The following is a 286,886-nucleotide window of genomic DNA, read 5'->3' on the forward strand; positions in this document are numbered from 1 at the left end:
TGTGTAAATAATAACATTGTAATCACTTGGCAACAGATCATTTTGAATAAATGACAAGTGATCATCAGCGCCTGCGATGTCATGATGACACTGCGTATCCATGTTGACATTGTGTGTGTCTGTGAGCAGGTGCATGTGAGTGCGTGTCAATGCGTGCGTGAGAGAGCGAGATGGAGAGAGGGAGTTCATTTAAGCCACGCGTGTGGGCTCTCTCTAAGCGTGTATCTGCTCTCATGACCCTAACCCAGCCCACAGACGACAGTCGCCTCCTCCAACTGAAATAAAGTGTGAGCTTCAGCATGTTGCATTGACCACCCGCAGTACTGCAAGCCTCTGCACATCCACAGTTCTAGAACACCAGAGAGAACAACAGAAAGGAGACCACGGCACACCGGTGGCGGCCTCACCCCCCCCCCCCCCCCCCCCATCCACCACTATCAACCCAATTCCCCCTCCAACAGTCCTTGTGGTCGCTCAATGGGAAAGAGCCACGTGCCTCTGCGCCCACCAGCTCAAGTGCATTTGTTCTCGCTGCTGGTTGTTGTAAAGGATTTTGCCTCCATAGACAGAAAAGTGGAGCGGATAACTTTTTGGAATTCAGCCTAGGGTGTCCTCTTTGACTTTTTGCTCACTCCAGGCTTGCACTCTCTCTCTTTCTCTCTCAGTCTTTCCCTGCGGAAAGGTTGACACTTAAGAGGGTTTATTTATCCTGAAGAACTCAGGTAAGATGCATCCTGGTACTTTACTCCCGGTGCTGTTATGTTGTGTTGCCAGATTGGGCTGATTGGACTAATAAGCAAGCGTATACAGTAAATCTGTGTGGAGTAAAGCATTGTAGCCATATGGGGCACAGGTGGGCAAAGAGGGACACTTCTGTCCATGGAGAAAAATAGCAGAGCTACTGAATGTAAGCATATTTTTCTAAGACTAAGGAAGACTTGGTCTGAAGTGCAATTAAATGGTTAAGGGCTAATTACATTGAAATCCTTCAGTGCTAATCAGAATGAGATAATGCTTGAGTCTCTAAAGCGAAATAAGTCAATTATTTTTCTTCAATCATTGTCATGTCATTTTATGTCAAAGTATGCATTAAAATAAATGCAATCACAACCAATTGAGCATTCCAGAGATATTGACTTCAACGCTTGACCTCAAGTAACGTTCAATGCAAGCATGTTGAATGTAGCACATGTAATACATGGAATGGATGGCCAAGATGGATGCAAAAAGTACGAGGCATCCATTGGTCTCTGCAGTACATAGGGCCTTGGTGATTGGTCTGACTGTGTTGCAAATAGTATTCACTTTGCGTTGAACCACTGAACTGAATGTTTATTTTCTAGTTCCGCCTCGGGTGCAAGAACAATGAGTAAGACAGTTAGCTCTGCGTTTCCTCAACCCTAAAGGAATCTCTATGGACGTTTTATCATCTGGAAACAGGGAGATGTTCCAGAGGTGTTATGACTGTTGGCTGGATGGTCATGAATCACTGTCTCAGGAAATTTTATATCCAGCTTTTATATCCATCATTTGTTGTTGGTTAGTTCTACATAAGCATTTTTTTGGAGCCGCCTATCCTCCACTCTCACTTTGACATGTAACACTTCGATATTTCAGTATAACCACGCTTGTGGAGTGTTTGTGTATTTTTATATGTGTTTGAGGTAACTGAGCTGACATCTCTACAATGCATGCGGGTAATGGATAGCGTAATTGGATTGCACAGTGTTGACTGATACAGAAATTGAACATGTACAGTTCAAAATAGGGTCCATACGGTCTCTGTGCAACTACAGAGACACTTTGCCATCCCGTGCTATTGAATATGACACATGTTTGCGTGTCTCTGCAAATAAGGAAGTGATACAGGGTTGTTTCATCTGGTTTGTGCTGAGTGTGTGTCACGTCTCTGCGCTGTTGCTGAGTGAAGCATTGCCTGCATTGTCTGGTTCTACGCACCATTGATGTGTCTGTCTAGGTCTGTGTGTTGTGTTTAGTGTGTGGGCACAATGTGCGGCATTGTGGCCTGCAGTACTGGGATCAGTTCTATTTCAGTTCAGTCAATCCAGGAAGTTACATTTTTTAAAATAATGATAACGATAAGCAGCTATTTGTACTTCTGGACATGCAATTCACTTCCTGAATTCACTGAATTAAAATGGAATTGACCCCAACCCTGGCTGCCTGCAACTTTGTGTAGTAGGACCTTGAAGGCATCCGCAAAATATTGCATCGTCCAATAGCCGCCTCTATTGCCTGTGCCCCATAGTTGACTGTGTTGCCTGTGCCCCATGGTTGACTGTGTTGCCTGGTTGACTATGGTTGACTGTGTTGCCTGTGCCCCATAGTTGACTGTGTTGCCTGTGCCCCATGGTTGACTGTGTTGCCTGGTTGACTATGGTTGACTGTGTTGCCTGTGCCCCATAGTTGACTGTGTTGCCTGGTTGACTATGGTTGACTGTGTTGCCTGTGCCCCATGGTTGACTGTGTTGCCTGGTTGACTATGGTTGACTGTGTTGCCTGTGCCCCATAGTTGACTGTGTTGCCTGGTTGACTATGGTTGACTGTGTTGCCTGTGCCCCATGGTTGACTGTGTTGCCTGTGCCGCATGGTTGACTGTGTTGCCTGTGCCCCAATGGTTGACTGTGTTGCCTGTCCCGCATGGTTGACTGTGTTGCCTGTGCCGCATGGTTGACTGTGTTGCCTGTGCCGCATGGTTGACTGTGTTGCCTGTGCCGCATGGTTGACTGTGTTGCCTGTGCCGCATGGTTGACTGTGTTGCCTGTGCCCCATGGTTGACTGTGTTGCCTGTCCCGCATGGTTGACTGTGTTGCCTGTGCCGCATGGTTGACTGTGTTGCCTGTGCCCCATGTTTGACTGTGTTGCCTGTGCCCCATGGTTGACTGTGTTGCCTGTGCCGCATGGTTGACTGTGTTGCCTGTGCCGCATGGTTGACTGTGTTGCCTGTGCCCCATGGTTGACTGTGTTGCCTGTGCCTGATGTTTCCCTGTATTGACTGTGCCATTGACCCTGTCCCTCTGCCTTTCTGTGCGCTGCAGTGCGTAGAGCCTCGCCACCGTCGCAGTGTCACTCAGGATGCACAGCTTTATGGGAGGGGGCCTGTTCTGCGCCATAGTGGGGAACATCCTGCTGGTGGTCTCAACTGCGACAGACTACTGGATGCAGTACCGCCTGTCGGGCAGCTTCGCCCACCAGGGCCTGTGGAGGTATTGCATGTCGGGCAAGTGCTACATGCAGACAGACAGCATCGGTGAGTGGGGCACACTGGGGACCGATAGCACCACTGGGACTGCCTGTACGGCATCCATATTAGGAAGTCCCTCAGTTGTCAGACGAAACTCCCTTAGTTGAATGACTTCCTAATATGTATGCCTGTCTTACCCATGTTCAGGACTACCAAGGAGGACTGTAATGAAGGAGATGACTGAATGACTGAAATAGCAACATGTGTCATTAGACTCAGACTCAATAGAATCAATACGTTTTTTAGACTCAATATGTTTTACAGTTAACTGTGGAGGCAAATCATGCACCCGTTGGCCCTAATTGGCTGGTACTAGTTTAGGTGAAAAATAATATTTGGAGCATTAGACTGAATGAATGGGTCAAGACACCGTTTTCACATGCGTGTGGGCTTGCGACTTTCTCCAACCTTTGAAATTGTATCTGTCCTCTCTTTTTCTTGTTTTATTCCTCTCTCTCTATATATATATATCCTTAGCCTACTGGAATGCCACCCGTGCCTTCATGATCCTGTCGGCCATGTCGTGCTTCGCCGGCATCATCGCCGGCATTCTCTCCTTTGCCCATTTCTCCGCCTTCGAGAGGTTCAACCGATCCTTCGCTGCAGGGATCATGTTCTTCGTCTCCAGTGAGTCCACTGGACATTGCGAAGCTAACAGAGCTAGACACAATACACAAATAGTCACAGCATCAATACACAAATGTAAATGAATCCAGGACAAATCATTTTGCCTCTGTTTACAGACCCGACCGCCATTTTACCTACAATTCTGTCTACTGTAAATTGGGAGTCCGAATTTGAATTTGTCCTGTATTAACTCTCCGCCAGCTCTATTTGTTCTGCTTGCAATGGCCATCTACACTGGAGTGACGGTGAACTTCCTGGGGAAGCGATTCGGTGACTGGCGCTTCTCTTGGTCCTACATACTGGGCTGGGTGGCACTGCTCATGACCTTCTTTGCAGGTAAAAAAAAAAAAAGACATAAATATGGATAGAGGTCACACTCGCCAGAAAGTCTGTTTTAGAATGGGCAGCACCATTAAAAGCTTACACCATTTAAAAGGTGTCAACTGGGTGAGACTTCCTATAGGTTAAGGAAGGATCAAAGAATTCCATCCAGATCAGCAGGAGGGATCAGCCAAAGAATTATACTCCTGAGCAAATATTCCAACACTGCAGGTGGCAGTAAATCACCAACTTTGATTGTATGGCTGTTCTGACAAAAAACACAATCCCGCACAGTAGGTGGCTGTATGCACCTTTTCCTTTTGTTTACAGACTGCGGATAAATGTATAGAAGAAGATAATATGCCAACTACTTTATTCTCTGTCCCCAACGCACTAGACGACCAGTTTTGCTAGCCTTTAGCCGTACCCTCATCCTACTCCTCCTCTGTTCCTCGGGTAATGTGGAGGTTAACCCAGGCCCAGCATGTCCCCAGGCACTCTCATTTGTTGACTTCTGTAATCGAAAAAGCCTTGGTTTCATGCATGTTAACATCAGAAGCCTCCTCCCTAAGTTTGTTTTACTCACTGATTTAGCACACTCCGCCAACCCTGATGTTCTTGCCATGTCTGAATCCTGGCTTAGGAAGGCCACCAAAAATTCTGAGATTTCCATACCCAACTACAACATTTTCCGTCAAGGTAGAACTGCCAAAGGGGGAGGAGATGCAATCTACTGCAGAGATAGCTTGCAAAGTTCTGTCATACTTTCCAGGTCTATGTCCAAACAATTCGAGCTTCTAATTTAAAAAATGAATCTCTCCAGAAATAAGTATCTCACTGTTGCCGTCAGTTATAGACCCCCCTCAGCTCCCAGCTGTGCCCCGGACACCATATGTGAATTGATTGCCCCCCATTTATATTCAGAGTTTGTTCTGTTAGGTGACCTAAACTGGGATATGCTTAACACCCCAGCAGTCCTACAATCTAAGCTAGATGCCCTCAATCTCACATAAATTACCAAGGAAACCACCAGGTATAACCCTAAATCCGTAAACATATCCTGACCAACTTGCCCTCCAAATACACATCTGCTGTTTTCAATCAGGATCTCAGCGATCACTGCCTCATTGCCTGCGTCCGCTATGGGTCTGCGGTCAAACGACCACACCTCATCACTGTCAAACGCTCCCTAAACCACTTCTGTGAGCAGGCCTTTCTAATCGACCTGGCCCGGGTATCCTGGAAGGATATTGACCTTATCCCGTCAGTAGAGGATGCCTGGTTGTTTTTTAAAAGTAATTTCATCACCATCTTAAATAAGCTTGCCCCTTTCAAAAAATGTAGAACTAAGAACAGATATAGCCCTTGGTTCAATCCAGACCTGACTGCCCTTGACCAGCACAAAAACATCCTGCGGCGTACTGTAATAGTATCGAATAGTTCCCGCGATATGCAACTTTTCAGGGAAGTCAGGAACCAATACACGCAGTCAGTCAGGAAAGCAAGGCTAGCTTTTTCAACCAGAAATTTGCATCCTGTAGCTCTAACGCCCAAAAGTTTTGGGACACTGTAAAGTCCATGGAGAACAAGAGCACCCCCTCCCAGCTGCCCACTGCACTGAGGCTAGGAAACACGGTCACCACCAATAAATCCACGGTAATCAAAAATTTCAATAAGCATTTCTCTACGGCTGGCCATGCTTTCCTCCTTTCTACCCCAACCCTGGCCAACAGCGCTGCACCCGCTGCAGCTACTTGCCTGAGCCTCCCCAGCTTCTCCTTCACCCAAATCCGGATAGCAGATGTTCTGACTGAGCTGCAAAACCTGGACCCGTACAAATCGGCTGGGCTAGACAATCTGGACCCTCTCTTTCTAAAATGATCCGCCGCCATTGTTGCAACCCCTATTACCAGTCTGTTCAACCTCTCTTTCATATCATCCGAGATCCCTAAAGATTGGAAAGCTGCCGCGGTCATCTCCCTCTTTAAAGGGAGTGACACTAGACCCAAACTGTTATAGACCTATATCCATCCTGCCCTGCATTTCTAAAGTCTTCGAAAGCCAAGTTAACTTATTTCGGATCATTGGGAAGCTAGCGTCCCACCTCGACTACATCCGGTGAAATCGCAGAGCGTGAAATTCAAAATTCAAAAGTAGTAATATTAAACATTCATAAAAATGCAAGTGTTATACACCATTCTATAGCTTAGAATCTTGGTAATTGAACCGCTTTGTCCGATTTACAATAGGCTTTGAAAGCATAGTATTTGATTGTCTGAGGACAGCGCCTCACCCACTTCCTGCATTAACATGAATTCATAACCTGCACAGGTGTCACAAAAATAAAATATATCACTTACCTTTGAAGATCTTCATCTTTTTGCAATCCAAAGGGTCCCAGTTATACAATAAATGGTTGTTTTGTTCGATAAAGTCCTTCTTTATATCCCAAAAATGTCAGTTTATTTTGCGCGTTTGATTCAGAAATCCACCTGATCCAACTCGCCCAACATGCCCACAAAGGAATCTAAAAAGTTACCTGTAAACCTCGTCCGAACAATTCAAACAACTTTTCTAATCCAACCTCAGGTACCCTAATATGTAAATAATCGATCAAATTTAAGACGGAATATACAGTGTTCAATACCGGAGAAAAAGAATGAGGAGCGTGCACTCATTCACTCGCGCCAAAGACTAGAGTCTTTAGAGCATGAAACTATTTCTAAAGACTGTTGACATCTAGTGGAAGTCATAGGAACTGCAATCCTAATTATCAGACTTTCCCATAGAAGAGCATTGAAAAGTCCAATGACCTAAAAAAAAAATATCCTGGATGGATTGTCCTCGGGGTTTCGCCTGCCAAATCAGTTCTTTTATACCCACAGACAATATTTTAACAGTTTTAGAAACTTCAGAGTGTTGTCTTTCCAATGCTACATATGCATATCCTAGCTTCTGGGCCTGAGGAACAGGCAGTTTACTTTGGGCACGTTTGTCATCCAAACTTCGAAATACTGGCCCCTAGCCCAAAGAAGTTAATAAACAGATCACTGACTATTTCGAATCCCACCGTACTTTCTCCGCTGTGCAATCCGGTTTCCGAGCTCGTTATGGGTGCACCTCAGCCACGCTCAAGGTACTAAACGATATCATATCCGCCATCGATAAAAGACAGTACTGTGCAGCCGTCTTCATCGACCTGGCCAAGGCTTTCGACTCTGTCAATCACCGTATTCTTATCGGCAGACTCAATAGCCTTGGTTTCTCAAATGACTGCCTCGCCTGGTTCACCAACTACTTCGCAGACAGACTTCAGTGTGCCAAATCGGAGGGCCTGTTGTCCGGACCTTTGGCAGTCTCTATGGGGTGTGGCACAGGGTTCAATTCTCGGGCCGACTCTTTTATCTGTATATATCAACAATGTCGCTCTTGCTGCGGGTGATTCCCAGATCCACCTCTATGCAGACGACACCATTCTGTATACATCTGGCCCTTCTTCGGACACTGTGTTAACTTCTCTGGGATATGTGGGACGCTAACGTCCCACTTGTCCAAAAGCCAGTAAAAATGCAGAGCGCCAAATTCAAATAAATTACTATAAAAATCTAACTTTCATGAAATCACACATGAAAGATACCAAATTAAAGCTACACTTGTTGTGAATCCAGCCAACATGTCAGAATTCAAGATAAAATTCAAATAAAATGAATCACTAACCTTTGATGATCTTCATCAGATGACACTCATAGGACTTCATGTTACACAATACATGTATGTTTTGTACGGTAAAGTTCATATTTCTATCCAAAAATCTGAGTTTAGGAGGGACGCTACTGTCTCACTTGGCCTAAAGCCAGAGAAAATGCAGAGCGCCAAATTCAAATAAATTACTATAAAAATCTAACTTTCATTAAATCACACATGAAAGATACCAAATTAAAGCTACACTGGTTGTGAATCCAACCAACATGTCAGAATTCAAATAGGCTTTTCGGCGAAAGCAAACAATGCCATTATCTGAGGATAGCAACAGAGTAAACAAAGAGAGAAGCATATTTCAACCCATGCCTTACATTTGACGAGTTTTTGTTGTTGGCACTCCAATATTTCCCATAAACATCACAAATGGTCCTTTTGTTCGATTAATTCCGTCGATATATATATATCCAAAATGCCCATTTATTTATCTCAAAAGTTACCTGTAAACTTTGTCAAAACATTTCAAACTACTTTTGTAATTCAACTTTAGGTATTTTTTTACGTAAATAATCGATCAAATTGAAGACGGGATGATCTGTGTTCAATACAGGATTAAAACAAACTGTAGCTGGCTTTCTGGTCACATGCCTCTAACTAACAGTACACTTCCAGTGACCCTCGTTCAAGATGGCCGTACTTCTTCATTACACAAAGGAAAAAACCTCAACCAATTCCTAAAGACTGTTGACATCCAGTGGAAGCGGTAGGAACTGCAAGAAGGTCAATTAGAAATCTGTATTCCCAATGAAAACTCATTGAAAAGAGAGTGACCTCAAAAAAAACAAATCTGAATGGTTTGTCCTCGGGGTTTCGCCTGCTAAATAAGCTATGTTATACTCACAGACATGATTCAAACAGTTTTAGAAACTTCAGAGTGTTTTCTATCCAAATCTACTAATAATATACATATCTTATCTTCTGGGGATGAGTAGCTGGCAGTTGAATTTAGGTATGCTTTTCATCCAAACGTGAAAATGCCATACAACACTCCTTCTGTGGCCTCCAACTGCTCTGAAACGTGAGTAAAACCAAATGCATGCTTTTCAACCGTTCGCTGCCCGCACCCGCCCGCCCATCTAGCATCACTACTCTGGAAGGTTCTGACCTAGAATACGTGGACAACTACAAATACCTAGGTGTCTGGCTAGACTGTAAACTCTCCTTCAAACTCATATCAAACATCTCCAATCCAAAATCAAATCTGCTTTCTATTTCCAAACAAAGCCTCCTTCACTCACATCGCCAAACTTACCCTTGTAAAACTGACTGTCCTACCGATCCTTGACTTCGGCGATGTCATCTACAAAATAGCTTCCAATAGTCTACTCAGCAAACTGGATGCAGTCTATCACAGTGCCATCCATTTTGTTACCAAAGCCCCTTATACCACCCACCACTGCAACCAGTATGCTCTAGTTGGCTGGCCCTCGCTACATATTCGTTGCCAGACCCACTGGCTCCAGGTCATCTATAAGTTTATGCTAGGTAAAGCTCCACCTTATCTCAGCTCACTGGTCACGATAACAACACCCACCCGTAGCACGTGCTCCAGCAGGTATATCTCACTGATCATCCCCAAAGCCAACACCTTCTTTGGCCGCCTTTCCTTCCAGTTCTCTGCTGCCAGTGACTGGAACAAATTGCAAAAATCGCTGAAGCTGGAGACTTACATTTCCCTCACTAACTTTAAACATCAGCTATCTGAGCAGCTAACCGATCGCTGCAGCTGTACATAGTCAATCTGTAAATAGACCACCCAATCTACCTACCTCATCCCCATATTGTTTTTATTTACTTTTCTGCTCTTTTGCACACCAGTTTCACTACTTGCACATCATCATCTGCTCTTCATCATCTGCTCATCTATCACTCCAGTGTTAATCTGCTAAATTGTAATTACTTTACTGCTATGGCCTATTTATTGTCTTACCTCCTCACGCCATTTGCATACACTGTATATAGACTTTCTTTTTTTCTATTGTGCTATTGACTGTACTCGCTGTCACATAAGCGATCAATGGCAAATATAGGAGTGTGCCCTCTGTTCTCTGTGGATAAGCCAAACTAGAATCAAATGGCACATGTTCTTCTCATCTCCTAAGTCATGATTTGAAATCCAAAAATGCTAGTCGAATCGTCAAACCAAACTCTGCAGAATATCATCAATTGTTGTAGTTTTATTGATGAAACATGCAGACAATGCTGGTATTCATTGATAACAGGTAAGACCCTATTCTTTATCTATCTATTTGGGAGCTACCTCAAGTAGCATGGATGCTGGACAGTTGTTGATTTACAATTTTTTCTTTTGCAGGAATATTTTACATGTGTGCCTACAGAATGCATGAATGCAGGAGAGTGGTGGGCCCACGCTAAAAGAGAGAGGAAAGCCAGTGAAAAAAAATCGGGACATTTTGGCCCCGCAAATCCAACACGATGAAAGAATCAAGCTTACACCAATAGACATATCCCTGAAATATAGAAACTGTACTGGAAAATTGAGAACCAAAGATGAATACAAATGTTTGATTCTGCCTGAGCAGTTTACGTGTCATTTTAATAAAGCTATAACTCTCTTTAGCAGTAAAACATTTATACTCTTTGTTACATTCAGCCTTGAAACTCTTGAATACAGAAAGGTCTTTGCAACACAAATATGTTAGCAGATTCATGCCGATACAAATGGAGGTAGAAAATATTTAGCATTATGTGTCAATTAAAATGGGTAACACAGCACAGACTCTAACCAAACAAGTTTATCATTTTAAAGGATGACAACCAAGCTTTCACATAGTGTGCAATTCAAAAGGGTAACAGAAGCTACTGTGATGAAACACATGAATCATGTATGAAGTGCTCACTTTTGTAAATGGAATGTAAACATTTAAACATTTAAATATGAATGACTTTGGCAAAAAAGGTACAGTTCACAGAAATGTGTAAAACACAAACGACATATTATCTTGAAATATACTGCGTATACGTAGCTAGGTCTCTCCACGAATAGAGTGCCTTTTGTAATTTCAATGGAATCACATACATCTATGCTTTAACTAAGCCAAGCCTTTACATTTTATTTTTTTTACACATTCTAATAGCAGTGTGTTTTCATTCAAGTAAGGTATTTGTTTTTCTCTGAAAATCCCCATTTGGCATGTCCAATATCCTCTTTGTTCACCTTCTACGAAATATATCTACTTAATTACAAGTTTTGTTACTTTAGGAAAGTAATGGCTGAAGATTTTTACTTATTTAATGATTCATTTACATGTGTCCCTCAGGTTTATGTTAACCCTGTAACATGAACTGAACTCATGTTTTAATATGGTAAAACTATTCGTTTTTAAGTGATTAAATCAAAAGAAAAACATACCATCTAGTAGTATAGCCATATCATAGTGTAAAAAGCAGGTGAGCTGGTTCTACTTTTTTAGGCCATTTATTTTGTGCTGGAAAACTGAGCACGTCAAGCATAACCCATCAACCCCGTGTTACCCATAGATAGATAGGCTAGAAATGTTTTTAACAAGTTACTAGAAATGTTTTTGTTGAACTCATGCAATTGCCTCCCGCTGTTGCACACCACCTGCTTCCATTCCCCCTGTCACAAAGGGAGTTATGGCGGATTTAAGATAACATTGTTAACCCTATTACAGTCAATCCTGTCACTTTAAATTGAATTTGTATAGTTATTCTTCTCAATTGAACCGCTTGAGATGGGAAAACATGTTTTTTTATGAAGTTGAACATTTTCTCTTTATGACAGAATTAAAACATTTGGTGAAATGAATAGTTATTTTTGACAAAATTACACTAAAGGCACTTACTGGATGGAGTAAGGTGACAACATTTTCTACTCTTGGCCCATATCGGCTATTGTGCTTTCCTTTTGGACTGCAGCCTGACCCTGTCGCAGTCCCAGCATCTTGCAGATGGCCGTCTTGGTAGTGATGCGGAAAGCAGAGGAGGAGAAGTAGAAGATGATAGGGTCCAGGCAGGTGTTGAAGGCGCTGAGCAGCAGGGTGTAGTACCTCCACGAGGGGCTGGAGCCTGTGAAGAAACCCAGCACATGGGAGAAGTTGTAGGGAAAGACACACACAAGGAAGACGGCCAGAGTACCCAGCGCCATCCCGATGGCCTTCTGCTTCTGGCCCGGGCTGATCCTGGGGAGCATGTACAGGATCCAGATTAAGCGGAGGTAGCAGAAGATGCAAACCATGAGAGGAACCAAGCAGAGCATGACGAAGAACTCCAGACGCACCGGGAGGAGGATGGCCAGCTGTTGTTCGGTGAAGTTCTCGTAGCAGACGGAGGTGTTGCTTGTGGAGAGGTCCGGGTGGTGCTGGATGATGAACACGATGCTGCAGTGTGCGGTGGAGAGAAACCAGATGATTGTGCTGGCCACCACAGAATAGAAAGGTTTGTGAAGTTGGTGGTAGGTGACGGGATAGGCCACCGCCAGGTAACGGACCACACTGACAGCCATCAACAGGAGAGAACTGGTGTAGATAGTGGAGAAGAAGGTGTAGGAAGCAATGGAGCAGAGGAACTCGGGCAGTTTCCACAGCATGCCGGAGGCCGCCTCGTACATCTTGAGAGGCAGGAAGAGAAGAAAGAGGAGGTCGGACACAATCAGGTTGAGCAGGAGGATGTCTGTGGGAGTGGGCTTGTTGTGGATCTTGACGCTGAAGGCGTAGAGCGCCAGGATGTTGGCAGGCAGGCCCATCAGGAAGGTGATGATGTAGATGGATAGAATCACCTCACTTTTCACCCACACCATGGCTCTGAAGCTATAAGATGAACAAAACCAAAAAGAACACATTCAGGGTGCCCAATAATCATATTTTATAATCATACAAATGTAGCTGTTTTCAATTATCAATGTATTTTTGTTACAATATCTCAGCCAACTTCTTATTACCAATGAAGGAATCACATATGCGTATAGCTACATCCTCCCCACAGTACACTTGCAGCTCAACAGTGAAAACCTTAAAGGGAGAAGGAAAACACATTCTTAATTCCAAATGGTCATAACCTACCTGGCTGTAGATGTGTATTTATTTTTAATCGGGAATTAGAGAGCTCAGCCAAGTGTATTCAAGCTTCCCAAGGAGGTCATTACTTTGGTCAAAACAGCAGAATGTTCTATTTCAATTTTCTAGCATATATAGCAGCCAAGCAGACCTGTTTGAGTGCACCGCAGACGTATTGAACAGTGCAAACATGAGGAGGTGCGAGTGCATGGTAACGATTAACTAAAATGCAAAACATTGCTGTGCTTACATCTGATATGACGTATGTGTAGGAGGGAGTGAACTACCAATGTCTAATTTCAATATCGATTTTGTAAATAGTGTGGAAACATACATTGCCTTCCCAAGAGAACAGTCATGTAAATGATAACAGAATCCTAACATTTATTTTTCCATGTGCCCAAGGTTGATGTAACATCATATGTGTATTAGCATTTTGCTAACACTTGACGAGTACTGTAGCAACAAACCACTAATTGTTACTGTATGTGTCCATGTGGTTGTGGCTCAGGGTTGGAATAATCTATTAGCATTTTGTTGTCACTTCATCAATAATTAACGTAAACTCACCCCATTCTGTACAAATTTGCGCAACCGCGACATTCAAACGAGGCTGCAAAGAAAACTTATGGGGCTGTAGCGACTGTGTTGACTTCAAAATATGGGGTGTGAACTACGTTTCTATTCAAGCGTTGATCGACATGGTAATGGCTCTATAGTATTGGAGAAAAGTTGAAAAAACTGACCCTCCGTTACATCGTGACGTGTCATGCCATAACGTACAGCACTTATAAAGCAACTATTTCTGTCTTACAATCTCTCTACACCAGGTGTAGCACTTCTCTCATCGTTTAAAAACAAGAAATGGACAAAGGCGGGGATAAGGGGGGGATACCTAGTCATTCTTTGCATCATCACTGCAAGCATCATGACTCTCAAAGCCGCTGTTTACTTCTGAAGATCACTTTAGCACCGCCCTAAAAACCCGATTCAAATTCGACACAAACCTTCAAATAGGTATGCAATGACACATTATATAAATATATAGATATATAGTGTTTTATTTACACTTTAGAGGCGATAAGGTGATAAGTTGGACAGATCGAGTGAAAAAAGCAGTATTGCCACACATATCTCTCCTTCTCACTACCACGCATTAGTTTCGCTTCCCCACCCGCCATTTTTAAAAAGACCCGACGGAGGTCGTTGCCTTCTTGAATCATGCAGAAACGGGCAGCGTGGAGTTCATGTAATTGATTCTGTTGGAAAGTGGAGAAATTGTGCTTTACAATGGTATTGACATTACAGTTGATCTGGAAGTGTTAGGTTTTTTTGGGCGCTAAAATAAGGTCAATTGTACAGACCAAGGCGATGTACAAAAGTGAGTGAGTTTACGTTACTGTATAATAACAAGTTACAAATAGTAATGTGCTGAAAAGCAATACTCTTTCAAAGAGAAAAGTTATGTAAAGATTGGCAGCTTTACAATGAACCTTTCAGGTTTTTATTTTACCCGTATTTTCCCAGGTATGTTGACTTAGAACACATTCTCATTTACAGCAACAACCTGGGTAAAAGTTACAGGGGAGAGGAGGGGAATGAATGAGCCAATTGTAACCTGGGGATAATTAGGTGGCCATGATGGTATGCGGTCCAGATTGGGAATTTAGCCAGGACACTGGGGTTGACACCCCTACTCTAATTATAAGTGCCATGGGCTCTTTGTGACCACTGAGAGCCAAGAGACCCATTTGACATCCCATTCCAGCAGCATCTGGTCTCCATCCAGGGACCAACTAGGACCAACCCTGCTTAGCTTCATAGTTAAGTGAGCAGTGGGATGTAGGTTGGTATTCTGCTGGCAGGTATGCTGCTGGCAGGTCTCTCTCTAGTCTACATCATTGTCTGTGAACTGGTGACTGTCTGCCCCATAATATGGCATCCATATTAGGCAGTCTTCAATTGTCATTAAAAGCTCTGTCACTTGTCAGACAAACCTCCCTCAGTTGTGGGTGGGTTACTGTGTCCCTCTATGTCTCTAGTGTTGTTTTGAGCTGTCATGAAGACACAAGGGGAGCTGTTCCTTCGCTTCCCAGTCAGGATCCTCTTCATGGTGGCCTGGAACATGGAGGAGGAGAAATAGAACGTCACAGGATCCAGGACGGTGTTGACCGTGGTCAGGAGCAGAGCGTAGAGCCGCCACTCCACGTTGTCTTGGATGACGAACCCCTGTACATGGGTGACGTTATAGGGCAGGAAGCAGACAACAAAAACAAGTATAGTCCCTATAGCCATTCCGACGGCTCTCTTCCTTTTCTCTGCACAAAGGTTAGGGGTCCTATTGAGGATGAGGATGAAGTTCAGGTAGCAGAACACACAGACCAGCAGTGGCACGATGTATAGAACCACACACAGCTCCAAGCGCATGGGAAGCACCACCTTCAGCTGCTCCTGGGTGAAGTTGTCATAGCAGACATAGAACTCAGATGAGGTCTGGTCCTCCACGATGTAGATGAAGCAGAGGTGGACCGAGCTGAAGACCCACACCACCAGGCTGCTCACCACTCCATACAAGGGCTTGCGGCGGAGCCTGTACTGGACAGGGAAGGCCACACACAGGTAGCGGTCAACACTGACCACCATCAACAGGAGGGAGCTGGTGTAGATGGTGGAGAAGAAGACGAAAGAGGTAATGTTGCAGAGAGGCCTGGGGAGAGTCCATACCATGCCGGAGGCTGCCTCGTGCATCTTGAGGGGCAGGAAGAGCAGGAAGATAAGGTCGGACACAGTCAGGTTGAGCAGGAGGATGTCTGTAGGAGTGGGCTTTTTGCGGATCTTGACGCTGAAGGCGCAGAGTGCCAGGATGTTGCCAGGCAGGCCCATCAGAAAGGTGATGATGTAGACAGACAGAATCAACCCACTCCTCACCACCATGGCTTCCAACTGAGGACGAGCAGAGAATGACAGCAACTATTATCTATATTTGATCGTATAGCACACAGTTTTGGCTGAAAAATGGTCAACTCTAAATTAAGATCAGCCATTATCTCAAATGATGATGTATGGATGCAGCTTGCTGAAGAAATGTTGAAATGAAAATGAAACCATCCATGAAATCAGCTCCTATTCCATTTTTTATAGTTCAAACCCAAGCTCCGCCATGTCGAAACAAAAGCATCATGGTATAATGTAGATTGTTTAGATTGTTTTTTGAGATTGATTGTATCAGCTCCCATTATTAGGCTATTTAACTACATACATTGGCAGTGCGCTGTCAGGACCAAGGCTTAAATAACAATAATGAACAGCCATTGAAGTATTACTCACGCTATCAACAGTTCATCAAACAGAGGATATGGTGGATAGTCCAAGGCTGTCCGCTACACAGGCTTCACAGAAAGTTATTTGTGCAGATTAAAGTCACTTCTCTCCTCAGCTCGGTTGGGGAGGACTGTCCACCTCTTTCTAATTACATGCTCCTAATTTTACTTGAAAAAATGTTCTCTCTAGCTCATTTTATCAGAACAAGTAAGCAGCCAATGAATGGGTGGTTTGTATATAATGAGATAAGCAACGGTGTAATAAACCAAGTGTAACAGCCATCACTGGGCCTAAATCATTGAAGTTTTGCATAACTGTCACCATAAGGTGTCCCTTTGACTAGGGGGTTAATTAAGGTGCTACACACCCTTTTTGGTTCCAGTTAGAACCCTTTTGTGTCACGCGGAGCGGAACAGACAAGGAGACTGGGATGAGGTAACCAAGGTATTTATTAAAACACACGGGGAAGATTGAGGGCAGGCCAGGGGAAGCTCAGGCGGGTTGCAGTAAAACAGGTGTGGAGGCTGAGGCTGGAGCGAGACGTGTTGGGACAGGGTAAGCAGATCCGGAGGGGAATCCAAGGGAGCCGTAGAGTGGGGGATCCAGGACAGAGTAGCAGGACTAACGAGAAGTAGGACTGGAGACAGGGACCAGAGTCAGAGTGGGGAGAATTGTAGTAGAGAGGAAAACAGCGTCAGCAAGGGAAAACAGGCACAACAGGACAACAGGATCTAAAAAGGAAAAAACGTCTAGAAACATAGACTGACTGAGCAGAGATTACGATCTGACAGCGTGGAAGTGGCAGGGCTGAGTATTTGTAGAGGTCTTGATTATGGAACAGGTTGCAGCTGGTGGGGATCTGCTCTGACTCCAGCACACCTGTCTCTACCCACACAATCACACACACACACACACAGAAAGGGAAAGAGCACTGGGGGAGTGGCGGCAGGTCAAGGAGACACCGGATGAGCAGTAGAGGGCGTGGCAGGAGCAGATGTAAAATTTGGGGTTCCAGGTAGAATCCTTTTGGGTTCTATATAGAACCCTCTGTAGAAAGGGTACTACCTGGAACCCAAAAGGGTTCTACCTGGAACCAAAAGGGTACTACCAGGAACCAAAACGGGTTCTTCAAAGGGTTATCATATGTTACTTTTGGGGATTGCTGTACCTTAGGGACTCTGACATGTCAGGTTGCCTTAAAGACAAAAAACATCAATGTCAATGAGCTTGAACATTATTATTTGTTTTATGTAAAATACAGATGCAAAAATGAGAGTACCTTAGAGGGATATCCAAAGTGGGGAGATTAGAGCTGGCCTTTGGTCTACAGATAATGTAGAAGGGAGACATCGTTCAAAATGACACACCTAATATGGTTTAATATGTGACAACATCATCAAGAACCATACAAACCTCTCTCTGCAACGTATTCTGTGTACAAACATTACAGCTCCCCACAGAAAGACACTTCCAACTGCCAGAGCAGTCAGCATCCATGGCAGAACTGTGTTCAAAGAAAGACAGACAGAGAGAGACAGTGAGAGCAAGAGAGAGAGTGGGGACACATGGGGAGGCAGAGGAGGAAGAATGACTGTTACTGTGTGCCGATTATAATGATATCAGAAGATAAACCACCTGAAATTCTGTACTGAATGCTGACTTACACTGTCCAGCTGAGAATTTTGTGTCAAGGGGCAGCTGCTGGATGTCAGTGGCCAGTGAGTTACTGGCTATGCAGGAGACATTTGGTCGTCTTTCCACAGGCCCAGTGACTTCTGCTGACACCATATTTTCTCTGTATATGGTGATGGAAGTGAAGGAGGATGGGAGAGTGCTGCTTCCGTTGATCATCCAGTGCAGAGTGGCATTAGGTCGGGCTTCTGCTCTACACACACAGCGCAGAATCCCACCCTTCAAGGAGCAAGTGGAGTCAGAGAGGATTGCTGGGGGGACTGGAGTGACAGAATGACACAAAGGTAGAAAAAAAATTATGTTTTGACACTATACATTTGTCTTCCTTCCTGTTGTGAGTGAAAAACAATGACAATAGAACTATGCTAGGGTGGGAAGGAGTCCTTTCTTCTATTTTACACCCATAATGTGTCGCTAGAATTAGCATCTCAGTGTACAAATATAATGTTAGTTCCATTGGAAACCGTGCAACCACTCATAGACACATACAATGAGATACTTACAGTTGACATCCAGAAACAGCCAGGCTGACTGATTTGATCCAATATTATTTTGGACAATGCAGGAGAATGAGGTGTCTCTGCTAATGTTGGGATAGGACATTTTGCCCTGAGTTGTATTCATTTGGATGCTTTGGCCTCCCTGTCGTCTGATCCACACATACCTGCCTGGCTGGGGGTTGCTGTCAGCAACACACTCCAGGTTGGCACTATGACCTTCACTGATTGCCTGTTCATCCACCATCACCTTCACACCAACAGGGGCATCTGTTCATAAAGTAGACAACCATGTATTGTGACTTTGTGGTCGTTTGTTCTGTAAAATTGTAGATTTATTTAAGTGATGGCCTGTGAATGGAATAATTACACAACTGAGAACAAACAAGAAAGACCAAAAAACATACATGAGATGTTAAGAATGACTGGTTGACTCTCAGTTTGGACTGTAGCGAATTGAGCTGTGCATTTCATCTCTTTTTTTGTGTAGTTGGGACGTTCCTCTTCCTTGTATTGTCTCAGTAGACACCCACAGCCCTCCATTTTCCTCCATGGAAGTCACTGCTGTAGAATTTACAGGCAAACGGCTCCAGTGAAGGGATGGAGGAGAGGATGGGCAGGAATGCCAGACAGTACATTTGGCCTGAAATAAGGCTCCATCCACCAATGCATTCTTCATGGATAACACAGGAGCTTTTCTATCTGCAAGTTTGAATACATTATTATTAGCTGGAACCAAAGGCAAACAAGGCATTACCAGTTCCCGTGACTAATGGTTTAACTCCTTGTCTGCAATTCTCATTCAGTTTTAACATAGTGCTCCAGCTACCGACCACTATCACTCCTGAATACAGATGTCAAAGTAATGAAGTACTGTTCATCTGATCACAAGTTGTTTAACGACAACAAATATTCAATCTAATACACCTCTCCATGAGTGTGCTTACTTTCAATTGTAATCCTTACGATCTGATGATGGAAATTTTGTGTAGCTGACTCATCAGGGTTGATCCACACGTAGAGCTGGAGGTTATTGTCTGTCCATGTCACACTCTCAACCCTCAGTGTACAGTCACCCTCTGATGCATTGCCTGGCACTGATGTACGCCCTCTAAAACTGGTCTCCACACTGGTCGGTTCCTTGCCATCATAAACCTTGGGATAGAGAACGCTATGATACCGGTACCAGATGACCCTGTGGTGGGGGGCGGTGTGACAGGACACTTCTACACAACTACCATTTACTGCCTTCACAGTCTTGGGCACCTTCACCATCCAACAGTGACCAAGTGAGACAAGTGTGCACCCTGAGGAAGAAGACCTAACAAGTCAGTTTACATTGTATCAGTTCTCTTTCATTACTTTGCCAGCTGTATCAAGTGGAGTTGAAATAACCTTCCCCAGTTTGAGGAACTGAAGAGTTGGTTGATCCACAGAAGTACAGTGCATTTGGAAAGAATTCAGACCCCTTTACTTTTTCCACATTTTGTTACGTTACAGCTGATTTTCTAAAATGGATTCAATCGTTTTTTCCCTCATCAATCTAAGCACAATACCCCACAATGACAAAGTACATTTTGGTTTTTAGTAATCTTTGCACATTTTTATTTATTTATTTTTATATTTTTTAAATATTTTTTTATTTAAATAACGGAAATATGAGATTTCCATATGTAGTCAGACATTTTACTCAGTACTTTGTTGAAGTGGCGGCAGGTAGCTAAGTGGTTAGAGTGTTGGACTTGTGGTTAGAGTGGTTAGAGTGTTGCAAGATCGAATCCCTGAGCTGACAAGGTAAAAATCTGTTGTTCTTCCCCTGAACAAGGCAGTTGACCCACTGTTCTTAGACCATCATTGAAAATAAGAATTTGTTCTTAACTGACTTGCCTTGTTAAATAAAGGTTAAAAAAAAGCACCTGTGGCAGTGATTACATCCTTCTTGGGCATGAGGCTACAAGCTTGGCACACCTGTATTTGGGGAGTTTCTCCCATTCTTCTCTGCAGATTCTCTGAAGCGCTGTCAGGTTGGATAGGGAGTGTTGCTGAGCAGCTGTGTTCAAGTCTGTGCTCTGGCTGGGCCACTCTTAGCTGTGTGCTTAGGGTCGTTGTCCTGTTGGAAGGTGAACCTTTGCACCTGTCTGAGGTCCTGAGCAGGTTTTCATCAAGGATCTTTCTGTTCTTTTCTCTGTTCATCTTTCCCTCGATCCTGACTAGTCTCCCAGTCACTGCCGCTGAAAAACATCCCCATAGCATGATGCTGCCACCACCATTCTTCACCGTAGGGATGGTGCCTGGTTTCCTCCAGATGTGAAGCTTTGCATTCAGGCCAAAGAGTTCAATCTTGGTTTAATCAGACCAGAGTATCTTGTTTCTCATGGTCTGAGAGTCCTTTAGGTGCCATTTGGCAAACTCCAAGCGGGCTGTCATGTGCTTTTACTGAGGAGTGGCATCCATCTGGCCACTCTACCATAAAGGCCTGATTGTTGGAGTGCTGCAGAGATGGTTGTCCTTCTGGAAGGTTCTCCCATCTACACAGAGGAACTCTGTAACTCTGTCAGAGTGACCATCGTCACCTCCCTGACCAAGGCCCATCTCCACAGATTGCTGAGTTTGGCCAGTCGGCCAGCTCTAGGAAGCGTCTTGGTGGTTTCAAACTTTTTCCATTTAAGAATGATGGAGGCCACTGTGTTCTAGGGGACCTTCAACGCTGCAGACATTTTTGGTACCCTTTCGCAGATCTGTGCCTCGACACAATCCTCTCGGAGCTCTACGGACAATTCCTTTAACCTCATGACTTGGTTTTTGCTCTGACATGCACTGTCAACTGTGGGACCTCATACAGACAGGTGTGCCTTTCCAAATCATGTCCAATCAATTGAATTTACCACAGGTGGACGCCAATCTAGTTGTAGAAACATCTCAAGGATGATCAATGGAAACAGGATGCACCTGAGCTCAATTTCAAGTCCCATAGGAAAGGGTCTGAATACTTATGTAAATAAAGTATTTCTGTTTTTTATTTTTAATACATTTGCAAAAATGTCTAAAAACCTGTTTTCGCTTTGTCATTATTGGGTATTGTGTGTTGATTGATGAGAAAATAAACATTATTTTAGAATAAGGCTACAACGTAACAAAAAGGGGAAGGGCTCTGATACTTTCTGAATGCACTGTCTTTCCCAGTGCAACAGAAAGTGTTTCATTGCAGGCCAAATGTAACTAGTGAAATGAAACTGCATCTAAACCAAATTAGCTGTATGTAGCCAGTCAGCACATCTCAAACATTCTGTGCCCAGAGGTTATACTGCATGTGGTTCTGTCCTCGTCTTTCTTTATACATGAAGCACTTTCACAATAATCAGAGTGACGGGATAACAAATAATTGGGTTCCATTATAAAAGCTTCATAAGTTTCTGTAGCACCAGCTGGTCCAAAGCAAAATAAGTAGCATTTACTGTACACATACAGTATTTAACATATAGTGACATTTAACTTAAAGCTTGAAAACTGAAGTCAGATAATGCACATGTTGATGCAAAAATAAAATGTTACCATGCAAACAAAAGTAATTTAATAAGATGTGTATAATGTACCTGTGAGGAATCTAAGGATGTCCATTACAGTCTGTGGTGTCTATAGTCTATTAAGGTCCCAATGTCATGTGATGGATAGGATGCTGAGGTTTATAGCCATAAAACAAACAATCAATCACCCAATCAGTTAATTAAAGGAAAACTATATTTTAGTATTTGTTTCATTAGCCCATTGTTGACATACTTGACATAATGTTTTGCTTGTCAGCAATCAAGTTTTCAAGATATGGATCTTTCAAAATACAGAAATACAGATTGCTGACAAGCAAAATATTTTGGGAATTTTCCTTTAAATCAATTAAGTACTTTTATTTAATTTAAGTTTGAATATGGATTGAGTCGCAAAATAAATACATTCAGAATATTTCATGTTTTTGTATATTTTCTCATGAAAACATCTCACTATACTGCAGCTCTAACACTTGACTACATGGAGCAGGGCTCTTCAACCTTTACTTGCCCAGGGACCCCCTCCCAGGCAAACCAGTGACACATACATTAGGGGGGGGGGGGGGGAAATGCACGTTTTGTCAAATCACCAGGCGAATGATAATGGCAAGGAGAAGCAATCAACATTTAAAATGAATAGATTTAGTTTTTTCCATTATTTTTACCGCCCCACGTTAGAATTGGAAGAGGAAGTGTAAACTCTGACATAGTCTATTAGCTAGAAAGGTAACTCCAAACACATTTTCACAAAGAGCAGCTGTACACTTGTAGTGGTAGCCTTTTTGCGGGTGCTTTTTCAAAGCCTTTGTCAGATACTCCAGTGAGTGTAATTGACTCCAATTAGTGCAATTTGCTCAGTATTAGGAGTTTATAAATAAAGTTGACATTATTAGGAACAAGATATTCTCCTCTTTTCTACTGTATGTATGTAATTAAAATGTTGTTTATTCTGTTATTGCTTGCGATATTCATAAAAACATTAAAATAAACAAAATAAAAAATCCACTTAAAAATATACAGTATTTTCGTGGACCCCCTGCAGTACCTCCGCTGACCCCTGGTTGAATACCCCTGAGATAGAGCCATGAATGCAGGGAATTTTCTTCCAATTCAAATAACTCAAGCGAACAGTAAAATCTGTTTTCAAAAAACAAATAAAACAACGACTCACGCCACAACGCGGACAGTGAAGAGACACTATGCGCACACACTCACGCATACTGACACTGATACTCCAACACATACACACACACACACACACACACACAATCACTCACACACACACACACAACACGTACACAAAGGCATACATTCACCACACACCACAGGGCGTTGGTGGCACCTTAATTGGGGAGGACGGGCTCATGGTAATGGCTGGAACGAAATAAGTGGAATGGTATCAAATACATCAAACACGTGGTTTCCATGTGTTTGATGCCATTCCATTAGCTCCGTTCCAGACATTATTATGAGCCTTCCTCCCCTCAGCAGCCTCCACTGACACACACACACTTAAACACTTACACACTCATCTCATCCGGTGCTGCTACTGTCTACATTCTATCCTGTTGCCTAGTCAATTTACCCCTACCTATATGTACATATCTACCTCAATGACCTCATACCCATCGACTCGGTAGTGTTACCCCATCTATATAGCCAAGCTATCGTTGCTCATTGTGTATTTATTCTTAGTGTTACAATTTTTTATTCTATTATTATTATCATTATTGTATTCTGCATTGTTGGGAAGGGCCTGTAAGTAAGCATTTCATTGTTAGTCTACACCTGTAGTTTACGAAGCATATTTATTTTATTTGACACACACACACACACACACACACACACACACACACACACACACACACACACACACACACACACACACACACACACACACACACACACACACGTTTTAGTATTGTAATATTGTATTATTGTAGTATTGTACATTTATATTGTATATTTGTAATAATAGAGTAATAATGTAATGTCTTGTATGATGTATTGTTTTATTTATGATGTAGGCTGTTGTTTTGTTGAGATGTAATTCTTTTGTTCCTGTTTGTACCTCAGGAAGAGTAGCTGCTGCCTTATGGGGATCCTAATAAATACTTAATACCAGGTGCCATGTGGCTCAGTTGGTAGAGTGTGATGCTTACAAAATCAGGGTTGTGGGTTTGATTCCCAAGGGGGACCAATATGAGAAAATTATACAAATGTATGCATTCACTGCTGTATGTTGCTATGGACATCGCCCCCGGTGAATAATAACTAGAAAACTATATATTATGTGTTAGGTCCTGTGGGAAGAGGTTACTGGAAATCATCACAGTGTACCTGGAGGCTACAAAACAACATTATAAACGTGTCATTGAAATGTTGTCACAAGTCCCTATAAAACTAGAGATTAACATCATGCCTTACCTTCAGAGGAGGTGGGGAGCGTCTGTCTTGGCCCTCTGTTTCTCTCACAAAGCGAAACCCACTACATCATCCTCCCCTTTGTTCTTTTCAAACAGGAAACTCACGGAGTCTGTCTGAGCCTACTTTCCAATTGGCCAAGAGTTTGTTCTATTGTTAGCTTTCAAACATACCTTAGTTTTTTTTGTTTTTTTGTTAGATACTATTGGTGCATTCAATGATATTAGAGTAAGTTTAAGAGTTTTTAAATACCTTGAAAACATTAAAGGTTATACAGAACGTAGGTCATCATAATGCTGTGAACAATTACATTAGGCTACAATAAAGAACAATAAGGTGGACATTTCATGTTTTTATTTGTTTTGTGGTGAAAAGAACAGCGTTATATTTTCATTAAGAGCAAAATATCTTTGTGAAAGTACAATAGACCTACATTATATTCATGAAAAACTAGAGAAACTGCAGGTGATCCATCTCCAGTACCTTACTTATTCTGTGTCTGCCTACATTTCCCAGCACACACCTTTCTTCCTCCAGGTAGGAACCGCTAGACGCCTCCCTTGCCCCGTCCACGGACCCCTCATTCTTCTTCTTCATCCACTTCTTCTTCTTCCAAATCACACTGGAATAAAACACATCATCCCCCTCCTTCTTTGCAGTGCCTTCTCCTGGATCTATAGCAGTGTCAGCGATAGGACTGGGCAGGCTGGTTCGGTCTGTCTCAGAGATGGCTTTGGAGGAAGGCAGGGGTTTGGGACCCGGATTGGGGGCCTCTAGGTTTTGTTTGCGTCCCTGTCTCCTGGCCTGACTCGGTATCATGCTGTTGGCATATATATCTTCTTCTGGCGCAGGAGGATCCTGCAATGACATATATTTATAGACATTTAACAGACTTCATCAAAACATATAGCCCAACGTTTGTATCACAACTAAAGTTACATAAATAAATGAAGCATATAGGAGTAGTTGTTTCCTTGTTAGCCGCTCAGCACAGAATGGCCACATGTGCACACTCCCTCAAATCGTTTGGAGAAAATATCCTTTCTATTTCTTTCAGCTTTGTACAATTGTATTCTTCATACTATAAAATACTTTAAAATAATGCCATAGAATTCTAAGCAAATCTTGTCTGCTAAATGAACTAGTGTAGCCCACAGCCACATGGCACAGCCAGATCAGGACCTAACATAAGGACAACTCAGAGTATGCTATTCTGTTCTTCTGAAATAGACTACATTTTCTTCATATCATGTGTCTTTAGACTTGGATGGATTTATTAGACTTTTTTAAAATGTAGATGTTCCAAAGGTCTGCATCAGTGGCTTGTAGGCTTGTGTGGAAGCCAGGAGATGCTAAGTGTGTTTATGTTCATTACCGTGAGACCGGCAGTTATTTGCTTGACAATCACCCGTCTGACGAAATTTTGTGACCACCACAGCCCTAGTCAGGCCAAGAGGTTTCTGTCAAGAACTGCAACGCTGCTGGGTTTTTCATGCTCAACAGTTTAACATTTTCCTGTGTGTATCAACAATGGTCCACCACCCAAAGGACATCCAGCCAATTTGACACAACTGTGGGAAGCATTGGAGTCAACACGGGCCAGCATCCTTGTGGAATGCTTTTTACACCTTTTAGAGTCCATGTCACGACAAATTGAGGCTGTTCTGAGGGCAAAGGGGTGCATCTCAATATGAGAAAAGTTTTCCTAATGTTTGCTATACTCAGTGTATAGACAGCTCTGTAAAAAAAAAAAAAGTTTACATGTTTGTATTTTATTTCAGTTATAATTATGTTCACATAACACATTTTTACAAGCAATTTGACACACGAATACAGTTGATACAAAAGTTATAATACAAAACATAGGTTACATTCATCACTTAAACGCACAATAAACTCAATCCACACAGCCCAGACAGGTGCACAAACTTTAGACTTTCAACATGACTCAATCGTCAACATATAACAATTGGATAACATTATTATTATGTACTCTGAAGCAAACGTTGTGTTCACTGGTAGTTCAATAGTTTTGATAGATATCATCCATGTTTGAACACATAGCCTGTGGGGAAAAAAATAAGAACGTGTTAACCTATCTTTTTACATGCTTGAGAAACCAACAGACGAGCACTACATTTAGGCCACCAAAACAGCTTCAAAAATACACCTGGTCTGAGGGCTTCAGGGGTGTGAAAGTACGTAAATGAGGTTTAGTGGTAATCACTCTCCTGTCATAACAGTGTCTGAAATATAAAAGTGTGGGTAAAAAGTATGTGGTATTTACATTTTTATCAAAAGCTGCACCAGACAAATTCTGCTTGCAGTGAGGTTACATAAAGGTTACCTTTGTGTTATCTTGTAACTTGATCTTTGGATAATTCTCGTAGTTCTTTGCAGGGTTTTGACGAGGCTTATTTGGAACAAAGTCATTTTCATAGACTAGTGATTGGCTCTCCGGCCTTGCTTTCTCCTTGGGTATGGCCATGGGCATGGCCTTAGGCTTGGTCCTCTTAGTATTTTGCTGTGGCCTGAGGAGGAGAGGAGAATGTGGAAACGGATTAAATTTCAGTACCATTTTTACTGACAAAAAAACCTCCAACCACCCTCAACAGAAACAAATTAATTTCAATGCAATATCATATGGATTTGATGATTGGTCAAAAGGTAAGATAATTAAACTCTTTTATGATTTTTTTTCTTACTTTTGGGGATTGCTGTACCTTAGGGACTCTGACATGTCAGGTTGCCTTAAAGACAAAAACATCTCAATGTCAATGAGCTTTAACATTATTATTTGTTGTATGTAAAATGCAGATGCAAAAATGACAGTACCTTAGAGGGATATCCAAAGTGGGGAGATTAGAGCTGGCCTTTGGTCTACAGATAATGTAGAAGGGAGACATCGTTCAAAATGACACACCTAATATGGTTTAATATGTGACAACATCATCAAGAACCATACAAACCTCTCTCTGCAACGTATTCTGTGTACAAACATTACAGCTCCCCACAGAAAGACACTTCCAACTGCCAGAGCAGTCAGCATCCATGGCAGAACTGTGTTCAAAGAAAGACAGACAGAGAGAGACAGTGAGAGCAAGAGAGAGAGTGGGGACACATGGGGAGGCAGAGGAGGAAGAATGACTGTTACTGTGTGCCGATTATAATGATATCAGAAGATAAACCACCTGAAATTCTGTACTGAATGCTGACTTACACTGTCCAGCTGAGAATTTTGTGTCAAGGGGCAGCTGCTGGATGTCAGTGGCCAGTGAGTTACTGGCTATGCAGGAGACATTTGGTCGTCTTTCCACAGGCCCAGTGACTTCTGCTGACACCATATTTTCTCTGTATATGGTGATGGAAGTGAAGGAGGATGGGAGAGTGCTGCTTCCGTTGATCATCCAGTGCAGAGTGGCATTAGGTCGGGCTTCTGCTCTACACACACAGCGCAGAATCCCACCCTTCAAGGAGCAAGTGGAGTCAGAGAGGATTGCTGGGGGGACTGGAGTGACAGAATGACACAAAGGTAGAAAAAAAATAATGTTTTGACACTATACATTTGTCTTCCTTCCTGTTGTGTGTGAAAAACAATGACAATAGAACTATGCTAGGGTGGGAAGGAGTCCTTTCTTCTATTTTACACCCATAATGTGTCGCTAGAATTAGCATCTCAGTGTACAAATATAATGTTAGTTCCATTGGAAACCGTGCAACCACTCATAGACACATACAATGAGATACTTACAGTTGACATCCAGAAACAGCCAGGCTGACTGATTTGATCCAATATTATTTTGGACAATGCAGGAGAATGAGGTGTCTCTGCTAATGTTGGGATAGGACATTTTGCCCTGAGTTGTATTCATTTGGATGCTTTGGCCTCCCTGTTGTCTGATCCACACATACCTGCCTGGCTGGGGGTTGCTGTCAGCAACACACTCCAGGTTGGCACTATGACCTTCACTGATTGGCTGTTCATCCACCATCACCTTCACACCAACAGGGGCATCTGTTCATAAAGTAGACAAACATGTATTGAGACTATGTAGTCGTTTGTTCTGTAAAATTGTAGATTTATTTAAGTGATGGCCTGTGAATGGAATAATTACACAACTGAGAACAAACAAGAAAGACCAAAAAACATACATGAGATGTTAAGAATGACTGGTTGACTCTCAGTTTGGACTGTAGCGAATTGAGCTGTGCATTTCATCTCTTTTTTGTGTAGTTGGCACGTTCCTCTTCCTTGTATTGTCTCAGTAGACACCCACAGCCCTCCATTTTCCTCCATGGAAGTCACTGCTGTAGAATTTACAGGCAAACGGCTCCAGTGAAGGGATGGAGGAGAGGATGGGCAGGAATGCCAGACAGTACATTTGGCCTGGAATAAGGCTCCATCCACCAATGCATTCTTCATGGATAACACAGGAGCTTTTCTATCTGCAAGTTTGAATACATTATTATTAGCTGGAACCAAAGGCAAACAAGGCATTACCAGTTCCCGTGACTAATGGTTTAACCCCCTGTCTGCAATTCTCATTCAGTTTTAACATAGTGCTCCAACTACCGACCACTATCACTCCTGAATACAGATGTCAAAGTAATGAAGTACTGTTCATCTGATCACAAGTTGTTTAACGACAACAAATATTCAATCTAATACACCTCTCTGTAATGACTGTCGCTCTCCTCATCCTCAGATGAGGTGAGGAGAGAAGGATCTTCAGACCAAAACGCAGGCTCAGGGAAATAAGCCATCTTTATTAAACACGATGATGGCAAAACACGAAACGAAACAAACACTTTCCAGACTACAAAATAACAAAACGACGTTGACGAAACCTGAACATAAACTTACATAACTAGACATAAACTTACGTACAGGAAACAGACGACATCGAAACGAAAACGAAACAAACAAACGCTACAGTCCAGTGTGGTACGAACAAACATACTGACACAGGAGACAATCACCCACAAACAAACAGTGAGAATGCCCTACCTAAATATGACTCTTAATTAGAGGCAAACGCAAACCACCTGCCTCTAATCAAGAGCCATACCAGGCAAACCAAAACCAACATAGAAACAGATAACATAGAATGCCCACCCAACCTCACGTCCTGACCAACTAACACACAAAAACTAACATAAATAGGTCAGGAACGTGACAGTACCCCCCCACAAGGTGCGAACTCCGGACGCACCAGCACAAAGTCTAGGGGAGGGTCTGGGTGGGCATCTAACCACGGTGGTGGTTCAGGCTCGGGGCGCGGTTCCCACCCCACCATAATCCATCCTAACTTCCTCCCTCCAAGAATGTCCACCCTCTTTTGATCCCCACAAAATTCCCTTAACAACATATCTAATAGGGACAACACCGGGACAGAGAGATAAATCAAGAAAGAGGGATAGATAAGAATATAGAGATAGATGAAGATAGAGAGGGAGATTAGGATAGAGGGGCAACTCCGGACTGAAAGGCAGCTCCGGACAGAGAGACAGCTCTGGACTGATGGGCAGTTCTGGGTATCCAGCCTTTTCAGGCTGAAGGACAGCTCATGGCTGACTGACGAATCTCGACGCTCATGGCTGGCTGACGGCTCTCGACGCTCATGGCAGGCTGACGGCTCTCGACGCTCATGGCAGGCTGACGGCTCTCGACGCTCATGGCAGGCTGACGGCTCTCGACGCTCATGGCAGGCTGACGGCTCTCGACGCTCATGGCAGGCTGACGGCTCTCGACGCTCATGGCAGGCTGACGGCTCTCGACGCTCATGGCAGGCTGACGGCTCTCGACGCTCATGGCAGGCTGACGGCTCTCGACGCTCATGGCGCTCTGACGGCTCTGGCTGCTCATGGCTCTCTGACGGCTCTGGCTGCTCATGGCGCTCTGACGGCTCTGGCTGCTCATGGCGCTCTGACGGCTCTGGCTGCTCATGGCGCTCTGACGGCTCTGGCTGCTCATGGCGCTCTGACGGCTCTGGCAGATCCTGTCTGGTTGGCGGCTCTGGCAGATCCTGTCTGGTTGGCGGCTCTGGCAGATCCTGTCTGGTTGGCGGCTCTGGCAGATCCTGTCTGGTTGGCGGCTCTGGCAGATCCTGTCTGGTTGGCGGCTCTGGCAGATCCTGTCTGGTTGGCGGCTCTGGCAGATCCTGTCTGGTTGGCGGCTCTGGCAGATCCTGTCTGGTTGGCGGCTCTGGCAGATCCTGTCTGGTTGGCGGCTCTGGCAGATCCTGTCTGGCTGACGGCTCTGGCAGATCCTGTCTGGCTGACGGCTCTAGCGGCTCATGGCAGACGGGCGGCTTTGCAGGCTCATGGCAGACGGGCGGCTTTGCAGGCTCATGGCAGACGGATGGCTCAGACGGCGCTGGGGAGACGGATGGCTCAGATGGCGCTGGGGAGACGGATGGCTCAGATGGCGCTGGGGAGACGGATGGCTCAGATGGCGCTGGGGAGACGGATGGCTCAGATGGCGCTGGGGAGACGGATGGCTCAGATGGCGCTGGGGAGACGGATGGCTCAGATGGCGCTGGGGAGACGGATGGCTCTGGCCGGATATGGCGCACTGTAGACCTGGTGCGTGGTGCCAGAACTGGAGGCACCGTGCTAATGACAAGCACCTTCCTACTAGTGCGGGGAGCAGGGACAGGGCACACTGTATTCTCAAAGCCTACTCTATCCCTGATGCGTGGTACCGGCACTGGTGACGCCGGGCTGAGGACAAGCACATCAGGATTAGTAGGGGGAGAATATACAGTGTGTACAGGGCTCTGGAGACGCACTGGTAGCTTAGTGCGTGGGGCCGGAACTGGAGGCACCGGGCTAGATACACGCACTACAGGGAGAGTGCGTGGAGGAGGAACAGGGCTCAGGATACGCACTGGTAGCCTAGTGCGTAGTGTAGACACTGTAGGTACTAGGCTGGGGCGGGGAGGTGGTGCCGGAAATACCGGACCGTGGAGGCGTACTGGCACTCTTGAGCATTGAGCTTGCCCAACCTTACCTGGTTGAATACTCCCGGTTGCCCGACCAGTGCGGGGAGGTGGAATAACCCGCACCGGCCTATGTAGGCGAACCGGGGAAACCATGCGTAAGGCAGGTGCCATGTATGCCGGCCCGAGGAGACGCACTGGAGACCAGACGCGTTGAGCCGGCCTCATGACACCTGGCTCAATACTCAATCTAGCCCTACCAGTGCGGGGAGGTGGAATAACCCGCACTGGGCTATGCACTCGTACAGGAGACACCGTGCGCTCTACTGCGTAACACGGCACCTGCCCGTACTCCCGCTCTCCACGGTAAGCCTGGGAAGTGGGCGCAGGTCTCCTACCTGCCCTTGGCCCACCACCTCCTAGCCCCCCCCCCAAGAAATTTTTGGGAATTACTTACGGGCTTTTTCGGCTTCCGTGCCAGACGCGTTCCCTCATAGCTCCGGTTCCTCTCTCTGGTAGCCTCCGCTCTCCTCAGTGCCTCCAGCTGTTCCCATGGGAGGCGATCTCTACCAGCTAGGATCTCCTCCCATGTGTAGACACCCTTTCCATCCAAAACATCGTCCCATGTCCATTGCTCCTTTCTCTCCTGTCCCTTACTCCGTTTCGTTTTCCCTTGCCGCTTGGTCTTAGCGTGTTGGTGGGTGATTCTGTAATGACTGTCGCTCTCCTCATCCTCAGATGAGGTGAGGAGAGAAGGATCTTCAGACCAAAACGCAGGCTCAGGGAAATAAGCCATCTTTATTAAACACGATGATGGCAAAACACGAAACGAAACAAACACTTTCCAGACTACAAAATAACAAAACGACGTTGACGAAACCTGAACATAAACTTACATAACTAGACATAAACTTACGTACAGGAAACAGACGACATCGAAACGAAAACGAAACAAACAAACGCTACAGTCCAGTGTGGTACGAACAAACATACTGACACAGGAGACAATCACCCACAAACAAACAGTGAGAATGCCCTACCTAAATATGACTCTTAATTAGAGGCAAACGCAAACCACCTGCCTCTAATCAAGAGCCATACCAGGCAAACCAAAACCAACATAGAAACAGATAACATAGAATGCCCACCCAACCTCACGTCCTGACCAACTAACACACAAAAACTAACATAAATAGGTCAGGAACGTGACACTCTCCATGAGTGTGCTTACTTTCAATTGTAATCCTTACGATCTGATGATGGAAATTTTGTGTAGCTGACTCATCAGGGTTGATCCACACGTAGAGCTGGAGGTTATTGTCTGTCCATGTCACACTCTCAACCCTCAGTGTACAGTCACCCTCTGATGCATTGCCTGGCACTGATGTACGCCCTCTAAAACTGGTCTCCACACTGGTCGGTTCCTTGCCATCATAAACCTTGGGATAGAGAACGCTATGATACCGGTACCAGATGACCCTGTGGTGGGGGGCGGTGTGACAGGACACTTCTACACAACTACCATCTACTGCCTTCACAGTCTTGGGCACCTTCACCATCCAACAGTGACCAAGTGAGACAAGTGTGCACCCTGAGGAAGAAGACCTAACAAGTCAGTTTACATTGTATCAGTTCTCTTTCATTACTTTGCCAGCTGTATCAAGTGGAGTTGAAATAACCTTCCCCAGTTTGAGGAACTGAAGAGTTGGTTGATCCACAGAAGTACAGTGCATTTGGAAAGAATTCAGACCCCTTTACTTTTTCCACATTTTGTTACGTTACAGCTGATTTTCTAAAATGGATTCAATCGTTTTTTCCCTCATCAATCTAAGCACAATACCCCACAATGACAAAGTACATTTTGGTTTTTAGTAATCTTTGCACATTTTTATTTATTTATTTTTATATTTTTTAAATATTTTTTAATTTAAATAACGGAAATATGAGATTTCCATATGTAGTCAGACATTTTACTCAGTACTTTGTTGAAGTGGCGGCAGGTAGCTAAGTGGTTAGAGTGTTGGACTTGTGGTTAGAGTGGTTAGATTGTTGCAAGATCGAATCCCTGAGCTGACAAGGTAAAAATCTGTTGTTCTTCTCCTGAACAAGGCAGTTGACCCACTGTTCTTAGACCATCATTGAAAATAAGAATTTGTTCTTAACTGACTTGCCTTGTTAAATAAAGGTTAAGAAAAGCACCTGTGGCAGTGATTACATCCTGAGGCTACAAGCTTGGCACACCTGTTTTTGGGGAGTTTCTCCCATTCTTCTCTGCAGATTCTCTGAAGCGCTGTCAGGTTGGATAGGGAGTGTTGCTGAGCAGCTGTGTTCTAGTCTGTGCTCTGGCTGGGCCACTCTTGGCTGTGTGCTTAGGGTCGTTGTCCTGTTGGAAGGTGAACCTTTGCACCTGTCTGAGGTCCTGAGCAGGTTTTCATCAAGGATCTCTCTGTTCATCTTTCCCTCGATCCTGACTAGTCTCCCAGTCACTGCCGCTGAAAAACATCCCCATAGCATGATGCTGCCACCACCATGCTTCATCGTAGGGATGGTGCCTGTTTTCCTCCAGATGTGAAGCTTTGCATTCAGGCCAAAGAGTTCAATCTTGGTTTAATCAGACCAGAGTATCTTGTTTCTCATGGTCTGAGAGTCCTTTAGGTGCCATTTGGCAAACTCCAAGCGGGCTATCATGTGCTTTTACTGAGGAGTGGCATCCATCTGGCCACTCTACCATAAAGGCCTGATTGTTGGAGTGCTGCAGAGATGGTTGTCCTTCTGGAAGGTTCGCCCATCTACAGAGAGGAACTCTGTAACTCTGTCAGAGTGACCATCGTCACCTCCCTGACCAAGGCCCTTCTCCGATTGCTCAGTTTGGCCAGTCGGCCAGCTCTAGGAAGCGTCTTGGTGGTTTCAAACTTTTTCCATTTAAGAATGATGGAAGCCATTGTGTTCTAGGGGACCTTCAACGCTGCAGACATTTTTGGTACCCTTTCCCAGATCTGTGCCTCGACACAATCCTGTCTCGGAGCTCTACGGACAATTCCCTTAACCTCATGACTTGGTTTTTGCTCTGACATGCACTGTCAACTGTGGGACCTCATACAGACAGGTGTGCCTTTCCAAATCATGTCCAATCAATTGAATTTACCACAGGTGGACGCCAATCTAGTTGTAGAAATATCTCAAGGATGATCAATGGAAACAGAATGCACCTGAGCTCAATTTCACGTCCCATAGGAAAGGGTCTGAATACTTATGTAAATAAAGTATTTCTGTTTTTTATTTTTAATACATTTGCAAAAATGTCTAAAAACCTGTTTTCGCTTTGTCATTATGGGGTATTGTGTGTTGATTGATGAGAAAAGAAACATTATTTTAGAATAAGGCTGTAACGTAACAAAAAGGGGAAGGGCTCTGATACTTTCTGAATGAACTGTCTTTCCCAGTGCAACAGAAAGTGTTTCATTGCAGGCCAAATGTAACTACTGAAATGAAACTGCATCTAAATCAAATTAGCTGTATGTAGCCAGTCAGCACATCTCAAACATTCTGTGCCCAGAGGTTATACTGCATGTGGTTCTGTCCTTGTCTTTCTTTATACATGTAGCACTTTCACAATAATCAGAGTGACCAAATAATTGGGTTCCATTATAAAAGCTTCATCAGTTTCTGTAGCACCAGCTGGTCCAAAGCAAAATAAGTAGCATTTAGCATTTACATACAGTATTTAACATATAGTGACATTTAACGACTTAAAGCTAGAAAACTGAAGTCAGATAATGCAAACAAAAGACTAAAGTCAGGCCATGCAAACAAAAGTAATTTAAAAGATGTGTATAATGTACCTGTGAGGAATCTAAGGATGTCCATTACAGTCTGTGGTGTCTATAGTCTATTAAGGTCCCGATGTCATGTGATGGATAGGATGCTGAGGTTTATAGCTATAAAACAAACAATCAATCACCCAATCAGTTAATTAAAGGAAAACTATATTTTGTTATTTGTTTCATTAGCCCATTGTTGACATACTTGACATAATGTTTTGCTTGTCAGCAGTCAAGTTTTCAAGATATGCAACTTTCAAAATACAGAAATACAGATTGCTGACAAGCAAAATATTTGGGGAATTTACCTTTACGTCAATTAAGTACTTTTATTTCAGTTCTGTTTTAATATGGATTGAATTTAATATGGATTGAATCGCAAAATAAATACATTCAGAATATTTCATGTTTTTGTATATTTTCTCATGAAAACATCTCACTATACTGCAGCTCTAACACTTGACTACATGGAGCAGGGCTCTTCAACCTTTACTTGCCCAGGGACCCCACCCCCAGGCAAACCAGTGACACATACATTAGGGGGGGGGGGGGGGGGGGTGCACGTTTTATCAAATCACCAGGCGAATGATAATGGCAAGGTGAAGCTTTTTCAAAGCCTATGTCAGATACTCCAGTGAGTGTAATTCTTTTGTTCCTGTTTCTACCTCAGGAAGAGTAGCTGCTGCCTTATGGGGATCCTAATAAATACTTAATACCAGGTGCCATGTGGCTCAGTTGGTAGAGTGTGATGCTTACAAAATCAGGGTTGTGGGTTTGATTCCCACGGGTGACCAATATGAGAAAATTATACAAATGTATGCATTCACTGCTGTATGTTGCTCTGGACATCGCCCCCGGTGAATAATAACTAGAACACTATATATTATGTGTTAGGTCCTGTGGGAAGAGGTTACTGGAAATCATCACAGTGTACCTGGAGGCTACAAAACAACATTATAAACATGTCATTGAAATGTTGTCACAAATCCCCTTAAAACTAGAGATTAACATCATGCCTTACCTTCAGAGGAGGTGGTGAGCGTCTGTCTTGGCCCTCTGTTTCTCTCACAAAGCGAAACCCACTACATCAGCCTCCCCTTTGTTCTTTTCAAACAGGAAACTCACGGAGTCTGTCTGAGCCTACTTTCCAATTGGCCAAGAGTTTGTTCTATTGTTAGCTTTCAAACATACCTTAGTTTTTTTTGTTTTTTTGTTAAATACTATTGGTGCATTCAATGATATTAGAGTAAGTTTAAGAGTTTTTAAATACCTTGAAAACATTAAAGGTTATACAGAACGTAGGTCATCATAATGCTGTGAACAATTACATTAGGCTACAATAAAGAACAATAAGGTGGACATTTCATGTTTTTATTTGTTTTGTGGTGAAAAGAACAGCGTTATATTTTCATTAAGAGCAAAATATCTTTGTGAAAGTACAATAGACCTACATTATATTCATGAAAAACTAGAGAAACTGCAGGTGATCCATCTCCAGTACCTTACTTATTCTGTGTCTGCCTACATTTCCCAGCACACACCTTTCTTCCTCCAGGTAGGAACCGCTAGACGCCTCCCTTGCCCCGTCCACGGACCCCTCATTCTTCTTCTTCATCCACTTCTTCTTCTTCCAAATCACACTGGAATAAAACACATCATCCCCCTCCTTCTTTGCAGTGCCTTCTCCTGGATCTATAGCAGTATCAGCGATAGGACTTTGCAGGCTGGTTCGGTCTGTCTCAGAGATGGCTTTGGAGGAAGGCAGGGGTTTAGGACCCGGATTGGGGGCCTCTAGGTTTTGTTTGCGTCCCTGTCTCCTGGCCTGACTCGGTATCATGCTGTTGGCATATATATCTTCTTCTGGCGCAGGAGGATCCTGCAATAACATACATTCATGGGCATTTAACAGATTTTTTTTTGTAATTTCATTATCAACATATTTCCAGGATGAATCTGATGATGCTTACCTGTGTCCTCTCACCACTGGTCGGAACTAGGTTCATCCTCACATCACTGTCGTAATATTTGTAATGACCTCTGAGTACCTTAAAACAAGGATCCCTAACCCTGTGAAATCATCATACAAGAAACTGGTCAAATCAGATAGCTATTAATAAGTGTACACTTCAGAATCAGGAACTAAGTTAATGTAAAGCACAAAAAGTATAAAGACACAAATATGTGCAGTGTTTCCAGAACATTAAAAGAGTGATGACCTTACCTTCGGAGATACAGTAAAGCACATATCAGTGCTGTCATTAATGCCGAAACAAATATTGCAGTGATGAAGATTGGCAAGGAAACTTGACCTAGGGGAGAACAGAAAAAGCTTTAATCGATAGACTTACAAAAGTTTTTATCAAGGTTATCAAGATCATTATTGCAGTCAGTTATGGTGTCCAACCCCCTTATGAATGATGATGACTGGTTTGTGTATTTCAAAGTACCTATACTGTACAATTATGTTTTGACCAGATCCAAGTCGCTTTTACTGCAGAAAAACACCAAATGCTGCACAAAGTATGTGTATGGCATTTGATAACATAAAGCACTTACCCTCAAGAACTTCAGTGCTTTTGCCCAGCCCCTGGTGATACCCCAGGCATTGAGTACAGAACTGAAGGCTGGAAGATCCTACAGAGTTGGTGCTGAGGCAGACCAGAGTGTGTGTGTCCTCCTCCTGTGATTGGTGGGTGGTGAGGGAGCTTCTCAGGCCTGTACTGCCCATTGGCTCTCTGATGACAGTGTTAGTAAAGTGATTGACAGGGTGTCCAACCAATCGCCACTCCACTTCGGGAGAGGGGTTCCCATGACTCTCACAGGTACAGTTGATCTGATCAGCAGTTCTGATGCAGCGAGAGGAGGGCAGGATCTTTGGAGCAACTACAGACAACAGAGGAGGAAGACAGTTCAAAAATATATATTTATTACTAACCCGACGTAGTTCATCTGTATCGTTTTCAATGGGAGAAAATTAAGCATAGTGGGAAGAAAGAGCAAGGAGGTGGGCAGAGCCAAGCAAGAGCTAGCGAGATCCTATTGACGGGTTCTAGCATGTATTTTCATATTTCCGTTAGGGAATGCTTTCGCTGTGAAGTGTGCGTGTTTAATAACTCAATTTGCCATTGCCGTCCTTGTAAACAACACAACTTTTAGAAACTTTGACCAGGGGTCACATCTACAAAACTTACTGCACTCTGTTCATAACCGATTCTAGTTTTGGGAACAGAAAACTGTATTGAGATCAGGCTCGGTGTGAGCTGAATCAGATGGAAACATTACTCGCTAAGCAAGCAGTGTGACGTCCATTACAGTAGTTTCTAGTGACTCAGATCTACAGTTGAGCTCAGCTCAAAGCTGGGGTTGCTGTTGAGTAATTTTGAGGTGTGAATTTAGCACATCGGTATGTGTGAAACTTATTCCTCAGCTGGAAGAGTCCCCACTTGAACCAGCTGGCTCAAGTGGACACCTGCTCCTCGAACATCTCATTCCAAAATCATGGGCAATATGGAGTTCGTCCCCCCTTGCAGCTTTAACAGTCTTCACTCTCTCTGCGAAGGCGTTCCACTAGATGTTGGAACATTGCTGCGGGGACTTCCTTCTATTCAGCCACAAGCGCATTAGTGAGGTGGGGCACTGCTGTTGGGCAATTAGGCCTGGCTCGCAGTCGGCATTCCAATTGATCCCAAAGGTGTTCGATGGGGTTGAGGTATGAAAGCTATGTGCAGGCCAGTCAAGTTCTTCCACACCTATTACGACAAACCATTTCTGTATAGACCTCGCTTTGTGCACAGGGCATTGTCATGATGAAACAGGAAAGGGCCTTCCCCAAACTGTTTCCACAAAGTTGGAAGCCCAGAATCGTCTAGAATGTCATTTTATGCTGTAGTGTTAAGATTTTCATTCACTGGAACTAAGGGGCGTAGCCCGAACCATGAAAAACTGCCCCAGAGCATTATTTCCCCTCCACCAAACTTTACATTTAGCACTATGTATTCGGGCAGGTAGCGTTCTCCTGAGTGAAAAAGTTTGCGAACCCCTGGTCAAGACTTAAAAGTAGGAGGATACACATGCAAATAAAAGATGACTAGTCATTGGTGAGAATAATCAAATCAGATTGTGATGTCATGCTGTGGGCCAAAAGCTCCATCCCACCTGAACATGCTGAAATGCAAAACATATACACTACCGTTCAAAAGTTTGGGGTCACTTAGAAATGTCCTTGTTTTCAGCTGTGCTAACATGATTGCAAAAGGGTTTTCTAATGATCAATTAGCATTTTAAAATGATAAACTTGGATTAGCTAACACAATGTGCCATTGGAACACAGGAGTGATGGTTGCTGATAATGAACCTCTGTACGCCTATGTAGATATTTCATTTTTTCAAATCAGCTGTTTCCAGCTACAATAGTCATTTACAACATTAACAATGTCTACACTATTTCTGATCAATTTGATGTTATTTTAATGGACAAAAAAGTAACTTTTCTCCCAAAAACAAGGACATTTCCAAGTGGCCCTAAACTTTTGAATGGTAGTGTATATTTATATATTTTTGCTCTTACACTAAATGGGCATCATTTTCACAATTTCAGAGTGTTATTTTAACCCGAGTGCGGGAAAATATATATATATATTTATAAAATATATATTTTTTTTTACAGAACATGTTTTTGACTGCACAGCCCCTTTAAAGTATGTTCACAGGACTTGGAAGTGTAACAACTTACATGTCACATCTATGTTAGTAGTTGTTGAGTTGTCCACCCCATGCTTATTCTCTGCTTCGCAATAGTACCGCCCACTATCATTGATAGCAATCTTATTGAAGGTGAAGCTCTGTCCAGATCCTACAATGACTCCCTCATTCCCATTGACTCTGTACCAGGTGTAGGTCTTCACTGCTGGGTTGGCATTGCTGCTGCAGGTCAGAGTCACAGAGCTGCCCTCTACCACTGAACCAGAGGGACTGACAGACAAGGAGGTGTTCTTGGGAGGATCTGAAGAAGTGAAGAAGCATATTGTACGGAAACAGGTAGTTTAGAGTGTGTTATGACACTAGCCATAGTGCTAAAATATTGGGTACATTTGTTTTTATTTTGCACTTACACATCCCATCTAGTTGAGTGACAGATGAGTTCTGGTATCCAAGACGATTTCTGGTCTCACAATAGAACTGGCTGTTGTCTGCTGGTACCTTGATAGTTAGCATTCTGCTAGATCCCACTTCTGTGACCTGTTCTCGATTGACTCTGTACCAGGTGTAGCTCCCCACTGGTGGGTTGGCATTGCTGCTGCAGGTCAGAGTCACAGAGCTGCCCTCTATTACTGAACTAGAGGGACTGACTGATACTGAGCTGTTTTTTGGAGGATCTGAAAAACAAAACAAATTATGCAGTGAAATGTTATATTGTCACGCCCTGACCCAGTGTTCCTTTTATTCGCTATGTTTGTTTTGTCCCACCACAACGGACCAAGCGGCGTGGCCGGGAGGAGCAGACAGACTGGACATGGGAAGACATTCTGGAAGGAAAGGGATCCTGGACGTGGGAGGAGATCCTGGCCGGAAAGGATCGCCTGCCGTGGAAGCAGGTGGACGCAGCGAGGAAGGCGGAAGCAGCTAGTAAAGGGGCCCAGCATTACACAGGGTCACGGCTGGCAAGGAAGACCGGGAGGCCACTCCCCCCCAAAAACAGGGAGGTTGGCGGAGCTAGCTCACGGTAGGGAGCGTGGTACTGGTCAGGCACCGTGTTATGCGGTGAAGCGCACGGTGTCTCCAGTGCGCATTCACAGCCCGGTGCGCTCTGAGCCAGCTCTCTGCATGTGTCATGCTAGAGTGGGCATCCAGCCAGGACGGATTGTGCCAGCACAGCGCTCCTGGTCTCCGGTGCGCCTCTTCGGCCCAGGGCATCCTGCGCCGGCTCTGCGCACTGTGTCCCCGGTGCGCTGTCACAGCCCAGTGTGTCCTGTGCCTGCGCTCCGCACGTGCCGGGCCAAAGTGGGCATTCAGCCAGGACGAGTGGTGCCAGTTTTAAGCACCAGATCTCCAGTGCTCCCCCACAGTCCGGTTCGACCTGTGCCTGCTCCAAGAACCAGGCCTCCAATATGTCCCCCTAGCCTGGTGAGTCCTGTGCCTGCTCCAAGAACCAGGCCTCCAGTAGGTCTCCCCAGCCTGGTGAGTCCTGTGCCTGCTTCACGGGCCTGTCCGGGGCCTGCAGAGAGGGTCCCCAGTCCGGGGCCTGCAGCGAGGGTTCCCAGTCCGGGGCCTGCAGCGAGGGTCCCCAGTCCGGGGCCTGCGGAGAGGGTCCCCAGTCCGGGGCCTGCGGCGAGGGTCCCAAGTCCGGGGCCTGCCGTGAGGGTCCCCAGTCCGGGGTCGGCGACGAGGGTCCCCGCACCAGAGGCGCCACCAAAGTGGGGGGAGCCAGAGGTGGAACGGGGTCTGTGTCCCGCACCGGAGCCGCCACCAAGATAGATGCCCACCTGGACCCTCCCCTATAGTGTCAGGTTTGCGGCCGGAGTCCGCACCTTTGGGGGGGGGTACTGTCACGCCCTGACCGTAGAGATCCTTTTATTCTCTATGTTTGTTTGGTCAGGGTGTGACTCGGGGGGGAAAGTCTATGCTTTCTGGTTCTTTGTTTTTGGCCGGGTATGATTCTCAATCAGGGACAGCTGTCTATCGTTGTCTCTGATTTGGAATCAGACTTAGGCAGCCTTTTTTCCTTTTCTCATTTGTGGGTTGTTGTCTTTGTTAGTGGCATGTATAGCCTTACAGAGCTTCATGTTCGTTTTGTTGTTTATTGTTTTTGTTGGCGACATTCAAAAATAAAAGAATGTACGCTTACCACGCTGCACCTTGGTCCGGTCATTTCCTTGACGACGATCGTGACATATATCTGTTGTTCGATTAAGTGATAATGCCAGAGAAGCCGGTATTTGGAGGATATATTGGCACGGTGTTGTTATGGCCGAGACGAAGTTGAAGGCAGGCAAACTGTACCAATATATCCTCCAAACACCAGCATTCGAGGGCATTATCACTTTTATACAATGGGACACCAACATATTCAAATAATGATTTACATATTTTAATTAAAAACATTATTTTGATGAATTTATTAATGCTATTTCTTCCTTCCACAAGACATAGTCCCAACACAAACCTAGGGTTGCTATCCAAGCCGGCTGATTGTTCGTTCTATCGGTTCGGTTGCCAGAGACGCAACCCAGTCGTTTAGTCTTTTTGTTCTGTATCTATGAATGCGACCCAGTCGTTGATTCTAAATGTTCCATTGCCATAATTGGCTGGCAACGTTCTTATCCCTTGCTTGCTAGCTAGCCAAATACGGCTCAATGACAAGTCACGTCAAACAGTGTAACCAGCATAACAGCAAAGTAGCCGCATTTGCATTTGTTTAAGCTGTTTTCTAGTGACATCATTTGGACACATCCATAACAATGAGCTAATGAGGCGTGACTTCGCCTGGCAATGAAAATGTGGTCTCTCGTCAGGACACTTGTTCAGAGGAGCTAGCCAGCAACACAGCTAACACAATCCTATTAAACGGAATCTGGAAAGACAGCAACGTAATTACACATTGTTTTGTTTTACATGTTTTCTATTGATAGTTCTTTGTATATATCCATAAAAATGATGTTATTCATGATTTTGACTGGCTGAGAAAAGCTGCCTGCCTGCCTGTCTCATCCCGACACGTTCATTACTATGGGACATCTGGAGATCTAATTTTAATATTGAAACAATGTTTCAATGCAAATGTCAGAGAGACGGACAGCAAGGTTTATACAAATGTCCTCTGTTGAAAACTAAATGTTAGTCTAAAAGAAATGTGAGAGAATGTCAATATGCTTTTTATAGTGAAGATCAAGTTTATAAAGTGCCTGGCTGAGCTGATGAGACAGTGGATTGTGCAGTCAGATGGAACAGAGTAAATAGGCATTTTAATGTAATAGATTTAGGGTGGTAACTTGTGGAATAGACACCGGCTGGAATGTGGTTTTAACCAATCAGCATTCAGGATTAGACCCATCCATTGTATAATGTTTAATAAGTCATGGAACGCGTTTAAAGGAACTCAGTCCGACTTTCAACTTACACTTGGAAGTTGTAATAATAGAATGCACAAGGTGCATTTTTGTAATTTGGTAGTGAACCATCAGTTTTCTTCTTGTCATGTCAGTCATTTCATTCTTTGGAGAGCTATTTGTAACTTGTCAGAAATGCCCAAATCAAATAGCCCATGTCAGCTTCTGTTTTTTTTAGCTAGGTTTTTTAGCTCATAGATTTTGTTGTAATGTTTGTGACGCTCAAATATCACATGAATACACATTAGGCATGGCAAAATGTATAGACTTGCAAGAAACGTTGCTTTAAAACTGCAAAATGTTCTCTGCACTCAATGACAGAATGTGTAGAATTGCAGGAAATATGCTTTAAACCTGCTAAATTCTCTCTCCATCAACAAGAGGGGTGTGAACAGTTTGTGTCATGAACAGTGCTTGTGCCCATAGAAACAGACGTTTTGTGTGCGCGCGGGGGGAGAGATATTTCCCAATGCTGAAAGGGGGCCTGAGTGAAAAAGTTTGGGAACCACTGGTCCAGACTCTCTAGATCCTACCCCATTACCACTTTAAAGTAGGAGGATACATACTGTATACAAATAAAAGATGACTGGTCATTGGTCAGAATAATTAAATCAGATTGTGATGACATGCTGTCGGCCAAAAACTCCATCCCACCTGAATTGGCTGAAATTCCAGGCATTTTTTTTTTAAGCACTTACACAAAAAGGGCATCGTTTCCACAATTTCTGAGTGTTAGTATGACCTCATTGCTTGAAAAAAAAAAAAAAAAATCACGTTTTTGACTGCACTGCCACTTTAAAGTATGTTCACAGGACTTGGAAGTGTAACAACTTACATGTCACATCTATGTTAGTAGTTGTTGAGTTGTCCACCCCATGCTTATTCTCTGCTTCGCAATAGTACCGCCCACTATCATTGATAGCAATCTTATTGAAGGTGAAGCTCTGTCCAGATCCTACAATGACTCCCTCATTCCCATTGACTCTGTACCAGGTGTAGGTCTTTACTGCTGGGTTGGCATTGCTGCTGCAGGTCAGAGTCACAGAGCTGCCCTCTACCACTGAACCAGAGGGACTGACAGACAAGGAGGTGTTCTTGGGAGGATCTGAAGAAGTGAAGAAGCATATTGTACGGAAACAGGTAGTTTAGAGTGTGTTATGACACTAGCCATAGTGCTAAAATATTGGGTACATTTGTTTTTATTTTGAACTTACACATCCCATCTAGTTGAGTGACAGATGAGTTCTGGTATCCAAGACGATTTCTGGTCTCACAATAGAACTGGCTGTTGTCTGCTGGTACCTTGATAGTTAGCATTCTGCTAGATCCCACTTCTGTGACCTGTTCTCGATTGACTCTGTACCAGGTGTAGCTCCCCACTGGTGGGTTGGCATTGCTGCTGCAGGTCAGAGTCACAGAGCTGCCCTCTATTACTGAACTAGAGGGACTGACTGACACTGAGGTGTTCTTTGGTGGGTCTGAAAAACAACAACAAATATGCAATTAAAATGTTCTACCTGTTTTTTTATGTTTAATAAGTTATTACTTGAGGTTAAAGTATGTTTTAATGTTGTACTTACATATCACATTCAGTAGAATGATTGATGAGTTCTTTGTCCCATGGTCATTTCTGGCCTCACAGTAGAACTGGTGGTTGTCTATAGATGCTTCCGTTTTTAACTTTTTTTCATTAGCAATTTGTGTCTCTGGGCCTCCATTGACTCTGTACCAGGTGTAGGTCTTCACTGCTGGGTTGGCATTGCTGCTGCAGGTCAGAGTCACAGAGCTGCCCTCTACCACTGAACCAGAGGGACTGACTGACACTGAGGTGTTCTTGGGAGGGTCTGAAGAGACAGGTGTAAAAACAGTAAAAAGGCTGGGGGGAAAAAGAGTTGTAAAACTTGGTGCTATCCTCACAAGTAAAATTGAGTACAAACAATAGTTCCAGAATTATACTTACACAATACATCCAGTTCAATGACGGATGAGTTCTTAGAGCCATGGTCATTTGTGGCACCACAGTAAAACTGTCTGTGATCTGTGTACACCTGGGTCTGATGGTTGTCTCCATGTCCTATTGATGTCACCTGAACTCCATTGACTCTGTACCAGGTGTAGCTCACTGCTGGGTTGGCGTCACTGTTGCAGGTCAGAGTCACAAAGCTGCCCTCTAACACTGAACCAGAGGGACTGACTGACACTGAGGTGTTCTTGGGAGGGTCTGTGGGAAAGAAACAACAGCTACTGAAAGAAAAAAGTAAACATAGTGTGTGTTATGATACTGGCGACACACTTAGAAAATAGGGTTCCTCCAGGGTTATTTTGGAAGGGTGATGGCCCAAAGAAGCCTTTGAGCTCTTCATTGATTCTTTGCAAGTCCGAAAATAGTTATTTCCTCTCTTAGTGATAATTTAAATGTAAGGGGCGGTGCCTCATTCAAATATTTTGGGATGTGGTTTGCTCACAGCTCTTCTTGTGCAACCATGAGTGAGAGTGTCATTCCAGTTTATCTTATCTTTTTGTGTTATGCTATTTCATCATCATTATGACTATGGTCAGTCACAGTGTCTTGTGAAATACTCCCGTATGGCCTTCACTCGACTGAGAACAATTCTTATGATGAAAACTTATGATAACGCCCTTTTAACATAACAGCTGTTTGAAAAGATGGTCTGAAATTTCCGCCTGTTTTGGTGGGATGGAATTTTGGCCTGCCTGGTGACAGAAATTGTTCTGCTAAGAAGATATTTTTGTTTCTTTTTGACAAATTAGAATTTAAAACAATCCCAGTTAGGTACTTAATTTCTACTCAGAAATGTTATGATATTTAGGTAAAAATGGCTGCATTGGACCTTTAACAATGTATTATAGTTAAACAAAATAATGAACCCTGTATGGTTCTTCAAAAATATCTACAAAGAACCTTTGAGACCGAGGAAGTATCTTTATAAAACTATTGTCCATAAAGATTCTATATTAAAAAAAACATGAATAAAGGGTACTATATAGCCCCCAAAAGGGTTGTTACCATAGCGGAACCCTGTTTTGGTGCTCTTCAGAACCTTTTATTTAACATTCTTTATAGAACCTTAGGAAATTATTATTTGTATCACCACAGAGGTTCCATTTAGAACCTTATGAGCATGGTTATTTATAGAAGCTTATATTTGTGTGTATATATATATCACCAAAAAAGGATCCGGTATGGTTACAAGCCAAATAACTCTTATTTGGCACTATATAGAACGATTATTGTTGTGTGTATAGCGCAAAAATATTATACACATTTATGTGTACTTACACATCATATCTAGTTGAAAGGCAGATGATTTCTGGATTCCATGGTCATTTTTGGCCTCACAGTAGAACATGCTGTTATCTGTCAACACCTGGACAGTTAGCTCTGGCATATTCTTCACTGGTGTCCCCCGACCTCCCCTGATTGTGTACCAGGTGTAGGTCTTCACTGCTGGGTTGGCATTGCTGCTGCAGGTCAGAGTCACAGAGCTGCCCTCTACCACTGAACCAGAGGGACTGACTGACACTGAGGTGTTCTTTGGGGAGTCTAAAGAAAAAGAATACTAATATGTATATATATATATACAGTTGGAGTCATTAAAACTCGTTTTTCAACCACTCTACAAATTTATTGTCCAACAATTGTTTACAAACAGATTATTTAACTTATAATTCACTGTATCACAATTCCAGTGGGTCAGAAGTTTACATACACTAAGTTGACTGTGCCTTTAATAAACAGCTTGGAAAGTTCCATAAAATGATGTCATGGCTTTAGAAGATTCTGATAGGCTAATTGAGTCAATTGAGTCAATGATTCATTTGAGTCATTTGGAGGTGTACCTGTGGGTGTATTTCAAGGCCTACCTTCAATCTCAGTGCCTCTTTGCTTGACATCATGGGAAAACCAAAGAAATCAGCCAAGACCTCAGAAAACAAATTGTAGACCTCCACAAGTCTGGTTGATCCTTGGGAGCAATTTCCAAATGCCTGAAGGTACCACGTTCATCTGTCCAAACAATAGTATGCAAGGATAAACACCATGGGACCACGCAGCCATCATACCGCTCAGGAAGGAGACGCGTTCTGTCTCCTAGAGATGAATGTACTTTGGTGAGAAAAGTGCAAATCAATTTGGCTGAGGTGTATGTAAACTTCCGACTTCAACTGTACAAAGTGATTGCAAAGAAATCTTCAATAGTTGTATTTAATATGGATGGGCATTTGAAAATCTACAAATTGTAGACCTCCACAAGTCTGGTTGATCCTTGGGAGCAATTTCCAAATGCCTGAAGGTACCACGTTCATCTGTCCAAACAATAATATGCAAGGATAAACACCATGGGACCACGCAGCCGTCATACCGCTCAGGAAGGAGACGCGTTCTGTCTCCTAGAGATGAACGTACTTTGGTGAGAAAAGTGCAAATCAATCCCAAAACAACTGCAAAGGACCATGTGAAGATGCTGGAGGAAACAGGTACAAAAGTATCTATATCCACAGTAAAACGAGTCCTATATCGACATAACCTGAAAGGTTATGCTCCAAAACCGCCATAAAAAAGACAGACTACGGTTTGCAACTGCACATGGGGACAAAGATCATCACTTTTGGAGAAATGTCCTCTGGTCTGAAGAACCAAAAATATAACTTTTTGGACATAATGATCATCGTTATGTTTGGAGGAAAAAGGGGGTGGCGTGCAAGCCGAAGTACACCATCCCAACCGTGAAGCACAGGGTGGCAGCATCATGTTGTGGGGGTGCTTTGCTGCAGGAGGGACTGGTGCACTTCACAAAATAGATGGCATCATGAGGCAGGAACATTATGTGGATATATTGAAGCAACATCTCAAGACATCCGTCAGGAAGTTAAAGCTTGGTCGCAAATGGGTCTTCCAAATGGACAATGACCCTAAGCATACTTGGCTTAAAATGGCTTAAAGACAACAAAGTCAAGGTATTCGAGTGGCCATCACAAAGCCCTGACCTGAATCCTATAGAAAATTTGTGGGCAGAACTGAAAAAGCGTGTGCAAGCAAGGAGGCCTACAAACCCGACTCAGTTACACTAGTTCTGTCAGGAGGAATGGGCCAAAATTCACCCAACTTATTGTGGGAAGGTTGTGGAAGGCTGCCCGAAACGTTTGACCCAAGTTAAACAATTGAAAGGCGATGTATCCAAATGCTAAATGAGTGTATTATTCTGACATTTCACATTCTGACCCACTGGGAATGTGATGAAAGCATTAAATGCTGAAATAAATCATGCTCTCTACTATTATTCTGACATTTCACATTCTTAAAATAAAGTGGTGATCCTAACTGACCTAAGACTGGGAATTTTTACTAGGATTAAATGTCAGGAAATGTGAAATACTGAGTTTAAATCTATTTGGCTGAGGTGTATGTAAACTTCCGACTTCAACTGTACAAAGTGATTGCAAAGAAATCTTCAATAGTTGTATTTAATATGGATGGGCATTTGAAAGAATATCAGTACTCTCAGTACTATATATATATCAGTACTCAGTACTCTCATAAAAATAAATGTGAGTTGTACTGGTTGTGCTGGTTATTCTTTACACAACTGAAAAACAAACGGAACATATTTTCACTGCATTTGACATACTGTATTCTCTAAACATCAAATACATCTTAGAGTTGAAAAGTCAGTGCTTATCAATTTAACCAGCTAAATAGTTGCATTTGTACACTTTGAGTACTTGCATTTGATTATAGTTAACAAATACAAACCTTGAATCGAGTACCCGAGTACTCAAATACTCGTGCCCATCCATAGTTTCATTGTATACTTACACATTACATCCAGTTCAAAGACTGATGAGTTCTGTCTTCCATGGACATTTCTGGCCTCACAGTAGAACTTTCTTTGATCTGTGTACACCTGGGTCTGATGTTTCTCTCCATCTCCTATTGATGTCACCTGAACTCCATTGACTCTGTACCAGGTGTAGGTCTTCACTGCTGGGTTGGCATTGCTGCTGCAGGTCAGAGTCACAGAGCTGCCCTCTACCACTGAACCAGAAGGACTGACTAACACTGAGGTATACATGGGAGGATCTGAAAAACAGGGACAATGTTTGAAACAAGTGAATTTAGTGGTGCCACCATTGCACCCATTGCTACTGAGATATTGCAAGGACTTACATGGTAAATCTAGTTGAATGACAGAGGAGTTCTGGGTTCCATGGTCATTTCTGGCTTCACAGTAGAACTGACTGTTGTCTGCAAACACCTGGATAGTTAGCATTCTGCTAGACCCCACTGTTGTCACCTGAACTCCATTGACTCTGTACCAGGTGTAGCTCACTGCTGGGTTGGCATTGCTGCTGCAGGTCAGAGTCATGGAGCTGCCCTCTACCACTGGACCAGAGGGACTGACTGACACTGAGGTGTTCTTGGGAGAAACTTAGAGAAAGTGCACACAATGTTATTCATGTTTGACTGAAATAAAACCAACCAACTGGTGCTCATATGAGGTGGAAATAAAGTCCAAATGATCTTACATAGAACCGTAACGGTCAGAGTAGTTTCAGGTGACTTGACATTCTTCCCATCTTGTTGTTTGTAGAGAGCAGTGCAGGAGATATTCTGTTCATGACGGAGGTATGAAGCAGTGAAGGTCAGAGAAGAGGTCTTGACTTGAGTTTTATCCTGATTCTCCTGTAGTCCCTCCTCACTTCGACCCAGACTGGGGCTCCATGTCAGAGTTGGAGGGAGTGAGGGACATGGGGCTGCAGCAGAGCAGATCAAACGCACTGAGGTCCCCTCCCTCACTTCTACTGTAGCTGGGGTTAGAGTGGGTGTGGGGGGAGTGTCTAGAATAGAAAGACACGTTACTAGCTCAATGAAACAAAAAGGAACAAACACACCCACTGTCAATGATAATCAATCAATTGTTCAATAAGATGTGAAAACAAAGTCTATAAATACAAATACGTTAAATACAATTTCATGTAGTTTTGTCGAGGTAAAGTGTATAGAATCACGTGTGGTCAATAATTCAGTTTGATTGGATAGCTACCTGCGATATTGATTTGAACAGGTGTGCCAAAATTAAACTTGACACAATTGCCACATTCTAGTCTGAAGTAATACGTGTCACCAGGAGGCTTGTTGTCCAGGATTGTAGTGCAGTCTTTCTGGTTCAAGTTCCCAGATGGACTGGAGCCTACTGCGTTTGTCTGCTCTGTTCCACCTCTCATCCAAATGGCATTACATGAGTGAGTTTTTAGGCAGGAATTATAGTCCACTGACTTCAAGGGACCAAGTGTAAATGAGCAAGGAATGCGCACACATGATCCCTTCAGAGCCTTTATACTCTGAGGCATCAAGGCTGTCCAATCTGCACAGAGAACACCTAAAACACACACACACACACAACAGCACAAGTCTTTATAGAGTTCGATGTGACTCATTCAATTCAACAAAGACTGCATTTTAGATGTACTGTATTTCAGCACCAACTTTCTCTGTAAATCCATTTTTCCAGCTGGGTGACACTTTACTTGAATTTTTATATTTACGATCAACATAGGACATTTGTTAGGGTGTGAGTGTGTATCAAGAACTAATTAATTATTATTACCACACATTGCTGTTGCACATATCATCTTAGCCAGGGGGGAAAGAAGGTTTAATTTCTTCCCGGTACAGGACCTCTTATGTGTGCATTAACATGGGCCTAATCATAGAATGTGTTCTAGAATCCATGTTAATTCAATAGGATCTCTGTGGGCCAAGTCGTAAAGATTTGTCATTTAACTTTTAAAATGTATTACCTTTATTTATGTCACAAACACAACCAGTCATGATGTTTTCATCTGATTTCATCATCTGAAACAATTCAAATGACTCCTTTACTAGGCTATACCCGAGCACCTTCATCCACTCGAACCACACCACATTTTGGAGCGGAGGCTGTACCACACGTTTTCAAGTAAATTCACAAATGTTTCATGCCTCTGACATGCGATAATGATAAATAATAGTGTAATAGCCTACTTTTTATGATATTTTGTATTTATTATTGTGATAGTCATGTTCTACCGGTACGGCGTACCTCCACTATTTATTTTGCCTGGACGCCATACTGGACCGTACCGCATTACTTTCACCCCTGATCTTGGCCAGTGATCCCAACTCCCACAGCCACCCACCTTGCAGCAGACAGCCACTGAGGAGGAATCTTAAAGCGCCAGCCATGTCTCTGTCAGGGAGGAGCAGAGGGAATAACACAGTTATTAGCTTGTATTACCTCTGCATGTGAAATTATGGATTTCTTTTTTTACAGTCAACATCCACTGTGTGGCATTTATTCATGGTATAGAGGTAGACCTGTTACGGATTCCCCCTGCCTGTGAGACTTGCTCCACCCATCCCCTGACGCTGCCAGAGAGACTAGGGGGTCATAAACTGTCTGCCCAAACTCCCAGTGACCTCTGTGACCAGGCCACAGCTAGGTTGCCAGAATCAGGTGGTTGCTATGGGGTCGGACACCTGAAACTCTTCTTGCCTGCTCTCTTCAAGTAACCTGTCTAAGTCACTATCGCCTTGTAGCATTCATTTCTGTAGCCATGAAATGCTTTGAAAGGCTGGTCATGGCTCACATCAACAACATCATCCCAGACACCCTGAACCATCTCCAATTAGCATACAGATCCACAGATGACGCAATCTCTATTGCACTCCACACTGCACTCTCCAACCTGGACAAGAAGAACACCTATGCGAGAATACGCTTCATTGACTACAGCTCAGCGTTCAACACCATAGTGCCCTCCAAGCTCATCACTAAGCTCAGGACCCTGGAACTGAACACCTCCCTCTGTAACTGGACGCTGGACTTCCTGACGGGCCACCCCTAGGTGGTGAGGGTAGGCAACAACACATCCACCATGCTGACCCTCAACACATGGGCACCTCAAGGGTGCATGCTTAGTCCTCTCCTGTACTCCCTAATCCCCCACGACTCGTGACTGCGCACAACCCCAACACCATCATTAAGTTTACTGACGACACAACAGGGGGGGGGGGGGGCTGATCACCAACGACAACAAGAAAGCATATTAGGTAGGGGATCAGAGACCTGGCAGTGTGGTGCCAGGACAACAACCTCTCCCTCAACAAAGGAGCTGATCGTGTACAACAGGAAATGGAACTTGATTTGACAGATGTCAATGTAAAAAAACAAACAGGGGTTAGAACTCCAAAACTTCCAGGCATCACAGTGGAACTGTAGTAACCTCCATACGACACATTGGCCCAAATCATATAGCCTCGTACAAACCATTGTGATCTCGTGAGCTCACATTCGGGTCCGTGTAGCGAAACAGAATGTGAGCTCGCGAGATCAGGATGATTTGTACGAGGCTAATGAATGCAAAGTGCTTGAGTGGGTGGTAGCATCACAAATCCAACAACACAGGGCCTCTCGTGAACTTTCGAACCCCTCCAGTTGGCCTTCTGGCCTATGCATAGCACTGAAACTGCCTTGGTAAAGGTAGTGAACGACCTCCTCTGTGCTGCTGAGTTCCCTGCAAGTTACCAGGACGTCATTGAGGACCATGTTAGGACGTTTGTAAAATGTTCTCAAGACATTAGCTTTACCAGTCATCAGGGGCCAGTTTTTCAAATTGATGAATCTGGATTAGAATGGGATCATGGTAGTCCTGATTTTCGGCCTCAAAACTATCCTAATCACCACCTTTGAGTTTTGAAAAATGCAAAAACAACATTTAATCCTGATTAAAGGTCAGATTGAATTACCAAATCCGGATCCCTATCTGGAGGATCAGAATAAAACATTTCAATTTTGAAAAACCCAATTGTAACATTTAAATCTATTAAATTCACAGAAAAAACAGCTCAAAAACAGCCAGTCAATCTGATCCTGGATTGCAAAAAAGCGGATTACAGAATCCGGATCATTCTGATCCAGATAAAAAAAAAATGAAACTGGACCATGAGATTTGAACTCATAACCTCTGGATTTGCAGTTGCTGATCTTTCTGCTGCCCCACAAAGTCTGTAGAATGCTCAGAAGTCCCCTACATATTCATTACCTATAATAAATCTCTGCTCCCGAGTGGCGCAGCGGTCTAAGGCACTCAGTGCTAGAGGCGTCACTACAGACCCTGGTTTTATTCCAGGCGGTATCACAACCGGCCGTGATTGGGAGTCCCATAGGGCAGCCCACAATTTGCCCAGCATCATCTGGGTTAGGGTTTGGCCGGGGTAGGCCGTCATTGTAAATAACAATTTGTTCTTAACTGTCTTGTCTAGTTAAATAAAGGTTAGATAAATAAACTTAGCAAAATAGTTAATCGGACTATTCTGTCATCATTGATTTAATGTACTTATTTCAGCAATTTGGGGGTTTTCTAATGTTGGTATTATTATGTTTTAATTTTGCTCTTGAATCACTATGATGAATATAATAGTTTTTCTTCAGTGTATTTTTAACAGAGCTGAGATTTACTTTGAAGTACTAAGTGTGTTGGAATACAGGTGAAATCAGTCATTGAGTCAGACATGGTGGCGTTGCCGAAAGATCGGAATGCCATGAACCAAGAGGGCGTGAGTTCAGATCAGGAAAGGTTGAATAATAATTACTGTAAATAAACACACAATGTATTCATGTATGTCAAAGTGTGTAATGTATGTAAATTGAAAACACTGTATGCTGCAAGCACTGTGTGGGAGTATCCCTAACATTGCCAACAGACAAAGAGCTGTGAATGGATCAGTGGTTCACCAATCAGGGCTTTGATGGGCTTGGCAACAGTAAGAAGTGGTTATGAAAATGGGTAGAACATTTTTTGTGGGGTAGGGGGGTGACCATCAGGTGACGTCCCCGGAACAAGCCGGGAACTAGACAAAACCTCCAGGGGACCATGACACAACATCCTGGCAACTTTGGGTGAACATCTGTGACGTTCCGGGATTCCAAAAGGGTTGTTTGCGGAGGGATAGGGTTCTACCAAGAACCATTTTGATCAGTAGAACCGTTTTCGGAAGACAAGGGTTCTTTGTAAGGCAAAGGGTTCTACCTTGAACATATAAAATTGTAGGAACCGTTTTTGAAAGTAAGGGTTGTTTGATGATTAATTGGAAGGCAAGAAGGATTCTTTGGAAGGCAAGAAGGGTTCTACATAGAACCATACATACAATTTCCCAGCATGTTCTATTTGCAGGGAGATTTTCAGAATTGTTTGTTTAACTGTAATTTCTGTGTTTTTGCATGTACATTGATTGGTTGATACATTTTATGCCACACAAAGGTAAGTAACATAGTGTTTTCTAAACTCTACTGGATTTATTGCACCCGTTACTGACAAACCAAAGAACCCTGTATGGTTCTACTTAACACCTTGTTTTCTAAGAGCGTACCTGTTGGCAGATTGATCAATAGGACTGTAAAGTTCCCAAAAGTAAGACTCCCGTGATATTTATATATTTGCAGAAAACCATTCAGGTTTCTTTTGTGACTACTGCTGTGTGCTACTGCTTTCCAAAAAACAACGATCTAACCAAAGTCGTGCTGTGCTGCTGCCTGTAAACACACAGTCCAGTGCAGTGCAATATCAAAGTGAATGGCACACGCCCGTATAGCTCTGATTGGTTATGGCGCAGCGGTCTGTGTCCAGTGTTTTTATTTAATGAAGTGTCTATTAATTGCCCAAATGCACGCCCACTTTCCCACTCGTATAAATATAGAATTTTTACAAATACCTGACTCTACGTCATTTCCAAACATTCTATGAATGGATGAAAACATGAACATCTTGACGCTTGCTTGTCACAAAATGTAAACAAATGCATCATATTCTTCCCGAGGGTGTATATGCACAGATTGTAATAAGATTCGATGGTGCTAACACACTGTAAATTCCTCTTTAACGGTTACATTTTACATTCCAGTGTCTTTATTGCTGTGTAATTGTTCTGGTAGTGTAACAAGTATTGTAGTTACTCGTTGTTACACTAGATTTATCCTGTACTTAGGGTTAGGGTAAGGGTTAGGGTTACTGGATTTACCCTGTACTTAGGGTTAGGGTAAGGGTTAGGGTTACTGCTGTAAGTACAGGGCAAGCACAGTGTAACAATGAGTGATTACTATACTTATTACACTGTGTACTTACAGGAATAACCACACAGTAAAATGTTCCAATCAATTACCAATATATATTTATATATTTGAGTAATAAGGGCACCATAATGTAAAGTGTTACCGAGTATAATCAATAATACTGTAGCTATTTTGATCAGTAAATAAGTGTTCACTCCTATACATTTATTATGACATTATTAAATAACTTACCTTTTTTGCCAACAGATAGAGTAGTAGGGAGGATCAAATAAGAAGTGTGTTGTGTATGTATGTCCTATTCAACTGCAACTGTGTCTGACTGACTGTGTCTTTGGAAAATGAGGAACTTTCAAAGCTGTATGTATTATAAATCTTTAACCCTGCGAGACCCAAGCATAGATCCAAATTAGGGGGGAAAAAATGATTACCCTTCAGAAATACTTGTAATAGGCCTCTGATTATGAAAAATATATATATATATATATTTCGTTTGTAGAAAGAATGTCTGGAATCATCAAAAATGCAACATTAGGCTTTGACATTAGAAAATGGTGAAATTCTATAAAAATCACATCAAAATGGATCAAAAGCATTGTGTAATGGTATTTACATCGGAAATTAAGTCATATTTTGTCTGAAATAGCAACATTGGTCAACTTGACCAATCCATCTATCATGCTATCAAAAACTAATATTTTTGAAAGCATCAATTATTTTGCGGGTTCCCTATGTGTTGAGAACATCTATCGTACTTTTATTAATATTTGTTTGGTTGTCCTTTCTAGCTTAACTTGGAAAGATAACCTCCTATCTTACTGCTGAGAGATTTCGTTCTACCCGCGCTGCTGACAACTATTTTTGTCCGCTCATACAGGAGTAATAAAGGCTTAGTGCACTAATTTCTGATTTATCAGGGGGTGCTGCTCAGCACCCCTACCTCCCACAGCTATGTTTGGTTGTCCATATTTGCAGAATTTGGAAGGGAAACAATCTCTCTAACTCGTCTATCAATATATGAATGTGACCCTACGTCTCATTTTGGAAACTCTGTAAGCCCAATGTTGTCTTTTTGTGACACTTATAAAACTGCTGTACCTTTCTGGCTCAGAATGTTTGATTCTCAATATCCTTTATTTTCGACATAGTCACCACATATTAGAGAAGACAGGGAAAATATGTCATGTACTTGTCTAGCATGGACACGACACGTGCTTGTGTAGGGGACTCGTGTTGTCTCAGACGAGTGGACAGATTTCTAATGTTTCAGAGGCTACAGATGCCACAATAATCATGATGACATACAAAAAATACTACTAAGAGATACATCTGGGACTGAGGAGATGTAGTCTAACATTCTTTTTTGGTTTGGGACCTGTGCAGGTTGCAATTTTGCAGCCGTGGGTCTCAGATATACTGTAACACTATTCCACCCAAATGTGTATATTTTCATATACTAACTTCCATCTCGTTTTCTTGATCACTGCTATTGTGTCAGTGCTGTTCAGCCGATAAATAATTGAACAGGTTGTATTTGATGGAATTAACACTGATTGCCATAATTAAACAGTATCTATTTCCTTTTTACAGATATGTTGAATATCTAAATATGAACAGACAATATTTCTGCATAAACCAGCCCTACAAATCCCAGCTCCATTTTTTTTTTTTTATATATATTACAAAATCCACATATAATCTCCAAGAAATCTCCAAAATCTTTTAAAGGTTAAACACATTTGTTTGCATATTAATTATTGCTTTTCAGTAAATATATCTTTTAATTGAAATCCACACAGAGAAATCAGAAATGGGAATAGGAACAGAAAACAGAAACAGGCCAAATATGTAATTGACACGACATTGACACTGAACAAAATGTGCTGTTTGTAGCAAGTAAGCGCATTTCTCACATTATATGACCAAAGGTTAAAAATACTGCATCATTGTCTTTCTTTATACATGTAGCACTTTCAACAAAGTTGAAATGTTCATGAGAAGGGTCTAAGGTGTCTAAGTGTCTGATAGGGTCCAGATGCTAGTGATGGATAGGCTGTTGAGGTTTATAGCTATGAAACAATCAACAATTACATCAATTAGGTACTTTTTATTACATTTCAACTATACATTGAATCACAACATAAATACATTCAGAATATTATATATATGTATTTTTTAATACTTTCTACTGAAAACATTTCACTGTACTGCAGTAACCAAAGGCTATATTTGACCAAACAAACATATTTCATGCTGATGTGCAAAGGGATGCGAAACTGCAATGAGGTCACTACTTCTGCCAATTGAATTCTGGTTTGATTAAACAGGATGCAGATGGACAGTTCTTACACATCACCCCCGGTGAATAGAAATTAGATAATACATGGAAAATTATATCAAGATGGATAGTCTATAGCAGATTATATGGTAGGACCTGTGGGTAGAGTTTACTGGAAATGCATCACAGTCTCCCTGAGGTCTACAAGTGCTGCATGTGTACACTAAAGAAAATCCTGTTGTTTTTACGATATCATACGATATCATACATACAGTATGTTACTGTAAATTACAAATAAACCTTCGTTTAACAGTACACTCTGTCTGTCTGTGTTGGTCCTCTGTTTTCTGTCAGAAAGCGCAACCCACAACATCACCCTCCCCTCTGTTCTTTTCAAACAGGAAACTCACTGAGTTTGGACTTCCTGACGGGCTGCCCTCAGGTGGTAAGGGTAGGTAACAACACATCCGTCACGCTGATCCTCAACACTGGGGCCCCTCAGGGGTGCGTGCTCAGAGCTTCAAGTTACTTGGTGTCCGCATCCTGACAGGTTGCATCACCGCCTGGTATAGCAATTGCTCGTCCTCCAACTGCAAGGCACTATATATGGTAGTGCGTACGGCCCAGTACATCACTGGGGCCAAGCTTCCTGCCATCCAGGACCTCTATACCAGGCAGTGTCAGAGGAAGGCCCTAAAAATGGTCAAAGACTCCAGCCACCCTAGTCATAGTCTGTTCTCTCTGCTACCGCACGGAAAGCGGTACCGGAGCACCATGTCTAGGTCCAAGAGGTTTCTGAACAGCTTGAACCCACAAGCCATAAGACTCCCCCCACCACCCTTCTGCGCTGCTGCTAATCTCTGTTATTATCTATGCATAGTCACTTTAACAACTCTACCTACATGTGCATATTACCTCAATTACCTCGACACCGGTGCCCCCACACATGGACTCTGTACCGGTTCCCCCTGTTGTTATTACTGCTGCTCTTTAATTATTTGATATTCTTATCTCTTATTTTTTGGGGGGTGGTATTTTCTTAAAACTGCATTGTTGGTTAAGGGCTTGTAAGTAAGCATTTCACTGTAAGGTGAATTCGGCACCTGTTGTATTCGGCGCATGTGACAAATACCATTTGATTTGATTTGATTTGAAATATACTTTTGTGCAAAGTATCTCAAACAAAATAACCTAGACATTAATAGGATTTTATTGCAGTCAAGCAGGTTTCGAAATGTTGTTTCTATCCTCCACTTGACACATTATTTCACACATGATCAAAGCTATGAGCATAATTTGGAGGGAAGGGAGACCTTTTTTTGTATTGAGTTACTATAATCATACTGTAGCTAGGTTTCTGTAACACATAGTAATAAAGTACAGTGGGTTCTGAAATTGACACCCTTGATTAAGATGATCAAAAATGTCAGTTAGAAAATAAATGAAGCTTGATTGTATGCGCCACGTGTTTTCATTTTAAACGAATACAATTGCACAGAGAAATAGTGTGTTTAACAAGTAATAGGGTCAAAATGATTGACAACCTTGTTTTCAATACCTCACCTTGCAGGGATAACAGCACTGAGCCTTTTTCTACAATGTTTGAGTTGTAGAACACATTGGTAGGGGTTTGAGACCATTCCTCCATATAGAATCCATCCAATCCTTGATATCCGCACTTATGGACGTCCCTCTTCAATTGAAACCACAGGTTTTCGATGGGTTTCAAGTCCAGAGGCTGAGATGGCTATTTCAAACTGCCAATGAATCATTTCTTTGTGGATTCGGATGTGTACTTGGGGTCATTCACTTGCTGGAAGATCCACTTGCGGCCAAGTTTGAGCCTCCTGAGTCCTGGCAGAAGCAACCAGGTTTTTGGCTAAAATGGGTAAAGTTCAAGATGCTGTTGACTTTAACATGGGCCCCAGGACCAGTGGAAGCAAAATAGCCCATAACAAATATTCTCCATATTTGACAGTAGTTATGGGGTCATTTTCTGCTTATGCACTCTCATGTCGATGCCAAACCCAGCACTGTGGAACTGCATTTTTATGTAATCTGACCAAAGCACAATGCCAACAATGCCAAAGCCAAATGCCAATGAGCAATCTCCAGGCGTTTACATTTGTTGAACGACATGAAAATAGAGCACTTTGGCCATGCTGTGTTTGTCTTTTTATATTTGTATTTTTTGTGTTTTTTTACTGCAACTCTCTGACTGAGAAAATTAGGATCTTTCAGAGCTGTATGTGTTAATTCACAAGTTACATTCAGCATGACACTAATTACTGTAAATGTATCAGATGTAACACTGTTCCGCCCAAATGTATTTTGACACACTAACTTCCATCCAGTTTCTTAATCATTGCTCTCAGTGTCGGCGCTGTTCAGCTGATAAATCATTTCACAGAAACAATGTTTGTCACCCGCAGAGTTCTAAAATCCCACGGCAAACACTACCACAGAGACAGTGCAAAGTACACGCAAAGGAGCTTTATTACACGTTCAGCTTTTACAGCAATGGCAACATAATCACTACTGCCCAATTAGAAAAGTATAAAAGGGCTAGGATTTAGGGCTATAGGCAGTGGCGTGTATTCATGGATGCCAAGGGAAGCCAGGCTTCCCAAAAATGTTTTACCCATAAAAAATGTATAATTTATCTTTCATCGCTCTGTGTTTTATAATTTTCCTTCAATTCGACAAGAGGCTGAATGTATCTCATCAGACAAAGCATTCGAGCGAGCAAAACAGCGCCCCTCTGTCCATCCATCTCTGTCCATCTATTGTTGCCGCCAATAGCATTGAATGGAATGCAAGGGAAGCCAGCAAGCATTTGGCCTCCTTTGATAAAAAAAAAAGTATACAAACATATGTCAATCAACTAAACTGAGCGAGCGCAATTGTGAATGATCCTGGCGCATCAAAAAAAAGTGTGTAGGGAAGCCAGCTTGAATTTTGGCGTCACTCCTATCAAATCGCACTGAGAGCATACGTCATTCACAGAAACAACTTGAATTGTTGCATCTCGTTGTGTTGTTCTCTGGTGGCTAGCTAGCTAAAGTTGTCCCCTTACTAAATTAGACATGGATGGAGAAAAGGATTTGGACTTGTGGTTTTACTTAATTCTGAGTGATTCTGATCCAACCATTTATTCATACATTGTTGTTCCCCTGGCCTGATAGGATGGAAGTTCAATATGTAGCTAGATGTAGAAGGCTAATGTTAACTAGCTAATGTTGCCATGAATTGAAGTCAGGCTAGCGAGCTAGCATTTTAGCCAGGTAGCCTAGGACAACAAAGAATAAAAGCGTGTACTGTATGACAGAGTGGTTGACCGTTTCATCAACAAGTAGGGTGAGTCAACATATTTAACTACTTGCAATAGCACGCACGCACACACACACACACACACACACACACACACACACACACACACACACACACACACACACACACACACACACACACACACACACACACACACACACACACACACACACACACACACACACACACACACACACACACACACAAACCATGGACAGCCACATCATATTTAGCTCATTGGACTAAATTGTTTTTGGTAACTTTTAGTTGTCACTGTGTTAGACTAAGAACAGGTGATTTGATGTGGTTGAAATGAGTGGGGGCGTTCAAAAGCTCCAAGATCTTGGTCTCCAGCTCCAGGGCTTTAGCTGTGTTCTCTCCTTCCCCTCCCTCCCCATTTTCCCCATCTGCTCCCACCCTCAGCCCCTTCAAGATGGACTGTAGGGCATCTGCGTTCTTCACTGAGTCCATCTGGTCCCGGTCATCCCGTATCTCCTCTACCCAGTCCAGGTAGGCCTTTAGCAGTCCTAGGTCGTCCACAAAGTTCCCAATGATCTGGAGCCCCGGCCGTCGATGTCCTAGCTCCCTCAGCCTCCTCTTCCCCACCTCCCCAATGTCATTCCCCACGATGCTGGGAAGGAGAACATAACAGGTCAGACAGGATGTTATCATAGCAACAAGTGTGAAATACACTAGATGGCAGTATGTCAACACACATTGTAACTTCAGAGAAAACTCTCAACATCAAATCAAAGTGTATTTGTCACCCGCACAGTATACAGTAGATGTAAACAGTACAGTGAAATGCTTACTTGCAAGCTTTTCCTCAACAATGCAGTAATATTAAGTCAGATAAAATAAATATTACAAAAAAGATAACACATCTCTCTCTCCCCTTTCTCTTACGTCAGCGTTTTCAGAGAGGTGTTCTTGCTGAGGCAGTTGACAATGTTCTCTGTTCCTCTCTCTGTGATGCCAGTGATGTCCAAGTAGAGTTCCTCCAGTGTAGTGTTCTGCTCCAGGGCATTCCACAGCTCCAGAACTCCTTCCGGACCCAAATTGTTACCACACATGCTGTACAAAATAGAGGAGTCAAGAGTTCAAGTGTGAGATAGAGGTGCTATGAAACGAAAGGAAATTGTTATTTTCAGAAAATGTTATTTTCAGGGTCACTTACAACAACTTCTTCACCTGACACTCGTTTGATTTCAACACTGCAGATTCCAGGATGGCTGCCTCCCTTTCCAGACAGTTATATCGCAGACTGAGAAAAAATAAAAATTATAGTTACCTACATTAATGAGTTAATTGCTATACTTCTCATCAATTAGTCCCTGTTAAAGATCAAACATTTGCAACAAGCGGTGCAAAGCTGTGTCACACAAGAAAAGTGCTATGAATACCCACTAAAGAGATTCACAGCGGTGCAATATCGGAGCTAGCCTGCGAAGACCTCTGTTTCCGATGTTGGAGTATCCCAGGTTGAGCTCCTTGAGCCTATGTGGGGAGAACTGCAACACATAGTGTAACGCTGTACAGTCCACCACGCTCAGCTTAATCTTGAACAGGTTCAGACTCCGGATCTCCGGTGCCACCCTGCTGGTGACTTCCTTCATGTGCAGCTCCATCAAACAGTGGAGCAGGTTCAGCGCCGTCTGGTTGGCTAGCTGCCTATCCTTAAACTGGATCTGGAACCAGATACCCAGCCTGGTGGGGATATCCTCACCCTCCAAGCCCACCTCCAGAGGGGCCAGCACCAGCCCATCCAACTGCCCCCCCAGCCTGGTCCGGAGAAGCCCCATGAAGAAGCGAGTGAACATCTGCAGGTTCTCCACCCTAGTCTGGTCCAGGTGGAGGTCTTGCCTCAGTAGGGAAGTTGGGGAGGTGGAAGGTGGGGGGATCTCACCAAAGCACCAGAAGTCCAGAGCCTGGATGATGTGACCCTGCTTTGAGAGGCTGATTGCACAGTACAGGGCGGCCAGATGCTCCTGGACGGTCAAGTGGAAGAAGGAAAACATCTCCACCCTCTCCTCTTTCAGAGGCACCAGGATCTGACTGAGGAAGGTGCTCTGTATATCTACTGGCGTGAGACCATAACGTTCCAGGTCCTGTATGTCGAACATGATCTTACTCTTTAGAAGGTTTTCGTAAGCTAATCTCCCCAGGTTCGTCAGCTGTTGCCTAACTAGAGAAAGTACCTCCGATCTGAGGGTGTTCCTCTCCGCCTTCCCTTTCAGCGCATGGTGCTTGATGGCTGTAAACAGATAGCAGTAGTAAACCTCGCTGACTGTCCTAGGTGGGTTCAACTCTAGAGACCGTGAGTCACTATCTTCCTGACTGGAGAAAAACTCAGCCAAGGCGGTGCAGATGATATAGCAATAGAGAGGGATGAAGGAGAGCACAAAGAGGTTGTCGTTGTCCAGGATGTAGTTGTACACCTTCTCAGCCACCTTGGGGTCCTTGTAGAACTTGGAGGTGTACTCCTTCACCTGGTCCTCCTCGAAGCCCAGGACCACGCAGCAACGCTGGAAGAACCGCTTAGGAGCGTCCGTGGAAGGCCTGGATGTCAGAATGACTGAGGATTCTGGGAGTAGACTCCCCTTGATCAACGCCATTATCAGCTCTGATACAGGCACCTTGGAGTCCATGCCGATGTCTCTGTCAGGAGCATTCCAGTCCAGTTGGTATTTAAACTCGTCCAGTCCATCCAGAATGAAGAGCAAGGGACCTGGCGAGGCCAGAAGGTCTGGCAGGACAGTCTTGAAGTAGCGGAATCGGTCTTCGAGCAGGTCCAGTAAGCTCAGCGGGGTTTTCATCAGGTTCAGCTCGCGGAAGCGGAGGTCGAACACACAGGTGAACTCACGCATGTGCTTCCCCAGCGCCCACTCATAGACCAGCCTCTGCACTGCCACGCTCTTGCCGATGCCAGCGATGCCCTTCACCTTTACCCGCTTAGGTGGGCGCCCTGTGGTGCCTTGGGGACTCAGGAGGTGGCGAGGGCAGATACGTTGGCAGGCCTGGTGGGCGTAGATGCGTGCCCGTCGACTGGCCAGTGTGAAGTACTCATGCTGGCTGCTGTCAAATGACTCGTTGTCCTCGGTCACGAAGAGATCAGTGTATCGGATCTCAATGTGAGAAGCAGAGTTGGAGGCCTGCCCTCCCCCTTCTGCGTAAGATGTAAGTCGTTCTGTACGTTCCAGAAGGGTATTTCTGTGAGCTGAAAGGGGAACTTCAATAGAAGAGAGACAAGTAAATTACACGCAACATGGGCACACATACCTAACACATTACAATAAGATACTCAAGTCATATCTATGAGAAATGTTGCTGCAATTCGTGTATTATAATGTCTTTATAAGCAAATATTAATTCAACAGTCAATTCAATGTCAGTGTTACACAGTTTGGCCCAACTCTTAATGTTATCAACCTACCTCTGAGATGAGAAGATTTTACACTCCGGCGAGGTTTCAACTCTTCCTCAGCTAAATTATCAAGACAACGATTTAAATTATACATTTGACACTCTTGAAAGATTAATTTTCCCCACTTGGGGATTGAATACATTTAATTGTGTCATATTACTGAGGTGTGTCATTTGGACACACTAGAAAGCATGTTAGTGATAATTGATTCATCATCTCATATCTTTAATATTGATGGCGGATGATAATGGAATTCATTACCTTTGACCTCAGGGGTCACAGTGAATTTACTCTTGCCTTTAAACAGTTTTGAAATGAGGCTTTTTGGCTTTTTCTTCTCTGTAGAGAGGAGATAGAAAAAAATGCATAGATGTAAACTAGGAAAAAACATGACTAGGCATCAGGTGAGATGTCCCAGACTTTGTTGATAATATAAAGGTCTTTGACACTATCTGTACTTCCACCTAAGACTTACCTCACACTAGGGTGTCGCCCGTGTTTTATGTTAATGTAAGCTCGAGTGTAAGTGTGCCATTAGGAGTGTAACACTAAAGACTTTGGGCGAGCAGAATCAACAACCTTGTCACGTTCCTGACCTATTTCTGTTAGTTTGTTGTATGTGTTAGTTGGTCAGGACGTGAGTTTGGGTGGGCATTCTATGTTTTCTGTTTCTATGTTGGTTTAAGGGTTGCCTGGTATGGCTCTTAATTAGAGGCAGGTGTTTGGCGTTTTCCTCTAATTGAGAGTCATATTTAGGTAGGTTGTTTCACAGTGTTCGTTGTGGGTGGTTGTCTCCTGTGTCAGTGTTTGTCGCACCATACGGGACTGCGTTTTATGTAAGTTCGCATGTCCAGGTTTGTCTACTCCGTTTTGTTGTTTTGTTAGTTTATAGTCAAGTTCCTGTTTTCGTCTTTTCTGTAAATAAATATGTCATCACAACCCGCTGCGCCTTGGTTCAATCACTACTCCTCCTCTTCGGTTGAAGAGGAGGAGGAATACCGTAACAAACCTCTGCATCGCAAGACTGTTGCTTTGTGAGAAGATGTTAAAGTTCACAGTTAGCCATCGTTATGTAAATGAAATCTCAAATGGAAACTCAACAGAATGTCTTATCACATTGACAGAGTGTTTTATTGACTACTATATACAGGCTACAATTAATTACTTTTCTATCGCTGTGCAAGGATGAGCATGTAAGCAAACCGCTTGCCAGTCCAATCTGCAGTAGATAAGACCTTGGCAAGACATTAGAGGCTTTGCCACAGTTCAGTGAATTGCACTTCAGTTGAATACTACAAGCCTGAATTGACTCTGTTAATCATTTCCCCAAAACGTTCTATAGTTCAATAAGTCAATTTGACATAATTATTCTTTATCATCTCTTTCACTTCGCATTCAGTCACACTTAATTCATGAATTTTCCAGTTTTTCAGCATCAGGTTTAGCTCACACTGCCAGTAACTTATTTTTTTATCAAACATAATCAGAAGCCTGCATTTGGCTTAACCTCAATGACAACACTATTACAACCATCAGTATTTTTTTTACGAACATCACAACTGCCTTGCCGCCTATTCTGGTCGCAGATCTGTTTGTACCGTCTGCCAACTCCTATTGTCATTGGTTGGCAGAGCACGAACAGATCTGGGACCAGGCTACAACTCCCCTGCAGCCAGGCTCACCTTCCACTCTAACCGGTTTGGTCTCCTTTGTCCCTTCAGTCCTCTCCCTGCAGTGTCTCTCCACCCAGACCTGCAGCTCTTCACAGTAGTAGTCCTGCACCTTATATTGATAAGGAGAGAGTCACAGGACACCATTATGTTAGATACAGGAACATAATTACGAAGATGCCCTGCTTAATGTAAGTAACATATCAGGTTATTATACTGTAAGTACTGTAGTTCATCAACATACACACCTCCCTCAGGACCTGCAGGAAGCCACAGCTGCTCTCCTCACTTGCGCACACCGTCTCCAGGGCCTGCGCAACGGCATTGGAGGGCGAACGCTCCAGCAGGGACAGGTAGTGGGCGTGAGAAAGTACCCATAGCCAGCGTAGTAGGGGGGCAGGGTGGACACGGGTCCACTCCAGGAGCACATCCCGCTGGGAGCGCAACAGCTGCTGGGCTGTAGAGCTCATTATCCAATGGAGGTGTGGTGCTGCTGGTGCTGCAGATATGTTAGTGTATGTTTATGAATTAATGATGATTATGAATTGTATTTATTTACTGTAAATTGCACCATTCACTAATTAGGTTGCAAAGTACTTTATAGTGTACCAATTCTTTATATTGTACTAATAAAAAGACTGGGGAGAAGACTGCCCTCTCTCATCACAGAGAAGTTATAAGGATCATTTAGTTGCTAATAGCAGCCTGCAGTACCCCGGTCGGCCTTCAACTTTAGTTATCGAATGAGAGGGGGCAGCACAGAGCTAGCCTGCAACGCCACTTCCTGGAGTAGCTCAAACTGCTGCATGTTATGTCCCTATGAGACTTCATCTTAACCTACTTCGTTTGGCTTCAATGCTCTATTGAGTCTTCACATAAGAATGAATGGTGTCACATGATCGATTGTTTTGGCCATCCGTGTACTGTATACAATCATTAAAGAAGACCAGCTAGTAAGAACTACAGCAGATCCTATTTGAAAAGTGAGATAGAATTCAGATATTATTTTTTTCATTTAACCTTCATTGAACTAGGGACGTCAGTTAAGAACAAATTCTTATTTACAATGACGTCCTACCCCGCCCTATGGGACTCCCAATCACAGCCGGATGTGATGCAGCCTGGATTCAAACCAGGTACTGCAGTGAGGCCTCTTGCACTGAGATGCAGTGTCTTAGACCAATGCACCACTCGGGAGCCCGCTTATATGGATCCTTATACAGTACATTCTAATTGTTTAACAAAAAAGTTGGTTATTGACTTTGTAGAACATAACATCCACACCCAAGCCAAAAACCCTGAGGTACAAAAAACAGCAAGAGACTTGGTACAAACACTCTTCCAGCATGCCGTAAGAACCCTTACCTGAACAGAAGATATTCCTACATTCACTACTGCAACCTGCACTCTTTTGACCAAATACTGTTGACTGTATGCAGGGATTGTATGCATACTCTATCTTACCTGTTGGATGGTGGGAATAGTAGTGACATGCTCAGAACTACGATAACAGAACAGCTCAAGGAGTCCATAGTCCACAGTTCAATCATGTGTCTAGGAACCTGTTATATCACTTTATTATTGTGTTAGATAGACCGCTTCTCATGGCTATGACAATAACGCTACCCATATGGAAAAGACACAGAAGAATTTAACAAAATTCTTATGAATTCTACCTGGAACTTGTAAGTAACACATATGGCAGCAAATACACTTACAAGATTCATAGAAGATTCTTGTAATATCTGACTTATATGGGTGGTTTACGTTTAGACAACAGAAATGTTGCATGTATTGAATAAAACACATACAAGAGATATGTAAGGTCTCACATACATGGGACACACATTTCAAAGCACTTGGATAATAGTAATAACAAGCTGTTGAATGTATTGCACAAAAAACATACAAGTGACCTGTAAGCTGAGACCTCTAAGGTCTTGCATACTGTACACGGAACAGACACATTTCAAAGCACTTGTATACCACCGCCTGACGTCATTCCCACATGCAATGTAACACTTATTGAAAAAGAAGCAATGTCCGCCTCGAGGAGGAGCAGGAAGAGGAGGAGCAGGAAGAGGAAGGGTGAAAGCAGAAGGAGGAGAGGAGGAGGAGGAGGAGGAGAGAAGAAGGTGGAAAGGAGGAGAGGTAGGAGTAGGGGGAGGATGAGGAATGACTTTGATAGCAGCAGTGAATCTATTTAGTTATTAAGTGGAGATCTTTCAGCAGTCATTCTCACGAAAGCACATTGGTACAGTAGTCAGTGACAAATATCTAAGCTAAGCAGGGCTGGGCATGGTGAAAAACCTTGATGGAAGAACAAAAGGCATAGTTGAAGATAAATCAACTGTCCAGTAGGAGGTGCTGCCCATCCTTAACCATGGAAATCCATGCCATCCATGAAATCCATTTGATGCACCTGTATTGACCTCGCCTTCTGGATGGTAGCGGAGTGAACAGGCAGTGGCTCGGGTAGTTGTTGTCCTTGATTATCTTTTGGCCTTCCTGTGACATCAGGTGCTATAGGTGTTTTGGAGGGCAGGTAGTTTGCCCCCGGTGATGCATTGTGCAGACCGCACCACCCTCTGGAGAGCCTTGTGGTTGAGGGCGGTGCAGTTGCCGTACCAAATGGTGATATAGCCCGACAGGATGCTCTTGATTGTGCATCTGTAAAAGTTTGTTGGGGTTTTAGGTGACAAGCTAAATTTCTTCAGCCTCCTGAGGTTGAAGAGGTGCTGTTGCGCCTTCTTCACCACACTGTCTGTGTGGGTGCACCATTTCAGTTTGTCTGTGATGTGTACGCCGAAGAACTTAAAACTTTCCACCTTCTCCACTACTGTCCCTTTGATATGGATAGGGGGGTGCTCCGTCTGCTGTTTCCTGAAGTCCATGATTCACTCCTTTGTTTTGTTGACGTTGAGTGAGAAGTTGTTTTCCTGACACCACACTCCGAGTGCCCTCACCTCCTCCCTGTAGGCTGTCTCGTCGTTGTTGGTAATCAAGCCCACTACCGTTGTGCTCTCTGCAAACTTGATGATTGAGTTGGAGGCGTGCATGGCCACGCAGTCATGGGTGAACAGGGAGTACAGGAGGGGGCTGAGCACACACCCTTGTGGGGCCCCAGTGTTGAGGGTCAGCGAACAGGGCGGGGTAGAGACCCAGGGCCTCCAGTTTAATGATGAGCTTGGAGGGTACTATGGTGTTGAATGCTGAGCTGTAGTCAATGAACAGCATTCTTTCACAGGTATTCTTTTTGGCCAGATGGGATAGGGCAGTGTGCAGTGTGATGGCGATTGCCTCATCTGTGGACCTGTTGGGGCGGTATGCAAACTGAAGTGGGTGTAGGGTGGCAGGTAAGGTGAAGGTGATATGATCCTTGACTAGTATCTCAAAGCACTTCATGATGACAGAAGTGAGTGCTACGGGGCGGAAGTCATTTAGTTCAGTTATCTTTGCCTTCTTGGGTACAGGAACAATGGTGGCCATCTTAAAGCATTTGGGGACAGCAGACTGGGATAGGGAGTGATTGAATATGTCCATAAACACACCAGCCAGCTGGTCTGAGCATGCTCCGAGAATGCGGCTAGGGATGCCATCTGGGCCAGCAGCCTTGCGAGGGTTAACCCGTTTAAATGTTTTACTCACATTAGCCACAGAGAAGGGGGTGGGGTTGCAGTCCTTGTTAGTGGGCCATGACGGTGGCACTCTATTATCCTTATAGCAGGGAAAGAAGGTGTTTCGTGGAGGAGAGACGTCGGTGTCCATAACGTGGCTGGTTTTATTTTTGTAGTCTGTGATTTCCTGTAGGCCCTGCCACATACATCTCGTGTCTGAGTCGTTGAATTGCGACTCCACTTTGTCCCTATACCGACATTTTGCGTGTTTGAATGCATTGCGTCGGAAAAAACTACAATATTTACATCCGGCCATATTCCCAGTCCTCTTTCCATGGTTAAATGCGGTGGTTCGCGCTTTCAGTTTTGCGTGAATGCCACCATCCATCCACGGTTTCTGGTTAGGGTAGGTTTTAGTAGTCACAGTGGGTACAACATCTACAATGCACTTCCTTATAAACTCACCCACTGAGTCAACGTATAGATCGATGTTATTCTCTGAGGCTGCTCGGAACATTTCTCAGTCCGCGTGATCAAAACAATCTTGAAGCGCGGATTCCGATTGGTCAGACCAATTTACGAAGAAAAATTTATATGTAGAATATAAGGGATATACAGAATATCCATCAGTCAACTTTGCAATTGGCCCCTTTCCCAAAACTGATTTTATTGTGCTTAGAGTGATACCATGTGCTCCAGTCTACAATCTCACTCTATATGCACAATAAAGATAAACAAATAAAATAGTGATATTTTCCTTTCTTTTTGTTTTGTCTGCAGTCTGGCTGCTGTTCACCTTACCTTTCCTGTATTAGGAGCTTGAATTGCTTTATTTTTTATATACAGTATATTAACTTTTTTATTTCCAAGTAACTGCTTATTTTGCTTCTTTAACACGGGTTGAACCCTCTCCCTCTTGATCTTTAGTCATGCAGAGTCTTTCTGACATTTATTCATTTTATTCACCTTGATCTTGACCTCTCAACACATTGTTTTTCAAAGTTATTTTTAGAACTACAGCTTCACATGAAAAACATCCCATGCAATGTTGTTTGTCCTGGCTTGTGCACTGACATTATTCAGTATATTTCTTTAAAACTAGTAATAGGAACTTTGTTGGAAGGTTAAAAATAATGTTCTGTAACCCAGGTCATACTATTTATTTACCTTATTAGTTATGAACTTTCTATAGAATTTTACAATCTACATTATCAACCTACATTTATGCCAAAATAAGATTGTTTACCCTGCATGAATGCAACGGCATACAGCTAATAATGAGTGGTAGTCAAAGAGAAGAGATTTAGTGGTGTTAGGAAACAGCTAACAGCATGAGTGTGAGTCACACCTGTCCTCATGCATCTCCTCACACACACAACTGCTGATGTCTTTATATGTCACTTACAGTCGGCAGTGGAATCCTCCGTCTCAGAGGTGATGGGCCTCTTTTAAATTGGCTGATTGTATTAACAGTTGTTCTTCTCATACGATTGTAGGATCATCACTTACCGTCACGCCCTGACCTTAGAGCCTTTATATTTCTCTATTTGGTTAGGTCAGGGTGTGATTTGGGTGGGCATTCTAGTTTGTCTATTTCTTTGTTGGCCGGGTATGGTTCCCAATCAAAGGCAGCTGTCTATCGTTGTCTCTGATTGGGGATCATACTTAGGCAGCCCTTTTTCCCACCTTCAGTTTTGGGATATTGTCTTTGTATAGTTGCTGTTTAGCACTACAGAGCTTTACGTTCGTTTCGTGTTTTGTTGTTTTTTGGTGTCATTTGAAAATAAAGTAAAATGTACGCCTACGATGCTGCACCTTGGTCTCCTTCCAACGACGTACGTAACAGACGATCCCACCACCAAAGGACCAAGCAGCAAGGCCAGGAGGAGCAGACATCTTGGACATGGGAGGATATATTAGACGGTAAAGGATCCTGGACGTGGGAGGAGATCCAGGCCGGAAAGGATCGCCTTCCATGGGAGCAGGTGGAGGCAGCGAGAGAGGAACGGCGACGAAACCAGGAATCAAGGAGACGACGGAAGCCCGAGAGGCAGCCTCAAAAAAAGATTTGGGGGGGGCACAAGGGGTGGCGAGCGGAGCAAAGGTGGGAACAAGAACCAATTCCCTGTAATTATGATGAGGAGTTGGTCACGGTTCAGATACCATGTTTTCTGGTTCTGCGCACCGTGCCTCCAGTGCGTACCCTTAGCCCGGTGCGTTCTGTGCCTGCTTTCCGCACGTGTCGGGCTAAAGTGAGAATCCAGCCAGGACGGGCTGTGCCGGCTCAGCGCTCCTGGTCTCCAGTACGCCTCCTCGGTCCAGGATATCCTGCGCCGGATATACGCACTGTTTCGCCAGTGCGCCTTCGCAGCCCAGTGCGTCCTGTGCCAGCACCCCGCACTTGCCGGGCTAAAGTGAGCATCCAGCCAGGACGGGTTGTGCCAGCTCTATGCTCCAGACTTCCAGTGCACCTCCACGGTCCAGTATATCCTGTGCCAGCTCCATGCACCCGGCCTCAGGTATGTGTCTCCAGCCTAGTACGTCCTGTGCCTGCTCCACGCACGAAGCCTCCAGTGGAGATCCATGGCCCGAAGCCTCCAGTGATGATCCATGGCCCGAAGCCTGCAGTGACGATCCACGGCCCGGAACCTCCGGCGACGATCTGCCGTCTAGAGTCTCCGGCGATGTTCCGCAGTCCAGAGTCTCCGGCGATGTTCCGCAGTCCAGAGTCTCCGGCGATGTTCCGCAGTCCAGAGTCTCCGGCGACAGTCCGCCGTCCAGAGCCTCAGGCAATGGTCCGCAGTCCAGAGCCTCCGGCGACGGTCCGCAGTCCAGAGCCTCCGGCGACGGTCCGCAGTCCAGAGCCTCCGGCGACGGTCCGCGGTCCAGACCTTAAAGAGCCTTTATATTTCTCTATTTGGTTAGGTCAGGGTGTGATTTGGGTGGGCATTCTAGTTTGTCTATTTCTTTGTTGGCCGGGTATGGTTCCCAATCAGAGGCAGCTGTCTATCGTTGTCTCTGATTGGTGATCATACTTAGGCAGCCCTTTTTCCCACCTTCAGTTTTGGAATCTTGTCTTTGTATAGTTGCTGTTTAGCATTACAGAGCTTTACGTTCGTTTCGTGTTTTGTTGTTTTTTGGTGTCATTTGAAAATAAAGTAAAATGTACGCCTACCACGCTGCACCTTGGTCTCCTTTCAACGACGGACGTAACACTTACTGTATTTTCACCTTGGCCCGTGCACTGCGCAGACACAATGTATCAAAATCAAATGATATTTTATTGGTCACATACACATGGCAAGCAGATGTTAATGCGAGTGTAGCGAAATGCTTGTGCTTCTAGTTCCGACAGTTCAGTAATATCTAACAAGTAATCTAACAATTCCACAACTACCTAATACACACAAATCTAGGTAAAGGGATGGATTAAGAATATGTACATATAAATATATGGATGAGCGATGACCAAGCGGCATAGGCAAGGTCATAAGCCAATAACAAGTGGTGTGTCAGCCAAGGAGTGTTTTATAGGCCTATGTATTACGATAATATCATTACAAATTCCGATATTATATGAGACGTACTTTATTTGAAATGTGTTAGCTTAACTATATAGTATTTTCAACTATTGGGGAAATTGTTAGGGGTCTTAAAATAAGTTCCTGACACCGTGACATTATGAAATCCAAACAACTTCCTCCTCGCCTCTTCTTCCTTCACACCATCCTTCCCCCTGTTGTGTCTGAGCATGCTTCTAGTCATGTGTCTGGACAGAATGCTCCTGCTGTGTACTGTGATCTTTGGTGAGTTGCTTATGATATATTTAAATGCTAACTGCCATGTTTTAAAATGCGAAGAGCCTTATCACTAGGATAATAGGGATAGTCACATTTCTTATCTTAACAACTCCTCAACTAACTGCAAGTTGGTCACTTGCTTACATTGACGTAACATTACATATGATGCTACATGGAGATTTGACCAGTGATCCAGTTTTATATTGTGTCATTTTAACATAAAGTAAGGGATATATTGACAAATACATATTTTTGTAGATATGACGAAAATGAGCTGCAGAGCAGTTTGCCCCATGTATTGAGGCCCAGGACTATTATAACAAGAGGGAAAATTACTTCTGTACAATTCTATCCATTCACTGATGCAATTGTGTATTCAACAATATAAAGAGTGACAAAATAAGTAATTAAAGCACAGAGACCACGTTCGTACAGTAGGATGATAATGCAAGCAAAGCAAAACGAAGCATGCCCCTTCCCCTTTTCTTAATTTAACTCTATTGTGAAATGTCCCACCATGTCACATTGTGCCAGACTACCAGGCAACTAACAGCTGGACAGAGAGTAATTATTGAAATTTTGTACAATTCTATTTAATTTCATTGTTCATTGATAATTGATTGTACCTTGAACACAATGTTCTTCCTCCATAGCATGACTTTAAGATTTAGTTTTAGATAGGAGTAGTTGTCTGTAGGATGCTATTTGTTACTTCTGTTCTGTTATAGTGTGGTGCTACTATTTTTACTTGTACAGTATCTTCTTCACATCTACCAGACAGTGACGTAGTTCCAAAGTCACATTGTTGCCAAGTCATATTGTTGCACTACAGGGCTTCAACTTTTGGTATAGCTCATGTTTCTCTGCTACTTCATACCAACAGGCTTCTGGAAGGACACCTATGCTGTGTCCCCAGTGCCCTCTGTCCCAAAGCTTGTCCCTGCCTTGGCAGGCTCCTGCGTGGTCATCCCCTGCTCCTTCACTCCTCCAGCCTCTCACTCCATCCTGGGCAGGCAGGTGGGCGTGAGGCTGCGCTACAGCAATAGTCACATCTTCTTCCTGCAGAGTACAGCTTTCAGTTCGGATGACAAATCCACTGTCAGCAAGGAGTTCCAGGGCCGGACATCCCTACGGGGAAACACGGACGATGGAGACTGCTCTGTAATGATTGACAGGGTCCACCTGGCTGACTCCAATGTCTATCAGCTGGCGCTGAAGGGCCATGGACAGAAAGACTGGGGGAAGGCGAGGAGTGTCAACATCGTTGTGTCAGGTGAGAGGGATCTCATTGCACATAATTACATACACTGAGTATACCAAATATTAGGATCACCATCCTAATATTGAGTTGCAACCCCCTTCTGCCTTCAGAACAGTCTCAATTCGTGTAGGCATGGACTCTACAAGGTGTCAAAAGCGTTCCACAGGGATGCTGGCCCATGTTGACTCCAATGCTTCCCACAGTTGTGTCAAGTTGGCTGGATGTCGTTTGGGTGGTGGACCATTCTTGATACACAGGGGAAACTGTTGAGAGTGGAAAAACCCAGCAGCGTTGCAGTTCTTCATACAAACTATCATACCCCGTTCAAAGGCCCTTAAAACTTTTGTTTTGCCCATTTGCCCTCTAAATGGCACACATACACAATCCATGTCTCAAGGCTTAAAAATCCTCCCCTTCATCTACACTGATGGAAGTGGATTTAACGAGTGACATCAATATGGGATCAGAGCCGTCACCTGGATTCACCTGGTCAGTCTATGTCACGGAAAGAGCAGATGTTCTTAATGTTTTCTACTCTCAGTGTATCTATTGTTATTTAACAGAATCTCTGCCTCTCATCTGTTATTATATATAGATAAAGTAACTGCTATCCTTTTCGTTGTTAACATGTTTAATACGTGAAAAGAGGGTTATTTTATATGGCTCATGTTAATACACCAATCTACCAATTTTTACACAACCTGAGTTGAATTATCCCTAATGCTAATGGACTAAACATTTCCTTTATCCCCATTTAGACTGTGTTCATCACGTCAGTTCTTATCTCTCTTTGTCCCCCTCACTGACAGAGTCCCCAGAGCTCCCAGTGATCAGCGGTGTGAGGGCAGCGTCAGAAGGACAGATGGTGTCACTAAACTGCAGCATCAGTTACTCCTGTCCCTCCCGGGCCCCCACCCTCCAGTGGCGGTGGGAGAGAGGAGCTCAGGAGAACAGCAGCGAGTACGGGGAGCCGCATGTACTCCGGCCCCAGGGTCAGGGGCCTACGCTACGGACCTCTCTCACCTTTATCGCATCGTACCGCATCAAACCCAGAATGAGGTGTGAAGCAGTATATCCAGGAGGAAGAAGAGTATACACCGTAAAGGAGCTCCATGTGACATGTAAGTACTTTCTATATAAATGTATGATCGTTTGCAATGCGAAGCTAGGGCCCATATTCATAGTGTTTCAGAGTGCTAATCTAGGATCAGATTTTACTTAATGAAAAATATTTTATAGGCTGGGGGAGCTGATCCTAGATCAGGACTCCATCCAACTCAGGACTCCAGAGATGCTTTATGAATACTGGCCTTGATTGCTATTGCATCTCTCCTCTAGTCTCTCCAAAAGATGTCACAGTCCAGGTCCATACCTTGACTGTCCAGGAGGGGTTGAACGTGTTACTGGCCTGCTCCTGTAAAGCTGACCCGCCTGTGACAGAGTACAGGTGGTCATACACCCAACGTGGGCTAACTGTAGACCTTCACCAGCGCACATTTACGGTCCGGGTGTACAATGTGACCCGAGACATGAGGGTCCGCTGCACAGCCCAGAACCTAATTGGACGGGCAGAGTCCAAATCGACTTCCTTAAACATTCAATGTAAGCATTCTATACAGTCAATGTTTAATCGATTATTTTGCTTCCAATTCCTGCGTATGGATTTAAACGGCTGCTGTTTGTACAGTTGTACACTTTACATTGTGATACAAGAACAATATTTTGAATTGAGATGCTACATTGTTCTTGAAATACGGTGTCACAACCTGTAAGGGCAGATCCCTTTCCAGTAGATCCCAGGTACTCTAACGTCCCTGATCCTTCCATGATGCTCTCTCTCTTTCTCTTGCTCTCTCTCTCGCTCTCCTTTCTTCTATCCCCCAGACAAGCCTGCCATCCTCCATCTCTCCTCCTACTGTGTTGTGGAGAGGTTGGAGGTTCTGTGTCGCTGTTCTGTAGACTCCAACCCCCGGCCTGCCGTAACCTGGAGTGTCAACGGTAGTGTTCCACCATACAGTTACAACACATCAGTAGGCTCAGAGAACGGTACACTAACAGCCACGCTGAAGGGCCACATGGAGACTCCACTGAGGGTAGTCTGCTTCGCCATCAATGCACTGGGCAACGACTCCCACACACTGCTTCAAACAGAGGATGGTAAGCATTGGGGCACCACACCACACAAAAGAAATACATGGGTAAATATTACTTGTATTTCTTTTACTCCTCATGTCCTCTCTCCTCACTTCCTTCTCAAAACGCATTGGAGGAGAAGGTTAGAGGAAAGGATCCTCTGACCTTGTCCTCCAATGTATTTTGAGAAGAAGGCGAGGACATGTGGAAACAGGGAAACACAATTGAGATGCACACACATTATACATGGTGTATTGTAGGAAGCATCTGTACTGTGAGTAAAATATGAGGGTGAAATACTAAGCATGAATCGTTCAAGGTCGCTAAAGTCTATTCTTTCAGATTATCCTTACAAATGTATGAATGGTTCCTGCAATGTCACTGGTTGGTTGACCTGTTCCAATAATATAGTATAATAATACAGTATAATATACGATAAGAAGATAATCTGTTTGCTGAAGGTTGAAGAGCAAAAAAAGTGGTATCTTTAGATTACATAGCTGTGTTTTTGTTGTTGACTGACAGGTTCTCTGCTGTGGAAAGTGATACCTGCAGTATGCATCTCTTTGGCCACCTTCCTCCTCTCTCTACTCCTCCTGTTCTGCTGTCGAAAGAGGTCCGGAAAGTAAGAAACATATTTTCTGAGAGTTGCTTGCCTCTGACTTCTCTAACGTCTGCCACCATTGTGCCTCAGTTACTTCAGATGTCTTACAAACTTGGAAAAAACAAATTACATACCAGTACATCAAACATATGTTGTTTCATTTAAAATAACATTGAATAGAATTATGAAAGAGGAACTATTCATTCACATGTAAAACTGTTCCAAGAGGAGAAATATTCAATCTTAAAAGTAGATGTTTCATGATCATGTCCTCTCTAATCCAAACTCTTTAAGACGTGTGCTGACCTGCAGACCTCCGGTGTATCCTGGGGACATGGGGATCTACCAGGATCGGATGCCCCTCTACATCAACTGCACTGAGGTCACCAACATCTACACCAATGGCAGTTACCAGCTGGTTTACCAGAACTGCACCCCTCTTTTCGTCCGGACCAAACAGGTACACCTACTGTTCTGTACCAAAAATATAATTTTGCTTGTAACTGGGTATGTTACAATACCATGCAATACAATAGCTTTATTATCCATTGAAACATAAATATCCAATTGAATGGCTGACTAACCACATTATGTCGTGTCTCAGACACATCCGATGGGGAGGCGAGGTTGGGAGAGACGAGGTGGAGAGAGGAGAGGGGGAGAGAGAAGAAGAGGTGAGAGACGCGGAGGGGAGAGAAGAGGAGGAGAGAGTCAAGGGGGAACGGTGGACAGAGGAACAAGAGACAGACAAAGCCCTGCCTCCAATGACAATAATACTGAAACAGCTATCTACCTAGAGATCATCTGAGTTCATCTCTCAGTGAGGTATGTCATGGATAGCTCTGGTCCAGATTTTTAGCACTAACGGCTTGGACCAGAGCTATGTCATGGAGTGGAAGAGAGCTCTTGCAGTGTATAACAATACAAGCACAACGATATCATATCCATTTGATATAATTTTGCATTATTATACATACTGTACCAAGTAGTTATGCAAAATTATACCAAATGGGTTAAGTGGCACATTAACATTATCCTTCTCTCCTTTAAAATGATATATACAGTTTAAGTCGGAAGTTTACATACACCTTTGCCAAAAACATTTAAACTTGGTTTTTCAATATTCCTGACTTTTAATCCTAGTAAAAATTCCCTGTCTTAGGTCAGTTAGGATCACCACTTTATTTTAAGAATGTGAAATGTCAGAATAATAGTAGAGAGAATTATTTATTTCAGATTTTATTACTTTCATCACATTCCCAGTGGGTCACAAGTTTACATATACTCAATAAGTATTTGGTAGCATTGCCTTTAAATTGTTTAATTTGGGTCAAACGTTTTCGGTAGCCTTCCACAAGCTTCACACAATAAGTTGGGTGAACTTTGGTCCATTCCTCCTGACAGAGTTGGTGTAACTGAGTCAGGTTGGTAGGCCTCCTTGCTCGCACACGCTTTTCAGTTCTGCCCACAAATTTTCTATTGGGTTGAGGTCAGGCTTTGTGATGGCCACTCCAATACCTTGACTTTGTTGTCCTTAAGCCATTTTGTCACAATTTTGGAAGTATGCTTGGTGTCATTGTCCATTTGGTAGACCCATTTGCGACCAAGCTTTAACTTCCTGACTGGTGTCTTGAGATGTTGCTTCAATATATCCACATAATTTCCCTTCCTCATGACACCATCTACTTTGTGAAGTGCACCAGTCCCTCCTGCAGCAAAGCACCCCCACAACAAGATGCTGCCATCCCTGTGCTCACGGTTGGGATGGTGTTCTTCGGCTTGCAAGCCTCCCCCTTTTTCCTCCAAACATAACGATGGTCATTATGGCCAAACAGTTCTATTTTTGTTTCATCAGACCAGAGGACATTTCTCCAAAAATTATGATCTTTGCCCCCATGTGCAGTTGCAAACGGTAGTCTGGGTATGTGATGGCGGTTTTGGAGCAGTGGCTTTTTCCTTGCTGAGCGGCCTTTCAGGTTATGCCGATATAGGACTCCTTTTACTGTGGATATAGATACTTTTGTACCTGTTTCCTCCAGCATCTTCACATGGTCCTTTGCTGTTGTTCTCGGATTGATTTGCACTTTTCGCATCAAAGTACGTTCATCTCTAGGTGACAGAACGCGTCTCCTTCCTGAGCGGTATGACGGCTGCGTGGTCCCATGGTGTTTAAACTTGCGTACTATTGTTTGTACAGATGAACGTGGTACCTTCAGGCGTTTGGAAATTGCTCCCAAAGATGAACCAGACTTGTGGAGGTCTACAATTTCTTTTCTGAGGTCTTGGCTGATTTATTTTGATTTTCCCATGATGTCAAGCAAAGAGACACTGAGTTTGAAGGTAGGCCTTGAAATACATCCATAGGTATACCTCCAATTGACTCAAATGATGTCAATTAGCCTGGATTTTTTTTTTTTCAATTTTCTGGAATTTTCCACGCTGTTTGAAGGTACAGTCAACTTAGTGTATGTAAACATCTGACCCACTGGAATTGTGATACAGTGAAATAATCTGTCTGTAAACAATTGTTGGAAAAATTACTTGTGTCACGCACAAAGTAGATGTCCTAACCAACTTGCCAAAAGTATTGTTTGTTAACAAGACATTTGTGGAGTGGTTGAAAAACGAGGTTAATGACTGCAACCTAAGTGTATATAAACTTCCGACTTCAACTGTATATACACTGCTCAAAAAAATAAAGGGAACACTTAAACAACACAATGTAACTTCAAGTAAATCACACTTCTGTGAAATCAAACTGTCCACTTAGGAAGCAACACTGATTGACAATAAATGTCACATGCTGTTGTGCAAATGGAATAGACAAAAAGTGGAAATTATAGGCAATTAGCCAGACACCCCCAATAAAGGAGTGATTCTGCAGGTGGTGACCACAGACCACTTCTCAGTTCCTATGCTTCCTGGCTGATGTTTTGGTCACTTTTGAATGCTGGCGGTGCTCTCACTCTAGTGGTAGCATGAGACGGAGTCTACAACCCACACAAGTGGCTCAGGTAGTGCAGCTCATCCAGGATGGCACATCAATGCGAGCTGTGGCAAGAAGGTTTACTGTGTCTGTCAGCGTAGTGTCCAGAGCATGGAGGCGCTACCAGGAGACAGGCCAGTACATCAGGAGACATGGAGGAGGCCGTAGGAGGGCAACAACCCAGCAGCAGGACCGCTACCTCCGCCTTTGAGCAGGAGGAGGACTGCCAGAGCCCTGCAAAATGACCTCCAGCAGGCCACAAATGTGCATGTGTCAGCATATGGTCTCACAAGGGCTCTGAGGATCTCATCTCGGTACCTGATGGCAGTCAGGCTAACTCTGGCGAGCACAAAGTTTGGGGTCACTTAAGAATGTCCTCGTTTTTTTTTTAAAGCAATTTTTTTGTACATTGAAATAACATAAAATTAATCAGAAATACAGTGTAGACATTGTTAATGTTGAAAATGACTATTGTTGCTGGAAACAGCAGATTGTTCATAGAATATCTACATAGGCGTGCAGAGGCCCATTATCAGCAACCATCACTCCTGTGTTCCAATGGCACGTTGTGTTAGCTAATCCAAGTTTATCATTTTAAAAGGCTAAATGATCATTAGAAAACCCTTTTGCAATTATGTTAGCACAGCTGAAAGCTGTTGTTTTGTTTAAAGAAGCAATTAAACTGGCCTTCTTTAGACTAGTTGAGTATCTGGAGCATCAGCGTTTGTGGGTTACAGGCTCAAAATTGCCAGAAACAAAGACTTTCTTCTGAAACTCGTCAGTCTATTCTTGTTCTGAGAAATGAAGGCTTTCCATGTGAAGAATTGCCAAGAAACTGAAGATCTTGTACAACGCTGTGTACTACTCCCTTCACGGAACAGTGCAAACTGGCTCTAACCAGAATAGAAAGAGGAGTGTGTGGCCCTGTTGCACAACTGAGCAAAAGGACAAGTACATTAGAGTCCTCAACTGGTAGCTTCGTTAAATAGTAACCGCAAAACACCAGTCTCAACGTCAACAGTGAAGAGGCGACTCCGGGATGTTCCTCTATCCAGTGTCTGTGTTCTTTTACCCAACTTAATCTTTTCTTTTTATTGGCCAGTCTGAGGTATGGCTTTTTCTTTGCAGCTCTGCCTAGAGAGTCGCCTCTTCAATGTTGACGTTGAGACTGGTGTTTTGCAGGTACTATTTAATGAAGCTGCCAGTTGTTGACTGGTGAGGCATCTGTTTCTCAAACTACACACTCTAATGTACTTGTCCTCTTGCTCAGCTGTGCACCGGGGCCTCCCACTCCTCTTTCTATTCTGGTTAGAGCCAGTTTGCACTGTTCCGTGAAGGGAGTAGTACACAGCGTTGTACGAGATCTTCAGTTTCTTGGCAATGTCTCACATGGAATAGCCTTCATTTCTCAGAACAAGAAGAGACTGATGAGTTTCAGAAGAAAGTTCTTTGTTTCTGGCCATTTTGAGCCTGTAATTGAACCCACAAATGCTTATGCTCCAGATACTCAACTAGTCTAAAGAAGGCCAGTTTTATTGCTTATTTAATCAGAACAGCAGTTTTCAGCTGTGCTAACATAATTGCAAAATGTTTTTCTAATGGTCAATTAGCCTTTTAAAATGATATTCTTGGATTAGCTAACACAACGTGCCATTGGAACACAGGAGTGATGGTTGCGATAATGGGCCTCTGCACACCTATGTAGATATTCCATTAAAAATTAGTTGTTTCCAGTGACAATAGTCATTTTCAACACTAACAATGTCTACACTGTATTTCTGATCAATTTGCTGTTATTTTAACGAACACAAAATGTGCTTTTCTTTCAAAAACGAGGACATTTCTAAGTGACCCCAAGCATACTTCCCTTTTGAATAGTAGTGTATATATATATATATACACTGCTCAAAAAAATAAAGGGAACACTTAAACAACACAATGTAACTCCAAGTCAATCACACTTCTGTGAAATCAAACTGTCCACTTAGGAAGCAACACTGATTGACAATAAATTTCACATGCTGTTGTGCAAATGGAATAGACAAAAGGTGGAAATTATAGGCAATTAGCAAGACACCCCCCAAAACAGGAGTGATTCTGCAGGTGGTGACCACAGACCACTTCTCAGTTCCTATGCTTCCTGGCTGATGTTTTGGTCACTTTTGAATGCTGGCGGTGCTCTCACTCTAGTGGTAGCATGAGACGGAGTCTATAACCCACACAAGTGGCTCAGGTAGTGCAATTCATCCAGGATGGCACATCAATGCGAACTGTGGCAAAAAGGTTTGCTGTGTCTGTCAGCGTAGTGTCCAGAGCATGCAGGCGCTACCAGGAGACAGGCCAGTACATCAGTAGACGTGGAGGAGGCCGTAGGAGGGCAACAACCCAGCAGCAGGACCACTACCTCCGCCTTTGTGCAAGGAGGTGCACTGCCAGAGCCCTGCAAAATAACCTCCAGCAGGCCACAAATGTGCATGTGTCTGCTCAAACGGTCAGAAACAGACTCCATGAGGGTGGTATGAGGGCCCGACGTCCACAGGTGGGGGTTGTGCTTACAGCCCAACACCGTGCAGGACGTTTGGCATTGCCAGAGAACACCAAGATTGGCAAATTCGCCACTGGCGCCCTGTGCTCTTCACAGATGAAAGCAGGTTCACACTGAGCACTTGAGCACATGTGACAGACGTGACAGAGTCTGGAGACGCCGTGGAAAACGTTCTGCTGCCTGCAACATCCTCCAGCATGACCGGTTTGGCGATGGGCCAGTCATGGTGTGGTGTGGCATTTCTTTGTGGGGCCGCACAGCCCTCCATGTGCTCGCCAGAGGTAGCCTGACTGCCATTAGGTACCGAGATGAGATCCCCAGACCCCTTGTGAGACCATATGCTGACACATGCTCATTTGTGGCCTGCTGGAGGTCATTTTGCAGGGCTCTGGCAGTGCACCTCCTTGCACAAAGGCGGAGGTAGTGGTCCTGCTGCTGGGTTGTTGCCCTCCTACGGCCTGCTCCACGTCTCCTGATGTACTGGCCTGTCTACTGGTAGCGCCTGCATGCTCTGGACACTACGCTGACAGACACAGCAAACCTTTTTGCCACAGTTCGCATTGATGTGCCATCCTGGATGAATTGCACTACCTGAGCCACTTGTGTGGGTTATAGACTCCGTCTCATGCTACCACTAGAGTGAGAGCACCGCCAGCATTCAAAAGTGACCAAAACATCAGCCAGGAAGCATAGGAACTGAGAAGTGGTCTGTGGTCACCACCTGCAGAATCACTCCTGTTTTGGGGGGTGTCTTGCTAATTGCCTATAATTTCCACCTTTTGTCTATTCCATTTGCACAACAGCATGTGAAATTTATTGTCAATCAGTGTTGCTTCCTAAGTGGACAGTTTGATTTCACAGAAGTGTGATTGACTTAGAGTTACATTGTGTTGTTTAAGTGTTCCCTTTATTTTTTTGAGCAGTGTATATATATGTATATATATATATATATATATATATATATATATATATATATATATATATATATCTTTTGTGTACATAATTGTAGGCTTAGCAGCCCTAGCTACTTCATCAGTGCACATACAGTGCCTTGCAAAAGTTTTCATCCCCCTTGGAGTTTTTCCTATTTTGTTGCATTACAACCTGTAATTGAAATAGATTTTTATTTGGATTTCATATAATGGACATACACAGAATAGTCCAAATTGGTGAAGGGAAATGAAAAAAAATTCTTTTTCAGAAAATTTGAAAGAATGAAAAATTGAAAATGGGTGTGTGAATACGTATTCACCCCCTTTGCTATCTATGAAGCCCCTAAATAAGATCTGGTGCAACCAATTACTTTCAGAAGTCACATAATTAGTTAAATAAAGTCCACCTGTGTGCAATCTAAGTGTCACATGATCTGTCACATGATCTCAGTATATATACACCTGTTCTGAAAGGCCCCAGAGTCTGCAACACCACTAAGCAAGGGGCACCACCAAGCAAGCGGACCTATGAAGAACAAGGATCTCTCCAAACAGGTTAGGGACAAAGTTGTGGAGAGGTACAGATCAGGGTTGGGTTATAAAAAAAATATCCAAAACTTTGAACATCCCACAGAGCACCATTAAATCCATTATAAAAAATGGAAAGAATATGGCACCACAATAAACCTGCCAAGAGAGGGCTGCCCACCAAATCTCACGGACCAGGTCTAGGAGCTGCAGAGCTGCAAAACTCCACAGAGGAGATTGGAGTATCTGTCCATAGGACCACTTTAAGCCGTACACTCCACAGAGCTGGGCTTAATGGAAGAGTGGCCATAAAGCCATTGCCTAAAGAAAAAAATGAGCAAACACATTTGGTTTTCGCCAAAAGGCACGTGGGAGACTCCCCAAATATATGGAAGAAGGTTCTCTGGTCAGATGAGACTAACATTGAGGTTTTTGGCCATCAAGGAAAATTCTATGTCTGGCGCAAACCCAACACCTCTATTCACCCCAAGAGCATCATCCCCACAGTGAAGCATGGTGGTGGCAGCATCATGTTGTGGGGATGTTTTTCATCGGCAGGGACTGGGAAACTGGTCAGAATTGAAGGAATGATGGATGGTGCTAAATACAGGGAAATTCTTGAGGGAAACCTGTTTCAGTCTTCCAGAGATTTGAGACTGGGACGGAGGTTCAACTTCCAGCAGAACAATGACCCCAAGCATACTGCTAAAGCAACACTCGAGTGGTTTAAGGGGAAACATTTAAATGTCTTGGAATGGCCTAGTCAAAGCCCAGACCTCAATCCAATTGAGAATCTGTGGTATGACTTAAAGATTGCTGTACACCAGCAGAACCCATCCAACTTGAAGGAGCTGGAGCTGTTTTGCCTTGAAGAATGGGCAAAAATCCCAGTGGCTAGATGTGCCAAGCGTATAGAGACATACCCCAAGAGACTTGCAGCTATAATTGCTGCAAAAGGTGGCTCTACAAAGTATTGACTTTGGGGGTTGGGTGAATAGTTATGCACGCAGAAGTTTTATGTTTTTTTGTCTTATTTCTTGTTTGTTTCACAGTAAAAAATATTTTGCATCTTCAAAGTGGTAGGCATGTTGTGTAAATCAAATCATAAAACCCCCCAAAAATCCATTTTAATTCCAGGTTTTAAGGCAACAAAATAGGAAAAATGCCAAGGCGGTGAATACTGTCGCAAGCCACTGTACTTTTTGGCTGATGAAGATAATGGTCCACACATGATATTCACCTATTTCATGCAGTACATTTTGCATCATTACATGTATAATGTCTGTATAATGATATTCTAGATGGGATGAACATGGTTGTATGATGCGATGATGATAAAGGTGTTAGACACACCTTTGTATGTGTTTTATATACGTGCCCCTCTTCTTCCCCCCACCTTGACCCTGTACTCAAGAGGATTGATGGTTACTAAAGCAAAAGCCATTCTTCACTACACTAAAAAGCTATTTCATATTCTGCCATATGTATGTTCTGGTTCTATATTCATGTGACTAAATAAAGCTTTTTTTCTGTGCTTTTAATGTTGATAAGAATGTATACTCTCTCTTTTTAATGTTTTGTTTTACCACCAACATGAAATACAATCCAGTCAGTGGCAGAGTATACCCCCATACTGGTTGCAATATACACTATCATACAAAATCCTGTAAGAGCATATGACACTTTTTGCACTAATTGCACCTGTCTCAACCGCACAGGACATTTCTGATCCCTAGCAACATGGCCACCCCCACAATTGAAACACCACTTTCACCACCGAAACGACACACTCCTTGCCTTTCTGCACACTTTTCATACAACAGAATCTCCCTCCTACATACTGTTGCAACACGACCATAAACTTGGCACCCGAAACACCGTAGTGGGTTCTGAAACAACCAGCAGAGAAATTTTTGGGGGTCAGATATTTTAGGCAGAAGAACTACAGGGAGGTCTGAGAAGTGGTTCCAGGTACCCAGGCCGACAGCCTAGTGTAGGATATGTTGTGGCCAAAGTAGTGGGAAGGGGTAGTGAGGTTTGTGGGGATAGTGGTACATATTGTATATATAGGGTTAGATGGTGGTGCAATTTCCTTTTCTCCCCATTTACCTTTTTTGTGAACAATGTGCAATGCTCTTTTCGAACTGTTAAAGGCAGAAATACGCAACAAAGCGTCTAGTCGGCCGTAAAACCACACGAAGAAGAATAAGCGTAAACTGTTTTGATTGACTAAACGAAATATCAACCGGAAGTTACGTCAGAGGTTGTGAATTGAGAGGGATTTTGGTGTGAAATTCAGGGTGCACGGTTCAACCTCCAAATACGTTTCGACTGTTTTTGTTCGCCTTTACATTAGAATCAAATTCACAGGGAAGTCAAATACAATGCATAAAACACAGAAATGTCAAACAGGGTACTTCTATTAAGCATTTAGAGGCGTTTTGCTTTCTATAAACTAGCTATGAACGTGTTCCATTGTTTGCTACCCAGGCAATTGCTAACTAGCTAGCAAGCGTAGAGCTTTTGATTAGCTGAAAAAACACAAATAAAGCGGCATCACGTTTTTGACCAGTCAAGTGACTAGCGCAAAATGCCGGAGATAAAACTCAAGCACGTAGTGTCTTGCAGCACCGAAGACAATGTAAGTTGTCCAACTACTATCTAGACGAATTAGCTAATACAGTATTCGTTAGCCCGATTGCTAGTTTCCTAACGTGTTAGTTAGCTAAGTTTTCTTGCTGTCTGATTAAGAGATGTCGATTGTCTAGCCCTCTACTGTATATAAGTACAGTCTGCACATGGCTTTTTTTTCAGCCCACAAGAACATAATCATTGTGACAGTACTGAACAGTATTTGCATGCACCATTCGTAGTAGCTAGCTAGCTAGCTAGCTACAGTACACTTTCCAGTAATTTCTTGTTGTCAAAAATGTATTTTCTTGAACGTAAACAGTAACTCCCATTTCCAGTGATAACAACACCAGATGGTAATTGCAGATCATGGGGTCCTAGCTATTCTTGTTGTTTCCTTGCAGACTCACAAGGCTGACAACCTGCTGAGCTCAGACACATACAGAAAATGGAAAGCAGCAAGGCCAGGGGAGAAACAAACCTCAGTCATTATACAGGTAATAGGCTACTTCTCCTCTGCTCTGTGTTTTCATGGGATTGTGTAACAATTCACTGACTCCAATTCATACAGCAAATTTGTGGGTGTTAAATTCTCGATTTTGAGGTCAAAAGTTGTGAGTGTTATATCTTATTGTTGATTCTAGTGGGGTTAACACCAGTCGGATTTACATGCGTGTCGTTACTCGACTGAGTTAATTTCTGTTAATTCTCTGAATGAAAAATACTTTGGAGTGGCCCATCATATTTCCCAGCATGCTTTGTTGCGGGTTGATTTTTGGAATATTTTGGTTTAATATATACTGTATGTTTCTGCATGCACTTTAATTAATTGATCTAAGACGAATAACTTGTATTTTCCTAAAATATTTGAATCTGTAAGTGGTTGGACTTATTGCACCCGTACTGAGATGGTTGTTCCAGTTTGGATGTTTTAGGTAGTCTTGTTTGATGAGGTCTTCACCATAGCAGTTATTCTGAATGCAGATTGTAGATAATCAATTGTTGAATATCTTCCCTACTAGGGGTGTAAGTAAACGTTAACATTTTTAAACGAGATTGGGATTTTCAACATTAAGAAAAACTCCCTAACTGAAAAACTATCACTAACAGGTCCCGATCGTCATCATCATAAAGGGAAAATAAAAGTTGAATAAATAACTAACGCAACAAAAATCAAATCAAATTTTATTAGTCGCATGCGCCGAATACAACAGGTAGACCTTACAGTGAAGTGCTTACTTGTGAGCCACTAACCAATGCTGTAATGTTAGTAGGAGGGAAAAAAGCAGAGCAGCAGCTCAAATGTGAGTGACAAGGGGAGGGGGGAGAGAGATAGCGACCAAGTCAACTTGCGCTGGTAGACTACTTATTGCTAGTTATTTATCATCTCATCTGATTACATCAGGGCTCTTCAACCCCAGTTGGAGAGTTACCCTCCTGTAGGTTTTCGCTCCAACCCCAGTTGTATCTAACCTGATTTGGTTTATCAACCAGATAATTATTATAATCAGGTGCTCTAGATTATAGTTGGAGTGAAAACCTACAGGACAGTAGCTCTCCAGGAACAGTTTTGGAGAGCCCTGGATTACATAGTACCTGTATTGACTGCATCAAACCAAGTGAAGCTAGTTAAGCCAGTTAGCTAGCTAATGTTAGCTAGGCTAATTGAAACTATATAACTTTAACTATACACTTTCTCCCCTTCTCAATCTTACAATAACAACTCCATTCAGATTATTAAGTAGCAGCCTACCTGTTGGCTCTTGGTGTTGTAGCCTGTCCTTCTCATTTAACTTCTTGTTCTGTCATTTTATTTCCATCTTCCATAGATAAAAAAAAAGCCATTAACAAGGCAAGTCAGTTAAGAACAAATTCTAATTTACAATGACAGCCTACACCGGCCAAACCCGGACGACGCTGGGCCAATTGTGCGCTGCCCTATGGGCCTCACAATCACGTCCGGGTTGTGATACAGCCTGGATTCAAACCAGGGTGTTTGTAGAAACGCCTCAAGCACTGAGATGCAGTGCCTTAGACCGCTGCGCCACTCGGGAGCCCAGTGGTTAATAACTTGTCACATGGAGGTTCTAGCTCTGACTTTAGCCTAGTGCCGGTTTGATGACTTGTGATTGGACGACAAAAACAAGCTACCCGCGCCACGTGAAAAGCAAGAGCAGCAGTAACGATACAACTTTCTCTCCGCAGGAAGCTCAATGTAGACCATCTACATTGTGAATTAACTTGGAATTGGAGGAATGTTTCTTATAGTTTTAATGGAAACCGATAAAAAATGTCTGTTAACTGGCAAGAGAACTTTTCCAGTTGTCACATCCCTACTCCCTAGGGCTTGATTCCAATAGGAATGACAAATTAGCCTATTGTCAATCAATCAATCAATTTTATTTTATATAGCCCTTCGTACATCAGATAATATCTCGAAGTGCTGTACAGAAACCCAGCCTAAAACCCCAAACAGCTAGAATGCAGGTGTAGAAGCACGGTGGCTAGGAAAAACTCCCTAGAAAGGCCAAAACCTAGGAAGAAACCTAGAGAGGAACCAGGCTATGAGGGGTGGCCAGTCCTCTTCTGGCTGTGCCGGGTGGAGATTATAACAGAACTATGCCAAGATGTTCAAAAATGTTCATAAGTGACAAGCATGGTCAAATAATAATCATGAATAATTTTCAGTTGGCTTTTCATAGCTGATCATTAAGAGTTGAAAAACAACAGGTCTGGGACAGGTGGCGGTTCCATAACCGCAGGCAGAACAGCTGAAACTGGAATAGCAGCAAGGCCAGGCGGACTGGGGACAGCAAGGAGTCACCACGGGCGGCAGTCCCGACGCATGGTCCTAGGGCCCAGGTCCTCCGAGAGAAAGAAAGAGAGAAGGAGAAAATTAGAGAGAGCCAAGATTTTCAAAATGTTCATAAATGACAAGTCATATTGTGACTTGCAGGTCTTATACGGCCAGGTTTTTCAGACCACAATGTTGGGGGGAAAACTAGGCCATAACTAAATGCCTTATGAAATCTATAATGTATGGTCATAAAGGGTTTATAAAAAATAAATGGAAGGGAGCTAAGCACACAAAAAATCCTAATAGGAAAACCTGGTTCAGTTTGCTTTCCACCAGACACAGGGAGATGAATTCACTTTTCAGCAGGACAATAACCTAAAACACAAGGCCAAATCTACCCTGTAGTTGCTTACCAAGAAGACAGTGAATGTTCCTGAGTGACTGAGTTACAGTTTGGACTTAAATCTACTTGCAAATCTATGGCAAGACCTGAAAAATAGTTGTCTAGCAATGATCAACAACCAATATATATTTTTGTGCACAATCCAGGTGTGGAAAGCTCTTAGACTTTTAGATTTTCAATACATTTGCAAACATTTCTAAAAACATGTTTTCACTTTGTCATTATGGGGTATTGTGTGTAGATGGATGTGAAAATACATCTATGTAATCCATTTTGAATTCAGGCTGAATCACAATAAAATGTGGTATAAGTCGAGGGGTATGAATACTTTTCTGAAGGCACTGTATGTATTGTAACACTGCATTGCCCTGTTTGTTTTTTCCTAGTTTGTACTAAATAACCCATGCTCTTTCCCCCATCGTTTCAGTTTGAGAAAGAAGAGCAGGTGTACAGCATAGACATTGGAAATGAAGGGTCTGCTTTTATCGAGGTGCTGGCGGGACACTCAACCTCTGTCAAAGACCAGGACTATGAGGTATGCCACCCCCTTACTGTATATTGTAGTACCTGTATACCTCGCTGATATCTACCACACTGAATGCACTGAGTGAAGGTACTAGTCTCTGCCTCTTATTATGGACAATGCATAGTTGTGGCTTTACTACCATTAGGTATAGTGTGCTGCTTAATTCCTAAGAGAACTTCTCACTCTCTCTCCCAGGTTTTGCTGGTCACGTCCTCCTTCATGTCCCCCACGGATAGCCGTAACGGCACCAACACCAACCGCGTGCGCTTCTTTAGCCCTAACCAGCTGGTGAAGGCTCACGCCCAGGAGAAGTGGGACCGCGTGAAGATTGTGTGTAGCCAGCCGTACAACAAGGTGAGCTGCACAGCACTAAGAGAGAACATTAGTGGACAGGGAGCATTGTGTGTGTATGTGATGCCACCTAAATCAATGTAAACCAGGGTGGTATTAAAATAAGGGCTGTGTTTTGTGTAGGTTTACTCTGGCGTGACGTTTTTATAACCATGTAAATCTCTCTTGGACTTTTTTCAATATATTCCGCTCTATTTACTCTCTAATTTGAAAGTTGAAATTATGTGAATCTACCAATCCCTGCAAGCTCCTACACGTCATCTCTAGCGGACATCTTTGCTAACAGTTATTGCGTTCATTTGAAACTTGCACAAGACAGTTCACAGAATTGACAATTTTATGAGAAATGTAGCCAATTGATTCATTGCTACATTTAGCTAACATTAGATAGTTAATCCAGAGATTCTTACCTTTGCCTCAATTCGTCAGTCTCGTCCAGATCATCATGGCATTTGTAGTTCTTTATGTTAGCCACATTAGCAGCTAATTAGCGTTTCATTTATAGTGGGTGAAATACCGTCAAATATATTGATAAGTCACCTTGTCCTAGAGAGATTTACACAGTTATCAAAACGCCAAGGTAAGTCTACACAAAACACTAATTTGATGTGTTTCTAAAATGAATGTTGGAAAAACGATTGGAACCATTTCCCGGTTTGACCGCTAGGTTTTAAGGGTATTATGACTCATTCTGTGGTACTCAATTAAGAGAATCTGCTAACTCACACACGACCCCCCCCCCCCCCCCCCCCATCAAAGCACCTGTCACTCAAAGCCACCAGCGTATGTCAGACACAAGAAAATATTTCTCCTTTCCTTAAAAACCTTGGCCTTAACACATATAAAAAAAACCTAGGCCTACCGAGAGTAGGCTATAAGATTTATTTTTTTATTTTACCTTACCTGAAGAAAAAATTACTGAGAAGCCCAGCTGGGCACTTTCCTACCTTTTGACATTTACAAGAAGCAGGACATGTACGCGATATATGCAAAAGTATGTGAACACCCCTTCGGCTATTTCAGCCACACCCGTTGCTGACAGATGTATGAAATTGAGTACATAGGCATGCAATCTCCATAGACAAACATTGGCAGAAGAACGGCCTTACTGAAGAGCGCAGTGACTTTGAACTTGGCACCGCCATAGGATGCCACCTTTCCAACAAAGTCAGTTCGTAAAATGTCTGCCCTGCTAGAGCTGCCCTGGTCAACTGTAAGTGCTGTTATTGTGAAGTGAAAATGTCTAGGAGCAACAACGGCTTAGCCGCGAAGTGGTAGGCCAACACAAGCTCTCAGAACAGGACCACCGAGTGCCGACACACTCACTAGTGAGTTCCAAACTGCCTTTGGAAGCAATGTCAGCACAATAACTGTTCATCAGGAGCTTCATGAAATGGGTTTCCATGGCCGAGCAGGCACACAAGCCTAAAATCACGGCCTAATCGCCCGACCTCACTAATGCTCTTGTGGCTGAATGGAAGCAAGTCCACGCAGCAATGTTCCAACATCTAGTGGAAAGCCTTCTCAGAAGAGTGGAGGCTGTATAGCAGCAAAGGGGGGACCGACTCCATATTAATGCCCATGATTTTGGAATGAGATGTTCAATGAAAAGGTGTCCACATACTTTTAGTCATGTAGTGCATTTCTATCAGTGCTCAGGCGTGCGTGCTCCGTCAACATTAACAGGACAGAGAAACCAGACACATGCTCATTTCTCAGATGGAGTGTGTATATGATGGTATGAAATCAACCAAAACGTATTTCTCACAAGTGTTGCAAGTTGTGATCTCTGCAAACGTTTCTACTCCGAGAATGAGAACGGTAAATTACTGTGATTAGTACATGCATTAACAGAAATGAATGTAATAATTAGAGGCAGGGATTGACGGTAAATTGCTTGTTTTAAAAATGGTAGGCTACCACATGGGTATTCATAAAAGTGCATTGCGGACGACACTGTGTGTATATATAGCCCAGGTTACTATTCTACTTTGGGGGGGGTAGGGGTGCAGCAATTTTTTTTGTCTCGCCTAGGGCAGCATATCGGCCAGGAACGGGCCTGATCAGCGTTGATTAGTCTATAAATGAAGGAAAGATTACGTATCAAGTTATACCATGCCAGGTTGGACAGGATTGACACATTAGTGCATTATAGGCCTCGGATCCAGAACAACCTTGTCGACCGCTGTTGAATAATTAATGAATAGTCAGACACATGCAACTTTATTTTTTTAAATAACAATTTTATTTATTTACTAGCAAGCAATGAAAACGTGCATTGTATAAAAGAAAGTCCACACATCAAAGCTTTTTTACTGAAGTGCCATAGCCTATAGCGCTCTACAACCCCGCGCTTTTAGGGATTAGCTGCTCAAACATCAAAGGACAGTTGGAAAGAGGAGATGTAGAACATTTAGTAGACACCGTTAGCAAAATTTTTGCTTAGAATCATTAGTGAACACTCCCACTATTAGGTAAAATTTATCTGCATGAAAATGAAGTTAATAAAACATTTTATAAATCCTAAAATGAAGGTAGATGACAGTCTTCATCCATAACCGTCAGCTACACAGTTATTCAGTGACTGTCACAGCCCTAGTCTCAGCACAGTTCCTATTGTATACACTTATGAAAATGATTCAGGTTGGAATGACATGACGACAAATGACATTTTCCACCCTCAGAGCATAGCATACGGAGTGGCCTTCGTGAAGTTCCATTCACCACCAGACAAAAGTGATCCACCAACCACAACACCGGTAAGAGAAGCTCAGCCGCCATCTTTAACCTTCTTCTACATAACCCATTCTCCACTGAGACTAAGACTCAATAGACTAATTCAGTTTATAACTAAACTCAGCAAAAAAATAAACGTCCGTTTTTCAGGACCCTGTCTTTCAAACATAATTCGTAAAAATCCAACTAACTTCATGGATCTTCATTGTAAAGGGTTTAAACACTGTTTCCCATGCTTGTTCAATGAACCATAAACAATTCATGAGCATGCACCTGTGGAACGGTCGTTAAGACACTAACAGCTTATAGGCAATTAAGGTCACAGTTATGAAAACTTAGGACACTAAAGAGGCCTTTCTACTGACTCTGAAAAACACAGAAAGAAAGATGGCTAGGGTCCCTGCTCATCTGCGTGAACGTGCCTTAGACATGTTGCAAGGAGGCATGAGGACTGCAGATGTGGCCAGGGCAATAAATTGCAATGCCTGTACTGTGAGACGCCTAAGACAGCGCTACAGGGAGACCGGACGGACAGCTGATCGTCCTCACAGTGTCAGATCACGTGTAACAACATCTGTACAGGATCGGTACATCCAAACATCACACCTGCAGGACAGGTACAGGATGGCAACAACAACTGCCCGAGTTACACCAGGAACGCACAATCCCTCCATCAGTGCTCAGACTGTCCGCAATAGGCTGAGAGAGGCTGGACTGAGGGCTTCAACAACAGGGCATCAACAACGGGGCACAAACCCACTGTCGCTGGACCAGACAGGACTGGCAAAGAGTGCTCTTCACTGACGAGTCGTGGTTTTGTCTCACCAGAGGTGATGGTCGGATTCACGTTTATCGTTGAAGGAATGAGCGTTACACCGAGGCCTGTACTCTGGAGTGGGAGCGATTTGGAGGTGGAGTTTCCGGCATGGTCTGGGACAGCATCATCGGACTGAGCTTGTTGTCATTGCAGGCAATCTCAACGCTGTGCGTTACAGGGAAGACATCCTCCTCCCTCATGTGGCCAGCGAAGAGCCCGGATCTCAATCCCATTGAGCACGTCTGGGACCTGTTCGATTGGAGGGTGAGGGCTAGGGCCATTCCCCCCAGAAATGTCCAGGAGCTTGCAGGTGCCTTAGTGGGGTAACATCTCACAGCATGAACTGGCAAATCTGGTGCAGTCCATGAGGAGGAGATGCACTGCAGTACTTAATGCAGCTGGTGGCCACACCAGATACTGACTGTTACTTTTGATTTTTACCCCCCCCCCCCTTTGTTCAGGGACACATTATTCAATTTCTGTTAGTCACATGTCTGTGGAACTTGTTCAGTTAATGTCTGTTGTTGAATCTTGTAATGTTCATACAACTATTTACACATGTTAAGTTTGCTGAAAATAAACACAGTTGACAGTGAGAGGAAGTTTCTTTTTTGGCTGAGTTTATATTTTAAAGGCCAAATGATTGCAGAGTTCAACTCGAGTTGAATTATATGTTTTCTGACCTTTTAAAGTGCTCTTACATATACACTGCATTTGGAACGTATTCAGACCTCTTGACTTTTTCCACATTTTGTTACAGCCTTATTCTAAAATGTATTAAATAGTTTTTTCCCCCTCATCAATCTACACACGATACCCCATAATGACAAAGCGAAAACAGGTTTTTAGACATTTTAGCAAATGTATAAAAATACAAAACTGAAATATCACATTTACATAAGTATTCAAACCCTTTACTCAGTACTTTGATGCACCTTTGACAGCTATTACAAACTCGAGTCTACTTGGGTATGACGCCACAAGTTTGGCACACCTGTACTTGGGGAGTTTCTCCCATTCTTCTCTGCAGATCCTCTCAAGTTCTGTCAGGTTGGATGTTGAGCGTCACTGCACAGCTATTTTCAGGTCTCTCCAGAGATGTTCGATCGGGTTCAAGTCCACCCTCTGGCTGGGCCTCTCAAGGACATTCAGAGACTTGTCCTGAAGCCACTCCTGCGTTGTCTTGGCTATGTGCTGTCTTGTCTGGACTATCATTAAATGTGAAGACTTTTATTTATCAAATCAATTCTCTGTGTAATTCTTATTACGTGATTAAACTAATCATGTAAACTTTGATTAACTAGGAAGTTGGGTTACCACAGAAAAATGTTGTTTATAGAGTGCCAATTTCCCGAATATAACTCTTTAGATATTTTCATATCAAAACAGTCGCTTATTAATGAATTGTTATTATTACCTCATCAGTTCTCATTACTGAACGTCGCAAACCCTTGGATATCTGCACAACCCCTAGCCTAAATCATGGATCAGCGATATACAAATTGGCTTAATTATTTATTTACTAACTAAATAATCACACAGAATTACATAACAAACAAACAGTAGATATTTGGGTTACTACATGATACAAAGAAAAAGTCCCTAGCGGACGAAGCCGATATGACTGCTTGGTAGACAAAGGAAAAGGGTGGGGACTGAGAGAGCGGGAAAGACAAAATGGATTCACTACACATCGGGGATAATTGTACTCATGGACATGTTAATACTTTGCACATGAACGTCCGCTCATTCTGAAAGAAATTGCAATGTACATAGTTACGCTTGTATGTCTTTGTTGTCTCTCCGTTGAAAACACTCGATTGTCCTGTCGAGCTCATCATAGTTTCTGGTCAACTTTCCCAGAAGTCACAATGTCTTTCATGGTTGTAGGTGGTTAGAATGGATACTTCAGAGTACCATTCCGAAATGTTATGATAGAATGGATGCTTCGGCGGTTGTCGGTATGCTCGTTCTAGGTTACATAATTTCTAGTTGCAGACTAGTAATTTGTGTCATCTATAATTTGCTCCTTCTGTAGTGAATCGATAGTCTCAGAGTTTAACCATTTCTAGCCATGTAGCCAAAACTACAGCTGCATGGTCTCCGTTGCCTATAGAATTGTAGCCATTCCAACGTGGGGACTCAGTCCCGGCGTTCTCTGACATAATGCACAGTTGAAGTCGGAGTTTAGATACACTTAGGTTGGAGTCATTAAAACTTGTTTTCAACCACTCCACAAATGTGTTGTTAACAAACTATAATTTTGGCAAGTTGGTTAGGACATCTACTTTGTGCATGACACAAGTAATTTTTCCAAAAATTGTTTACAGACAGATCATTTCACTTATAATTCACTGTATCACAATTCCAGTGGGTCAGAAGTTTACATACACTAAGTTGACTGTGCCTTTAAACAGCTTGATGAAATCCAGAAAATGTCATGGCTTTAGAAGCTTTGGATAGGCTAATTGACATAATTTGAGTCAATTGGAGGTGTACCTGTGGATGTATTTCAAGGCCTACCTTCAAACTCAGTGCCTCTTTGCTTGACATCATGGGAAAATAAAAAGAAATCAGCCAAGACCTCAGGAAACAAATTGTAGACCTCCACAAATCTAGTTCATCCTTGGGAGAAGTTTCCAAACACCTGAAGGTATCACGTTCATCTGTACAAACAATAGTACGCAAGTTTAAACATCATGAGACCACGCAGCCGTCATACCGCTCAGGAAGGAGATGCGTTCTGTCTCCTAGAAATGAACGTACTTTCGTGCGAAAAGTGCAAATCAATCCCAGAACAACGAACAAAGGATCTTGTGAAGATGCTGGAGGAAACCGGTACAAAAGTATCTATATCCACTGTAAAACAAGTCCTATATCGACATAACCTGAAAGGCCGCTCAGCAAGGAAGAAGCCACTGCTCCAAAACCGCCATAAAAAAGCCAGACTACGGTTTGCATCTGCACATGGGGATGAAGATCGTACTTTTTGGAGAACTGTCTTCTGGTCTGATGAAACAAAAAGAGAACTGTTTGGCCATAATGACCATCGTTATGTTTGGAGGAAAAAGGGGAAGGCTTGCAATCCGGAGAACACCATCCCAACCGTGAAGCACAGGGGTGGCAGCATCATGTTGTGGGGGTGCTTTGTTGCAGGAGAGACTGGTGCACTTCACAAAATAGATTGCATGATGAGGGTGGAAAATGATGTGGATATATTGAATCTCAAGACGTCAGTCAGGAAGTTAAAGCTTGGTCGCAAATGGGTCTTCCAAATGGACAATGACTCGAATTATTAAGTACAACAAAGTCAAGGTATTAGAGTGGCCATCACAAAGCCTGACCTCAATCCAATAGAACATTTTTGCGCAGAACTGAAAAGGTGTGTGCGAGCCGGGAGGCCTACAAACCTGACTCAGTTACACCAGCTCTGTCAGGAGGAATGGGCCAAAATTCACCCAACTTATTGTGGGAAGCTTGTGGAAGGCTACCCGAAACGTTTGACCCAAGTTAAACAATTTAAAGGCTATGCTACCAAATACGAATTGAGTGTATGTAAACTTGTAACCCACTACGAATGTGATGAAAGAAATAAAAGCTGAAATCATTCTCTCTACTATTATTCTGACATTTCACATTCTTAAAATAAAGTAGTGATCCTAACTTTTTACTAGGATTAAATGTCAGAAATTGTGAAAAACTGAGTTGAAATGTATTTGGCTAAGGTGTATGTAAACTTCCGACTTCAACTGTATATTTTGTAGGAAGTGTGTTTTATGCTCTGTGGAAAAAGGGGCGATTCTATGACGCCTGATGTAATGTCTGGGCTCACGGGAATGTGGCCACTGACTAGTTAACTTTATAACTAAACAAGTATCTTGTTTAGAAGGCCAACATGACATTACATCTTCTCACACACAGTTTCATATTCAATCATATATTTCTGAGCGCTCTGGAGCAGGTTTTCATCAAGGATCTCTGTACTTTGCTCCGTTCATTTTTCCCTCGATCCTGACTAGCCTCCCAGTCCCTGCCTCTGAAAACCATCCCCACAGCATGATGCTGCCACCACAATGCTTCACTGTAGGGACGGTGCCAGGTTTCCTCCAGATGTGATGCTTGGCCAAAGAGTTCAATCTTGGTTTCATCAGATGAGAGAATCTTGTTTCTCAATGTCTGTGAGTCCTTTGGGTGTCTCTTTTTTTAAATCGAACTCCAAGCAGGCTGTTGTGCCTTTTACTGGGGAGTGGCTTCCGTCTAGACGCTCTACCATAAAGGCCTGATTGGTGGAGTGCTGCAGAGATGGTTGTCCATCTGGAAGGTTCTCCCATCTCCACAGAGGAAATCTGGAGCTCGGTCAGAGTGAACATCGGGTTCTTGGTCACCTCCCCGACCAAGGCCCTTCTCCCCTGATTGATCAGTTTGGCCCTGCAGCCAGCCCAGGAAAAGTCTTGGTGGTAACAAACCTCTTTCGTTTAAGAATGGTGGAGGCCACTGTGTTCTTGGGGACCTTTAATGCTGCAGACACAATCCTGACACAATCCTGTCTCGGAGCTCTACGTGCAATTCCTTTGACGTCATGGCTTGGTTTTTGCTCTTACATGCACACACCTATGTAGACTAGGTGTGTGCCTTACCAAATCATGTCCAATCAATTGAATTTACCGCAGTTGGACTGCAAGTTGTAGAACAATCTCAAGGATGATCACAATGGAAACAGGATGCACCTGAGTTCAATTTCAAGTCTTTAGAAAGGGTCTGAATACTTATGTAAATAGGGTTTTTCTGTTTTTTAATTTTTTAATAAGTTTGCAAAAAATTCCAAAAATCTGTTTTTCGCTTTGTCATTTTGAGTTATTGTGTATAGATTGAGGAATACAATTCAAAAATTAAATTTTAGATTAAGGCTGATTTTAATGTTGAGGTCTGATTAGATTAGACTGAATGCATTGTAAGTCCATATGGCACCATCTGTTGCGCAGATCCAGTAATATGCTTCATTCGCAAATTAATGGGCACTGTTTTATTTCTTTATTAGATGGTGTTTGTCTTTCCCATTCATTTGGGATTTAGGCATATAGCTGGGTCCACACAACAGATGGCCTAGACTGTGGATCTAGAGAGTAGACAACGTTTATGCTAAACTTTCTTTGATTTGAGTGAACTGGAATTTATACCATCAAAAATTACGTTTATATGCACTGTCCTGTGCTTTCCTAACATGACTGACTGATCAGACTCTCTCACAACACTGTCTTTCTTGCTCTCTGACAGAAGTTGACCAAGCTGGGCCAGTTCCGGGTGAAGGATGAGTCCCCCTCGGCTTGCCCCAGTCTACAGCCAGGCAGCCTCTTCTTCAACAGAGAGAGCACCTCCAAAGCCAGCCCAGCGCTCAAGGGTACTACTACTGTATTCAAGCTAAAGGCCTAGTACAGCTAATTTCAGATGGCATGTTTATTAGTGCGCATTGATTTGGCGTGATTGAGCTCCGTGAGCGAAAAGCAGCATAGGGTCTGCTGGTGGGGTGAGAAATGTGAAACAATATTTCCCAACTTCTCTCTGTCTCGTCACCTCTTCTCCCCCCACAGTTTCGCCACAGACTGAGAAGCTCAGCTATGCAGGTGCCGCCCTGCAGTCTGTGTCTGGCCACTCCTCAGCCCCACCATCCTCCAACTCTCCCCCACCACAGGTAAGGACCAAGGCTTGGACTGCATCCCAAATGGCACCGTTATCCCTATATAGTGCACTACTTTTGATCAGAGCCCATAGTGATGCATCATTGGCTTCTCTAAGACCAGAACTGATGGTGAATCATTCATTATGTCCTTCCAGGCTAGTGCGGACTGACCTGAATCTCCAGGCTATGATAGTAGTTATGTCTCAAATGACACCTTATTCTATTCCTATATGGTGCACTAGTTTTGCCAAGCGCCTTATGGGCCTTGGTCAAAGGTAGTGCACAATATAGGGAATAGGGTGCCATTTGAGAGGCAGACACCATATTGATTTCTTTAAAAAGAGGTACAAGGTGATTTTTTTTTTTTTTTTTTAGCCCTGCGGCTGTGTTCGGTAGACTGCGCCCTCGTAGCTAATGTAGTATAGATTTCATGTAAACATTGTAAATCATCGATAGTGAAAAGAGATGACAGTATGGAGGCATATGTTTGCTTGTGGGACATTTTTCCAGAGGGAGATGGATCATTCTTTCAAGCGAGAGGCGATGTTACTCACTTACACATTCATTTACATAAGTGTAAACATAATTAGGACCTGCATTTGTTTGCTTGTTTTCTCTGCTAATTTTTGTCAGTTATCCCACTTATAGAAATTATAAGCAGTTTTCTTTCTAAATTTCTTGTTTTCTTAATTGAAAAGTGAGTGTTCTCAACTGCTTTGCTCTTTGAGTAGGTATTTCTCTCATGGTTTTACCATAAGGACAAATTGCTTTATCCATCCTCTCTCCTTTTACCTAGGCAGCAGTGAAGAGGAAGTTTGAGTTCACTAAAGAGCGCCAGACTGCCCTCGCTCCACCCCCCTCAAAGAAACCCAGCCCTATGGCCTCTCCTGAACGGGGCACTACCACCCCCAAACCCAAGGCTAAACCCAGCTCAGCCAGTACTCCCAGCCCCATTGCTGCCAAAGGTAAAGACACCCTGCAAGTCAGTCAGCCTTCCAGCCAGCCACTCACTGACTCACTCTACACATTTTTCACATATGCTTGTGTGAATAAAGTAAGTTTAATAAACCGATGCAAATACCCTGATAGTTATATATTCTTATTTTCCCCTCTCCTCACCTCTGTCATTCTTTTCACACCAGTCTCCCCTGCCCAGAAAACCCCAGACACCAAGAAGAAAGAGAGCCTGTCCAAACCAGAAGCCAAGCCCAGACCCAAACCCTCCAAAGCCCAGTACAGCTCCTCCGAGGCCACCGTTCCCCTTAACAAGATCATGGAGGGGGTGGTGTTTGTGCTGAGCGGCTTCCAGAACCCCTTCCGGGGGGACCTGAGGGACAAGGCCCTGGCCATGGGGGCCAAGTACCACTCTGACTGGACCCCTGACGCCACACACCTCATGTGAGTGGAGGAGATGGAGATAGAGGGTGCTGGGACTGGGAGGTAGTAGTTTGGGAAGTACTCTTAAGTTGGGTTCTCATTGTAATCTGAAATCATATTTGTAATTTAAAGATGCATGAAAATGGTAATAGAGTGAGGTAAGAACATATTGGAAACAGGTCAACAAGAATTGTGTGGAATACAACCAACAATGGGGCTAGTATTATAGTGGTAGTGATGTTTCTAGGAGTAATATTATCAAGTATATTCTCTATCTCATATACAACCAAGACTAGTGTAACTAGAGGAGTATCACGATAACAGCATGCAAAGCAAAGCAGACCATATCACCCTAATCACACTCTGCCATAGTAGTAGTGGGCTGTCCCTGGCTTCCTTCCAGTGCCTGCATCCCATATGGCACCCTATTTATTGCACTATACAAGGAATAGGGTGCCATATTTTGGATGTAGCCATGGTCACTTTGGACCCTGGTCGAAAGTAGTGCACGATATAGGGAATAGAGTGCCATCTGGGACGGCCGTGCTAACCAAGGGTTCATCATCTGCTTCATCCAGCTGTGCCTTCTCCAACACCCCCAAGTACAGCCAGGTGAAGTCAGCAGGGGGCGTCATCGTCCGGAAGGAGTGGGTGCTGGACTGCCACAAGAGGAAGCAGAAGATCTCCTTCAAACGGTAACGGGGAGGAAGGGGGAGACTGAGGGAGGCAGAACGAGGTGTAGGGAGGGGGAGACGGAGGGAGGCAGAACGAGGGGGAGACTGAGGGAGGCAGAACGAGGGGGAGGGAGGGGCAGACTGAGGGAGGCAGAACGAGGCAGAACGAGGGGGAGACTGAGGGAGGCAGAACGAGGGGGAGACTGAGGGAGGCAGAACGAGGGGGAGACTGAGGGAGGCAGAACGAGGGGGAGGGAGGGGCAGACTGAGGGAGGCAGAACGAGGGGGAGGGAGTGGCAGACTGAGGGAGGCAGAACGAAGTGGAGGGAGGGGGAGACTGAGGGAGGCAGAACGAGGGGGAGACTGAGGGAGGCAGAACGAGGGGGAGGGAGGGGCAGACTGAGGGAGGCAGAACGAGGGGGAGGGTGGGGCAGACTGAGGGAGGCAGAACGAGGGGGAGGGAGGGGGAGACTGAGGGAGGCAGAACGAGGGGGAGGGTGGCAGAGAGAGAGGGGAGGAAGGTAGACTGTGTTAAGTCTGCTTCAAATAAATGGGTCCTTTGACTCATTGCCACCCATTCTCTATCAGAAAGCTTCTTTGAATTGAGCGAATGAAGTGAAGTTGGCAGTTAATGGTGTTTATAAGCACCTATTGCCAAGGCTTTAACTGTACCCATGCAGCTCACTGAATAATGTTCTCTTGAAGAGCTGAGGCCTGCTGTGATGTATTCAGTTCTACTAATATTTCTTGTCACTACAAGCGGACTCAACAAAGATCTCTCTTCAATCAAAACTGTGTATTGAAGAATACATGGCTGAATCTCGAGTTAGTCAGATCAAGGCCTCAGATAATATGAAAAGGGTATTTGAGGGGTTCTTACCGCACCTCTCTTCAAAGTGAAAATGTCTTTCACATAAGGTCTTCACTTCTCGTCTGTCACCTGAGGTGAAATCACTGCTTCCACGGGTAGTTACCAGACCTGGTATCAAATACTGTTTGTAGCTCAATAAGACCTCATTTCAAATACATTTTGAACGACGTGTTTAGACAAAAAATGTTTTTTAAATACAAGTTATATTTTGGAAAGTATTGACATGCATTTGCAACTACTTATATTTAAAGTTATTGTTTTGGGCTGTGTATTTCAAACTACTCAAATACACAGAAAAGTGTATTTTAAAATACTTATAAGCGAAACATGCAACAATTTAAATGATTTTACTGAGTTACAGTTCATATAAGGAAATCAGTCAATTGAAATAAATTCATTAGGCCCTAATCTATGACAGCAGTGCAGCCATGGATGTGCCTGGGTGGACATAGGCCCACCCACTTGAGAGCCAGGCCCAGCCAATCAGAATGAGTTTTTCCACAAAAAGTGCTTCATTACAGACATAAATACTCCTCAGCACCCCCCTCAGACAATCTCGCAGGTGAAGAAGCCATATGTGGACATCCTGCGCTGGCGTGGTTGTGTGACAAAACTGGTGCACCTGTGTAATGATCATGCTGTTTAATCAGCTTCTTAATATACCACACCTGCCAGGTGGATGGATTACCTTGGCAAAGGAGAAATGCTCATTAACAGGGATGTAAACAAATTTGTGCCCAAAATTTGAGAGAAATAAGCTTTTTGTGGGTCTGAACATTTTTGGGGATCTTTTATTTCAGCTCATGAAACATGGGACCAACACTTTACAGGTTGCGTTTATATTTTTGTTCAGTGAAAATATGCATGTATTTGAACGCAGGTCTGGTACTTTCTAGGCTAGGTCAGGTCTCAGTGATTGCTGCCTGCATCAGTCACCTCCCATGTTTTTCTACACATTTCTCTACTCCTGTACTATGCGCTCATTTTCTTTAGTCAGTATTGACATCATGTCTGTGTAATTGACCCTCAGAAACAAATGAATATCCGCTCATCTAATTTGAAAGCGGTGTGCGAAATGATCAAGTTCTATTGTAAGAGGGTGTTGCGGAAATAAGTCCAATTAACACCGTTGAGGTATTAACACGCTAATTGTGTGTATTTTTCTCTGCGTTAGCATCATAATACTACATTGGGTCGCGCACACACACACACCCACTACCACCATTATTTGGCTGTGTTTACTGACCCCCTTCTGCTGTAGACTGCTCTCCATCTCCCTCAACCACTCTTTTTTTTGTATAGAGAATCCCTCTCTCCTCGTCTATCCTCACTCTCATCCCTGTTCCTCATCCATCCATCCATCCAAGCCATCTCGTCTCTATTGTGCAGCTCTTGTTTGGAGTGCTGAGCTCTAATGATTTATTCCTTATTTAAAAGCTGCATCTGCTATGGGTAATTGAAGGGTCCACTTCCTTTGAAGAAGACTAGTGCTCATACACATACACACACACACACACACACACACACACACACACACACACACACACACACACACACACACACACACACACACACACACACACACACACACACACACACACACACACACACACACACACACACACACACACACACACACACACACACACACACACACACACACACACACACACACACACACAGAGACATAGACACACACGCATACTCCAACACAGAGAGACAGTTGTCGTACACAAACACACAGGCCAACTCAAACCAGACGAACACTGCTATGCATCTAAATGTTTTGGGCCTTTTGTCCTTTAGAGAACACTTCAAAATGAAAGGAGGGACAGAGAAGAGGAGAGGAGGGCCGCACGCTTCCCTCAAGTGGCATCAAGATAAACCGGCAACACAATGGAATGAATGTGGAATAAATAAGTAAACTTTGCGTTAGTGTAGATTATTGAAGGTTCCGTCCGTCGGTAACATCTGAAGTGCCTCGGAAACCTTTTTAGATTCCCTTTTAGTTATCACAGACCTAGGTTGCGTCCCAAATTGCACTCTATTCCCTAAATAGTTTTTTCCCTTTATCATTATTACCTTAGATAACAAATCGTGATGAAGAACTGGTGTTGTGCAAATAACCATTTTCCTCCAGTAAAGCCCTTGACCTTTTCAGAATTACAATTTTCGTATGAAAGGACAAATTTAACTGATCTAATAGAACTTTATTCCTCCCCTCAGATTGTGCGTAATTCCCCGTCCCCCCCAGGAGGCCTTTTGGTAGGCCATCATTGTAAATAAGAATTTGATCTTAACTGACTTGCCTAGTTAAATAAAATAAAAAATATTGAAGCAATTATTTTCGTAATGAACATGAATGGGTCACAGTGCTGTCGTCATTGTCGCCAATGAAGGTGCATTTGAATACAGTAGCCTAGAGAATACAGTGGCTACCTATTCAAAACCACAATGCTAGTCCTCTATAATTTTGCTACTTTTATTATTTGATATTTAGTCTGCCCTTGGCTTGTAACTTACCTGAATCAACAATCAGACATATTGTTCAATCTGATTTATTGTAGAAGTAATTCATCCAAAAGGCACATTAACGTATTAATAGTGCTCATGGTCATTTAGTAAATGTTTTTATCTGCTTTAATTCTTTTTTGGCCCTGAAGTCGAGACTAATATCATTTTCCCACACAATTTAGATGAAATACGTAGCCTTCCGGGGACCTCTGAGTGCAGAGGGAAACAAATCACTCTTGCGCACTGCTCTCCATAGAGGGAGGATAAGTTTTCCTTTAGGACCTACCCTCTGGTAGAGCTTTGAGAATTATATTCCTTAACTCAATTCAATACATTTCTTTAGGTAATTCGCCATACTGCATATGGAGTGAAGTGTCCTAAGAGGATTGAGAAGCTCAGAGAGTCTCAGAACCCGTAAGCTAAGCATATAGCCAGTCGTGTGTGTGTGTGTGTGTGTGTGCACCCGCTACACTACATTAGGAAACCCTCTACTTTTTCATTTTTAATCTAAACCGTGCTGTAGGATATGAGGGATCGAAGCACAGAATAGAGCAGTTACAGTGTGAGTAGTGATGACCCTTGAGAGCCGTATTTCATCTTAGCGGTCGTCTTGGTGACTTGAGGGGCTGGAGAGTGTGTGTGTGGAAAAGGTAATGCATCTTTGATTGAGAATGAAGTGGCGTGCGTGCGTGTGTGTGCGTGCGTGTGCGTGTGTGTGAGAGAGAGGGTTAGCACCGCCGCTGTCGAGGCTGAGGCTCTATTTCACCCGGGTGCCACAGCCACACGCTTTTCCGCCGCACCTCTTTCTCCTCATCCAGACGTATTGTTTTATTCTGTCATGTATTCGCTTCACGGACAGCCTAATCTAATGCAATTTAAGCCACTTAACTTTTTCATAGTGCACGTTAGCCGTTCAGTCGTGCCTGAGCGGACCAGGTTAAGGACTTTCCGTCAAGGGCACTGCCACCACACTGCCAGGCTCGCCCGTCATAGGACCCTCTCAGTCCCTCTCTGTGGGGTGGCTCGGAGGGCACTGACACACCGACACACCTCGATGGGTGTCTCAAAACCTATTTACTGGTGTGAATGGCCTGGTTCCATTCCAACAAGGGCATTTGTCTTGTCAGTAAAGGACTTTGATACTACAGTAGACAATATGTCACGTTCTATTGATGGTACGGAGGTAGATGTAGGCCCAGTAAAATAACGTAACGTCAGATCCACACACTTACTTAGTTCGACCGCCTTTGAATTCCTCACAGAACATAGCTCATCAAATTCAAGGTAGTGCATACGTGTTTGTGTTTCCGCCCTGTTTGCGTCGTAGCACTTCTAACATTTGCAAAACAACATGTACAATTACATTTGCAGTAGTGTGTCAAAGCTGGAACGGTAAACCAAACATTATCGACATCGACCATAGCGGTCACTTAAAGCAGACATTTTGCTGATATCGTTCATTACGATAAGTAGCCTATACTAGAGAAATGTGAAGTTTGAAATGAAATACTTTTAGTTAATATGGGTGATTTGTTAATGGGACACGTGATGGCTACAATCATCAAACTAGTAGTAGTAGTTTAAAGCGTAATACGAAAAGACTGGTGCACATGAATGTTATAAACTTATTGATCTATTTATCGGTATCGCATCAGTTCATTTATTTTTGTCTATAACACCCAGTTAAATGTACATTCTGCAAATACATAATTGTAGGGGACAGAACCACCCCCAAGTGTCAAACAAATCCACTTAACAGGAAGAGGGAAGTATGTGGATGCATTGACTGTGCTGTCCATGGTGCTGATTTCTGGTACCGTGTGTGAGACGTGACTGTGTGTGTGTGCAGTCTGTTACTGTTCTGTGTCTGGCTAGCCTTTGTTGTGTTCTTCCAACAGTTGAACCTTTGCGCAGAATTCCAGTGTGATCATCCATTTGGTGCCCATCTAGTGGGAATCTTCTTGTTTACCCAGTCAGATGTTTTGCTTCTTTTCCCCTCACCCCTTTTTTTGTATTTCTTTATTTAATACGATCTTTCTCTTCTTTCTCGCATTCCTCTCTTTCTGCAAGGTACCTGATGGACGGAGCGGAGTCCAGCTCGGAGAGGAGCGACGTAGAGGAGGATGAAGAGAGTGAGGAGGAAAAAGAGAGGAGGGTAAGGGCATCTTTTTTTTTTCTTTTTTTTTTAAAATCAATTTTATCCCATTTTCTCCCCAATTTTCGTGGTATCCAATCGCTAGTAATTACTATCTTGTCTCATCGCTACAACTCCCGTACGGGCTCGGGAGAGACGAAGGTCGAAAGCCATGCGTCCTCCGAAGCACAACCCAACCAAGCCGCACTGCTTCTTAACACAGCGCGCCTCCAACCCGGAAGCTAGCCGCACCAATGTGTCGGAGGAAACACCGTGTACCTGGCCCCCTTGGTTAGCGCGCACTGCGCCCGGCCCGCCACAGGAGTCGCTGGAGCGCGATGAGACAAGGATATCCCTACCGGCCAAACCCTCCCTAACCCGGACGACGCTATGCCAATTGTGCGTCGCCCCACGGACCTCCCGGTCGCGGCCGGCTGCGACAGAGCCTGGGCGCGAACCCAGAGACTCTGGTGGCACAGTTAGCACTGCGATGCAGTGCCCTAGACCACTGCGCCACCCGGGAGGCGGGTAAGGGCTTCTTAAACCGTTCCATGACCTAGCAGTATGACATGAAGTGATTACCTAAGAAGAAAAAAAACACAATTCTGCTTTAAGTAATTTTAATTGTTCTGATTTACATGATTGTATTTGCTTTATTCCCACCCCGATACTGCCCTCTCCGTCGTTGACAGACTCCACAAAAGAGGAGAGAAGAAGAAAGGCAACCCACTCCCAGAAAGACCCCCATCAAGAAAGAGAAGGAGGATCTGTATGGTGGCTCCACAGACGCAGATGAACCAGGTTTCCATTATACACACCTCCATTAGAGCTGGGGCGATAAACCTAAAATGACTGATTTTGCTACACAGCGTTCCTGTAGATTGTTTTAAAATCATTTGGTCAACAGTAATACCCTATGTATTATCTTGATTCCTGTTATAAAAGTATCTGCCTGTCCTTGTTTCGCTGTCAGCTGCTGACTCTCACTCCCTCTCCCCACTGTGCGCACGGAGGAGCGAGAGATGAATTCTGAGAAGCACAAGCATGTGACCGTTGCTCAGAATGCCAATGCGGGAAAAATACAGTTTTCAAAGGAACTACTGATCTATACTGAACAAAAATGCAAACGCATCAATTTCATTGATCTTACTGAGTTACAGTTGGTATGAGGAAATCAGTCAATTGAAATAAATTCATAAGGCCCTAATCTATGGATTTCACATGACTTTTTTTAAGACGCCTTAAAAAAAAATGGGCCTCAGGATCTCGTCACGTTTATTTTGAGCATTCACATTGCCATCGATGAAATGCAATTGTGCTCGTTGTCCGTAGCTTATGCCTGCCCATACCATAACTCCCCTGCCACCATGGGGCACTCTGTTTACAACTTTGACATCCGCCCAAAACTCGCCCACACGACGCCGTACACGTGGTCTGCGGTTGTGATGCCGGTTGGACGTACTGCCAAATTCTCTAAAACAACGTTGAAGATGGCTTATATTAGAGAAATGAACATAAAATTATCTGGCAATAGCTCTGGTGGACATTCCTGCACTCAACATGCGAATTGCAAACTCCCTTATCGCAATATAATTTTTTGTCCATTTAGCCCAGCTCTATCACCTCCCCAAATGTTTTTTTTACTGTAATTTATCACTGATTTATCGTTAGAGGAAAAAATGGTAAATTTACCCAGCTCTAACATACACCTGGGTTATGTTACAGACATAATCACTGATCAAAATGCATCTCAACGCATCACGCCCAACCACTGTCTCTTGGTTTTTCCTGGGGTTGAATGTATGAATGAATTAGTTAATGCGTGAATGAATTAATGCTTTAATGTTCCGTAGGGAAATCTGCTTGGCAACATATGGGACAATATTAGTTCATTCATTTGTTCGACCATTCATTCGCTCATTCTTTCATTCAAATGTTATTGACAAACTTTAATTGGATTTCACTCCCTACGACTTCCCTGTTCAAGGTAAATAATAGTAAATAAACACTACCACGGGGGATGGGCCTAACGTTGAGGATCAACTGCTAGCTAGGGCAGTATGTCTGTAGTGCAGTTAGAGGCGCTAGCAGAGTAGTCTCAAGATGTCTTAAGACAGATTCCTGCTACACCTGAGACATAGAGGTGAGAGGAGGGATGAACAGATTGGGAAGGAGGGGAAGTATGGAAATGTATGAACTCACTACTTTAAGTCGCTCTGGATAAGAGCGTCTGCTAAATGACTCAAATGTAAGTGGACAACCAGGATAGAGGAAATGGAGCGATGAGCTAAGAGAGTGTTCTTTTGACTGATGGGTGGGATAGAGGAAATGGAGCGATGAGCTAAGAGAGTGTTCTTTTGACTGATGGGTGGGATAGAGGAAATGGAGCGATGAGCTAAGAGAGTGTTATTTTGACTGATGGGTGGGATAGAGGAAATGGAGCGATGAGCTAAGAGAGTGTTCTTTTGACTGATGGGTGGGATAGAGGAAATGGAGCGATGAGCTAAGAGAGTGTTATTTTGACTGATGGGTGGGATAGAGGAAATGGAGAGATGAGCTAAGAGAGTGTTCTTTTGACTGATGGGGGGGATAGAGGATTCTGAGGGTGACACGTTTATCATCCTAAACATTGAGGCTGTAGTCAAACCAGTCAGGATCACTTCAGATATTCAGTGCAGCACTGCTTTTGAAACGAACAACAGAACAGATACTAATTTGCGTAGCGGACATTATTCTCTCCACTTATTTATAAACCTGCGTAAATCAGGGCTGCCAGTTTTCTCGTGAGCTAATGGTGCTCACAACAGACGACTACACACTTTTGATAGCAGCTGAATCACGTGTGTCGGAATGGAAGGACTCTGACATGGTGTTGGATAGGAGAAAGGAACATACTCTCTGGCCATACTCGTTTCCAGAGACTCGTTTCGTCACCTTTTCCTGCCAGAGTCATAATTGCGGTAAATGTATTTCTACGGCCATGTAGTGAATGAAATCGCTCGATGGTCTTAATACATTTGCTCTAGTAGCTAGCCGAGGAAGAAAGAAAGACTAACACCACAACGACTGAAGAGGATGGACATGAAAGAGGGTGAAATGGACAGAGGGAGAGAAGTTGGGAAAAGACTGCTTTAATGAATTGCATGGAGGGATGGAGGGAGGGACGGATTGACGCCGCCGCCATTTAAAAGGACAGGAAGAGAGGGATGCATGTCGAGAGGACAAAAGAAAGAAGCACTTGCGTAGAGCAACCGCTGCCGAGAGACTTGTGCATGATTCTAATTTCTATGGTAATGCGAGGCCAGGAGTAAGTGGTCCGGGCGCATTAGTGCGAGGAGAACGTCTTTACTAACGCATCACATACCTGGGAAGACGAATGAAGGGTCTCAATAGTCTAGAAGTAGCTTAGTTTACTTGTCTCCTTCATCTGCACTGGTTGGAAAATACATATTAACAGTATTAAGGAAACCTAGCCTTTAACTAGGGCCTAAGTACAAGGCCTTTTTATATTGGAAGAGCAAAGCTTAGAGAGGTATGGGTGAAGCACTTTTACATACTTTTCCACAGCGTAGTATAGACTTAAGTTATGACCCGATGTAGGTTAGTAAGATGGTATGCTTCTGATGTAGGTTAGTAAGATGGTATGCTTCTGATGTAGGTTAGTAAGATGGTATGCTTCTGATGTAGGTTATGTGCTTCTGATGTAATAAAATGTTGTTATTCTCCTGTCTCCAACAGAAGATGAGTCTGGCATGGACACGGAGGACGAGCTGAAGAGGTAACTAACATCACCAATGAACATGAATGGGATAGTGTTCATATTTGACTGTAGCGGGGGTCGAAGCCATGTCCTACTGCAGGACCTCTGGGTTGACAGTGCCTCTGCCCTAGCCTGGTTTCAGATCTCTGTGCTGTCGGAGTTGCCCAATGGCCATAGGAGTTGCCCAATGGCCATAGGAGTTGCCCAATGGCCATAGGAGTTGCCCAATGGCCATAGGAGTTGCACAATGGCCATAGGAGTTGCCCAATGGCCATAGGAGTTGCCCAATGGCCATAGGAGTTGCCCAATGGCCATAGGAGTTGCCCAATGGCCATAGGAGTTGCCCAATGGCCATAGGAGTTGCCCAATGGCCATAGGAGTTGCCCAATGGCCATAGGAGTTGCCCAATGGCCATAGGAGTTGCCCAATGGCCATAGGAGTTGCCCAATGGCCATAGGAGTTGCCCAATGGCCATAGGAGTTGCCCAATGGCCATAGGAGTTGCCCAATGGCCATAGGAGTTGCCCAATGGCCATAGGAGTTGCCCAATGGCCATAGGAGTTGCCCAATGGCCATAGGAGTTGCCCAATGGCCATAGGAGTTGGCAAGACAGCACAAAGGTCTGGGACCATGATACCTTGATCCTCTTGTTGCTCATCATGGTTATAATTACACGTTTGTTATTTTACTGGGTTTGCCAACTCGCCATATATAATTCTTCCATCTGTTTAAGGCGGGTGTAGGTAGGTTGGAGAGAGATCGAAGGAGAGAGAGTGTTCTCATTTTGATTCATTAGTTGTCGGATTGCGCTGTCGTCGTGAATGTAAATGAATTGCCGAGCTTGTTGGTGGAAAGGACTTTTGTAGTAGAGCATCAATACAAGTCTTAGACTCCGCCATACTGAAACGCTCTCTTTCAGTAATCTGAAGAGAGCGTGGGTGTTTGTTTTGTATGTGGGCAGAAATGTCTGATTCTGTCAGTTGTATTTGTTGTGCGGCATCACAACAGAATGAACAGGTGTGGTGTCTCTTCATTCAAGGACACCAGCAGAGCATCAATCAGTAGTTTCATAACCCCCATTTCATAAACAACTTTTCTCTCTCTCGTCGGCAGGGTGGAGAGCGCGAGTCGGCAGAAGGAAGGAGAGAAGGAGAGAAAAGGAGTGAAGGAGGAGGACCCTTTTGGAGGGTCGACGGACGAGAACACTGACGCTGAGGCCGAGGAGGACAAGCCCATCCCTGAGTTACCAGGTCTGTCTCTGTCTGTCTGACCTTGTCTGCCTCTCTCTGTATAGTCTGTGCTGGCTGTGTGTGTCAGTTTGTTCTTGCTAATTGTTCATGTTATTTAACATCAATGAAGTACTTTTCTGTAAGCCATGCTGGTTTGAAAAACGCTCACAAACGTTAAGTTGTCAAATTGCAGACGATTTCTTCTCTTTTTCCCATCAGCGATGAACAATGATGATTACTGTAATGCTATGCAGGGAGTCTTTCTCTCAGGCGGATCTTTCATTTTCTTACTACCCTTTAGATTTCCTAACTGGAAAGCGATTCTTCCTCTACGGCAAGTTCCCCAACAATGACAGGCGCCTACTCCTGCGGTACATCATCGCCTTCAACGGGTAGGGAGAAGAGAGACTGACTCCAGAATGAGAGTAGGGCAGATTTTCCTGTAACAGTAGTACTTTACGAGTACTTTTTGAGGTAATACAAGTGATCAGCGGATGAGGGCTTGTGTGTCATTGTACCTCTATAAAACAGTGTTTGGGATCTCTGGCGAGACGGGTAGTTTTCTCACTCTATTCCTCCTCTTCCCCTCCCTATATCTCTCGCTCTCTGTCTTTGTTCATCTCCCTCTCTCTTCAGGGAGGTGGAGGACTACATGAGTGAAAAGGTCCAGTTTGTCGTTACCAGCGAGGGATGGCACGACTCCTTTGAAGACGTGAGTGTGACCTCCCTTTTGTTTCCTTCGAAAGACCTCTTGATGTTAAACACACACAACTATGAGAGTGCGATACACAAGCAGGCAGGCGCACACTCACACACCACAAACATGATTTGTGTAACACACACACACACACACACACACACACACACACACACACACACACACACACACACACACACACACACACACACACACACTTATAAAGGTCTCATCTCTTTGTAAAAAGGTAACGACTCCAGGGAGTTAGAATGCTAGTCATCTATGTAAAGTGCTCAATTCATAGTCTGCTCCGAAAAAGAGACAGAGAAATGGATAATGGTATTTTCCACTTTGAAAGGCTTGGAATGAAACATTGCCACTCTAGCTATCACATGATCATCTTAAGTGAAATAAGTAGTACATTTTTCCTAGATGAGGCCAGACAAAATTGATTCACTGTTTTAACGTATTTTTCCCCCAGAAAAGTGAGGCGAACGAGTGTGAAAAATAAATAAAATAATAATCATTAGGTGGGTAAGGAATAACAGTACTTTACCACACTGTCCAAGGCTATATGGACATGAACACTAGGTGAAATATTCAATTTCAGACTGATTTTCAGATTATTATTATTATTATTAATACACACATTAACATTATTCACATCGGATGTATGATAGAATGCGATATCCTATCATTTTCAAAAATGATTGAAAACAAAGTAATGTATGAATGTATTATCAGTTCATTAATCTACTAAATTGTATAGCCTACCAAATTCAAGAATGATTAACAATAAATCATTGTAATCAAATTGAAATGTTGATGCATAATAATGAGTACATGACCTGAATGCATCTCTATAGCCTAGGCGTTAACAAAATGTTCATACAAATAGGATTAGACCCTCTCATAGACTAGGCCTGGTAGAAAGAGGGTCAATCAAGTTCGGTCCGCCAAATGTGGCACTGGAAAAGAATACATAAATCCAGCCATAGAGTATAACCTCTCATCATCAACAACAAAAAAGTTGTTTTGTAACATGCACAATTAGAAGCATCCATGTAAAATAGGTGAAGCGTGGCTCAATTCGAGCCCAGTCATTTTGCTCACCGCATCCTCCTTTGACTGTCTCGTCTGGCTGCCGCGACAAGCATGTGCGTGCCACTGGCGGTGTACTTTGCTGGACACGCTAGCTGTTCTCGGCGGCGCGTCATCACTTCAAACGCATTCCGTCGTGGTGTTATCGGTTGGCCTACTACCAGTCAATTGGTTCAATTACACTGTTGTTTCGTCTATTAATCGCTTCTAATAGATCTGAAAGTGACGCAATAACCATGAATTTAACCGACTGGTTTTTTTTATAATGAGGGACGTCCCATGTTTAACCTGGTCACGTAAAGAGTAGGAATTTGCGCTGGCTTCAGGCATGATGGCATGAGAGAGAAATGAAACATCTGCACGTCGCCTGCAGGTGCCAGTGTGTGTGTTTCACTGTCCAATCCGAGGCTCGAACATGATCTGAGCGTGTGATCCGAGGCTGTTTGGTCTCTTGGGCATCAACTTGGGAAAGCCTCAAGGCAGAGCGGACAGTGCATTATAAACAAAGAGCTGCGTATATTGGTCAAAAAATAGAACATCTGATTATTATTTGTAATTTTTTTCGGGCTGTGGAGAAAAGTGAGGCGTGGCATCCGTTAAACATTCATTCAACTTTGTACGGCCTAAGTATTATTTATATTTTTGAAATTATATCCCAAAAAGGACGGATTCTAGGACATGGATAATTTTAGGAATACTTTTGATGTGCTGTTTACCTACCTCAGGGCCTTTTTCGTGCATCACTGATGTTTGATTTGGTATTGGACATGCGTGGTTAGTTGCCTTTTGATGTAGGTCTGCGACACGGACATCTGTGTTCCACGCCAGCTCATTTGCAATGGAAAGTGCTTCTGCCAAGTCACGAGCTTTTGAAATATATATGTTGTCGACCTATTTGGTGTACCATTTTAAATATTGGCTGGCGAACCCTCATGCGCTCAAAGGGTTCAGTCTCTGTAGCCCTTTATTTTTAAACAGATTCCCACCTCCTGACACATTTTCCTCTCGCTTTCTCTCTCCCTCTCTGCCACAGGCACTGATGGAGAATGGTAATTTAAGCTTTGTCAAACCCACATGGATTTTTGCCGTCAACGATCGACAGAAGATGCTGCCGTATCAGCCCTACACTGTTGTCCCTTGAGACTTGCATTTGCTAACATGCTCTCAGACACACACACACACACACACACACACACACACACACACACACACACACACACACACACACACACACACACACACACACACAACAGTATTGTACCTGTCCAAAGGGTAGGAGAGGTCTACATTGAAGCCATAGACACGAGCTCTTCTCAGATCCTCAGGTAAATGAAACCAAGCCTGTGCCATTTTGGTACAAATGCCTTAACTTTACCTGAAGCCATCCAGAGAGCTGGATGAAATGGTTTCCTTAACTGAGATGGTATATCTTCATAGACTTATCATTACCGGTGCACAAAAATAACTCCCCTATCTGTCTCTCTTTTAGGGCTTTTAAAACTACATTTCTCTGCTTCACCTCCACTACCTCAGGGTCTATGTGGAAACTTCAGTTATCATTCATGTCCTGAAAAGCCACTGGCTTTGATAGAGGGGGGGGTGTATTAGTGTTAGGAGCAACATAAAGAGTCCTAGGTGTAGCCGGAATGGCACCCTATTCTCTATAAAGAACCCTATGGGCCCTGGTCAATAGTAGTGCACTACATAGAGAATAGGGTGCTGTTTACACACATAAAGGTGTTTGTTAGTTATTTAAGGTCACTGACACTCGATGTCAACAACTACGTAATATGAATAGATAAGAAGGCCAATGTCTTTGTTGCTAGGTAGGAATATGAAATGGGCTTCAAGGATTGGTTGGTATTCCTCATTTTATTATTTTATTTTTCAGCAAGTCCACTTTGGCCAAGTACATGGGATTGTAGTGTAATTTGTAGCATGTAGTGCTGTAGAATTATGTGTACTTTTGTTTTATTCAAGTTGTATGCTGTTTGAATTGTACACAGAGACTATTGTGTGCAAAAGTGTGATGAACCAATAAGTCCTGTTTTTGCATGGTTATTTTTGGAAGTATGTGATGTGTGTTCATCATCCTTACTTTTCCCGTCTAGATTCGACTTGTTTTTTTACAGTATCTTAGCTTTGCTTTCAGATTCTTCCCCCCCAAAATAAATATTTGATCAATTAAAATAATGGATTTTTTAATTAATTGCACACCCTGCGTGTTTTTATTGATCAACTGATTTGAATGGAACCCATCCTACTTTCCTCTATTCATATTCTGTTTTCATCCCTCCATTCTCTATCATCCCCCATAATTCAGTTCTCCCCATGTTTACCTCTCCAGTCAAGGGGATTAGAGTAATGGAAGAAGAGCAAGAGGGAGAAGAGAAATTATGATAAAATGTTTGAATTCTCTGCCATGAATATATATATTTTATTTTGGGGGGGGATATGTCAGTGGTGTGAGATGAATGCATACAGTTTTAGACATTCATTACCTGACCTGACACAACATTGTTAAAGTTGAAATGCCATTTATACTATTTTTCACAAGCCTTTTAGGAGTGTATACTTAATTCCATTTGGAGCCCCAGATGGATCCATAGACGTTTCAAAAGCTTTTATTCATTTTATGGTCTCATGTCCCTTTAACATATTTGGCATGTCCTTGAAATCGAGAGACCGGTAGATCTGAGAGTTTAGAATTGTGAAAAGTAAGGCCCTTTTCACTTCATAGTGTTGTCTATACTGTTTTTCTTTAGTCTGGTAGTTTCTTAGTCAAAATATTGTCATTTTATAGCTATATGGCTACATTCTGATGTACTTTGAGTATCATACCTTAGTCACATATTCCTGTTAGTGAGTTGTGTGTATCAAAATTCTCACACAATCTTTTTATCCAGCTCTACTTCCTCAAGTTGTCAATGTGTAGACTGAACCATTGTCTGGACCACCTGAGGTACCTTATTCACAGTTTTAAAGCTTGCTTTCTCATTGGCTATGTCCCGATTCTCCACCCTTTTTAAAGCATAGGAATGGTGTAAGCATTGGCTGGAAGGAGTTTACACCATTGTAAAATCCACGAGAGAAAGTGTGTGCACACTTTGGAAGAACGGTGAAGAATTGGGGCATCAGCTATACTGTGTAGATCACATTATGCTCCCAGTGAGGGACATTGGTGAGAGCTTTGTGCATGGAACAAAGCAGCAGTCGTGATCATTTTGAGTGAGTCGTTTACTGGGATACTGCAATAGGATGAAGGGGATTTGATAGACACAGAGAGGCTTTAAGGTCTGCTTCATTGGAGATGGTTTAATAACCTTTCCAGATAGTGTGCTGTCTTATCTTAACTTCTAAGGCACGGGTGGGCAACTAGAGCCGCGGACCGATTTATGTCAGAGCTGATGGACTGGGGAAAGCAACATAATCATAATAATTTGTACACTGCAAATTGACCAAGTAAGCGCCAAAAAATAGATATCTTTAAATAAGTCATAATTTCATACCTTGATTCCACTGAGACACGTTTTAATTGTGGGAATACTTGGAAACAGATTTCCTGACTTAACATTATTTTTAGCCGATTTCCTGCTGATTTTACAGTCCTTTTTGACAAAAAACTTTGAGGGGCCAAAATAAATGACTCGTAGGCCGAAGGTGTGTCTGTTTGTACGATGAAAAACAAACTGAGCGGATAGGCTTCATTCAGTACTTGGCCACTAACCAACTTCACTGAACTATCTTTTATAATATGAGATAGGATTCTTACTCTCACTGCGTTTTCAAGTGAGTTCGATGACACTGCCTGTCTCATACTGCCTGCCCTCATCCATTGCTATCCCCGTTTATGCATTCATGATGAAGCATATACCTTTTCCCCCTTTGAATTATCTTCCCCGTCTCATTTGTCTCTGATGATCTCCTCTGTTGCTTCTGCTCATTGCGAGCGCTGCCAAACGTATATGGATGATTTTAATTTGTCACCCAATTGGAGCGCTTTAGAGATCCTTTTTACCCATGCAGTTCATTTTGTTTTCATTTGTCTGTTTTTCTTCTGAATATACACACACACACACACACACACACACACTGCTCACTGGATCTGATCTGAGGAACAGCTAATGAGGGAGGAGGGGGGAAGAGGGAGAGGGAGGGTACCGCTAAATCACTTGGAGGAAAGTACAGAGTGTGAAAACCAGAGCGAGGTGGCGAGAGGAAGGGATTTACTGCTGGAACACTCATTGAGGAGTAGAGGGAGTGAGTGTGTTGCATGTTATAGAGGTCGAGGTGTGAGCTCCGACAGGAGAGGGTTAGCAGGCTCAGAAGTGGTGACTGACTGATTCACTCTGCTGTCATTTTCCGCTTATTCAGAGCGACTTACGGTATAGTGAGTGCATACATTTTCAAACTGTATGTTGCAATTCTCTGTTTGGAGGGAATGGGACTGAGCACCACTACAGCCGAGTGAGGGTAAGTTGTAGTTGAACCTACTTTTTTTACTCATCGTTTTGTTGCTATTTGGGTTACCTGTCTCTGTGTTTTTACGTTATCTGGTGTATGTCTCTGTGTCTGTGTGTACTTGTTCATGCATTCATGCACATATGGTGGATTTACACGGAGAGCTTGAGAATTAGCTGCAGCAGGAGATGGGTAGTTCAGGAACTAGCACTCTAGAATGTCAGGTGGCAGGTCTGCGTCCCAGCAGGAGCATCGAAACCCCGTTGAGAGTGGTCGACTCCCCCAGAAAACAAATGGGATTAAATATACCACTGTTTGGTATAATTACTGAATACATTGTTAAGACTAGTAATGAGTCCAGGGGATGTATGTATTAAAAGTCTGCGTCGGAGTGCTTATTTAGGATCAGTTTAGCCTTTTAGAACACACGATTGCATGGATAGGGCAGACCTCGTCCTAGATTAGCACTCCTACTCTGAGATGCTTGATGCACCAGAATTTCTGCCTCGAAACATGGGACAAGTCAAGTACTTCGTTAGTCCTTCAATAAATGATAGTCTTTGCTCTGCTCCCATCCCCCACAGACACAAACACACACCACACATTGGGAGAAGCACAGGGTCCGCCTCAGTGCAGCGCCCCTGGAGCCATGTACGGGTTAAGTGCCTTGCTCAAGGGCACAATGATAGCAGGTTGTACCTGGGATCTGAAAGGAGCAGCTTTCCATCTGCCAGATCCGGTTGGCAGATAAGAGTGATAATGATTGTAATATTCAGAAACAGTTTTTACATTTGTATACTGTAGAACTAGTTTTTGTTTTGTGTATCATGAAGCATTGATACACTTTTAATCCCCACCCCTACCCCACATGAGGCCTCTTGCCAGGCCGTCATTGTAAATACGAAAGCAAATATTAATTGGCATGCCTGGTTAAATAAAGGTAAACTAAATAGTTTTCTAGAGGTGATCATGGTCTTAATAAGCAGTGAGAGGAATAGTAGATCATGGAGCGTTGAGTCTTGAGAGAAGGGATTTAAAATATACCAGTCAGTATTTATTCATTAATGAATGAATTTCCCACCAACTCTCAGCAGTGGGATGATAATGCAGCAGCCAGCCCAGCCAATACACTGAGTCCATCCTCTCTCAACACTGACGATTCATTCACGCCGCTCAATTTCCTCCCTTTCCCTCCATTGATTGTCGCTGCCCAGTGGATATCTCGCCTAGAACAAGGTTGGGTACACGTTTTTTAAAAGTATTTTGTGTTGCGACTAACAAGGTCAAAAGCTGTACTAGACCTGGCTAGAGTCCATGTGACAGACAAGGAGGGAGAGAAGACAGAGAGAGCATGGAAGGACAGCGAGGTGATCTAGTGCATGGGTTGTTGTCATTTAGAGACCACATATTTAACAGCCACAAGTTAAGGGCATATTCTAAAAAGAATGAGGTGGCTGTTGAATATCTCTTTCCAAACACAACCATTTTTAGGGAGAAAATGATTGTCAGAAAGAGAGAGCGAAAGAGGGGGTTTGAAGACACTGTTCGTATTTAATGAAAAGTCTAGACTGTCTACTTCACTAGATAGTTTGAGTGTGCATAACTTACTTTAATTAAGTATGGCTTAAAGAAGCGCTGACACAGACAGTATAAAACAACAAGGTTAACTCAATTCTCCTCTTAGACACATCTCATCTATCTAAAAATGAGTTTTTTTAAATCCATGAAACAAGTCTTAGAACACGCTTTGTATCCACTATCCATGATTTATCATAAGCACTGCCGTGTAGAGCTTTTCACAACAAGCCCAATTGCTGAACAGTACTGACCTTGTTAAACATATTGATTTCCTGTCAGTCAAAGGACTAAAGGAAGTAGGATAAAAAAATATATATTGTAAATAAGGGATACAAATTATACTCCCTTACAATAAAAGATTGCCGTTTTTAAACAGCAGTCAACTGTGGTATTTTGAACGCAATAATTGCAGAATAACTGCAGTTGAACTTCAGTTACACTGCAAAAATACTGCATGAAACAACTTATTTTGGATGCCGTATTTGCAGCATCCTGCAGTTATACTGCACCATGACAGCAATCTTTTTTCGTAAGGGTTGAAAGCCGATGCTTCCAAGGTGTGTGTTTTCTGAATTGAAAATGATCGTGGACTACAGGAAAAGGAGGGCCGAACACGCCCTCATTCACATCGATGAGGCTCTAGTGGAGCGGGTCGACAGGTTCAAGTTCCTTGGTGTCCACATCACCAACAAACTATCATGGTCCAAACACACCAATAAACTTGTGAAGAGGGCACGACAATGCCTTTTCCCCCTCGGGAGACTGAAAAGATTTGGCATGGGTCCCCAGATCCTCAAAGTTCTACAGCTGCACTATCGAGAGCATTTTGACTGGTTGCATCACCGCCGGGTATGGCAACTGCTCGACATCTGACCGCAATGCACTACAGAGGGTAGTGCGTACGGCCCAGTACATCACTGGGGCCATACTTCCTTCCATCCAGGACCTCTGTACTAGGCGGTGTCAGAGGAAGGCCCCAAAAAATTGTCAAAGACTCCAGTCACCAAAGTCGGGACTGTTCTCTCTGCTACCGCACAACAAGCGTTACTGGAGCGCCAAGTCTAGGTCCAAAAGACTCCTTAACAGCTTCTACCCCCAAGCCATAAGACTGCTGAACAGTTAATCAAATGGCCACTTGGACTATTTGCATTGACCCCCCCCCCCCCCCTTTGTTTTTATACTGCTGCTACTCGCTGTTTATTATCTATCTGCATAGTCACTTTACCCCTACCTACATGTACAAATTACCTCGACTAACCTGTACCCCAGTACAGTGACTCGGTACCCCCTGTATGTAGCCTCATTATTGCTCTTTTTTTACTTTACATTTTTTATTTTGTAAATGTTTTCTTACCCAACAATGCAGTTGTAAGAAAATAGAGTTAAGGGCTTGTAAGTAAGCATTTCACAGTAAGGTCCTGTTGTATTCGGCGCATGTGACATAAAATTTGATTTGAATTCGTTAAGCAATTAACATCCCATCATCATGCTTAGGGTCATGTATAAAAATGCTGGGCAGGCCATTATTTTGGCTACCATGGCTATGCCCGCATAGAGTACAATCTTTCCAGTACTCTCCCCTAACCACCGAGCCTCAGGGTAAAAGTGGAAAATGTAATGCTCTGAGACTATATATTCTGTGGAAACATCATAAAATACCTGAACACTTCTTCTCCCTTGCACAAATAAAGCCGTATGTCTGGAGCTCACCGGTGCGGGAATCTCTGAGTTCCCAGGATAGTTTATAAAATGTTTCATCTTCACTAGCAAGAGCTGAAGACAGATGGGCTAGAATAAAGGCAGACTGGTGGAGTAGAGAGAGGTACATGCAATTGAAAGAACCTGAACCAACTGCCATGCAGTGTAGCCAATGTCATTTATAATGGATATTTATTTTCATCAGCATATTTTCTGTTCAAAGAAAATGCTCATGAAAATCATAGGTCCTAACTGGCATGCAGGTTGGTAGAAATGGTCATGTAAATTGTCACTCCACATGAAAAAAAGTTGCTGACCACTTTTAAGCTTAAATTCATAAATATTTCTGTAAAATAGACCTACTATACCAGGAGCGGATTGGCCATCTGGCAATTCTGGCAAATGCCAGATGAGCTGGACCATTTTTTTAGTTGGGTGTACTGGTAGAAATATTTTTTTAATATACAAATAAAACAATGAGAAAGGTGACTTGGCCAGCGCCACATGGGCCTTTTTTTTGCCGTACCAGGCGGTGATACAGCCCGACAGGATGCTCTCAATTGTGCATCTGTAAAAGTTTGTGAGGGTCTAAAGTGCCAAGCCGAATTTCTTCAGCCTGCTGAGGTTGAAGAGACGCTGTTGCGGCTTCTTCACCATGCTGTTGCGGCTTCTTCACCATGCTGTTGCGGCTTCTTCACCATGCTGTTGCGGCTTCATCACTACACTGCGTGAGCTGAAAGGTACGGAATAGCTAGAAACTCTGAAACTTTCAACAGAGAAGAAAACCTTTACTAGACCAAGCAGGCAGACGGTGTGAACCAAATGTCACGAATGGTTAGACTACAAGACCAGTACACGGACAGCATGAGCTGGAAGGTACAAAATGGTTAGAAACTCTGAAACTTTTCACGAGTGAAGAAGATGAAGACTACACAGGAACTTTGTCTGCAGCTGTTTAAGTACTTTAGTCTTGTGAACTTGACCGAGAACCACCCACCGGGTGGTACTCTGAAAGATCCATTCTAAAGAACATTTCCCTATCAAACGACCATAATAACAGAGCCCGCTGAACAAGCTACAACTACGAAAGACTTTGATCTCTGGTTGACAAACCAGAGACTTTCTGTCGAATTACTCCCCAAGCGGATCAAGTGTTTTCAACAGAGAGACAGCAAAGACATACAAACGTAAATATGTACATTGCAATTCTTTCGAATGAGCGGCCGTTCATGTGCAAAGTTTTCACATTTCCATGAGCATAGTTCTCAGCTGTATGTATGTAGTGGGTGCATTCTGTCTTTCCCGCTCTTTATCTGTCCCCACCCCTTTCCATTGTCTACCAAGCCGTCATATCAAGTTTAGTCCATCAGGGACTTGACTTTGCATTATGTAGTAATCAATGTGTAAGCTATTCTGTTTGTGTGTTAATGTAATTCTGTGTGATTATTTAGTTAGTAAATAAATAATTAAGCCAATTTATATATTGCTGGTTAACCATTTATGCTATGGTTCGTGCAGCTATCCAAGGATTTTGCGACATTCAGAATGAGACTGAAAGTAAATAAGAATTAATGAATTGGCTGTGACTGATGTAAGAGATATTTATATCTTTAGAGTTTAGTCAGGAGATAGTAACTTGTTAAATAACTTTCTCCGCGGTGCCCCAGATTTACTTACTTAATTGTTACATGAGTAATTTAATCACGTAAGAATTTTACGTGGTATGTAATTATTTCATAAAATAACAGTCAATCACATTAATGATAGTCAAGACACGACAATGGCTACCACAGCATTCTGCAGTAAATATGCAATCGCATCTGGTTTGCGCTTAGTGTGTGGGGGGGGGGGGGTTCCTTCTTTTTGTCATAATGTCTGTGCTCATGTGGGTGTGGTCACTGACTGGTTAAAACTTCATATGAAAAACAATTCATTTAGAAGGCTAACATCACATTACATCTTCTCACAAATAGTTTCATATTTAATCATATAATTACCACAACATCTAGATGTGAATCTGATCACTGGGAGGTATACACATTCAAATATACAGTTATGTTGTTCTACTGTCCTTAGTTAAATCACAAATTAGTAATGAATTCAATGTGATTGTTCTTTAGGTACCAACGGACCCTTCCAACTCTTTGGATTACAGAAATATTGTTTCATTATTCAACCTTTTGATGTTACTGTAATGCAACATATCTCGTTTGAGTAACAAAGGGATTTAACTTCTATTTCTGAAAGAGTGGGAGAGAGAGTTTTCCTGCAGGTTTTTACGACCGTCATAAAACTGTGGTAGGGGGGGGGGGGGGGGGGGGGGGGGGTCTGGTGCATTTGATCCTCATCCAAAAGGGCAAGTCATGACCTCATGCTGGTTAAGTGTGCCTTGAATTCTAAATAGATACTCTTAATGATCGGCTATGAAAAGCCAACTGACATTTACTCCTGAGGTGCTGCACCCTCGACAACTACTGTGATTATTATTATTTGACCATGCTGGTCATTTATGAACATTTGAACATCTTGGCCATGTTCTGTTATAATCTCCACCCGGCACAGCAAGAAGAGGACTGGCCACCCCTCATAGCCTGGTTCCTCTCTAGGTTTCTTCCTAGGTTTTGGCCTTTCTAGGGAGTTTTTCCTAGCCACCGTGCTTCTACACCTGCATTGCTTGCTGTTATGGGTTTTAGGCTGGGTTTCTGTACAGCACTTTGAGATATCAGCTGATGTACGAAGGGCTATGTAAATAAATTTGATTTGATTTTAAATAAATCAGTGACAGTGTCACTAGCAAAGCACCATCACACCACCTCCTCTATGCTTCATGGTTGGAACCACACATGCGGAGATCCCCTACTTTGCAGCTCACAAAGACATGCCGATTGGAACCAAAAATCTCAAATTTGGACTCATCAGGCCAAAGGACAGATTTCCACCAGTCTAATGTCCATTGCTCGTGTTTCTTGGCCCAAGCAAATCTCTTTTTATTTTTGGTGTCCTTTAGTAGTGGTTTCTTTGCAGCAATTCGACCATGAAGGCCTGATTCACGCAGTCTCCTCTGAACAGTTGATTTTGAGATGTCTGTTACTTGTGAAGGCATTATTTGGGCTGCAATTTCTGAGGCTGGTAACTCTAATGAACTCATTCTCTGCAGCAGAGGTAACTCTGGGTCTTCCTTTCTTGTGGCGGTCCTCATGAGAGCCAGTTTCATCATAGAGCTTGATGGATTTTGTGAATGCTCTTGAAGAAACTCAAAGTTCTTGAAATTTTCGGTATTGACTAACCTTTCTGTCTTAAAGTAATGATGGACTGTTGTTTCTCTGCTTATTTGAGCTGGTCTTGCCAGCTTACCAAATAGGGCTGTCTTCTGTACACCACCCCTTCCTTGTCACAACACAACTGCTTGTCTCAAACGCATTAAGAAGGAAATAAATTCCACAAATTAACTTATGAACAAATTAAAAAGGCACAGCTGTTAATTGAAATGCATTCCAGGTGACTATCTCATGAATATGGTTGAGAGAATGCCAGGAGTGTACACTGCTGTCATCAAGGCAAACGGTGGCTAATTTGAAGAATCTCAAATAAAAAATATATTTTCATTTTTGTTTAACACTTTTTTGGTTACTACATGATTCCATATGTGTTATTTCAAAGTTTTGATGTCTTCACTATTATTCTACAATGTAGAAAATAGTAAAAAAACAACAACCCTGGAATGAGTAGGTGAGTCCAAACCTTTGACTGGTACTGTATGTACATTTTATATTTTCTTTTTCTTGTATTCATACATTTGCTCAAATTTAAATTAACTTATTTTTGCTTTGTCATTATGGGGCATTGTGTGTAGATTGAGGAGGGGGGAAAACGATGTAATTTATTTTAGAATAAGGCTGTAATGTAACAAAATGTGATAAAAAGTCAAGAAGTCGTAATACTTACTGAATGCACTGTACATGTGCTTATACAGGGTAGTATAGACTAAGTTAGGACCTGATGTAGGTCAGTAAGATGGTATGCGTCTGATGTAGGTTATGTTCTTCTGATGTAATATGTTGTCATTCTCCTGTCTCCTACAGAAGATGAGTCTGTGGGATCCATTTTAGAATAAGGCTGTAATGTAACAAAATGTGGAAAAATTCAAGAGGTCTGAATAGTTTCAGATTGCACTATATGTAAGCTGGTGTAGGTATGTAGGGTAATTTAGAGGGTCAGGGAGGGAGCTTTAGATCTCTCCCTTTAATTATGTATCTCAAAGCCAATCTGAAACATTGGATGGTGGAGGTGCTGTGGTTAGTTAGAGAAATGGGCTTAAGGTGGAATAAAACTGCCCATCGAATGCAGAATACCACTGCAATTCGCGTAAAGTAGAAACATATGGTAGATGCTTTTATCCAAAGCAACTGATGCGTAGTAACAACAAAGACATTTGATATGTGTGGCCCATGTGGGAATCAAATCCACAACTGATATTGAAAGCGCAATGCTCCAATCTATTGAGCCATCAGCACCGCACCAACTAATCACATCCCTTACAGGATGTAAAACTCCAATCTGCATTGAGCTGAGATAGTTGACAATACATACATCTACTGTATGTGTTGTGTAAATACAAGGTACAGAGTTGTAGAGCTTTGTGTGTGAAATTGTGAGATATAACTCTTGATGTTATGAGTCTCTCTTGTTACTTTTCCAGACTCTTCCAGACACACTGTCCAGAGGAGCATGATGACTACTTTCCCCAATGAGACAGATGAGACAGGCTTCTCCTCCCTCTCTCCATCATACCCTCCCTCTCCCTCCCTCACACCGTCCATCTCCCTCACCTCCAACCCTTCCTCTTCCTTCGCCTTCTCCCTCTCCACCTCCTCTCCGTCCAACTGCTCCAGTTCTCCATCGTCCTCCTCCCCTCCCTATAACTTCTACGCCGTGCTGCTGGTGCTGCTTATCTTCTGCGTGGTGTTTGGCAACATGCTAGTTTGTGTGGCGGTGTCGCGCGAGCGTGCCCTCCAGACTACCACCAACTACCTCATCGTCTCCCTGGCCGTGTCCGACCTGCTGCTGGCCACCCTGGTCATGCCCTGGGGCGTCTACCTGGAGGTGGGTGGGTAGGTGTGTGTGGAGGTGGGTGTGTGTGGGTTCGTACGTGTTTCTATCCATCTGGCAGCCAGTGTTTTTCTGTCTCTCACATTTGTCTGTCTTGTTCCATGTCTTTACCTCCTAGTCTCTCTACACTAGTTAATTCGTAGGTGTTTCAAAATTTTCCAAAACTGTTAAAATAATGTCTGTGAGTATAACAGAACTGATATATGGCAGGCGAAAACCTGAGGAAAATCCATCTATGAAATGTTTCTACTTTGAAATGGCTGTTTTTCCATTGAAAGCCTATCCACCATACAAAGACTTATGACCCAGTTCACGATCCCTATGTCTTCCACTACATGTGGCCAGTCTTTAGGCATTGTTTCATTTTTAAAATGTTATTTTATAAATGAGGGAGAAACACCACTTTCAATGAGTGGACAGTGGAAATTTCCAGAGATGTTTTCTGCACGTGACCGGGAGCGCGACCGGGAGCCGGGAGGATTGATTATAAACATCGTTTGACATGTTTCTATGAACTTTTATGGTACTTTTTGGATTTTACGTCTGCCTGCTGTGACCGCGCTTTGTGCCAATGGATTACTGAACAGAACGCACCAACAAAATGTAGGTTTTTGGATATAAAGAGGGACTGTATGTAATGTTTTGTTAGCTGGGCGCTGTCCTCAGATAATCGCATGGTATGGTTTCGCCGTAAAGCCTTTTTGAAATCTGACACAACGGTTGGATTAACAAGAAGTTTGTCTTTAAGCTGATGTATAACACTTGTATCTTTTTATGTATGTTTATTAGGAGAATTTCTGTTTTGTTGAGTTTCACGCTCTGCAATTCCACTGGATGTTGTTTGAGACAGTGTATTACAGAACAAAACGGAGGTTTTTGGATATAAAGAGGGACTTTATCTAACTAAACAAACATTTATTGGGTAACTGGCAGTCTTGTGAGTGCAACCATATGAAGATCATCAAAGGTAAGTGATTAATTTTATCGCTATTTCTGACTTTTGTTACTCCTCTACTTGGCTGGTTACTGTTTGTAATGTTTTGTGTGCTGGGCTCTGTCCTCAGATAATCGCATGGTATGCTTTCGCCGTAAAGTATTTTTGAAATCTGACACTGGTTGGATTAACAAGAAGTTTATCTTTTTTTTTATTTTATTTTATTTTTATCCCATTTTCTCCCCAATTTTCGTGGTATCCAATCGCTAGTAATTACTACCTTGTCTCATCGCTACAACTCCCGTACGGGCTCGGGAGAGACGAAGGTCGAAAGCCATGAGTCCTCCGAAGCATAACCCAACCAGCCGTACTGCTTCTTAACACAGCGCGCCTCCAACCCGGAAGCCAGCCGCACCAATGTGTCGGAGGAAACACCGTGTACCTGGCCCCCTTGGTTGGCGCGCACTGCGCCCGGCCCGCCACAGGAGTCGCTGGAGCGCGATGAGACAAGGATATCCCTACCGGCCAAACCCTCCCTACCCCGGACGACGCTATGCCAATTGTGCGTCGCCCCACGGACCTCCCGGTCGCGGCCGGCTGCGACAGAGCCTGGGCGCGAACCCAGAGACTCTGGTGGCGCAGTTAGCACTGCGATGCAGTGCCCTAGACCACTGCGCCACCCGGGAGGCAAGAAGTTTATCTTTAAGCCGATTTATAATAGTTGTATGTTTTAGGAATTTTTATTATGAGATTTCTGTTGTTTGAATTTGGCGCTCTGCAATTCCGCTAGCGGAACACCTATCCCTAATAGGTTTTAATGTCAAGGTAGCATGATCAATAACAGAAACTACAGTTGGTTCCCATCAACAGTTTCTTGTTGATCCGAATCTCTGAATCTGTCTTTGTGCTGTAGCACTGTCTTTGTTCTCCTTTCCTCCAGTCTATTATTCATAAGCATAACTGCGTCCCAAATGGCACCCTATTCCCTATGTAGTGCACTAATACTGTATGTGTCCCTTCCTAGGTGGTAGGGGAGTGGCGCTTCAGTCTCATCCACTGTGACATCTTACTGACCCTGGACGTCATGATGTGTACTGCCAGCATCCTCAACCTCTGTGCCATCAGCATCGACAGGTACTCACACTTTCTCTATCTATCTACAGTATCTCTATCTCTCTCTCCCCTCATCACTCTCTTCTCACACTCCAAAATCTGGATTGATTTCATGGTGCCCTTGCAGCAAAAAAAAAACGTGTTTTAAGGTGATGGTAATGTCTCCTGGTGGGAAATGTATTTTTTATTGCTTGTTATTGTTGCTTTCCCATAAAGAAAAAAACAAAAATCAGGACACCATTTCCATCTTTTCGGGTAGCCTCCTCACTTCTCAAGTATCATTATCTTCTTAACATGAGCTTATTTTGTCCAACCAAACCCATACCCTTTTATAACCGTTGAAAGAAATAGACCATTTCAGCAGCCTCTCCTCACACCAGGCTTTCTATGGAGGACTCTTAGATTGGTTTGTCACGCTGCTGCACTGTGAAACTGACTTGGACAGCTTTTGTTTGTGTTTGCCTGGTGAATGAGAGGAACTGACAATGCAACTTAACTCAGTGTGGGCGGTGGTGGACAAGGTGTTCGTGTGCATGCGTGGTTGTGTGATTGTGGTGTGTATGTAGGTGTTAGCTCTAAATACAGCATGTGTGTGCAGGTACACGGCGGTGGCGATGCCCATGCTGTATAACACCAGATACAGCTCCAGGAGGCGGGTGGCTCTGATGATTGCTGTCGTGTGGTTCCTCTCCTTCGCCATCTCCTGCCCTCTACTGTTTGGACTCAACAACACAGGTCTGTCTGTCTCTGTCTGTTTCGATCTCTGTCTGTTTCTGTCTTTCTCTCCTTTTCTTTGTCTCTCTTGCTGTCTCTTTATCCCCCTCTCCCCTCTTTCTCAGTGACCACATTTACATACACACCAATATCCCATTATTTGGGATACTCAAGTAGTCTATTTTTGAGTTGACGCATATAAACGTCCTATTCCGTTTACAACAACCCGAAAAACCCGGATAAGATGCCTGGGAAATGCTGATATGCCCCAGAAGACTAAATAAAGTAATGCTCACCAGAATAATGTCTTACATCGATAGAATGAATGCATTAGTAATCTAGTTAACGCCTGTAAAGTTGTCTGTTTCGTTTAGGGACCGAGGAGAAAATGCAATAACTCCAAAACAGTGGAAAGATTGGTCCTGTGCAAAATGTCCAAATGTCATCAGTTTGACCGGTTTTAAGGAAATTAAAAGCTGAGAAAAAGACATTTCTGATAAGACTTTAGTTTTTCTTTTGTGCATATTTTATGCGGTTGAAATACTGTCTGCTTGCATAAGTGTCAAAGAAAACACATTACACGCATATTTGCATTTTCTCAAGAGATGCTTAAAGAAATCTTTCTCCACTCCTGTTCCTGAGACAAAATTTTACATTTGTATAATAACAATGCAAGAAATGCATAATTATGCTGGAGTTAATAAGATATTACGCTACATGTGAGTGGTCATAGGCCTACAGTCAAATCAAATTGTATTTGTCACATGCATGAAATTCTTACTTGCAAGCCCTTAACCAACAATGCAGTTTTAAGAAAATTGAGTTGTTAAGAAAATATTTACTAAATAAACTAAAGTTTAAAAAAGTAACACAATAAAATAACAGTAATATGGCTACATACAGGGGATACCGGTACCGAGTCAATGTGTGGGGGTACAGGTCAGTCAAGGTAATTGAGGTAATTTGTAAATGTGCTGTAGGTAGGGGTAAAGTGACTATGCATAGATAATAAACAGCGAGTAGCAGCAGTGTAAAAGCAAAGAGGGGGGTGTCAATGCAAATAGTCCGGGTGGCCATTTGATTAATTGTTCAGCAGTCTTATGGCTTCGGGGAAGAAGCTGTTAATTAGCCTTTTGGATCTAGACTTGGTGCTCTGGTACTGCTTGTCGTGCGATAGCAGAGAGAACAGTCTATGACTTGGGTGACTGGAGTCTTTGACCATTTTTTTGACCTTCCTCTGACACCGTCTAGTATATAGGTCCTGGATGGCAAGAAGCTTGGCCCCGATGATGTACTGTGCCGTACGCATTACCCTCTGTAGCGCCTTACGGTCAGATGTCGAGCAATTGCCATACCAGGCGGTGATGCAACCGGTCAGGATGCTCTCTGGTGCAGCTGTAGAACTTTGAGGATCTGGGGAGTCAAGCCAAATCTTTTCAGTCTCCTGAGGGGGAAAAGGCGTTGTCGTGCCCTCTTCACGACTGTCTTGGTGTGTTTAGTCCATGATAGTTTGTTGGTGCTGTAGACTCCCCATTGATGTGAATGGGGGCATGTTCGCCCCTCTTTTTCCTGTAGTCCACGATCAGCTCCTTTTGTCCCTATAGGCTGTCTCATTGTTGTCAGTGATCAGGCCTTCCACGATCAGCTCCTTTTGTCCCTATAGGCTGTCTCATTGTTGTCAGTGATCAGGCCTTCCACCATTGTGTCGTCAGCAAACTTAATGATGGTGTTGGAGTCGTGCTTGGCCACAGTCATGGGTGAACAGGGAGTACAGGAGGGAACTAAGCACCAACCACTGAGGGGCCCCGGTGTTGCGGATCAGCATGGCAGATGTGTTGTTGCTTACCCTTACCACCTGGCTGCGGCCCGTCAGGAAGTCCAGGATCCAGTTGCAGAGGGAGGTGTTTTGTCCCAAGGTCCCTAGCTTAGTGATGATCTTTGTGGGCACTATGGTGTTGAACACTGAGCTCTAGTAAATGAACAGCATTCTCACATAGATGTTCCTTTTGTCCAGATGGGAAAGGCCAGTGTGGAGTGCAATTGAGATTGTGTCATCTGTGGATCTGTTGGGGTGGTGTGCAAATTGTAGATGGGTCTAGGGTTTCCAGGATGATGGTGTTGATGGTGTTGATGTGAGCCATGACCAGCCTTTCAAAGCACTTCATGGATACCGACGTGCGTGCTACTGAGCAGTAGTCATTTAGATAGGTTACCTTTGTGTTTTTGGTCACAGGGACTATGGTGGTCTGCTTGAAACATGTAGGTATTACAGACTCGGTCAGGGAGAGGTTGAAAATGTCAGTGAAGACACTTGCCAGTTGGTCAGCGCATGCTCTGAGTACACATCCTGGTAATCCGTCTGGCCCCGCACCCTTGTGAATACTGTGGCCTGTTTAAAGATCTTACATCAGCTATGGAGGGGTGCTCTCATGCATACTACAGTGTCGCTTGCCTCGAAGTGAGCATAAAAGGCATTTAGCCCGTTTGGTAGGCTCGCGTCACTGGGAAGCTCTCGGCTGGGTTTCCCTTTGTAGTCCGTAAAAGTTGGCAAGTCTGCCACATCCGACAAGCGTAAGAGCTGGTGTAGTAGGATTCAATCTTAGTCCTGCATTGATGCTTTGCCTGTTTGATGGGTCTTCTGCGGGCATAGCGGGATTTCTTATAAGCGTCCGGATTAGTGTCCCGCGCTTTGAAAGCGGCAGCTCTAGCCTTTAGCTTGGTGCGGATATTGCCTGTAATCCATGGCTTCTGGTTGGATAATGTACGTACGGTCACTGTGGGGATGACTCGTCAATGCACTTATTGATGAAGCTGGTGACTGAGGTAGTATACTCCTTCTTTGCCATTGGATGAATCCTGGAACATATTCCAGTCTGTCCTAGCAAAACAGTCCTGTAGCGTAGCATCCGCATCATCTGACCACTTCTGTATTGAGCGAGTCACTTGTACTTCCTGCTTTAGTTTTTGCTTGTAAGCAGGAATCAGGAGGATATAATTATGGTCAGATTTGCCAAATGGAGGGTGAGGGAGAGCTTTGTACGCGTCTCTATGTGTGGAGTAAATGTGGTCTAGAGTTTTTTTCCCTCTGATTGCACATTTGACATGCTGGTAGAACGTAGGTGAAATGGATTTAACCCTTGTGTAATCTTAACATTCTGTACACTCCCCTTGTCCTAAGGGTAAAAAATGACTCGCCTTCACTTTACCTTTAAAATATAGCAGCTTAATTTAATTTTAAACCCCAAATCTATTTTGCATGAAGAAACAACCTGTCATTCATCAAACTTTGAATATCTGGGTTTTCCCTCTTCACAATGCAGAAAGACTGCATTTAATCAGTGGACACCACTCGTTTTTATTACAACACACCTGTTGTAATTGTTTTCTTTACTAAAGTAGAGGAATTTTATTATTATTGCTAAAGGCACTGCATAGGTGTAAACATAATTTTTTTTAGCAAGAGAGCACTTGTATAGCTTACGAAAGTAGCAGAAATGTGCAGAAAGTAGTTTTGAATGCATTTTATTGAAGGGAAGCAATAACAGTCTTGAACCTTTTTGCCAACATATTGATATATTCCTCATTGTACAGTATACAAGAATATAACTACAAAATATATTTTTTTTAACATTGCCCCCACCCACAAGGTGTATAAACAACAACAAATAAGAATAAAATAAGATAATAGATACAAAACAAAAATGTGAAGAAGATAAATCAATGCACTCTAATTAGCACATGTAGGACAGTATGCAAGTGTGTGTGCGCATGGACTTTGCAGATGTATTTCTCACATGTGCAGCACATTAGTATTTGTTTTACAGTCCTTCTTTGGGGGGTAGACGTGGCATCTCCTACTTTTGCCTGCCCCAGCTGCAGCCTCAGGTGGATCAGGACAAGATTCAGCCCCCTGAACAGCTTTCACAAGCGCTGCAGAGGCTGCTCTGCGGGGGAGGCGCTCCCTTCTTTGAAAGTGTGGGTTGACAAGTGCCTTTCCCAGCTGCTCCAGGAACACCCTCCTCTTGTTCCACTTATCAAGCATCCAGGTAGAGTTGATCTTGTTCCATATCACAAAGGCATTGTGTGAGGACACATCAATTATGTTATGGATGATGGATTCTAATGAAGTGAAGGATAAAGCCGATATTGTAGGGGTTTTTAACAAGTACGTCATATCTGCTTGTTCAGTTTTTGATAATGTTGGGACCCAGGCCTCTAATATAAGCTCTGTTACAGTCAACTATGATATAGGCCCTCATGTGAACCATTTTAACTTTGAGCCTGTTTCTTATACTGAGGTCTATAAAGCACTAAAGGCAATAGACACTAAAAAGTCTGCAGGTCCAGTATTATTACTGAACCTGTGGCTCACATTTTCAACTTGAGTCTCTTGACCAATTCCAAACCCAGCATTTGGAAATCAGCATATGTCCTCCCACTGCTAAAGGGTGGAGATCCCTCAGATGCTAATATCTATTGTCCTATCTCTAAACTCCCTATCCTGGCCAAAGTCTATGAATACCTATTGATCTCACAGTTCAAAAACTTCTTAATTTAAAATAACATACCGAGCAGGGTTCAGTCTGGCTTTATATCGGGGCACAGCACCGCAACTCCAGCTACGGCAGTGGCAAATAACATCATTGATGCACGTGATAAAAAGCAACATTGTGCTGCTCTGTTTGTGGATTTATCAAAGGCATTTGATTAAGTTGACCATGAATTGTTGCTAGCTAGACTCTATCTCGCTAGACTCTATCTTTCTGACGGAACACAATGTGTATGTACTGACAACCACAAGTCTGGCTTTCTTGAGATTAATAGAGGTGTGCCCCAGGGTTCCATTTTAGCTCCTGTGTTCTCAATTTTTATAAAATATTTGGTAAATGGGATGCAATGAAGTGAAGGGGATGGAACCAGCATAGTTACATCTATATGCAGATGATACCGTTATATATTCATGTGCTCCTTCTCTGGTTCAGGCTGTTGAAGAGCTCCAGACTGCTTTTCAGTCACTGCAGGCCTCCCTTTACGGTCTCAAACTGGTCTTGAATGTACAAAAAACTAAATTCATGTCCTTTACCAGAGCTAGAACTCTGCCAGAGAAAAATACCTAGGTGTTTGGTTGGATGACAAGTTGTCCTTTAAAGTTCATGTGGATAATCTTGTGACAAAGCTTAAATTGAAATTGGGTTTTTATTTTCGTAATAAGACTTGCTTCCCGCTTATGGCTATAAAGAAGCTTGTTCAGGCCACCTTTCTCTCTCTAATCGATTATGGTGACTTGTTGTATATGCATGCAGCCTCCTATGTCTTACAGAGACTGGACTCTGTTTATCATGCATCCTTATGCTTTATTACAAATGCCAAGTCACTCACCCACCATTACACCTTGTACCAAATGGTAGGTTGGACCTCACTTTATATGCACAGAAAGTTACATTTGTATGTGTATATCTACTAAACCATTTTAGGTAAACTCCCACTTTACCTCTGTAGTCTGGTCTCCTTCACCACCAGCAGTTACCATACCCGGTCTGCTAGGTGGTTGCTACTTAAAGTCCCCAGGACATTCACAGTATTAGGCAAGACTGCATTCTCTTCTCGTGCACCAGACGCATGGAATAATCTACAACCCATGCTTCATCTAGATATGTTAGTGCCACTGACTGACTGAATTAAAAATATTGATGGGAGACTCTGTTACAGAGGAATGTAAATGCTTTTTTTAGGCTGGATCATGTTGTTGTATGTTTTAATTATGTAATGTATTGATTGGGGCGGCAGGTAGCCTAGTGGTTAGAGCGGTTAGAATTTGCTCTTAACTGACTTGCCTAGTTAAATAGAGATAAAATAAAACATTTGTTGCTGCCTTCTTGGCCAGGTCTCCCTTGAAAAAGAGACACTGCATCTCAATGGGCTTTTCCTGGTTAAATAAAGGTTATATTTAAAAAATGGAAGATGACCAGGGGCCAGCGGGCAGTCATCCTCCTGCAGCTGTAAATTCCAATCACCTTGTCCAGGTAGTTCACGCCTCCTTTGTTGTGGTTGTAGTCCAGGATGATGGCTGGCTTCCTGTCCTCGTGATCACTGATCGCAGCCGTTTTGTACAGTGTGCTCAGGAGGACCACTTTCTTGTTCCTATTTGGGACGTAAGAAACTAGAGTGGTGGTGGGGATGAAGGCAAACTTTGATGAGAAGCCCTCTCTCCCCTTTGTTGTGAGGAGTGCAGGGGGGAACTCAGGCTTCTTTCTAACTGTGCCAACCATGGTGATCTTCCTCTTCAGGAGCTCCTGGCTGAGTTCAGTCAGTAGCACACATAATCTCAATTTCTCATTGTGTGTGGTTTTGTGGTGTAAATAATTTTATAACTGCCGGGTCAAAATGACCCTAAGACCATCTTTGTACCCTGGTGGTGTACAGCTTTCATGAAAATATGATCAAAAGTGATGTTTCACTTTTTCTAATGTTGGTGTCACTCTAGGAAAAGTAATCAAAAATATCATTTAGGGGGTTTTCTCTGCTGTTAAACATAGTTGCGGGTCATTTTTTACCCTTAAGACAACACAAGGGTTAAGTTTTCTTGCATTAAAGTCCCCGGCCACTAGGAGTGCCGCTTCTGGATGAGCATTTTCTTATTTGCCTATGGCCTTATACAGCTTGTTGAGTGCTGTCTCAGTGCCAGCATCGGTTTGTGGTGGTAAATAGACAGCGATGATAAACTCTCTTGGTAGGTAGTGTGGTCTACAGCTTATCATGAGGTACTCTACCTCAGGCGAGCAATACCTCAAGACGTCCTTAATATTAGACATTGCGCACCAGCTGTTATTGAAAAATAGACACACACCACCACTCCTCGTCTTACCGGCGGAGGTAGCTGTTCTGTCTTGCCGATGCATGGAAAACCCAGCCAACTGTATATTATCCATGTCGTCGTTCAGCCACGACTCGTGAAACATAAGATATTACAGTTTTAATGTGCCGTTGGTAGAATGGTCTCGAACGGAGCTCATCCAGTTTATTCTCTAGTGATTGCCCATTGGCCAATAGAACGGATGGTAAAGGTGGGGTTACTCACTCGCCGAAGAATTCTCACAAGGCACCCGGATCTGCGCCTCCTGTATCTCTGTCTTTTCTTCATGCGAATGACGGGGATTTTGGTCTGGTCTGGGAGCAACAGTATACCCTTTGTGTCACCCATTAAATAAAACATCTTTGTCCAGTTCGAGGTGAATAATCGCTGTTCTGATATTCAGAACCTCTTTTCTGTCATAAGAAACGGTAGCAGAAACATTATTTACAAAATAAGTTACAAACAATGCAAAAACCACACAAAATAGCACGATTGGTTAGGAGCCCGTAAAACGGCAGTCATCCCCTCCAGCGCCATTGTTCATCAGTGTCCATATTTCAGATACTATTCCATTTAACCCATATAATTAAATTATGAAGATTCTGTTTATTCATGGATACAGGGATACTCATGAGCGGGATATCAAAAGTGCATGTAAACAGCTTATCCGGAATAAGACCTTAAGTGGGATATGAGCTAATATCCAGAAAACTTTGAACGTGGTCAATGACTCTAGGCCGAGGCTACAAAAACGTTATTTTTGCCCCTGTCCCGCCCCTCCCATTAAAATTCTTCCTCAAATCTAAGGATCCGAATCACGTTCTGCACATGTGTTGTTTTACACTCATTCACATTTCTCTCTTTACTCACCCTCTTCTGAATCCTCAACCAATTTGATTGATATGAGGATGTAGCCTATGAGGATGTAGCCTATGTCTCTGCCTCATATTTCCAAACAACTGCCATTTGAATGAAAGTTCCCCCCAAACATATAAAGGCAAAAACCTTCTCTGTCTGTTGTAACGGATATTGCCATTGCACAAGCAAGAAGCAGTCTTCACATTGGATTAGGGCTAAACAATTAGCATTTTGTGTGATGTAATCTTTATAGTTTAGTTGCCATATATTGTAGACAGCAGTTTAAAAAATGCCTCCTGTTTAAAAAATGTTTCCAATGATGAAAAAATCATATGAAATTGTTACTGACTGCCTGTCTGTTTTGTTTGTTTGATATACTGTGTAAGCTACATATAGCTTGCCTAAATAGTTTCATGTACTGTAACTGCCCTCCTGAAAACATTAGGAATTGTTTGACTACCTCCTTGTGTCTGTCATGCTTATGTTTGCAATAGCCTACTGTTACAACAGACAAAGAACTAAGTTTGTTCGAACTGTTTTGTGTACAAGCGGCAGCGAAGTCACAGAGTGACTGAGCACTGAGCAGCAGCTTAACCTCTCTGGGATATTCGGGACGCTAGCGTCCCACCTCAACAACAGCCAGTGAAATTGCAGGGCGCCAAATTCAAAACAACAGAAATCTCAAAATTAAAATTCCTCAAACATACAAGTATTTTACACCATTTTAAAGATACACTTGTTGTAAATCCAGCCACAGTGTCCGATTTCAAAAAGGCTTTACGACGAAAGCACACCAAACGATTATGTTAGGTCAGCACCTAGTCACAGAAAAACATAGCCATTTTTCCAGCCAAAGAGAGGAGTCACAAAAAACAGAAATAGAGATAAAATTAATCACTAACCTTTGATGATCTTCATCAGATGACACTCATAGGACTTCATGTTACACAATACATGTATGTTTTGTTCGATAAAGTTCATATTTATATCCAAAAATCTTTACATTGGCGCGTTTTGTTGAGTAATGTTTTGCCTCCAAAACATCCAGTGATTTTGCAGAGAGCCACATCAATTTACAGAAATACTCATAATAAAAATTGCTAAAAGTTGTTATGCATGGAATTTTAGATAAACTTCTCCTTAATACAACCGCTGTGTCAGATTTCAAAAAATCTTTTTGGAAAAAGCACACCATGCAATAATCTGAGTACGGCGCTCAGACACAAAAACAAGCCATACAGATACCCGCCATGTTGTGGAGTCAACAGAAGTCAGAAATAGCATTATAAATATTCACTTACCTTTGATGATCTTCATCAGAATGCACTCCCAGGAATCCCAGTTCCACAATAAATGTTTGTTTTGTTCGATAAAGTCCATAATTTATGTCCAAATACCTCCTTTTTGTTCGCGCGTTTAGTACACAAATCCAAACTCACGACGCGCGGGCAGGTCCAGGCAAAAGTTCAGACAAAGTCATATTACAGTTCGTAGAAACATGTCAAACGACGTATAAAATCAATCTTTAGGATGTTTTTATCATCAATCTTCAATAATGTTTCAACCGGAGAATTCCTTTGTCTGTAGAAATGCAATGGAATGCAGCTAACTCTCACGGGAGCGCGCGAGACTGAGCTCGTGGCATCAAACAAGGTTCTAAAGACTGTCGACATCTAGTGGAAGCCTTAGGAAGTGCAATATGACCCCATAGACGCTGTATATTTGATAGGCAATGACTTGAAAAACTACAAACCTCAGATTTCCCACTTCCTGGTTGGATTTTTTTCTCAGGTTTTTGCCTGCCATATGAGTTCTGTTATACTCACAGATATCATTCAAACAGTTTTAGAAACTTCAGAGTGTTTTCCATCCAAATCTACTAATTATATGCATATTCTAGCTTTTAGGACAGAGTAGCAGGCAGTTTACTCTGGGCACCTTTTTATCCAAGCTACTCAATAGTGCCCCCCAGTCCCAAAGAAGTTAAAGGAGTTAGACTAGTGGATCCCGCATGCACAGAAATCTCCGTATTCTTTTTGCAGCAAGTCGAGTTCCAGAAAATCCAGAACCACAGCCACTCCAATGAATCTATTCAATGCAATCACAAGTGCACTAGTCTCATTTACTCATTCAGTCTAGGAGAGACATAAACATGGCACGGGAAGTCACACGTGAAGAAACCCACACTCCTTTTGTTATTAGCTATGTAAAATAACCATTGCTATCTTCCAGTCCATCTGTTGTAAGCCTGGAAGATTGCAGCCCTACTGGATATCTGGGTATCACCAGTTGGTGAGAGACAAAATTAATAATTAGTTAGATAGGCTTACGTCTGTTTAGTCATGATGCCCAGTTATTTATTGAACTGCATTGTGGGTTAAGGGCTTGTAACTAAGCATTTCACGGTAAGGTCTACACTTCTTGTGTTCGGCGCATGTGACAAATGTGATTTGATTTGCAGTAACTGCAATCACTAAGAACACCATGCATGCACACACACACACACACACACACTACTGCTTACTAACAGCTTTCAGCTCTGTATGCTTTAATCAGTCAACACGCATTTCAAGGAAAGAGGGACTCATTGATTGGCCTGTTGGTCCACGTCCACAATACAGAATGTTTACCAGTGATGCAGGTGTCATTTTAAGTCGGAGGACGTGCCCATTATCACGTTTCGCTCAAGACGGTATTTTGATTTGAAAAATGTTTGCATGGTCTCGGCGGAGTGGTAGCTCGTGCGAAAACAAGCCAACTGAGGTTTGGAACATAAGCTCCTACCTTGAGGACGGGGTTGAAGAGAGTACTGGTTTCGTATGCAAAGGCTGCACAGCTTGATGCAACTGAATGGCAACAACCACTTGAGCTGGAGGGGCCAACACTAAAAGCCAATTTATGCTTGATCTGAAAAATGTGGTCGGAGGCTTCGTATGGAGGGTTTGACGCAATGGCGGAGCATCTGGAGGCCTGCAGAGGCCAAATCAAGCTCCATTCCGCATGTCCGTGTGCCTCTCAAATTGTGTAACAATTCGAAGGGCTCCACGTTGACATGATTGGTTGACTGTAGCTGAGGGCGAGAGGTCTTGTATAAACACAAACTCACTTTCTTGACAACATCCTTCACAACAGCTCTTTGCTGCTCGGCAAAGCGCCAGAAGTATAAATGCCCCGACATCTGTAGGGGCCACATCGCAGGAAATGCTCTACGGCCACTGCAGATGTCGGATTGACCATGCAGCGCCTTTAATCGGCATGTTAACATTCAGTAACCTTTTGAGAGCGCCTCTAGCCTTTGAACACATTGCTGGGGAAAACAAGAAATTCTGTAGCGCTCAGGGTCATCATGTGTCCTATAGAAAGGCTATGGTTATACTGTATATGTGGGAAGCTTGAGTTTATTGGATTGGACCTACCACCTAAACATCCAATTCAACAGAAAGGCAGTATTTAAGGCACCTTCTTACAGTGTGCAGCATATAGTAATTTGTTAGCAGCTGTATAATGTTGAAAGGATTCAACTAGACTGCAGTGTGTTATGCTATAGGCCGTGGCCTGGCCTTATAAGAAGCAGATTTTAAATGCCTTTCAGATGTTGCATCCAGCTTGAATATGGAGAGAAAAAGCCATTGTCGAATGCTTATGTACCTGTCTTCTCTGGAGCTAAACCAGGCCTTTACTTGGTTGCCACACCATTACAGAGTGGACTTTAACATATTTAACAGCGTTGACATCTTTGGCTATCTGACCTGAACTGTAGAGGAAAACTTCTCTCTTGCCTTAACATGCACCTCCTCCCACCTGTCCCCACTCCCAAACAACATCTCTGTGTTTCTATCCACCTCTTCTCATCCCCTTCACTCCATCAGCCAGTCGGGAGGAGACCAAGTGTGCCTTCGCTGATCCGTCCTTCGTGGTCTACTCATCCGTGGCCTCCTTCTACGTTCCTTTCATCGTGACCCTGCTGGTGTACGCCCAAATCTGTGTGGTGCTGCGGAGGCGGGGCCGATGCACCGTGCCCCGCAGACACGGCCTGCACCCACAGGGAGGAGGCAAGACGGGGGAGGGCCACAGGCACAGGAAGGTTCATGATTAGTCAATCAATCTATCAGTCAACTAATCAGCCATTCATCAATCAATTAACCCCATAAAACAGCCAGCCAATAAATCAAAGGCAGGATGAGGAAGTCAAAAAAGCTTGATTTTTAGAAGACAGTAGGTCCAAAAGCAAGCATCTTTGATTTTCTATCCCTCATTCTTTTCTCTCCCTTAATCCTCTCAGAATAAGTGTACCCACCACGAGGATGTCAAGCTGTGCACTCTGATCATGAGGCCCCCCACCAGCGCCCCCCAACGCAAGAAAGTGGTAAGTCGCTGGAACACTGTGAGCCACTGCACAGGGGAACTACTGTGACCATAAAGTTGGATTCCGAAAACTCCTATAACATGAGCCTTAGATTTGAACTACAGCACATATCTCTACATCTCTTGCTGTTTCCTCTGTCTCTATTTGTCCCTCCCTTCCCATCTTTTCTTCCTGTCTCTCTCTCTCTCCTCCCCCCTCCCCCATTAGACATTAGTGAAGGAGGCAGTGGTGCACCCCCTGGATGAGGAACCTGTGGGGCGTGGTTTCCTGTCCCAGTTAGACCAGAGCCTCCCCCCACCTCACCCCCCTCCCCCCTCCGGACGAGCCACCAAGGTCTCCCTTTCTATCTCGGTGGCGCCCGCGCCCTTCCTGGCCCTGTCCCCGCCGGTGGCACCACGCTCCGCCCTCGTACCCCGCCGTGCCACCTTCGAGGACGGCATGAGTGGCCGCGAGCGATGGAGGGAGCGCAATGCAGACAGGGAGAAGGGAGCGATGGCGAAGGAGAGGGTGAAAGGGACCCTGTCGCAGCAGAAGGAGAGGAAGGCGACCCAGATGCTGGCTATCGTGCTAGGTGAGAGAAACAGGAGGAGACAATGAGGGTGGCTGAATAGAGAGTGCTTCAGCCAGTCCCAATTCACTCCTTACCCCTTGGCCCTTCAATGTTTGATGATCTGAAGGGAAGGGGCAGTGAGTGAATTGAGACTGACTCACACCCTTTAATTCTCCTCCATCAGGTGTGTTCATCATCTGCTGGCTACCCTTCTTCCTGACCCACGTGCTGAAGGCCCACTGTGGCAGCTGCTGTATCTCCCCCTCCCTGTACAGTGCTGTCACCTGGCTGGGCTACCTAAACAGTGCCGTCAACCCCGTCATCTACACCACCTTCAACATCGAGTTCCGCAAGGCCTTCATCAAGATCCTAAACTGCTGAGTACAGGGAAGAAGAGGAGGGGGGAGAGTGGGGGGAAGGACAAGTGTGAAAAGTGTTTGAGTAGTGGAGAGAGGCAACAAAAAGGTCAGAGACTAGAAATAAAACTAAAGAAGGGAAAGAGAGAGGTGAAAACAAAGACTGGAAGGAGAGATAGAGGGGGGTGTAGAGTTAGGCGACGGAGAAGATAAAAAGGAGAATTTAAGAGGTCAAACAGAAGAGCAAGTGAATTAAGACAGAAATTGGGAATTATACAGAGATGATGTACACGTCTGTAAATATAAAACATAACAGGGGGAGAGAAATATTCTGAAGGTTCTATGGGAAGAGATGGGTTTCTCATGGGGTAGGCCACAAACAGTGGCAAAAGACAGACTACAGTGGCAGAAGACTGTCCCGCTACGTACGAGGGTGAGGTACGAGGATGACTAAGTAAATGTATTGCTTTCTGATACCGCTCTCGAACATACTGTCAAAGCGTCCGCAGACATTGTCCTGTTTTTACTCCGATACAGTTATTTACAGTTTGTAAATTACGTTAATAAAATGACAGAGGTAGTCTTTTAAGGAGATACACAATCAATCTGCACCATCAAACGCAATTTTTCGTCCCAGTGTAAACAAGCCTATAAGAGATGTATTATATTTAGACCATGATGATGTTGGTGAAGATATGATGCAATAATAACATGGTGATATGATGAGCGACTAATCAAGGTTTGTTCATAAGGTATATGTATATATTGTTGTTTAGAGTTTGTTAATGTGAGCTCTGCTGTAAATATCTGTATTACTGTTATTGTACATGTAATACATTATATTCTACTCTTGTTGTTGCTGGTCTATTTCAAGTTTGCTGTGGGTTAGGGTCAATTCGAATTGAAGTCAGTCAATTCTGGAAATAAAGATATTTTCCAATTGAATAATAACGCAGAAAAAAGTTGTATTTTCAATGACCACTTATTCAGCTGAGGAGAAGCTATTTCAAAAGTCTAGCCGTTTTTTGTATTTTAAATTCAAATGACTTCCTGAATTGACTAACTTCATTTCAAATTGACCCCAACCCTGCTGTACTGGTCAAACAATAGACAGAAATTGACTAATTGGTTTTCAAAACTGTTTAAATACATTTGCTCTCTACGTTGATCTGTGGCTCTTCTCTCAGCACTTCTTTAACCCCTCTGGTGGTGAAGCAGTGTGGACGCTCCCTATGCTTGTCTGCCAACACCTGTCTGCTACAGTAATGTGAGAGGCCAAACAAATGCTGCTGATGTGAAACAGGACTCACACACACAGAGATAGTGGGTCAGTGTAAGTCACTGACAGCGTTGGTGCGCGCCCCCCATTGATAACTCCCGTCCTATCAATAAACATAAACAAACTGCGTTTTTGTCATACTGTATGCAAACCAACCTAGGAGATCATATAAAATGAGAAGCCCTTCAAATAAGAATGGATTTATTGTACATTTAAAACATAAGTATGTTTGTTTTCATTCAGTATACTGTGTATGTACCTGTGCATCTCTGTAACCGAGTATCTGCGAGTGTGAATGACTCGGCGGTACAGTATACATTACCCTCTGTTAAACTCTGACCCTGGCTCACAATTATTCACGTGCATATTTCATGATCCCCGATGACAAGAGTGCATAGATCTGTTACAGTCCTACCTTGTCCAGTACTGCTAGCACCTACCTACCTCCAGAGGAGGAGAGAAAGATTAAGGAGTGGTGTAACTCATGAGAGGAGAAGGAGAGGGATGATGGGGGGTGAGATAATGAAACGATTAGGAAAGGAACAAGGTTGGGTACGGAAGGAGGAGTGCAGGTAGAAGAAGAGACAAAAGAGGAGCGGTCTGGCGAAAATAGACTGAAAAAGACCAAGCCTGGGATAGACGATGCCTTTGACAGAATTGTTGCCACTATTTCAAGGATGTTTTAATTGTGACTTCGCAATTCCAACTTTGAGTGAAGGAGCAATAGATTAAGTTGAATAATCCCTGATGAAGTAGAGACGCACAGCTCTCTATGGCTTACATTCAGGTAAAATCAATTTAGTATCTACACTTTTTTTTTGTAAACAAAATGTTCTTGCCTAATCTACAATGTGTGGTATTTGATTGATTTCCCAGCAAGCTTCTAATTCCTTATAGCTCTATTATAGCAGTTATGCTCTTTCTCATAATTTTCTCTCTAACTCATTCATGCACACAATTCTGTCTATTCAGAACTGACAGCACAAAACTTCTGGAGGACTTAATGTGTTTACAGATATGTTAATAAATCCTGTGTGTGCTTGTAAGAACAGAGATTGTGTCAAGATGTAAACATTTACACTTAAAACACATTGTACAGGTTCTTAAAAGCGTGTCTATATCTCTGCTGAAGGGCACCTGTCGTACCTCTGGTACCAATTCATCTGGGATAGGCCCAGAGCTCCCCTCTCTGGTCTGCTCTCCTGCCCAGCCTCATACCCTCTCTGCTGAATCCCACTCAGGGCAGACTCCCCCTGATCAGATCCATCCTCCACCACCTGTCACACGCCTCCAACCCCTACAGCATCGGTCTGCTATCACCCCCCTCACACCACCCCCTCAGAAACTCCTATACCCAGACCTCACAAGTATAGATATGAAGGCCTCCATTTTCCTTCCACATGCACAACGTCCACGCAATGAGCCCCTTACCCCATCCCTCGGAACCTGCCCCTCGGTGTCCCTCAATGTTGCCACTGGGGGTGTACCAGTGGGGGTATTCCAGGAACCATTCTCTACACTCTTTGCACTCATGGGGATTCCCACTTACCACGTGGAAAGGGGCATACCACCACCATCTCCCAATGCCCATCAGACAGACACAACCCCAACACCTAGCCCCTCTGAGAGGAATCTAAAGGCCCAACAGCCCCGAACAGAAGCACGATTTGATCCCCCTACGTCCTCCTCTGAGGTACCCATGGAGGCCCAATCTCCAAAGGTAGTCCCCTCGCACCCCCAACCCCTGGACTTGGCCTGCTCAGAGGACCCAAATTCAGAGACCTCGCCACTCCCTCCCTGTGATCGCCCTCTGGAGGTCCCACAGAGGAAGCCATCTGAAGTGGATGAAGTATCTGTTGGGCTAACACTCCCCAAAGACTGCCCTGATGAAGAGCCAGGTAGGCAACTGTGCCGTATTTGAGAGAGAAACTTGAATACACGGGCATATTCATTACGGAAACTGTTTACCGTTTATAAACCGAACGGAAGCAAACAGAGCAAAACAAGAGTTTCTATTGGACAAATTCAGGTAGGTCCCTTCCTGTTTTGTTCTGTTTGCTTCCATTTAATACAAATGTTGCAACGTTTTGCAACAGAATTGGAGTAATGAATATGCTCTAAGTCTTACTAGGCTTTTGGTTGATTATCTTGTGTTCGTGTCAAGTAGTGATTTATTTACGGTTTGCTTCCATAGGAACTACCATTCCTATAGTTTTTTCACTCAGTGACACTAACGCTAGCTGTAGCGGTGGCTGTAGTTAATAAAACAAATGGAGGGGTGCTGACTGTACTGGCACCTAAACAACTTTCACTGTAACAAGATTTTTTTTCTTCATTTTTTTCATGTAGGTGAACGTACCCTTTAAGTGTCTGTACTTGAGCACCACAGTCCCCCTGGCTGTACCATGAACCTTTCCATGGTTGTATAATACACATTGTTGATTGCATAAATGTTCCAACCTATTCCTGGACAACCATGAAAGCCTGCAGAAATGTCAATCACACAGGGCCAGACATACGTCTTTGAAACGTATTGTTCTTTTCCTTGAAGGTTATGCACATTCTTGTTCAAAGCACTTGAATGTTCAAGGTATCCACAGAATGCAGCAGTTTATTCAAAACAACGGATCTGTTATTCTATTCTATTCCCTTCTTTACTGTAGATCTTGAGCCCCCGCGGTGCACTTGCCCCTCACGTCTGACAATGCTGACGACCTTCATTGCCGTCTTCATCCTTCTTTTCATCTTCTTCGCCATTTTAGGTAACCTCACTGACAATACAGTGCTTGGCATTGCAGACCCGGGCTGTGTCTGAAAACGTCACGAGCCTTTGTCACTCAACTCCTCTCAAAGCTCATTGGGGGAGGAGGTCCCTTGCATCCTCTCCTCCAATAGGCTTTGAGAAAGCAATGATTTTATGGCTAGTATCGTTTTCAAACACAATGTCATATCTTAATATATTTACAGTCATTTAGCAGACACTCTTATCCAGACCGACTTACAGGCACAATTAGGGTTATATAGACATATTTTACAGGCGCAATAAGGGCACATCGATTGTCTTTTGACCTTGTCAGGTCAGGGATTCGAACCAGCAATCTTTCAGTTCCTGGTCCAGCGCTCTTAACTGCTAGGCTACCATCCGCCCAAGACAAGACACATTTGACAGTAAAAAAGGATGCAAGCATTCAACAAACATCCATTTTACCTCGTCCTCGCTCACTCTCCTTTGCATCTTGTTTGTCTCCTCCTCAGTCAAGTTCCTGTGTTTCCCACCCAACCTGACAGACATTGTGCAGCCATGTGGCGTTAAAGGGAACTGCAGTGTCCCAATGCCAGTCCTGCTGCCCAAGCAACCCATTAACAAGACAGGAAACATCAGTGCAGGTGATGCCGTGTTCAGGTTATGTCTGTGTTGACAGTTCATTTGATTGAAGCACCCATCCCCGATCCCACTCTCCCTCAGGTTGCCTAGGTCCAGTTGGTGCTGGTTGGAAAGGTTGGAGGATTGTCGGGGGGATGTTAGCAGAGGACAAGTGGGGCTGGCAGAGTAGTTTACACTGGAGAGGGAAACATGTGTGCGGGGGAGCCATCGTCACCCCACGTTGGATCATTACTGCAGCCCACTGCTTCATCCAGTAAGGGGGAGGGAGAGAGAATAAATGGTTTATTCATGTATTTTTTATTACGGTGTTCATATTATGACATCCTCAACACCTCATTTTGACTCTGAGGCTGTCTTAATATGAAAACTGTACTTATTACATTAGATAATATGTGCCTTCTATTTCCCTGCATTCTCCATAACCCAGGTACAACATGTTGCAGGAGTCAGAGTGGCAGGTGGTTGTGGACACGCTCAGTTTGACGGACACATCAGCGGGCCAACGCTACAGAGCACTGCAGATCCTCTATCACCCCAACTTCTCCATAAACAACAACGACTATGACCTTGGGCTACTGCGCACCGTGGCTGACATAGACATGGGTGGTGAGAAGAATTAATGATGAAGGTTGTTCAGCGGAGGTTATATGGCTATATGTATGGTTACTCCTATTCTGATTTCACCTGTTCCTGTTTGGCATTTGTCATGTTCATGGTTTCTCTCAGGCATGAAATCTAACTGACAACTTAACACTATATCAACACAAAAAGTTTCTCAGTTGGTAGAGCATGGTGGGTTCGATTTTTTTATATTAAAAGTAGATTGTGAAAATACTACCTCTCAGGACCACTTTTGATTTAACCATTGACTCATTGGGTACATGTGAGCTTATCGTCAGTGCAGTACAGTCAATGTGCTGCACAAAACGGAGAACACTGTCAGGAACGGAGTGAAATGGGGAGGTACTATTTGAACTTGTCTAATAAGAAACTCTTGTTTTCTGTTGCAAAAAGTTTTGCTACGTTGTGTCCTAATGAACATGACCATGGTGTTGTGTTATGTGTTGCTTTAGGTGGGGTTCGACCAGTGTGTATGCCCAGTCCTAGAGAGTCCTTCCTTCCTGGTGCCCCCTGTTGGGTCACTGGCTGGGGCTACACTAAAGAGGGGGGTGAGTCATGTTTCCAAATATTCTCACAACACTTCCTTATGATTTCAACTGATTGGATGATCACTCTAATTTATTGCGCCTTGTCTTTATCCTCTCCCTTTTCCCCCACTTTTTCCATAATCACATCAAATTGCCTGACATTTGTCGCAGAATGAAGACAATGTTCCCTTCCATCCCATAATCTCATTCAATAACCTGACAATTGTCTCTTCATTCTTTTCCCGTTATAACATTCCTATTTGTATAATCTCTCCTTCATCTCTCTCCTCTGTCTTTACCCCTCCTTTCTCTACTCCACCTCGGTTTGTCTACCTCTCTCTCTCTCAGGCTCTGTACCGTCTGAGCTGCGACAGGCTCAGGTGCAAGTGATAGCCCAGTCCATGTGTTCCCACCCAAATGTCTATGGCTCCTACCTCACTCCCAGGATGCTTTGTGCTGGCACCATGGAGGGAGGAGTGGACTCATGCCAGGTACACACACACATACGCACGCAAGCACACACACACACCAAAAACTGCATACATGAAAAAATATGTGGTCTTCTCTGGTTGTAAGGGAGACAGTGGAGGCCCGCTGGTGTGTGAGACAGGGGAGGGGGACTGGAGGCTGGCTGGGATAGTGAGCTGGGGAGATGGCTGTGGTCGGCCCAACAAACCAGGAGTCTACACCAGGGTCACCCAGCTGCTCCCCTGGATGTACAAATATGTAGAGGTACATAGCTACAGTAGATGCACCAGTCACACAGAACTGGGTCAGTGCTTCTCTGAATGTGAAAATGCACTACTCCATGTTATGATTTTGACTCTTTTACAGATGGACACATTTGAAGAATCTGGAACCCCCAAAACAATGAATTATACCTCTGACAGCTAGATTTTATGAGCAGCAATATGACCAATTACATTTCTGCAAAATAATAAAGTATTATGTATTTTTGCTTCACATTCCATTTTTGTATTAAATAAAAAATGTCCTTTAATCTGACAATAATTTTATTGAAAGCACATTCTTATTCAAACCATTATATATGGTTAATTACCATACTAATGCATGGATTGTTGGTTTCAACTGGGACTAGGTTTGTTTCCTGTCTGGAGTTGCTGACAATAGTCACGTAGGGCAAAAAGCAGTGTAAAGTACCTTGTTATATGAATACACATGTGCACAGTCATAGTGACACACCGAACTCTGATCCCCTATCTCTCTCTGTGTGGGTGTGGGCGTGCGTGTTGAAGTGTTGAGCGCTAGCACATGTCCTCTGCTCTAGTGCCTGGAGGTTCGCAAGGAGTAGGCTCCCTTACCAGATTTCTGGGACTTCCTGGATACACTAAACGACATGCACATTTTATTGCACAATAAGTCAATATAGCTACAACATTTGTGGCAACCATGCTAATTATGTTTTAGGCTATAGCCAAATATACTTATACGGCAACGAACAGCTACAGAGGATTGGGACACAACAAACTAGTCAAACTCGTCTGCTCAGTTTGGGGATTTCTACCCCTGCCCGTCGCCCAGTAGGAAGCCGAAAAAAAGTGTCAGTTAAATAACAGTGAAGAAAAAAATGTGTTCAATTGTAAACCGACTGAAACCTGCTCTGGCCTACACGCTGTGGCTACAAACAACCGGGTACTCGCGTAAAGTTTCAGCCCACATCGGCCCGGGCTTAGGCACCAGCAAGCAGCCTCTTGAATCGGTCATCATACGACCTTACTGCTCCAGGATGGAGTTGGGAAAAGGACCTTTCTTCAGGCAGGTGAGTTAGCCACTGCAATCATTTATATTTTTAGCTTTTGGCCAAAGTTTTGCATGCTTAAAAGTTCTAGGCTGAAGTTTCAACTGGGTTCCGCCGACTTGTTGAAAGTACAGTGAAAATAGGACGTTTTTTTTCAGTGCATGTAAACAAGTATTTTGCAATTGGTCAACATGAGAATTAGGGGGAACGTATTTTCCAGGCATCCTTCGTTATTGCATTGTTTAAAAAAAAAAAAAAAAAAAGTGGAACAATGTAACGTTAGCAAACTGTAGTAGAGGGGGCGTGTTCAAATCGCCACTCGTACAGAGGGCAATGTTTACACATTTTCTGGCAAAGAAAAATCACTAGATTTGTGATAATTCAAATCTAAAAACCAAACTAAACTAGATAACCAGATGAAAGCAAGAAAAACATCGTAACTAATTACATTATAACACAAGTACGCCATCTTCATGCTTGTGTGACACTTGATATTCTGGATTTCCCCTGATTGTCTGTCTATGCGATTAACATGTGGGTCAAAAGGGAAATAAAAGTATTGCGTTTTTCGTGGACGAATAACAGTGTCTACCGGTGTCCTAGATAACTAGTTAGCTACCAGTGTCGCCCCCGCCTGATGTGTACCGGAGCGTCTTTCACTCCCGCTTGCCGAACACCTGCTGTGGGGGCGAAGTACACGGTCTACCGGTGTGCTAGCTTCCTCTCCCACCGGCTGTGTACCGGAGTCCTAGCTTGTTAGCTAGCACCCAGTGTCCTAAACGCCTACTGAACAACTATCCTCGTTAAGACACTGTCTACCATTACCCTAGCTAGCCACCGGTGTTGTCGCCCTCGCCTCTTCTGTGGAGTTTAACGGCGGTTGGCTACTTGATGGTGCATTACCGCCACCTACTGTACATAAGCGCCTCCATACGGGAGTCAGCTTAAAAATTGACCAATAGAAGGATAAAGAGGGGTTCCTGCAGTTGCAGGATCGCCTCAGAGTATGAAAATCCACCTTGACGGTGACTCTTGACACAGACTTGCAGCCAAAAACAACAAACCCCTTATCACCATAAAATACTACACACCCATATATTATCAGCCACGATCAATATACAGGCATGATGTGTGTTGTGTAATAGCATATTGTACTGCCCCTCATCTTTTATAACCTATGGTTACTCACTCACCTGTCCTTGCTTGTTCCAACCTTTACAGCTGTTTGAGTCAGTGAGCAGCACCTACACCTATCTACTGGCTGATACAGAGAGCAGGGAGGCGGTCCTCATTGATCCAGTACTGGAGACAGTGGACAGGGATCTGAAACTTGTAGAGGAACTGGGTTTCAACCTGAAAGTGGCAGGTAACTTGGATGTCTCTAAAACATGGACAAACACACAAGCATGCGCTCGCTAGCACGAGCACGTCCACACACACATAGACATGCACTCACTCACTCACCCATCCACTTAAACACTAACTCACTCCCTCATGGAACATGGAAAAGAATGATCTGATTACAGCCAATCAGCATGCTTATTGCAAAAACCATTCCACTACCACTGCATTGGTTGACATGACTGACCAGTGGCTCAATGCTATGGATAATGGCAAGTTTGTGGGTGTACTATTTTTAGATTTCAGTGCAGCATTTGATTTAGTGGATCATGAAATAATTTTGACAACATTAATGCATTATGGTTTTAAGGAGGTAGCATTGAATTGGGTACAGTTATATCTAACTGACAGGAAACAGTCCACCTATACCATTGGTTCATTTTCTTCCCCTCATGTGTTAAACTGTGGAATACCGCAGGGCAGCTGCCTTGGGCCACTTCTTTAATTTAATATATACCAACGACCTTCCCTATGCCTTAGTTGAAACTCAAGCTACTATATGTGCAGATGATACTACAATTTATGCAGCAAGATAATCGGTTCAACAGGTACAGCAGGCTTTGCAAGGAGATTTGGAGAATATCAGGGAGTGGGTTTGCCAAAACAAACTTGTTTTAAACACCAAGAAAACCCAAAGTTATGTTGGTCTGTTCAACTAGGAAAAGGCCAAACCAGCATGGGATACAATTAAGTATGGGAGGAGTACAAATTGAAGAAGTGGCAGAAACCAAACTATTGGGAGTGCAGTTAGACAACTGCTTATCATGGTCGTCTCAAATAACTAATCTATGTATAAAAAAAAATATTAAAACAGCATGCATAATCAGAAGGATAGCTAAATATTTACCAGGAAAAATTATTCAGCAAATAACACAAGCATTAATTGAGAGTCAGGTGAACTACTGTTCTGTGGTCTGGGGAAATGCATCATCAAGTCAAGTTAGGAGGCTGCAGAATGCACAGAACAAAGCAGCAAGGATTGTTTTAAGGTGGAGATATGGTTCTTCTGTTGCAGTCATGCGCAGTGTTCTTGGTTGGTCATCAATCGACAAGATAATTGAAAAAAACATGCTTATTTTATTTCATAGTATACATCATTTAAAACGGCCAAGTTCTATTCACAACGGTATTCAGTTGGTAAGAGACACATTCCGTAAATGCTAGGAATAGATTGTCCACCATCTATGCATTATCCAGACAGAAAAGAGAAATAGGCAAAATAACATTTTGATTTAAAGCAATAAAGAAATGGAATAAATTAACTGAGCAAACTAGAAACTTTTCAATATATACATTTAAACATTATTTTAAAACATTTTAAATATAATACATAGAAATGTTGTGGGACTATACTAGATGAAGAATCAATATTTTTTTAGATTGTGTATTTATTGGGTCATTATGTTAGTATATTATGTATGTTTGTAATAGTGTGTTATATGTGAAAATGTGTTTGTATTATAAATTGTATTTTAATGTTTAAATACTCTTAGAGATTAGTCCAAATGGGGACTAAAAGAGATCCAAATCAAATCACACTAATTCTACATCCATTTTGATCTCCTTGTTTATCCTATCCTTGTTTAAGATGACATATACCCTGTACCCCCCCCTATTAGTGAACACTCACTGCCATGCAGACCACATCACAGGCACAGGACAGCTGAAGAACAGGCTGTTTGGGATGAAGAGTGCCATCTCCAAGCACAGCGGGGCCAGTGCAGACATCCTGCTATCAGATGGAGATAAGATCAGCTTTGGCAAACATGTGAGAACAGACCTACCTACAGCCATATAGCTATAGAGAATACAGTATGGGTCTGGGCCTACCCCAATTTGTGGTCACCCAAAATCCATGGTCCTGGAGAGTCATACGTTTACAGTTTTTTTTTTTTTTTTACAACTGAGTACGACTGCTGGGCTGAATCAAAAGCCTACACATCATGTACTGTTACTCTCCAGGACCAGGGTTGCTGTCCACTGCTCTAAATGCTTCAGCTGTATTCACCTTCTTCATCTCTCCTTCACACTCCCTTTCTCCTCTTTACTTCCCCCTCCCTTGTTTTCTGTAATCCCTCTTACTGCCTCTCTCGTCCCTCAGTATCTGACGGTGAGGGAGACTCCAGGACACACAGACGGCTGTGTGACGTTGGTGACAGGGGACCAGAGCATGGCTTTCACTGGGGACACACTGCTAATCAGGGGCTGTGGAAGGACAGACTTCCAGCAGGGTAACGTTAACCTTTTCCACACTACTAAGCTAAACCGAGCAGAGCCAAGACAAAATGTACTGCAATGCACTGGCCTGGTTGGGCATCCACAAGACTGAATCCATGCTGGACTTGACAATGTGAAAAGAAAATATCTAAGCCAAAACAGTACTATAGTGTGACTCAGTCATATTCTCTCTGATTTTTGACCTCTGTGGTGATCTGTCTAGCCATGGAGATATTATCAGGGTATGTCACAGACTTTCATCCCTATACGCTATTGTTTCCCAATTCTTTGGTCAGAACTGTTTTTATACAATGCATGAAAAGTTTGTGGATCATTGCCTCACCCACACTTGTTGCGTTGTTTTATGCTTAGTGGACACAAGGTGGCAGTATTGTAGCCTTTTCTTTCAGTGTAGTCTGATCACGAATAGTCACTGAACCGTAGCCTACTCCTGGGTTATGTTCAATAGAGCATGCGACGGAAAACGTTTTGGAACGGAAAAGTGTAAATTAGTGTTTCTTATCAGACAAGTCCAGGCAGTCCCTCCCTGTTTCAGTCCGTTTGTTTGGGGTCCAATGAAAACAACCCTGATCTGTTTGTTTATCTACTTCCCAGGCTGCTCTAGGAGGCTCTATGAATCAATCCACCAGAAGATCTTCACATTACCTCCCCAGTGCCTCGTCTTCCCTGCACATGACTACAAAGGTGGACAAGACATCCTCTTTATGCAATAGTGTTATTGTATTCCAGTGTAATGTGAATATCCCCTGACCCCTTTCCTTGCAAGATTTCCTTTTTTTACATCTATGCTCTTGGGGATAGCCTCACCAATAATTTCGTACAAGCATACCCAGAGGGCTTGTAAACTCTCACAGTGCTATGACTATCCTTTCCATAGACTTTACGAAGTTAACTTGTCCGGTGTGCTGTACCACCACTCTTCACCATTTGTCTACCTTCATTTTCAACTCTGTGTTCTCTTCTGAGTCATTCCTAAGCCAGATCAGACTGTGTGTTCTACAGTTGAGTGTAGTCATTGAATCATCATTGTGTTGTATTGCTAACAGGCCTGTTAACCCTGTGCTGCAGGTCAGACGGCCTCCACCGTGGGCGAGGAGAGGAGGTTTAACCCCCGCCTGACCAAGAGCGTGGAAGAGTTTGTGGACATCATGACCAAGCTGAACCTCCCCAAGCCTGCTAAGATAGGTATCTCTGACAGTCCACCCTCAATAGAATCTGTTGTTGTGTATGATTATAATACTATTATATTACTATAGGGCCTATTAGTATCTAGATTATATACAACTATTGTATTACAATAGAGTTATTATCAGTGGTCTTTCACCTCACTTAAACATTATCACGAGAATGAGCATGACAAAGCTATCCGTGAAGAGATGGCAATATGTTACACATACTGTACTCTTTCAAAATGTCCTTTGCGCATCGATTTGATTACTTGTTAGTGTAAGCTCTTCTCAATTCACTGATAGAAACAAGATGTTGATTTGTTATTTCTCTCTCTGCCAGATATTGCGGTGCCTGCAAACCTGGTGTGTGGACTCCATGAGGTTTGAATGTCAAATCGATTTTAGGATTTCACTTTAAGCACTATTGGGAGCAAGAGGGGAATGATTTTCACCCAGCCACAACTTAATGTTGTATATATTTTATTTCCAATTTGAACATGCATTCCTCCTTGTTTGCCTATGGAAAAAAAAAGCAGTGGTCATGATTTGGTGGGTGTACAGATACTGAAATTGTATAGTAAAAGATGCATTAATGATCATTAAACATTGCCATGTACATTGTAACATTTTATAATACAATCTCCTGGAACAATGTGAACATTAAGATGACCTAGTTTTATATTAAATCAAGATTGTTCAAATGTCTAAATTAACTCTTTCTTTGACTACACCTGTATAAATTGCAGATTTGCAGTGTAACTTATGGAAAATGCTCTGATAGAAGGTTCCGTTCATGGTTTAGTATTCATGAATGCTGACTGACACAATTGAGCTCTTCCACATGGCCTTTCCAGCATCCCCTAGTCAAGGCAATACACACAGACAAACACACACATCCTGTACACACACACAGTACTCTTACTGTTGCCAGCCATGGTCTTTTTGCATACCAGGAAAACCTAACTCTTCTATTTGCATTTGAAATCACTGTGGGCCAAGTTTCCATTGCGAGAGTCCAAAACTCGTCATTGCCATGCCTTTGTGTGCTTGTTTCTCTATCTACCACTTAATTAGCCGGTATCATCCTGTTATTCTCTCAGCCGCTTTATATAATACCATATTGTAATGTCCTGAATACACCAACATAATCGGCTTAGCCTTAGGATTCCACTTAGCTGTGTGTCTAGCCTAGTAGCATACTACATTGGTTTTTGTCCCACGGCCCATTGACTAGTCTCTACCTGGTAGACAGGTTTGGTGAGATGGGAGTGTCTGGCTCTGACTCAACCATGTCTCTGTCTCTGAACTTGCCTGATCATTTCATAATAATGGTCCACTGTGAGCTCATACTTCTCAGATTCATCTCAAAGGTACTGTACCCTTCCTTCTGTATGTAAATATTTGAGTATGGTTACTTGAGCAGTTCATGCCTTTGCTGTAACAAAAGTGACAGATTGGTTTGTCTGCGTTTAAAGACACCGGACACACCATGTGTGAAATGACTGAACTTTTAGGTTTCTACTGTAACCTTCGGATGGAAATAGAGAAGATTTATTCAAAGTGAAAAAAAAGAAAGAACTAGAAGTCTGAAGAAAAGATTACATTGTGTTGTTGTCACATACATCTTCACACCACTTCATCTGCCAGCTGTCCCTGTCACCACTAGAGACAAACAGAACATCCACATTAGGCAACTCTTCTTTCACCTACCTACTGACAGAAACGCCTGCGTTCATTGTTTTGAAATGCACAGGGTGTGACCAGTGTTGCCATCACACCTAAGCTATGTTTTATTTTGAACTTTAAAAAAATCATTTATAAGCCAAAACATACATAGACAAAAAATAGGCAACTTAACATGTTGTTGTGGCAGTGTTTCGCCTGTGAAAAAAAGGCACTATTCTTTGACTTTGTTGTGCTTTTTTACAAGTCACCAGCTGTTCTTTCACCCAGTCTGTACCCTGCCCCGTCCATCTGCTCTCTCTTTCACCCCTTTCACTCTCTTTGCCCACTCACGGTCTGCTACCAACCCTGACTCCAGGCATTCTCTCTCACCCTGTCCACATGCCCTTGTTTAGGGGAAGACTGAGGAAATAATCTATGATTACACTATCAGCTCATTGAGACAGAACTGTTAAGGGGGCAGGGGCTGATAAAGGCCCTTGGGTATAATAAAGAGAGTGGAGGAGAGATTTACGTGGCAGCTATTGATGCTTTCCAAGGGCCCTTGGCATTGAAAGTGACACAAAACCCGCGAGGTGTGTTGGCAGGGTACCAGGCCAAACTGCTTTTGCGTTAGCCTATAGCGATAGAGCGCATTACAATGACAAAGCCCTGTCGTCGCGGGAAATCCCAGAACAGAGTTCTCATTTCGGTGCGGAGCCCCCTCACAAACAGACCACAGAAACTGTGTAGTCAGTTAGTGACGCGCTCAGGCGCATTTTCACACCAACTTTGTGTCTGTCAAGTGTGCCCGCCTCACATGCATTCCATTTCACCTGTTGACGACGACAGCTCACTACGATCTGTCATTTTCACTGGGAGTTATTTGGAAGGATTGAATCAAACCAGAGAGGAAAATATAGACATCAAATGTATTCAGGCGGTATATGACAGCAAACAGAAACTCTGAAACTTCTCTGGATATAGTTCGTATGATTGAAAGCGAAAGCGCGCGCCCGGTCCAAACCCATCACTTTTTTATTTAGTCACTATTTTTATGAGCGTCTATTTTCTTCAAATTCAGCGACAACAAAAAACGCTTTTGAAGAGAGAACGGCATATTCTCAGGTAAGGCATTAGTTCTGTTTCTGTTCTGTGTCGCTGTAGTTTGATACATTGTAGCTGGTGAATGATCGCGATATGATTACACTAGGATTATTATTATTCCACAGTAGCTACCTTCAGTGTTAATTATCTACTTAAAGTGGTCGTCTGTTTATAAATGGACTTCATCTGTGTCATGAGAAGGGATGATGTCACTTTGAACTTGACAGAGCATGTAAATAAATGGAACACAGAATCTCTATGATTATGTTTACAGAAAGCCAGTAGGCTACTGTAGCCTAATTTCTAAACTATTTATATAAGTAAGCGATAGGCCTATGCCATTTATATAAATTGACTATATTAAATAGTACAGCTATCATTAGTCTGTTAGTTCACACCAAGCCAAATAGCCTACTTTTTAAAAAACAATTTATGCAAAATGTGTACATGCTAACTTAAAGAACTTTTTGGGAGGTTTAGTAGTTTTTAAAATGTCAGAATGCTTGGTTGTATAATTATAAACATCCAGATACTCAAGATTCTATGACAACATTCTATTTGATTACCCACTATTTGGGACTTTGTGCTTGAGCATAAGTAGTTAGATGGGCTAAACATGTCCTCCAGGCCTATAGCTTTTCAATGCGTAATTTTCACTGTGAAAAGGTGAGAGGACCATATGTGGTTCTAATTCAAACATGGTTTTCTTAATGTCCCAAACCTCCTTTCCCATGGCATTGTTTTCCTCAGTTTATGTAAACTCACATTTGTTTACCAGACTCTTCTGATATATGTTGTTTATCATTTCCATCGGGCTCATCGTGTAAACAAAGGAGAGGGGGAGTATAGGATGACGCTGACAGAGGTGGAGAGAAAAGATTGCCTGGGTGGGTAGCCGTCAGGGGAGTCGAGAGCACATATCTCTCTTCTGTGTTCAATCTCTCCTTCTTTCTTTTTCTCTCACGCCCCTTTTTTTGGCTGCACTTGTACGGACAGCTCTATATCTGGGACCTAGCCTGTCATTAATGGGTCGTTATTTCGCTGACCTCAGAACGGAGAGATTTGCTCAGCCCACTGGAATCTCTGCTAATGTTGTTGAACTAGCACATATTCAAAGTCTGTGTAATTAGTGGTGTCTTCGGACCATTCCAGTCAGTTTTGCAGTGTTGAAATATGCACAAGTCACATTTGCGTGAATTTTTCTATTCATGCAGTGGTATCATAGTGTGATAATCTACTTTATTGGAGAAACAATTAGGCCTATAGGGTATCTTACTTGCTAATTTACATACAGGAAATACAACTAATCGTCTTCCCTAACAATCAATGATCCTAGCTTGTATTTTAGTCTTCAACCCTTTGGTTCCCTAAAAACTATTTTTTTTTTATTCCCCAACAGTAGCCAGTTGGCTCAGCTACAGTATCATTCCAGGAGTCTAGCAATAGGCCTATCTGCCCTCACACCTAGAAGACAGTTAGTCATGATATCTCACCTCTCATCTGACAGACAGACGCCACACAGAGCTGTCCAGCCTTGGTTGTATTCATCAGGTACCAAAGGGAAAAAAACAGACTGAAGTGGGGAGGGACTTCCTGGACTTATCCAATAAGAAACGCTCATGTTTGTTTTTAAAACATGTTTGGGGTGCCCTAATGAATATGACCCTGGTTCCTCTCACCTGCTCTTCCTGCTCAGGCCCCAGCATGGTAATGACAGTTTCCTCTCTCAGCCCATAGTCCCCCTGTAAACCATCATAGCCTATCTCAGTGGGCTCTGTCATAGCTCTGAGGTCATACAGCTCAGACTGGTCACCATGTATTCCTGGGAACCTGATGTGTCAGGACACAGTGTGGTTATGACAGCTTCCTGATAGCCCTCCTTAGACTACTGTAGCCTTCCATAGACCACCGAAGCATTGCTAAGTCGGCTCTGAGGTCATACAGCTGAGACTGGCATGGTCACTACCCACTGGGCATACACTGGTTGAATCAAAGTTGTTTCCACATCATTTCAATGAATTTACGTCGAACCTGGAATAGAAGTTGAACTGACGTCTGTGCCCAGTGGGTAGGGTCCAAAATGGCATCATATTCCCTATATGGTACACTACTTTTGACCAGGTCATTTCTGACATACAAAAATGTATCATGGCGCTGGAGAGGATGGCTGCTGGCTCTTTATTGGCTCTTAACCAACCGTGCTATTTTGTTTGTTTTTTCGCATTGTTTCTAACTTATTTTGTGCATAATGTTGTTGCTACAGTCTCTTATGACTGAAAATAGCTTCTGCACATCAGAACAGCGATTACTCACCTTGAATTGGATGAATCATTTTTCTTTAATGAGTCGGACGAGAGGGATTTACCTCAGACACCCGAACAGGCCCTCATCCCTGTCATTCGCAGGAGAAAGAGATGTAGATTTTGCGGAAGGAGATCGGGGTGCCTTGTGAGGATCAGGCGATGAGTGGCTAATCGGCCTTTGCCATCCGTACTATTAGCCAACGCACAATCACTGGAAAATAAATGGGACAAACTAGAAGCATGTATAAGCTACCAACGGGACATTAAAAACTGTAATATCTTATGTTTCGTCGTGGCTGAACGACGACATGAATGAAATACAGCTGCCGGGTTACACACTCTATCGGCATAATAGAACAGCAGCCTCTGGTAAGACAAGGGATGGCGGTCTATGTATATTTGTAAACAACAGCTGGTGCACGATATCTAAGGAAGTCTCAAGGTTTTGCTCGCCTGAGGTAGAGTATCTCATGATAAGCTGTAGACCACACTATCTACCTAGAGAGTTTTCATCTGTATTTTTCGTAGCTGTCTACATACCACCACAGACCAATGTTGGCACTAAGACCGCACTCAATGAGCTGTATACCGCCATAAGCAAACAGGAAAACGCTCATCCAGAGGCAGCGCTCCTAGTGGCCGGGGACTTTAAATGCATGGTAACTTAAATTAGTTTTACCTAATTTCTATCAGCATGTTAAATGTACAACAAGAGGGAGAAAAACTCTAGACCATCTTTACTCCACACACAGAGACACGTACAAAGCTCTCCCTCGCCCACCATTTGGCAAATCTGACCATAATTCTATCCTGATTCCTGCTTACAAGCAAAAATTAAAGTAGGAAGCACCAGTGACTCGGTCAATAAAAAAGTGGTCAGATGAAGCAGATGCTAAGCTACAGGACTGTTTTGCTAACACAGACTGGAATATGTTCCGGGATTCTTCCGATGGCATTGAAGAGTACACCACATCAGTCACTGGCTTCATCAATAAGTGCATCGATGACGTCGTCCCCACATTGACTGTACGTACATACCCCAACCAGAAGCCATGGTTACAGGCAACATCTGCACTGATCTAAAGGGTAGAGCTGCTGCTTTCAAGGAGCGGGACTCTAACCCGGAAGCTTATAAGAAATCCCGCTATGCCCTCCGACGAACCATCAAACAGGCAAAGCGTCAACACAGGACTAAGATCGAATCGTACTACACCGGCTCTGACGCTCGTCGGATGTGGCAGGGCTTGCAAACTATTACAGACTACAAAGGGAAGCACAGCTGAGAGCTGCCCAGTGACACGAGCCTACCAGACAAGCTAAATAACTTCTATGCTCGCTTCGAGGCAAGTAACACTGAAACATGCATGAGAGCATCAGCTGTTCCAGACGACTATGTGATCATGCTCTCCGCAGCCGATGTGAGTAAGACCTTTAAACAGGTCAACATTTACAAGGCCCCAGGGCCAGACGGATTACCAGGACGTGTACTCCGGGCATGCGCTGACCAAAGATAGTGTCTTCACTGACATTTTCAACCTCTCCCTGTCTGAGTCTGTATTACCAACATGTTTCAAGCAGACCACCAGAGTAAGTAACATCACATCCGCCATGCTGATCCTCAACATGGGGGCCCCTCAGGGGTACGTGCTCAGTCCCCTCCTGTACTCCCTGTTCACTCATGACTGCACGACCAGGCACAACTCCAACACCATCATTAAGTTTGACGATGACACAACAGTGGTAGACCTGATCACCGACAATGACGAGACAGCCTATAGGGAGGAGGTCAGAGACCTGACCTTGTGCTGCAAGGACAACAACCTCTCCCTCAATGTGATCAAGACAAAGGAGATGAATGTGGACTACAGGAAAGGAGGACAGATCACGCCCCCATTCTCATCGACAGGGCTGTAGTGGAGCAGGTTGAGAGCTTCAAGTTCCTTGGCATCCACATCACCAACAAACTAACATGGTCCAAGCACATCATGACAGTTGTGAAGAGGGCATGACAAAACCTATTCCCCCTCAGGAGACTGAAAAGATTTAGCATGGGTCCTCAGATCCTCAAAAGGTTCTACAGCTGCACCATTGAGAGTATCCTGGCTGGTTGCATCACTGCCTGGTATGGCAACTGCTCGGCCTCCAACCGCAAGGCATTACAGAGTGTGGTGCATACGTCCCAGTACATCACCGGGGCCAAGATTCCTGCCATCCAGGACTTCTATACCAGGCGGTGTCAGAGGAAGGCCCTAAAAATTGTCAAAGACTCCAGCCACCCTAGTCATAGACTGTTCTCTCTGCTACCGCACGCATGTTAAGCGGTACTGGAGCACCAAGTCTAGGTCCAGAGACTTCTAAACAGCTTCTACCCCCAAGCCATAAGGCTCCTGAACCCAGACTATTTGCATTGACCCCCCCCCCTTCTATGTTGCTGCTACTCCCTGGTATTATCTATGCATAGTCACTTTAATAACTCTATCTATATGTACACATTACCTCGACTAACCGGTGCCCCCACATATTGACTCTGTACCGGTACCCCCTGTACATAGCCTCGCTATTGTTATTTCACTGCTGCTCTTTAATTATTTCTTACTTTTATTTCTTACTTTTGGGGGGATTTTAAGCATTTCACTGTAAGGTCTACACCTATTGTATTCGGCGCATGTGACAAATAACATTTGATTTGATTTTTGATTTGATATATAGTGCATTACTTTCGAACAATAAAGGAAATGGATTGCCATTTTGGACACATCCTAGGTATTCCAGTGCACCTGATCTGTCAGATGTCTCAATGTGCACATGGCTAACAGGTCAGGTGGGGGTTGGATAGTTCCGCTGTAATCCTCTGCAAAGTACTAGAGACCTGAGCAATACAGTAACTGTAGTCTATGGAAATGCCCTTTATTGTTACTGATGTAAATGTCCTTCATTGCTACAGTTGACCACTATTGACATTCTGTGCTAGCCCATTGTGAGGCTGGCAGACTAGACAGACTAGTCGGTTTGAATGGAGCACAATTCATCATAATCAGTATGTTGATTACATACTTCTCCCTCAATATGCAGAATGGCATACACGGATGACAGTAAGTTTCCTTTTTTTAAGTCTTCTGGACTCAGGGAAGAGATACACTTTAGCTACTTGAACTGCTGGTGGGTTATGGATGTAACATTGTAACACCTGATGCCTTTCTTGAGGATAGTGCAGCAAAGTGCTCACCAAAGCAGAACATTCAGGTGTTTTTATGTTTCTCAGGTAACAGCAGCGTTTGCTCAATATCAGCCAGACAAAGGTTAAAGGCACAGTCCAGACATTTGATTTTCACCCTGAAATTCTCTGGAAGACTGAGGGGGATGTGTTTGCTAGTGTACCCTTCTTAAAAAACTAAGAGTAAGGCAAATATGACCAAACATGTACAAATAATATGCTTATACTTATTGGTGTATATGGTTTTGTTTGTTTGTGTTTATACTTGGTCTGGCCACCAGGGACAGCGAGAGTGTGGACTGTCCCTTTAATTGAATGTCAGGACCAGGTCAACCCCTCGCAGGACAGTTGTGTTCATGTGTTGTCTGTGTAACATTTTTCCCTGGTGCCCTTGCTTTGAACACATAGTGAAAACAAACCCTCTGCACTCACGCACGCACACGGCATGCCATACTTAAGTATTTTGTTTCTTACGTTTGTCGCGCTACAGTGCCTTGCAAAAGTATTCACCCCCCTTGGTGTTTTTCCTATTTTGTTGCATTACAACCTGTAATTTAAATATATTTTTATTTGGATTTAATGTAATGGACATACACAAAATAGTCCAAATTGGTGAAGTGAAATGAAGAAAAAAATAACTTGTTTCAAAAAAATAAAACGGAAAAGTGGTGCGTGCATATGTATTCACCCCCTTGGCCATGAAAGCCCTAAATAAGATCTGGTGCAACCAATTACCTTCAGAAGTCACATAATTAGTTAAATAAAGTCCACCTGTGTGCCATCTAAGTGTCACATGATCTGTCACATGATCTCAGTATATGTAAACCTGTTCTGAAAGGCCCCAGAGTCTGCAACACCACTAAGCAAGGGGCACCACCAAGCAAGCAGCACTATGAAGACCAATGAGCTCTCCAAAGTTGTGGAGAAGTACAGATCAGGGTTGGGTTATAAAGAAATATCAGAAACTTTGAACATCCTACGGAGCACCATTAAATCCATTATTAAAAAATGGAAAGAATACGGCAACACAACAAACATGCCAAGAGAGGGCCGCCCACCAAAACTCACAGACCAGGCTAAGAGGGCATTAATCATAGAGGCAACAAAGAGACCAAAGATAACCCTGAAGGAGCGGCAAAGCTCCACAGCGGAGATTGGAGTATCTGTCCATAGGACCACTTTTAGCTGTACACTCCACATAGCTGAGCTTTACAGAATAGTGGCCAGAGAAAAGCCATTGCTTATAGAAAAAAATAAGCCAACAAGTTTGGTTTTCGCCAAAAGGAATGTGGGAGACTCCCCAAACATATGGAAGAAGGTTCTCTGGTCAGATGAGACTAAAATGTAGCTTTTTGGCCATCAAGGAAAACGCTATGTCTGGCGTAAACCCAACACCTCTCATCACATCGAGAACACCATCCCAACAGTGAAGCACGGTGGTGGCAGCATCATGCTGTGGGGATGTTTTTCATCGGCAGGGATTGGGAAACTGGTCAGATTTGAAGGAATGATGGATAGCGCTAAATATAGGGAAATTCATGAGAGAAACCTGTTTCAAGCTTCCAGAGATTTGAGACTGGGACGGAGGTTCACCTTCCAGCAGGACAATGACCCCAAGCATACTGCTAAAGCAACACTCGAGTGGTTTAATGGGAGATATTTAAATGTCTTGAAGTGGCCTATTCAAAGCCCAGACTTCAATCCAATTGAGAATCTGTGGGATGACTTAAAGATTGCTGTACACCAGCGGAACCCATCCAACTTGAAGGAGCTGGAGCAGTTTTGCCTTGAGGAATGGGCAAAAATCCCAGTGGCTAGATGTGCCAAGCGTATAGAGACATACCCCAAGAGGCTTGCAGCTGTGATTGCTGCAAAAGGTGGCTCTACAAAGTATTGACTTTGGGGGGGGGGTGAATAGTTATGGACCCTCAAGTTTTCAGTTTTTTTGTCTTATTTCTTGTTTGTTTCACAATAAAAAATATTTTGCGTCTTCAAAGTGGTAGGCATGTTGTGTAAATCAAATGATGATTGTGAATGGACGTATGGTTTTGAATAGGCTACACAGTGCTTAGCCTACTTTTTCTTTGTAATTTCTCCATACAATTATATTGGGGAACTATGGTCACAGTCAGTGTGACTATGTGAGAGACAGGCACATGCCCTTCCAGTCTTAGAAGTGTTTGTTGTTCTGAACCCAATGCCTGCAAGTTGTTGTTAAATTCGCGTGAAATATGTGTCATTTAATTACCCGTTAAGATGTTGCTGTCTATTGCTTAAATGGCAGGTAGCCTAGTGGTTCGAGCATTGGGCCAGTGATCAAAAGGTTGCTAGATCGAATCACCGAGCTGACAAGGTAAAAATCTGTCATTCTGCTCCTGAACAAGGCAGTTAACCCACTGTTCCTAGACTGTCATTGTAAATAAGAATTTGTTCTTAACTCATTTGCCTAGTTAAATAAAGGTTAATTTTTAAAAAACGCTGAATAATCAGTCATAATTGCTCAATGAGGCTTTTGTACAGCTTTGACAGTGCTACTGATAGTAGTCATGGCGCTTGGCTTGCACGTGCAAATTCAGAACACACAACATTCTATAATAGAACTGTGTTATTTGACGTGTCAAATTTAAAGGTTATTTAACGCATCAAATAGTGTTATTTGACATGTATCTTTTTTGACACGCAAAGACCCAAACAGCATTCCATAGTATGTCGTGAAGCTAATAGCAGTGGCGCTATTACTGTGTAACTCCAGTAGGGCAACATCTGAACAATAGTGCACTTGGTAATGTTAGTGTGTACCAGTGCTCAACCAGTTGCGAAAGCCAACATCACCCACGACAGAGAATGGTTGATTGTCAAGGGCAATGAATTCCATTACCTTGGCGTTAATGGATTTCGCCTTTGAGTTGTCTTGCTGACATTTTCTTACTTGCTCGACTTGTTTACTGCTCGATTCACACAGCAGACATTGTGGACTAGGTTAGGAATTCTGTGTTGCACCTGTAGCGCAACATTTTACATGGCGTCATTACGTCACGTTCCTGTGTTATATTGGTATGCACGTCAGCTTTGACATCGTTTTTCACATAGGCGTTAAACTAGACATCGGACCGATACCGATGTTGGCATTTTTAGCTAATATCGTCCGATTCCGATATGTTCACCGATGTATCGTGCATCCCTAATTGTAGAAGTACTGCTGTATTCTGCTGTCACTGAGTTTGTCAAATGATTCTCCATATTCACACAAAACGTTCCATGAACATTCCAACACAAGACAATTGTCTTGGACTTTATGGTACCAAAATGGCCACCGTCAAATGATCAAACAGATTTTGTTGAACTGTATATCTGTGACTGTGGCTGCAGCCTGTCCTCTTCAGATAGATAAGGCTGATAGGCCAACACATGAGCGTTGTCACTCAGGGGGTTTATGATGATTCCGTCAGCTGAAGTTTAACAGGATCCAAACCTGACCTCAAGTGGTTATTAAAGGGGCTAGAGGAAGAACATTGGCTCGTATACGCACGCACGCACGCACACACATACATACACACACACACGCACACCAATCAGTATCCTATGGCTGCTAGCAATAATTGGCCCTCAGCGATGAATAAAGTTGATTGAATTGAATCACAGTCCTGTAATCCTGTCAACACAGGTGGATCAAGAGTGAACAGACTTCCACTTCTTTAGATATGATTGCATATTACCAACTGCAGTGCGCGGGAGGAGGGACAAGTATGAATGAACTCCAATTGTGTACATTTTCTTCTCTATCTCTTTCTGTGTGTTTGTGTGTTGGTAGTAAGGATTGTGGAATCTCATTATTGTGGAATCCTTGCTTCTGTTGGTGTATGATCGATCACTGTTGAGAGGGCGTGTATGCTCTTGTGTGTGTACTAGGGCTATGACGCTTCAACTGTTGCTGGTTATTGCTGAGTCGAGGGGAAAGATTAGCACTGCAGTGTGAGAGATTGAGTGAGTGAGTCTGCAGACCTCGAACTTGAGGGTTACGCATTGTGTCACCTCCAGATAGGACTGTAGTTGTATAACACACACTAGAGCTGGGGCCATAAACTGAAAATGATCGACACGACCATACCGACCATGCTGATATCGTTCATTACGATAAGTAGCCTATACTAGAGAAATGTGAAGTTTAATATGAAATACATTTAGTTAATATGGGTGATTTGTTAATGGGACACGTGATGGCTACAATCATCAAACTAGTAGTAGTAGTTTAAAGCGTAATACAAAAAGACTGGTGCACATGAATGTTATAAACTTATTGATCTATTTATCGGTATCGCATCAGTTCAGGACATTTAGCGGAACTGGATCGCACAGCTTTATCACGCACGCTCACTCGCTCGCTCGCTCACTCACTCACTCGCTCACTCACTCACTCACTCACTCACTCACTCACTCACTCACTCACTCACTCACTCACTCACTCACTCCCTCCCTCCCTCCCTCCCTCCCTCCTTGGGATTGCCTCTGTTTCTTACACTCTCTTATCTCTCCTGCCACTCCTCTGTAATCAATACCTATTTTCAACACATTAACACAAAAATGTTCAGCTTAATCTTCCTCTCTATTATACCGTTGCCCTTTTCCCCTTAATTATGTCCCTTTCTACTCACTTTCATTTCCATCCTTTTAAGTTAGTCTCTTTGTGTTCTCTCCCTCCCTCCCGTCCTCTCCTTTCTCTGTATTGTTGTCCATGGGCCCTGGTCAAATGTAGGCAATAGGGTGCCATTACGGACTCAACCCTGGTGTGTTTGTTTAGCCTTTGTTTTGTTGCTTTTGAATAGCATCTGTGAATGACATGACAGAATGGACTTTACTCCTCTCCAACACTACAGTCTCTCTTACTGTTGATAGTGTATCTCAACCGGATAATGCAAACGTCCGTTTGGGTCATATGGATGTGAGTCAGTCTTGGTTTAAACAAAGATTTCTCCTCACCAGCGTTCACTCTAATTTTGCCCTCTTCCCAAAGCATGACCTCTATGTGGTGTCCATTACATGTAATATCTACATTTATGGAATGAAAGTAATAGTATCCAATAACTTCACCATATGGAATTTGGCATACGGTATTACTAGGCCAAATATGTATGTGTAATTATGGGTATTGATGAATGGTAGCCATTCTCTTCAACATGCATGCATCCATACACACACACACACACACACACACACACACACACACACACACACACACACACACACACACACACACACACACACACACACACACACACACACACACACACACACACACACACACACACACACACACACACACACACACAATTAAAAACACAGTATATACATAGTTCATGCATGCAGCCATGCACTATTATTCTATAAACAACATAGTATTGTATGTCCTGTGTACAGCTCTGTGAAGATATATGCCACACACTCTGACTGTTTTCCATCTCCTCACTGGAAATATGACACTGGCCTCTGACATTTTAGAACCCCACCCCCCCCACCCCCCCCCCCCCCTCCCCCCACTTGTCTCCTCTCCTCCTCCACTCTCTGTCCCTCTCTCTCTCTCTCCTCTGTCTGTCTCTGTGTCAGTGTGCCAGTCTGATGTTTGGAAGCCCTCACTCATATCAGAGTTGTATATTTATCTCCATGCCGCCACTCCTCCTCCAGGCCCCATCGCCTAATAAGGCCTGTGCAGGGAGAGCGAGAGAGAGAGCAGGAGGAGAGGAGCGAGAAAGGGAGAGAGAAGAGAGGAGTTCAGAGAGACGGAATGAGAGGAGTAGAGAGGGAAAAACGAGAGGGTGGGAAAGGTTTGGACAATGGGAATCCAGACTATTTTCCCACGTGTGTGTGTGTGTGTGTGTGTGTGTGTGTGTGTGTGTGTGTGTGTGTGTGTGTGTGTGTGTGTGTGTGTGTGTGTGTGTGTGTGTGTGTGTGTGTGTGTGTGTGTGTGTGTGTGCGTGTGTGCACTCGGTTTGCTTGGTCGTTACATCATATTTGCTGCTATTTTACTACTGATTACACTCATATGAGCAAGTGACATAAAGACATTAAATAACCTAGTTATCGCTGAGAATTCTCCATCTAAGACCTCAGCAGTGATGCAAAACGTTCATAATGTGGCTTTGTGTTGTGTGGGAGCCGTGTATGTACAGTGTATAGTACTATGTATAGTGAATAGTACTTCAAAGGTGAATTCCCTTGTTTCTATGTATATCTGTGTATGGTTATTGTAAGACCACGTCATTGCACTGACTCAAATTTGTGTGCCTTGCTTCCCCACAATGCACTTCAAAAAGCTGGGAAGTGAATAGGCATTGTTTACTGTACAGTAACCTCTGTCCATACAGCAAAAGCCTTGTGCTAACAGTCCTTGTCCTGAAATACAATCCCAAACCACCTTCTCACATCCTGTGTTCTCTCCTCTCATTCACTATTGCTTTTTCCTGGGTGTTTTCTCCATCAACCTCCATCAATCTTTTCTGGAAGTCAGGGGGATATTCTGCTTTAAAGAGCTTAGTGCTGCAGACACACTGGTGTACTGCTCATAGTGTAGTATCACTTCTGTGAACTGTCACCTTTTGAACTTAACCATGCGGTGTATTGAATTACCACTATATTCTGGGTCCTTGCCATCCGGGATGTCACCCCGTTGAAGTTCACATTTAAAATGGGCAAGGTAAGGGGTACTGGTCAAGGTTAGGGACATCCAAGTATCCCAGATAGCACTAACCCTATTCCGTCAAGTCATGAACCTCCCATCATCCCATCTCCTTCTATCCTACAGAAATGCACCTTCACAACATAGACACCCCGAGGAGCCGATGGGAGCAGGGCTTGCGGCCGCCATGGGTCACCCGATTGGCTGGAGGGCAAAGCCCCACCTCTTCAGGGGTGGAGTCAGACACTGAGAGCAGCAGCACAGAGAGTGAGAGGGTAAGGAGAAGTGGGTCTCACGTTAACTTCCGTCAGGTTTTTGGTTGTTTATTCTGGTAATGTGGTCAGAGTCAGACGCTGCTATCCAAAGCGACTCAACATATACATCAGTGAATGTGTCCAACGCTGGAATTGAACCGGTAACTTTGGCGCCGCAGTCATCGCACTCTAACCAACTGAGCCATCGGAATGACTGTTAGATCCAGCTTGAATAGTCTGTTTTCAATCGTCTGTGTCTCTTCTCTACCTCTCAGTCTCCAGCCAAACGGTTAGAGGCGCGGTCACCGAGGATCCTACTATTGCCCTCCATGCTGCAACAGCGAATCACAGAGATCGACCAGCAGAGGGAGGAGCTAAAGATAGAGGTGAGACACCGATGGATTAATGAATGAACCAAGTTAAACCCTGATTGTGTTTCATATCAAACAATTTTTATGAACAGTGGTGGCTGTTCAGTAAATGTACCTGATGAAGTCTGATTCTGGATCTGTTCAAAACAAACCAACTCCTTTTTTCTAATGTCTCCTTCAAAGGCACATTCTGCATTGTTCTTTGTGGGACTAACCTCTCGCTCTCGCTCTCGCTCTCTCGCTCTCTCGCTCTCGCTCTCGCTCTCTCGCTCTCGCTCTCTCGCTCTCGCTCTCTCGCTCTCTCGCTCTCGCTCTCTCGCTCTCTCGCTCTCGCTCTCTCGCTCTCTCGCTCTCGCTCTCGCTCTCGCTCTCGCTCTCGCTCTCGCTCTCGCTCTCTCGCTCTCTCGCTCTCTCGCTCTCTCGCTCTCGCTCTCTCGCTCTCTCGCTCTCTCGCTCTCTCGCTCTCTCGCTCTCTCGCTCTCTCGCTCTCTCGCTCTCTCGCTCTCGCTCTCGCTCTCGCTCTCGCTCTCGCTCTCTCGCTCTCTCGCTCTCTCGCTCTCTCGCTCTCTCGCTCTCTCGCTCTCTCGCTCTCGCTCTCTCGCTCTCTCGCTCTCTCGCTCTCGCTCTCTCTCTCGCTCTCTCGCTCTCTCGCTCTCTCGCTCTCTCGCTCTCGCTCTCGCTCTCTCGCTCTCGCTCTCGCTCTCGCTCTCTCGCTCTCTCGCTCTCGCTCTCGCTCTCGCTCTCGCTCTCTCGCTCTCGCTCTCTCGCTCTCTCGCTCTCGCTCTCGCTCTCGCTCTCTCGCTCTCTCGCTCTCGCTCTCTCTCTCTCTCTCTCTCTCTCTCTCTCTCTCTCTCTCTCTCTCTCTCTCTCTCTCTCTCTCTCTCTCTCTCTCTCCTTCCTGTCTGCCACTCCAGCTGCAGTTGGAGATAGCCCTGTTGGAGGGGGAGCTGCATGAGGAGAGGAACGAGCTGCGCAGACACACTCTGGATCTACAGACACTGCAGGAGGAAGGCAGGCACAAGGAGACACACAGACAGACGGACAGACAGAAGGTCAGTAGTACTGTACACACAAGGAGCATAAGAAGCCATGCAGACAGACAGTCACAGACAGACTGACGGACGGTTAGTGGTACACAGACAGAGCTCCATTCAATACCATCCAAAGCATCCTGTCTTCAGGCGGTATGTTTGAATCTCATGGTTTGGGACTCGAGTGATATGGCCTGAACATGAGTAGCTATAGCAATGAGGTAGACACTGAATCACTCCATGTGACACTTTACACTATAGGCCTTAGCTATGTGATAGTGGAATGATCTAACAAACAGATGGATCTTTATATAAAGGGATGACTGTTCCCTCTCTCTCATCCTCCTCTTTTCTCTCTCTCTGTAGGAGCGAGCCAGTCTGGAGGTGGAGAGGGCCCGGGTTGAGGAGCTGAGGAGTAGGTTGGAGGAGAAGGAGACACTGATCCTCAGTCAGCCAGAGGGCCAGAGAGAGCAGCTACTGGTCCAACTACAACAGGTGATTTACTGATCCAGGAACAGTCCACTGACTGGGGTGGTATTCATTAAGGCACGCAATGTTTAAAAAAAAATTGCAAAAGAAAAAGAGCACTTCTTAAGTCCATGTTGTCCCGACCTATTTCAGTCCGTTTTCTTCCGTTTGCTACCTTATGAATAGTACCCAGCTAACTGATTTTATGCCTTGCCATGAGACTGCGTGTAAAAGAGAATACACTGCATCTTCTTCCTGTTCGTCTGGCTAGATGTAGTAGGGGTAGTTCACAGGTAGCCTAGCCTGGCAGAGTGACATCACCTGCCCTGAGACCTGAAGTGAAGTCAACTTTGTGCAGTGGAGAGCTAGATTTTGGTCTAGCCTCATATACAGTTGAATTCAGGTGCTAGTGACAGCATGGTCTCACACTGCCTCTGGTTAGAACTCATTTCACATCATGTGTTCTAATTCTAGCCTCTCTGGTCATGGTTATAAAGGATTGCATGAGAACCCAAGGGGAAAGAAGAGAAAAGAGTGCATAAGGACATGAAGACGAAGATACAGTATAACAAACAACAGCGCCATAGAACATAACTCTAGCCACATTCACAACTTACTGCCTTGGGACACGATAGCCAGCTAAGCTTGCCTCAGGGGCACAAAGACATAGTTCCGTTCTATTTGACTTCAGTTACTGTATGTTCTTTCTTGTCGGCGGTACTAGTTATCTTTGTAGTACCTCTTCGTACCTGATAGGTCAAAGTGTCATAGAGGTATCTGAGACAGAGATGCAGGCAGGCAGACAAAGGGTTCGTCGTGCATTTTGGCAGTGACACTGACATGGCGTGTCATTCTGATGACAGAGGATGTGTCCCACATGGTACCCTATTCCCAATATAGTGCAGTACTTTTAACAAGAGCCCTATCGGCCCTGGTCAAAAGTAGTGTACTATATAGAGAATAGGGTGGCCTTTGGGACACAAGCTAGAGACCTAGGACTTAGGGTTTATAGTCTGTGTTTAATTAATGTTCTTGAATGGAGTGGTCTAACCAGTTGTGTTTTGTTTTAGTGTTCTCAGCCACAGGCTCTTTCTGTACTAATCGACAGCTTTCTTCCATTTTCTGTCTGTTCCTCTCCTTCTGCATCTTTCTTTCATCACTTTCTCTCTCTCTGCATCCCTCCATCACACTCTCTTTTCCCCTCCATCTCTCTCTTTTCCGTCTCTCTTTCCCTCCGTCTCTCTCTCTCTCTCCCTCCATCCCGCTCTCTGTCCCATCTCTCTTTCCCTCCCTCCGTCCCTCTCTCTCTCTCTCTCCCAGGAGAAAGAGATGGTGGATGCAGCCGGCCGGGTGTTCGAGGACTGGGAATTCCGTGTCCTGGAGAGCGAGGCCGGAACAGAGGAGGAGGAGAGCGAAGGAAAGATAGAGGGGAAGGAGAGAGGGAACGAGGAAGATAAGGAGAAGGAGATCTCATGCCAAAAGCATGCTGTCAACTCAGCGCAGGTAAGCCAGGGTCGACAAATAAGAAGACGACAACATTTCAGAGAATCTCACATCTCTAAGCAGGTTCTACTGGTTTGGTTAGAAGCGTATCCTCCACCACAGACTCTCTCTAAATGCCCCCTTCCTCTCCCCCCACTCTGTGCCCCCAATGGTAGTCACTCTCTGTTTGTAAACGGCTCCTCACACATAACCCCCATCCCCTCATCCTCCTCTTCTCAAATGGAGACGTGAGCGTGAACTCTACCTTCTCCTCACACTCTACGGCATCACCCTCCACTGCCACATGACTGCACAAACAAGTTAGGCAATTGCATCAGAAGAGGGAGGGAGGGAAAGTGGAGAAAGATGTATAGATGAAGGGAGAGCTGGTCAATTGAGGAATTGGAGGAGGAGAGGAGAGGGACTCAAAGTAGTGAATGGAGAGGGAAGGTTAAAGGGGTATGGTGATAGTGGCGGGGAGGGGTTGAAGGATAAAAGGAAGGATTGTATCGTGAGGAGAGAGACGAAAGAGGATAAACTTAGGATATCATGTGATGAGTGGAAAAGTGGGAGAATAGAGACAGAGAGATGAAACAAGTGATAGTGATGGAAAGAGGGGAGGAGAGAGTGGGAGAGAGTTGATTCAGCTGCACTGTGGCCTTGCTTGGGTTGACAGCTCATCTCTATACCCCTCTCTCTCTCTCGCTCTCTCTCTCTCTCTCTCGGTCTCTCTCTTTCTCTATCTCCTCCTCTCTGACATATTAACTGTGCTGAGCTGACATCACTAATTCTTTCTTCCCTGCCATCTCTCACTCCTCTCCTCTGTTATTCATCCCTCATCTCCCCTCATAACTCAAATGGATGTTGGAAGGTGTGCCATTGAACATACCTGGAGTAACTGACTGTTAACATAAGACATGAGACGTAACAGATAAGATACTGCGCATATTTAACACAACAACTCTATAATACTAATAGCGACAACATCCTCTGTCTAACATGCCACTGAACATCCAGTACACGGATTACAGGAGACCAGAATGATGCGGTGTTTAATATTAAGTGCCTGACGTTTCATTTGTCGGTTTCTTTTCTTTCTTCATTGATTTCTTCAGGAGCGAGTCCAGCAGCTTGAGAAGCAGTTGCAGGAGATGGAGAGAGAGAAGGATAGAGAGATGAATGCCTTGAGGAAGGAGAGGAGAGAGTTGATCCACCCCACTCAAAGGGTAATAAGGGAACAGGTACTGAGGATCAGCAAATGTCATAACTTTAACTTTATTTATTTATTATTTATCAGGGAAATTATTATGTCTTATATTCCCGGTGGCTCAAGTAGGATAAATATGACACATTAAATGAAGTGTCTGAAGTCCCGCTTGTGCCGTCAAAGCCCTGCAACTTATCCAGAACACTGCAGCCCGCCTAGTCTTCAACCTTCCCAAATTCTGTCATGTCACCTACGGACCTACTGATAGCTACGTTATTGAGGAAAAATGTACTTTCTATGCCTGTAATATGTGGTTGTCCCACCTAGCTATCTTAAGACGAATGTACAAACTGCGTCTGCTAAATGACTAAAACGTAACATTTAAATGAAGTGCTTGGAAGCTAGATAAGAATGTCCATTGTTGCTAGTGTTTTTATTCAATATTCATAATGGTTGTCTGAAGCGCCAAAGTGTATGATTTGTCAACTCCCTGCTTGGACAGTGATATGGTTTGTTGTTGAACCAATGACATGCCTTTGATTAGTATTATGAGAGGGCAAGTTGAAAAGGGGGAGGAGACTAGTTAGAGACAGGGAAAGAGCACAACTGAGCATAGAGAGTGAGCGAGAGAGAGGCATGACTGTAGGGAGGGAGGGAGGGAGGGAAGAAACAGGGAAGAGAAAAGCAGAACAGGGGAGGGTGACTATGAGGGAGAGAGAGAGGGAATGAGAGAAGACAAGCTGAGAGAACTTACAAGCGTCGCAACAACACCGGTAAGCTGAGAGACACCACAAATCAAATATGCACGCTTCAAGTGTCTGTAGATTGGGTTAATCAGAAAAAGGCATTTAATACAGGCTAAGTGTGTCAGTTGATACTAGGACGAGAGAGGGAGTGCACAAGGGAGTGGCAGATAGGGGGAGAAAGGAGGGACAGACAGTGTGTTTCTGTACAACTGTATCTGAATGCAATATGACTTTGTATGACATGCTAGGGTAGTCATATGGGTAGTAGTCACTAATGAGAAGAGATGGCACTGTTTTTGGCAGAGAGGAATTGATTTCATTGCTCATCCAGACACGAGAGAGAGAGACTGAGACGGGTTAACAGAGAATGCATGCCGCTTCTGAATTGCTCATGTGTCTGTGAGTCAGGGAGAAGGGGTGGGAGGGAAGGAGGGAAAGCGAGATATAGTGAGAGGGAGATCATTTTTTAACTCATTAGGGTGGTTCCTGACAGCTGGCATGCGTTTTCCATTCTCAGTGAGTTGCAGAATGTATTTTTCTACTTGTTACACTCCCACTATGTCATTTCATTATGTGCCATGGCTAAATGTTGACACAACCGTTGTGTGGTCATCCAGGTCTGATGACTGACGGTCTGGACAACCTAACTGACATGTCTAGGTCATTAAAACAACAAGATTCACTTGTCTATTATTTCACTCTCCTCTTCACGGCTGAGTTTATGCCATAACCGGTTATATAATGGTCATACTCCCATCTCTTATCAGGTCTTGAAAGAGAAGAAGCCACTCGCTGATTGGTCCAACATCCCCAGCTCGGTCCCTTGCATGATGTCACTCTCGCCGCTGACCATTCACAAATCACCTCAGGTGTGTTGCCGGGCCGTTACCATTGACACGGATCATGTTTGCCACTTGTATGTGACACATACAGTGGCAAGAAAAAGTATGTCAACCCTTTGGAATTACCTGGATTTCTGCATAAAATGGTAATAAAATGTCATCTGATCTCCATCTAAGTCACAACAATAGACAAACACAGTCTGCTTAAACTAGTAACACACAAACAATTATACGTTTTCATGTCTTTATTGAACACACCGTGTAAACATTCATAGTGTAGGGTGGGAAAAGTATGTGAACCCTTGGATTTAATAACTGGTTGACCCTCCTTTGGCAGCAATAAACTCAGACGTTTTCTGTAGTTGCGGATCAGACCTGCACAACGGTCAGGAGGAATTTTGGACCATTCATCTTTACAAAACTGTTTCAGTTCAGCAATATTCTTAGGATTTATGGTGTGAACCGCTCTCGAGGTCATGCCACAGCATTTTAAATCGGGTTGAGGTCAGGACTCTGACTGGGCCACTCCAGAAGGCATATTTTCTTCTGTTGAAGCGATTCTTTTGTTGATTTACTTCTGTGTTTTGGGTCATTTGTCCTGTTGCATCACCCAACTTCTGTTGAGCTTCAATTGGCAGACAGATAGCCTTTCATTCTCCTGCAAAATGTCTTGATAAACTTGGGAATTCATTTTTCCGTCGATGATAGCAAGCTGTCCAGGCCTTGAGGCAGCAAAGCAGCCCCAAACCATGATGCTCCCTCCACCATACTTTACAGTTGGGATGAGGTTTTGATGTTGGTGTGCTGTGCCTTTTTTTCTCCACACATAGTGTTGTGTGTTCCTTCCAAACAACTCAACTTTAGTTTCATCTGTCCACAGAATATTTTGCCAGAAGCACTGTGGAACATCCAGGTGCTCTTTTGCAAACTTTAGACGTGCAGCAATGTTTTGTTTGGACAGCAGTGGCTTCTTCCGTGGTGTCCTCCCATGAACACCATTTTTGTTTAGTGTTTTACGTATCGTAGACTCATCAACAGAGATGTTAGCATGTTCCAGAGATTTCTGTAAGTCTTTAGCTGACACTCTAGGATTCGTCTTAAACTCATTGTGCATTCTGCACCGTGCTCTTGCAGTGATCTTTGCAGGACGGCCACTCCTAGGGAGAGTAGCAACAGTGCTGAACTTTCTCCATTTGTAGACAATTTGTCTTACCATGGACTGATGAACATCAAGGCTTTTAGAGATACTTTTGTAACCCTTTCCAGCTTTATGCAAGTCAACAATTCTTAATATTAGGTCTTCTGAAATCTCTTTTTTTTGAGGCATGGTCCACATCAGGTAATGCTTCTTGTGAATAGCAAACAAAAATGTGTTTTTTATAGGGCGGGGCAGCTCTAACCAACATCTTCAATCTCGTCTCATTGATTGGACTCCAGGTTAACTGGCTCTTGACTCCAATTAGCTTTTGGAAAAGTAATTAGCCTAGGGGTTCACATACTTTTCCCAACCTACAGTGTCAATGTTTAAGTGATGTATTCAATTTGGACAAGAAAAATACAATAATTTGTGTTATTAGTTTAAGCACACTGTGTTTGTCTATTGTTCTGACTATGATGAAGATCAGATACATTTTTATGACTAATTTATGCAGAAATCCATTTAATTCCAAAGGGTTCACATACTTTTTCTTGCCACTGTACATAAACACTGATTTGATTCACTTGTTGTTTTTCACCCAGTAATGTACTGAAACACAAACTCACAGTGTTATTCCCTAACTTCAGGAACAAGCCAAAGAATCCGCCAGTTTACCCCGGAGACGGAGCTCGCACCGCAACAATAAGCTCGCCGATAGGCCAGTCTCGGCGCAAGGTGAGCTATGATTGGTGTTTAATTATGAATTTCTTTGTGTTTTTCATTTGCTTTACCTCAGAGAATTTTTACATTTTTGCTTTCTCTTTCTCTTTGATCCTCTGTCTTTGTCTGTGTATTTGTTTAGTTCCACCCCATCTCTCTCTCTTTCTCTGCTTCTCTCTCTCTCTCTCCGTCTCTGTCTCTCTTTCTCTTGCTCTCCTCTCTCTCTCTCTCTCTCTCCCTGTTTCTCTCTCTCCCTGTATCTCTCTCCCTGTATCTCTCTCTCCCTGTCTCTCTCTTCTTCTCTCTTTCTCCATCTCTTTCTCTCTCTCTCTGCCTTTTCAGTTTCTGCTAAGGCGTGTCAGTAGCAGACGTAGCTGTGTGTTATTACCATGCCATGAGCAGGATATAGCTGTATGAACTGGATGAGCCAGTGGGGCTACTAGTCTATGGCTGTTCTTTAGAAATTCTGTTCAGTTTGTTTGCTCCACTGTTGCCTAAATCCCATTTCTAGGCTCTCTCTCTAACCAACTGTGTGTGTGTGTTTGTATGTCTGCAGTGTCATCCATTCTCTCCCTATATTTTCTCTCCTCTGCTCTCTCCATTCTCTCCCCCTTTCTCGTGCTCTCCTTACCATGTCTCTTATATAATATAATAAGTGCTATGTGTGCTGTTTTTGTGTCCCTTCCTCTTTCTCTCTCTCTCTCTATCTCTCTCTCTCTATCTCTCTCTCTCTCTCTCTCTCTCTCTCTCTCTCTCTCTCTCTCTCTCTCGCTCTCGCTCTCGCTCTCGCTCTCGCTCTCGCTCTCGCTCTCGCTCTCGCTCTCTCTCTCTCTCGCTCTTTCTCTCTATCTGTCTCTCTCTGTGTGTCTCTCTTTCTGTCTCTCTATCTCATTCACAGGGCTGGTGAGAATGGTACCTGACAGTCCGAGCCCAGAGCGCTTCACTTCCCCCCTCCCCTCCCACCGGCACAGCAACGGGCACAGCAACGGGCACAGACCTGGGCCCAGCAATGGCAGTGGTCTCCTCACCCCCTGTAACAGTGCTAGTAGCTCCCGTGCTGCCAGGTCAGTGGAGGGAAAACATTTCTAAAGTCACACAAAGTTTAAAGGAACATGTTCGTGTGATTGTATTGCGAGTGAATAAGAGGAGGTATCTGATTGGCTGTCAGGAGGAGAGGGAAGGGATGAGTTGTCTATGGAAGATTGATTGCGTCAGAGTGGAGATGTAGTTGATGTGAGGTGGAGTGTGATAGACTGGTCAGGTGAGTTTGCTAGGTGTGTGTGAGTGAAATATAAACTCTGCTCTCACTCTGTGTGGGCGTGTGTGCATGTGTCTGTATGTTTGTACGTCTGTGTCTCCGTCCCTGACGACAATAATGCCAATAACTCTGCTGACATGTATGTATTTTTCCTTCTCCCTCCAGCCCGAGTCTGGGACTGTTAAACCTGGTGGAGATTGAGAGGAGACTGAGGGAGGCCAAGGCAGAGAGAGAGAGGCTTCTCAAAGAGAGGGTGAGTCACCACCACTAACATCCCTAATCACCAGAGACATGCAGCTTTAGACATGCCGGGTCATATTCATTAGGGCACACTGTAACAAAACGTTTAAAAATGTTTGTTTATTATTGGAGGATTCATTCAGGTAGTCCCTCCCTGTTTCAGTCAGTTTTCTTCTGTTTGTTACTTAATGAACACACCCCTGTTGTGTGACAACGGACTGATTACCATACATAATGAACATTACCACCAGAAGAAAACAGTTTTCTATAAAACAGTTTTCTATGAACACTTCATAGAAAACGAACAAAACTGAACTATGTCATCACTACTGTGTCTCCAACACCGAGCAAATACACTCTCCAATGTATTTATTTGGACAGTGAAGCTAAAAGTTGTTTTATATGAGGCATCAGTACAGAATTTCACCTTTTATTTTAGGGTATTTTCATACATAGCTGTTTTACCATTTAGAAATGAATGCACTTTATGTGTCTAGTGCTCCCATTTTGAAGGTGTCATAAGTATTTGGACAATTTCACTTATAGTGTATTAAATGTAGTCAAAGGTTGAGTATTTGGTCCCATATTCCTAGCACGCAATTATTACATCAAGCGTGTGACTCTACAAACTTGTTGGATGCATTTGCAGTTTGTTTTGGTTGTCTTTCAGATTATGTTGTGCCCAATAGAAATGAATAGTAAATAATGTATTGTGTCATTTTGGTGTCACTTTTATTGTAAATAAGAATAGAATATATTTCTGAACACTTCTACATTCACGTGGATGCTACCATGGTTATGGTTAATCGTGAATGAATCGACAAAAATGATGAATAAGAAAGTTACAGAGGCACAAGGATCATGCCCCCAAAACATGTAACCTTTTAAGTGAATTTGTCCAAATACTTGTGACACCTTCAAATGGGGGGGCTAGATGCATAAAGTGCTTTCATTTCTAAACGGTAAAACATATGTAATAAAAGGTGACCTTCTGTACTGTCGCCTCATATAAAAAAATGTTGTCTCAAACTCAAAATGCTGGCGTATAGAGGCAAATTAAGTTATAGCTTCACTGTCCAAATAAATACGTAGGGGAGTGTACATGCCTCAGCCTAGATATTGTACTTCATCTTAATCCCCCTGTTTTCAATAAAAGTATGCCTCTTTATAAAAACGAAAAACGAATTGAAGAAGTTCTTTGAAGGGAGGCACCTTCTCCAATATGATTAATAAGGACACGAGGAGATAGGATACAAGGAAGCGGATAATTGAGATAGAGCCTGTGTGTTGATCCAGGAGGAAAGGAGGCAGGTGGTAGTGGAGGAGAGGAGGCAGAGAGAGCTGGATGGCCGAGGAGCAGTAGATCCAGTAGAGTCCCAGACCAGCCCAGTCCCTGACCCAGAGGAGCGGCCCAAAACCACCAGTCCAGTCCCCAGCTCCCCTGAGGTATGTCTGTCTCTTTGTCTGTCTGTCTGCTCTGGCTGGCTGGTTGTCAACTCTGTCTGTCTGCTCTGTCTTTCTGTCTGTCTGTATTGTCTGTCTGTCCGTCTGGCTGCTCTGTCTTTCTGTCTGACTGTCAACTCTGTCTGTCTGCTCTGCATGTCTGTATTGTCTGCTCTGTTTGTCTGTATTGTCTGTCTGTTTGTGTTCTCTATAGTGCTATACATCCTTTCTCCAACCTCTCCTTTCTCCCGGCTTATTGCTCTCTCAATCTGTCTTTCTTTCTGTCTGTCTCCTTCTCACTAACCTTGTAACGTTGATCTGTTTAATTTAGCATATTCATAGTGAAATTATACACATTATACTCATTATTTTTCTCAGCGCTCCCTACCTCTCTTCCTCTCTGCGAACTTTGACCTGCGGGCCCACGTGGAGTCGCTGGGTCACGGGGTGGCGGGGTGCATGGGCCTGCGTATGTCCCCTCGCCGCTGTGCCGGCTTCTTGACCAAGCGAGGGGGGCGGGTCAAGACCTGGAGGAGGAGGTGGTTCCTCTTCGATATGGACCACAGGCGGCTAGCCTACTACACAGGTGAGGGGGCTGAGAGAGAGAGACTGTGTGTGTGTGGTGGGTGTTGGTATGTATAAGCCTAAATGCTAGGGTTGTTGCGGCGACCCTTTTACCGCCACATCGGCAGTCATGAGTCAGGACCGCTGTAAATTTCAGGTAATCTCCTGTTATGCACTCTGGACATGCTTAGATAGTACCCAACTTGCTAATGATCATCAGTTCCTAATGGCCTGGTATTCAGGGCTCTGTTGTCCCTCTAACCACTCTGACATCAATGCAAATGCATTTGAAAAGCACATCAGACACTTTTCATCAAAACAGTATCGTGCTTTTAAAACTCACCTCACTGTGATGATCAATTTGAAGAAAGTAGTTCAACAGCAGGTTGAACCTGAGTGGAAAACATGGTTATTGTAGATGTTGTATAATGGACAGCTTTCTATGGTGATGATATTTTAAAAACACATGTAGGCATATTATAGTTTATGCATCAAAATCAAAACAAATCTAACTTTATTTGTCACATGCGCCGAATACAACATGTGTAGACCTTACCGTGAAATGCTTACTTACAAGCCCTTAACCAACAATGCAGTTCAGGAAAGATATTTACCAAATAAAATAAAGTAAAAACTAATAAAAAGTAAACCAATAAAATAACAATAACAAGGCTATATGCAGGGGGTACCGGTACCGAGTCAATGTACAGGTTAGTCGAGGTAATTTGTAAATGTAGTTCCGGGTGAAGTGACTATGCATAGATAATAAACAGCGAGTAGCAGCAGTGTAAAAAACAAATGTAAATTATCGGGTGGCCATTTCGTTAATTATACAGAAGTCTTATGGCTTGGGGGTTGAAGCTGTTAATGAGCCTTTTGGTCCTAGAGTTGGCGCTCCGGTACCGCTTGCCGTGCGGTAGCAGAGAAAAAGGTCTATGACTTGGGTGACTGGAGTCTTTGACAATTGTTGGGGCTTTTCTCTGACACCGCCTAGTATGTAGGTCCTGGATGGCAGGAACTTGACCACAGTGATGTACTGGGCCGTAAAGGCACTACCCTCTGTAGTGCCTTGCGGTCAGATGCCGAGCAGTTACCATACCAGGCAGTGATGCAACCGTTCAGGATGCTCTCGATGGTGCAGCTGTAGAACTTTTTGAGGATCTGGGGACCCATGCCAAATCTTTTCAGTCTCCTGAGGGGGAAAAGGTGTTGTTGTGCCCTCTTCACGACTGTCTTGGTGTGTTTGGACCATGATAGTTCATTGGTGATGTGGACACCAAAGAACTTGAAACTCTCGACCCGCTCCACTACAGCCCCGTCGATGTTAATAGGGGCCTGTTCGGCTCGCCTTTCCTGTAGTCCACGATCAGCTCCTTTGTCTTGCTCACATTGAGGGAGAGGTTGTTGTCCTGGCACCACACTGCCAGGTATCTGACCTTCTCCCTATAGGCTGTCTCATCGTTGTCGTTGATCAGGCCTACCACTGTTGTGTTGTTAGCAAACATAATGATTGTGTTGGGGTAGAGTTTGGCCACTCAGTCGTGGGTGAACAGGGAGTACAGGAGGGGACTAAACACACACCCCTGAGGGCCCCCAGTGTTGAGTAGCAGACGTGTTGTTGCCTAACCTTACCACCTGGGGGCGGCCCGTCAGGAAGTCCAGGATCCTGTTGCAGAGGGAGGTGTTTAGTCCCAGGGTCCTTAGTGATGAGCTTTGTGGGCACTATGGTGTTGAACGCTAAGCTGCAGTCAATGAACAGCATTCTCACATACAGTAGGTGTTCCTTTTGTCCAGGTGGGAAAGGGCAGTGTGGAGTGCGATTGAGATTGTGTCATCTGTGGATCTGTTGGGGAGGTATGCGAATTGGAGTGGGTCTAGAGTATCCAGGAGGATGCTGTTGATGTGAGCCATGACCAGCCTTTCAAAGCACTTCATGTTTACTGACGTGAGTGCTACGGGGTGGTAATCATTTAGGCAGGTTATCTTCTCTTCCTTGGGCACAGGGACTATGGTGGTCTGCTTGAAACATGTAGGTATTACAGACTCAGTCAGGGAGAGGTTGAAAATGTCAGTGAAGACACTTGCCACGCATGCTTTGAGTACACGTCCTGGTAATCTGTCTGGCCCTGCGGCTTTGTGAATATTGACCTGTTTAAAGGTCTTGCTCACATCGGCTACCAAGAGCGTTATCACACAGTCGTCCGGAACAGCTGGTGCTCTCATGCATGCTTCAGTGTTGCTTGCCTCGGAGCGAGCATAAAAGGCATTTAGCTCGTCAGGTAGGCTCGTGTCACTGGGCAGCTCGCAGCTGGGTTTCCCTTTGTAGTCCGTAATAGTTTTCAAGCCCTGCCACATCCGACGAGCATCAGAGCCAGTGTAGTAGGATTCAATCTTAATCCTGTATAGACTCTTTGCTTGATTTATGGTTCGTCTGAGGGCATAACCGAATTGCATACACATAGGCTTATGAGCCCAAGCCCATTTAAAAAAAATGGTATTAAATATTATTGTGCAGTTATACAGTACTTATCGCTTATTATTCATGGCAGAAAAACATAAAATAAAACTATTTTAAGATGTCTTTGGTGCACAATTGGTCGAGCCTATACCCCAAAATGAAACAAATTTGAGTAATCAATCACCTTTGAGTGTGGATTGTATTAGTATGCATACTGGATGGACTGGTTACCTAATGCTATGCTCCAAAACGTCTATCCACGAGTCTGGGAGAGAACGTATAGCCCTAGGCGATGCAGTCGGTAAATTGAGTGTGCAGGGCGATTTTGAATAGCCTAGTAATAGGGAATGAATTGGGTGACACATTACCTTTAGCTATACAGAATATCTCAGCACCATGCATTTCCATCTCTTCCTCTCTCCTTTATTCCTTTCTCGAGCAGGCAGACGGGGTGTCAACAGTTTAATGAAATATGTTTCTTTGCGAAAAACATGTTACTATCCATGTTCCAGTAAATATTTCACTTGGTGTTCCAAGTTAAGCAATGGGTAGCTGCAGTAACAGGGTTGGAGAGCCCATGGCATACAGAGTTTGGGCGGAATATCACCTGCAGCTAGAGCATGCTCCTGAAAAGGTCTTGATGCTGGGAGTGAAATAGGCTTTCTTATATTTATTTCTCAGCTGCTCATATTAAGCACATGCTCCACTATAAAACCCAAGTAGCCCACCTGTCATCATTGAAAAACGGACCGGTGGGAAAGCACGCGGCCTCCATTCGCTATTCGAGAGCATACAGATAACGTCTTTTTCCCCCTGCCGCTGTTCCTGCCCATTTAATAATGGGCATTCTAAATCCAAACTAATTTGACATATTAGTAAAGACAATATTAAATTGAGAATAGTTTGATGGGTGCAAATATAATCACTTGATGAGAGAACAGCTGTGCAGCCTGAGGCAAGTAACAGAAACGCAAGCTTTTTTTTTAATACTTTCTCAAATCATGAATAGCCTATAGTGGCATCATGCAGGGGGGCGGGACTTTGGTTTTAGAAGTGGGAGGGACATAATTATTCCCAAAAAGTTACATCAGATAAACACTCCTAACAGCCTACTGCTCGGAGACATCCGCATGGTCCTAAAGCACACCGTAGCCTAGTTTTGTATCACATTCCAAAACTGGGGGTGGACCATGTCCCCCTCCCCCTTCCCCAGTTAAAGTTGCGCCTCTGGCATGCAGCCCATATATGTTTTGATTTCTAAGAGATTCTAAGGTTTGTATCATTCACAACTAAAGTTGTGAAATAACTCTGAATCTAGGATAATATAGGGCCTGTTTCAAATGATCACTTTTACGCTCAGGGACTAATTAGGGACTGATCTAGACCTGGGACACCAGGTGTGTGCAATTAATGATCAGGTAAAACAGAAAGGCAACAGGCTCTAGACCTCGTAGGGTAAGAGTTGAGTATCCCTGACCTATGGCATTGAGCATAGCCAGATAACATACAGTAGGTCAAATCATATTCTGTTCCTCCGAAATACATGTTCTTCATATCATAATGTTTCTTTAGACCTGCCTAAAATAAATAATGCATGTATTGTGATGGTGTATATTCAATTGATATATTATACTTAAGATGTAGATATAAAAAATGTAGATGCAAGGTTGCAAGGTGTGCATCAGCGGCTTGTATTCAGGTTATATGCGTGGAGGCCTGGAGATACTAAACGTGTTTATGTTAATTGCCGGTCAATCACCATGAGACTTTTGCATGACAATAACTGGCTGACAAAATGTAATGACCCCCACAGCCCTACTAAATGCCTATGTGATTTGTGTCTGTCTCTCTCTTTCTTTCTCTCGTTCTCTCTCTAATTGACTATTGTTTACCTTCAGACTGTGATGAGAGGAAGCTAAAGGGGGTGATCTACTTCCAGGCTATAGAGGAAGTCTACTATGACCATCTGCGCACAGCCACTTCAGTGAGTCCTCATATACAGTATTTTATCACCATAGAGAGGGAACAATGTGCCCATGATATCACCACAACTGTTAAAGAGATTATCCATTCAAGCATACAATGCTTGAACCAAATCCCAAGAATTATTGCTCTCTCACCTCACTCTCTCTCTCTGCCTCTCTCTCTCTCTCTCTCTCTCTCTCTCTCTCTCTCTCTCTCTCTCTCTCTCTCTCTCTCTCTCTCTCTCTCTCTCTCTCTCTCAGTCTCCGCGGCCCAGCCTTACGTTCTGTGTGAAGACGTACGAGCGCCTCTTCTTCCTGGTGGCGCCCAGTGCCGAGGCCATGAGGATCTGGATGGACGTCATTGTCACAGCAACAGACGAGCACAGCCGCTACTGACCTCGACTTTACACCTGCCCCCTTTCCTGTGTCTGTCTGACCTACCCCTTGGGCTGAACCTCCATTCACCTGGCTGACTTGGCTAACCTGGCTACAGTTTCAGCAGTTCACATTATGTGGGGAAAACTGCAATCTTCAACCTCCACCCTCCAATGAGTGTAGGACCCAGTTAGGCAGCCATTTTGATGCCTGAACTTTACCTCATCTGAGTGGTTGAGGTGGAGGTGAGGAGTGATGAGCCGAACATAATGTTCAGGAAAGCTCTTCCTGAAGGAACTGACATTTGATTCTGGATAGTTTCTTAGGAGCTTTGATGGCATGGGACTGAGTGGCAGACTGTTACAGGTTCTGTGTGGAACAAGAGATGTTTAGAGGATGGAGGAGGGACAAGGCCATGGGAATATAAAGACGTGGATGTGCAAGCTGGAGCAACCATTGGACATCTTAGAGTCAGTGCCAACCATGATATACTGATGATATACTGACAGACAAACCTATGATGTTTTTTATTAGTCTCAAATCAGGATTTAATGGTTGGTGTCTCTCTACCAGCTGTGTTTGAGCTCTCTCTTGTGGCCAGATTGAAGTATTGAAGTACTACAGCTTCCATTGAAATATACAGGTAGCTGCCAAAGTAAAGGAAACACCAGCATAGTGTGTCTTAATAGGTCATTGGGCCAACCACGAGCAAGAACAGCTTCAATGCACTTTCGTGTGGATTCTACAAGGGTCTGGAATTCTATTGGGGGGATGCGACACCATCCTTCCATAAGAAATTCCATACTTTTGTGTTTTGTTGATGGTGTCTCAGGCGCCGCTCCAGAATCTCTTATAAGTGTTCAATTGGCTTGAGATCTGGTGACTGAATTGGCCATGGCATATAGCTTTACATAGTGTTAATGCTCATAAAATCATTCAGTGACCACTCGTGCCCTGTGGATGGGGGCATTGGCATCCTATGGTGGCATGGCCATGGTAGACAAAATAATAGCCAAAGTAATGGCCTGCCCAGCATTTTAATACATGACCCTAAGCATGATGGGATATCAATTGTTTCAATAACTCAGGAACAACACCTGTGTGGAAGCACCTGCGTTCAATATACTTTGTATTCCTCAATAACTCAAGTGTTTCCATTATTTTGGCAATAACCTGTACATGTATATCTATGTTGAAAATATGTATATTTTTCATATGTCAAAAGGGCTGTTCAGAGTCAATAAAAACACTAACCGAGCATTCCGATCTCAAAATTGATTGTTTTTTTTTACTATCAACACAGAAATACTATATGCTTATAAATGTATTATTACTATTATTTTTATTAATATCATTAAAGGTTATTCATAGACTTTTGATGACTCTTTGTGAAAACAACATTCCCTACTGATTCCCGTTGCTTCAATGTCTACTTGAAATCCACTTTTTAAATCATGCTTTTATTTTTACTTTCCTGCCAGACAGCTATAGAGCTATACAAACTGGCACCCACAATCAGATATATTAATTATGGTAGTGACCGTTTCAAATTGAATGTTTCTCTTGCCCCCAGCTGTAACATGAAGAGAGGAGATTGTATTATTTGTTGAATTTCAAGGTAAGAGTTGAACAATAACAACATGTTTATCAAAAATGTTTTTGCTTATTTTAACTTATCATTAACTACTGTAGTATTTCATTATTGCTATTTATGTGATAATGCCCAAGAAGCCGGTGTTTGGAGGATATATTGGAACAGGTTCGTCTCGGGCCGGCAAAACCGTGGCAAAATATCTTCCAAACACTGGCTTCGAGGGCATTATCACTCGTATACAACGTGTTACCAACATATTCAAATAATGATTGACATATTTTCATTAAAAACGTTATTTTGATGATTTTATTAATAGTATTTCATCCTTCCACAAGATATAGTCCCGACACATATCTAGGGTTGCTACCCAAGCAGGCTGGTCGTTCATTCTATCGGTTCGGTTGCTAGAGACGCGAGCCAGTCATTAAGTCTTTTTGTTCTTGTAGCAATAGCCTAATAAAGTTTGCTTAACTAAATATATTTGTCTGCTGTGACCACAACACAAAGCATATTGAAACAGTTCTGTATCTATGGATGCGACCCAGTCGTTCGTTCTAAATGTTCCATTGCCATCCATACTGGCTGGCAAAGTTCTTATCCCTTGCTTGCTAGCTAGCCATCTACGGCTAACTTAGTCACGTCAAATAGTGCAGACAGAATAACAACAGTAGCTGCATTTTTTAAAGCTGTTTTCTAGTGACATTTATTTGGTTACATCCATAACAATGAGCTAATGAGGCGCGATTTTGCCTGGCATAGAACATGTACACTCTTGTCAGGACACTATTGTTCAGAGGAGCTAACCAACAACGCAGCTAACACAATCACTTCAACCTGAAGCTGGAAAGACTGCAAACTAGCTGCATTTTGTTTCGTTTGACCTTTTCTTTGTATATATCCATAAAAATGATGCCATCTGATTAATGATTTCAACTGGCTGAGAAAAGCTGCCTGTCTGTCTCGTCCCGACTCCTGACCCTTACACGTTCATTACTATGGGACAGCTGGAGATCGAATTTGAATATTGAAACAATGTTGCAAATGTCAGAGAGACAGACAGCAAGGTTTATACAAATCTCTGCTGTTGAAAACTAAATGTTAGTCCCAAAAAAAGTGAGATAATTTCTAGATGCTTTTATAGTGGACATCAAGTTCATAAAGTGCCTGGCTGGGCTGATGAGACAGTGGATTGCGCAGTCAGATGGAACAGAGTAAATAGGCATTTTAATGTCATCGATTTAGGGTGGTAATTTGTGGAATAAACACCGGCTGGAATGCAGTTTTAACCAATCAGCATTCAGGATTAGACCCACCAGTTGTATAAACTGTATTATACTGTACACTGATTGTACAAAACATTTCATATCCTGAACATCCCTTATCACCGTTCCTACCTATCCCAATATTACCTGAACCTTGAATAAGACAACAGTCTTCCATTTGTGTTTCCTGAAAGCATGGATATTGAAGTTAAAGGTACATTATTACTATTTACAACAGTTCTGTGTTTTTATTTCTGGTGATTGAGCTTAGTTATTGTGTTCACATGTTTATGCAGGTGGTTTATTAATAAGTTGGAGAAAGAGTTTTCATGGAATCCAATGGGCTGCTATGACATTAGCTAGCCTAGCATGTTGACGAAAAAGGCAGTTTCATAAAGAACTTGCAGTATTTCAATCTTCTTGATTTGTCAGTTAGGATAATGGGATAATCAGGAGTACAGCGCCATCCTTGGATTGAGGTACATTTCCCAAGCCGTATCTACGGTGTCCACATTCTGGGATAGAACCGTTCTGACTAGAGACGAATTTTTTAATTTTTTTATTTTTTGGGTAAATATATAAATACAGTTGAAGTCGGAAGTTTACATACACCTTAGCCAAATACACTTAAACTCAGTTTTTCACAATTCCTGATATTTAATCCGAGTAAAAATTCCCTCTCAGGTCAGTTAGGATCACCACTTTATTTTAAGAATGTGAAATGTCAGAATAATAGTAGAGAGAATGATTTATTTCAGCTTAAATTCTTTTTTTATCACATTCTCAGTCGGTCAGACGTTTACATATACTCAATTAGTATTTGGTAGCATTGCCTTTAAATTGTTTAACTTGGGTCAAATGTTTCGGGTAGCCTAACACAAGCTTCCCACAATAAGTGGGTGAATTTTGGCCCATTCCTCCTGACAGAGCTGGTGTATCTGAGTCAGGTTTGTAGGCCTCCTTGCTCGCACACGCTTTTTTGGTTCTGCCCACAAATGTTCGATAGGATTGATGTCAGGGCTTTGTGATGGCCACTCCAATACCTTGACTTTGTTGTCCTTAAGCCATTTTGCCACAACTTTGGAAGTATGCTTGGGGTCATTGTCCATTTGGAAAACCCATTTGCAACCAAGCTTTAACTTCCTGACTGATGTCTTGAGATGTTGCTTCAATATATCCACATAATTTTCCTACCTCATGATGCCTATTTTTGTGAAGTGCACGAGTCCCTCCTGCAGCAAAGCACCCCCACAACATGATGCTGCAAGCCCCATGCTTCCTGGTTGGGATGGCGTTATTCGGCTTGCAAGCCTCCCCCTTTTTCCTCCAAACATAACGATGGTCATTATGGCCAAACAGTTCTATTTTTGTTTCATCAGATCAGAGGAAATTTATCCCAAATGTACGATCTTTGTCCCCATGTGCAGTTGCAAACCATGGTCTGGCTTTTATATGGCGTTTTTGGAGCAGTGGCTTCTTCCTTGCTGAGCAGCCTTTCAGGTTATGTCGATATAGGACTCGTTTTACTGTGGATATAGATACCTTTGTACCTGTTTCCTCCAGCATCTTCACAAGGTTCTGGGATTGATTTGCACTTTTCGCATCAAAGTACGTTCATCTTCAGGTGACAGAACGCGTCTCCTTCCTGAGCGGTATGACAGCTGCGTGGTCCCATGATGTTTATACTTACGTACTATTATTTGTACAGATGAATGTGGTGCCTTCAGGCGTTTGGAAATTGCTTCCAATGATGAACTAGACTTTTGGAGGTCTACAATTGTTTTGCTGAGGTCTTGGCCCTCTTTCTTTTTCTTTTCCCAGGATGTCAAGCAAAGTGGCACTGAGTTTGAAGGTAGGCCTTGAAATACATCCACAGGTACACCTCCAATTGACTCAAATGATGTCATTTAGCCTATCAGAAGCTTCTAAAGCCAGGATATCATTTTCTCGAATTTTCCCAGCACAGTCAACTTAGTGTATGTAAACATCTGATCCACTGGAATTGTGATACAGTGAATTATCAATCAAATAATCTGTCTAAACAATTGTTGGAAAAATGCAGGTCACAAGCTCACTCATAAGTGTATGTAAACTTCCGACTTCAACTGTACAGCACCCAAAGTTTGGACACAACTACTCACTTAAGGGCTTTCTTTTTACTATTTTCTCCATTGTAGAATAATAATGAGGACATCAAAATTATGAAATAACACATATGGAATCATGTAGTAACCAAAAAGTGTCTAACACTGTGACGGTCCTCATGAGAGCCAGTTTCATCATAGCGCTTGATGGTTTTTGCGACTGCTCTTTAAGAAACATTCAAAATTCTTGAAGTTTTCCAGATTGACTGACCTTTTTGTCTTAAAGTAATGATGCTGTTTCTCTTTGCTTATTTGAGCTGTTCTCGCCATAATATGGACTTGATATTTTACCAAATAGATCCATCTTTTGTATACCACCCTAACTTTGTCACAACACAACTGATTGGCTCAAACGCATTAAGAAGGAAAGAAATGACACAAATTAACTTTTATCAAGGCACATCTGTTAATTGAAATGCATTCCAGGTGACTACCTCACAAAGATGGTTGAGAGGATTCCAAGAGTGTGCAAAGCTGTCATCAAGGCAAAGGGTGGCTTTGAAGAATCTCAAATATAAAATCTATTTTGATTTGTTTAACACTTTTTGGGTCACTACATGATTCCATGTGTGTCATTTCATTTTGATGTCTTCACTGTTTTTCAACAATGTAGAAAATAGTACAAATAAAGAACAACCTGCAATGAGTAGGTGTGTCCAAACTTTTGACTGGTACTACATATATCATATACATAAACATGCTAACTGTTTAGGGGATACATTTGTTTCATACATCTCTGATCTTGTCAATATCTGATCTTTTTTTTACTTACTGTGAATATAATCAGAATAGTCATCATCATAATAGTACATTAAAGTATCATACTTTATATGTTCATACATTACTAGACCAACCAATTTAAAATCTATAGGTTTACCAAACTATTAAGTGATTATAAATTAAGAGCAGTCGGATGAAGTAATCGTGAAATGTATTCGAACAAATGAGAAGACAATCATATCAAAAGTGATGTGAGTATTGCATTGTGAAAAGCAATGACTTTCTATGAACATGTGAAACATGTTTTTCTCGATGGAACACTAATTAAATTTAGTGAAAAAGTGACTGTATGATTTTGTATACAGTCACTGTATGCAAACTTCAAATACCCTTCAACATAACTGGAGAGCACTTGACCGCAAAGGAGTGATCCTGCATTATAATCAAATGCACTACCAGGTTTATGAAAAATGAACAAGATCCATGGTTTTGGATGAAAAATGCAAAGTGGAATGACACCATGCATGATTTCACTGCCACAATTGTAAACAGTAACACAAAGGCCCACACCCCTGCCCCTGAATTTGCAGACAGAATAAAGTACATTGGTTCTGTGAATTTTGGATGGGCCACACAAAGCGACTGCATCCTACTCATCAACAACCTGGAAAAGACCGACAGTGAGATCTACAAATGCAGATATATAGGAAAGGTTGGAAAATGGATGACTGAAGCCGGTCTGAATCTTACAGTTGAAGGCAAGTTCACCTTACAGATACATCTGGATATCAATTTCCAATAATAATCCAAATAATCACAGCTATTCGATTGACAGTGTTGTCTGTACCTATATGCACCTGTTACAATATATATTAGTGTACATGATGCTTTTTGTAATAGGGTAGAGGTCTTGAACACACCCATGGTCTTAGAAAATGTACCTTGGACTGACAGAGGCACAATGGTGCATTCAAGATCTATACCCTCTTACATTTTGTAATGTACAATATAATGTTCTGTCTCTGTCTGATGTCTTGCCACTGCAGATGATCCGTGCCAGGTTAGAGTTGAGAAGTTGAACCCATCAACAGTTAAAGAGTCTGAGACTGTGACCATTCGATGCTTCACGTCATGGGCATGTGGATCACACCCAGAGTTCACAGGGATTGGTCAGACCGTAATGCCTTTCCACCTACGAGGATAACCGTAAAAGCAGTATGGTCAGCTTTAATGCTAGCTGGCAGGATGATGGGAGGGTGCTGTCCTGTCAACCACAGGAGATCAAAGACCAGTGTGTGAGCAAGAGCAACAAGCTGAAGGTTGAATGTGAGTTCATTACTGACTTTCTAGTTCAAACTGTGTTTATCGTATCGCGGAAGTTCCGCGTGATTGAAATGTAAAGACAATGTTCCCGTGTATTCACTGTAAACGCTGCATATGTCGGCTCAATCGGAATTACCTTTACATTTATATTGCACAAACTGAAACGCTTCAGCGATACAGATTGAATAAAGCGCGTGATTGGCTTTATCATGTCCATTGGCATTATTTTTGTTTCAACCATTTTTTATAACAAAGAAATTACAATACTAATTTGATATGATGTTTTGTGCTTCTTGTTTTCAGAATTGAGCAATTTCTATGATGACTTTTTTGTCTTCTCTTTGAAAGATTCCCCTAAGGAGACGAAGGCTGTTGTAAATTTGTCAAATGTAAAGGACGGTCTGTCAACCCTTACTTGTCCCAGCAGAGGGCACCCCAATGCTACCCACTCCTGGTTTAAAGACAGTCAAAAGACTGAACTCAGTGGAACAGAATTGTTGATTCCATCTATCACACCTACACAGGGCGGGAATTACTACTGCAAAGCTGTAAACCAACATGGGATCCACGACTCAAATAATGTTACAATCAATGTTAATTCTGAGATATTCCCTATTTGTGTAGTCCAGACATACATTTTGTATCACAGGGAAATAATTAATTGAAATAATGTTTTAGGCAGTCTCTGTCTCACATCCATGCTTATATACGTTGTGGAATTGACTTTTTAATACATAGACAATGAAGGCAGCCTACACAGTTTTTATTCAATTGGAATACTCTCTCTCTCAGATGCTCCTGTAGGAGTGCACATTGAAACCAATAAGGATCTGTCTACAATAAAAGAAGGATCAAAGAAGGAGATCAAATCAAATTAACTTGCATAGTGCAGAAAAGCAAGCCTGAAGTGCATTCATGGTCTTGGTTCAAAGACATGGACAAAATAACCAATACTTTAAAGGAGTATACCCTCAGCAGTGTACAGCCAGAGGACAGAGGTCATTACTACTGCGAGGCGAGCAATGATGTTGGCAGTGGAAGGTCATCATCAGGATATCACATAAGGTTTTCTGTACGTCTTTTCCCATTTTAGCATGTTCAAACACTGTACAGGCCAGAGGAACAATTATAAATTCAAATGTATACTGAATGTCAAATTCTTCCATCCATCCATCCATCCAATATCAATATCAGGAACTACTCAATAATATATGCTGTGCTGTAGAAATTAATATACAGTACCAGTCAAAAGTTTGGACACACCTACTCATTCAAGGGGTTTTCTTTCTTTCTTTTTATTGTTTTCTACATTGTAGAATAATAGTGAAGACATCAAAACTATGAAAAAACACTTCTGGAATCATGTAGTAACCTGTCACGTATTCTCCCTCTCTGGCCTCTAGGTCACCAGACTGCTGATTATTACACACACCTGTCACCATCGTCACGCGCACCAGCGCTTGTTGACACTCACCTGGACTCCATCACCTCCTTGATTACCTGTCCTATTTATGTCACTCCCTTTGGTTCCGTCCACAGGCGTTATTGTTTCTGTATCTGTTCCCTCGCAAGGCTGCTGGCCCAGACGGCATCCCTAGTCACGTCCTCAGAGCATGCGCAGACCAGCTGCCTGGTGTGTTTACGGACATATTCAATTGCTCCCTATCCCAGTCTGTTGTCCCCACATGCTTCAATATGGCTACCATTGTTCCTGTACCTAAGAAGGCAAAGGTAACTGAACTAAATGACTACCGCCGCGTAGCACTCACTTCTGTCATCATGAAGTGCTTTGACAGACTAGTTAAGGCCACCTTACCCGCCATTTTAGACCCACTTCAGTTTGCATAACGCCCCAACAGGTCCACAGATGATGCAATCGCCATCACACTGCACACTGCCCTATACCATCTGGACAAAAATAACACCTATATAAGAATGCTGTTCATTGACTACAGCTCAGCATTCAACACCATAGTACCCTCCAAGCTCATCATTAAGCTGGAGGCCCTGGGTCTCAACCCCGCCCTGTGCAACTGGGTCCTGGACTTTCTGACGGGCCGCCCCCAGGTGGTGAAGGTAGGAAACAACATCTCCCCTTTGCTGACCCTCAACACTGGGGCCCCACAAGGGTGTGTGCTCAGCCCTCTACTGTACTCCCTGTTCACCCACGACTGTGTGGCCATGTACGCCTCCAGCTCAATCATCAAGTTTTCAGACGACACAACAGTAGTGGGCCTGATCACCAACAATGACGAGACAGCCTACAGGGAGGAGGTGAGGGCATTCGGAGTATGGTGTCAGGAAAACAACCTCTCACTCAACGTCAACAAAACAAAGGAGATGATTGTGGCCTTCAGGAAACAGCAGAGGGAGCACCCCCCCGAACCACATCGAAGGGACAGCAGTGGAGAAGGTGGAAAGTTTTAAGTTCCTGGGCGTACACATCACAGACAAACTGAAATGGTTCACCCACACAGACAGTGTTGTGAAGAAGGCGCAGCAGCGACTCTTCAACCTCAGGAGGCTGAAGAAATTTGGCTTGTCATCTAAAAGCCTGACAAACTTTTACAGATGCACAATCGAGAGCATCCTGTCGGCCTGTATCACAGCCTGGTACGGAAACTGCACCGCCCTCAACCGCAAGGCTCTCCAGAGAGTGGTGTGGTCTGAACGCATCACCAGGGAAAACTACCTGCCCTCCATGACACCTACAGCACCCGATGTCACAGGAAGGCCAAAAAGATCATCAAGGACAACAACCACCCAAGCCACTGCCTGTTCACACCACTATCACCCAGAAGGCATGGTCAGTACAGGTGCATCAAAGCTGGGACCGAGAGATTGAAAAACATCTTCTATCTCAAGGACATCAGACTGTTAAACAGCCATCACTAACTGCTGTTGGCTGCTGTATGTTGGCTGCTGCTCAACTCCAACCCCTTTAATAATGGAAAAATTGATGTAATCAATTTATCACTAGCCACTTTATATAATGTTTACATACCCTACATTACTCATCCCATATGTATATACTGTACGCTATACCATCTACTGCATCTTGCCATCTTGATGTAATTAAATGTATCACTAGCCACTTTAAACAATGCCACTTTATACAATGTTCTCATACCCTACATTACTCATCTCATATGTATATACTGTACGCTATACCATCTACTGCATCTTGCCATCTTGATGTAATGTATCACTAGCCACTTTAAACAATGCCACTTCATATAATGTTTTCATACCCTTCATTACTCATCTCATATGTATATACTGTACTCTTACAATCTACTGCATCTTGCCTATGCCGTTCGGCCATCACTCATTTATATATTTTTATGTACATATTCGTATTCATTCCTTTACACTTGTGTGTATAAGGTAGTTGTTGTGGAAGTGTTAAGTTATATTACTTGTTAGATAATACTGTATGGTCGGAACTAGAAGCACAAGCATTTCGCTACACTTGCATTAACATCTGCTAACCATGTGTATGTGACAAATAAATTTGATTTGATTTTGATTTGACCAGCTCGGAAACCAGATTGCATAGTGGAGAAGGTACGGTGGGATTCAAAATGATCAGTGATCTGTTTGTTAACTTGGCTTTTGAAGATTTTAGAAAGGCAGGGCAGGATGGATATAGGTCTGTAACAGTTTGGGTCTAGAGTGTTTCCCCCTTTGAAGTGGGGGATGACCGCGGCAGCTTTACAATCTTTGGGGATCTCAGATGATACGGAAGAGAGGTTGAACAGGCTATTAATAGGGGTTGCAACAATTTCGACAGATAATTTTAGAAAGAGAGGGTCCAGATTGTCTAGCCCAGCTGATTTGTAGGGATCCAGATTTTGCAGCTCTTTCAGAACACCAGCTCTCTGGATTTGGGTGAAGGAGAAGCGGGGGGAGGGGCTTGGGCAAGTTGCTGCAGGGGGTGCTGAGCTGTTGGCCAGGGTAGGGGTAGCCAGGTGGAAAGCATGGCCAGCCATAGAAAAATGCTTATTGAAATGATCAATTATCGTAGATTTATCGGTGGTGACAGTGTGCAGCTGGGAGAAGGAGCTCTTATTCTCCATGGACTTTACGTTGTCCCAAAACTTTTTGTATTGGTGCTACAGGATGCAAATTTCTGTTTGAATAAGCTATCCTTAGCTTTCGTAACGGACTGAGTATATTGGTTCCTGACTTCCCTGAAAAGTTGCATATCACGGGGGCTATTTGAAGCTAATGCGGAACGCCAAAGATGTTTTGGTGCTGGTCAAGGGCAGTCAAGTCTGAAGTGAACCAAGGGACATATCTGTTCTTAGTTCCACATGTTTTAATGGGGCATGCTTACTTAAGATGGTGAGGAAAGCACTTTTAAAGAGCAACCAGGCATCCTCTACTGACGGGATGAGGTCAATATCCTTCCAGGATACCCAGGCCAGGTCGATTAGAAAGGCCTGCTCGCTGAAGTGTTTTAGGGAGCGCTTGACAGTGATGAGGGATGGTCGATTGACCGCTGACCCATTATGCACGCAGGCAATGAGGCAGTGATCACTGAGATCCTGGTTGAAGACAGAAGAGGTGTATTTGGAGGGCAAGTTGGTCAGGATGATATCTAAGAGGGTGCCCATGGTTACGGATTTGGGGTTGTACCTGGTAGGTTCCTTGATAATTTGTGTGAGATTGAGGGCATCTAGCTTTGATAGTAGGACGGCAGGGGTGTAAGCATTTCCCAACTTAGGTCACCTAACAGTACGAACTCTGAAGATAGATGGGGGGCAATCAATTCTCATATGGTGTCCAAGGCACAGCTGGGGGCTGAAGGGGGTCTATAACAAGCGACAACGGTGAGAGACTTGTTTCTGGAAAGGTGGATTTTTAGTAGAAGCTCGAATTGTTTGGGCACAGAACTGGATAGCATGACAGAACTCTGCAGGCTATCGCTGCAGTAGATTGCAACTCCGCCCCCTTTGGCAGTTCTATCTTGTCGGAAAATGTTATAGTTAGGGATGGAAATTTCTGCATTTTTGGTGGCCTTCCTAAGCCAGGATTCAGACACGGCTAGGACATCCGGGTTGGCGGAGTGTGCTAAAGCAGTGAATAAAACAAATTTAGGGAGGAGGCTTCCAATGTTAACATGCATGAAACCAAGGCTTTTACAGTTACAAAAGTCAACAAATGTGAGCGCCTGGGGAATGGGAGTGGTGTAGGGGGCTGCAGGGCCTGGTTTAACCTCTACATCACCAGAGGAACAGAGGAGGAGTAGGATAAATGTACGGCTAAAGGCTATAAGAACTGGCCGTCTAGTGCGTTCAGAACGGAGAGTAAAAGGAGCAGATTTCTGGGCGTGGAAGAATAGATTCAAGGCATAATGTACAGACAAGGGTATGGTAGGATGTGAGTACAGTGGAGGTAAACCTAGGCATTGAGTGACAATGAGAGAGGTTTTGTCTCTAGAGGCACCAGTTAAGCCAGGTGAGGTCACCGCATGTGTGGGGGGTGGAACAAAAGGGCTAGTTAAGGCATATTGGGCAGGGCTGGAGGCTCTACAGTGAAATAAGACAATAATCACCAACCAAAATAGCAATAGACAAGGCATATTGACATTAGGGAGAAGCATGTGTAGCCGAGTGATCATCGGGTCCAGTGACTAGCAATAGACAAGTCAGGGAGCCAATTCAATAGTGCTGCTGCGCTAGGCGAGCTGGAGACATGGTGATTCAGACAGCTGGCGGGCCGGTTATAGCAGATTGGCATCCGGGGACGTCGCAATGGAAGAGCCTGTTGAAATCACCTCGGACGGTTACGGCGGTAGACCAGTCATGGACTGGTCTAGCTCCAGGCTTTCTGATGCTTGCTTCGGGACAGAGACGTTAGCCAGGAGTAGCCTCTCGGATAGCAGCTAGCTAGCTGTGAGGATCCGGTGTAAAGGTTCAGAGCTTGCAGTAGGAATCCGGAGATTGATTGAGAAAAAGCAGTCCGATATGCTCTGGGTTGATATCGCGCTGTGCATACTGGCAGGAATTGACCGGGCTGAGGCTGGCTGATGTCCGAGTTAACGGTGATAACCGCTAGCAGTGGCTAACTGACTAGTAGCTAGTTAGCTGGCAAGCTGCTGGTGGGGGTTCCGGTTCTAAAGTATAAAAATAGCAGATCCGTACCTCTTTGGTGCGAAATATATACGAAGTAAACTGTAACGGCTTTCCTCCTCCTCTTCATCAGAAGAGGAGGAGCAGGGATTGAACCAAAATGCAGCGGAGTTTGTAGACATTATTTATTAAAGAAAAAAAAACACGAACTCGACTAATACACTAACAAAACAAATAAACGGTGTAGACAGACCTAGACGACGAACTTACATAAAACATGAAGAACGCACGAATAGAGAAAATAGGCTACACAAAATGAACGATGAACAAACAAACCGAAAACAGTCCCGTGTGGCGCAACGACATACACAAACACAGGAGACAACCACCCACAACGAACACTGTGAAAACACCTACCTAAATATGACTCTTAATTAGAGGAACGCCAAACACCTGCCTCTAATTAAGAGCCATACCAGGCAACCCATAAACCAACATAGAAACAGAAAACATAGAATGCCCACCCAAACTCACGTCCTGACCAACTAACACATATAACAAACTAACAGAAATAGGTCAGGAACGTGACATAAACGAAGAAAACGATATATACACTGGACGGGATGGGACAAGACAAAAACAGATGTCTGACTGCTAAGCCATCTTGGACTAAGAAAAATTAAGATGAATAGATATTATATAAGATATTTTGGATAGCTTATTCATGATGACTTTTTATACATGGCAGCCTCTATATTCATGTTTTTCTAAGAGTGTTGCATATCTCATTCTCCCCAGATATGCTACCTAAATGTGTGAATCAATGATGATACAGGTCTTAAAAACCATCCTTCAAGATGTGACATTGATTGTATGCATACAGTAAGACAGTATGTAACAACATATTGGTGGCATTGGCATTTAAAGTCACAGTTCTACACAAAATGCCAGACTGTAGCCAAAATGTCTGAACGGTCCAATATTGACACACTTCTCTTTATCGTTTCTCCTCCCTCTCTTCTCTCACCAGAGGAAGTGTCTTCCATGTCCTCTCTCTCGTCCTTCTTTTCTGCTGTGTTCCGCTTGTTTTTTTTACTCATCTTTTTGGTCTACAGGTGAGTCCTCCGTCAACACTCACTCACTTCACTCCTCTTATTTATAAAATACATATATTTCTTAACCATATGTGTTGACTACAGTTAGCAATGACTGGAAACTCACCACAACACCACTGTTTGTGTGAAATATCCACTTTTTGTTTAGCGTTTTTTCAGACACAAGAGAAACAAATCGATCTAGCAGGGGACATCAAATAAAATGCCATGTTGTGTTCACTTTGGTTTTCTGGTACTGTTGCATTTCACAAATAATGCATTATTCTCTTCTATATATTCTGTAGTTCATTTTGTGAAAACCCCTAGTTAATTGTACATTGTGTGTGTGTGTGTGTGTGTGTGTGTGTGTGTGTGTGTGTGTGTGTGTGTGTGTGTGTGTGTGTGTGTGTGTGTGTGTGTGTGTGTGTGTGTGTGTGTGTGTGTGTGTGTGTGTGTGTGTCATTGTCAGGGCAGGCGTAATGGCACAAGTGAGAACCTGGTGAAGGGGGTGCAGCAGCATCAGACCCCCCGGGGAGCAGCAGAGATCAGCTGTGACCAGACGGCCCGTACCACCCAGAGCCCCTACCCCAACCGCAGCATCCCCATCCCAGCAAGACGTCGTGTCCAGACAACACATGAGAGCATCAGGCATGGTGTCACACAGACAAGAACACACTGTAGACAAACACACATGAGCACCCACGTTTGCACGCACACACACACACACACACACACACACACACACACACACACACACACACACACACACACACACACACACACACACACACAGACACACACGTCTGGATGGGCAGACATACGCAAGTCTCAATGAGTTCATTTAGCAGGCCTCCCTCACTCACAATGAGATTCCATTATACTAGTTACTGTGGATCACCACTACTTTCTGTCTCAGTTTGAACATCTAACGGAAGATAGAGTCCTGTCAGCCTTGGCAGAGTGATTCAATTTGTTTGTTATTTCTTTAAAGGTCGACCTCTGACATGTACACTGCGTACAGTGTTCTGAAGGTACCAGGTGGAAAGCAGGTGAGAGAAATCGAACAATGTTGTTGAAGGGGTTAAATATGGAAGAATGAGGCATTTCTATGCTGTATATACTGTAGCTCTACAGTTTACTCAATCAATGACTATTTACAATCATTCAGTATTCAGTACTCAGTAAGTCATGAATGACTGAGCATAGCATATACATTGTACAGTCATGAATGAAGGGATGAATGAACTATTTCAATACTTTACATTATTTAAATGCAATCCGTCTAATTTATTCAGGGTCTTTCACCTAGCCATCCAATCGGAAACAAAGATGGACACACAGGACACACGCAGGAACATGAAGTCAACTATGCCTCGCTGCAATTCGGGGGCCAGGAGATGTAAGATTGACAATTTTTCTGAGAATGTGGGGAAGGCAGATGAAACCAGAATAGTTTCAAATTATAACACATCACATTGGCATCCCGAGTGGTGCAGCGGTCTAAGGCACTGCAGATCTGGGTTCCATCCCGGGCTGTGTTGAAGCCAGGCCGTGACCAGGAGACCATGAAGTGGCGCACAATTGTCCCAGCGTCGTTCGGGTTAGGGTAGGGCCGGCCGGCCGGGATGTCCTTGTCCCATCGCGCTCTAGTGACTCCTTGTAGCTGCCGAGAGCATGCACGCTGAATTCGGTCTCCAGCTGTACAGTATTTCCTCTGTCACGCTGGCTTCCGGGTTAAGCGAGCAGTGTGTCAAGATACAGTGCAGCTTTGCGGGGTCGTGTTTCGGAGGACGCATGGCTCTCGACCTTCGCCTCTCCCGAGTCAGTACGGGAGTTGCAGCGATGAGACAAGACTGTAACTACCAATTGGATATCACTAAAAAGGGGTAAAAAGTACCAAAAAATTGTTATAATAATACTTTTTTACATTGACAGCTACAGTACGGTATCTATTTTAGGGCACCCCCAGGCTCAAGCCTAACCTTTTGAGGCTGATGGTGTCCTAAATGGACACCGTACTACAGTACCACAGAGAGCATTCTTCAGTCATTCCTAACAGTGAATGAATATGATGTGGGAAAACAAATGACCGAAAATACATCCTACATTTCTATTATCCTACACTAATATAGTAATGTATTGAATCCACTACCGCGAAAATTACTCTAGTAGTCTACCAAAACGTACATAGGGAAATAACCTGATGTGACAACAAATATGAGTCAAACGCCTACAATGACACAACTTGTCTTCCAGGGGTAGCTTGGGTCCTAAAGACCAAGCGAGAGAGGGTGACGTCTATGCTAAGGATGCCAAGCCAAAGCTGAAGGAAAAGGACAGTAAACCGTAATAACAAATGTGTAAACCAAAACAATGGGCAACATCACACATTAGCCCTTATGCCATGAAGTGACACAGTAACTTCTTTGGTCACCAGAATGTTATTATTCAGCTTTACACTGTAACTGCAGCTAGGATAGGCCTGCATATAATAATGAGTGCTTTTTATTAAGGAAACTAGTCAAATTATGATTCAATTGAATTATTTGAATAGTTACTCTGTAACTATAACAACTGAATATAAAGTTAAACTGAACATTTTGAATGGAAACTTTGAAGTGATGTGTCATAATCACTTTGTTGCAAATCTACTAACAAACCAAAACACCACTGTTGCTGATACAGGACATTGAGGTAAGAGTACACAGAGATCCTGTAAATTATGTAATTCTATTGGTGGTGCATCTTACATCATAGAAAATGTGTAGTAGGAGAAATACTGATGGGGGGAAAAAGCAAGAGGACGTTTAGAAGGACGTTTGTACAGGCAGTCCAGCAGTAGCAGAAGGGATATCACAACGGCAAAGAAAATGGGAAAATGACTTCATGTGTTTTACTGGACCTTGATGTTAGCACTTGATAGTTTGGAAAAGACTAATTAACTCACACAGCCTTAAGATATTTGCTAAGAATAATTGAGAAAAAAATCTGACTGCCCAAGAGAGTTAATATTCTCCATATTTACACAATATCAACATTCGAGCTGCTTTATTAGGGATCCTTTTTGTATAAATCTCTTTCTACATTTAGACTGATAAGTGCGATGACTACAAGAACATTAAGGAAGCGTGTGCTTCGAAGCACACCATCGAGCCAAACATGGACGCAGAGACAGGGAGCAGTGAGGATGACGTGGAGATCAGCTACTATGAGGTCATGTTCAGAGCAAAGCCAGGACACCAGACAGTCTGTAGTTCTGACCCTCGCCACCGCAGGGCAGGCCACAGCAGCAGCTCAGATGAAGAAGACTACACAACCCAGTATACTGATGTTAAAATATCAGAGGAAGTTTCATTCATAGTCAAAAAAAAGTATTAAGGTTTATTTGTAAATATCTGTAAATATTTGTATCACACCCAGTCAAAAGTGTGGACACACCTACTCATTCAAGGGTGTTTCTTTATTTTTACTATTTTCTACATTGTAGAATATTAGTGAAGACATCAAAATTATGAAATAACATATATGGAATCATGTAGTAACCAAAAAAGTGTTAAACAATTAAAAATATATGTTATTTTTGAGATTCTTCAAAGTAGCCACCCTTTGCCTTGATGACAGCTTTGCACACGCTTGGCATTCTCTCAACCAGTTTCATGAGGTAGTCACCTGGTGTGCATTTCAATTAACAGGTTGTGCCTTGTTAAAAGTACATTTGTGGAATTTCTTTCCTTCTTAATGAGTTTGAGCCAATCAGTTGTGTTGTGACAAGGTTGGGGTGGTATACAGAAGATAGCCCTATTTGGTAAAAGACCAAGTCCATATTATGTAAAGAACAGCTCAAATAAGCAAAGAGAAATTACAGTCAATCATTAATTTAAGACGCGAAGGTCATTCAATCTGGAAAATTTCAAGAACTTTGAAAGTTTCTTCAAGTGCAGTCGCAAAAACCATCAAGCGCTGTGATGAAACTGGCTCTCATGAGGACCGCCACAGGAAAGGAGACCCAGAGTTACCTCTGCTGCAGAGGATACGTTCATTAGAGTTAACTGCACCTCACTTTGCAGCCCAAATAAATGCTTCACAAAGTTCAAGTAACAGACACATCTCAACATTAACCGTTCAGAGGAGACTGTATGAATCAAGCCGTCATGGTCAAATTGCTGCAAAGAAACCACTACTAAAGGACAGCAATAAGAACAAGAGACTTGCTTGGCCAAGAAACACGAGCAATACACATTAGACCAGTGGAAATCTGTCGTTTGGTCTGAGAAGTCCAAATTATAAATTTTTGGTTCCAACCGCTGTGTCTTTGAGACACAGAATAGGTGAACGGCTGATCGCCGCGTGTGTGGTTCCCACCGTGAAGCATGGAGGTGGAGGTGTGATGGTGCTTTGCTGGTGACACCGTCACTGATTTATTTAGAATTCAAGGCACACTTAACCAGCATGGCTACCACAGCATTCTGCACCGATACACCATCTCATCTGGTTTGCGCTTAGCGGGACTATCATTTGCTTTTCAACAGGACAATGACCCGAAACACATCTCCAGGCTGTGTAAGGGCTATTTGACCAAGAAGGAGAGTGATGGAGTGCTGCATAAGATGACCTGGCCTCCACAATCACCCAACCTCAACCAAATTGAGATGGTTTGGGATCAGTTGGACCGCAGAGTGAAGGAAAAACAGCCAACAAGTGCTCAGTATATGTTGGAACTCCTTCAAGACTGTTGGAAAAGCATTCCTCATGAAGCTGGTTGAGAGAATTCCAAGAGTGTACAAAGCTGTCATCAAGGCAAAGGATGGCTACTTTGAAGAATATAAAATATATTTTCAACACTTTTTTGGTTACTACATGATTCCAAATGTGTTATTTCATAGTTTTGATGTCTTCACTAATATTCAACAATGTAGAAAATAGTAAAAATAAAGAAAACCCCTTGAATGAGTAGGTGTGTCCAAACTTTTGACTAGTGCTTTATATCTGGATTGTTAGCAATAAAAACACATTCATGTACCGGTAGTTGCCTTAACTGTACTTTTAAATGATAAGTCAGTCAAGACCAAAATGGCAGGAAACAGAATTTATTGACGTCATTCAAAGTGGGTTTGAACATCGTGTGTTACATCAATGCAATATGTGCTTACTTGGCTGTCAAAATAGAAATGCTTCACTGTTTAGGAACTTCCCATATTTCAGGATGTGCTATTGTGTAGATGCTGTGCAACTGACACCATGTTTTAATAATTGTTCAACATCGTAATGTACATCATTACTGTCTTTTTACTTTACATAATTACTGAATCATGCTGAAATTACTGACTGCTTGTAACCTGTATTCACCTGTAATCATTGTAAATACATTTTCAAAAAAAGAAAAAACAATAATAACAAAAATACAACATGTTGAAGTGATTCATAACCATCACACACATTTTGTAAGTTCATAAATACACATTTTCTGTAACACTAAGTTACATATTCATAGAAGAGGAACAACTCAGGGAAAAACAAACAAAAATATCACACTCTTAAAAACTGTTGCGAGATTAAATGGAATTATTTGAAAATGTATGTAAGGAATGACACATCTATCAAAACACAGTTAAAAAGTCAGAATAAAAGAACATACACAGAGCCTAGTGAAAGTCTACACACCCCCTGCACAGTCTTTACATTTTGCTGCCTTAAAAAAAAAATTCCTACCGATGTACACAACTTACTCAACATTTTAAAAGTCAAATAATAATGATGAAACATTTTCCAAATGAATAAAGAAAAACATTTAACGGAGCTGTCTTAATTACGTATGTTTTCACAACCCAGAGTAAATTCTTGGTGGAAGCGCCTTTGCCAGTCATTAGGGCTGTGAATAATTTTGAATTAGATTCTAACAACTTTGCACACCTCATAGTGCAACATACACACATTGTTTTTGTCAAAACTTCTCAAGCCCAGTAAATTTGGTTGGGAGTCATTGATGGACAGCAATATTCAAACCTTGGGCTGTATTCAATCCGTATCGCTGAAGTATTACAGAAGATCTACTTAAAAATGTAATTTCTGATTGAGCCGTCATTTGCAGCATTTAACGTGAATGCAGTCTCCGTGAACGCGGGAACATTGCCTTTAGATTTCCATCAAGCTTTAACACGGACCTTCCGGAGACAGTACAGGTGCATCAAAGCTGCGACTGAGAGACTGAAAATAAGCTTCTTGATTTGATTTTCATTTGGTTTGACTTCGGCGATACAGATTGAATCCGGATTGAACCCAGCAGATTTCAGTCAGGACTGAGACTGGGCCATTCAGAAACACTCAACAGCTATTGGAAAGCCATTCTCGTTTGTCTTTGAGATTAAAATGTGTGTAATTGACTCGCTGAAAAATAGAACTCTATCCCAGTGTTTGGTATTCAGAAGACTGAGGGAGGGTTTCTAACGTTTTATCTGGGCTTTGCTCCTTTCATATTTATTACGATCCTAACAAACTCCCCAATCCCTGCCGGGGTCAAACATACCAATAACACGATGTTGCCGCCACAAACAGGAGGATCAACAACATTGCATTCACTCCACATTACTGGCCTGTATAGAAAAGTAAAAAGGAGGAAGCCTGTGTTTTTTTTTTTTTTTAACTCCAAATCATCCATTCTGTTTGCAACAAGGCTGTTAAGTAATACTGCAAGAAAACACGGCAAATAAATACACTTTTGGGCCTAAGTTAAAAACCACAGGCCAAATCCAGAACTACACAACACAGAGTGAAACCCTCTGTATTTTCAAGTATTGTGGATTGTACTGACATATCTGCTTTACAATCAGTGACAAGGTTTGAATATTGCTGTCCACCAATGACTCCCAAACCAAATTTACTGAGCTTGAGCTATTTTGACAAAAACAATGGGTGTGTGTTACCCTAAGAGGTGTGCAAAGTTCGTAGAATCTTATTCAACATTATTCACAGCTATAATAGCGGCCAAAGGTATTACACCAAGTATTACCTCTGGGGTGTGAAGACATACGCAATCAAGACATCTTTGTTTTTTTTGTTCTATTAAATTGTTTAAGAAAAAATGGTATAGTTGTTCAAACTCTTTGAAAATGTGGAGTTGGTTGTGTAGATCAGCAGGACAAAATCTAATGTATTCCCTAATTGGATTTAATTTGAAGCCAAATCCACTAATTTGAAGGGGTGTCCACATACTTGTATACTTGTACATATTGTGTATATAGAGATGAAAATCTAACTAATGAACAGACACTGTAGAATAACTGGTGTTAAAAAAAAGGTGCTTCTACAGTTTGAAAGGTGACGATGATGTCACTGCAGTGCATTATGGGTGATTTTTCATAACCTTGCACTTGCTTATCTGCACAAGCTTTACTCCCTCTATACAGCAGTTTACTGTGCCTTTATGCTCTCCTCCTCTCCCTCTTCCTCCTATCTAACTGAGGTTTTCCCTAATTTGCCTCAGATATGACCTGACCATGACATACACTGCTCAAAAAAAATAAAGGGAACACTTAAACAACACAATGTAACTCCAAGTCAATCACACTTCTGTGAAATCAAACTGTCCACTTAGGAAGCAACACTGATTGACAATAAATTTCACATGCTGTTGTGCAAATGGAATAGACAAAAGGTGGAAATTATAGGCAATTAGCAAGACACCCCCAATAAAGGAGTGATTCTGCAGGTGGTGACCACAGACCACTTCTCAGTTCCTATGCTTCCTGGCTGATGTTTTGGTCACTTTTGAATGCTGGCGGTGCTCTCACTCTAGTGGTAGCATGAGACGGAGTCTACAACCCACACAAGTGGCTCAAGTAGTGCAGCTCATCCAGGATGGCACATCAATGCGAGCTGTGGCAAGAAGGTTTGCTGTGTCTGTCAGCGTAGTGTCCAGAGCATGGAGGCGCTACCAGGAGACAGGCCAGTACATCAGGAGACGTGGAGGAGGCCGTAGGAGGGCAACAACCCAGCAGCAGGACCGCTACCTCTGCCTTTGAGCAGGAGGAGCACTGCCAGAGCCCTGCAAAATGACCTCCAGCAGGCCACAAATGTGCATGTGTCAGCATATGGTCTCACAAGGGCTCTGAGGATCTCATCTCGGTACCTAATGGCAGTCAGGCTACCTCTGGCGAGCACATGGAGGGCTGTGCGGCCCCACAAAGAAATGCCACCCCACACCATGACTGACCCACCGCCAAACCGGTCATGCTGGAGGATGTTGCAGGCAGCAGAACGTTCTCCACGGCGTCTCCAGACTCTGTCACGTCTGTCACATGTGCTCATGTGCTCAGTGTGAACCTGCTTTCATCTGTGAAGAGCACAGGGCGCCAGTGGTGAACTTGCCAATCTTGGTGTTCTCTGGCAAATGCCAAACGTCCTGCACGGTGTTGGGCTGTAAGCACAACCCCCACCTGTGGACGTCGGGCCCTCATAGCACCCTCATGGAGTCTGTTTCTGACCGTTTGAGCAGACACATGCACATTTGTGGCCTGCTGGAGGTCATTTTGCAGGGCTCTGGCAGTGCTCCTCCTGCTCAAAGGCGGAGGTAGCGGTCCTGCTGCTGGGTTGTTGCCCTCCTACGGCCTCCTCCACGTCTCCTGATGTACTGGCCTGTCTCCTGGTAGCGCCTCCATGCTCTGGACACTACGCTGACAGACACAGCAAACCTTCTTGCCACAGCTCGCATTGATGTGCCATCCTGGATGAGCTGCACTACCTGAGCCACTTGTGTGGGTTGTAGACTCCGTCTCATGCTACCACTAGAGTGAGAGCACCGCCAGAATTCAAAAGTGACCAAAACATCAGCCAGGAAGCATAGGAACTGAGAAGTGGTCTGTGGTCACCACCTGCAGAATCACTCCTTTATTGGGGGTGTCTTGCTAATTGCCTATAATTTCCACCTTTTGTCTATTCCATTTGCACAACAGCATGTGAAATTGATTGTCAATCAGTGTTGCTTCCTAAGTGGACAGTTTGATTTCACAGAAGTGTGATTGACTTGGAGTTACATTGTGTTGTTTAAGTGTTCCCTTTATTTTTTTGAGCAGTGTATGTTCCCATACCTTACCTCCTCTTCACCATTAGAGGAATCTTTCTACTTAGAAAGCAGTGTCACCTCATCCACAGCGGTTTCTGCTGTGTTGTGCTGCTCAGATTGTCCCAGTGGGGCCTCTGTAGACTCCTGGACATTGAGGGCAGAATTAGTCACACCCTGTAGCTCTGGCAGCGCAGAATCCTTTGCAACTTCTTCCCCATCACTCTCGTGTCCTGCCTGGGTTTCTTCTAAGACTTTAGCTCCATGGTCTTCAGCGTGATCCCCCTGCTCCAGAGCAGGATTGGCCTCCTTCTTCCCAGCCCCTCCCTCGATACTACCTGTGGAGTGCAGACGGATCACTGCGTACTCTGTCGTTTTGGAGGCGACTCCCCTGATCTCTCCCTCCCCCTGCTTGGCCACCTTGGCCTGGAGTTTGGAGAAGTTCAAGTTGGCGTAGTGGAGTAGGTCTGTGTCGTCAATTTCCCTGTCCACTGTCCTGTTGGGTCCGAGGGCCTCATCCAGCATGGCTTTATTGGCATAGACATTGTCCTCTTCCTGAAAGAAGGTCTGAGGGGTAAGCATCACATTAGAGGGGTTTAATAAGCTTACTGGCAGAGTTTTTTATGTGGACTCCTATTAGCTGTAACTGCCTGGTGTCCACACAAAACACAATGCAAAACAATCATATGAGCAAATCAACCACTGGATAGGAAAGGGCTAGTTGTTAGTTAGTTGTTTAACATGAGATCCAGACAATATGGTTGCAAAAGACTCAATTAGAGTAATGAACCACTGCAGCCTAAACTAACTTGAGTTCCTCTTCATGCACACAGTTGATTTTTGCATATTTACATTTTTATTTCCACCAGCCAAGCTACCTCCGATCTTTCACTGCAACAAAAATACCAGTGCTGAAATGTGTGCGGCATCTAGGATATGTAATAGGGTGTTCATGCACACTCTTCTGTGAAATATGTATATCCATGCCTTTCCACATTGTTAGACTGTAAGCACATACACATGTGCAATGTCGGAATGTCAGTGTAGTTACTTACCTCATCAGTCACTATGAACTCTGCTGTGTCCTGGCTTTTGTTTGGTGACTGCCTGGCTCTCCTATGCCTGAGAGCAAAACAACAGAGATGTTAAGATAATGTCATCAAATACCAGTCCAGACAAAAAGTGGACCAATCTATCCAAAGGTCTTTTACATTATCGTACCTGCCCTGGCCCCTGTGTCAGTCACTTACATGCAGACGAGAAGCAGTGGGATACATAGGAGCATCATCACTCCTGCCCCCACACCAGCCCCGATCAACAGAGAGATTAGGTGGAAACCTGCACAAACACAACATAGAGAAAACAAATGAGGTGTAAAACAAGCACCGCCATTCCTTCTTTGTATTAAAAATCCGTCTTATTTTTTTAGTTGTTTTATTTGTTTTAAAATTTTTATCCCATTTTCTCCCCAATTTTAGTGGTATCCAATCGCTAGTAATTACTACCTTGTCTCATCGCTACAACTCCCGTACGGGCTCGGGAGAGACGAAGGTCAAAAGCCATGCGTCCTCCGAAGCACAACCCAACCAGCCATACTGCTTCTTAACACAGCGCGCCTCCAACCCGGAAGCCAGCCGCACCAATGTGTCGGAGGAAACACCTTGTACCTGGCCCCCTTGGTTGGCGCACTGCGCCCGGCCCGCCACAGGAGTCGCTGGAGCGCGATGAGACAAGGATATCCCTACCGGCCAAACCCTCCCTACCCCGGACGACGCTATGCCAATTGTGCGTCGCCCCACGGACCTCCCGGTCTTGGCCGGCTGCGACAGAGCCTGGGCGCGAACCCAGAGACTCTGGTGGCGCAGTTAGCACTGCGATGCAGTGCCCTAGACCACTGCTCCACCCGGGAGGCCCCAAATCTGTCTTATTTGGCGATGTGAGAGCTTGGGACTATGAGGTTCTATCTGCATAAAGACGTTTCTGAGATAATTGGTTTTAAAGTTCCGAATCCTCATTGGTTTGAATGGTGTCAGCCATTTTTTATCTTGTGTTCTTTTGAACTGAACAACATGAATAGGGTATTTTTACTATATACATAGAGAACATTGAACAGAACAAGGCTATGTCAATAACTACATTTTGACAAAAAATAAAGATATAACCTTATAGTTCCAAGCTCTTGAATGGTTAGTGGGACCGGGGGGACTGTTAGGAACTAATTCTGGTGTAGAGCAGGACAAACGTCTCCTAACTGTACCTTCGTATGTTTTCATTGATGTTAAGTTAAATGAGAAGCTGTCAAAACCATCAATGTTGGAGCTGAGGCAGACCAGACTCGGTATTTCCTCTTCCTGTGATTGGCGGATGGTGAGAGAGCTCCTCAGGCCTGCTCGGCCCATTGGCTCCTCCCTGATGATGGTGTTAGTGGAGTGATTGACAGACTCTCCAGCCAATTGCCACACCACTGTGGGAGCAGGGTTTCCAAAGCTATCACAGAAACATCTGATCTGAGAGGTAGCTGAAATCCTGATGCAGCGAGAGGTGTTCTGGATCTCTGAAGCAACTACAATGAACAGACAGGGAGGACACAATTATTGTTAATAGTTCATTCACATTAATGAGTGATTGCGATTCATAATCAGTAGAATAAATACCGTACAGTACATACATGTTACATCGATACTGATGGCTTCAGAGTTCTGCAGTCCATGGACATTCTGAGCCTCACAGTTGTACTGTTCATTTGAAAGCCTGGTTACATTGAAGATGCTGAGGTTCTCTTCAGACCCTACGAGGTCCTTCTCCCATCCCTCAACTCTGTACCAGGTGTAGTTATTCACTGCTGGGTTGGCATTGCTGCTGCATGTCAGAGTCACAGAGCTGCCCTCTGCTACTGAGCTAGAGGGACTGACTGACACTGAGGTGTTCTTGGGGGGATCTGGAAGAAAACAGTGCATTATACACTTCTCAACAGTGGTGTTAGTCTGCCTATCCATACTTCCCATGCTACATGTCTGTAATTCTGTACAATAAAGCCAGCTGTGAGCCAGATTCAGTTGCCATACCTAAGCCAGATCATTTCCACAATAAGGGCCAAACCTGGGCTGGCATATAGATGTGGCCCAGTTACTACTTTGAATTACACCAGAAGTGGGCCGTATCCAACTTGATAGGCTAGGTCTAGCTTTTTCATGGCAATGATCTGGCTAAGTTATGGCAATCAAACCTGGCCCACCTTTGGACCGTAATTCCAAGTGTTTACTAGGCCACATAAACACGCCGGAGGATTGTAAATGGGGGCTGGATTTGGGCAATAATAATTTTGCTTTCTAGGTTTGTCTTCGGAAACCCTTCAGTTGAGATAAAACACAAATTTTGACTAGATTGCCAATGGCAATACAGAACAAACAGCCATGCATAAATATATTCACACTGCCATACAAACTCAACAACAGGCTTCAGTGATGGCGAGCCATTGACACACACACACACAGTAAAGATTCATGGTTGTCACGCAACAGGACAATGGCTCACTGTCATTGGACCAGACAGTCTGGGCACTGGCGTGAACCCATGACCCAGACGTTGGCTACACACCAGGTGTGGCTGGTCACAGCAGCTGGATGTGTGCCTCAACACAGAGTCATATTCAACCAGTTATAAATAGACTGTTTATAGCATCTTGGTAACACAGCATCTTGGTAACACTTTACAATAAGGTTATGGATTAGCATCAACTATATTAGTGAAAGGTTCTACATGTACCGTTTCAAAATGATGGCTAAAATAGGACATGTTCCTTTACCATTAGTAAATGATTACCAAATGCATTGACACAATTTAACGATACATTGGCTGATGCCAAATAATGTAGCCTTATGGTAAAGTGTTAGCAGCGTCTTGATGCTTCTATGTTTCTGTTCCTACACTAAGAGCTATACTGTATTATACCCAGGGATGGAAAAGCTAGCACGCTAACCCGTGGCTAGTACTTTTCAGACCGGGCTAGTAGAAAATGTGCCCGACTAGCCCGCCAGCTACTGACATTTTGTCTTTTCAAATATTGCGTGGCACATATTTTGGACCCAGGCTAGTAAAAATTGCAGTCTTCTATCCTGGCTGGCCAGTGCCCAAAATCCTTAAATTACATCCCTTATCATACCATTGCAAAAGTATAATGTATATAACTTACATTGAATATCCAGCTGAACAACGGTGGCTTTTTCCGTACCAAGTGCATGCAGTGCTTCACAGCAGTACTCCCCACTATCACTTGCTTTACTGTCTAAGGTGAAGCTCTCTCCAGATCCTAAAGTGACAGCCTCAGGCCCATTGATTTTGTACCAGGTGTAGTTTTTCACTGCTGGGTTGGCATTGCTGCTGCAGGTCAGAGTCACAGAGCTGCCCTCTACCACTGGACCAGAGAGACTGACTGACACTGAGGTGTTCTTGGGAGGGTCTGAGGGAAAGAAACAATAGATATTGTATATCAAGAGTCAATTTAGTGTGTGTTATGATACTGTCCATAGTTGAAAATATTGTTCATATTTGGTTTCATTGTGTACATACATATTCCATCTAGTTGAATGACAGATGAGTTCTCGGCTCCGTGGTCATTGATGGTTTCACAGTAGAAATAACTGTCATCTGCTGGTACCTGGACAGTTAGCATTCTGCTAGCCCCCACTGTTGAAGCCTGTTCTCCAATAACTCTGTACCAGTTGTAGCGCCCCACTGCTGGGTTGGCATTGCTGCTGCAGGTCAGAGTCACGGAGCTGCCCTCTAACACTGAACCAGAGGGACTGACTGACACTGAGGTGTTCTTGGGAGAGTCTGAGGGAGAGTGCACAGAAAGTCATCAAATTCTATAGAAATAAATAACTTACTATACATGAATCAAACTTACCATGCATGAATCAACTTACAAAGAACAGTGACTGTCAGATAAGTTTCTGATGATTTATCACTCTTGCCAGCTTGTCGTTGGTACAGCGCAGTGCACGAGATCTTCTCTCCATGGTGGACATGTGAAGCGGTAAAGTTCAGGAGAGAAGTTATGACTCGATTCGGAGTCTCCTGCAAATCCTCCACACTGTCACTCAGTGTGGGGGTCCATGTCAGAGTTGGAGGGAGTGAGGGACAGGGGGCTGCGGCAGAGCAGATCAAACTCACTGAGGTCCCCTCCATCACATCCACTGTTGCTGGACTTAGAGTGGGTTTGGATGGATACTCTGAGGGAGTAAAAAAAATAAACATTTATTACATGAGCAGTGCATTAAATACAGCCAGTTCAAACCTGCAACTTAAATGAACACAACACATCACATCACAACACACACAACACAGAAATAGCATATTCTAATGATACTCTACCTTTTACATCAATTGTGACACGTCCTGGAAAATTATATTTCAGACCATTGTCACATTCAAGTCTGAAACAATAGTAGTCATTGAAATAAGATGTAAAGTCATTCAGGATTGTGGTGCATTCCTTCTGCTGCAAGTTCCCAGTTAGATTCCCTTGAATGGTGTTTAAGCCTGTTCCTGTGAGACTAGAATCAAACACGTGTACTCTTCTCCATCCTTTCCTCCATATTCCTTTACATGAAGCTGTGAGGGACGACTCATATCCAGATCCCAGTGTAAATGAGCAGGGAATGGCCACACAAGATCCACTGAGAGCCTCTATATTCTGAGGCACCAGAGCTGCAAAGTCTAGGCACTGAACACCTGAAATACACACAACAAACAATTAGACTGGGGTGTTAGGTTATTTTCAACTTCACTAGGTTGTTGTTTTTTCCTACAAACTATAAAAGAATATGTTGGCTAGTTATTTAGCGATGTGCAGAATAATCTGGCTGGTATTTTGCGGAGATGTAGCAATGCTAGTAGACATGGAATGTATAAACTATCGCTTTAAAAACCCAGTGCAAACGTTTTTATCTCAATATGACATTATTTCTGGCTAACAATAAAGCAACTTACTGTAATAGTTTTTTTAAATGTTTTTTTTTAAATTTATTTCTCAAGCAAGAATTTTGCTAGGACTGTCTTGGAGTGGGGAAGGGAACACAATAGTGCATTAACTGCAGTGTGGATCAATCCACCTGAGCAGAGAATGGATATGCAACCTTAAAGCGAAGTTATTGGCAGAGAGGTTTTGAAACGCTCTTTGTTATTGGTCTATTGACTTTACCCCCCTGGTGATGTCACCAGGGAAGCCAAAACTCCACCCACGCAAAACCTGCTGTTTAGAAGGTCCTGTATTTCAACCAGCAACTATCAGGAAATAACACCAATCACATTTTTACAGTGTTAGTTCATCAGCTGTTGTATAAATATGATACAAAACACAGGAAAAACTGAATGTTGACTGCGCTGGGCTTTTAATAAGGATCGGAACACTAACCATGTTTCCATCCACAGTTTGTCATATCGTATAAAAAGGTTTAGGTTTACATTCAATTGGCGACAGATTTTCATGCGAATATTCTAAAATCCGATATCCAAAATATGTGCAATTTCCCACCAGTGGTGTGTTTCCACCAAGTTTACTTGTTGCAGATAGAAATCAGTGCATGATGACATAGTGCACACAACATGTACTTTTTCACTTACATTTTCATGTACCAAATAAAAATCTAAAGTTCATAGTGTTTCCATCGCATTTTCAACTCATATCTTCTTTATGCAGATTTTTAAATATTCACATGAAAATGTGTCGCCAATTGGATGGAAACCTAGCTACAGATAACCTATCAAATGTAAATGGTAACGTGCAATGGGAGACGCAAGAAAGCAGTGCAATCAGACCCCGCCTTTCCCACAGCGACCCACCTTGCAGTAAATAACCAATGAGGATGAGTCTTTCAGCTCCTGTGATGTGCATGATTCTCTGTATCAGAAATGTCCAGATGAGCTCACTGTCTGGACAGACAGACACACACATTCAGTACATTGTCTTAATTTTTTAAAACATAAAACTAACAGTGAAAATAACTTTTAATTAAAGTTAAACAATTCAAAATGCCGTCATTTTAGTTTTGATTTGTCATTAATAGAATGACTCCACACAGATTTTGATTGTAGGGAACTGAAACCACATTGACCCTATTCTCCACAATGTTGACATGTTGTCTACACCACAATAATTTGTATCGGAATGAGATTTGAATCATAGTAATATGAACATATTTCTCACATAATAAATATAGAATAACAAATACATGATTCAATTATACCCTAAAGCCAATGAAGATGTGTTAATTCTGAGTAGGTATAAATTCCTAAATTTGAGCATAATAAAGTCAAACAGGTTCATATTTTGGGTGTAGATTCATTTCCATTGAAAATACTAACCAATAGAAATGTATGAAGTGTATAGAGCTATGAGCTGATTAGGTTGATATTAGTGCAAATGTAGATGTAGCCTACACCTGACACACTAAAGAAAATGTAACCTAGTTGAACTTGACAATATCTACAATTCGATTTTAATTAGATGCTATCAATATCTGAAATGTGTTCCCAAATCCAACTCATCCGAAAATATCAACACATGTGAACATATACTTTAACATGTTGCACTCCACATTGCAAAACCATAACAGTCGCATGAATTACCATAACATAAATAGTACAAACAGAAATAGTGTCTGAGACCTCTTACCAGTATTCACGCGATGGTCGTCTGTTCAAATCCAATGCACAATTCAGGCTTTATAAATGACACCTGAAGTGGTGTTTGTTGTCCAGCTGCCTGTCACTAATAGACAGTCAGAAGAAGTGGTGCTGCTTTTCGCAAGACACAGACATTTCCTTCACTGAATAAGCGTCGACCCCCAAGCGCTAGCCTTCCTCTGTAATATCAAATGATCATCAGATTGTTTTACTCATATTTATCAGTGAGATATATCAAGCTTCACAAGGAGGGCAACATCCACTGATTCCTATAAATGTATGCAGATATATAATCCAGTGGCTAGTAAATTACACAGAAAGCTATAGCCCCTTGCAATATTTATCTTTACTTCTCTTTTTATAAATGTTTTATGTCAAAGGAATACAATCCAACAGTAATTCGACCAGAGATTTAAATACACAAATGTAATGAAATAGTCAAGTTTCAAGTTTATTTTTGACAACGAGTTCCAGATTAATGGGGCAATAACGGTTCAAGACATATGTGGCTGATGGATATTACACATTTGACATGTTGCATAACTTCCTGCTTTCCATAGCTACTACTCAATGTGTCACGATCGTCTTTACGGGAATGAGTGGACCAAGGCGCAGCGTGAGAGAAATACATCTTCCTTTTATTTGACGAAGACGTAACACGAAACGAAACACTCTTACAAAACAATAAACGACCGTGAAGCTATAAACGAAAGTGCACACACAAGCTACTAACGTTCAACATAGACAATTACCCACGAAATACCCAATGAATATGGCTGCCTAAATATAGCTCTCAATCAGAGACAAATGAACAACAGCTGCCTCTAATTGAGACCAATCTAGGCAGCCATAGACCTACAAACACCTATACACGACACTGCCCCATTAAACATACAAACCCCTAGACACTACAAAAACACATACATTCCCCATGTCACACCCTGACCTAACTAAAATAATACAGAAAACAAAGATAACTAAGGCCAGGGCGTGACACAATGGGCTACATTTCAAAGAAGGTTTAAAAGCAGACTTTAATGTGGATATCATAAATGTACAATTCAAAAGGCTTAGAAAAAGAGAAAATTACATTAATAAATTAATAAAAGTCTATTTGATGATGAATTGATATAAATGTTTCCCTACACAATTTATACAGTGGCATGCGAAAGTATTCAACCCACTTGGCATTTTTCCTATTTTGTTCCCTTACAACCTGGAATTAAAATAGATTTTGGGGGGGTTTGCATCATTTGATTTACACAACATGCCTACCACTACGAAGATGCAAAATATTTTTTGTGTGAAACAAACAAGAAATAAGACAAAAAAACTGAAAACTTGAGCATGCATAATTATTCACCCCCCAAAGTCAATACTTTGTAGAGCCACCGTTTGCAGCAATTACAGCTGCAAGTCTCTTGGGGTATGTCTCTATAAGCTTGGCACATCTAGCCACTGAGATTTTTGCTCATTCTTCAAGGCAAAACTACTCCAGCTCCTTCAAGTTGGATGGGTTCTGCTGGTGTACAACAATCTTTAAGTCATACCACATATTCTCAATTGGATTGAGGTCTGGGCTTTGACTAGGCCATTCCAAGACATTTAAATGTTTCCCCTTAAATCCCTCGAGTGTTGCTTTAGCAGTATGCTTAGGGTCATTGTCCTGCTGGAAGGTGAACCTCTGTCCCAGTCTCAAATCTCTGGAAGACTGAAACAGGTTTCCCTCAAGAATTTCCCTATATTTAGCCCCATCCATCATTCCTTCAATTCTGACCAGTTTCCCAGTCCCTGACGATGAAAAACATCCCCACCACATGATGCTGCCACCACCATGCTTCACTGTGGGGGTGGTGTTCTCGGGGTAATGGGAGGTGTTAGGTTTGCACCAGACATAGCATTTTCCTTGATGGCCAAAAATCTAAATTTTAGTCTCATATGACCAGAGAACCTTCTTCCATATGTTTGGGGAGTCTCCCACATGCCTTTTGGCGAACACCAAACTTGTTTGCTTATTTTTTTCTTTAAGCAATGGCTTTTTTCTGGCCACTCTTCCGTAAAGCCCAGCTCTGTGGAGTGTATGGCTTAAAGTGGTCCTATGGACAGATACTCCCATCTCCAAATAGTGTATATTTTTTGACACGCAAAGACCGAAACGGCATTCCATACCTGAGCCCCCCCAGTAAAATGTATCCCGTCCGTATTGGGCTTTCTACTGCCGATCGCTAAATTATCCTAATGATTATGATCACACTTCTTTATTTCAAATATTTTGGCGACACTATACCAAAGATGGCTTTGTATGGTTTAGAAACTTGGGAACCAAGCTCAAGTTATCAGTGTAGCCTGTCGCCAGGACTTCTTGAAATATCTCCACTTCTAGAAAAAAAAACGACAGGATTCCGTCATAACTGTCAATGTATATAAAATAATAATTAAAAAAAACAAATTCAGTCCGAATCGCCCTCTGGAAAAACGGACATTCGGGGTAATAAATACATAACCAACGTTCTCTAGTAATATTAGTCCTGTGCGAATATAGTTACAATATTCTTCATGGGCCTGGGGGTGTATATGAACTAGGCTTGGGCGATGTCTGTGTAACCGATGTGAAATGGCTAGCTATTCAGCGGGGTGCGCGCTAATAACGTTTCAATCGGTGACGTCACTCGCTCTGAGACCTTGAAGTAACTGTTCCCCTTGCTCTGCAAGGGCAGCGGCTTGGAGCGATGGGTAACGATGCTTCGTGGGTGGCTGTTGTCGATGTGTGCAGAGAGTCCCTGGTTCGAGCGCAGGTAGGGGTGAGGAGAGGGACGGAAGCTATGCTGTTACATCTGGAATGACACATCGTCCAAACGTTGTATATATTGTTTTGTATATATATATATTTTTTACCTGGGGCAGGGGGGAGCGCATCAGTAAACGGTCTGTAATGCAGCCTGTGTCATGCACAAACCACCGATTTAAAGTCTAATCATTAGACTACAATGTGGAAATCATCTTACCAATAATGTTTTTTCTTGTGTGCAAATAAATACATATAAACCAATCATATGGTGATATGTGGTACTGATAACTTTCAATGGTGATTTGTAATCAAACGTTGTAGACATGCAGGGTGATAGGATACCCTTTCAATGGTGATTTTGGACAATTAGAACAGAGATCGAGTTTGCATGTTCAACATAGAAGACATCATTGGGCAGTGTTCTTGGAAGAGCTAGGCAAACGGTCATACTCAGTGCACAACAGCGGGCCAGCGCAGAGCTCACATCCCACCTACTATAAATATTATAAACAGTAGGTAGGATGTGGTGGAGAGGGAATAAGGGTCGATTTCCGCTCTTTGCCAACATCGTCCTCAAATACCTTTGCATCTACACGTGTTTTCAGTAGACCTACAGTTGTCAATATTGTTACCCCACTCTGCAGTCTATTAAACCAGAAAAGGTGAACATGATTGTGTTCCTTGCCAGAAACCTTTAGGTAGGTTAATATATCATGAAAAGAAAAATAGAACGAATGGTTCTTCATTGCACTTTATATTTGTTTAATTTTCAAAGCCTCTATTCACCGCGTCTTATTCGAAATAAATATAGCCTATGCCAGAATATTCTGTTGTGTGCCTTAAAAACTTATTTGCACTGTATTTATTTGGTTAATTTCGTACTTATTTTGATTACTTTATTTATTTTATAATTTCTAGCCTATCCAAATGTGGGGATTATTATTTTTATAGGTGACATTTTTTTATGTTCTCGCCTTCGAAAGCAAAGCTGTGAGAATTTATTTAATCCACGTTGCGCACTTCAAGGATATGAATAAAACCTTCCACAATAATATAATATCTGTTTTAGAAGTTTCACTTGTACATTTACTGCAAATTTGATTGGTAGTAGCCTAGTGTACAGTAGGACTATATTTTGCCTGTTTGGTGGCGGCACACAATTTGTTTTTCCTAAAGCTTTCGTCAGGTGGAGGCCCGGAATTTAAGTTTACACTTCCCATTTGATTATCCTATCTTGAAATTGTTGGTTCTCTCTCACTCATTATTACCATATCATTGAAACAGAAATATCTAAATGACTGTAGATTTTCATATAAGAAATGTATTGGTGACACTTTATAATTACTTTAAAGTGGAACTGACAGCATTTTAGCAACATTCTATCTCAATGTGCACATGAGGTATGTCCCATTATCAGCTCAGTATGATCATAAATAAACATGTATCCAGGATACATTTCTCACTTTATAATGGGTAGACATACATAAAAAAAATAGCAAACATTCACAAAGTTGTTTCTTCTTACCTCAGAAGGGATTCGCTGTGATGACTTTCTCACGAAAGATATCTGCAGCATATCAGTCTTCTCAAAAATAAGGATGAGAAACTAAAAGAGGAACCCAATCTTCTGCCAGGCTTTGCATTTGTTTTTGCATGTCCATCCAAGCAGGAGAGACAGAAGCATCTATTTTTGTGATTTGGTGATGATGGAAGGAAGTACTGTATCAATTTTCTATTCTGCACTGTGCTGTACTGTATTTGTGAAGTGAGTTTAGACTTACTTTATCTGTCAGGTGTTTTGTTCAAATTTACAGTATGTGTAGTGTGTGTGGTTGTTGTACATGAGGAACATGAGGCACTGTACTGTACAATACTTTCTGAGTAAAACCGTGCTGATTCCAGCAGGCCCTGGAACAGAGCCTAGATTTCAGATTTGTCACTTCCTGTCAGGAAGTTTGCTGCAAAATGAGTTCTGTTTTACTCACAGATATAATTCAAATGGTTTTAGAAACTTGAGAGTGTTTTCTATCCAATAGTAATAATAATATGCATATTGTACGATCTAGAATAGAGTACGAGGCCGTTTAAATTGGGCACGATTTTTTCCCAAAGTGAAAATAGCGCCCCCTACACACTAACAGGTTAAGGACATTACATCAAAGTTGGAACAGCCTGTAGTGTGATTTTCCACTTTAATTTTGAGTGTGACTCCAAATCCAGACCTCCATGGGTTGATAAATTTGATTTCCATTGATCATTTTTGTGTGATTTTGTTGTCAGCACATTCAACTATGTAAAGAAAAAAGTATTTAATAAGAATATTTCATTCATTCAGATCTAGGATGTGTTATTTTAATGTTCCCTTTATTTTTTTGAGCAGTGTATATATATATATACAACTCACACACTGTCACGTTCTGACCATAGTTATTTTGTATTTTCTTTGTTTTAGTGTGGTCAGGGCGTGAGTTGGGTGGGTATTATCTATGTTTTCTGTTTCTATGTGGGGTTTCTTGTTTGGCCTGATATGGTTCTCAATCAGAGGCAGGTGTTAGTCATTGTCTCTGATTGGGAACCATATTTAGGTAGCCTGTGTTCTATTGTGTTTTGTAGGTGGTTGTTCTCAGTCTTTGTGTGTCTGCACCAGATATAACTGTTTCGGTTTTCACTTTTGTTGTTTTGTAATTTGCAGTGTTCAGTTTTTTGATTATTATTAAATTAAGATGAACACTAACAACGCTGCACTTTGGTCCTCTCCTTCTTCCACCGACGAAAGCCGTTACAGAACCACCCACCAAAAAAGGACTAAGCAGCGTGGTAACAGGCAGCAGCAGCAGCAGCGACCTAAATATCAGGACTCCTGGACATGGGAGGAAATATTAGACGGCAAGGGACCATGGGCACAGCCGGGTGAATATCGCCGCCCCAAAGCAGAGCTGGAGGCAGCGAAAGCTGAGAGGCGGCACTATGAGGAGCTAGCTCGGCAGCGCGGCTGGAAGCCCGAGAGGCAGCCCCAAAAATGTATTGGACCTGAGCCAACTTCCCGTGCTTACCGTAAGGAGCCGAGGATGGAACCAGAGCAGTCGGCGAAGTTGAGGTGTGAGTCTGAGAATGTTGAGGAGTTATTGGACAGATTGGAGGAGAGTGAATGGAGGGGAGATTATGAGACATTCGAGGAGTTGTTGATGAAATTGGAGGAGAGTGAAGAGAGAGAGCTGTTGGTTTGGCGTAGTATGCACGGCATTCGCCCTGAGGAGTGTTAGCTGTCTGATGCCACCTGTGTCAGTTCCTAGTACTCATCCTGAAACATGTGTTAAAGTTCCGGAACAATTGATGCCGGCTATACACACCAGGTCTCCAGAGTACCTTCACAACCCAGGGTGTTCTGTTCCTGCTCCCCGCACTCGCCCAGAGGTGCGTGTTCCCAGTCCGGTACCACCAGTTCCGGCACCACGCACCAGGCCTACTGTGCGCCTCCAGAGTCCAGTATGCCCTGTTCCTGCTCCCCGCACTCGCACTGAGGTGTGTGTTCCCAGTCCGGTACCACCAGTTCCGGCACCACGCACCAGGCCTACTGTGCGCCTCCAGAGTCCAGTATGCCCTGTTCCTGCTCCCCGCACTCGCCCAGAGGTGCGTGTTCCCAGTCCGGTACCACCAGTTCCGGCACCACGCACCAGGCCTACTGTGCGCCTCCAGAGTCCAGTATGCCCTGTTCCTGCTCCCCGCACTCGCCCTGAGGTGCGTGTTCCCTGCCCGGTACCACCTGTTCCGGCACCACGCACTAGGCCTACAGTGCGCCTCGGCAGGCCTGAGCTGACCGTCTGTCCAGCGCCGCCTGAGCTGCCCGTCTGTCCAGTGCCGCCTGAGCTGCCCGTCTGTCCAGCGCCGCCTGAGCTGCGCTTTGGTCATCTCCTTCTTCCACCGACGAAAGCCATTACACACACGTGGTTAAGGGCTTAAAAAAATAAGACACCTGTCAGCTATATGATGACAGCTTTCAACACTTAGCATTCTCTCAACCAGCTTCATGATGTAGTCAACTGGAATGCATTTCAATCAACAGGTGTGCCTTGTCAAAAGTTAATATGTGGAAATTCTTTCCTTCTTAATGCGTTTGAGCCAATCAGTTGTGTTGTGACAAGGTAGGGGTGGTATACAGAAGATAGCCCTATTAGGTAAAAGACCAAGTCCATATTATGGCAAGAACAACTAAAATAAGTGAAGAGAAACGACTGTCCATCATTACTTCAAGACATGAAGGTTAGTAAATATTGAGGTAATTGAGGTTATATGTACATGTAGGTAGTGTTTTTAAAGTGACTATGCATAGATAATAACAGAGAGTAGCAGCAGCGTGGGGGGTGGGTGGGGGTGGGGGGGGGGGCAATGCAAATAGTCTGGGTAGCCATTTGATTAGATGTTCAGGAGTATTATGGATTGGGGGTAGAAGCTGTTTAGAAGCCTCTTGGACCTAGACTTTGTGCTCCGGTATCACTTGCGGTAGCAAAGAGAACAGTCTATGACTAGGGTGGCTGGAGTCTTTGACAATTTTTAGGGCCTTCCTCTGACACCGCCTGGTATAGAGGTCCTGGATGGCAGGAAGCTTGGCCCCGTACACACTACCCTCTGTAGTGCCTTGCAGTTGGAGGCCGAGCATTTACCATACCAGGCAGCGATGCAACCAGTCAGGATGCTCTCGATGGTGCAGCTGTAGAACATTTTTAGAATCTGAGGACCCATGCCAAATATTTTCAATCTCCTGAGGGGGAGTATGTTTTGTGGTACCCTCTTCCCGACTGTCTTGGTGTACTTGGACCATGTTAGTTTGTTTGTGATGTGGACACCAAGGAACTTGAAGCTCTCAACCTGCTCCACTACAGCCCCGTCGATGAGAATGGGGCCGTGCTCGGTCCTCCTTTTCCTGTAGTCCACAATCATCTCCTTTGTCTTGATCACGTTGAGGGAGATGTTGTTTTCCTGGCACCACACGGCCAGGTTTCTGACCTCCGTCTTGTCATTGTCGGTGATCAGGCCTACCACTGTTGTGTCACCCCTGAGGGGCCCCTTTGTTGAGGGTCAACGTGGCGGATGTGTTGTTACCTACTCTTACCACTCGGGGGCGGCCCGTCAAGAAGTTCAGGATCCAGTTGCAGAGGGAGGTGTTTAGTCCCAGGGTTCTTAACTTATTGATGAGCTTTGAGGGCACTATCGTGTTGAACGCTGAGCTGTAGTCAATGAATAGCATTTTCACATGGGTGTTCCTTTTGTCCAGGTGGGAAAGGGCAGTGTGGAGTGCAATAGAGATTGCATCATCTGTGGATCTGTTAGGGCGATATGCAAATTGGAGTGGGTCTAGGGTTTCTGGGATAATGGTGTTGATGTGAACCATGACCAGCCTTTCAAAGCACTTCATGGCTACAGACGTGAGTGCTACAGATCGGTAGTCATTTAGGGAGGTTACCTTAGTGTTCTTGGGCACAGGGACTATGGTGGTCTGCTTAAAACATGTTGGTATTACAGACTCGGACAGGGAGAGGTTGAAAATGTCAGTGAAGACACTTGCCAGTTGGTCAGCGCATTCTCGCAGTACATGTCCTGGTAATCCGTCTGGCCCTGCGGCCTTGTGAATGTTGACCTGTTTAAAGGTTTTACTCACATCGGCTGCGGAGAGCGTGATCACACAGTCGTCCGGAACAGCTGGTGCTCTCATTCATGTTTCAGTGCTATTTGCCTCGAAGCGAGCATAAAAGTAGTTTAGCTCGACTTGTTGCACTACCTAATGAATATGACCCAGGTATTTTTAGCCCTCCTCTTTACCTCCTTCATTTCCCCTCTCCTATACCAGCAGCAGCCAGTATCTTCTCTTCGTCAACCCCCATCTCATCGATGGCCCCATTGAGAGCCTGCAGCATGGTAGTGAAGGAACGACCGGCTGAGCGGGCGTGCCCGCTCGTGTTTGTGGTCAACTCCTTCTCTGCCGCTGCCAGCCGAAGATTTACCTCACCCTTAGTGACTTTAACCGACAAGTTACACGTCCGCAGGGCTTTGAGCCGTGTCGGATCCACACGGCGTTGCCATGCCAACCGCTCCACAGACTCGTCGTCCAGATAGAGCGAGGCCCTGGCCTTGGTGAGGATCCTCACACCCACTCTGGCGTCCACCATGGAGGCCACCAGGGGCACGGGGATGGCCGACACCCCTCCAGATAGTGACGCGGCCGCCCAGACCAGGGCCTTGAAGGCGTCCCTCTTCTGGGTGACCAGGACTGGGGAGAGAGTGGGCAGGGCCAGGAGGAGGGCGTGGGCCCGGATCTCTGGGAGGTCCCTCTCCATCTCCTCCAGGAGTCCTGGGAAGTCAAGTTTCTCCAGACAGGAGGGCCTCACTAGGAACACCTTAGGCAGGGCCACCCCCTGGACCTTCATCAACTCCAGGCTGGCATTCCGCCTCTCCTCCAGATCCTTTTCTGTGTCCTTCTCTGAGGCCAGCAGGGCAAAGTACACAGTGTCCCTCTGCATAGAGCGGGCTTCCAGGAACACTGCCACGCTGTTGGCCTGGAGACTCTGTGTGAATGCCATGACCACCACATTGTACCGCAGGAACTTCACCCGCTCCATGTACCCTTCTGGTTCAAAGGGCGGGGGTGGGCGGCAAGTCCCAGAGCCTGAAGTCAGGGTGCTTGGGGTTGGGATAGATGGCCATCTCCCCTGGAGGAGTGGGGCAGGGGGACAGGGCGGCTCCATCATCCTCAGGCCCCAGGCCGCGGAGGGCGTTGATGAATGCAGACTTTTTCGGGCCCCTGCTCTCCTGCCACGGCCAGTCCTCCACAGCATCCTTGACATCTGACAGCTTGTTGTTCTCGATGGACTCTTTGAGAGTCTCCAGGAGGTTTAGGCTGTGAGATACAACATCCACCTCCATGGCTGTGAGAGAGGATGGTCATTAGCATAGACCAACACATAGGAACACACACACATCTTAATAGTGGAGGATTATATTTCTTGGGCACGTAATGGATCAATTGTTATGTCTACACAGTATAATACTGAGGTATTTATTAGTCTCTGAATAGAAGGCAAGAACAAACGCTAACATACAGCGCAGTCCTCGAGGACCCGGAAACACAATCCTTTACTGCGTAATCAATTGGGGTTAAGTGGGAACACAACAACACAGTATTTTAACACATTTCATCAGATTAAATGATTAGAATAAAAATGTAACGAATTGGTCAAATGACAGTATTGAATAAGTGGTAAGTGTTGTGTAAACAAACACACAATCTTAGCTCTAACTAACTGTCTGGTCTACAGTACTAATGTATGCTACTGCCTATGCCTTACCTTTGACCTGGATGAAAAAATCTAAGGGCAGACCTTGAAAGGGAAATACATCCTTATCTAATGATCAATAGCAGATATATCCTCAATACAAGTGAAGTGTGCTGACTGTGTCTGCTAGATCTATTTACAGGCCCTGTACTGTGAGTGGAAGATTCTAATCCTGTAATCCCACCCTTAATCTAGTATAGGTGTGAGCACATACTGTACACACAACACACATGACAGAGTCCAGGTGATGTCATCTGTAAATGAACAGTTAACAGCAAAGGGACCTGTTTCTTATCGTCATTTTCTTTTCATCCAAACTTCAGGAATAACACAGGTGTTTGTATGTGGGTTCGTTCGGTAGCTCTTTAAGAATTCCTTGATTGTAACAGGTTAGTTTCTCCTCTTCAACACGTTTCACAGTTTGGTATTAAAACGAAGAAGTAGGGTGTAACTCAGTAAAAAAATATATGTTTCACTTTCAAGATAATGCTCTCATTTACTCTATCGATACTTAGTCAGAGGTGAGTTTCCAACCAGGGCCTCATGCCTGGATATCCATGAAAGTAAGAAACCTCTGCCAAAATCTGAGGATTTCAGGGTTAATTTGAAACATCTGCCTTCCAATCAGAGCCTGTTGTTCTGTCTTCACTTACACCAGCAGATGGTTGAGATCACCTTAAATCAGTTTCCTTTTCTGATAAATGAATATTATGATAAAAGCTTGAACTGAGAATGGGTTTCGAAGTAAGTAATGTAGCTTTGCATGTAGCTTTGCAGTTATCATGTCAAATGGAATGTCTCCATCTAGTGGTTGTTTAAAGGATATGATCTTGAACAGATACATCATGTTGAATGAACTGGATTAGTTCTATAGAAAACCTCTACTGTTCTCTACAGTCATACCATCTGTATAATCACTGTCGAATACAATTTGTGGAGATAAAAAAAATAGACATCCAACTTCTGACGCCATGTATTACAGAGGAGGCTGGTGGGAGGAACTATAGGAGGACATGATCATCGTAATGGCTGGAATGGAATGAATGGAACAGAGTCATACACGTGGTTTCCATATGTTTGATACCGTTCCATCCCTTCCTTTCCAGCCATTACAATGAGCCCATCCTCCTGTAGCTCCTCCCACCAGCCTCCTCTGGTGAATTAATATGTAAACAGGACACCATAGTGTTAGTTTAAGGATTGTCTTTACCAAGATAAGACCGTATATTGACACAGAGCATTATGGGTTCTGTAGTAAATCTACATCATGCTACATGAGAGTTAAAACATATTTTAAAAAACAAACAATTTACACATTTCTAAACAGTCATTTAAAAGGCACTGACACATCGGAGCTATCTTTTTTGCAGGTGCATGGTAACAGTTGGATAAGATGAGAAACAAGAAGGAACCCGCACACTGCTCTTGATAGTATCACTGATCTTTAATAAGCTTTTGTGAGTTTTTTAAATTAGCACCCTTATGTAGACCTAGCCCCACCCACATCCGTTCCAAGCATCGAATGGGGTTGGAGGCGAGGTGAAAAATAAATCAGTGCTACCAAATATAACAATATGCATTTCATAAATATTTGAATAGAGTGTGTACATATAACGTATTAAACACGTCTGTAAAACCACAATGAGGACATCAACCTACCAAGCAAGTTTTCATAAATCATTGGATAAGAAAAACGTCAGAGTAATCTGAAATAGGGGCATACTTCATTTTCAAATTTACAACATAAAATACATAGGCATTTCATCATTAAGACCGTCAGGAAATAATGTCTGGAGGGTGAAAATCCAAAAACATTCTCTTTTGCTCAGAGTATTAGTTATGTCACCTGATATCTTAACTTTCTCTATGCCACAAAATCTAAAGGTAGAAATGTCATGTTTTAGGTCATTAAAATGTACTGCGACTGTATAATCCCTGTCGTTTCTCCTAATTTAACTTTTATGTTCACTGATTCTCTATTTGAGAGAACGATAGGGTTTTACCTACATAGCACAGCCCACATGGACATTTAATAATGTAGATAACATGGGTGGTGGAGCACGTAATAATGTCATTTATTTGGAACCGTTTTCCTGTATGTGGGTGGCAGAAATATTCACACTTCATCATATTGTTGCACTGTGCGCAACCTCTGCATTTATAGCTACCATTTGGAAGAGGGCATAAAAGAGCCTGGCTGATTTTCTTGTGGCTTGCAGTTGGCATGGACCAATTCATCGCATAGATTACGACCTCTCTTATACACAATAAGTGGTGGATTCTCAAATTCAGCAGGCAAACTTGGGTCCGTGGATTTAACATGCCAGTGTTTCTTGACTGCATCTCCCACTTTTCGTGAGTTCAAAGTATATGTGGTTGTGAACATTACAGAGTGTTCTTTAGCTCTAGCGTTTTTTTTGTAGCAGTTCATCTCGTGTTTTCCCCAATGCCAAAGTAAGAGCTTCATCCACACATTGTGGAGAATAGACTCTTCTTAGAGTCTACATAACCTATTGCGCATCTCCGCTGCTTTTTCTAGATAGTCCTCTGTGAAGTGGCATATACAGCGCAGTCTGAAAAACTGGCTTCTTGGAAGTCCTCTTTTTAATGGCTCAGGGTGGAAGCTGTCCTCCTGTAATATAATATTTCTGTCCGTTTCTTTTCTATACAGTGTTGTAAACATGGTTCCATTTGATTTCTCAATCCATATATCGAGGAAATGAACACGTTTAGTGTCACATTCAATAGTGAATTTGAGATTGGGGTCAATGTCATTGAGTAATGCCATAAAGTCTGACAGCTCTTTTCCCGTTCCTCCCCATATGCAAAAAAAAGTCGATACCACTTTACAGACTTTATTCGAAAATAGATTTTTGTTTACATTATTAAGAAAACGGTCGTCAAAAATACCCACATAAAGGTTAGCATAGCTCGGAGCGAATGTGGAGCCCATCGATGTTCCATTCGTTTGGAGATAGTATTCATCATCAAACCTGAAATAGTTATACAAAACACATTCATCTAGCTCTAGAATAACGTTTGTTGGTGTGTATTCGTTACTATCTCTGTCTCAAATAGTGAGCAACAGCTGATTTTACCTGTTGTTGTTGTCTTAGCTGATTAGCTGTTGTTGTCTTACCCGTTGTTGTCTTATCTAGCTCTCCCAATCAACACCTGTGATTGCTTTATGTCTCACTTTAAGTCTCTCTCTAATGTCAATATGCCTTGTATACTGTTGTCATCATTGTTTTAGTTCCCTGCGGAGCCTCTAGTCCCACTCAACATGCCTCAGATACCTCTTTTGTCCCACCTCCCACACATGCGGTGACCTCACCCAGCATAACTAGTGCGTCCAGAGATGCAACCTCTCTTATCGTCACTCAATGCCTAGGTTTACCTCCACTGTAGCCGCACCCTACCATACCCCTGTCTGTACATTGTGCCCTGAATCTATCCTACCATGCCCAGAAATCTGCTCCTTTTATTCTCTGTCCCCAACGCACTAGACGACCAGTTTTGATAGCCTTTAGCCGAACCCTCATCCTACTCCTCCTCTGTTCTTCGGGTGAAGTGGAGATTAACCCTTTGCGTGTCCCCAGGCGCTCTCATTTGTTGACTTCTGTAACCGTAAAAGCCTTGGTTTCATGCATGTTAACATCAGAAGCCTTCTCCCTAAATGTGTTTTACTCACTGCTTTAGCACACGCCGCCAACCCTGATGTCCTTGCTGTTTCTGAATCCTGGCTTAAGAAGGCCAACAAATATTCTGAGATTTCCATCCCCAACTACAACATTTTCCATCAAGATAGAACTGCCAAAGGGGGCGGAGTTGCAATCTACTGCAGAGATAGCCTGCAGAGTTCTGTCATACTTTCCAGGTCTATGCCCAAACAGTTCGAGCTTCTAATTAAAACAATTAACCTCTTCCTCAGCTCCCAGCTGTGCACTGGATGCCATATGTGAATGGGCACCCTCATAGAATATTATCCTGACCAACTTAACCTCCAAATACACCTCTGCTGTTTTCAATCAGGATCTCAGCGATCACTGCCTCATTGCCTGCACCCGCTATGGGTCCGCGGTCAAACGACCACCCCTCATCACTGTCAAACGCTCCCTAGCAGGCTTTCTAATCGACCTGGCCTGGGTATCCTGGAAGCATATTGACATCCCGTCAGTAGAGGATGCCTGGTTGTTCTATAAAAGTAATTTCCTCACCATCTTAAACAAGCATGCCCCTTTCAAAAAATGTAGAACTAAGAATAGATATGGCCCTTGGTTCACTCCAGACCTGACTGCCCTCGACCAGCACAAAAACATCCTTTGGGGGACTGCACTAGCATCGAATAGTCCCCGCGATATGCAACTTTTCAGGGAAGTCAGGAACCAATACACGCAGTCAGTTAGGAAAGCGAAGGCTAGCTTTTTCAAACAGAAATTTGCATCCATTTGCATCTAACTCCAAAAAGTTCTGGGACACTGTAAAGTCCATGGAGAATAAGAGCACCTCCTCCCAGCTGCCCACTGCACTGAGGATAGGAAACACTGTCACCACCGATAAATCCACGATAATCGATAATTTCAATAAGCATTTCTCTACTGCTGGCCATGCTTTCTTTCTGGCTACCCAAACCCCGGCCAACAGCTTCGCACCCCCCGCAGCTACTTGCCCAAGCCTCCGCAGCTTCTCCTTCACCCAAATCCAGATAGCAGATGTTCTGAAAGAGCTGCAAAACCTGGACCTGTACAAATCAGCTGGGCTAGGCAATCTGGACCGTCTCTTTCTAAAATTATCATCCGCCATTGTTGCAACCATATTACCAGTCTGTTCAACCTCTCTTTTGTATTGTCCGAGATCCCTAAAGATTGGAAAGCTGCCGCGCTCATCCCCCTCTTCAAAGAGGCTGACACTCTAGACCTATATCCATCCTACCCTGCCTTTCTAAAGTCTTCAAAAGCCAAGTTAACAAACAGATCACTGATCATTTCGAACCCCACCGTACCTTCTCCCCTGTGCAATCCGGTTTCCGAGCTGGTCACGGGTGCACCTCAGCCACGCTCAAGGTACTAAATGATATCGTAACCGCCATCGATAAAAGACAGTACTGCGCAGCAGTCTTCATCGACCTGGCCAAGGCTTTCGACTCTGTCAATCACCGCATTCTTATCAGCAGACTCAACAGCCTTGGTTTCTCAAATGACTGCCTCACCTGGTTCACCAATTACTTCTCAGATAGAGTTCAGTGTGTCAAATCGGAAGGCCTGTTATCCAGACCTCTGGCAGTCTCTATGGGGGTACCACAGGGTTCAATTATCGGGCTGACTCTTTTCTCTGTATATATCAACGATGTCGCTCTTGCTGCGGGTAATTCCCGGATCCACCTCTACGCAGACGACACCATACTGTATACATCTGGCCCTTCTTTGGACACTGTGGTAACAAACCTCCAAACGAGCTTCAATGCCATACAACACTCCTTCTGTGGCCTCAAACTGCTCTTAAATGCTAGTAAAACTAAGTGCATGCTTTTCAACCGATCGTTGCCCGCACCCGCCCGCCCGACTAGCATCACTACTCTGGACGGTACTGACTTAGAATATGTGTAAATGACACAATGAGACAACAACAAATAAGTGCATAGGGTCGATCATTTCCCTAAGCTAGAAATGCAGAAATCTTTTTTGAGGAAAACATAATAAAGCTTACCAGCTTGTTTGCTGCATTAACCAAGGTTGCATATCTTCCAAGTCTTCATTGTCTTATTTGTCCATTCATCGGTCGCCTTCATTTTTGGGACATCTAACGTGACCTTTAGCTTAATTGTTGCACCACAGAACAGGCACTTCTTTGATGCGACTCCTATTTGATGTGTTACAACTAGGACACAGCTTACAGCTGGAGCCAGGAGCCATTCTGCATGAAAGGTGGATATGAAAGTGTCAGAAAGAATAGCCCTATACACATAACTTTGACTGATGGAATGCACCAGGGGAGGTCCACTCTGGCATGGGGCTTGAATTGTGAGATACAAACTCTACTAACAATAGCAATTAATAAAGAGAGTTTGGCCAACTAAGGAGATGACGTTGAGTTCACATTAAACGTCAAGCCCTGACCCTTCTCAAACCCATTGAAGAAGTGCTGTGTGTGTGTTTGAAGGTGACATGGGTTTCAATGACTCAATCACATGGGTCAGATCTGATAATGGACCTTGCCTGGTACTAAAACTAAGCTTGAGGCTTTAACATTACCCCACATGTCACACTGTAATGTAAAAATGTGTCATACTAACTGTTGACTACTATTGTAACCTAGATATAGGTTACCTGCCATAGCCTCAGGTGCATAGTGAGTGTTGTTAGTTAACAGATGAAACAGTACCTGGGACAGTGGGATTTGGTTACTTATTTTAAGCTGCAATTTTTTAATAATCTCCTCCAGTTGATTGGCATGTTTAAACTACAACCTGGTTTGGGTTTTGAAAACACAAGAAATGGGAAGAAAGCTGAATCGAAAGAGAAAAAGTATCCACTTAAAATGCAGCCAGAGGATGGATGGATGGAGAGAGGGGGAGAGAGAGAGAGAGAGAGAGAGACCAAGGCCTGTACTCTGGAGCGGGATCGATTTGGAGGTGGAGGGTCCGTCATGGTCTGGGGCGGTGTGTCACAGCATCATCGGACTGAGCTTGTTGTCATTGCAGGCAATCTCAACGCTGTGCGTTACAGGGAGGACATCCTCCTCCCTCATGTGGTACCCTTCCTGCAGGCTCATCCTGACATGACCCTCCAGCATGACAATGCCACCAGCCATACTGCTTGTTCTGTGCATGATTTCATGCAAGACAGGAATGTCAGTGTTCTGCCATGGCCAGAGAAGAGCCCGGATCTCAATCCCATTGAGCACGTCTGGGACATGTTGGATCAGAGGGTGAGGGCTAGGGCCATTCCCCCCAGAAATATCCGGGAACTTGCAGGTGCCTTAGTGGAAGAGTGGGGTAACATCTCACAGCAAGAACTGGCAAATCTGGTGCAGTCCATGAGGAGGAGATGCACTGCAGTACTTAATGCAGCTGGTGGCCACACCAGATACTGACTTTTACGTTTGATTTTGACCCCCCCTTTGTTCAGGGACACATTATTCAATTTCTGTTAGTCACATTTTTGTGGAACTTGTTCAGTTTATGTCTCAGTTGTTGAATCTTGTTATGTTCATACAAATATTTACACATGTTAAGTTTGCTGAAAATTAATGCAGTTGACAGTGAGAGGACATTTATTTTTATTGCTGAGTTTAGCTCTATTAGGCAGGGGTGTCAAACTCATTCCACAGAGGACCGAGTGTTTGGTTTTTCACTTCAATTAACACCTCGACAACCTAACCAGGTGAGCGGAGTTCCTTAGTTCCTTATCAATCAAGGTTGGAGCAAAAACCTGCAGACACTCGGACCTCCCATGGTAGGAGTTTGACACATGTGGATTAAAGTAATTAACCACTCAAACTAGTTTAATCAGGTGTGTAGATGTTGCCAGAGCAAAACCCTGCACCCACCATGTAACTCCATAGACTGTAGCCTAGCTCGCTTGGCCTATAGCTAAGATTTTCATTGAAAACCTTGACAGATCAGTAAAAATGTATAGTGGTTTGAGAAATGTCCTAAAAAGCTGTAAATCAAACTCCATAATATTACATACTAGTGATTACAACCACATTGTTTTATTGCATACTTCACTAAGAGGTGTTGTGCCCGAAAAGCTCCCCCCCTGCCAGAATCCCCCCCCCTTTCGCGTGAACATGCACGCACTTAATTCTTCAATGCTGCGACTTGCTTGCTAGTTGAGATTTCTGATCACGTTAGGCTGCGTTTCATTATATTTTTTATGTTGGTTTGATCGCAGGGGAGGCACTAGCAATGTCTGCAGTTTTCAGTTTGGCTATTTGTTTCAAGTGTATTAGTCTATAAATAAATCTCTTTGCCAAGTTAAGTAACCTCTCCCATGTCTTATTCGACTACTAGTTGTTCTGAAATGTTTATTGCTTGCCTACATTTTACTCCCTACTATATGTTTAATATAACACACATACATTAATTATTTATCTTGGTTGCCTATCCTGACATGAAGTTGGTTCTATAGAAAGTATTTGACTCTGATGTGTTTCACAGAAAGTATTTGACTATAGACACAAAATTAAGGAAATTAGAGGGGGTGGGGGTTCGGCAAGGTCATTTTCTTGAGCTACCAAAATGATTCTGAAGTGTGCCAGGAGGCCCAAGATAGAAGGGGGGGATTTCTAATTTCCTTAATTTTGTGGCTAGTGTCAAATACTTTCTGCAGCACACACTACTGGTCAACATGAGCTGCCAAAATGATTCTGACGTGTGCCAGGCCTTGCAGTCCCAAAATAGAAGGGATTTCGACTATCAATAATCCCCCCCCCCCCCCCCTCCTCCCTTCTAATTTCCTTAATTTTGTGGCCAGAGTCAAATATTTTCCATAGAACAAACTTCACGTCAAGATAGGATACCCGAAATTAATAATTAATGTGTATGTGTTATATTAAACATAGAGGAGGGAGTCAAATGTAGGCAAGCAATAGACATTTCAGAACAACTACTAGTCGAATAAGACATCTGAAGACAGTAGGCTAAACATTGGATGCAGGCTAAACATTGGTACCGCTTCTTGAAAATAGAATTGTGTAGATATGTTAAAGCAACCAAACATTTTTTAAATGTTATATTTTATTTTGTGCATTTATTTCATTATTACTTTATTTACTTCAGTTTCTTAATTCTATAGTTATACTGTTTGTTGTATAGCCTGTTGGTATCTCAGACGACCAGAACCTTAATAATAATCACCATACTTACTTCACAAACAATAATTATACTAGTTGAATGCACGGACACACAATAGGCTACTGACACTCGCTCTGCGGTGGTCGTGAATGGGTATGAGGGCTGGACACCCTGCGACCCAGACCCTACTGTTGTCTATTACACATATACTAATGCCTCGTTCAAGTGCTACTGGAGTTCTCGGAAAATCCGAGTTCCGACTGGGAAGTTTCATTTGAATGACACTCCAAATAGGAATTACAAGTGGGAAATGAGAAAATGCCAATCTTATTTGTTTAAACATTGTTCCGAATTCAAAAGCACTTGAACACAATCATGTCAGAGTTACAACTTCCCATGTTCCCATTTCCCACGAGAATATGAAGCCAGCATAATACAGCGTTTAAGTGCTCGTCGGTACTAGGAAACTGACATTCTGTCTTGCTAACTGTTTGAACGCGTTACAGTAGCGTATATAACATGATTGACATGACCGTAATAATTATCATGGAAAGGCCTTGGAAGTGCCATAAGTGCAAGCCAACATAATTCATTATTTTACATTAACTTGTTTAACATGTAATAAATGCATTATGAAGACAATTGTGTAATTTAGGCTCCACGAAATATGAAATGCGTAATGAAGAAAATCGTGTACTGTTCCCTATACGAGAAAAGGCCCTTTCTGATTACAAGTGCACCAGTATCCCAAAGTATTAAACGAAATCAAGCATAGAAAACAGCATTGGCATTAATAAAACCATTTTTTCCCACGAATTAAGTCGCACGTAAATGTGTTTATTTTCTCACAAATTCTGTTCAGCAAGTCTAAAACAGTACATATAGGCATACAACTACACATTTTAAAACAGGATTAAATGAAGACAACATTTCTGTAAATTCATAACGACGAATTAGCCATAAAAGAAGAACAACAATGAAATATAGGCTGTCGCGTCTATGGTTGTTGCAAAGGCTTGGAGCCTACTGGTTAAATTTGTGTCTTTTCGAACGAATTAAGCAACACAAAAACGCAGGAAATGTGCTGAAATGCATTATGTACACAAATGCACGAATTGAATGTGAGATTGTGTTGCCACCACTCATGTTATCTACATTATTAAATGTCCATGTGGGCTGTGCTATGTAGGTAAAACCCTCTCGTTCTCTCAAACAGAGAATCAGTGAACATACAAATTAAATTAGGGGAAACGACAGTCGGAGTACATTTTAATGACCTAAAACATGACATTTCTACCTTTAGATTGTGTGGCATAGAGAAGGTTAAGATATCAGACAGGGGAGGTGAGATAAATAATACTCTGAGCAAAAGAGAATGTTTTGGGATTTTCACCCTCCAGAAATTATTTCCTTAAGGTCTTAATGATGAAATGCCTATGTATTTTATGTTGTAAATTTGAAAATGAAGTATGCCCCTATTTCAGATTACTCTGACGTTTTTCTTACCCAATGATTTATGAAAACTTGCTTGGTAGGTTGATGTCCTCATTGTGGTTTTACAGACGTGTTTAATACGTTTTATGTATGAATATGAAATGCATATTGTTATATTTGGTAGCACTGATTTGTTTTTCCTTCGCCTCCAACCCCATTCGATGCGTGGAACGGATGTGGGTGGGGCTAGGTCTACATAAGGGTGCTATTTTAAAAAACTCACAAAAGCTTATTAAAGATCAGTGGTACTATCAAGAGCAGTGTGTGGGTTCCTTCCTTTTCCTCATACATTTATAAATACACACAACCATCAAAATTAAGGTAGCGCCTCAATATATAGGTTTAGGGTTAAATCAAAATGCCAAAACATGAAAGGACAGAGGAGAAAAACGAGAAAAGGTTTGACCTCTACTTCTCCAAACCATGTCTTTATCAGTCCTTCCCCATGGTGACACAAAACAGAATCATTACAAAAGTAGCATTACCTTAACTTCCTTAAAAAAAATGTATAACCCTCCCCCACAAATACTTGTTTCGGCTGACACAGGGCTGAAAAATAAAGAAGTACCAAAACTATTACCTACAGTAGTTTCAGTTAAACAAAGTCTCTGTATCATCATAAAACATTCAGTCTGGAATATGAGAACACAGCAGTGCTGTATAATAGAAGCCATAGTACTGTGTGCTATCTCCCACGTTTCTAGACAAAATTGCTGTGTCACTCTCCACCAATAATAGCCTTGACGTTGGAGTAAAGCGCTATATCTTCATCTGTCTCTCGTACTGGCTTACCATTCTCTTTCTCCACGTCCTTCCCTATCATCTCCTCCCCCTTCTCCCCTTCCACCTCTTCCATCACACCACTCCCCTCTCCACCATCTTTTCCCCCCACATTCTTCTTCTCTCGTTTGATTTTGGCGTACTCTGACTCTGTGGTAGTGGTCTTCTTTTCTGCCTCCTCAGGAGTCTTCTTCTTCAGTAGGGAGTAGTTGATACTGGCGTAGTGCACCTCTTTTGGTTCTTCCCCTGGGGCAGAGTGTCCCGCAGCTCCACTGGTCTGGAGCCCTCCATTTTCAGTTCCCTCCCTCAGCTCCACCTGCAGATGTGTCAGTTCGCCCATCACTGCCTGTCCTGCATCTCTCTATGGAGTACATAACATAAATCACTGTGTTAGGAGTCGTTTGTTAGCTTGGTGGTCCCAGACCTGTTCGTGTTGTCTTGTAAACTCCTGTTGGCATGTCAATGCTAACTGAATGTTGGTAAAGCTGAAAAAGAAAAACACGGATACTGCACCTGTTGGTCTTCACATGCCACCATTTCCAGGTTTGTTAAAGGGCTTTTGGAGTCTAAGTCCTTTGGGGTCCTCTCTTTGCGTCTAAGGAAAATATTACAAATGAAATGACTCAATAACTGTATTTTGGAGGGGTTAGCAAGCACTTCCATTACAATATGGTGAAAGGCATTGGCACTTTTGACAATTAATCTGATGTTCTTGATAGTAAATATAGATATGTAAGACAATCTGCAATTGATTTTGAAAACAACATACTCAGTGAATAGTATCTGTACGACAGTAATAGAATGCATGTACTTTTTACATTTCCCTGTCAAACACAGGAAGATACAACTGATGGTGGCTGAGAGGGCTGCACCAATCACAAATGCAGTAATCAGTGGTGGGTCCGACAGCAAAGCCAAGATGTCTTTAGATACTTCCTCTATAAAGAGAACAACACATGTATGATTTTAGAAGTGGCTCAGAATACTAAGAATCCTCTGAAGAAAAAATAATATTTTCTCAATTAAAGCATGTACAGTCATGACCAAAACTTTTGAGAATGACACAAATATTAATTTTCACAAAGTCTGCTGCCTCAGTTTGTATGATGGCAATTTGCATATACTCCAGAATGTTATGAAGAGTGATCAGATGAATTGCAATTAATTGCAAAGTCCCTCTTTGCCATGCAAATGAACTGAATCCCCCCAAAACAATTCCACTGCATTTCAGCCCTGCCACAAAAGGACCAGCTGACATCATGTCAGTGATTCTCTAGTTAACCTGCCTGGCACCGGGGTTACGCTAGCCGAACTCCTCCCACATTCCACTGAAAAGGCAGAGCGCGAAATTCAAAAAATATTTTTGAGAAATATTTAACTTTCACACATTAACAAGTCCAATACAGCAAATGAAAGATACACATCTTGTGAATCCAGTCAACATGTCCGATTTTTTAAATGTTTTACAGCGAAAACACCACATATATTTATGTTAGCTCACCACCAAATACAAAAAAGGACAGACATTTTTCACAGCACAGGTAGCATGCACACAGCCAACCTAACTAACCAAGAACCAACCAAACTAACCAAGAAACAACTTCATCAGATGACAGTCTTATAACATGTTATACAATAAATCTATGTTTTGTTCGAAAAATGTGCATATTTGAGGTATAAATCAGTTTTACATTGCAGCTACCATCACAGCTACCGTCACAAATAGGACCGAAGCAACCAGAGTAATTACAGACACCAACGTCGAATACACAAAAACTCATCATAAAACATTTCTGAAAAATCGATGGTGTACAGCAAATTAAAGACAAACATCTTGTGAATCCAGCCAATATTTCCGATTTTTTAAGTGTTTTACAGCGAAAACACAATAGAGCATTATATTAGCTAACTACAATAGCCTACCACACTACCGCATTCATTCATCAAGGCACGTTAGCGATAGCAATAGGCACGTTAGCGATAGCGAATAAACCAGCAAAATATATTAGTTTTCACTAACCTTCATAAACCTTCATCAGATGACAGTCCTATAACATCAGGTTATACATACACTTGTGTTTTGTTCGAAAATGTGCATATTTAGAGCTGAAATCAGTGGTTATACATTGTGCTAACGTAGCATCTTTTTCCCAGAATGTGCGGATATTTTTATGACACTCAACTATTCTGACCAAATAACTATTCATAAACGTTACTAGAAAATACATGTTGTATAGCAAATGATAGATACACTAGTTCTTAATGCAATCGCCGTGTTAGAATTCTAAAAATAACTTAATTACGACATCCAGCTTAGTTATAGCGAGAGAGTGCCCAAAATCTGGGCGCAAGCTACTAGTACAACATGTTCGACAGATATATGTCATGTTTTGTCATTGATTATCATGTCTTGTCCCTGTGCTTCCCTTCTATTCGTTTCCCTCTGCTGGTCTTATTTGGTTCTTTCCCTCTTTCTATCCCTCTCTTTCCGCTGAAGGCATTCAGATGGATCCCGCTAAGGTCCAGGCTGTCAGCGATTGGCCCGTTCCTAAGTCACGTGTCGAGTTGCAGCGCTTTCTCGGTTTCGCTAATTTCTATCGGCGTTTCATTCGTAATTTCGGTCAAGTGGCTGCTCCTCTCACAGCTCTGACTTCTGTCAAGACGTGCTTTAAGTGGTCCGGTTCCGCCCAGGGAGCTTTTGATCTCCTCAAGAAGCGTTTTACGTCCGCTCCTATCCTTGTTACTCCTGACGTCACTAAACAATTTATTGTCGAGGTTGACGCTTCAGAGGTGGGCGTGGGAGCCATTCTGTCCCAGCGCTTCCATTCTGACGATAAGGTCCATCCTTGCGCTTATTTTTCTCATCGCCTGTCGTCATCGGAACGCAACTATGATGTGGGTAACCGCGAACTGCTCGCCATCCGCTTAGCCCTAGGCGAATGGCGACAGTGGTTGGAGGGGGCGACCGTCCCTTTTGTCGTTTGGACTGACCATAAGAACCTTGAGTACATCCGTTCTGCCAAACGACTTAATGCACGTCAAGCTCGTTGGGCGTTGTTTTTCGCTCGTTTCGAGTTCGTGATTTCTTATCGCCCGGGAAATAAGAACACCAAGCCTGATGCCTTATCCCGTCTCTTTGGTTCTTCTGTGGCTTCTACCGACCCCGAGGGGATTCTCCCTGAGGGGCGTGTTGTCGGGTTGACTGTCTGGGGAATTGAGAGACAGGTAAAGCAAGCGCTCACTCACACTGCGTCGCCGCGCGCTTGTCCTAGTAACCTTCTGTTCGTTCCTGTCTCTACTCGTCTGGCTGTTCTTCAGTGGGCTCACTCTGCCAAGTTAGCTGGCCACCCCGGCGTTCGGGGTACGCTTGCTTCTATTCGCCAGCGGTTTTGGTGGCCTACTCAGGAGCGTGACACGCGCCGTTTCGTGGCTGCTTGTTCGGACTGCGCGCAGACTAAGTCAGGTAACTCTCTTCCTGCCGGTCGTCTCAGACCGCTTCCCATTCCTTCTCGACCATGGTCTCACATCGCCTTAGACTTTATTACCGGTCTGCCTTCGTCTGCGGGGAAGACTGTGATTCTTACGGTTGTCGATAGGTTCTCTAAGGCGGCACATTTTCATTCATTCGCTAAGCTTCCTTCCGCTATGGAGACGGCACAAATCATCATAGAAAATGTGTTTAGAATTCATGGCCTTCCGTTAGACGCCGTTTCAGACAGAGGTCCGCAATTCACGTCACAGTTTTGGAGGGAGTTCTGTCGTTTGATTGGTGCTTCCGTCAGTCTCTCTTCCGGGTTTCATCCCCAGTCTAACGGTCAAGCAGAAAGGGCCAATCAGAAGATTGGTCGCATATTACGCAGCCTTTCTTTTCGTAACCCTGCGTCTTGGGCAGAACAGCTCCCCTGGCAGAATATGCTCACAACTCGCTTCCTTCGTCTGCTACCGGGCTATCTCCGTTTCAGAGTAGTCTTGGGTACCAGCCTCCTCTGTTCTCGTCCCAGCTCGCCGAGTCCAGCATTCCCTCCGCTCAGGTTTTTGTCCAACGTTGTGAGCGCACCTGGAGGAGGGTCAGGTCTGCACTTTGCCGTTACAGGGCGCAGACTGTGAGAGCCGCCAATAAACGTAGGATTAAGAGTCCTAGGTATTGTCGCGGTCAGAGAGTGTGGCTTTCCACTCGTAACCTTCCCCTTACGACAGCTTCTCGCAAGTTGACTCCGCGGTTAATTGGTCCGTTCCGTGTCTCTCAGGTCGTCAATCCTGTCGCTGTGCGACTGCTTCTTCCGCGACGTCGCGTCCACCCTGTCTTCCATGTCTCCTGTGTCAAGCCTTTTCTTCGCGCCCCCGTTCGTCTTCCCTCCCCCCCCCCCGTCCTTGTCGAGGGCGCACCTATTTACATGGTACGGAAGATCATGGACATGCGTTCTCGGGGACGTGGTCACCAGTACTTAGTGGATTGGGAGGGTTACGGTCCTGAGGAGAGGAGTTGGGTTCCATCTCGGGACGTGCTGGACCGTTCGTTGATTGATGATTTCCTCCGTTGCCGCCAGGGTTCCTCCTCGAGTGCGCCAGGAGGCGCTCGGTGAGTGGGGGGGTACTGTCATGTTTTGTCATTGATTATCATGTCTTGTCCCTGTGCTTCCCTTCTATTCGTTTCCCTCTGCTGGTCTTATTTGGTTCTTTCCCTCTTTCTATCCCTCTCTCTCCCCCTCCCTCTCTCCCTCTCTCGCTCTCTCTCTCTATCGTTCCGTTCCTGCTCCCAGCTGTTCCTCATTCTCCTAACTACCTCATTTACTCTTTCACACCTGTTCCCTATTTTGCCCTCTGATTAGAGTCCCTATTTCTCCCTCTGTTTTCCGCTTCTGTCCTTGTCGGATCCTTGTTTGATGTTTGCTGTTCTGTGTCCTTGTTCCGCCCTGTCGTGTTTTTGCCTTCATCAGATGCTGCGTGTGAGCAGGTGTCACCTAAGATATATCCAGGAGTACCGTTTTGTTTAAGACTGGAATAAAGACTCTGTTTATGTTAAGTCGCTTTTGGGTCCTCATTCACCAGCATAACAATATATGAAATAGCATCATAAAATGGGTCCTACTTTTGATAATCTTCCATCAGAATGTTGTACAAGGGGTCCTTTGTCCAGAACAATCGTTGTTTGGTTTTAGAATGTCCTCTTCTCCAGTCAATTAGCACGGAATGCTAGCAAAGTAGCGCAAAGCTCTCCTTCCTGAACAAAGGCACACAATGCAACACGCCTAACGTCCCGAATAAATTTCAATAATCTAATAAAACTATATTGAAAAAACATACTTTACGATGATATTGTCACATTTATCAAATAAAATCAAAGCCGGAGATATTAGTCGTCTATAACGACAGCTTTTCAGAAGGCAATACCAGGTCCCTTCTCGCGCGCTCCAGAAAACAGGAAACTGGTGACACGTCATACCAAGAGCTTTTATTCGACCCCAGATCAAGTTATACACTCCATTTCTTCTCTCACTGCCTGTCGACATCTAGTGGAAGACGTATGAAGTGCATGTATACTAATAAATATCAAGGACATTTATAGGCAGGCCCTAGAACAGGGCATCGATTTCAGAATTTCCACTTCCTGTCAGGAAATTTGCTGCAAAATGAGTTCTGTTTTACTCACAGATATAATTCAAACGGTTTTAGAAACTAGAGAGTGTTTTCAATCCAATAGTAATAATAATATGCATATTGTACGAGCAAGAATTGAGTACGAGGCCGTTTAAATTGGGCACGATTTTCCCCCAAAGTGAAAACAGCGCCCTCTGTCCTCAACAGGTTAACACAGGTGTGAGTGTTGACGAGGACAAGGCTGGAGGACACTCTGTCATGCTGATTGAGTTTGAATAAGAGACTGGAAGCTTCAAAATGAGGCTGGTGCTTGGAATCATTGTTCTTCCTCTGTCACGTTCGTCGTAACATTGTGGAAGAGAGGAGGACCAAGGCGCAGCGTGATAGCAATACATCTTCTTTTTATTAGAAGACGAAACGAAACGAAAACTTTACACACTAATCAAAACAACAAACAGACGAACGTGAAGCTATACAAACAATAAGTGCAGACACTGGCAACTTACACATAGACATAGACAATCACCCACAAACTACCTAATGACTATGGCTACCTGAATATGGCTCCCAATCAGAGACAACGATAGACAGCTGTCTCTAATTGAAAACCAATCTAGGCAACCATAGACATACATACACCTAGACAAAACACTGCCCCATAAACATACAAAACCCCTAGACAATACAAAAACACATACATCCCCCATGTCACACCCTGGCCTAACTAAAATAATAAAGAAAACAAAGATAACTAAGGCCAGGGCGTGACATCCTCTGTCAGTCATGGTTACCTGCAAGGAAACACGTGCCGTCATCATTCCTTTGCACAAAAAGGGCTTCACAGGCAAGGATATTGCTGCCAGTAAGATTGCGCCTAAATCAACCATTTATCGGATCATCAAGAACCTCAAGGAGAGCGGTTAAATTGTTGTGAAGAAGGCTTCAAGGCACCCAAGAAAGTCCAGCAAGCGCCAGGACCATCTCCTAAAGTTGATTCAGCTGCGGGATCGGGGCATCACCAGTACAGAGCTTGCTCAGGAATGGTAGCAGGCAGGTGTGAGTGCATCTGCACGCACAGTGAGGCGAAGACTTTTGGAGGATGGCCTGGTGTCAAGAAGGGCAGCAAAGAAGCCACTTCTCTCCATCAGGGACAGACTGATATTCTGCAAAAGGTACAGGGATTGGACTGCTGAGGACTGGGGTAAAGTCATTTTCTCTGATGAATCCCCTTTCCGATTGTTTGGGGCATCCGGAAAAAAGCTTGTCCGGAGAAGACAAGGTGAGCACTACCATCAGTCCTGTGTCATGCCAACAGTAAAGCATCCTGAGACCATTCATGTGTGGGGTTGCTTCTCAGCCAAGGGTGTGGGCTCACTCACAATTTTGCTTAAGAACACAGCCATGAATAAAGAATGGTACCAACACATCCTCTGAGAGCATTTTCCAACCATCCAGGAACAGTTTTGGTGACGAACAATGCCTTTTCCAGCATGATGGAGCACCTTGCCATACGGCAAAAGTGATAACTAAGTGGCTCGGGGAACAAAACATCGATATTTTGGGTCCATGGCCAGGAAACTCCGCAGACCTTAATCCCATTGAGAACTTGTGGTCAATCCTCAAGAGGCGGGTGGACAAACAAAAACCCACGAAGTCTGACAAACTCCAAGCATTGATTATGCAAGAATGGGCTGCCATCAATCAGGATGTGGCCCAGAAGTTCATTGACAGCATGCCAGGGCGGATTGCAGAGGTCTTGAAAAGAAGGTTCAACACTGCAAATAGACTCTTTGCATCAACTTCATGTAATTGTCAATAAAATCCTTTGACGCTTATGAAATGCTTGTAATTATACTTCAGTATTCCATAGTAACATCTGACAGAAATATCTAAAGACACTGAAGCAGCAAACTTTGTGGAAATTAATATTTGTGTCATTCTCAAAACCTTTGTCCACGACTGTACATCCTATATTTTGCATTCATATTGGGTGGGACTGGGAAGCTGTGGCTCTCAAACAAAGTATCTTAACTTATATCTTTACATCCATGCTTTTCTTATTATTATTTTAGGGTGACTTGCAGCTTCTCTCTCACTCTGCCCAGTTCATTTCTGCTGAAGCACGAGGTCAGATAATGTACAGTACTTACGTGTCACATTCAATTTCAGTGTCTTCTTGGTGGAGACGCCGCCATTGAAGGTCACCAGACACGTGACCTTGGTGCCGTGATGCTTAGCTGAGGGGGTAAAGGTCAGAATTGAGAAGTGGGTTGTTGTGACGCTGGTCAGATCCTCTCTCTTCTGTATGGTGGTGTTTTCTCGGAGCTCAGTGATGTTGTCTCCTGTCCCTCTCCATGTCCATGTGATGTGAGGAGGGGTTCCAGAGCAGGTCCCTGGGGCGGTGCAGGTCAGAGTAGCTGGTTCTCCCTCTGTCAGAGAAGGAGTCAACACTGAGGGCTTCTGGGTCAGAGCTGGACACAGGAAATACAAACTCAGATGTTAAATTAACATCTGTGTACCAGACATCAGAGGAACATAATCAGACACAGTGTTACAGCATACTAACTATGCCACCCCTGTTAAACTGCTCCAAATAATGCCCCAAAAATCCCACCATTATTTATAAAAAAGCAGACTTTGAAAAGGGAGACTTGGGGAGGGGAATCTTGGCATTTGTGAATTGGAGGCATGTACATGTACGTTACAGTCAGTGTACATATTTAACTGTACTTGTCACAGTGTACATAGTCATGCTGTACCTGTCACTGTGATGATCATGTTCTGTTGGTATCTAACTGCTCCTCCTGTGATTTTTAATTGATACTCTCCAGTGTCATTTTCTCTGATGTCGTTGATGATCACACTACAGTTCCCCTTTGTCAGGTCTGTCTCCAGTAGAGACACTCTATGGTTATAACCCTCCTGAGCTTTAGAGGGATCTTTGGAATGGAAAATGATATGTTTATCAGGGAATTTGTACCATACTGCCGCGTTAAGCTTGACGCTATCAGGGTGAGTGAAAGTACATGAAATAACAGCACATAGGCCAGTCTGTGCTGTTATTTTCTTTGGACTGAAGATGATGCTGTTCGTGTTTGCAGCTGATAGAGCTGCTGCTGGAGGGGCCTCATCTGATAGAGGGAAATGAATAGTCATGAGTAACACAGGACACACTTGGATACTACTTCACTTGTCCGTAACATTTTTGATGATACAGAATCAGTTTAGATTAAAATGTGTTTTAATTGCCTTACCACATCTATACAAATAGTAATGATTTCAATATTGACAATACTTTAATGATAAAAGGGACCCTACTTTGACATGTTGCTCTCTCTGCCAGGGAGAAGAGTAGAGCTGCCCAGATTAGGACCCACATCCTGCCTCCACTGCCTCGATGAATCAACCACAACACCGGGGTCTGTTACAACCTTCTTAGCACATTGTTTTCAACTGTAATTTAATGCACGGAGAGAAGATGTCAAAGTCCTAGTAATGTTTTATTTGACCCTAGTTGTCTGGAATCTATTTAAAAACCACATGGTAACAGAGTAATTACATACTTTTTACCTAAGTCACATGGAGAGTGTCGTGGCAGAATCAGATTTAGCTAAGTAACAGATAGATAAGATAATATTTTCATCATATGCTTGTGAGATACTTGTCATTAGAATCTTCTGAGCTAGGGATTGGTAACTTTTGTCCAGAGAGGGGAGAGGTCAGGCTGGTCTTCATATGTCAATCTTTCTGTTAAACCTTGTGGTGCTAAGTAGAATATTAGAAGGGGAGGAGGACAGAGTGGAATGTTGGTTTCTTATGGGAATGTTGTTTATTTCTATTCCTAAACCATGGGATGGAGTTATTAATTGGGAAACCAGTTAGTTATCTCATACAATGTCTGTAAGCTAGTCACTCCCTACTTTTCTCATAGGGGGAAGGAGTTTGGCCGTGTTTGGAACCATTGTATGTCCCCTCTGAGGTTGCCCTTATCTTGACCCAGTATTTGACCTAAGGGGCTCACTGTCTGATTTTGAGTTTGTGCAGGTTTGGGAGTATCTAGAAATTTCTATTGATATATACCATTGGATGAGGTAATGTTTTGGTAGACAGGGAAGTATCAAGCATGAGATTTAAACCTTGTCTTGGGAGATCAAACTGAACGATGATTTATAGCTGATGCTGTCTAGCGATAGGATACTCTTCTTTCGGGTAAAGGATTCTTTGTAAGTTGAGAGGGGTGTATCTTAGCTATAAATTAAACTAAGAATTGTTTTGTAAGGACTCTCAGAGAATTAATTTATAGACGCTGAATTGATCTGAGAGTCATTAAAGGGCTTTGGTGAAGCTTGTATATATATATTAAAGATGGAATATATAATTAAACTCTGACTTGTGTGTGGTTGGCTCTCTCTCTCTCTTTATTGAGTAATACAGGAAATTTCCACGACAGGAGTCATTGTAACAAACAAAGTAACAATTGTTTCTACCAAGGAATAAGGAGTTACTCGTTTTGTTAAATAATTTCAAGTTATGTCCAGTTGCCAATTTTTTCCAAGCACTTAAAAAATACATATTTATTTTTCCCATGCAACGAATAAGACTGAATCAGCACATTACCTCTCTCTGTGTGCTCTCTCTTCCTGTTGACTGTGAACCCTGTGTGAGTCTCTGATTGATGTGAACTGTCACTTCATGTCCCCAGTCTGTTACTCCTCCCTCTAACCTGGTGCTGCATCCAGGAAGTCCCTCTGTACTGCATACTTCCCAGCCATACTGGACTGTATATAGACCATAATCAACCCAAACCGATCAATCCACTGATCAATCCCCATAGCTTTAATATTTAGATAAATTATGAAGTAAAACTATAAATTGTACCTTATTCAAAAGCAGTAATAATATAATTTTGTGTAGTTGTAAAGCAAATGTGCATGTAGTCATAAATCAACATAATTCAATCCATGCTACAATGCCTCTTTTAATAGTTTTGGTAAATGCTTGATTTTACAGCCCTGTGTCAGCTCGTACTGTATGTGCCTGGTGGTTGTACATTTTCAAAAATAATATTGACTAGTTGTACAACGAAGCAAGTTTTGAAGGTGTTTTAGTCATGTTTTTTAAGGAAGTGTAATTTTACTTTTGTAATGTTTCTGTTTTTTCACAGTGGGGAAGGACTGACAAAAACGTGTTTTGGAAAAGTAGAGGTCAAAGGATTTCTTGTTTTTTTCTCTATTCCTTCAGTTTTGCATTTCAATTGCAAAACTTTCAAGGGGACAAAACCATTCATCTTGAGACGACGGGGGAGGTTGTGTACATTACTAATCACTGAAAATATCAAAATACCCAATGGATCATGATAGTTTCTAGTTTAAAAAAAGTAGGGGTGCAAAAACATACATTTTCACCCCTATTTTGAAAGTGGGGATGCAGCTGCTCCGTTTGCTACATTGCTCTAAAGGCTTTGCATGGTCAATCTGGCATCTACTGCGGTATGGCCTCTGTAGAAGTCAGGGCATTTACAGTGCATTCGGAAAGTATTCAGACCCCTTGACTTTTTCCACATTTAGTTACGTTACAGCCTTATTCCAAAATGGATTTTAAAAAATCCTCATCAATCTGCACACAATACCCCATAATAACAAAGCAAAAACTGGATTTTAGAAATATTTTCAAATTTATCAAAAATAAAAAACAGAAATACCTTATTTACTTAAGTATTCAGACCCTTTGCTATGAGACTCGAACTTGAGCTCAGGTGCTTCCTGTTTCCATTGATCATCCTTGAGATTTTTCTACAAATTGATGGGAGTCCACCTGTGGTAAATTCAATTGATCGGATATGATTTGGAAAGGCACACACCTGTCTATATAAGTTCCCAAAGTAGACGGTGCATGTCAGAGGAAAAACCAAGCCATGAGGTTGAAGGAATTGTCCGTAGAGGTCCGATACAGGATTATGTCGAGGCACAGATCTGTGCCTATAGCATTGAATTTCCCCAAAAACACAGTGTTCTCCATCATTCTTAAATGAAAGAAGTTTGGAACCACCGAGACTCTTCCTAGAGCTGGTCGCCCTATCAAATCGAGGGAGAAGGGCCTTAGTTAGGGAGGTGATCAAGAACTTGATGGTCAATGTGACAGAGCTCCAGAGTTCCTCTGTGGAGATGGGAGAACCTTCCAAAAGGACAACCATCTCTGCAGCACTCCACCAATCAGGTCTTTATGATAGAGTGGCCAGACATGTGCCTCAGTAAAAGGCAGGCACATGACAGCCCACTTGAAGTTTGCCAAAGGGCACCGAAAGGACTTTCACAACATGAGAAACAAAAAGATCTGGTCTGATGAAACCAAGATTTAACTCTTTGGCCTGAATGTCAAGCGTTATGTCTGGAGGAAACCTGGCACTATCCCTACGGTGAAGCATGGTGGTGGCAGCATCATGCTGTGGGGATGTTTTTCAGTGGCATAGACTGGGAAACTAGTCATGATCGAGGGAAAGATGAACGAAGAAAAGTACAGAGATCCTTGATGAAATTCTGCTCCTGAGCGCTCAGGACCTCAGACTGGCGTGAAGGTTCACCTTCCAACAGGACAACGACCCTAAGCACACAGTCAAGCCAACAAAGGAGTGGCTTCGGGACAAGTCTCTAAATGTCCTTGAGTGGTCCAGCCAGAGGCCGGATTTGAACCCGTTCAAAAATCTCTGGAGAGACCTGATAATAGCTGTGCAGCGACACTCCCCATCCAACCTGACAGAGCTTGAGAGCATCTGTAGAGAAGAGTGGGAGAAACTCCCTAAATTAGGTGTGCCAAGCTTGTAGCGTCATACCCAAGAAGACTTGAGGCTGTAATTGCTGCCAAAGGTGCTTCAACAAAGTAGGGAGTAAAGGGTCAGACTACTTATGTAAATGTGATATTTCAGATTTTTATGTTTAATACATCTGCAAACGTTTCTAAAAACCTGTTTTTGCTTTGTCATTATGGGGTATTGTCTGTAGATTGATGTTGAAAAAACTATTTCAACCATATTAGAATAAGGCTGTAACGTAACAAAATGTGTAAAAAGTCAAGGGGCCTGAATACTTTCCGAATGCACTGCATACTTCTTGCAGAGCTGTTGTGAAAGAAGTGGTCAAGGAAGTGAGTTTGTGTTTCTACTGGACATTCTGCCCCTCCCACCCCCACCTAGTGTCCACCAATCATGTCAATGCGGAGCTATTTGAAGCCCTCCACATTGTTACAAGATTGTGGCGGTGCATGGCTATGCGATATGGAGCTATTTTGGCCTCTGCATGCCTCCGGGGGCTCCACAATTGCGTCACACCATCCATATGGCGCCTCCGACCACATTTCCAGATAATGCATTTATTGTCGTTTAAAGGCGCTTCATGGTCAGAGACTGCATTGGCCGTGCAGCATTAACAGTGATATGGCCTCTGCAGAAGTCAGGGCGTTTATACTTCTTGCTCTTTGTGGAGCAGCACAGAGCTGTCGTGATGGAAGTTGTCAAAGAAGTGAGTTTGTGTTTATACAGAACCTCGCACCCCCACCTACCGTCAGCCAATCATGTCAATGAGGAACTATGTGGCGCCCTCTGCATTGTTACAAAATGTGAGAGGCACACAGCAATGCGGTATGGAGCTCGATTTAGCCTCTGCATGCCTCAGGGGTTCCGCAATTGCGTCACACTCTCCATATGAAGCCGACCACATTTTCAGATCAAGCATAAATTGGCTTTTAGAAAAGCAATAGCTGCACCACTGGTGTTTAAAATGAAAAGGCACCTGCACCTGAAAAGGAACCGCTTCGCGGTTACAATGTAGTGGGATGTCTTTATGCGCCTATCAAGTCAATGTTCCTAGCTCCAACAGTACAGTAGTAAACTCAACATAAAAATAAATGTCCTCTCACTGTCAACTGCGTTAATTTTCAGCAAACTTAACATGTGTAAATATTTGTATGAACATAACAAGATTCAACAACTGAGACATAAACTGAACAAGTTCCACAGACATGTGACTAACAGAAATTGAATAATGTGTCCCTGAACAAAGGGGGGGTCAAAATCAAAAGTAACAGTCAGTATCTGGTGTGGCCACCAGCTGCATTAAGTACTGCAGTGCATCTCCTCCTCATGGACTGCACCAGATTTGCCAGTTCTTGCTGTGAGATGTTACCCCACTCTTCCACCAAGGCACCTGCAAGTTCCCGGACCTTTCTGGGGGGAATGGCCCTAGCCCTCACCGTCCAATCCAACAGGTCCCAGACGTGCTCAATGGGATTGAGATCCGGGCTCTTCGCTGGCCATGGCAGAACACTGACATTCTTGTCTTGCAGGAAATCACGCACAGAACGAGCAGTATGGCTGGTGGCATTGTCATGCTGGAGGGTCATGTCAGGATGAGGCTGCAGGAAGGGTATCACATGAGGGAGGAGGATGTCTTCTCTGTAACGCACAGCGTTGAAGTTGCCTGCAATGAAAACAAGCTCAGTCCGATGATGCTGTGACACACCGCCCCAGACCATGACGGACCCTCCACCTCCAAATCGATCCTGCTCCAGAGTACAGGCCTCGGTGTAGCGCTCATTCCTTCGACAATTAACACGCCTACCGTCTGTAAGCTGTTAGTGTCTTAACGACCGTTCCACAGTTGCATGTTCATTAATTGTTTGTGGGTCATTGACCAAGCATGGAAAACAGTGTTTAAACACTTTACAATGAAGATCTGTGGGGAAGATCTTTTGGATTTTTAAGAATTATTTTAAAAAGACAGGGTCCTGAAAAAGGGACGTTTCTTTTTTTGCTGAGTTAATACTTTATACTGTATAATGTATTCTCCACATGTACAACCATTAATTTTTCCCGGTGGACCTTCAGACGAGTCTTGTGAGGCCTGTGGGCATCAATGAGCAAAACAACCGACATGTGCATGTGTGTGAGAGGCTCATCTTTCGGTAGAGGGGTCATGCTCGTTTTTTTATAGGCCAAACTGCGGAGCCGCAGACATCAACTCTAGAGGTAACCCCTTAGAGTAAGTCTCAAAAACCTTTCTAAGTATTTGTGAGGTCCACCACCAGGACCCACATGTACTTCACTGAAGCTACGTTTCATTTTCTCACTTTTGTCTTTCCTGCAAGAGTTTTGTCTTTCCTGCATCTCTTCCAAAATAAGTCTGCCATGTACTGGACTTCCTTCCAACGCTGTCTTATGTACATGTCTGTTCTTTGAAAGAGTCCAGCGTGTAGGACATGTTTCGAATTTAACATTAAAATGTGATTTGGGGTGAGGGCTTACACTGGTGTCCAAGCGCCTCTCGGTGTCAGCCACTCGTCTCTTTCTTGGCAAAATGTCAGTGTTCTCATCGAACAACATTGCAACATTACATATTGGTCACAAATGTTTGGACACTTGTACGCTCATTGGCTATGCACTTGAGAACTGAATGACTGTCTATCCAGAACACCAAGTCATCCAGCTTCAGCTGTAGCTCTGTACACAGCATCTTGTCCACCTTCACACTCAGTACTGCAGCAGCCAGCTCCATGTGAGGGATGGTCTTCTGCTTCAGTGGTGCTACTCTGGCCTTCACCATGACAAGAGATACATGAACATCACCCCTTTGATTCATCAGGTCTCACATAGTTACTGTTCCATAACCTTACTCACTGGCTTCTGAGAAATGGTGCAGTTGAGCTTGAGGGAGTGGGTAAAATTCCTCTACATATGTGGTGTTGGTCTTTGACTGTAACATGAAAGGTAAATGTGTCAGTCTCCACACAACACTGCACTCCCAATGCTCTTTCAATGGGGAGTTTGTCTTTGTCCAATTTCAACTATTTAATCTCTTTAGCTCTATCAGCTTCTGAGTTGGAGGATAGTACAGTTCGGCTATTGCTCACCCACATGGAGAGATGGAAACCTCCTTTATGACAAGCTGTGATCTCTTTGGCAAGTTGCACTGCCTCGTCTTCAGTGGAAACTTCAGGCAGTCGTCAACATACAAATGATTTCTGATTGTGTCAACTTCCAGATGACAACATTCATCTGCAGTCTTCTTCAGTGCATAGCTTGCACAGCTCGGTGACGAGGCAGCTCCAAACAAATGTGATCCTCAACAGGTGAGAGGTTAGTGTCACCTACAGGCCACCATAGGAACCTCAGGAAATCAACATCATTGTGATTCCTTTACCTGGTGAAACGTTGCTTGCACGTCATACGTCATTGCTACAGGCTCCTGGCGGAATCGTGTGAGCGCACCTACAAGACTGGGCCTTAAAGAATCTCTGAGTTCACTGGGGTGCCTTTGTATGTACACAGACAAAACAACTCATTGTCCCCTTTTTGGGGGATATAACCCATGATGTGGAATATACCATACTTTACCATATGTACGTTCTAGCTGCTCTTCTGGCAATCTCTCAGCCTACCCCTTGTCAATGACATCAGAGAGGAAACCTTTCAATTCGTCTCCTTCAGGTTTAGGAGGCTCTGGTCAGGTAAGGTGACGTCAACAATTGACTTTCCTTTCACTTGATTCATGGTCTTTAAAGCTATTTTGTCTCCTCTTCCTGTGACGCCAAGCTGCACCATCAGTCTCTCTGTGCAGAATGTGGCTGTCCTTTCTGGGTCTAGGAAGAAATCCGTCTGTATAACCTTGTTGTCTTTACTGTGTTTGACCTGTACTGGTACAATAGCAAGATCACATTATTTGTCCATGGCCCCAGTATGCACACGTGTTCAGAGAAATCAGTGCACTGCTCACTGGTGCTTCTAATGACTGCGCTGCTGTTCCTCAGTCTCTCTAATCAATATGAAGCACACTTGGGTGAGTTTGATTACATACACTGCATGTGAGAGACACATTGCAGTCTCTTAACATGTGCCCCCTTGACAAGCAACCAAAACAGATGCCCTTTTCCTTTAGGAAACCAACCAATTTGGGACCGTTGTTACAGAACAGACATGTGATGTGTTGGGTTTGGGGGGGGGGGGGGGTGCTGTGGTGATGACACACCACAGCAAACTGCTCCCTGTGGATTTGTGAATACACATGTGAATGAGCCTCGACTTCTGGATTGTGTAGGACCTTGAATATCGCAGAACACTGAATGTGTGTGGCTATTCTCACCTGTTTTTCAATTAACAAGACAATATCTGGGAGTCTAGCACACCTTGGCACTGCTCCTGTAACTCACAAGCAACTGACCTCCACCTCTCCCTGAACTTGTAGGGTAGTTTCAGGATAATATTCTTTAAGCTGGAGGCCAGATCCATCTCGTCCATGTCTTCCATATCTACCATTGCATTACACCAACCTCTGAGGTATAACGCATAGCTCTGTAATGCCTATTAGTCTTTGGATTTAATGCTAGACATGCTAAAAGCCTTCTCCATGTATGGATTGGCAATCTTGTATTCATTCCTGAAGTTCTCCGTCAATAAGCCCTATGTGGAGCCATGTGTTGGCAGCTCCTAACTAGCTCTCGAGCCTGCCCTCTGGTGGACTGTCTTGGCTAGTTTGGGCTCTACTCTCTATACCATATTCAAATGACTGAATGAAAGACCTGTACTGTAAAATGTCACCATCATGTCTCTGGGTGGCAGACAGGAATGATGTTGCTATTTGACTAACAGTAACATCATTCTGTCCATGGAGAATGGTGACTAGAGGGTTTTCTTCTATGTTTTCCTGTGAAATGTCCTTAGCACCGTCCTGTGAATTGGAGAGTCTTACCTGTTCTCCCGTTGGCCCTCTATGCGAGTCAGTCAGCACAGAGTGTCTGCCTGGGCCCTGTCCTGTATAAGTCTGCAGACTTGGGTTAGAGTCTTGTGCAGCAGTGTGCTCTCCGTGAGCTGCTGTCTGAATCACGTTGTCTCCTGACTGTGCTGATTGAGCTGAAACACGGTGAGCCTGGGCTGATTGAATGTCAATGTACTCAATCAATTTGGGTCCTTCTTTGGGTACGCACACTTGGTGCATGTCTGGCAGCAGTGCTCTTCCTGCCTGTGTGAAATTCAAGGTCTGACAGGCTGCATATCTGCCATTTCCTCAAAGTAGTCATTCATGCCATCTATTGTTGTCGACTTGGCATTTCTTTCCCTACAGATGTCTAGACTATGAGCTTTGCCGAGGCAGCTGCTTTTTCAGTTTGCAGCTCAAGTCTCATTTCTTTTTCTCAGTTCCATCTTTTGTTAGTTTCATTCCGCCTCATCCTCTTAAAGGTGTTTGAACTTGAGAGCAGCAGCCTCAAGCGGCAGGGTAGCCTAGGGGTTAGAGCGTTGGGCTAGTAACCGAAAGGTTGCAAGTTCAAATCCCCGAGCTGACAAGGTACAAATCTGTCATTCTGCCCCTGAACAAGGCAGTTAACCCACTGTTCCTAGGCCGTCATTGAAAATAAGAGTTTGTTCTTAACTGACTTGCCTAGTTAAATAAAAAGGTTAAAAATGTAAGTCGCTCTGGATAAGAGCGTCTGCTAAATGACTTAAAATGTAAATGTTTGTTAATAATGCTGCTCTTTCAGCCTCCGCTGGGATGCGGGCGGGGGATGTGGAGGATGCACCTCCCAGTAGACCTGCGGCTGGAGGTTTGGGACACGCTATCCGTAGCTTTAACATCCTCTTTCTCACCAGTGCAGTCATCAGGTTTCTCTGGTGCTGGGGTCGCACCTGAAATCGTAATAAATGCCTTTAATATGCTCCCCCTTGGGTTCATATCAATTTAACATTTTACTTTATTTATTTCACCCTCAGATATCACGTCGTTATAGGAATCATTCAAATACTTGAAAACATTCAACATTTCATTGAACTGGGTGGGGCATGTTTTCTTTAACAACTTAAATATTTGTATTGTCAGTCATCAGATCTGTAGCAATGTTCATTTTGCGAGGCAGATTTTCCGGTCTGGATTTGCGCATTTGGGAAACTTTCCCCACCAAGGCCTTTTCTGGGTCCGACAATAGCTTCCTTGTCGCCCCCATAAACAACGCTATCTACAGTGGTAGAATTCCCTTCAGCCTTATTTCTTCAATAGGCCATCACAATATCTCAATTTCAATATACAACCAGGAACATGGATCAATAAGCGCTCTGGTGGACTGTGCTCCTTTAACAGTGTGGTTATATCACTAGTCTTCACATGTCAATGAATTATGCATAGGAGATCCTTTGCCCAAATAAGTCACTCCAACAGCAAACTTCACACTTCTTTGAATGCACACTAAATGTAGCCGTCACCTTACAATGTATCCATCAGTAGCGATATTAGCATGTACATCTTCATGTGGAATGTATGCCAGAAAAGCCATCACACAACAGAACACTAAACAATACATTAATTGCACTATAACGGTGCGAAACGGTGCCCACAAACTGTTTGAGCCTACATAAAGCTGCCCCAACAACAGCAGTCCCAACACCTTTCCACTGCTATACCGGGCTTTCAATGGAGCCTTGTTAGGCAGCGAAACAGTTAATTCAGCCTCATTTACTGCCTTTAAAAAAAACATCGCTGATATGGCTGACTTGCTTAAAAAATGTGGTTTCTACTGACAATTGAGATGTACAAACTATGGCATAAGGGGACGACAAGCAGATAAGAGGCAATCCTTAATTTCGATAATGACATTAATGAGCGAGCGATGACGGACGCGCTCAATATACGACTAATTATTGAATTTGCGATTTCCAACTCGCTGTGAGCACCGGTACGTTTTATCTATACTTTCTCTTCATTATTTCTCTTCATATGACAAGTATTAAAAAGGATTTGTCAGTAGATTGTCGACTTGATTAATTATGATGACTACTAGCTAAGACTTTGAAAGTAAGATGTTGACATGATCAGTCCAATCAAAGCTACTCTACATATACGTCATTTTATCTGTGGCCAATGACCTTGAGCCATCTTGGAAGGGTACTTGTAATACAACTCTATGGCAGGACCCAAAGGGCTGACATTTTGGATGTCTATCCTTACTAAGGACTTAAACTATGCTATGACGTACTGTCCCCATGAGTGACAGAACACTGAGCCAATCACGGCGCAATGCTCCTATTTTCTGCTGGTTTGCTCCACCACCCCAGAAAGCACTGAGCTAGGCTGAAATACCTGCATTTTGGAGCAGCCTTACTCAAGAAAACAAAAAAGAGACCAGCTTTATTAACTGAATGATATATATATTTTAGATTGTTTGTAAACTGATATGTGACACATATTAATGCCAAATTAACATACAAAACAGGTAAGCCCCCAAATATATTTATATATATATACAGTATATACATATGTGTATTATTATATATTTTTTAAATGCTAAAAATGTAGGGCTCAAAACAGGTGAGCCCCTCTGAATGATGGGTCGCCACTGGTATCCATTAATAAATCTAACAGTTTGTTAGGCTGCTTTACATATCCAAGTAAGTCTTTTGTCCCCTGTATTCTTGAGACCGAGCAAGTCCTTTGTTCCTTTGTTTTGATTTTCCAAACAATACGGGTTTCCAAATCCAACAAAGTATTTTCCAGCGAAGCCTTTTGACTAAATATAGTGGCTAAATTGTCCCAATACAATTTCCATCCTAATCTTTTAGCCACAATGGAGATTTGCAAAATGTTGGTCTTGATGGATAAAAATCCAATGTCCAGAGCTGGATTCAAGTTTTAAAATAATAATACATTTATTTGTCATTTTTCTGGTTACAAAATGGTGTGTGTGTGTCTCAGTCACCAGATCTCAATCCAATTTGACACTTATGAGAGATTCTGGAGCGGCACGATCAACAAAACACCAAATGATGGAGTTCCAGACACTTGTAGAATCTATGCCAAGGCACATTGAAGCTGTTCTTGCAGCTCACGGTGGCCCAACACCCTATTAGGACACTTTATGTTGATGTGTCCTTTATTTTGGCAGTTACCTGTACATTACCCACAGATTTGGATATCTGGTTTCCGTTAAGCCTCTCAAACTTGTTTTTGCTAGCACACTTCACTTTTTCTGATTCTGAGCTATGCCTCAAGGTGCTAAGATCAAATAATGAGAAATAGTTCACTCCAACAGAGGCCAGGCGTAAACACTTAATGCAATTTGTTTGGGGAAAAGGTTAAGATTGACATAATGGCCATATCTCAGATTGCTATTATTAGTGGAGGAGTGTATTAGTTTGCAGAGGTAGAGGGGTGTCTTGCTGAGGAGGGATTTGTAAATGAATGTGAGCCACTGGGATTGACGTTGAATGTTCGGTGAAGGCCAGTTGATGGAGGAGTATAGGTCACAGTGGTGGGTTTGGAATGGTCCGGTTGGTGAGGAAGCATATGGTGGAGTGGTACAGTAACAGTGGTGACCCGTTACTCAGGGCAGGTGGGGCAGAGCACCACACTTTTAGGTATATTAAAAAAAATAATAATAATAATAATTGTGGGGGGGGCTTGCCTGTTTTGCTTGTTATTTTGGAATTAATACGTGTCACATATCAGTTTGCAAACAATGTAATGTAAATACACAATTTATACATTCTTTTAACAGATTTCTGAGAACAAACAACTTAAAATACACAAGTCCATTAAGTGAGGTAGTGCCTCAATATAAAACAATACTGCAATAATGCACAAAAATATTCTCATATATGGGTTCGCTGACAATGTCATTAAAACGATACACACGCTTCAATGGGGCAGAAGGCCGTGTGTTGTGGTGATTTTGGATGGCCAGATATCTAGCAACAACGACACAATGCTGCCATGTGGGGAAGTGTAGGTGACTCGTTTCAACAAGTTTTATGTTTTTTTTAGGTGCTTTATGCTAATATGGCAAACATTTGCTACCCAGCTAACCAACAACTGTAAAAATGTATTTGAGAGACAAGTGCTCGTTGTGCAAATGTATTTATATTTTCCAAAAACATTGGAGACAAAATATAGTTTATATGTTGTCGACAATCGAAACCAACCCGTCTGTTGTACTCCATAGTTGTGCACTCGTCTGTTTGGTTGCTAAACAACCAACCCGTCTGTTGTACTCCATAGTTGTGCACTCGTCTGTTTGGTTGCTAAACAACCAACCCGTCTGTTGTACTCCATAGTTGTGCACTCGTCTGTTTGGTTGCTAAACAACCAACCCGTCTGTTGTACTCCATAGTTGTGCACTCGTCTGTTTGGTTGCTAAACAACCAACCCGTCTATAGTACACAACTTTTAAGTACTTTTTAACTTTTTTTCTTTATTCATTTCATTTGAGCTCTCTGGCTAGCCCAAAATGTACTGCAGTATATCAGTATTCTATGTACAGAAATATATTGGTTACAACCACACATACTACATAAAATCCCCACCCACAAAAATGAAAGGAAAGAGGAGAAAAACCAGAAATGGTTTGACCTCTCTACTTTTCCAAACCACATCATTGTCAGTCCTTCCTCATGGTGGCAAAACACAATCGTTACAAAAAGTTAAATGACGCTTCATTGAAAAACATTACAAAAACATTACCAAAACTTGCTTCTATGTAGAACTAGAAAATATTCTTATTGAAAATGTACAACCACCAGATACATACAGTACCTTCTGACACATGGCTGTAAAATAAATAATTTACCAAAACTATTAACTACAGTAGTTTCAGTTATTAAACAACATCTCTGTACTATCGTAAAACATTCAAACTGGATTCAGCACATGAGGAAACAACACCAAAACTACAGTAGTTTCCGTTGACCAAAAGTCCAGGTATCATCATACAACTTTCAATCTGGATTCAGAAAATGATATAAGAATCCATGGCTGTACAATACTGCATTCTATCCCCCACGTTTCTAGCAAAAATATCTGTGTCACTCACCACCACCCATAATAGCCTTGACGTTGGAGTAAAGCGCTGTATCCTCATCTGTCTCTGCTGCTGGCTTACCGTTCTCTTTTTCCTCATCCTTCCCCATCATCATCATTCCACTCCCCTCTCCTCCATCTTTTCCCCCCTCTTTCTTCTTCTCTCGTTTGATTTTGGCGTACTCTGACTCTGCGGTAGTGGTCTTCTTCTCTGCCTCAGGAGTCTTCTTCTTCAGCAGGGAGTAGTTGATACTGGCGTAGTCCACTTCATTTGGTTCTTCCCTTGTGTCAAATTTTCCTGCGGCTCCACTGGTCTGGGTCCCTCCGTTTTCTGCTCCTCCTCTCAGCTCCAACTGCAGAGGGGTCTGTTCACCCCCAACAGCCTGTCCTGCATCCGTCTATGGAGTAGATTACAGAAAGCACTGTGTTATGAGTCTTTTGTTAGCTTGGTGGTCCCAGATCTGTTTATGCTGTATTATCAACTACAGAAATCACTTCGATATTACTATTGGCATGTCAATGCTAACTGAATGTTGGTAAAGCTGAATAAAGAAATAAACTGGTACTGCACCTGTTGGTCTTCACATGCCACCATCTCCAGGTTTATGAAAGGGTTTTTGGAATCCTTTGGGATCCTCTTTTTTTGTCTATGGAAAATATTACAAATGATATTTCTCAATAACTGTATTCTGGAGGGGTTAGCAAGCAAGTCCATTACAATAAGGTGCAAGGCATTGGCGCTTTGACAATATATCTGATTCTCTTGATAGGAAATCTGAATTTCTGAAGACAATCACCAACACTCATAGAACACTAACTGTACTTCAGTAACAGAATGCATGTACCTTTTACATTTCCCTGTCAAACACAGGAAGATACAACAGATGGTGGCTGAGAGGGCTGCACCAATCACAAATGCAGTAATCAGTTTTAGGTCCGACAGCATAGCTATAATGTCTTCCCATTCCTTATCTAAAAAGAGAACAACAACTCTGTATGGGAAATGGCTCACATTACTTCATATCCTCTGGAAGAAAGAAATTGCAATTTTCCTACTCTCAACCTAAATGTACAGAACATTCTCAATATTGCAAACATTGGGTGGGATTGGGAAGCTGTGGCTCTCTAACCAAGTACCTTGACTTATATATTTACCTTCTTGCTTTTCTTGGCTCTTATTTTGGGTTACCTGCAACTTCTCTCTCACTACACCCACCACATTTCTGCTGACACACTCCACAGTGATGTTGTTGTGGTTTCCAACAGGCAGGCTGATGGTGCTGTTCACTGAGGAACCCAACACTGACATAGTGTTCTCTGTGTTGAGCTCCAGCAGTGGCCACTCTATGAGGGGTAGGGGAACCCCCTGACTGACACACACACAGGTCATGACCTCTGCCTGGTCCACACACCCAGAGCCAGGAAGAATCACAGGAAGGTCTGGAAAAAGACAGTGAAAAAGAGAGATATTGGTGATAGATTGATGCTATAAACATGGCAACATATTTCCAGATCATAAAATATTAAATGAGTTTGTATATTTACAATCCAGTTTGTACTTACACATCACAGTGACAACGGTGGAAGCTGTCATTGTCCTGTTGTGGTGATGAACTGTACACACATACTCCCCAGCATGTTCTCTTGTCACATTGGAGATGGTGAGAGTGGCATTTTCAGTGTAATTCTGAAGTGGGGCACTTGTCCCATTCTTACTCCAAGTGATGTCAGATGGAGGGTAACTGTCAACACTGCAGGTCAGATCCAGGGTACCATCCTCTTTCACCATTTTATGTTCAGTTATTTGGGGGTCTTTCACATCTTTGAGTGCAAAAAGTTTATAATTGTACACATTTATTTTTAAACATACACTAAATTCAAACTATATTGGTTGAGGGACTAATAACAATGGATCATGATTAAAAAGGGAAAAAGTCAAAGCCATGACATAACTGGGGTTAGACTACATATTGTATCATTTGTTTATTATGAAGGTTAATCCTAGGTTTCAAAGATTCTCTGGAATAAGGTGTTTCATGTCAAATGTAGGATAGATGGTACTCACATGACACATTCAAAGTTACTGTCTCTTCAATTGTATATGTTTTCTGGAAGGTTACTTGACACGTAACCATCATGTTGTGGTGCTCAGCTGAGGGGGTAAAGGTCAAAGTTGAGAAGTGGGTTGTTGTCACATTGGTCAGGTCCTCTCTCATCTGTATGGTGGTGTTGTCTCCTGTCCCTCTCCATGTCCATGTTATTTTAGGAGGAGATCCAGAGCAGATTCCTGGTGCGGTGCAGATCAGAGTCGCTGGTTCTCCCTCTGTCAGAGGAGGAGTCAACACTGAGGGCTTCTGGGTCAGAGCTGGAGACAGGAAATACAAACACAGAAGTGAGTTTTACATCTGTCTACAAAACAGCAGTGACACATAATCACCATGCATGTGCTGACTTTGAATGGGAGTTTTCCCAGTAACAACATCTTGTCCTGTTATGAGAGGAGCAGGGTTGGGGAGTAACGGATTACATGTAATCCGTTACATGTAAGGGATTACAAAAAAACTGTAACTGTAATTCGTAACCTTACCAGCAAAAATATTGTAATCAGATTACAGATACTTTTGAAAAACGAGATGATTCAATTCAGAAAGGATGTTTTGCAAAAAAAAATTGTTCACACTTCTCTGTTTTCTCAATGACATTCAAATCAGCATTGAGAAAAGGCGCGAGTCTGACTATAAGTTAGAGACCACTATGATGACACACCAAATGTGTTTGATGGATCGCGGGAAAAGAGCAGGAACAGGCTTTTGTAGGTCACAGTCCAAGCCATGTCTTCCAATGGTGCGACTGCTGTCGGCATCCAAGGATTATCCAACTTGAATAAACTATTGGAGGTAAGGATGACAGCAATGGTGTAGTCTACGGCGATACGGATATCACTTGTTATCGATATCTACATAGTGCATTGATGTGAATCACACTGCTTCTCTCTCATCTAGCTATTTGCGCCATACGGATTGTGGTTGTTGTGGATGGCTTTTCACAAATCTAAATGTGTATTGGAAACATATAATGGTTGAATTCAAGAAGTTTAAGCTGTTTTTGAAACCAGTGGACAGCCAGTGAAAAATGCGCTCTTGCAAAAGCTGAATAGTGAGGATCCAAGCCCAAAAGTGGGCTTTTATTGCTCAATCTAATTCATGCTGATTTAAAAAAAAAAAAAATCCATAGGCCTAATGGACACATGCTCAAACTTGCACACTTTTGATAGACTTAAAAGGGGAATCTGTAGTTGCTACATCCATTTTTCTTTTAGATATATATTGAGCTGGAACTTGGGAAGTGTGAACTGTATACAATGAACTACAGTAATAGTCTGTCACTGTAATTGGTAATAATAGCAATGAAGTACCTTTCACTGTGATTTTCACTTTCTTGAGGTATGTATATGCACTTAGCAGTCTGAATTGATACTCTCCTGTGTCATTCTCTCTGATGTCGTTGATGATCACACTACAGTTCTTCTTTGTCAGATCGGTCTCCAGTAGAGACACTCTCTGTTTATAACCCTCCTGAGCTTTAGAGGGAGTTTCAGAGTGGATAATTATGTCTTCATCCTGATCACATTTGCCATTTTTAGGACATTTGAACCATATTGCTGCAGTAGGTTTGAAGTTCTCTGCATGATTGAAGGTACATGAAATTACAGCACATAGTCCCTTCTCTCCTGTTATCTTTGCTGGACTGAAGGCGATGGTCCAGGGGGATGCTGTTCGTGGTGGTGGTGATTGTGGCTGTGGCTGTCCTGAAGGAGGGACATTAATAAAGTCATGAGTAATACAGAAAGCACTTCAATACTACTTCACTTGTTTGTAACATTTTTCATGATATAGTATCTATTGAGATATTTGCCATACCACTACTGCTACCACATCTACTACTGATTATTAACGCTAGTAGTGATAAAAGGGACCTTACTTTTGCATGTGGTTATCTCTGTCAGAGAGAGAAGTAGAGCTGCCCAGATGAGGACCCACATCCTGCCTCTACTGCCTCTATGAATCAACCACAACACCGGGGTCTCTCTCCTCTTTCTCTAATGGTCACTATCTCTGTCTCTGTCTACTGGTCTGGAGCAGGAGACGAGTGTGAAATAGAATATGAAATGGTGTTGTGATAATAACAACATATAGCAATACACATCGGATATGAATATTTCATTACACCTTTATGAGTGCTACATTGGCATTCATAAAAACCTTCTTAGCACTTTTATTCAACTAAGATGTATTTTGCTGTAATGCCTAGAGAGGATGTCAAAGAAACATTTATGTTCACAGTTCATATGAATGCCTGCTTCATAATGCATTACAAGCCCATTTATAACTACTTATGATTGACTCCTTATAATGCAATATAATGCCCAACATAGGTGCTAATAACTGCTCATAAATATATTTAACTGCATTCAGAAATCTTTATACCTATGCTATATAAAGCCTTTTGAAGCAATATGTTGAAATGCCATAAATTAATAATAGAATATTACCATTATATTACTTAGTCATAATCAAATTAACAGTCATTCAATTTAACAAAACAAAACTGTATAATGGTTAAATAGCTTGTCTTTTGATCAATGCAGAGAATAAGACTGAATCAGCAAATTACCTCTCTCTGTGTGCTCTCTCTTCCTATTGACTGTGAGCCCTGTGTGAGTCTCTGATGGGTGTGAACTGTCACTTCATGTCCCCAGTCTGTTACTCCTCCCTCTAACCTGGTGCTGCAATCCAGGAAGTTCCTCTGTACTATATCGTCCAGCCATACTGTACCGTATGGGCCATAATCAACACAAACCCATTAACCAACCCTTATAACCCCATCAATCCACAACCATCACCCAACCTTGGTTAACACTGCAATCCCCTTGCCTTTTATATTCAGATGCAGTTTTATTTCAGTATAAGAAAGTTTCTATAAGATTTCTAAGATTGGCTGTTTGTAACATGCAGTGATTTAAAGTACTGAAGTAAACATACTTGAAAGTACTACTTAAGTATTTTTTTCTACATCTGTACTTTACTATTTCTATTTTTGACAGCTTTTACTTTTCCTTCACTACATTCCTAAAGAAAATGATATACTTTTTACTCAATACATTTTCCCTGACACCCAAAAGTACTTGTTACATTTTCAATGCTTAGCAGGACAGGAAAATGGTCCAATTCACACACTTATCATCCCTACTGCCTTTGATCTGATGGACTCCCTAAACACCAAATTATGATAAATGTGCTATATTTCATATTGGATCACTAAAAAATGCAACTTTTACATTACTGTGTAGTTGACCAATAAAATGGTCTGATGGGGATGTGAACATACTCGGGATACATATCCCGAAAGAAAGAAATTATCTCACTCCAATACATTTTTATAGAAAGTTAGCAAAAATAGATAAGATCTTGCTACCATGGAAAGGAAAATACCTGTTTATTTGTGGAAAAATCACCCAGATTAACTCTTTAGTCATATCACAGTTTACCTATTTGCTTATGGTTTTGCCTACACCTAGCAACCTGCAAAAAATATTCAATTTTATTTGGAATAGCAAGCCAGACAAAATTAAAAGAGACTATTTATATAATGAATATGAATTCAGAGGGCAGAAATGATTAAATATTAAAGCATTAGACCTCTCACTAAAGGCATCAGTCATACAAGGGTTATACTTTAATCCGAACTGGTTCTCTAGCAAATTAGGAAGAATGTCTCAACCCATGTTCAAGAACGGCCTTTTTCCATTCATTCAGATTACAACCACTCACTTTTGGTTATTTGAAAACAAAATCTTCTCCAAAATTTCGTAATTTTTAAGCAAGCCATAGAAAGTTGGTTGCAATTTCCGTTTAATCCACCAGAAAAGACTGAAGAAATAATACAACAAATATTGTAGTTAAACTCAAATATACTAATATATGCCTTTCTTTTTCAATAAAATGTTTTAAAAAGTATAATCTTTGTAAATTATATCATTAATAGGACTGGTGGAGTTATGTCACACATGCAGCTAACACAAATATATAGAAATATCTGCTCTACCCAAAATTACAACCAACTAATTGCAGCATTACCGCAAACATGGAAGAGCCAAGTTGAAGAGGCTAATAGTAAGGAACTTGTCTGTCGGCCCTGCATTAAAGAATAAAATTGATTAAAGAAAATTGTGATAAATAAAAATAAATATGAGTTTCATTTAACGACCAAAAAATTGCCAGCTCTGCCATATAGATTACAAAATAGTTGGGAAGAGATTTTCGATGTACCGATTCCATGGCACATGGTTTATGAATTGACATGCAAAATGACGCCAGATTCAAAACTTTGAATTTTTCTATTTTAATTATTTTTCAAAATTCTTGCAACCAATAGAATGTTATATATATGGGGGATAAAACCTTACCAGCTCTGCAGATTTTGCTGAGAGGGGGCAGAGTCATTAGAGTCATTTATTTTGGTACTGTCCATATGTAGCTGGTTTTTGGTCACAGGTCAAGGAATGTCTGAAGAATTGCAACATTTACCTGGAGCTAATGCTACAGATAGCACTACTGGGTGATCAATAATATAATAATACTAATAGCAAAAATGTTTATCTTTAATTTACAATCTGTAGAAACTATGAGAATAGAAAGGTTCAGAACTTTTGTGAAGCATCACAGGACAGTTGAAAAAATATATGGCAAATAGAAATCCAATATGGATGGTGTTAAGAGATAGATGGGAGGGGTTGAATGGAGCTGAAGGGTGGGACTAATAAAAACAAGATAATAAATGAAAAATATACCGTGTCTGTAAAATGTATATAGGTTCAGAACCTTTGACAAATAGAAACTGGATGGACATCAGAAATAGAGGAAGGCCATGACTAAAAACAAACAAAATATTAATATTGTAAAATAGATTGTGTTCTTGAAATGTAAATAGTATGTATAAGCTGGAAGTGGAAGCATAAGTGTTGTTGTTCATTAGTTTACTCCAATTTGGGGAGGGGTGGTAGGGTTTGCGGGAAAAAATAAAGGAAAAAATATTTTAATAAAATGTGTACATATATATTTTTTATTTTACCTTTATTTATACCGTTTTTTTCTCATTGAGATAATATCTCTTTTCCAAGAGAAACCTGGTCCAATAGCAGTAGGGGGAACAACGTTACAGACAAACAACTTACATACACTAACACAACATTAAACAAAACTATAAACCCACATACAGTACAACAATTACATATAACATTAAAAACACAAACATCTTGACTTAAAACAGCTGGCCTAAAGACAATTACACTCTTCTATGATATATACATCGATCAAGTGTTTAAACTCCACCAACGAAACTAGATCATCACATTTTAAAATGTTATATATGTATATATGTATGTGTTTGTATGTACGTGTGTAACGTATATCTATGTATATATATATATATATATATATATCATTGGAAATGATGCAGACAATTACATTGATGGAAGCTACAATCTATCCACAAAATTAAAATTGATCTGTCCCCTAAAAAGAAAAAGAAAGAAAAAAAGAGAACATCCCTGGTCATCCTCTGCCTCTGATCTGGTGGACTCACTAAACACAAATGCTTTGTTTTCAAATGATGTCTGAGTGTTGGTAATTGCACCTGGCTATCCGTAAACTAAAATAAACAAGAATATGGTGCCCTCTGGTTTACTTAATATAAGGAATTTGAAATCATTATTACTTTTACTGTCACGATCTTTCAAAATTGAACCCAGAAGCAGACCAGGACAAGGAGCGTAGGAAGAAGGTGAGTATTTATTTACAAGAAAATGTGAATGGGTAGATATATCCAGGTGGCGTAGCGGGCATCGGTGGTGAATTGATGGGAGTAAATAGGTGAATCCAATGGAGTAGCAGAATCCTCCGTCGACCAGGCGGGAATGGGGTGAATGATCCGGGTGAGTAACTGAAGGCAAAACAAACGGAGGTAAGTTCAAGGCAAACAATACGTAAACAAAAACAACAAAACAAATACTATCCAACTGGAGTCTGATACTATGGCACAACATACTGTTCATGGCTAACGATCCGGCAGGGAATGGATGTCAGGTCAGAGCTTTTGAAGGGAAGAGGTGATGATCAGGACAGATGTGCAGATTACTGATGGGATACAGGTGCGGGTGAACATCAATCTCCCAACAAGCTAATTCGCCCGGCAACCAGACAGGGTGCGTTCCAGGACACCGGAAACACACTCCAGGACATAAACACAGGCAAACACAGACTCAGGAAGCGGGATTCGTGACATTTACTTTTTATACTTCAGTATATTTTAGCAATTACATTTACTTTTGATACTTAAGTATATTTCAAACCAAATTCTTTTAGACTTTTACTCAAATAGTATTTTACTGGTTGACTTTCACTTTTAGTTGAGTCATTTTCTATTAAGGTATCTTTGCTTTTACTCAAGTATGACAATTGGGTACTTTTTCCACCACTGGTTGCATGTGTATAATATGGAGAATGCCTTCCATTGGATAGAGATAAACTGCCAAAACTCGCACTGTTTTTGATGCCCTCTGTGGTCTGAGAAATGAAGTCATTTCCTCAATATGTAAGATCTGCTGCAAAAAGGGTGGGAGTTAAAAACACATTTTCTGCCATATTCTAAAGTAACTCACAAGCGTGAGTATTGTGTTTAACCAGACCGGTTAGTGCGTCTTCACAGAGTTTGACCAAAGCTTACAACACTCTTTGGCCCTATTTTAGTTCCCCTTCACACTTTGAGACTGTGCTAAAGTGCAACGGCCTTGCTATATTCGTTAGGTGGGGTTTTACTTCTCCTAAATACTTACATGCCACTTGGAACACTAGTCACTTTAATAATGCCACTTGAATAATGTTTCCATATCTTGCATTTCTCATCTCATATGTATATACTGTATTCTATACAATCTACTGTATATCTGTCTATACCGCACTGACATTGCTCGTCCATATATTTATATATTCTCAATTCCATTCCTTTACTTAGATATGTGTGTATTAGGTATTTGTTGTGAATTTGTTAGATATTTCGCTACACCCACAAAAACATCTGCTAAGCACGTGTGACAAATACAATTTGAGTTGATTTGAAAGTCCATCATCAGCATGTACCCTACTACACACATTCACAAAGTTGGTCCCTAAACTAAAAGCCTTGTAGAGTTATTTTAGCCATTGTAAGTCATAGTCAAATTGATTGGAATTGAACTGCAATTGAGGGTAAAACTAAGTGGGTAAACAACTAAGTAAAAAATACTCAACTGATGCATTTGGCACAACTATTGTGATAAAACAAGGTTTGGTCTGCACAAATATAATTACATAAGCATTGTGGAAGCCTGCGCGTTGGTTGTTTAAACTCTTTATTGTATCACAAAAAGATCAGCTATCACAGCCATGGTGTCATATGCGTTGTACATCAGTTGTACAACCTGAGTGTGTACTGGGCCAAAGATATCTATTCAGTCAGGTTAGTGACTATTAGTAAAGACCCACCAGCACCATGAATGGCTGAAGTTATGCATGCTCTACCAATGACCTTTGGTTTGCTTTTTGTTGTCTTTGTAATACGTTGAGATGCACTAAAAACTGAGCTGTTAAGATGGAACGCAAAAACTGACCAATGTGAACCATATGCACAATTATTTAATTGAAATATGAACTGCCCTCATGCATTAGTGCAAAGACTGAAAAAACAATTATACCAAGGGCCTGAATGTCAATGCAATATTTTAGGTTACTTAATGCTGACTTTAGCATCATCTACAACTGTGGCTAATTGTGCTGATATTAAAACTTGTAGGGATAGGGTCTAGTTTCCTGAATTTCCGCCTGACTGTCGTGCCCAAAGTAAACTGCCTGTTACTCAGGGCCAGAACCCAGGATAGGCATATAATTGTTAGCATTTGATAGAAAACACTTTGAAGTTTCTAAAACTGTTAAAATAATGTCTGAGACTATAACAGAATTGATCAAATTCCAATTGGAATTATTGTTTTGGGGTCCCAGGCTCTTATAATGGAAACCTATTGTTCCAATGTAAATCCGTCTCCCAGATTGCAATTCCTATGGCTTCCACTAGATGTCAACAGTCTTTATTCAAGGTTTCAGGCTTGTTTTTTGAAAAACAAGCAAGAATTTGGAGTTTTGGAGAGCACCGGTACAATATCAGTCTTTTGGCGCGCTTTTTGGGATATAAAGAAGGATTTTATCTAACAAAACGACCATTCACGTTGTAGCTGGGACCCTTGGGATTGCAAACAGAGGAAGGTCTTCAAAAGTAAGTGATTTATTTAATCGCTATTTGTGATGTTGTGAAGCCTGTGCTGGTTGAAATATATGTTGATGTGGGGCGCCATCCTCAGACAATAGCATGGTGTGCTTTTTGCCGGAAAGCCTATTGTAAATCGGACAACGCAGTTAGATTAACAAGAATTTAAGCTTTTAAATTATATAAGATACTTGTATGTTCATGAATGTTTAATATTACGATTATTTATTTGAATTGCGCGCCCTCCAATTTCATGGGATGTTGTCGGCTGGTGTCCCACTAGCGGGACGCCTATCCCTAGTGTTGTACTGTGCAACAGTTTGTTGTCTCACCACAAAATTATGTAGTGAAAAGGGGGAACAAAATACAGATACTGACTCTCAACTCTGGCCTCTACAGATATTTTTACATTTCTCGCAATTTGTAATGACAGACAGTAATTAGATACTGTATATCTGTGATCTGTAAATGTGCTCACAAGTATCAGAGAAGAAGATCTCCACTGAACAGAGATACCTAAGTGAGACAGGCAGAGAGCAGGTGCACAGTAGAGAATGGTAAGTTGATTCGTAACAATTTAAACAAGAGTCATTTATCAGCATATTATGAAGTGATTAATTGTTTATGCATATGGTTAGCTGTTTACGGAAACAAATCGTATATTCTCTATTACAGCATAGATTTGTGTCTCATAAGGATTGATTCCTTATGACCTGTTATAACAGAAGAAGCTGGTTGAGATCTGCACCGTGGCTATCTTCTGGGTCATAACAGCAAGCTGTAGTCAGTGCATAGGTAACAAGTAACATGTTTTGGAATAAGATTATTCTCATTGTAAGCTTTGGCTGGTCAAATGTAAATGTATTACTACACATTTTTTACTAGAGCCTCGTGAGACAGGTACAAACTTCTCCCTCACAGTGACCCAAGACGTTACAGTAGAGACTAGGCGGTGCATTCCAATATCATATAAATTCACCTAACCAGGCAACATTACTGATTACGTACGTAGAGTTTGCAATGTCCAAACTGTGAGATGCCTAAGACAGCGCTACAGGGAGACAGGACAGACGGCTGATCACCTCGCAGTGGCAGACCACGTGTAAAAACACCTGCACAGGATCGGTACATCTGAACATCACACCTGCGGGACAGGTACAGGATGGCAACAACAACTGCCCGAGTTACACCAGGAACGCACAATCCCTCCATCAGTGCTCAGACTGTCCGCAATAGGCTGAGAGAGGCTGGACTGAGGGCTTGTAGGCCTGTTGTAAGGCAGGTCCTCACCAGACATCACCGGCAACAACGTCACCTATGTGCACAAACCCACCGTCACTGGACCAGACAGGACTGGCAAACAGTGCTCTTCCCTGATGAGTTGCGATTTTGCCTCACCAGGGGTAATGGTTGGATTCACGTTTATCGTCAAAGGAATGAGCGTTACACGGAGGCCTGTACTCTGGAGCGGGATCGATTTGGAGGTGGAGAGTCCGTCGTGGTCTGGGGCACTGTGTCACAGCATCATCGGACTGAGCTTGTTGTCATTGCAGGCAATCTCAACACTGTGCGTTACAGGGAGGACATCCTCCTCCCTCATTTGGTACCCTTCCTGCAGGCTCATCCTGACATGACCCTGTAGCATGACAATGTCACCAGCCATACTGCTCGTTCTGTGCATGATTTCCTGCAAGACAGGAATGTCAGTGTTCTGCCATGGCCAGCGAAGAGCCTGGATCTCAATCCCATTGAGCACATCTGGAACCTGTTGGTTCGGAGGTTGAGGGCTAGGGCCATTCCCCCCAGAAATGTCCAGGAAGAAGAGAAGGGTAACATCTCACAGCAAGAGCTGGCAAATCTGGTGTAGTCCATGAGGAGATGCACTGCAGTACTTAATGCAGCTGGTGGCCACACCAGATACTGACTGTTAATTTTGATTTTGACCCCGCCCTTTGTTCAGGGACACATTATTCCATTTCTGTTAGTCACATGTCTGTGGAACTTGTTCAGTTTATGTTTCAGTTGTTTAATCTTATTATGTTCATATAAATATTTACACATGTTATGTTTGCTGAAAATAAACGCAGTTGACAGTGAGAGGACGTTTCTTTTTTTGCTGAGTTTATCATTCCATGCTCTTTTTAAAACCCTTTATTGTTTCCTTCAAATTGTTTCTACCCACATTTAAACATATTACAATGACTATTTTTAAATGGATTTTTTTCATAGAAAATGTCATTGAGTATTTTCCTGTGTGTAAACCTATAGGTTGTGACCTAACATCTTGCCTCACACACACACACACACACACACACACACACACACACACACACACACACACACACACACACACACACACACACACACACACACACACACACAGAGCCTGATATTTCATTAAAGGTAAATTACATTTTCTTATAAAAACACTTTATTTCTTTAAAAAAAAATACTACCAACATTTAAACATATTACTATTATTAAAATGTACTATGCAATATTAAACGATACCTCTGTTTTTATTTTTTACTAAACCTTTATATAAATCCTACATATTTTTATCACACAATACCACATTTTAATACCCATTAAATGTTTATATGTATAATTATTTTGTTGTAGGAAAAACTGTTTTTTAAGCTATTTGTTTTCGAAAGAACACATTGGGACCTGGCTCTCTCTCTCTGAATGTAACCTGACACACACCCACATGCACATACACACAACCTTTGAGGGAGAGACTTAGGTCCAGCTGAAGAGAAACAAAGGGAGCCTGAGATTTCATTAAAGAGATTTCATTTTAAAACCCTTTATTTCTTCAAAAGTGTTACTACCAACATTTAAACATATTACTATTATAAACAATTACTGTACAATATTAAACTATACCTCTGTTTTTATTTTTTTACTAAACCATATATAATACATATTTTTATCACACATTACTACAAAATATATATTTAAAATTTATAATTATTTTTATTTGTTGGAAAGGCAGTTAAACATTTTATTTTCATTTTTTAATTATTATTTTCTTATAAAAGAAGGGTTCTCTCTCTCTCTCTCTCTCTGCTTGTAGCACCACAGCTTGTAACCTGACACCAGGCCTCACACACACACTTGTCATAGGACAAGTCTAAAACGTACTTATTCTCAGGCAGACCTACTCGGAAAATACTTTTTCAGTTCACAGGCTCCCTAAACAGCAGCTCCATAAGTTCACAACAGAAATTCATAACTGTTTCAAATGTTCAAACTCAGGCCTCCCCCATTCACTACATAAATTCCCAACTGTTTAAAACCTGTTTGGGATAGGGGGCAGCATTTTCACATTCGGATGAAAAGCGTGCCCAGAGTTAACTTCCTGCTCCTCAGGCCCAGAAGCTAATATATGCATATTATTTGTACATTTGGATAGAAAACACTCTGAAGTTTCTAAAACAGTTTGAATGATTTCTGTGAGTATAACAGAACTCATATGGCAGGTGAAAACCTGAGACAAATCCAACCAGGAAGTGGGAAATCTGAGGTTTGTAGTTTTTCAACTCATTGCCTTTCTAATATACAGTGTAAATGGGGTCATATTGCACTTCCTAAGGCTTCCACTAGATGTCAACAGTCTTTAGAACCTTGTTTGAGGCTTCTACTGTGAAGGGGAGAGAATGAGAGCTGTTTCAACCAGGTGTCTGGCAGAATGCCATGAGCTGGTCATGTGCATTGCTGTGAGAGCGACCTGCGTTTCATTGCATTTCTAAAGACAAAGGAATTTTCCGGTTGAAACATTATTGAAGATTTATGTTAAAAACATCCTAAAGATTGATTCTATACATCGTTTGACATGTTTCTACTAACTGTAATATAACAGTAGTAAATATTAGTAAATATTTTGGACTTTTTGTCTGAACTTTCGCCTGGACTTGCCCGCGCCTCGTGAGTTTGGATTTGTGAACTAAACGCGCAAACAAAAAGAAGGTATTTGTACACACATGATGGACTTTATCGAACAAAACAAACATTTATTGTGGAACTGGGAGTGCATTCTGATGAAGATCATCAAAGGTAAGTGAATATTTATAATGCTATTTCTGACTTCTGTTGACTCCACATGGCGGGTATCTGTATGGTAAATTGATGTGGCTGTCTGAAAATTCACTGGATGTTTTCGAGGCTCAACATTACTGAACATAACGCGCCAATGTAAACTGAGATTTTTGGATATAAATATGAACTTTATCGAACAAAACATACATGTATTGTGTAACATGAAGTCTTATGAGTGCCATCTGATGAAGATCATTAAAGGTTAGTGATTAATTTTATCTCTATTTCTGCATTTTGTGACTCCTCTCTTTGGCTGGAAAATGGCTGTATGTTTTTTGTGACTAGGCTCTGACCATCGGAAACGATGGGTAGATTAACCTTTTGAGGACAGAGGGCGCTGTTTTCACTTTGGGGGAAAATCGTGCCCAATTTAAACGGCCTCATACTCAATTCTTGCTCGTACAATATGCATATTATTATTACTATTGGATAGAAAACACTCTCTAGTTTCTAAAACCGTTTGAATTATATCTGTGAGTAAAACAGAACTCATTTTGCAGCAAACTTCCTGACAGGAAGTGGAAAATCTGAAATCGATGCTCTGTTTTAGGGCCTGCCTATAAATGTCCTTGATATTTATTAGTATACATGCACTTCATACGTCTTCCACTAGATGTCGACAGGCAGTGAGAGAAGAAATGGAGTGTATAACTTGATCTGGGGTCGAATAAAAGCTCTCGGCATGACGTGTCACCAGTTTCACGGAGAGGCCCCGTGACATAATTCTTCGAGTGCACTTTTTCCATGAGAAGATGGAGATTCTCCGACAAGCCCGCAATACCACTCTGAGCTTTCAAGGACAGAGCTTCTCCATCTACCAGGACTACTCCCCCACTGTTTCCAGGCAGCGCGCAGCTTTCGGACAGGCCAAACGACTACTTCGGGACCATCCAGGTGTGAAGTACGGACTGCGATTCCCGGCCCGTTTATGGCTATCTCATGATGGTAAAGACTACACATTTGAATCTCCGGATGAGGCTCTCTCTCACATTCAACGTCACATCAAGAAGTCTTGAACTTGCTCATAGTTCAGCAACTGTTGCTTGCGAACTGTGGATAGTAAGTAACCCACCTGTGGTACAATTATGTTTAGCTACAACATGCTAATTTTGTATAGTTGGGGAGTTGGCGAACCCATTCAGGCTTATTTGATGTGATCTAATGTTTTGATCATCTAGTGTGCTTGCCTTACAAGCATTCAGTCATTTTAATTTCATTGTATTGAGGTTTTACTTTACTCCTGTGTTTCTAGGCTGTCTTGCTCACCTATTCAGTTTGTTTACATAGTGTCTCAGTGACTCAAAATATTCTTGGTTATTTGTTTACTGCATCCGTTTGCATTGACCCAGTAAACAGTAAATGCTTCCCGAGGCGACACGTTTTTTGGGGTCTTCACTTAAATTTTTAAAGTTCTGAGTGTCATTTATGCCCAGAAAGCGTTCAAAGTTGCGCACACGTAGTTTTTTGGTCTTGGTTGTAAGCTGTCTCAGCATTCAACTAGACAACTATTATAATAATAATAATTATTATTATTTTTGATTGTCTTACTACGATTTCCTTACTTCAAATTAGGTTTTCGGCTGAGAGCCTTCATACATTTTATTTATTTTATTTATTTTCTCTCTAAAATGCCTGTTATAAGACTGGGAATATAATTATATACATCTACAAGTGGTGCTTTTGTAATTTCGTCTGCACAAGGGATTAACTTTTATTATTTTTTATTTAAAAAATGATTATCTCTTTTTGCTGTTTGATCCACTAACAAAACGCGACTTTAAAGAGCGGGACTGTGGGTTTAGGTTTAAGACTGCACTCTCACAGACATACTGTGCGAAGAGAACATGTTCTATTTAGGCTTGTACCTCGTTTGGGGAGGTATTGTCTGGGATGGGTAGAGGGGGTGGGGGGAGGGGTTGAATTGTTCAGTTCTAATGTTGTCATTCTGTCTTTTTTTTTTTTTTTTTCTGTACTTTTTCCAAACATCTACCACCGTACATTATTACTCTGAGACAAGTTATTCTGGGGTTTTTGGGCGCTCATTGCTTTTCCATTCTAAGCTCTAATGACAGGGTTGTATAACGGGAATGCCCAGAGGGGCCGAAACAATGCGATCAAGTACATTTCGTGGAACATCAAAGGGGTTAATAACCCAGTGAAGCGTAAGAGGGTGTTGACACACTTAAAGGGTTTGAATGCAAATGTTGCATTTCTACAAGAGACTCACTTGAGGACTGGTGAGCACTTTAGGATGCGTAGGGACTGGGTTGGTCAAGTGTTCCAATATAACTTTCATAGTAAATCAAGAGGGGCTGCCATTTTGGTTGATAAAGCCACTCCCTTTGTAGCTTCTGAGGTTATCGCTGATCCTAAGGGACGATACGCCATAGTAACCGGTAAACTGTTTTCTACCCCTCTTGTTTTGGCTAGTGTTTATGCTCCCAATTGGGATGACACAAGTTTCATTTCTTCCTTTTTGTCTGCTATACCCAATTTAGATTCTCATTTGTTGATTTTAGGGGGGGATTTCAACTGCAAAATGTTCCCAGTTCTTGACAAGTCCTCACGAACAACTACAGGCCCATCTAAATGTGCCCTACTTATTCAAGCCTTTCTTCAGAAATATGCCATGTTTGAGGCCTGGCGTTTCCTACATCCTACAGATAGACAGTATTCCTTTTATTCTCATGTTCATCAAACATACTCCCGGATTGGTTACTTCTTTTTGGACAAAAGACTTCTGCCTAACCTTCGGCAGTGTACTTACAAGAGTATTGTTATTTCTGACCATTCACCATTAGTGCTTGAACTAGAGTATCCCCAGCGACCTCCTATGTGTTATCAATGGCGTCTTAACCCTATTTTACTCTCAGATAAGGAGTTTGTCAATTTCATTTCTTCTGAAATCACCTTATTCCTAGAGACTAATTCAACACCAGGTATGTCCTGCTCTACCATATGGGAGTCTCTCAAAGCATACCTACGTGGCCAAATTATTTCTTATACAGCCAACCAAAACAGAGTTTGCTCTCAGCGACTTCGGGACCTGAGCGAATCCATAGCCACATTGGATGAGAAGTATGCTACGGTTCCTTCCTCTGATCTGCATAAAGAGCGCCAATTACTCCAATCTGAATTTGATGAGCTTTCTACCAGGCAAGCTGAACAGTTACTCTTGCGAGCTCGGTACAGAGTGTACGAACAAGGCGACAAGGCCAGTAAACTCCATGCACATCAGATCCGTAAATCTGAGGCCTCACGTTTAATCCCACAAATAAGGACCCCGTCTGGTGCCACCACAGTTATACATAAAGAGATCAATGATCAATTCAAACAATTTTACTCTGCGCTATACACCTCTGAATCCCCTCAAGACCCTTTGCTGATTGATTCCTTCTTTAATGGCCTGAATATGCCTTCAATTGATACAGACACCCATGACTGTCTAGAAGAAGAATTTACACCTGAGGAGATTGCAACAGCAGTGTCCGCAATGAAAAGTGGTAAATCACCGGGTCCGGATGGTTTTCCAACCGAATTTTACAGGACGTTTTCTGGTCTGCTTTGCCCATTCTTGTCTCGACTATTTGCAGAGTGCCTTAATACCTCAAAGCTACCGCCTACTCTTTATCAGGCTTCAATTTCATTACTATTAAAGAAAAACAAAGACCCCCTGGAATGTGGATCCTATCGCCCAATCTCACTTTTAAACTGTGATTACAAAATCCTAGCCAAGCTTTTAGCCATCCGTATGGAAGGCTCGCTGCATCAAGTAATACACTCTGACCAGACTGGCTTTGTGAGAAATAGGCATTTGTTTTTCAATATTAGGCGCCTTATGAATATACTGTACTCCCCAGCGTCGGAGGACCCAGAGGTGGTGGTATCACTTGATGCAGAAAAAGCGTTTGACCGCGTTGAGTGGGATTACCTAACAGCTACCCTTCATAGATTTGGCTTTGGCCCCAAATTCATTGCGTGGATAAAGATTCTTTATTTTTCCCCCATGGCTTCGGTACGGACTAACAACTTGTCCTCTGACTATTTTCCCTTGCAACGCGGATCAAGACAGGGCTGTCCACTCTCCCCCTTGTTGTTTGCTTTTTCAGTCGAATCTCTCGCCATTGCACTACGCTCTAATGATGCCATTCAAGGAATAATCAGGATGGGCTCAGAGCAGAAAGTCTCGCTATATGCGGATGACCTCCTTTTGTTTATCTCTAACCCTGATACCTCATTGCCACGCGCCTTATCTGTTCTTCAAAGGTTTGGATCAATCTCAGGGTACAAGCTGAATCTAGGCAAGAGTGAGCTTTTTTCTGTAAACAAGGCTGCTTTAAAGTGCTCTTTTACAAGTTCTCAGTTTAGGATTGTCCGGGATCAATTCACCTACTTGGGAGTTAAAGTGACAAGGAAATATTCACATCTGTTTCAGGAAAACTTGGTTGCTCTAGCAGACAGTTTGAAACAATCTTTTACTTTTTGGAATGCGCTACCTCTTTCTCTTATCGGAAGGGTTAATGTCATTAAAATGAGTGTGTTGCCCAAATTTCTATATTTATTTCAATGTTTACCCATTTTTATTCCAAAATCTTTTTTTATTTCACTGGATCAAACATTCATACATTTTATTTGGGATGGCAAGGTACCACGGATTGGTAGAAAACATTTACAGAAGCCTAAGTCATTGGGGGGTTTAGCTCTACCAAATTTTCAGACATACTATTGGGCTGCAAATTTCAGAGCCCTTCTGTACTGGCTGCAGACTGATCCTACTGGCCCTAGACCACTCTGGGTCCAGATGGAGTCTGAATCGTGTAAACCTGCTGCACTTTCTTCTGTGTTGTGCTCGTCTCTCCCAGTGTCCCTAGGCAAAAGGTGTGTCAACCCAATTGTAAAGCAGTCTCTTAAAATTTGGAATCAGTTCCGTTTAGCCTTTGGCCTCCGAGGCTTTTCTCTATCAGGCCCAATCAATCAGAACATTTTATTTCCTCCATCTTTGAATGATGGGGCTTTTGGCATCTGGCACTCACTAGGCCTCTCCTCACTAGCCCAATTATTCTTTGATGATACATTTGCCTCTTTTGCTCAGCTACAGGAAAGGTTCAACCTCCCCCAATCCCACTTTTTCCGCTATCTCCAGACTAGGAACTTTGTCAGAGCTAACACACCTGAATTTCCCCATAGGCCTGCGAATACAGCTATAGAGAGCATCCTGGAGCTGAACAAGCTCCCTAGGGGCGCAATTTCAGATGTAAATGCAATCATTCATGACTTACAGAACCCTTCTTTGGTGCCTTTAAAGACTCGATGGGAAAAGGATTTGGAGGAGGAACTTGGGGAAGACACCTGGGAATCTGTGCTGCGCAGGGTGCATTCGTTCTCTTTTAGCACTAGACACAGCCTCATTCAATTCAAGGTGGTTCACCGTATCCACTGGTCTGGGGCCAGACTTGGAACAATATTCTCTGATTTTGATCCTACCTGTGTCAGATGTAAAATTGAACCAGCCACACTGTTGCATATGTTTTGGGGCTGTCATAAACTGTCAGGTTTCTGGGAATTCATATTTAAATGTTTCTCTGATATATATAACACTGTTATAGATCCCTCTCCCCTTACAGCCCTTTTTGGAGTACTGCCCATATGTACCCCCCTGTCAAGAATCCAGTCGGACACTGTTGCTTATACAACTCTTTTAGCTAGACGGCTAATACTACAGAACTGGAAGATGGCAGCTCCCCCATCTTATAAATATTGGGTGAGAGATGTGTTGTGCTCTCTGAAACTAGAAAAAATTAAATTAAATTCACATGGGAACCCCAAACTGTTTAATGAGGCTTGGGCTCCATTCCGGTCTTACTTTAAACAGTCCATCCTCTGATGGCATTCCTATTAAAACCCAAAATAAGTCTGTATTTGACCCCCCCTGTGACTTAGAGGTTGGATGAGCATTTCTCTGTGTTTTTTCTGGGGTGGGGGTGGGGGGCATTAAGGTTGATGTGCTTATTGATTGTGACCTGCGGATGCCTTGTTCATCTTGCCCGGGCAGAGACTAAGGTGTGAGCTTGTTTTTCCCAGTTATTTTTATTTTTTAATTCTGTTCACGCCTACATAAAATTATTATTATTCATTTTTTATTTTAAAGCATTGTCCGTAGGACTGGCAGTTGGTGAAGGGTGATTTATCAGTCCAGAAAATGAGTTTCCACTACTTCAGAGCACAATGGTAGCGAGCTTTGCACCATTCCAGCATTGCGCATGGGGATCTTAGAATTGTGTGCGGCTGCTCGGCCATGGAAACACATTTCATGAAGCTCATGAGGAACAGTTCCTGTGCTGACGTTGCTTCCAGAGGCCGTTTGGAACTCGGTAGTGAGTGTTGGAACCGAGGACAGACGATTTTTACGAGCTACGCGCTTCAGTACTCTGCGGCCCCTTCTCTGAGCTTGTGTGGCCTACTGTACCACTTCGTCTGTGAGCTTGTGTGGTCAACCACTTCAGTACTCAGCCATTGTTGCTTCTAGAAGTTTCCACTTCACAATAACAACACTTACAGTTGATCGGGTTAGCTCTAGAGGGGCATAACTTTGACAAACTAATTTGTTGGAAAGGTGTCATCCTATGATGGTAACACGTTGAAAGTCACAGTATGGGCCATTCTACTGTCAATGTTTGTCTATGGAGATTGCATGGCTTTGTGCCCGATTTTATACACCTTTCAGCAATGGGTGTTGCTGAAATAGCCACTAATTTGAATTACATTTACATTTACATTTAAGTCATTTAGCAGACGCTCTTATCCAGAGTGACTTACAAATTGGTGCATTCACCTAATGACATCCAGTGGAACAGCCACTTTACAATAGTGCATCTAAATCTTTTAAGGGGGGGGGGCAGAAGGATTGCTTTATCCTATCCTAGGTATTCCTTGAAGAGGTGGGGTTTCAGGTGTCTCCGGAAGGTGGTGATTGACTCCGCTGTCCTGGCGTCGTGAGGGAGTTTGTTCCACCATTGGGGTGCCAGAGCAGCGAACAGTTTTGACTGGGCTGAGCGGGAACTGTACTTCCTCAGTGGTAGGGAGGCGAGCAGGCCAGAGGTGGATGAACGCAGTGCTCTTGTTTGGGTGTAGGGCCTGATCAGAGCCTGAAGGTACTGAGGTGCCGTTCCCCTCACAGCTCCGTAGGCAAGCACCATGGTCTTGTAGCGGATGCGAGCTTCAACTGGAAGCCAGTGGAGAGAGCGGAGGAGCGGGGTGACGTGAGAGAACTTGGGAAGGTTGAACACCAGACGGGCTGCGGCGTTCTGGATGAGTTGTAGGGGTTTGATGGCACAGGCAGGGAGCCCAGCCAACAGCGAGTTGCAGTAATCCAGACGGGAGATGACAAGTGCCTGGATTAGGACCTGCGCCGCTTCCTGTGTGAGGCAGGGTCGTACTCTGCGGATGTTGTAGAGCATGAACCTACAGGAACGGGCCACCGCCTTGATGTTAGTTGAGAACGACAGGGTGTTGTCCAGGATCACGCCAAGGTTCTTAGCGCTCTGGGAGGAGGACACAATGGAGTTGTCAACCGTGATGGCGAGATCATGGAACGGGCAGTCCTTCCCCGGGAGGAAGAGCAGCTCCGTCTTGCCGAGGTTCAGCTTGAGGTGGTGATCCGTCATCCACACTGATATGTCTGCCAGACATGCAGAGATGCGATTCGCCACCTGGTCATCAGAAGGGGGAAAGGAGAAGATTAATTGTGTGTCGTCTGCATAGCAATGATAGGAGAGACCATGTGAGGTTATGACAGAGCCAAGTGACTTGGTGTATAGCGAGAATAGGAGAGGGCCTAGAACAGAGCCCTGGGGGACACCAGTGGTGAGAGCGCGTGGTGAGGAGACAGATTCTCGCCACGCCACCTGGTAGGAGCGACCTGTCAGGTAGGACGCAATCCAAGCGTGGGCCGCGCCGGAGATGCCCAACTCGGAGAGGGTGGAGAGGAGGATCTGATGGTTCACAGTATCGAAGGCAGCCGATAGGTCTAGAAGGATGAGAGCAGAGGAAAGAGAGTTAGCTTTAGCAGTGCGGAGCGCCTCCGTGATACAGAGAAGAGCAGTCTCAGTTGAGTGACTAGTCTTGAAACCTGACTGATTTGGATCAAGAAGGTCATTCTGAGAGAGATAGCATGAGAGCTGGCCAAGGACGGCACGTTCAAGAGTTTTGGAGAGAAAAGAAAGAAGGGATACTGGTCTGTAGTTGTTGACATCGGAGGGATCGAGTGTAGGTTTTTTCAGAAGGGGTGCAACTCTCGCTCTCTTGAAGACGGAAGGGACGTAGCCAGCGGTCAGGGATGAGTTGATGAGCGAGGTGAGGTAAGGGAGAAGGTCTCCGGAAATGGTCTGGAGAAGAGAGGAGGGGATAGGGTCAAGCGGGCAGGTTGTTGGGCGGCCGGCCGTCACAAGACGCGAGATTTCATCTGGAGAGAGAGGAGAAAAAGAGGTCAAAGCACAGGGTAGGGCAGTGTGAGCAGAACCAGCGGTGTCGTTTGACTTAGCAAACGAGGATCGGATGTCGTCGACCTTCTTTTCAAAATGGTTGACGAAGTCGTCTGCAGAGAGGGAGGAGGGGGGGGGGAGGGGGAGGAGGATTCAGGAGGGAGGAGAAGGTGGCAAAGAGCTTCCTAGGGTTAGAGGCAGATGCTTGGAATTTAGAGTGGTAGAAAGTGGCTTTAGCAGCAGAGACAGAAGAGGAAAATGTAGAGAGGAGGGAGTGAAAGGATGCCAGGTCCGCAGGGAGGCGAGTTTTCCTCCATTTCCGCTCGGCTGCCCGGAGCCCTGTTCTGTGAGCTCGCAATGAGTCGTCGAGCCACGGAGCGGGAGGGGAGGACCGAGCCGGCCTGGAGGATAGGGGACATAGAGAGTCAAAGGATGCAGAAAGGGAGGAGAGGAGGGTTGAGGAGGCAGAATCAGGAGATAGGTTGAAGAAGGTTTGGGCAGAGGGAAGAGATGATAGGATGGAAGAGGAGAGAGTAGCGGGGGAGAGAGAGCGAAGGTTGGGACAGCGCGATACCATCCGAGTAGGGGCAGTGTGGGAAGTGTTGGATGAGAGCGAGAGGGAAAAGGATACAAGGTAGTGGTCGGAGACTTGGAGGGGAGTTGCAATGAGGTTAGTGGAAGAACAGCATCTAGTAAAGATGAGGTCAAGCGTATTGCCTGCCTTGTGAGTAGGGGGGGAAGGTGAGAGGGTGAGGTCAAAAGAGGAGAGGAGTGGAAAGAAGGAGGCAGAGAGGAATGAGTCAAAGGTAGACATGGGGAGGTTAAAGTCACCCAGAACTGTGAGAGGTGAGCCGTCCTCAGGAAAGGAGCTTATCAAGGCATCAAGCTCATTGATGAACTCTCCAAGGGAACCTGGAGGGCGATAAATGATAAGGATGTTAAGCTTGAAAGGGCTGGTAACTGTGACAGCATGGAATTCAAAGGAGGCGATAGACAGATGGGTAAGGGGAGAAAGAGAGAATGACCACTTGGGAGAGATGAGGATCCCGGTGCCACCACCCCGCTGACCAGAAGCTCTCGGGGTGTGCGAGAACACGTGGGCAGACGAAGAGAGAGCAGTAGGAGTAGCAGTGTTATCTGTGGTGAGCCATGTTTCCGTCAGTGCCAAGAAGTCGAGGGACTGGAGGGACGCATAGGCTGAGATGAGCTCTGCCTTGTTGGCCGCGGATCGGCAGTTCCAGAGGCTACCGGAGACCTGGAACTCCACGTGGGTCGTGCGGGCTGGGACCACCAGGTTAGGGTGGGCGCGGCCACGCGGTGTGAAGCGTTTGTATGGTCTGTGCAGAGAGGAGAGAACAGGGATAGACAGACACATAGTTGACAGGCTACAGAAGAGACTACGCTAAAGCAAAGGAGATTAGAATGACAAGTGGGCTACACGTCTCGAATGTTCAGAAAGTTAAGCTTACGTTGCAAAAAATCAATAAAATTAAAAATCTTATTGACTAAAATGATATAGTACTGCTGGCTGGTGAAGTAGCCTGGCTAGCAGTAGCTGCGTTGTTGAAAGTGAAGCTGGCTAGGTGACCTCGACAGTTTCTCTAAATTTCTCTAAACTACACAATTATCATGGATACAAGGACAGCAAAGACAACTAGCTAACACTACGCTAATCAAGTCGTTCCGTTGTAATGTAAGTTTCTACAGTGCTGCTATTCGGTAGAAGTTGGCTAGCTAGCAGTGTTAGCTAGCAGTGTTGGCTAGGTAGGAGGACGGCAGCGCGGCAGGCGAAAATAGCTGGCTAGCTAACCGATAATTACTCAAAGTTACACAATTATCTTAGATACAAAGCTAGCAAAGAAAACTATGTAGCTAGCTAACACTACACAAAACAAGTCGTTCCGTTGTAATGTAATCGTTTCTACAATGCTATTCGGTGGCAAGCTGGCTAGCTAGCAGTGTTGGCTACGTTGCGTTAAGTTCGGACGAAAATAGCTGGCTAGCGAACCTCAATAACGA

The 286,886-nt window shown here is 43.1% G+C and overlaps 17 protein-coding genes and 2 pseudogenes across 19 annotated transcripts; 10 read left to right on the top strand and 9 right to left on the bottom strand.

The window, feature by feature from the left end:
- Positions 1–533: 533 nt before the first annotated feature.
- lim2.5 (lens intrinsic membrane protein 2.5) lies at positions 534–10,402 on the top strand. Its single transcript, XM_055925628.1, has 5 exons — positions 534–722; positions 3,060–3,271; positions 3,743–3,892; positions 4,094–4,228; positions 10,287–10,402. Exons 2-5 carry the CDS (start codon positions 3,097–3,099, stop codon positions 10,346–10,348), a joined length of 522 nt encoding a protein of 173 aa, XP_055781603.1. The 5' UTR covers positions 534–722; positions 3,060–3,096; the 3' UTR covers positions 10,349–10,402.
- Positions 10,233–12,800, bottom strand: LOC129857404 (free fatty acid receptor 2-like). The gene has a single exon (XM_055925626.1). The coding sequence runs from the start codon at positions 12,792–12,794 to the stop codon at positions 11,826–11,828; it is 969 nt and encodes a 322-aa protein (XP_055781601.1). The 5' UTR covers positions 12,795–12,800; the 3' UTR covers positions 10,233–11,825.
- A 10-nt stretch (positions 12,801–12,810) lies between these two features.
- LOC129857405 (free fatty acid receptor 2-like) lies at positions 12,811–24,531 on the bottom strand. Its single transcript, XM_055925627.1, has 8 exons — positions 24,488–24,531; positions 19,466–19,825; positions 18,926–19,220; positions 18,525–18,788; positions 17,994–18,281; positions 17,743–17,833; positions 17,097–17,653; positions 12,811–16,966 (listed from the first exon to the last, which is right to left on the bottom strand). Exon 8 carries the CDS (start codon positions 15,940–15,942, stop codon positions 14,989–14,991), a length of 954 nt encoding a protein of 317 aa, XP_055781602.1. The 5' UTR covers positions 15,943–16,966; positions 17,097–17,653; positions 17,743–17,833; positions 17,994–18,281; positions 18,525–18,788; positions 18,926–19,220; positions 19,466–19,825; positions 24,488–24,531; the 3' UTR covers positions 12,811–14,988.
- A 1,750-nt stretch (positions 24,532–26,281) lies between these two features.
- Positions 26,282–29,002, bottom strand: LOC129856687 (Schwann cell myelin protein-like). Its single transcript, XM_055924424.1, has 8 exons — positions 28,637–29,002; positions 28,236–28,499; positions 27,705–27,992; positions 27,454–27,544; positions 27,320–27,364; positions 27,190–27,234; positions 26,832–27,015; positions 26,282–26,549 (listed from the first exon to the last, which is right to left on the bottom strand). Exons 1-8 carry the CDS (start codon positions 28,980–28,982, stop codon positions 26,508–26,510), a joined length of 1,305 nt encoding a protein of 434 aa, XP_055780399.1. The 5' UTR covers positions 28,983–29,002; the 3' UTR covers positions 26,282–26,507.
- A 7,601-nt stretch (positions 29,003–36,603) lies between these two features.
- LOC129857408 (sialoadhesin-like) lies at positions 36,604–55,800 on the bottom strand. Its single transcript, XM_055925629.1, has 17 exons — positions 55,714–55,800; positions 51,551–51,600; positions 50,416–50,751; positions 49,898–50,209; positions 49,539–49,799; positions 49,188–49,451; positions 46,653–46,916; positions 45,312–45,572; positions 44,932–45,195; positions 44,566–44,829; positions 44,187–44,456; positions 40,358–40,621; positions 39,979–40,248; positions 37,803–38,129; positions 37,468–37,555; positions 37,214–37,313; positions 36,604–37,122 (listed from the first exon to the last, which is right to left on the bottom strand). The coding sequence occupies exons 2-17, from the start codon at positions 51,594–51,596 to the stop codon at positions 36,715–36,717; spliced, it is 3,999 nt and encodes a 1,332-aa protein (XP_055781604.1). The 5' UTR covers positions 51,597–51,600; positions 55,714–55,800; the 3' UTR covers positions 36,604–36,714.
- Positions 55,801–60,303: 4,503 nt separating this feature from the next.
- Positions 60,304–66,677, bottom strand: LOC129856688 (NLR family CARD domain-containing protein 3-like). The gene is made up of 8 exons (XM_055924425.1): positions 66,430–66,677; positions 66,194–66,293; positions 64,773–64,850; positions 64,521–64,571; positions 62,495–64,316; positions 62,265–62,351; positions 61,994–62,161; positions 60,304–61,718 (listed from the first exon to the last, which is right to left on the bottom strand). Exons 1-8 carry the CDS (start codon positions 66,649–66,651, stop codon positions 61,358–61,360), a joined length of 2,889 nt encoding a protein of 962 aa, XP_055780400.1. The 5' UTR covers positions 66,652–66,677; the 3' UTR covers positions 60,304–61,357.
- Positions 66,678–73,526: 6,849 nt separating this feature from the next.
- Positions 73,527–80,770, top strand: LOC129857409 (sialic acid-binding Ig-like lectin 5). The gene is made up of 8 exons (XM_055925630.1): positions 73,527–73,604; positions 74,482–74,871; positions 75,669–75,980; positions 76,198–76,461; positions 76,744–77,016; positions 77,518–77,617; positions 77,891–78,056; positions 78,201–80,770. The coding sequence occupies exons 1-8, from the start codon at positions 73,550–73,552 to the stop codon at positions 78,402–78,404; spliced, it is 1,764 nt and encodes a 587-aa protein (XP_055781605.1). The 5' UTR covers positions 73,527–73,549; the 3' UTR covers positions 78,405–80,770.
- A 6,065-nt stretch (positions 80,771–86,835) lies between these two features.
- Positions 86,836–117,090, top strand: LOC129857410 (DNA repair protein XRCC1-like). Of its 2 annotated transcripts, XM_055925633.1 has the most exons (18): positions 86,836–87,228; positions 87,623–87,715; positions 90,846–90,953; positions 91,140–91,298; positions 93,980–94,054; positions 100,123–100,246; positions 100,437–100,537; positions 101,322–101,490; positions 101,668–101,923; positions 102,481–102,597; positions 108,032–108,116; positions 108,788–108,896; positions 111,834–111,873; positions 112,968–113,104; positions 113,385–113,475; positions 113,720–113,795; positions 115,915–116,049; positions 116,094–117,090. In XM_055925633.1, exons 1-17 carry the CDS (start codon positions 87,178–87,180, stop codon positions 116,020–116,022), a joined length of 1,899 nt encoding a protein of 632 aa, XP_055781608.1. In that variant the 5' UTR covers positions 86,836–87,177; the 3' UTR covers positions 116,023–116,049; positions 116,094–117,090. The 2 variants fall into 2 exon arrangements, with proteins under 2 accessions (XP_055781608.1, XP_055781607.1); XM_055925632.1 differs by having other exon boundaries at positions 115,915–117,090.
- An 80-nt stretch (positions 117,091–117,170) lies between these two features.
- LOC129857411 (D(2) dopamine receptor A-like) lies at positions 117,171–144,639 on the top strand. Its single transcript, XM_055925634.1, has 8 exons — positions 117,171–119,354; positions 127,318–127,721; positions 129,686–129,795; positions 130,373–130,509; positions 142,069–142,283; positions 142,482–142,565; positions 142,773–143,136; positions 143,300–144,639. The coding sequence occupies exons 2-8, from the start codon at positions 127,347–127,349 to the stop codon at positions 143,494–143,496; spliced, it is 1,482 nt and encodes a 493-aa protein (XP_055781609.1). The 5' UTR covers positions 117,171–119,354; positions 127,318–127,346; the 3' UTR covers positions 143,497–144,639.
- Positions 144,640–145,886: 1,247 nt separating this feature from the next.
- On the top strand, positions 145,887–148,394 carry LOC129857413 (uncharacterized). The gene is made up of 3 exons (XM_055925636.1): positions 145,887–146,648; positions 147,414–147,512; positions 148,006–148,394. The coding sequence occupies exons 1-3, from the start codon at positions 146,126–146,128 to the stop codon at positions 148,167–148,169; spliced, it is 786 nt and encodes a 261-aa protein (XP_055781611.1). The 5' UTR covers positions 145,887–146,125; the 3' UTR covers positions 148,170–148,394.
- Positions 148,395–148,524: 130 nt separating this feature from the next.
- On the top strand, positions 148,525–149,459 carry LOC129858575 (transmembrane protease serine 5-like). The gene is made up of 3 exons (XM_055927907.1): positions 148,525–148,741; positions 149,209–149,304; positions 149,455–149,459. Exons 1-3 carry the CDS (start codon positions 148,570–148,572, stop codon positions 149,457–149,459), a joined length of 273 nt encoding a protein of 90 aa, XP_055783882.1. The 5' UTR covers positions 148,525–148,569.
- A 148-nt stretch (positions 149,460–149,607) lies between these two features.
- On the top strand, positions 149,608–150,246 carry LOC129857414 (transmembrane protease serine 13-like). Its single transcript, XM_055925637.1, has 3 exons — positions 149,608–149,774; positions 149,860–150,015; positions 150,118–150,246. Exons 1-3 carry the CDS (start codon positions 149,685–149,687, stop codon positions 150,175–150,177), a joined length of 306 nt encoding a protein of 101 aa, XP_055781612.1. The 5' UTR covers positions 149,608–149,684; the 3' UTR covers positions 150,178–150,246.
- A 280-nt stretch (positions 150,247–150,526) lies between these two features.
- LOC129857412 (persulfide dioxygenase ETHE1, mitochondrial-like) lies at positions 150,527–156,559 on the top strand. The gene is made up of 7 exons (XM_055925635.1): positions 150,527–151,063; positions 152,264–152,408; positions 154,063–154,211; positions 154,545–154,674; positions 155,276–155,365; positions 155,750–155,866; positions 156,191–156,559. The coding sequence occupies exons 1-7, from the start codon at positions 150,872–150,874 to the stop codon at positions 156,235–156,237; spliced, it is 870 nt and encodes a 289-aa protein (XP_055781610.1). The 5' UTR covers positions 150,527–150,871; the 3' UTR covers positions 156,238–156,559.
- A 1,608-nt stretch (positions 156,560–158,167) lies between these two features.
- Positions 158,168–188,625, top strand: LOC129857415 (pleckstrin homology-like domain family B member 3). Its single transcript, XM_055925638.1, has 15 exons — positions 158,168–158,640; positions 170,933–171,081; positions 171,336–171,446; positions 172,346–172,483; positions 172,829–172,957; positions 174,251–174,433; positions 175,528–175,653; positions 177,133–177,234; positions 178,993–179,080; positions 179,964–180,129; positions 180,489–180,576; positions 181,860–182,009; positions 182,385–182,592; positions 186,927–187,012; positions 187,254–188,625. The coding sequence occupies exons 2-15, from the start codon at positions 170,935–170,937 to the stop codon at positions 187,386–187,388; spliced, it is 1,857 nt and encodes a 618-aa protein (XP_055781613.1). The 5' UTR covers positions 158,168–158,640; positions 170,933–170,934; the 3' UTR covers positions 187,389–188,625.
- Positions 188,626–193,436: 4,811 nt separating this feature from the next.
- Positions 193,437–204,959, top strand: LOC129858576 (B-cell receptor CD22-like; annotated as a pseudogene).
- Positions 204,960–210,157: 5,198 nt separating this feature from the next.
- LOC129857416 (B-cell receptor CD22-like) lies at positions 210,158–216,365 on the bottom strand. Of its 2 annotated transcripts, none has more exons than XM_055925641.1 (9): positions 216,010–216,365; positions 215,562–215,867; positions 215,206–215,469; positions 214,829–215,095; positions 213,305–213,574; positions 212,894–213,199; positions 211,887–211,974; positions 211,692–211,758; positions 210,158–211,191 (listed from the first exon to the last, which is right to left on the bottom strand). In XM_055925641.1, exons 2-9 carry the CDS (start codon positions 215,821–215,823, stop codon positions 210,697–210,699), a joined length of 2,019 nt encoding a protein of 672 aa, XP_055781616.1. In that variant the 5' UTR covers positions 215,824–215,867; positions 216,010–216,365; the 3' UTR covers positions 210,158–210,696. The 2 variants fall into 2 exon arrangements, with proteins under 2 accessions (XP_055781616.1, XP_055781615.1); XM_055925640.1 differs by having other exon boundaries at positions 210,158–211,203.
- A 10,567-nt stretch (positions 216,366–226,932) lies between these two features.
- On the bottom strand, positions 226,933–228,028 carry LOC129856689 (interferon-inducible GTPase 5-like; annotated as a pseudogene).
- A 10,023-nt stretch (positions 228,029–238,051) lies between these two features.
- On the bottom strand, positions 238,052–249,811 carry LOC129857420 (myeloid cell surface antigen CD33-like). The gene is made up of 7 exons (XM_055925650.1): positions 249,725–249,811; positions 248,426–248,560; positions 247,867–248,238; positions 247,258–247,578; positions 240,321–240,447; positions 240,023–240,104; positions 238,052–239,870 (listed from the first exon to the last, which is right to left on the bottom strand). The coding sequence occupies exons 2-7, from the start codon at positions 248,484–248,486 to the stop codon at positions 239,448–239,450; spliced, it is 1,386 nt and encodes a 461-aa protein (XP_055781625.1). The 5' UTR covers positions 248,487–248,560; positions 249,725–249,811; the 3' UTR covers positions 238,052–239,447.
- A 9,556-nt stretch (positions 249,812–259,367) lies between these two features.
- Positions 259,368–266,652, bottom strand: LOC129857419 (sialic acid-binding Ig-like lectin 5). Its single transcript, XM_055925649.1, has 9 exons — positions 266,605–266,652; positions 265,912–266,063; positions 265,346–265,738; positions 263,996–264,295; positions 263,494–263,751; positions 263,086–263,370; positions 262,776–262,902; positions 262,502–262,577; positions 259,368–262,328 (listed from the first exon to the last, which is right to left on the bottom strand). The coding sequence occupies exons 2-9, from the start codon at positions 265,970–265,972 to the stop codon at positions 261,936–261,938; spliced, it is 1,893 nt and encodes a 630-aa protein (XP_055781624.1). The 5' UTR covers positions 265,973–266,063; positions 266,605–266,652; the 3' UTR covers positions 259,368–261,935.
- Positions 266,653–286,886: the final 20,234 nt, after the last annotated feature.

This window comes from Salvelinus fontinalis, chromosome 6 (assembly GCF_029448725.1).
Source record: "Salvelinus fontinalis isolate EN_2023a chromosome 6, ASM2944872v1, whole genome shotgun sequence".
NCBI classification, from domain to species: domain Eukaryota; kingdom Metazoa; phylum Chordata; class Actinopteri; order Salmoniformes; family Salmonidae; genus Salvelinus; species Salvelinus fontinalis.

What these genes read in the sequence shown, in the direction of transcription:
- lim2.5 (XM_055925628.1), top strand. Translation starts at nt 3,097, where the DNA reads ATGCACAGCTTTATGGGAGGGGGCCTGTTCTGCGCCATAGTGGGGAAC. An exon ending in GATCATGTTCTTCGTCTCCA is followed by an intron (nt 3,893 to 4,093) that starts GTGAGTCCACTG and finishes ACTCTCCGCCAG; the next exon opens with CTCTATTTGTTCTGCTTGCA. An exon ending in GCTCATGACCTTCTTTGCAG is followed by an intron (nt 4,229 to 10,286) that starts GTAAAAAAAAAA and finishes TTTCTTTTGCAG; the next exon opens with GAATATTTTACATGTGTGCC.
- LOC129857404 (XM_055925626.1), bottom strand. Translation starts at nt 12,794, where the DNA reads ATGTGTTCTTTTTGGTTTTGTTCATCTTATAGCTTCAGAGCCATGGTG.
- LOC129857405 (XM_055925627.1), bottom strand. Translation starts at nt 15,942, where the DNA reads ATGGTGGTGAGGAGTGGGTTGATTCTGTCTGTCTACATCATCACCTTT.
- LOC129856687 (XM_055924424.1), bottom strand. Translation starts at nt 28,982, where the DNA reads ATGCCTTGTTTGCCTTTGGTTCCAGCTAATAATAATGTATTCAAACTT. An exon ending in AAAATTCTCAGCTGGACAGT is followed by an intron (nt 27,545 to 27,704) that starts GTAAGTCAGCAT and finishes CTTTGAACACAG; the next exon opens with TTCTGCCATGGATGCTGACT. An exon ending in AGAATACGTTGCAGAGAGAG is followed by an intron (nt 27,365 to 27,453) that starts GTTTGTATGGTT and finishes CATTATCTGTAG; the next exon opens with ACCAAAGGCCAGCTCTAATC.
- LOC129857408 (XM_055925629.1), bottom strand. Translation starts at nt 51,596, where the DNA reads ATGGCTGGCGCTTTAAGATTCCTCCTCAGTGGCTGTCTGCTGCAAG. An exon ending in CATTGAACTGGATGTATTGT is followed by an intron (nt 45,196 to 45,311) that starts GTAAGTATAATT and finishes CTGTCTCTTCAG; the next exon opens with ACCCTCCCAAGAACACCTCA. An exon ending in CATTCTACTGAATGTGATAT is followed by an intron (nt 44,830 to 44,931) that starts GTAAGTACAACA and finishes GTTGTTTTTCAG; the next exon opens with ACCCACCAAAGAACACCTCA.
- LOC129856688 (XM_055924425.1), bottom strand. Translation starts at nt 66,651, where the DNA reads ATGAGCTCTACAGCCCAGCAGCTGTTGCGCTCCCAGCGGGATGTGCTC. An exon ending in TGTCAGGTGAAGAAGTTGTT is followed by an intron (nt 62,162 to 62,264) that starts GTAAGTGACCCT and finishes TATTTTGTACAG; the next exon opens with CATGTGTGGTAACAATTTGG. An exon ending in ACCTCTCTGAAAACGCTGAC is followed by an intron (nt 61,719 to 61,993) that starts GTAAGAGAAAGG and finishes TCTCCTTCCCAG; the next exon opens with CATCGTGGGGAATGACATTG.
- LOC129857409 (XM_055925630.1), top strand. Translation starts at nt 73,550, where the DNA reads ATGCTTCTAGTCATGTGTCTGGACAGAATGCTCCTGCTGTGTACTGTG. An exon ending in TGTCGAAAGAGGTCCGGAAA is followed by an intron (nt 77,618 to 77,890) that starts GTAAGAAACATA and finishes AAACTCTTTAAG; the next exon opens with ACGTGTGCTGACCTGCAGAC. An exon ending in TTTTCGTCCGGACCAAACAG is followed by an intron (nt 78,057 to 78,200) that starts GTACACCTACTG and finishes GTCGTGTCTCAG; the next exon opens with ACACATCCGATGGGGAGGCG.
- LOC129857410 (XM_055925632.1), top strand. Translation starts at nt 87,178, where the DNA reads ATGCCGGAGATAAAACTCAAGCACGTAGTGTCTTGCAGCACCGAAGAC. An exon ending in CCTGACGCCACACACCTCAT is followed by an intron (nt 101,924 to 102,480) that starts GTGAGTGGAGGA and finishes TGCTTCATCCAG; the next exon opens with CTGTGCCTTCTCCAACACCC. An exon ending in ACGGAGGACGAGCTGAAGAG is followed by an intron (nt 111,874 to 112,967) that starts GTAACTAACATC and finishes TCTCGTCGGCAG; the next exon opens with GGTGGAGAGCGCGAGTCGGC.
- LOC129857411 (XM_055925634.1), top strand. Translation starts at nt 127,347, where the DNA reads ATGATGACTACTTTCCCCAATGAGACAGATGAGACAGGCTTCTCCTCC. An exon ending in AGGGCCACAGGCACAGGAAG is followed by an intron (nt 142,284 to 142,481) that starts GTTCATGATTAG and finishes TAATCCTCTCAG; the next exon opens with AATAAGTGTACCCACCACGA. An exon ending in CCCCCCAACGCAAGAAAGTG is followed by an intron (nt 142,566 to 142,772) that starts GTAAGTCGCTGG and finishes CTCCCCCATTAG; the next exon opens with ACATTAGTGAAGGAGGCAGT.
- LOC129857413 (XM_055925636.1), top strand. Translation starts at nt 146,126, where the DNA reads ATGAAGGCCTCCATTTTCCTTCCACATGCACAACGTCCACGCAATGAG. An exon ending in CTGCCCTGATGAAGAGCCAG is followed by an intron (nt 146,649 to 147,413) that starts GTAGGCAACTGT and finishes TCTTTACTGTAG; the next exon opens with ATCTTGAGCCCCCGCGGTGC. An exon ending in CATCTTCTTCGCCATTTTAG is followed by an intron (nt 147,513 to 148,005) that starts GTAACCTCACTG and finishes TCTCCTCCTCAG; the next exon opens with TCAAGTTCCTGTGTTTCCCA.
- LOC129858575 (XM_055927907.1), top strand. Translation starts at nt 148,570, where the DNA reads ATGTTGCAGGAGTCAGAGTGGCAGGTGGTTGTGGACACGCTCAGTTTG. An exon ending in GGCTGACATAGACATGGGTG is followed by an intron (nt 148,742 to 149,208) that starts GTGAGAAGAATT and finishes GTGTTGCTTTAG; the next exon opens with GTGGGGTTCGACCAGTGTGT.
- LOC129857414 (XM_055925637.1), top strand. Translation starts at nt 149,685, where the DNA reads ATGTGTTCCCACCCAAATGTCTATGGCTCCTACCTCACTCCCAGGATG. An exon ending in GAGGAGTGGACTCATGCCAG is followed by an intron (nt 149,775 to 149,859) that starts GTACACACACAC and finishes TCTGGTTGTAAG; the next exon opens with GGAGACAGTGGAGGCCCGCT. An exon ending in GGATGTACAAATATGTAGAG is followed by an intron (nt 150,016 to 150,117) that starts GTACATAGCTAC and finishes ACTCTTTTACAG; the next exon opens with ATGGACACATTTGAAGAATC.
- LOC129857412 (XM_055925635.1), top strand. Translation starts at nt 150,872, where the DNA reads ATGTGTTCAATTGTAAACCGACTGAAACCTGCTCTGGCCTACACGCTG. An exon ending in TTTCAACCTGAAAGTGGCAG is followed by an intron (nt 152,409 to 154,062) that starts GTAACTTGGATG and finishes CCCCCCTATTAG; the next exon opens with TGAACACTCACTGCCATGCA. An exon ending in CCCCAAGCCTGCTAAGATAG is followed by an intron (nt 155,867 to 156,190) that starts GTATCTCTGACA and finishes TCTCTCTGCCAG; the next exon opens with ATATTGCGGTGCCTGCAAAC.
- LOC129857415 (XM_055925638.1), top strand. Translation starts at nt 170,935, where the DNA reads ATGCACCTTCACAACATAGACACCCCGAGGAGCCGATGGGAGCAGGGC. An exon ending in GGGAGGAGCTAAAGATAGAG is followed by an intron (nt 171,447 to 172,345) that starts GTGAGACACCGA and finishes CTGCCACTCCAG; the next exon opens with CTGCAGTTGGAGATAGCCCT. An exon ending in AGTAGCTCCCGTGCTGCCAG is followed by an intron (nt 180,130 to 180,488) that starts GTCAGTGGAGGG and finishes TTCTCCCTCCAG; the next exon opens with CCCGAGTCTGGGACTGTTAA.
- LOC129857416 (XM_055925640.1), bottom strand. Translation starts at nt 215,823, where the DNA reads ATGGAGGGGACCTCAGTGAGTTTGATCTGCTCTGCCGCAGCCCCCTGT. An exon ending in CATTCAACTAGATGGAATAT is followed by an intron (nt 215,096 to 215,205) that starts GTATGTACACAA and finishes TCTTTCCCTCAG; the next exon opens with ACCCTCCCAAGAACACCTCA. An exon ending in ATCAATGAAAACATACGAAG is followed by an intron (nt 211,975 to 212,893) that starts GTACAGTTAGGA and finishes GTGTTTGTGCAG; the next exon opens with GTTTCCACCTAATCTCTCTG.
- LOC129857420 (XM_055925650.1), bottom strand. Translation starts at nt 248,486, where the DNA reads ATGTGGGTCCTAATCTGGGCAGCTCTACTCTTCTCCCTGGCAGAGAGA. An exon ending in CATGATCATCACAGTGACAG is followed by an intron (nt 247,579 to 247,866) that starts GTACAGCATGAC and finishes TCCTGTGTCCAG; the next exon opens with CTCTGACCCAGAAGCCCTCA. An exon ending in ACTGAAATTGAATGTGACAC is followed by an intron (nt 240,448 to 247,257) that starts GTAAGTACTGTA and finishes TTCTCTTTATAG; the next exon opens with AGGAAGTATCTAAAGACATC.
- LOC129857419 (XM_055925649.1), bottom strand. Translation starts at nt 265,972, where the DNA reads ATGTGGGTCCTCATCTGGGCAGCTCTACTTCTCTCTCTGACAGAGATA. An exon ending in AGTGAAAATCACAGTGAAAG is followed by an intron (nt 264,296 to 265,345) that starts GTACTTCATTGC and finishes TCCTGTCTCCAG; the next exon opens with CTCTGACCCAGAAGCCCTCA. An exon ending in AGTAACTTTGAATGTGTCAT is followed by an intron (nt 263,752 to 263,995) that starts GTGAGTACCATC and finishes TTGCACTCAAAG; the next exon opens with ATGTGAAAGACCCCCAAATA.